The following is a 256,933-nucleotide window of genomic DNA, read 5'->3' as shown; positions in this document are numbered from 1 at the left end:
ACAGCTGGTGGCCCGTAGGAGGGGGACAGGCCTGGCAGCCCCGCCTCCTGCTTCTAGGAGAGCAAGCATGCTGCCCTCCTGTGGCCTCTGATGGCCGCCAGCCAGGCTCCAGGACTGCCAGGGCTGTGTTCTATATCAAACTCGCAGCCCAGACCCAGGATTCGTTCTCCTCTGCAGTGTCACAGTTTAGGAGGAAAGGGTCTTCTTTCATCAACTTTTCTTCACTTTGGTCCCAACCCCAAATGCGACTGCAGTGGGCTCTTAATCCTGGCAAGTCACCAAGATGGAAAGAGCATGCAGACAGCAGCTCCTGTGCCGTCTGTCTCTTCCAGGGAGCGGAGGAAGCTCAGAGGAAAGGCAGGAGCACAGTGGTCCCAGTGGAGCCATGGGCAAGGCCAAGATCGCGCTCTGCCCTGAGCCCCCTCTGTGCGGCGAGGAGCTGGGACTCAGCCTGTCCTCCAGCATGAACGAGTCTGGCAAGGTGTCTGGGGGTCCTCCTGCTGCAGGGCCAGCCCGGGTTCCACCTGGGACTTGAGCGCTTGAATTCATGGACAGCCTCTCAGGAGGCCCGATTTGCACTGGCCCTTTGCACAAGGCTGCTTTGTGGGCCCTTTTGTGGATTGAGGGGATAGGAAGTTCTCTCGTGGCTCCTGGGCATGGGGGTCTCAGGAAACCCACTGCCTTACTGCACTTGGAGGGGCAGGGGCTGGGGGCAGGGCTGTTAGCATTCTCCCAGGGACTTTGGAGGTGCAGCCTTGGCAGCCTTCCTAAGCAAAGGCTGTTGACAACCTGGGCTAGAAAGGAGAAGGTGGCAGGCAAGGGGTGAGGACTGTGGCTGAGCGACCGTGGATGGGTCCCTGGGCCGCTCCCAGCCCCCTCAGTATGACCAAGGCTCTAGGTTGGGAGCAGGGGGGCCGGAACCAGTCTGGTTGGTGCCATTGCTATGTGGCCCCCAGTGGGCCTCTGTCTGGGGAGCTTGGGGTCCCTCAAGCAGGGCTTGGGGACCCTGAGCCCTCTCTTGACTTTCCTGCCTCCCAACAAGGCCAGGGCCCAGGGGAAGCAGAGTGTAGGACTCTGGGTGCAAAAAACCAGGCTTGAGAAGGAGGTCCTCTGATTCTCCCTGTGAAGTCTGCAAGGCCGGGAAGGAGAAGGACCAGAGGGTACACTGCCAGGAGGGCACAGCCCTCCCCTCTCCTGGCCTGAAGGCCCGAGGGGCCTGGCTGGCCCGCTGCCCCTGGTGTCAGGCACTTGCGGCTCTTCAGCAGGATTCAGGAACCACCTGGCTGCTACAGAGCTGCCTTGGCATTTTAATTACAGTCATTAAGATGCCTCCTGCCACTGTGGCCCTGTCAGCAGTTCCAGGCCTTTCCGTGTGGAGCACCTCAGCCTCAACCCCTCCGCCTGGCTGCTAACGCTCTCCCCTGCCCTTCCAGGGCTCACAGTCCCCTGGGGCTTCTGGCCCCCCAGGTCCCACCTCCTCAGCTGGACGGGCAGGGTTTTAGGCAGCATCTCCTGCCCCCCTACCACCCCCGCCCCATTCACACTGGCCATCAGGTCAGGCGCTGGGCAGAGGCCATGGTGACTGGGTGAGAGCAGAAGCACTTCCCACAGAAGGGTCCTCAACAGCGTCCAGACCACTGTCTGCCTGTCCCTCTGGCATTGGGAGCTCTGCCCAAAGGAGTTCACTCTGGTGTCCCTGCTCCCAGCCCAGCCAGCCAGCCCCTAGCCCCTCCCAGCTCCAAGCGCTGCCTCTTCATGGAGTCTGTAGAGTGGGGACCTCTTCCACAAAGCCACCACACCACCACAGTTCGGGTGTGACAAGCACCCGGTTTGTCTGTCTGTCTGTCCCCTCAGAAGGCTACAAAAAGCACCTGTCTCCCTATGCCTCCTCTAAGACCTGGGCCTGAGTCTGAGAATCTTAATTCCCAGAAAAAGCTGTTCAGCCAAACTTAGCACAGAATGGCAATTCTGGGGTTGAACTCTACCTAGCAACAAGATTAGCAGCTGATTTTGCAAACTGGTATTTTTATCCCTGGGACTGGAACGGCTCAGAAAAGTGGCCTCCTCCTGCACCACCTGGGGACCCCGCCTCCCCAGACGCTCGTCCTGGCCCCATGCCTGGCTCTGCCTTCCCTTCTCGCTTGTAGGGGTTCCTGAGTTCTGGGAGGTAGGGGGGAAGATTGTGACAGCCCCCAGAGAGGAATGTCAATCCCTCAGTCCGAGAGGAAATGCTGAATAGATGCTGAGGCTCCCAAAGTGACCTGTCCTCCCCTCCTCACTCACTATTTCCCTTTTTCTTTTCCTCATCCCTCTGTCTCCACATCCCAGATCACTGATACTTTCCATATTACGCTGCATTTTGTGCCCCACCAGCCGGGGGATCTGTGGGGCCAGCGTCACAGTGGGCTGGGCAGCTGTAGGATGCTTTGGACCATTTCCTTGCCTCCCGCTCCCAGCTCCTCTCTGCTTGCCTTCTCTCTGCCCCCCCACAATGATCGGAACCTTCCGGCAGCCTAAAGCCCTAGTGCTGTTTGTGTGGGCTGCCATCTGCCAAGCTGTCATCTAGGAGTCATCATGGCTCCGTGTTTTAGAGAAAAAATATTGTGAAGGTAAAACCTCCCGGAACTGGACTTTCGGTTCCAGAACAGGATGGGTGGTGTGGACTCCCTTTTCCAGCTCCTCCTGCCTGGACATAATCCAACATACAGCCATAAAAGGACCCTGAAAGCTGGAAAGGAGAAGGCAGGCAGCCTGGGGTCACAGGACTTGAGAACAACATGCTATGTGTCCCTGGGTTTCTTTTTATCCCTCATACATATCCAGGGTTGAACACAGGGGCTTGCAATCTGGATTGACACCAGACATCAACAAAACAGACAAACAACAGGAAAAGCTACTCTCAGGCCAAAGGATGGGAGGGGGAGGCCCAACGGAGCTGGTGCTCTGTGCTCTTCCATCAGATGTCAAGGCAAGCAGCATCATGAATAGAGGCGTCTCCCCACCTTCATCCAGTGCCATGCAGAGCCCCAGGCCCAATAGAAGTGTGCCTGGCCTCATAGGCTGTGCCACCATGCAAGAACTCTGAAAACTAAACACTGTTCAGTTCAGTTCAGTTCAGTCACTCAGTCATGTCCGACTCTTTGTGACCCCATGGATTGCAGCACGCCAGGCTTCCCTGTCCATCACCAACTCCTGGAGTTTACTCAAACTCATGTCCATTGAGTCGGTGATGCCATCCAACCATCTCATCCTCTGTCATCCCCTTCTCCTCCTGCCTTCAGTCTTTCCCAGCATCAGGGTCTTTCCCACTGAGTCAGTTCTTCACATCAGGTGGCCAAAGTGTTGGAGTTTCACCTTTAGCATCAGTCCTTCCAATGAATATTCAGGGTGGATTTCCTTTAGGATTGACTGGTTTGATCTCCTTGCAGTTCAAGAGACTCTCAAGAGTTCTCTCCAATGACAGAGTTCAAAGGCAGCAGCGCTTTGGAGCTCAGCTTTCTTTACAGTCCAACTCTCACATCTGTACATGTGGTAAACACTGTTGCCACAATCTATAACAGTAAGCCTGAAAGTATACATTAAACCTGAGAAGGGTGACTACCTGCTAAATAGAGGAGTTACATAAGATCAAGACTCAACATAATAACCAAAATATCCAGGATATAAAAACAAACAAACAAAATCCTTCATCATACCAAGAACCAAGAAAACCACAATCTCAATGAGAAAAGACAATCAGCTAATGCCAATGCCAAGCTAACTTGGCAGTTAGAATTATCAGGCAAGAATTTTAGAGCAGCCATCATGAAAATGCTTCAATACGTGGAAGTTTTGTTAAGTTTTTTTATAAAATTTTTCTATAAAGAAAAGTATTTTCTACAAAGTAAAAATTATACCCACAATTGTTGAGTTTTTATCATAAACGGATGTTGAATCTTGTCAAATGTTTCTTTCTGAATCTATTGAGATGATCATAAGGTTTTTATCCTTCATTTTGTTCTTTCTCATGTGTTACAGTGACAGATTTGTAGATGTTGAACCATCCTTGCATCCCTGGAACAAACTCCACATGGCCATAGTGTAGGACTCTTCTAATGAATCGTTGAATTCAATTTGTTCATATTCTGTTCAGAATTTTTGCATCTATGTTCACCAGGGATATTGGCCTGTAATTTTCTTTTCTTGTGGCATCCCTGTCTGGTTCTGGTATCAGGATATTGCTAGCCCATGAGTTTGGGAGGGTTCTCTCTTATTCTGGTATTTGCAAGAGTTTTAGGAGGTTTGGTATCAATTCTTTGAATGTTTGGTAAAATTCACCAGTGAAGCCATCCGGTCTGGACTTTTGTTTGTTGGGAGATTTTTGATTTTGGATTCAATCTCCTTATTGGTAATCAGTCTGTTCAGATCTATTAATGTTTCATCATGACTAAGTCCTGGTATGGGCTTCCCTGGTGGTTCAGACAGTAAAGAATCTGCCTGCAATATGGGATACCTGGGTTCGATCCCTGGGTTGGGAAAATCCCCTGGAGGAGGACATGGCAATCCACTCCAGTATTCTTGCCTGGAGAATCCTCATGGACAGAGGAGCCTGTCAGGCTACAGTTGGTGGAGTCACAAAAAGTTGGACATGACTGAGCAACTAAGCACAGCATAGCACAGGTCCTATGTTGTTAGGAATTTATCAATTTTTTCTAGGTTGTCCAATTTGTTGGTGTATAATTGTTCATAGCAGTCTCTTATGATCTTCTGTATTTCTGTGGTACCTCCTTTTTCATGAAATTCCGATCTTATTTATATATTCTCCCTGTTTTTCTTGGCAAGCCTAGCTAAATGTTGGTAAATTTTGTTTACCTTTCCAAAGATCCAGATCTTAGTTTCATTGATCTTTTCTATTGTCTTTTTAACCTCTATTTCACTTATTTCTACTTCTAAGCTTTGTTACTGCCTTCCATGAACTTTGGGCTTTCTTCTTCTTTTTGTTGTTCCTTGAGGTGTAAAGTTAGGTTGTTCAGGATGTTTTTTTCCCCTTGAGATAGACATTTATTGCTATAAACTTCCTTCCTAGTAATGCTCAGCTGGTCTCAGCACTACAAGTGTCAGCAGCCAGCACAGAGCAATTGAAGAGACCACAATGAGAATGACTGGCTCCAAACAAGCTCTGATGAGCTGGAACAGCAGTACAATGAGATAAACAGAGAGAAGGAGAAGAATGTCCAGCTGAAGAGAAGAGCTGAGGATCTGGAGTCCAAGAAAAAGAGATGAAGCTAAAAGGCCTCTGAAAACACAGTGAAATCATACCTCCACTCATGGCAGAGTGTGAACACATCTCTGAGAAGTTACCGGCAGCAGAGAGACAGTAGGAACCTGGAAGACTAGGTGTGTTCTCTGAAGACAGACATTGAGGAGAGCAAGTACCGACACCACCACCTGAAGGTGGAGCTGAAGAGCTTCTTGGAGGTGCTGGGTGGGAAGGTCTGTGCCCTGCAAGACTTCCACCAGGGCCTCTCCAAGCCAGGTGCCAGCAACTAGGGCTGCCCCTGAGTCCCCAGTGTGTGTGAGAGAGGGGGTCTCTAGTAGTAGCAGTAGGGTGTCCTCTCATTTCTGTTGCTTCTGTAAATGCAGGTGCAGTGTGTCGTGATTCCAAACCAGAGGTGCTGTCCACTCTCCTCCTCAGAATAGAAATCTCCCTTAACTTCTCTGGCCTTACGAGGTTGTAGATAACTGAATGATTCTGACTCAGGAATCCAAAACTAGGTCTACCTTAAACATTTATGCTGTCAAGGCAGGGATGTTTATATCTTTCTTAAGGGCTGTTGCAACCACATGAACTGAAAAAAAAAAGTCTCTTCTAATCCAAATATGAATACCTTCCTTTGCCACTTCCTTTTTCTGAGTAGTGTTCAGAATATTCGAATGTCCATCAGGCACCAGTGCGTGGGGATGTGGTGACAGCAACTTCCCTCTCAGTATACATGGAGATGTTTCAAAACAACCACTTAGTAGAGATTTGTCCCAGGAAAGAAAACAAGTTTCTGGTGGGTGTGTTTTTTTGGCACAGGAATCGCCTGCATTCACTCTGCCCACTTCCACCCGCCCCTAGTTGGTAGGGTTGTGACAATTTTCTTTATCTTGGTTTCATTTCTGAGCAGATTACAATGCTGCAGGGACACTGCACAGTGAGGGTGCCTAACACAGTGCCTGGCACACAGTAGGTGCTTAGTGAATATTTGTTCAATTAAACACATTAAAAGAAACACTTCTCTCTGAGAACTGCCTTTGCTCTGTCCCATTAATTTTGGTATGCTGATCAGACATTTTTATTTTCGTTTGTCTCAAGGTATTTTTTAAATTTCTTCTTCAATCCATCGGTTGTTCAGTAGCATGCTGTTTAATCTCCACATATTTATGAATTTTCCAGTTTTCTTCATGTAATTAATTTCTAGTTTCATACCATTGTGCTTAGAAAAGGTGCTTGATATGATTTCAATCCTCTTACATTGATTAGGTCTTATTTTATAGTCTAACATACAAGCTATCTTGGAAAATGTTCCATGTGCACTTAAGAAGAATGTGTATTCTGTTGCTTTTGGATGGATTGTTCTAAAAATATCTGTTAAGTCCATCTGCTGAACATGTTGCTTAAAACCAATGTTCCCTTCCTGATTTTCTGCGTGGAAGTAAGTGGGGTATTAAAATCCCCTAGTACTATTGTGTTGCTGCCTATCCCTCCTTTCAGGCCTGTTAATATTTACTTTACATATTCAGGTGCTCCCATGTTCAGTGCGTATACAATTGTTGTATCCTTTCGTCGGACTGACTCCTTGATCATTACGTAACACCTTTGTCTGTCTCTCATGCAGCCTTTGCTTTAACGTCTCTCTTGTCTGACATAAGTACAGCTATTCCAGTTTTCTCTTGGTTTCCACTTGCATGGAAATATCCTTTTCACATCTCTTCACTTTCAGCCTGTGTGTCCTTACATTAAAGGGAGTCTCTTGTAGGAAGCCGATAGACGGGTATCGGTTTTTGTTGTTGTTGCTCACTTGTGTTTTCAGTCACTCTGTGTCTTTGGAGAATTTAGCCCACTTATACTTTTTATTGACAGACACGTGCTTATTGTCATTTTGTTGTTTTCTGGCTGTTTCTGTTGTTCCTCTGTTCTTCTCTTCGAGAGGACTCAAAAAAGTCCTCTTCTTTCGTGACTTTCTTTCTTAAGCAGCATGCTTATATTCCTTTCTCTTTATCTTGCGTATTTACTGTAAGCTTTTGCTCTCTGGTTACCATGTGGCTTACATATAACAACTTATATCCTTCACAGTCTGTTTCAAGTGGATTAACAGCTTATGCTTGAGCCCATTCTAAAACTCAACATTTTTGCACTTTGTCACCCTTGGCTTAACGTTTCTGATGTCACATTTTACCTTGTGGCTCAGCTGGAAAAGAATCTGCCTGCAATGCGGGAGACCTGGGTTTGATCCCTGGATTGGGAAGATCCCCTGGAGAAGGAAAAGGTTACCCACTTCAGTATTCTGGCCTGGAGAATTCCATGAACTGTATAGTCCATGGGGTCGCAGAGTCAGACACAACTGCGTGACTGTCACTTTCGCTTTCCACGTATCCCTTAGCTAATTACCAAACTCAGTTTTACTACTTTTGTCTTTTTATCATCATACTAGCTTTACAAGTAATTAAACCACTACTATCTATTTATGTTTACCAATGAGATTTATACTTTCATATGTGGCCTTTTACTACTTAGCAGCCTTTCTTTCAGCCTAAACAAGGTCCTCTAACATTTCTTGTTTAGTGGTAATGAACTCCTTTAGCTTTGTTTGTCCCTAAAACTCTTCGTTTCTCCTTCAATTCTGAATGATAACCTTGCTGGGTAAAGTATTCCTGGTTGGAGGTTTTCTTCATCACTTTGAATATATCATGCCACTCCCTTCTGGCCTGCAAAGTATGTGCTGAAAAAATCTAATGATGGTCTTACAGGAGTTTCCTTGTCTATACTAAGCTGTTTTTCTCTTGTTGCTTTTAAATTTCTCTCTGTACCTTTAACTGTTGACACTTTAATTATCGTGTGCCTTGCTGTGGATCTCTTTCAAGTCCTCTTTTTTGGTAGTCTGTGGGCTTCTTGGACCTGGATGCTATTTCCTTCCCCAAGTTAGGGAAGTTTTCAGTCATCAGTTCTTCAAATAAGATTTCTGCCCTTTTCTCTCTCTCTCTCTTCACCTGCGGGATTCCTGTAATGTGAATGTTAGTCCATTTGATGTTGTCCCGTAATCCCCTTAAGTTACCTTCAGTCTTTCCATTCTTGTTTCTTTTTGCTACTCTGCATTATTCTCGAGTTTATTCTTTTTTTTTTTTTTCTGCTTCACATAGTCTGCTGTTGGACACTTCTGATGTACTTTTTCAGTTCAGTTATTGTACGCTTCAGCTCTGTTATTTCTATTTACTACTTTCTTATATTTTCCATCTCTTTGTTGAAGTTCTCACTGTGTCCATCTATTCTTCTCTCCAGCTCAGTGGTCATCTTTATGACAATTACTTTGAACTCTTTATCAGGTAAATAATTAAATACTATTTAATTATAGCTTTTTTTCTGAGGTTTTTGCTTTCTTCTTTCATTTGAAAACTATTTCTCTGTTGCTTCATTTTGCTTGACTCTATGTGTAAGCTTCTATCCAACAGATAAAACTTCTCCTAGCACTTCTCCTAGTCTTGAAAAGAGCTACCTTGTACAGAAGAGAAATCTTGTTCAACCTTGCCCCAGCTTTTTGTTGTCTCTCAAATTTTGTGCTTGTCCAAACAGCCTATTACGTTTTTAATAGCTCCCAGTAGTTGAGAATGTGCCAAGACAAGTCAATGTCCCAAAGTACAGGATCTCTGTACTTAGGTTCATGCTGGCTGGAAGCCAGACCCTCAGGTAACAGCTTTTAAAACACACAAATATACACAGTCCTGTGGAACTGCAAGGGTAAGCTCCATTGGCCACCAAAGTTAGGTAATCTGGAGTTATCCACTGGGCCGCAGCCACAAAAATCAGGGCTCCAGATGAGAGTAACTCTTTTCTGGGTGACTCCAGTGAGCTGAAGCAAGACAGATGGAGAGTGTCAAGCTGGCGGCAACAGCCTACATTCCTTGAGAGCAGCTCTATAAGCCACTAAATGTGCCAAACCTGAGGTCTGCCCCTCAAGCTGATGCTCTAAGAGAAGCAAAGACGCCTTTTTCACAGCAAGACTGGAGGATGCGCCTCAGTTCACAGTCTGTGCAGTGTCCTGGGAGCAGCAGCCGCACAAGAACCATCTCTCCAGCCGCCACAATCCTGTGGGACCCAGGAACGAAAGCCCTCCTGGTCGTCAGAACCGGGTGATCAAGAGGCGCTTCCTGGGTGGGTCAGTCACAGAAAAACGGGCACCAAACAAGAAACAAGGGCACCAATGCAGGTAAAGACCCCCCACTCCCTGCCACCAGAAGACACAGCCGCTGTAGCAAGGGAGGGGGTAAGTAGAAGGGAAACATCCACCCTCCAACGTCTCTGGAAAAGATTACAGTTAGCCCCTAAACGCATATCTACTTGGAAACCTGCCCCTAGCCCCTAAACGCATATCTACTTGGAAACCTGCCCCTTAGGCCGCGGTCATGATGCTTATCTAACAGGTTTCCTTCTTGCTCTGCCTGAGGGTGGCTGTTTAAGAACTCTTTCTCCATTGCTTACAATCTTTGAAAAGATATATGTTCCCTCATGTTCACTGCATAATTATTTACAGTAGCCAGACATAAAAAGAACCTAAGTGTCTACTGATAGATGAATGGACAAAGAAATTGTGATAGATACATCTGATGGAATATTATTCAGTTATAAAAAAGAATGAAATCCTGCCACTTGTTGACAACATGGATGGACCTCAAGAGCATTATACTAAGTGAAATAAGTCAGAGAGAGAAAGACAAATACCATATAATGTCTCTTATAAGTGGAACTTAAAAAAAAAGCTCAAGGATACAGAGAATAGATTGGTGGTTGACAGAGGTGGGGTTAGAGGTAGGAAAAATTTTTTTTATTTAAAAAAATTAATATTTTCTATAAAGTATAAATTATAGAACTGAAAAGTACACTAACCAAATTAAAAACTTTGCAGAATAAACTCTCCAGTATATTAGAGATGACAGAGGATAGAGTCAGTAAACTTAAAAGAAAGATCAATAGGATTTATTCATTCTGAACAACAGGCAGAAAATAGACTGAAAAATAAAATGAACAGATCTATGGAACAAGGACACAAAATCCAACATTCATATTGTATCATTCTTATTATCTTAGAAGGCAGGAAGAAAGAATAAGGGGCTGAAAAAGTAATTTAATAAATGGTATCTTTTTAAAAATCCCGATTTTTACAAAAGAGATAAATATACAGATTTGTTAGGTAGGTAGAACAGGGAAAAGGAGTCCAAAATGGCGGTGGCTACAAGACAAGGAAGGGAAAAGCCCGTGAAAATGAAACAAAAGAAGGTCCGAGGACCGGAGTGAGGACCTCAGGTAAAACAAACAACACTCCTGGCTGGCCCAGTGTGCATAGGACAGGCCCAGGGAGAGACAAACATATAAACAGAGGAGCCAGAGCCAGCTCTCTCTCTCTCTCTCCCGCGCGTGCTGGGGCCTCTTCTTCTCATGTCTTTAGATCGACGTGCCCTCACGCCTTGAAGATGGATTTTCCTGCTATCTTCTGAATAAAATAGAGCTGTAACACTGAGTTGTAACACTGATTTGTCTAAGAGCTATAACACGGTCTATCCAAGACCTGAGAGCTGTGACACGCCGAGGGGGCTTTAACGTCCGTCACTGCAAATCTCTGTTGTGATGAGACAAAGAATCGAGGAACATACACTCATGTGACAGATTCAAGAAGTTGAGCAAACCGCAAATAGGAAAAACCTAAAGAGATCCACACCAAGACATCATGACTAAACTGAAAACAAAGAAGAAATCTTCAAAATCGTCAGAAACAATACATTTCTAATAGAGGAATATCATTCAAATGACAGCAGATGTCTCACCCGAAACCCTGGTGGCTCAGAAGTGAGTGGCACAATATCATATTATTTTTCATGTGCTGAAAAAAAGAGAACAGTCAATTGCAAAATCCAGTGAAATTACCCTTAGGGAATGCAGGGGAAATAAAAGTATTCCAAGATGAAGAAAAACTAAGAAAATATGTTGCTATCAGACCTAACGTTAAAGAATGGCTAAAGGAAGCTCTCCAGATGAAATGACAGAAGAAGGCAAGGACCTTTTTCAAGAAAAGAACAATGGAGAGGACAAATATAAAGAAAACAGGGAATCCCTGGTGACCCAGTGGTTGGGACTCTGCGTTTCCACTGCCGGGGGCTGGTTTTGATCCCTGGCTAGGGAACTAAGATCCTACAAGCCATGTGAGGTGGCCAAAAAATAAATAAACACGACAGACTACTTCACTTCATGAATTTCTTTAATAACATGTCATGGCTTAAGTAAAAATCCTAATACCATCTGATGTGGTTTCTCAATGTAGAGGAAATCCTGAAGACAAATGTATTTTAAAACTTAGAAGAATAAAGACACATTAACAAAAGTAAAATGGCTAGACTCACTCAAAGTGAGAAAATGTCAACACCACTGGACCATGACCAGTTATATATGTGTATGAGATACTTAGGGCAATCACTAAATAAAATATACAAGGCAATATACCAAAAAATGTTACAAATAAATCAGAGTAGACTTATTTAAAAGGTTCATGAAAAGAAAGCCAATGAAAAAGAAACAGAGGAATGAAAAAAGGAACAAAAACAGAAAAGAAATATTAAAATGACAAACAAAAGCCTAATATACCAAAAATTACTTTAAACATATATGGTCTAAATACACCAATTAAAAGACAGAGATTGGTAGAATGGATTTAAAAAAACATGACCCAACTATACACTGTCTACAAGGACCTTAGCTCAAAACAGAACGATACTGAAAGCATGAATTATAAAATAATTTTAATAAATTGGACCTTGCCAACATTAAAACCTTTAGCTCTGAGAAAGTCTGTGCTAAAAGATTAAAAAGATTTAATCACAGACAGGGAGAAAACATTTGCAAATCACATATCCAACAAAGGACTTTTGCCTAGAATATAGTTTAAAAATTTTAAACTTTTAAAAACAATTAGTCCAATTAGGAAATAAGCAAAACATCTGACAAACATTTCACCAAAAAAGATATATGGATGACAAAAGGCACATGAAAAGATGTTTACCACAGTCAGCCATTGGAAAAATACAAATTAAATCACAATGAGAAACTAGCACCCGCCTATTAGACCAGTTAAAATATAAAATATTGACAGTGTCTATCACTCAGGCATGTTAATTTCCTACTGCTGCTTTTAACAAATTATCACAAATTTAGTAGGTTAAAAGAATACATTTGGGACTTCCCTGGTGGTCCAGTAGTTAAGAATTTGTTGCCAATGCAGGGTCTATGGGTTCAATCCCTAGTCTAGGAACTAGGATCCCACACGTCACAGGGCAGCTGAGCCAGTGAGGCACGACTATTGAAGCCTGTGCACCCTAGATTCTGCGCTCCAAAATGAGAAGCCATCACAGGAAGCTTGCACACTGCAACTAGAGAAGCCCCTGCTCGCTGCAACTAGAGAAAGCCCACAGCAGCAACAAAGACAGTGCTGTCAAAAATAAATAACTTAAAAAAAAAATAGTTATTTTCTCAGAGTACTGGAAGTCAGAAGCCCCAGATGGGTCTCGTGGGGCAAGAAGCAATGTTGGCAGGGCTGTGTTCTTTTCGAGGCTCTGGGAGAGAATCCTTTTCCTGGCCTTTTCCAGCTTGGAGAGCCTGCCTGCATTTATTGGCCCGCAGGCCCCCACCACCTTCATGGGAAGCAATGGCTGGTCATGTCTTCCCATCATTGCAGCGCTCTGACGTGAACTCTCCTGCCTCCACTTGCAATGCCTGAGGGAGCGTCAGTGGAGCGAAGGGGGTTGCAGAAGCTGGCTCCGCCCACCTGCTACGGCCACAGCTGCCTGGATGCCACCTGTCTGGGTCCCCAAGCTGTCAACAGAGCCCAGAAACGGGAACTTCTGTTAAATCTCACTTCCAATACCTGCCACGAATTTTTAAAAATTTTAACCGATATGGAATTTCGCTTTGGGAAGATAAGTTCTGGACGTGGACGGTGGTGATGACTGCAGACCCACGTGAACGCACTTAATGCCACTGAACTGCACGCTCCAACATGGATGAGATGCTAAATTCCGTCTCATGCATCTGGTACCACAATAAACATGTTAAAGGGTGTGGTCATCTTCCTGCCTTGGGGTCAGGAGAGGAAGGCCTGAGGAGGTGAGGACAGCGGAGGGAGGAGGGAAAGGATGGGAACAGAGGGGAGATGAAAGCAGCGGGGAGAAGAGGGGAGAGAAAAGTGGAGGCGGGGAGTGGGAAGGGGAAGGGAGAGAAGTATGAAAGCAGAGGGGAGAGGGGACTGGAGCGGGGAGGCGAGCAGAGGCCAGGGACTGGTTGGGTGGACTCACAGGTGCACCCACCTCTCCAGGTGTGAAGGTGGTGGTGAGAGGGGGGCAAGCTTGGGGTCACGATGCCACTGGAGGGGTCAGTGGGTACCTTTTCAGGACCTGCCACCCTGCACACCTGGCACAGGCTTTCAAGACCTGGACTTGTTGAGCCCTCACTGCCGCATCCCTGGCCCCAGGCCCAGGGGTGTGTGGAGTGCCTGTCCACACCCTGGCCTGCCCCAGATCTCTGGGCTTCATGTGAGCCACTAACCCAGGGAGTTGGGGGTCCCAGAGACCTTGTCGCTTGTTACTGACCATAAACACGGGATGTGCTCTTGTGACTAGCACTGGGAGACGCTGATCTACAGAGTCCCAGGGGGTACCCAGGATGTCCCGATGGTGTCCAGTCCCGCGGAATGCGATACAATGTTCCAGAAACACCATCTGCTTCCCCCTAACCAAGGATTTGAACACAGGAGCCCTCTCCTGTCACTGGGTTGACGTACTCAGAGACAGAGCATGGCTGCACTGTAGCCCCCGGGGTAGTCGGGTTGGGCAGGAACCCCAGGGGAGGGGTCGCAGCAGGTGGAACAGGCCAGTGGAACCAGAGTTCCCACGGGGAGAGGTGAGCCCTGCTAGCCTCTCCACTGGAGGAAGCCTCTGATGGTGTCCCGAGGAACCCCGCATCCAACCTCTTGACAGGAACGTGGTCCAGAGATTAGGAGGGGGCACAAACTCCCCACCTGCCTGCTGCTTGCTCTCCTTTCTTCCTTCCTTCCTCGCTCTTGGACCCTGAGTGTCCTGAAATGAGGCAGAAGGAATCTGGAGCATAAGAACACATCCCCTCTCTCTAGCAAGCACTGCCAGCCCTCTGAAGGCGGGCGAGGGCCAACCTGTTGTCAGTGGGCCCCGAACGCACTGCTAACCCAATGGTTGGATTCAGGGTGCTCTGCCAGGGTGGGGGGACAGCACTGCTCAGACTCTGGGAAGCATCTGGATTCCCACCTAGTTTCTGGACCTGTAGGTCATATCTTAAGTCCTCCCAGGTGCTGGTACTGAGGCTGGTATGAAACACCGATGTGCGTGCTGACACCCTGGAAGGAGCTGGCGCAGACCCTGCACACTCAGGGTGGCTCCTGGGGATGCTTCGTGCTCAATGGATGGGGCTGTTTAAGAACACAGCTCGTGTGGGGCTTGGCAGGGCCCTTCTCCTCCTTCCTGCCCCTGCCTCCACTTCCCTTTGCTGTCCTCTGCCCTCTGCTGGCACCTTGCACCTTGGACTGAGGTCTCCCACCCTGGGTCTTCTGCACCAGCCTGGCCCTGATGGGTGGTCATTGACAGTGCTGGCACCTTCTCCACCAGAGGCCCCACTCTGCATCCCCTCCCTGGCCTCTGTTAACCCCAAACCCCCTGTGGGCACTCTGTAGGCCAGACACACCCTCTTTAGGGGCTGCTGACTCCCCAGGCCACACCTCTGCAGCCCTGGCCCATCAGGGGACACTCTAACCCTTACACGATGTTTCTGACCCTGGCCCCTGCAAGGTCATAACCTCAGTATCTTCCCAATGACCCTGTTCCTCAGACAGCAGGCTCACCATCCCTGCAGGAGGGACCTCTGCCAACCACCCCCCCACCCCGCCCCAATGCTCTGCTGTGGCCTCTGAAGTGCCCTCTGGGGCCTCTCTTGGAGTGTCTGGGCTGTCAAGAGTTTCAGTGGGTGAATGGTGCTGGGGGGTGCTTTGCACCCCTTCAGCATCTATATGCAGAGCCAGACCATCTCTGGGGCAATGCAAGAGCAGAGGCAGGGGGTTCCACTGGGAATGGGGGCACGAGTGAGGCCCAGCTCATGCCTCAGTGGTGACACTTCCCCTGTGGCCATTGTACACAGGGAGTTTGAGCCAAAGTCTCTAATGCCCCAGCCAGTACTGGCCAAAAGCCTAGGATCCCTCCCAGGAGGAAACAGGACAGAGGTGATGGAAGGTCTGGCCAGAGCTCCCTGGAGAAGCCCTGACTCACCCTCAGGTCCAGACACCTCTCTTGCAAAGGCCTCCTCCAGAAAGGACAGGCCTGGGCCTGCTCTGTGGGAGGATGGCCAGCTCAGGCCCACAGGTGCCCTATAAACAGGTGGTGTCACCCTGCTCCACCAGGTTGACCCCTCTCAGCACCACCAAGTCTGAGTCACAGTAGCCAGACTCTCCCAGCGGGGGCTGGAGGGTGTGATTCCAGACCTACCCTCCCCAAGCCAATGGCAGCAAATGTCAGATTCCGCAGAACAGGGCTGGGAGAGCAGGGAGTGGCGTCCAGCTCAAGGTTCCAGGGGCAGGGAGATCTAAGGCCCCACCTGGCATCTGATGCTCTTTTTTTCCCTTTGAAAGCAGACCAGTGACCCAACCTTGAGTTATAAAGAATAAAACGAAGCAGGTAGATAAAACCAAGCTCGTGTGGACAAGCTAAAGGGTAAGCTGAGCCTGAAATCACAGATTATTACTTTTTCCTTGCCCCTGAAGTTGTGATAGGGACTGAAGGAGAGGCCTTGGGATCCCTCACCGTGTCCAGGGGGCATCAGCAAGCCGAGCGATAGCGTGCCAACCTCATGTCCAGGAGAGGTGTGCCTGGGACCAGCCAGGCTTGGACAACTTGATTCCCAGGCCACGGGGGACCAGTCCCATGTGTAAGCCACTGTTCAGGGCAGGAGCTCTGCTCTGGAGCCTGCCCTCTGTCCAAGAGGGAGAGAGAGTGCTTACCGAAGACTGCTTCCACGCCCACACTCCACTCTTTATTCACGGAAACAACTTGTCCGCCCTGGGTTGAGATTGCTGACAGCTGGCCGCCTGGGGAGCAGATTGGAGGTGGGTTTGGGTCTGTTCCCCAGACTGTGTTCTGAGTGGTCAGGTCTCTGTAAGGCAGCTGCCACCTCCTGGACACATTTGCACACAAAATACTCCTGACTTCTCGCTCCTGCACACTTTGGAGACAAACTGTTGAAGACAGCGCTGTCCTTCCTGGCAGATTATTTCTGCCCTGGGAGTTTGCTTGGTAATTTCACTGTTGGACTGTCTACATTCTTCATTCATTCAAGAAATACCCACCAGGTTCTGCCCATTAAACTCGGCCCCTGGAATGGGGGTGAGGGTGGGGGGGAGGCCACACTGGAGAGCCTGCAATGTGACTGAGGCACAGGACGTGCCAAAGCCTGTTATGCCTGGAGGGGTGCAGGCATGAGCACGAGGCCAGTACTCCGGGGCCACTGCAGGTAAATGGGCCACCAAGGACCCTCTGGCTGAAGTCTTCTGAATCCTGCTTGGAAATGGATGTGAGCTCTAGAGTTACAATCTTTTTTCCTGATCGAAAGCTTATTATGTTTCTGAAAGCTGTGTGAAGTCTTGCCAGGATGCAGGCTGGATAAGAAACAGCTTTGGGAGCTATTTAGGAATTCCCATTTTGGTGTTTGCTGTATACATGGGCCTGATGGCTAGAATTCGGGTAATGACCACATAGTGAAAACCGTCTTGGCAGAAAATATCACACACAGACCCAGAAGTGCTTAAATACAGATTTATTGCAAACCAACACCGGAGACAGGGTGATTTCGCAGGCGGGCACCCCATTTTCCTTGGACCTCAGCTGATGGAGCTCAGTGGCCAAACTGCTCCTGCCGTGTCTGAAGAGAGAAAACAGGCAGAGTGCACAGGTCCAGGGCCCAGGCCAGCAGCGAGGGGTGCAGGCAGCCCACAAGATGCCAAGCCCCCCAGCCTGCCACTCCCAGATGCCGGCAAGCTGCTAGTATCCCCAGTGGGGTGAGGAGAAATGCAAACATCTGAAAATAAAATTGGGCAAAAGGAAGACAACTGACCATGGAGTCCACAGCTCCCAACAGCCAAGGTGCAGGCCTCATACCCCACCCGTTGACGGCAGAGGACCCGCTGGGGGTGGCGGAGGGGAGGAGACAGGCACGGTGCCAGAATGGTTCTCACACAGACCAGTGAGACCTCTCACTACGTGGAACAGGTGAGATCCGGAGGACGCTGAAGGGGGGCCTCAGCAGCTCTGTGACCAGCCTTGGCGACGACAGCCAACAACAGTGCTCCATGCCCCCTTGGTGGTGCTCCCACCAGTCACCAGGTGTACACACCTCCCGTGATGGCACTGGAGCAAGCAAGTGCTTCCCAGGAGTGTGTCTACAGGGCCCTGTGAGCCAGAAACCTGCCCCCACACACAGCAATCAACCAGCTCCCACCCACACAACTGAAGGTGGAAGTTTCTAGAAGGAACGTCCCCACCCCCATGGCTCCTCCTCCTGCAGTCCAGCACACAAAGCCCGAGGGCAGGTTCCAGGGTGCAGAGGCCTGCAAGGTAACAGACCAATAGGGCAGCCGCGCGGTCCTGGCGAAGGGCAAGGGCTCTGGGTCCTGGGAGAGCCGCGGGAGCAGGGCCCCAAGCTCTGGGTGGCACAGTCTGGCTTCAGCCAAGAAAGGACCTGGGGCTGCCGTGAGCAGTGACACACCATGAGGTCTCCTGAGGGCACCTGGCCCAGCTCCTCTGACAAGAACCAGGTCCCCCAGGGGAAAGTGCTAGGCCGGGTGGCAGCAGGACAGGCCAATCAGAAGACAGAGACCCTACTGTGCAGGGCCTGAGGCCACCAGAGACTCTTCCAGCACCCAGAACCAGAGACCAGCACGCTGGTTTCCATGGCTCTTCGACGAGGCTGAGGAAGGCGGTGGACGCGCACAAGCAGACAGGCAAGACGACACAAGAACACACCCAGCAAGAGGGCAAGGCGGCAGCTTCCCCAAACTGGCCCTGAGCCCAGCCCTCAGCCTGCACATCCCTGCCTGCGCTTCCACAGCCGAGGGGCACCCACGACCGCCCCGAGCGCACGGAGGACAGCAAGCAGAGAGCACAGGAGCGGAGCCACGGGCGCAGGGAGGAGGGAGTGGCAAGCGGTGCCGGCAGGGCCCAGAGCTGTGCCCGCTGAGACAGCCCCTGCTCCCCGACACCCCCTCGCAAGGCGCACAGCCCCGCCCTGCTCTGAAACAGTCTGGAGACGCAGGGCAGGGTGGAGGCCGGGTTCACCCTTGAAACTAGACAGCGAGTCCCCGGCAGGAGGGAGCTGGGGGGCACGGCCGCGGCCCCGCTTCCCTGCCGGCGAGGGCGTCCTCTCCTCCGGTCATTAAAACTGCACAGCCCCTGGGGAGATGTTGAACATGGCCGGGTCGAATCGCTGGCCTCGGAAGGGAGAGCCTTCAGCATCCCACCCCTTCTTCAGCATCTCATGGACTTTCTACAAACAGAAAACAGAGAGGTTAACTGTAGTCACCAGGCCTGCACGTCCCAGAGCAGAACTCTGCTCTGCTTCCTCCGGAAGAGGACCTGCCTGGGCTGACAGCAGACCCTCCGCAAGCCCCTGCTCCCCACATTCAGGTTCCAGCCCATCCTGTCCCCAGAGCAACACCGGCCATCTTCCTGGTTTGGATGCTGTCCCTGCTCACCAGGAGTATCTGTCCAAGCTCCAAAGGGCCTGAGGGCCACAGCCCACGGAGCTGTAAAGAGAGGGTCTCTACCCCCCTTTCATAGGGACAAGGCGGGTGGCCTCCAGGCCTGCACTCTCAGACAGTCTAGGAATGACCTAGGCTGTGACTCAAAGGGAGAGACCTCAGGATGTCTGACTGTGTACCCGCCAATCACTGATCCCACAGCCCCTGGGGGCAGGGGCCAAAGCTGTTATCCAAGGTGGGCTCAATCATCCCAGCCTGGACCACCAAGCTTCAGGGCTGGCAGCAGGCGGCTGCGCCGTGTGGGAGGCCCTCACGGCGCCACAGGCCCCGTCCCCCCAGGTCCCCACATCTACACGTCCTCCCTTGCAAACACACTGGGCTGGAAACCCTCTCCCCTTCCTTCTGATCAGGAAAAATGAAGAGACTCACGGTCACGGGGCCAGAAAGCCCTACCCACCTCTTAACCTCTAGGCTGACAGAGTGAGCTGAGGGGAAAGCTCCTGGTGTCTGACAAGACCACAGGGCTCCTGACGGGGCCTTCTCTGCCCGTTATTCCACCTGAGTGGTGCAGCAGCAAACATGTCAGACACGCAGTGCATACTGCGCTCGGCTCAGCACACATGACACACGCCAAGGACCTTAGAACAGCACCTGGCACGCCAGCACTAGCCCCGCCCACCCGCGTGCCTCTGGGCGCCGGCAGCCACAGGGTGGCCTGCATCCCATCCCTCCTCCTCCAGCTCGTGCCCACCGCCCCGAGCCTCCTCCTCCTCAGGCTCTCACTCCACACCCCTCAGCTGAGCATCGAGACAAAACCTCTCCAGTGAGCTCTGACTTGAGACACACCCTCTGAGCTCGACCCACCGCGAGGTCCCCGTACCCCAGCCTCGTCACGGGCAGTCTGACGGGCCCTCTTGCTCCAGCCCCACAGGGTCCTCAGCCCGCTCCCCACACTGGTCCTGCCCCAAGCCCCTCACTGCCACCTCCTACTTTCTTAAGCCGCCTCTCCTCCCACCACCCTCATCCAAAGCCACCTGCAGTGTGCTGACTCTCTTCTCGGGACACTTTTCTCCAGGGACCACAGTGACTGTGCAGGGCTTCAATGTCACAGAGGCCAGCTGCCTCACCACCAGGCCACACCAGCTCTGCCGGCTCCTCAAGCCTCCACGCTTTCCTCTCAGTGCCAAACCTGCTCCCCACACTGCGCGTGCCTCAAGGCTCCGTGCACCTAAGACAGTCCAGGGGGATGCCTGGGAGGCCAGGCCCCGTATGCAGACATTCGTTCCCAACCCCTGCTGAGCCCAGAGGCGTCCCAGACGGCAGTGCTGGTGCCCCTGCCTCTCCTAACACAGCCCTGAGGCACCGAGCTGTCCAGGAGCAGGTCAGCTGGACGCGGGGTCACCACTGAGACCCGCTGCCTGCACCACCATCCAAGGGCTCCCGTGTGTCCACTGAAGGCCTCCACAGGGCGCTGCACTCAGCCAGGCACTCATGCCGTCACGGTCAGCACTGCCGCGCCCATGGCAAGTCCTGCTAGAACCACTACTTCCGACTCACACCACGGAAGCCTTTCCATCAGACCAGTGTCTTCAGGTTTCTTTTCCAGATGCTTCTTGGATCGGTGGATCCCAGCCCTGAGCTCATCAGCAGGGACCTCTTGCTTCTTATTTAGACCTCACGGCCAAGTGCCTGCCCACTCTGGGGCCGGACATCCAAACTTTCAACAGCTGCCCAGGGCCCTCTCCCATCAGGTCAGTGTTCAGACTGCTCTTTCATCTGGTGGCTGCAGGCAAATGCAGCATTAACTGGATAAAACTACCACCTAAACATGCACAGAGGTGGTTGCACCCCATGTCCTGTGTTAGGCCAGCTCAGGGATTACAGCCTGAGGCCACTTTCCACAGATGAGACCACCAGGTGCCTGAGAGCCAATGGTCAACCTCAGTCCTGGCCTCCAGCCCCATAAGCCCAGGTAAGGTTGGTGAACGAGATCAAGAGATGATTCAGAGACTCGGGGAGGGATGACAGACAAGCCTGAAACTAGCTCAGGGTTCAAACCCCACCCTGCTGCCAGACCAGCTACAGGACCTTCAACACGTGCTGTGACCTCTACACCTCAACCCTCCTCTCAAATCCCCGTGCGGTTCACTTGGGACACTGAGAGAGGAACTCTCTTCTCTAAACAGCCACTCTTGGGAGTATCAAACAGGAAAAAGACAGCACGTGTCTAATCCTCCTCTCTGCCACCACAGGCTCCAGACGAGCCTCCTCTCCAGTCACTGATGTCCTCCTGCCCTTCTGTGGCTGCTGGCCAGCCACACTTCTCAGGCCTCTGACTTTGAGAGCGCCTTGGAAAAATTTTCTTCCCCCTGGTCCTTTGTGGTCAAACCTGCACTGGACCCAAGGTAGGGCAGGGCCAGGCTGTTCCTCCTGTACTGAGGGTCTTGGAGGGGCTGAGGGGAGGTATGGCCCCAGTGTGTGAGGTAGGAACACGCGGCCTTACCAGGACCCTCTGGAGAGGCACCTCTCGGCCCTGCCACCTGGGCTCTTGGTCCAGGCACGGAACCAGAGCGCCATCCCAGGCAGTGACCAGGCCCAGGCTGCAGTGTCGGGACCCAGGAGGCAGCTGCACAGATAGCAGCATGCCCCATCCACCCCAGCTCAAGCCCCAGGAAGGCCCAGGAAGTGTGCGTGCCCATACCAGCTCGTGGCTCTGCGGCTTGCCCTGCAGCTTCTGGTGGTAGTCGAAGGTGAGCCGGTCCAGGACGGCGTGCTCCTCCTCGTCCACTGTGGCCATGGAGCGCTCCTTGTTGATCTTGTCAATGTCGATCTGCTCCTCGCCCTCCAGGATGGCACTCCACCAGTATTCGCCCACCTTGTTCAGGCTCACCTGGCACACGAGGGCCGAGACAGGGTCAGGGCTGGGGAGGTGGCACTGGGGACCCGGGGAATGTGGGGACACTGGGGACTCCACTCTCCAGAACTGGGACTGAGTGGTGCCTATGGTCCTTGTCCCCAGGTCCTCTCAGGAAAACAGTGACCCTCCACGGGCATCAGCAACCCCACCTGCTCAGCCACCAGAAGCCCAGCCTGCTCATCAGAGGGGACGTTTCCAGCTGCTCTGAGCTGCACCACCCATGGTAACTGGCCCCTGTCACAGCCTCCGCAGCTGCCAAGGGAAGCTTGAGCCCAAACAGAAGCTTCTTTCAACATCCACCTGTTGAGCCCCCACTAGCTCACCACCCCAATGACCTTTCCTGCTTCCAAATGCAGCAGCCAGTCTCCTGCCTGCTGGGGTCCCCTGCCAAGGGACCAAGCATTCAGCCTGACAGACTCCCCCACAACCTGACGCCCAGGCTTCTTTGTCCCACCGTCCTCCCTGGCCTGGCCAGGGCGACCACTGCGTGTGACTCACTTCCTGCCCAGCCTCATGGTGTAGCCCAGGGAGGAGACAGAAGAGTCAGGGGGGCATGAGAACTGAGAGACAAGGATGGCGCAAAAGCAGGGCTTGGCCTGAAGGTGAAGTCAAGTACCCGCATCCCAGGGTCCACAGGGACCTACACCCAGCAGCTGGGTTCTTGGGGAAACTCTCTATCAGCTGACCAAGAATTGACAGGTGAGCTGCAAACCTACCTCACGTTGTCCACTCTCGGACAGGATGAAACCCCCAGGCACGCCCAAAAGGGTGCGGAGGTGACAGAGATGATGACCCCACGGCAAGAGCAGCTCTTACTCAGTGCCATGAGGACAGTGTGACTGGCTAGCGGGCAATCCTGACAAGTGACCTCTGTGCAGATACTGCATGCTCACAGGCCGTCAGTCAGCCCACCCCATGGCTCACGGGCTGCAGGAGCAGTGCTGCCAGCTCCGGCCCTCTGCCCTGGTGCACCAAGAGCCCCTACAGAGCCCAGGTCCAGCAGAGCTCAGCCCCAGGCGCTGAGAGTGGCTGAGGAATGGGCGCTGATAGGGCAGGTCACGCAGTGGAGACAGCTCCAGAAAAGCGCGAGCAAAGCATCAACGTCAGTATCGCAGCCCAGCACACAACGAGGCTGCCCCACTTCTGAGCATCACGGGTGGACGTGGCTGTGCAGATGGCAAGGGTGAGGCGGCAGGGGCTCTGCCCTCCTCATCAGATGAATGGCCTCTACCCTGCCAACACCACGGTTTCCAGTCAGAGTGAAGTCTCTGTGTCCAGATGCTCTGCCCAGCTGCTCCGGCAGCTTTCTGCCCACTTACTCTCCTGCTTGCATGCGTGGACATGACCTGGCCCTCCAAGACCCCAGTGCTAAGCTCTGAGCCCCATCTTCATGGAACTGCAGATCTCTGGGCCAGTGCATTGAAAGGCTTGAGGGGGAAATCCACTCTCTTCATACTATTCCAGGAGAGCTTCTGAGGAACAGTCAACCCTCTATCCACTGACTCAACCATCTTCAGATCACAAATATTTGGGAAAGAAATTTCCAGAAAGTTTTCAAAAGCAAGACTTGAACTTGTCTCCTTCAGCAACAACTGTTTACATAGCATCTGCACTGTATTAGGTACACGCCATGAAGTGTAAGAGAGAACGTATGTAGGTTATGTGCAGACACAACCCCATCTGTATTAACAGACGAGAGCATCCTTGGGTGTGGGTATCCTCTGGGCATCCTGCAACCAACCCCCTGAGGATACTGAGAGACAACTGTACTTACAGAATATAAATTTCCAAAGAGAACAAACCCTTGAGATCTATTTGTGTCTTTGTTAGTGATCACTGATCTCAGCAGTGATCTCATTATCACTGCTGAGATCTCTCTTAACGTGTATCATTAGCATTAATACAAGCCCTGTAAAATACATAATGTTACCTCTACCTGGAAGACAGCGCCTCACCTGGATCGCCCAATGCCACAGGCAGAGCAGAGCTGCGCTCGGGCCAACAGCCCTCAACTGCACTGTGGGGGGGCAGCCTGAACCCCACCCCGGTGCTCTGCTGCTGGTCCTTCTCACACAAACCACATGTTGGGGGGGGTCCCAGTCAGGTCCACGCACACCCAGGCCTAACACAGCTCGGGGGCACCACGGGACTGATCCTGACGAGGAGCTTGGTGGGCCTCACTACCTGTGCCTCCTGCCTCCACAGAACACGTCTGCATGGGCACTCTGCACACCCAGCAGGCATTAAGATGAGCCTAGCACCACCTTTAAGGGGAAATTCACATAACATAGAATGAGCCATTTTAAGGTGAACAATTCAATGCATTCTGCACACAGAGGCTGTGTCTAGTTCCAGAACATTCTCATCATCACAAAAAGAGAACTCGTACCCACGAGCAGTCATTCCTCACTCTGCCCAGAGGCTTGCCCCCCCCCCCCCCCAGCTCTGGCAACAAATCATTTATTTGCCTTTTCTGGACACTTCCCAGAAATGGACCCAAAGGCTATGTGTCCCATGCCTGGCTTCTTTCGCTCAATGAGATGTCCTCACATTCCTGTGCTAGTGGGTCAGAACTTTCTTTCTTTTCCAGGTTGAGCAATACGAAATGTAGCACCCAGAGGATACGTGGAAAATGTTCTTGAAATGGGGAAGAAGGATTCAGGTCTAAAAATAATATCTTTGATAAAGTAGTCTGATGGTTTAACATTTGGTTTTGATTTTTTAACAGCTATTTTTTTTTTTAATTGGGTTTGTGGAGGCGTAAGCTGACACATAGTAAAACTCACTTGTGAGAGTAGGTCCATCCTATGAGTTTTGACAAATGCAGCCACACAGCTACCACTATCAAGCCACACCCTAAAGGTCCTGGTCCCCTTGGTCGGTGACCCCATCCGCCCGCCACTCGCTTTGCCATCTTGTTGGTCTGTGTCTTGGTCTGCTCTTCTCTTAGCACAGTGGTCTGGCGTTCAGCCACGCTGTGCACGCATGGAAGGGTAATCCCTTGAAACGGTGGGCTGACGCACCTGTGGGTGGCCAGGTGGGCCTTTCCAGGGTTCGGCAGTCACCTACCAGGCTGCCTGCAGGGCTGTGTGTGAACGTGTGTCTCCCTTTCCCTTCGAAGACACCCAGCAGTGGTCCTATGGTAACTGTATGTGTAACTTTATGACCTTCCCATCATAGCTTAAGTGTACGTGTAACTTTATGGCCCTCCTCTCCACAGGGGAGCTCCAGGGGCTCCACACTCTTGCCAGCACCTGCTACTGTTGATTCTTTTCAGGAGCCAATCAAAAAAATATGAAGTGACATGTCACCATGGTTTTAACTGGCATTTCCTTAACAACTAACAATGTTGAGCATCTTTCATGGACTTATGTGCCATCTCATTCCTTAAAACATTTTATCTGGAACAATTTCAATTTCACAAGTTACTAGAATTGTTCGAGTACAAAAAACAGCCACACACCCTTTTCCTAGATTTACCCACTGTTAACACACTATCCCTTTTATTACATGCGTGTGTCTGCACACACACACTCATTCTGTGTAAGTTCATATATAATACGTGGTAAATTACATGACACTTGTTCCAGAATCTTGGCCCTTTACCCCTAATACTTCAGTGAGTGCCTCTTCAAGATATGAAAGTTCTTCACTACTGGGTTGGCCAAAAAGTTCATTTGGATTTTTCTGTAACATCTTAAGGAAAAAATCTGAACTTTTTGGACAACCCAGTGGAGTTCAACTCCCCTTGCCTCCAGCAGAGGATCCAGCCCAGGGCCCCAACTACATCTTAGTGGGCCCGTCCCCTTTAACCTAGAACACTCCGCCACTGCGGTCCTTTGTTGTTAAAATCGTTTCTTTATCTGGGGTTTGTCTGGTGCTTCCTCCTGATGAAACTCAGGGACGCGCCCCAGTAGAACCCTGCACAGGCGATGCTGTGCCCCTCCTGCGATGCCCCACTGGCAGGCACAGAAGTCACGTGGCTGCAGCACCTGGGGGTTCCTCCCTGACTCCCTCTCCCCCGCCGTGGTGGGGAGACTACGCTTCCAGCCCCAGCAGAAGCTGTGGGAGGCCAGCAGGGGCCTTCTCTCAGCACCAGCTCCTGGATGTCCAGCCTCGCAACAGCTCTCACTCGCTCCAGTCCCTGACCACGCAGCACTCAGAGAGCCCCAGCCTGGCTGGTCAGGGGTGGCTGCTGTGACCTGATAACTCACCCTTATCCCTCGGCCTTCCTCCAGGTTCCCTGTAGCAACTGGTCCCGGATTGAGAATCAGTTTCTCAGGGGAACCCCCAGAGTGCTGGCTGAACAGTTTTCCCAAAATGCCCTCGCAGAAACTTCCAACTCCACGTGGATCAGCTTACCTCAGCACCCCAATCTGTGCTGATGACTCACCGACACTCATCTCCCTCCCCGCCCCTCCTCACAGAACCCTGTTTCTATTCAGGGAAGCAGTGTGCCCAGCAAGGAAGACAGCTCCTCACAGCTGCCCGTACGTGGGATCAAGTTTGGACCAAGGAGATGTGCGTGAAAGTTGCGGGTGATGTTTCAGGGGGTTGCCTTGAAACCAGGACAGAAGACAGGCAGAGACAGCAGGGGGCCTGCTCAGCTCCAGGCACTTTTGCGGGGAGGACGTGATCCCCAGCCAGACCACTGACCTCTCAGGGCTTTGCCAGGGGCGGTACTGTTGTGGGGAATCTCCTAGTCTTTGATGCTAACAAATTTTTAAGCTTTAACATTAAAGCGCTGAGGGCCAGACAGAGGCTGGCTATGATGGGGGTGTGGCTGGGAGAAAAGCGACCACGTGCTGCCGAGCTTCCTCTACTCTCTCCTCCCACGTGGGATGGAGGGGGTGCTTGCTCTGTCCACTGGGAGCATGGTCTTCTGGTTCGGCTTGGCACACCCCTCCTTTTCACTGGGCAACTTCTCCAGAAGGCTGCCGGAACACGATGCCTTAGGCCACCTACTTCTCAACACCAGGCCTCAGCTCTTCCTGGCTGGGACCTTGGGATTGGCAATGATGCCAAAAATGTGCCCAGCCTGAGAATCATGACAGGTAATGGGAGACATGGGTACTGAAAGCCAAGAACTTGCATTTCACTCCCTGGACTAAATTCCAGGCTTGGGCTCTTGCCAAAATACTACCGTGACTTAACCTGTATTTTAAGCTGAACAATGGTCCCTCAGGGCCAGGAAAGGGGCAGGTGGCCACCTATGACAAAACAAAGATGGTGAACCACTTCACAGAGAAACACATATCCTCCCTAGAAAAATGGAAAGGAACAAATGGGAGAAATGCAGATAAGTCAGCAAAGACAAGTTAAAATTAACAAGCCCAGCGCTGGGGTGCAAAGGGGCCTGGTGATGTCACAGAAATCTGACATCCTTCCGGAGAGAGCCATGGCAACGGCCAAGGATGACAGCTTGTAACCCCACTTCTGAGAACTGTAATTTAAAGAAATCATCTAAATATGGGGGTCCAGCATGCATTAAAACACTCCCAGGCTCAGGCACCAGACACACAGCAGTGTGAGCTTTAAGGCAAGTGGACAAAGGTCTGCAAACGCTACAGCTCCTACACTGACTTTAAATGACTCGAGTGTGGGTCACGTCGGCATGTGAACGGGCTTTGCCTCACAAATGGCTACGAATCAGAGACACAGAGCATCACAGGCGTGAGGCCGTGGTCTGCAGGCGCCCAGAGCCCAGCCATTAGCCCCACCTGCGGGGAGAAACCAGGGCAGTGAGCCGACGCGGGTTCTGGGACAGAACAAGGCACAGGGGGAGGTCCTGGTTTCACGTCTCCGTAACCAAGAAAGGAGCTTGCTTGAGAATCAAGCAGCCTTGTTTAACATTCTCAAGTGTGGGAGGGAGGGAGGCAAGAACTGTCATCCGGTTTTAGCTGCCACCCCTGCCTGCTCTGAAAGGCTGCTCGGGTGTGTCTGATGCAGATCCCGGCTCAGGCGAGGAGAGAGTGGTGGCTGGGAATCAAGGGGCATGTCTGCATCAGCCTGACTGGGAGGTGAGGACTCAGGCCATGGGCTCTGGTGAGGTGACAGGCATCCCTGGGGGGACCCCTCTTGTCCCAAGTGGCCCCCACAGAAACCGTGCCTTGTGATACAGCCTGTGCGAATGTCCCAGGGCAGCCGTAACAAAGCCCGCGTATGGTGGGCTTGCAGCAAGATGTCTATCCTCTGTCTGGAGGCTGGAAGGCCGCCATCGAGGCGCTGCAGGCCTGCACTCCCTCTGCAGTTTCTAGGGAACCCTGCCTGGCCATCGCGTCGCCCTGTGTGTCTGTATCTTTTCTTCTTCTAAGGACACTTGTCACTGGGTTTAGGGCCCATCTGGATAATCCAGGACCATCTTGTCATCTGCAAAGACTCTCCCTCCAAACAGGCCCTCTCTGCAGGTTCTGGGGTTTGGCAAGGACCTCTGGGCACCCTTTCCAGTCCACTCAGACTTCAGGAGGTGGGCCCTTGATGACTTCCTTCAATCGCCCCAGTGCCTAGCACAGGGTCTGGCACTTAGTGATAAGCACACAAGGCTCTGAGCCTCATTCTAAGACCAAGGAACAGAGGTACCGTGGGGCTCAGGTGGCTAGTGGGACCGCGGCAGCCGCACTGGTTCCTCCAAAGGCTCGAGAGAGTGGCACTGGTTCTTCACAGCAGATGCACCGGGGTCTTCACACGTCCAAGCAGCGTGCTCACTGCACTACAGTATCATCTCAGACACATGGCACTCGGCGTCATCAATAAAATAAATAACTACACTGAAAACACACCAAACCTCCAGCTCCATGAGTAACAGTGTCTCCACAACACACAGGCATTGGCTGTACCAATGGTCAGGAGGAAGGCGGAGACAGGCAGAGCCCAGCATCTCAAGAGAAAGTGCATGCCAGGTGAGCAGGGGGCTGTGCTGTCAAGAAAGCTCCAGAGAAGGATATGATGCTCTAAACAAGTCCCCTTTCCCTTCTACAAGCGGTGAAGCAGCATTAGAAATGTAACACCATCCAAGGATGATGAAAGCCACTCAAAAGAACCAAGGAGAGAACCAGCGCAGCACCTGCAATCCCTGGAGGTTTCTCCATGGACCCCGTGCGGTGAGCAGGAGCAGAACTGAGCCTTGCTTACGGGCAGCGACAGGTGTCCCTCGGGCCACAGCCAGGGCTGCTCCTTTATAACTCCTTGAGCAGCAGGTGCCTGGCAAAAGCAAACTGGAAAACTGAAAGGTGGCCAGGGCACAAGCCTCCTCCTGGACCAGAAGAGGACCTGAGCTGACCATGGGGCCTGGGCACATGACCGGCCACCCGGGCCACCTCAGCAAGGTTGGCAGAGATGGCGACACCCCGGTCTCCCTGCTGGCCCAGTGCAGCCTCTCACAAACACCACCACACTGCTACCAGCTCTCCTTCCCTGCCTGCCCCTCCAGGGTACCTTTCAGTTGACAGTCCGAGGAGGGAACAGGAGGCCTCCAGGTCTGGGGTCTGGCTCCACCCTGAGCAAGCCCTTCACCCTCTCTGAGTGTCAGCATCCTAGTTTGTAAAACAGGCTTGCAGAGATGAAACAGCATTGCCAGGCACCTCAGAGGGCCAGGCCAGAGTGCCTGTATGCAACAGATGGGGGCTTGAATTACAAGGAGTTAATGCCCTGGCCACAAGCCACATCTGTGTTCAGATGTAATTTGTACAAAACACACAAGATGACATGGCTCTGGAACAGTGTGAAGAAGTCAGTGTCACCTCTTGTGACAAACACCCTAAAGAGTGAGCTACCTGGTAACAACCTCATTTTCACTGAAGTAATGTCAAGTAAAGGGAATCCTCAGTGTCCTGATTACAACCCTGACAGAACAAGCGGGCTGTAAACAGAGGCTGTGAACCTTCAGGGTCCAGCAACGAGGTCAGTCTTTCCGTCCCAGGCACGGGCTCGGGTTTACAGGGCTGAAGATAGCAGAAGTGCCCCTCAGAGGGAGACCAGCACAGCAGCTGCCTGCTGGGACTGCTCTGGATGGTCCATCAACCCCACATAGGTGATGTCAGGCCTGGTGCCCGTGGACAACAGGGCACCCAAGCTCACGAGTCCACATTTCCAGGACCACTTGAGCCATCACAGCAGCACCTGTAGAGAGGGTAGCCTGCCAGCCACTGGCTCCCACTGGCCACTGGCTCCCACTGGCCACTGGCATGACCTCGGCAGGCAGGGGGATAATGAAACCCTGGCTTTCTACCTCCTGCAACCATGCAAAGTCCAGATGAGACCGAGACCATGACCATGAAGGCATTCTGCAAATGGAGGAACCGGTGATAAGAACATGGGCCATAGTTTGGGGAACGGCACTGCAAGTGGGGAGGCATAGGGGTAAAGAGAGAGACCGAGCCCCTGGGCAATGAGGGGGGAAATCATCACAACTGTCACACGCTCGTGGTGAGGACGGGGCCTGTGCAACAGAGCAAGGTCTAAACAAGACTCTGGCAGACCTGGCCAGCACTCTGCCACCAGTGTCCCTGCCACACAGAGGCCGCGGGTGCCCATGGGTCCCGAGCACGCCGAGACCTCCAGCTGACCCAGCACTGGGGGTTCCTCTCTGTCCCATCCGGCATGGGTGTCTGCGAGCTGAGAGAAGCCAAGCAGAACCCCATGGGCCTTGCCGGTTAGGACCAAACAGGCAGGCCCAGGGGGATCTATTTTCTGGAGAGAGTAGATCTCGACGAAACTGTACATAAAGAACATTTGTATATAAAATTCTGAGGTTTTTCTTTGTCCAAAAGACTTAATATTTTTCTTTCCATCTTTACCCCTTTCACCATGCCCCAGGTTAAGCACCCCAGGAGGAAGGAAAAGAATGAACCCAAATATACAGTTTCCCTTTGCTGGAGGAAGCTTCCCTGCACGCTGCCCACTGAAGAGGTGCAAGGCTCTTATGAAGGAAGAATGGAGTAACTGAACACATTCCCCTCAGTTTGGATCCCACACCCTTGGTTAGCTTAGCCAGTTGAGACCCCCTTTAGCAAATAAGGCTGTCTGAGTTTATTAACTCTGTATCCTCCAGGCTGACATTCATGTAAATGATCTGCCTTTTAATTTTTAACTTATTTGCTTTGGCCTTTTAGATATAACTGAATCCCTGGAGAGAGAGGCCTCTGAGACTGAGAGACACATCCAGTGTGAGCACAGCCGCACTCTGGGGATGGTGACCCGCCAGGACCTCCTCCGCGGTTGCTGTGTGTGGTCTGTGTGTGGGGAGGACAGACTGCACTTGAGGGCCCCTGAGTTTCTCACTGACAGGGGATCCACCTCAAGGAGCCAAGCACTGGGACCCCAGGGGCCAAGGCTGCAGCTGCAGCAGTGAGTCATCAGGGGCCCACAAAGGTGCCTTCTGAGCTACGTGGGAAACAATGGGGCAACTCCCCCGCTGCAGCAATCAACACGCTCACTGCCTCACACCCACACTCACCAAGACGCACTTCCCGGGTTCGAGGCTCCAGAGGGAGCTCTCAGTGTTGATCTTGTGGGTGAACTTCCCTTCCATGAGGACACGCTCCCCATTTTCCTCCAGCACAGCCACCCGGATGGAGCTGCTGCTGAGGGTCACCGAGACCTGGAACAGAGTGAAAGAGAATCACCTTGTGCTCCAGGACAGGACGGAACAGTGGTTTCCAAGGCGCCTGGCCACACACGGCAGGAGAACAGAACCAAGAAAATAATACCAACCAATTCACACATAAAGGAGACTTGTCGTCATGTCCATCAAGAGAATGCACTTACAGTTTTGATATGCCTAACAGTAACGGGGTGCTTTGTGGGAGCAGAATCTCTTCTCCAGTTAGGGGAGACCAATTCCCTGGATGGAAGGCAAGCAGGGCCAGTGTAGCAGGGGGTTACTCTCCCCACGCCCACCTTGCTGTCTGGGGTCCGCAGCAGTCCCACCCCAGAGGACATGCCGGAGACCAGAGCAGCCAGCTTCTCTTCCCTCCAGGAGCTGCTGTGCCGGCTATGGCCACAGCTCAGCTTTCACCTAGGAGGCTGAGGCCAGGTTCTCTGGTTTTACATTTTGTCTCTGTTCCCCTATATCCTGCTGGATCTCTGCTCCCACACATCTGTCTTCACACCTGCGCTGGACTAGGGGCTTTGCTTCATGCATGGATCCCAGCAAGCAGCATCCCAAGTACATTCAGATCAGTAAACAGTCCAGGAAAGAAAACAGAACTACAGGGATTCCCCGCCACCGCCCCACCACCACCCCCTTCTCTTTAAAATTCTAAATTCTGTGTTTTACAACGCAGAAATCTTTTTATAATAATATTTACACAATGTATTCATTACATGAACAGAGGCTGGCTAACTTAGACCTTTCTCACCAGAGTGTGGGGTCAGTCAAGGTGTCAAAACAGTTTGGAGGAAGCCCTGCCATCTCACTTGGTAAGTGCTTATTAAATGCTTATAAAGCACTTGAAAAATTCCCTCAGTGTCATAGGATTTTCAAACTGGAGTTTACACACACGTTGATGGAATCTGATACTATAACCTACCTGAATTTTAAATAACCATAAATGAGTGATGGAAAGGAAAACGATATCCAAACACACCATGCCCACAGGCAGGCCCGAGTGGGGCCCTGTAAGCCCCAGCTGCACTTACACTCAACTTCTGGGAGAATTACCACTTTCTCGACTGATTCTGCTAAGGCCCGGGCACAACACACTTCACTCCCAGCTGCCCAACAGCAGCCCAGCTCACTCCTAGACAGTTCCAGACAATCGCTGGCCAAGTCACATCCCTGACCATGAACTCAGATGTGCGAAGAACACTTGACAGAGCGGACCAAGGCTCCATCAGTTGGCCCCCTAGGAACAAGCTCACTTTAACAAATAAAATTCTCCAGCCAGCTTTACCTAACAGGATAATTTCCAAATCTGGATGAGCTTCCACAACACTTGTCTCTTGTACAAAGGGGATGCACCCAGGCACCAAGGGGAAACTAGGCGGGAGACGCTTCCAAGAGCTCCAGTCCAAGGCGTCACTCTGAGACCAGGCAGTCATCTTCTGACCCACAGAGATGACAGGAACAAAACACAAACAGAAAAGCCCCAGACAGCAGAAGGTAAGCAGGGAGAGGCTGGGACAGACAAGCTCTTGACAGCTCTATGGAGAGGAAGGAGAAGTGTGTGGGGCCAGACACCATATAACAGGGATAAGCACAGCTGCGTGGGGCCTCTAGCTAGCAGTCAGCAAGCACGGAGCGTGGAGGCAGAGCAGCCAAGTCAGTCCACAGGGCAGCTGGGTCAGCGAAGACCCATCAGGAGAGACTGGAACCCACTGTGTGCCACTGAGCAACAGGCAGCCCTGCTCCAGAAAACCTGGCCAGCAGCTGAGGGGACTGGGTGGAACTGGCCCAGTACGCCGTAAGGCAAAGCCAACCACCAGTCAACCCTCAGCTGTGAGCAGTGATGGGAGGAGCAGACCTCAGACACGTGAAGGAGAAAACCATCAACATCATTCCACACTCAAAAGAATGAGGAAGATATATTTTTTAAATAAAAAAACTAATAGGGAACTAAGGATTGTATCCTATGAGAAAAAGCAGCAGCCCCAAAAGACAGACTTAGGTTAATAACCACGAAAAAAGGTAAACATTACAGAGCTACCTAAGAAAAAAGGCAACTTTAAAATATGTCCAATTTATATTCTGAGAGACCTGGGAAGATACTGCATCTGCAGAACCAGAATAAAACATGAAAACAGAAATAGAACAAACAAAAGATACTTAGAAAAAAAATAGAGTGAAAATAAAATTTTCAATAGAAAGGTTGGAAGATAAAATCAAAAAACTCAAGGTAGAGTAAGAAACCAACCCAGGCAATCAGTTTGGCATCCCAGAAACTATGACAAGACAACGACCAGTGCTTAAGAAAAACATGTCTTCAGTTTGAAAGAACCCACTGAGGGCTGAACGGAAGGAATGAAAGACGACAATTCATATCACTGAGTATTTAGAATAAGTTCCAAAAAGTTCTACCTAACAGGGGAGAAGTTTACGCACAAAGAACCGGAATGGAAGAGATCACTAGAATCAGTAACAGTGGACGTAAGAAAACAAAAAAATGACACCTATAGTCACGCTGGGGGCGTCTGCTTGTTTGTTTTCGCCATACAACGGCAGCTTGCCGGCTCTCAGTTCCCCTCCCAGGGACGGAACCTGGGCCACAGCAGCAGAAGCCCAGAATCCTAGGTGACCAGGGAACTCCCGAGAGAGTATTTTTTAAAGTCAGAATTCCATATAAACTCAAATCACAAAATAAGTGAAAGGTTAAAATAACTGTACTTCTTCTGCTTTACTGACTACACCAAAGCCTTTGACTGTGTGGGAAATTCTTCAAGAGATGGGAATACCAGACCATCTGACCTGCTTCCTGAGAAGTCTGTATGCAGGTCAAGAAGCAAGTTAGAAGTGGACATGGAACAACAGACTGGTTCCAAATAGGAAAAGGAGTACGTCAAGGCTGTATATTGTCACCCTGCTTATTTAACTTATATGCAGAGTACATCATGAGAAACACTGGGCTGGAAGAAGCACAAGCTGGAATCAAGATTGCTGGGAGAAATATCAATAACCTCGGATATGCAGATGTCACCACACTTATGACAGAAAGCGAAGAACTAAAGAGCCTCCTGATTAAAGTGAAAGAAGAGAGTGAAAAAGTTGGCTTAAAACATTCAGAAATGTTTCAACATTCAGAAAACTAAGATCATGGCAACCAGTCCCATCACTTCATGGCAGATAGATGGGGAAACAATACAAACAGTGAGAGACTTTTTGGGGGGCTCCCAAATCACTGCAGATTGTGATTGCAGCCATGAAATTAAAACATGTTTGCTCCTTGGAAGAAAAGCTATGACCAATTTAGACAGCATAGTAAAAAGCAGAGACATTACTTCACCAACAAAGGTCCATCTAGTCAAAGCTATGGTTTTTCCAGTGGTCATGTATGGATGTGAGAATTGGACCATAAAGAAAGCTGAACACAGAATTGATGCTTTTGAACTGTGGTGTTGGAGAAGACTCTTGAGAGTCCCTTGGACTGCAGGGAGATCCAACCAGTCCATTCTGAAGGAGATCAGCCCTGGATATTCATCGGAAGGACTGATCCTGCAGCTAAAACTCCAAGACTTTGGCCACCTGATGTGAAGAACTGACTCACTGGAAAAGATCCTGATGCTGGGAAAGATTGAAGGCAGGAGGAGAAGGGGACGACAGACAATGAGATGGTTAGACGGCATCACCAACTTGATGGACATGAATTTGAGTAAGCTCCGGGAATTGGTGATGGACAGGGAAGCCTGGCACGCTGCAGTCCATGGGGTCGCAAAGAGTCAAGACACGACTGAGCAACTGAACTGAACTGAACTGAACTGAACTGAAGACATTCAGGAGCACTGTATTTATGACCACACCATCATTCTGAGAAAGTTACTTGAGGCTGTAACATAACAAAATGAGGATGAAACTAAAACAGAAGATCCTGGGTGAGGGAGGGTCAAAGAGTACAAACTTCTACTTATGAAATGAGTAAGTTCTGGGAATCTAAAGTATAGTGGTGACTGTAATTCACGATACTTGTATATTTAAAAGTTGCTAAGACAGGAGAACTAAAAGTTCTCATCACAAGAAAAAAACTGTGACTCTGTGAGGTGGCAATGCTAATTAAACTTATGGTGGAAATTGTTTTGCTACATATACGTATATGTGTACACATGCACATTTCAAATAACTATGTGCACACCTGAACCTACCACAATGATACATGCCAATTATATCTCAACAAAAATAAAAGGGCGGGGGGGGGGGGTAAAGGAGGAAGGCCCAGAAAGGATCTAAAACACAGTGAATTTAATCAAGAAGTGAGGTAAAAAAAGTTCTAGGATGTAAGCTATTTAATACTGAACTAGAAATAATCAGTCCAAATGGGAGTCATAGGTGAAATGGTCTGCAGGGAGTGATTTCTAGACAATACAGAGTACCAGTGAGAATCTGGGTAATTCTGAGTTTATGATGATAGTGTACTATTTTTGACAAGGAAAAAAAAAGCAAGACATCAAGAAACTCCAGAAAAACAAAAAACTACACAAGAAACTCTTGATCCAAAGGGATGTAGTGAAAGTAGAGTAAGGACCACCAAAACAGCCTGACCAGAGTAAAACCAGAGACTGGAGCCCTGAGTGGAAGGGGCAGTGGGCTCAGGCACATACACTCTCGGGGTCCTGACAGATGAAGCTGGACATGAGGGGAAATTCTAGGTCCCCTGAGACTTTCCTGGGCAGCCACCTGCTGGCTGGCAGGCACAGGTGAGCCGCGGGGAGCCGGGCAGCAAACTAAAGAGACCAGAGCCGCCCTGGTAGGGCCAATGTGCGGAACGGGAGTGTATCACGGTAGGGTCACGATGGTATCAAGCCATATCTGACAAGATACACGTAGAAAACATCTGGCAGGACTTCCCTGGTGGTTCAGTGGCTAAGGCTTCCCCTTCCAATGGAGGCGTGCAGGTTACATTCCTGGTCAGGGAACCAAGATCCCACACGTCTTGTGGCCAAAAAACCAAAACATAAAAACAGAAGCAACACTGTAACAAATACAATTAAAAAAATTAAATCACATCAAAAAACTTTAAAAAAGAAAAAAAGGAAAAGGAAAGATGCCAAAAGATCCCAGAAACCAGGAATGTGATTTCTGAGGTTGGGGTGTGGGCTGGAATAGGATAAAAAGACAGAAGCAGGAGAGAAACTTTTCATTGTACATTTTTATTGTTTTAAACAGGTAAATGTCCTATGCATTCAAGCAAAAAAATATTTTTTAACAGATAAGTGCAACCTATTAGCCTTTTCTGCTATGGAAGTTTCCTATAATAAAAGTCTTCCTACATTTTTTTCTAAACGCCTTCTAAGAAGGGAACATTGTGTTGCAGAGCTTTTTAGCACAAATTCCAACAGCTGCATTGAGCTCTGGGGCACAGCATCACTGTACAAGGCATGCCCAGGGGTCTTGGTGCTCTTCTGGAAGGTTCCCACGGTGAGGCTAGAGATGGCATACAGCATGGCCATGAGCCCACCAGCCCGCAGGACCTCATTAGTCAGTAAAAACCATGCACCATCTCTGAGAGGAAAGAGAATATTGCAAAGGAAATTAATTCACTTGTCACTCACTGTCATCCAGTCAGGAATGTGCACAACAATATCATGATATTTTCCACTCAGAAGATGACTGATCAAACGGAGAAGGGGGTGGGAGCTGGGTCCTGCTCTCTGCTCCACCACCATCTCACCAGACAGTGTAGGGCCTTGGCAGTTCACATCTCCAGGGAAGTTTTCTCATGTGCCAAGTGAGAGGTTAGACTAAAAATCTCTGGAGTTCAATATTCCATCATTAAAATCCTATGATTCAATGAAAGGCCATGTTTAGAACCAGCCCCAGCTGCCTTTTGCGATCACACACAGATCTCCGTCCTGACTGCAAAGTTCCCTCTCCTGACTTCATGACTACGCTAAGCAAAGAATGGGGAACTTGGCTGCTTTTCCTGTGCAGAGCAAAGACCTAACTATATCTCATGAATGAATGAGACCAAAGCTTCATTTTGAGAAATTTTCCTTTAGATTCACCAGCAAAACAATAGAAATAACAAAAATTTAAAAATGGTTGCATGTAAAATAATAACATTTGAACATAAGGCATAACCCATGTGCATTTAGCTGTCCCCCACTATACCTGAGAGGGAAACCCATTTCCACCAGAAAAAAAATCAAAAAGTAAAGGAGAGGCAATGTTCTGAGGCCTCAAACACCAAGCTACAGTTGAAGAAGAGGGGGCCCAGGACCACCCTCCATTAACACTCGGTGCCTCCCACATCTACCTGTCATGCCCAACATGCCTGCCCCCCTCACAGAGAGCTACTTACAAACCCAGAACAACTGCGACTTCATCAGCTGAGCTGCTACCATCATGATGGTATCTGAAAGGTGCCCCAGACAAAAACCAAAAATAAACACTGCCGACAGGTAGCTGTGACAGGTACCGCAGGGAACAACTGGAAAGGAGCCAGTCCAGAAAGAAACTGGCAACTCAGAAAAAACCCTAGGCCAGCAAAAGCCAAGAGGTACAAAATAAACTTACTCTCAAATTTTAAGTGAGGTATAAGTAAATCTCTTAGATCACTAAAAACTAGAGAGATCAAAAATTCTGAAAGTTGCTGAGGAGAGTATCTTAAAAGTTCTCAGCACACACACACACACACACACAGACACACACACACACACACGAAGAGATGAAAAATTTTGAAAACACACACACGAAGTTCTATAATATGGTAAGGATGTTAACCAGACATTGTGGTGATCATTCCACAAAACACAGATATCAAACCATTATACTGTAGACCTGAAACTAACATTGTGTATCAATCATACATTTTTTTTTTTAATGTCATGGGGAAAAAATACTACTGAAAGAGAAAAGAAAATCTAACTACACAGGGGATTAGTGCAAATTAAATCAGCAGGTATCACAACGTGCCAACACTAGATAAATAACTGCCTTACAAAGAATGAGCCTCTTTCAGTCCCAGCATCAGAAACACTCAGGTTCATCCACACACCCCCAAGTGCAGCGAGCACTAGCTCCAGAAAAAGCCAGCCTGGAGACCCTGACCCTCTCTGTGTTTCCTCCTGTGAACCGCAAAGCCTCAAAGGGCTGCTGCAGGAAGGGCCTGCGGGGTGCCTGGCTGCACAGCGCAGGTTAAACAAACAGCCTGTTTACACTCCACACTGCCTGGAACTGTGCTGGCGCACCTGCCTTTTCACCTGAGCCCCACATGTCAGCTCCAGCGCAGTCATCTCGTACGAGTCTCAGGGACCATCATGTGCTCAGTAAATGTCTAATGCAGAAATGAGCAAAACCCAGGGCCACCCTCCGTGAAAGCAAGGCCATCTCAGCCCAGAGGTCAAGACAAGTGGATCTGAAAGGCAAGGATGTGACGGGGGCATGACGGTCCGCCCCTTAGCACGGTGGGATGAAGGGCAGGCCCCTCACAGCACACTGCTGGCGGCAGAGCTTGGAATCATGAGACTGACACCCCAGTGACGAGTGGGCACATCTGAGACGCTGTTTTCAGTGAGTAGGCTTCCCATGCAGCCATGGGAAGCTCAGCAAGAGCTGTCGGGGGACCTAGGTCTCTTAAGTCAAAGAAAGGGAAAATAACTAGTTTGGGGTTTTGGGGGGGATGGGGTTTGCCTTTGGGGAGGAGGCCATGCTGTGCAGCTTGCAGAGTCTCAATTCCCCAATCAGGGATCAAACCTGAGTCGTCAGCAGTAAGAACATGAGAGTCCTAACCACTGGATCGCCAGGGAATTCCCCAAAATAACTAGTTTTAGGTTGGGCCCAACAAAAGTCCTTCCAGAGAAAGTTCCCAAAGTTCATGGAGAAGTTAGAAGACACGCTAGACCAGGAAGCTCTAACATTTTTAGCCAAGTAATTAAGTGTGTAACCAACACTTTTCATAATTTATTTGCCTACGTACAAGGTAATCCTACCAAAAAAACAAAATGAAAATCACCTGACACCTGACTGACTACCATTCTAGAGCATGCTGAGCAACTCACCCTGACAGGAAGGTCAGCCTGCACTGGCTCTGACCTATCGTGTCAGAGGGGACACAGTCATCAAAAATAGGATTCTGTGGGGATGACCCCTAGGTACCTAGTATGACCTGGATCCTAAAGTCCATAGCGTCAGGAGGTCGCTGAGCCCTAGTGAGATCTCCTGGGCTTGGGCGGGGGGGGTGGGGGGGGGGGGGAGAAAGGGAGAGATGGGTAGACAGCGCTGTTGCAGCTGACACCATCCCCACCACAGCGCCCTGACACACACCCACAAGGAGCTGTGAAGACCCAGGGGCTCCAGTCCTGCTCCTGTGTCCCATGCTGCAGGATGAACTGCATTTATCTGACACTGGTAGGAAGTTGCAGTCTCCTAGAGGCTTCCCCAGACCCACCCAGACTGCTGCAGAGGGCAGGTTTACTTCAGGTAGAGCCTGGGTAATCACAAAGGGACCAGGAGGGACCTCAGGATGGAAGTGGGCTAAGGGGAAGGTCTGGGAGGGCTTACTCACTGCCTAGAGCCTGGATCTGACATATATCCAGACCAGCAGGAGCCACTTTACACAGTGGTCATTTCTCTGAAACGTACATAAAACTCAACTTCTGTTTCACATGCTCTGGGACCATCCCTTTTAAAGAAGGCTGCAGTTATTTCTGTTTATAAAGTGAGGTGTGGGGCGCAGGGAAAACAGTATGAGCTTTAGAAGCAGACACACCTGAATCAAACCATGGCTGTACCAGGGCACCCATTCAGTCACTCACTCCTAGAACATTCAGACAGTGCTCACTGTTCCTGGCAAGGCAAGAGGGAGGGAGACACATGGTGACTTTTCCATGTCAACTTGGGTAACTGAGTAACTTCTCTCGGCCTCAATTTCTCATCTATAAAACATGAGAGATACCGCTTACTTCGCAGGTTGTAGTTTCTCATGACGAATGAAATTTAAGGAAACAGTTTCTAGCATACATAAGAATTTTTTACATTGTGGATTATAGTAACAATGTCCATTTCACATGAGAGTTTTCTTCTTTAATGTGAAGCCTGCCTACTTACAACGAGCTATAATAATGTTATTCTCAGCAAGGTCCCCAAGTAAACATCTCTCTCTCACTAAAAGATTAAATCTCCACTCACTCAAGCTCATTAAGATGGAGAAATCCACTCAAGCTATAAATGTTACAGCTCCACAGAGCACAGGACTGTCCACTCACCACGACAGAACCGTGGTGCTCTGCCTCTCAGGACTCCACCTTCTCCAGTGTGAAATGGGTGTGACAACGGCCTTGCCTACTCTGTAGTGCATTTGCAGAGACTAAAGACAAAAATGATATGAGAATACTATAATTAAAAAGAAAAAAAAAAGCTCAGGTGCTATTCACATAGGAGGCTAAGTTGGGTCTCATACTTGACGTGGTTAAAGAGGGTGGAGACTGGCATGCTGGTGACTGAGGACAAGAAGCGGTCTTGTGCTGGTGGCTAAGCAGCTCCAGTGCAGCCCACAGCCTGAAGCCTTTGCTTCAGGAAAGCTGAGCAGATGGAGCTGGATGGAGCTGGAAGAACCTGGCAGTTACCTGCTTGCCCTTCACCACGTGCTTGGGTACCGGCACCTTGAGCTCTAGGTCGGTGTAGTCCTGGGACCAGGTGTAGTTCTCGCGCACAGCACCGTTGTAGCTGTCGGGGTTTCTCTGGAACTGCTCCTGTCTCCTGAGAAAGAACAAGAAGTAAGACGACAGCCCAGGCCCACAAGCAGGGCAGGAATCCCACAGGGTCCCAGGAACATACTGTCTCCAGGTCCTGAGAATGTTCACCTAACCTTGCTTGGTTTTGCGTCTAAAACTTCCCTTCCCTCTGGCTGATTTCCTTTCCGACCACCCAACTCAGGCCTCCTGGGAAGTCACAGGAACAAAGGGAAAAGCCAAGGAGAAGACCCTGTGTAGCACCCTCAAGGTTAGGAGAAATATCTGTCGACGCAATCCATGGCACAGCCTGGCCCTCCTGGTCTTCACTTAGAAACCAGACGAGTTCACAAGCCAAAGAGCCTCCTTAATCGCATCCTGGGGCTTGTGGGCGCCTGGTTTCCCATAAACCTCTTGGCAGGCCATATCTTTTTTTAAAAAAAGGGGGTGATACCAAAAAACAACTTTGGCCTGTAGCTACTCAACTTCAATTCTAATCCAACCCCAGCCTCCATCTTCCCCTGGTAAATAAATCAAAGCCAAGGCACTGCACTGAACTGCAGGCTTTCTTTAGATGTGAGCAGTGTGCTTATGAGACAGCCTAGGAAAGAAACTCCGTCAGCTTAATCTTCTTGTACGTGCATTACCAACCCAGCACAGATGCAAACAGGCATGGCCAGAGGCTGATGTCAAAAAACACAATAAAACAATGTCACAAAATTTAAGTGTTAATAATAGTAAAAACACCACATAAAAATAAGTTGAGAGTCCATCATAGTAACTTTTTGATCTAAATTAAAAGACAGAAACCTAGTCAAGGAGGAAACACCTATGAGCACGCCCATCCCAACAACAGGTACACGCAGCTCTCTTCTCCTGTGCGTGCGGAGCCCAGCTGATGCACTTGGAGGGACAGGCTGATGGGTGGGCGGCCACACTCACCGTGCACGCCCACATGTCTGCAGAGGAAAACACACAAGAGGGTCAAGGGCTGTACCCCATCAGCCTCTCACCTCTGTGAGGAGGGGCCGCAAGTGGTGGTTAATGAGATGCACTTTTCAGGTGAACGCTGTAAGCCAAGAACATGTTTCCCTCCTGCGGGTATGCCTTCCACACCTTAAATCTGAGGCTGGGCCTCTGCCACAGCCCAGGCTCTCTGGGCTGGTAAACTGGTGGCTGCTGCGGGCTGAACTATGTCCCCCAAAATGAATGTGTTAAAGTCCTAACCCTCAGCACCTCATGCAGACACATGGTCTATACAGATGTAATCCAGTTAGAATGAGGCCATTAGGGTAGGTCCTGACCCAACGCGACCGTGTCCTTAAAGGGAGGGGGCACTGGACACAAAGACACATGCACAAAGGGACAGCGTGAAGAAGCTCGGGGAGAAGACAGCCACGCGGCAGAGGCGAGCACTGTGGAGCTGGTGTCTGTGGAGGGCGCTGGCCAGAGAGCATCGCAGGGTGGGCAGCTCAGCAGGCACGCGCCCCTCCCCGGCCCCCGCAACCCCGTATGGACCTGCAGCTTCTCCCCGGCACAGATCAGCAAGCTGCTGGGTGTTTTTAACACTCTAAATCCACATTCTCTTTAAATAAAGTTGATTATTTCCCGCCGACAGTGCGCAAAAAGTAAGTCTCCTGTCACATGCAGGTGCTCTGGGCCCCCCCCACCCCCAGCGTCCTCCCAGACCAGCCTACAGCCACACCCCTGCAGCTGCTGGCCAGAACTGGGGTGGGAGGGGAAGGGGGCGGGGGGAGTGGGAAGGGTGGGAGGAGGAGCATGCGTCAGCAGCCAGGGTGCAGACAGGGAGCAGGCCTCAGCGCAGCACCCACGTCTGATGAGCTGGATCAGCCCAGATAACAGGGTTGTGACTGTGTCAAAGAAAGAGCCCTCTCCAAGAGAGAGGCTCTGCGGGGCAGTGCCCACAGCCAGCATCACCTGCACAGGTGGGAAAGGAACTCAGGCTGCCTCCCCCCTCCCTCCCTCCAAGCCCCTGCACTGCGGGGGTGGCAGCGTGGGAATTAGAACAGCCAGTGGGTGAGTGGGAGAAGTGGTGGGTAAAAGGGGTCACAGCTCCCAAATAAAGGCTCCTGTGCAGGAGGCTGGAGCCCATATAGGAACAGGTTATAATTCAGCAGGGGGCACTCTCAAGCCCTTTTCCAGGTTCCCAGGGTTGGGGTGTGGGGACAGATCCCCCACCACGTGGAGACAGGCGCTAGCCAGCACTCACCAGGTTCCCGGAGCCAGAAGAGAGCTGCTTCCACCCTGGAACATCCTGCCTCCACTCACTCACACCTGTCCCTCATGCTCTAAGGCAAAGGCTACCTCTCCTGGGTGTTCAGTGGTACACAGGGGTGACAGCTCCCCACCCACCTGTAGATGCCACTGTCCATGTACCCGGGGGAGAGGCCAGGGCTTGTGTGTGAGGAATGTGGTGTGCGTGTATACATGTGACTGAGTATGTCCTGTGAGCATGTGTGTGGTGTGTACGTGTGTGTGGAGTACACAGTGTGTGAGCACTTCCATGTGCACGTCTTCCCTTGTGTGCGTACGTGATGTGAACAGGTGGTGTGAGCATGTTCATTCTGTGTGTCCGTGCAAGCCTGTGTGGGGGGTGTACATGGTGTAGACAGTACGTGTATATATACATTAGTAGACAGTAGTTCATCCTTCCCTTTGCAGAGCAGCTCCATCTCGCGTCAATTTCCTGCTCTCCTCACTGATCCTACGATATCCCACACCTGGAGCTCGTGCCTCGCAGGAGAGAAGCCACCACAATGAGAAGCCTGCGTAACTAGAGAGTAGTCTCCACTCGCTGCCACTCGAGAACAGCCCGTGCAGCCAAAAATAATAAACAAAGGTGTAACAGAATGAGATAATCACCACTGGGTAACCTACAATGGAAACGTTGAGTCTGGGCAGCATTCCTTGACGGACACTGAGCTCTAGGTGAGAGGTGGATGGGAGTCTGCTCACAGAAGGACCAGAAAATCTCGCTGTGTCCACAACAGCAAGATACCAGGCACCTCCTGAGAGAACCTCACCTCTGTGGTAGTCCTGCCCTAATGCTGAGCCTTAAACCTGCTCCACACCACAGGTCTAACCACCAGACTACAGACAGCAGAAGTGGCAGAGAACGTATCCATCAAAACCACCAACATAAAACCTGCCAAGGCCAGCATCTGGGAAATTACAATACAGAAAATTCTAAGTTTCTTTACAAACAAATGGTTACAAAGGGCATCATAAAATGAAAAAAAAAAGAGGAATTATTCTAAATTAAGAGACTTAGAAGATACAGCAACCAAATGCAATGTTTGGACTTGCTGGACAGATATTTGGAAAAAAACAACTGTAAAAAGACATTTTGAGACAATGAGGAAAAAGTGAACGCAGTCTGGACATTAGATGATTTTGGGAATCATAAATTTGTTAAGTTTTGATATTCATTTAGTCCACTTTTCTTTTTTACTGAAGTACGTATGGGTGAAAGAAAGTCTGTGATTTCTGGGCTCTGCCACATCAAAAAAAAAAGGGGGGGATTAGGGAGAAAAAGGAAACATGAATTCTGACATATTGTTAATAAGAAAGTGGGGGAACTTCACGGACATTCATTATGCTATCCTCTCCTTTTTGTATCACCAAACCTGAAGGATCTGTCTTGGCTATTCACCCAGGAGTGGATCTGCTGGGTCAAGGGTACAAAAAAAGCATCTCACCCATAAGAGACAGTGAGGAACTCATTTCCAAGGGCTGCCCCAACTCTCACTCAACAGCTGTGTGCACAGGGTCCTGCTCAACACTGGAACACTTTCTCAAGAAAATACATACAAAAAACAGTGTTTCCAATCGGTCTGGATTCACATTTCCCTGCATATAATGTTAACTGGCCATATGCGACTCATTTCTGCAAAATCCCTGCCGTGGCTTTTGTCTGTGCTTTCCCTGGTTTGAAGAAGTTCTCCATAAATTTTTGATAAAATTCTTTGTTGGTTTCCAAGTATACGAACGCCTTCTCCTGGCTGATAAGTTGCCTTCCTACTTCCTTCCAGATGTTTGATTAACTCAAGCACCAGCACTATCATCAAACAATCTCACAGCTCCTTCCCTCCCTGAAGTCTGAAGGGGATCGCATCCATTTTCTAACAGGAATACTCTAACATTTTAATCTCTAGTTTTTGGAGTTATCAGGCCCTTTGCATTCAACCTGGCTTCCTTGTGTAGTCTGTTCTTCTCTTGACCACTTGGACCAGGAAGGGAAGAGAAGTCGCTCAGTTGTGTCCGACTCTTTGCAACCCTATGGACTGTAGCCCACCAGGCTCCTCGGTCCATGGGATTTTCCAGGCATGAATTCTGGAGTGGGTTGACATTTCCTTCTCCAGGGGATCTTCCCGACCCAGGGATCGAACCCGGGTCTCCCGCATTGTAGGCAGACGCTTTACCATCCAAGCTGGAGCTTGTCTAACTAGAAAGCCCAGCTGAGGAACACAGGGCCAGCCGGGAACAGGACTCGCCTGCAGTCGCTGCATGCAGCAGCCCAGCTCCTCTGGGATACCTTCTGGTTCTTAGCGCCCACTCACCACCTTAAAGAAGGCTCAGCTTAATAAAAAGAATTCTTACAACAAGTATATTTTGAAAATGTGCTTTTAATGTTTTAAAATTAATTTTGCAGTACAGTTAAAAATATGAGCTGATTCTATATTTACCTAAAATAAATGAGGCAAGGTGCTTGGAGTCTCATGATATGCCCATGAATCACTTGACAGGTGTTAATGCAAATTTAGGGAACGTCTTTGACAATCTGTATCAGATGGTCAGCCAACAAAAACATAATCAATATTTACTACAAACTCTAATTAACAAAAGATATAAGTTGGTTATAGTGAGACATTTTCTTAAATCATGTTAATTACTTTAACAAGGGAAAGAGACATCCCAATTTTTTTTACAAGTGTATAAATGTGAAATATACATTTTAAAACAAAAAGATAATTTACTCCATAAATATGCTGAATTCTTAGTCTTTTAAATCAATTTTCTATTCCTAGTCATCCAAAATCAGGACACTTATGACCAGCTTTACCATTTCAAGTTCCAACAGACTTCTCAACTGAGGGATACAAATGTATCTCAGAGATATGGTGGGTTCTGTCCCAGACCACCACACACCCCAATAAAGTGAGTCGCAAGAATTTTCCGGTTTCCTAGCGCATGGAGAAGTTACGTGTAGTCTACACTATACCATACAACTATTCTGTGTTAAGTGTACAACAGCATGATGTCTAAAAAGACAATGTACATACTTTAATTAAAATTACTTTACTGCTAAATACTGTTGACCATCATCTGAGCTTTTAGTGAGTCAATCTTTTTGCTGGTGGAGGGTTTTGCCTTGATGTGGTAGATATGGACTGATCAAGGTGATAGCTGCTGAAGGATGGGGTGGCTGTGGCGATTTCCTGAAAGGAGGCAACAGTGAAGTCTGCCATAGGGATTGACTCCTCCTTTCATGAAGGATTTCTCTCCAGGTTCGATGCAGGATACAGGATACTTGGGGCTGGTACACTGGGATGACCCAAAGGGATGATACAGGGAGGGAGGTGGGAGGGGGGTTAAGGATGGGGAACATGTGTATACCCATGGCGGATTCATGTTGATGTACGGCAAAACCAATACAATATTACAAAGTAATTAGCCTCCAATTAAAATAAACATGTATACTATCATGTAAGAATTGAATCGCCAGTCTATGTCTGACGCAGGGTGCAGCATGCTTGGGGCTGGTGCATGGGGATGACCCAGAGAGATGTTGTGGGGAGGGAGGTGGGAGGGGGTTCATGTTTGGGAACGCATGTAAGAATTAAAGATTTTAAAATTTAAAAAATAAAAAACTATTAAAAAAAAAAAAAAAGGATTTCTCGAGCAGACAATGCTGTTCAACAGCATTTTACCACAGGAGATCTTCTTTCAAAATTGGAGTCAATCCTCTCAAATCCTACTGCTAAGTTTATGTAATATTTCAATGCTCTTGCTGTCATTTCACCAATAATCTTCACAGCATCATCATCAGTAGATTCCATTTCAAGAAACCACTTTCTTTGCACATCCGTAAGAAGCAACTCCTTATCCATTAAAGATTTATATTTATAACATACATAATAATAATGAAAAGCTTTGGAATATTAGGAGAATTACCAAATCGTGACACAGAAACAAGAAGTGAGCAAATGCTGCTGCGAAAATGGGGCTGAGAGACCTGCTTGACACAGGATTGCCACAGACTTTCAACTGGTACGCAACACAGTATCTGCGAAGCACAATAAAGCAAAGTGAGATAAAATGAGGTATGTATCCCTCAGAGGAAAACATCACCCAAACTTTCAGGAGCTGCATATCATCAGGTATGCAATCAGCAACACAGCCACGTGTCAGAAATGTCTCATCATTAGTACTGAGAAGGCTAACGTAAACTTTATCTTGTTCTATTCTCAAAGTGTTTTACTAAGATACTGTCTGAGATATGACAGGTCAGGGGTTGGTAACTGACAGCCCAGCACCTGTTTGGTAAATAAAGTTTCCCTGGAACAACCTACAGTAATCCATTTACAAAGCATCTCTGGCTGCTTTGGGCTCCAGAATGTGTGACCTGCAAAGCCTGAAACATTTACCAGCTGGCCCTTTAAATCAGTTTATGCAATTTTGGAATTTGGGGATTAGTTTTTAATGAGGTTTGCTTCATTTGGGCTTTTTGTTTTTGTTATTTTTGAAAAGCCGTGTTTCAAGAAAACTTTTAAAAGGCAACAATTTTAATCAATAAGAAAGCATCTGAAATGAAAGGACTCCAATCACTGGGACACGTGGCCAGATGGGGCTTCCCCCAACTCCCGGTGGCTCCAACCTAGGAAGGGTCAGCGTGGACAGCAGACGGGCCAGGGGTTCCGGATGATGAGCCTGATCACTCCCACCCACTCTGGGCTGCAGGCTCTTCATCCTGCCACCTCCCAGGATTCTCAGGGGACCATCACGTGGACGTGTGTGCACGCAGTGCACCTGGCGACACACGTGTTCTGTGGGATTTTATCTGGTGTTTCGCTCCCATAAGCCCTCCCAACACCCATCCCTGCCCCCGTCCCGGGCAAGAGAGCAAATAGTCTTCCATTCTGGAAGCCGTCTGCTGTCCTCTTCTCTCAACACCTTCCCGACTGTCCCCCTGACTAGACAATCTCACCCACCAAGTGAGGTGGGCACACTCAGGCTTCAGGCCTCCACCTCTCTAGTCCAGACCTTAGAGGGATGAGGATGAGGCTTGGAAAAAACAGAGGTAGGGGAATTAAAATAGAGACCAAAAGGGATGTCAAGAATCACCAAGATGATTCTGAAGAGGACAAACCGGGGTCGGGGCAGGGAGCGGGGACGGACACAGCCCCTGCCGACGGTGGCCCTGGCACTCAGGGAGCAAACAGCGAGCAGAAAGACCACCCAGCCCTGAACCAGTGCCTCCCTTGTGGACTTGGGTGGCACATGGGTGAGAAAGAATGGCTGTCTGACCAAGGGCGCCAACGCACAAAACTAAACCTAGATGTGAAAAGCACACTCACACTTCAAACATTTTGTAGGAAATATTTTTACCACATCCAAGTAGAAAAGTACTAACAAGAAAATACATTAGATGTAAAGAAAATTTACATCTAAATTAAATGTGATACTTCTGGATGAGAAGGCCCCCAAAACACACAAAGTTAAGGACGTCCCTGGTGGTCCAGCAGTTGAGAATCCGCTGGCCAATGCAGGGGACACAGGTTCAATCCCTAGTCCAGAAAGATGCCACATGCCTTGGGGCAACTAAGCCCGGGCACCACAAACTCTGAGCCCACACTCGAGAGCCTGTGCTCCGCAACGGGAGAAGCCGCCACGATGAGAAGCCCGAACCCGCAACACAGAGCAGCCCCCACTCGCCACAAGCAGAGAAAGTCTTCTCGCAGCGACCACAAATAAATTTAATGCAGACAATTAAAAGGCAGGCCAGAGTGAGGAGGAAGATCTATGACACATAACCAACAAAGAACTGAAATATATAAAGGATTTCTACAAATCAGTAACAAAAACAGGAAAGTCGGCAAGGGCTATCAAGAAGACATTCCGAGAGGAGGAACCTCAACTGCCACTGAACACCGAACGACATGGCCTGCGAGTAACCGCGTCCGTGAGCAAAACGATGGACTCACCCATCGACTGACCAAAATAAACAAATAAACCACTGAGATAACGAGAGAGCAGGGTGAGAGGAATACACCTTCCATGCCGCCCTGGAGAGTGCACTTCTCAGCGCGAGGGTCGTAAAATCTACGTGTGGAACAGAACACAACAAGGAACAGAAGATGGGGAGCTGTACCGCACAGAAAGAGCCCGCACAGCTTCGTGGAGCTGCCCCCACGTCTGCACTGGGCATCTGAGGGTGCAGCCAACAGAGTCTGCATACTGCTGCCCAAGAGAGCCCGTCACACATGCAGGAAAGGGGCTGCACCGTGGCCAGGAGAGGCCATGGAGTCAAGAGAGGGTCACAGGGCCAGAGGAGGGCCCTGGGTAGAAAGCGGGTCACAGAGCAGGCAGGACATCGCAGCAGAGATCCATCTGACATCCAGTGGGGGTAAGCATGACAGCAGGGTCAACCAGTGTCCAGTGTATGAGGCTGAACAACTGCAAGCAGTTTAAGGACGAAGGCTGGTGACTGAGTGGTGCTTGTGTTGGGGGTGGATATATCCATCAACACAAGACAGACAGAGAAGCACCTGGGGGCTCACAGTCAACCAGTCAATCACAAAAGCAGGAACACCTCCTCCAGAACGCATCCAAGCTGGGACCCAGAATTCACCTACTAGAAGGATTGCCTTATTCCGTCGCAGGTTATAGGTGATAGGAGCCCTGTTCTTACTCTCAGAGAAAGGTACAAATATTTCAATGTATTTCCAGAAAAAGAGATAATAAGCACATACACTGACAGGGCAGTGGTGCGGGGCCCAGCGGCAGGGGTTCCCAGAAGCAGTGAGCTCATTCACTGCCATGTATGGTTTCTAAATATTGCCTGTAAGGAAAGCAATCAGGCTCCTTGGAGAACGGGTGGAAGAGAAAATACGATGAGATGAGCCTGGAACCAGGCAATGCCAGAAAGTAAGGAAGTACTCAGAAAACCACAGGATGCAGAACGTCAAGAGGACAAAGAAGCCAACCAGAGAGCTCCTGATGGGGCAGAGCTGGAGCTGATGTGAGTGGCTAAATATGTAACACAGTGTTGGACCATAACGCAAAGAATAAAGTGATACGCGTGAGTCACTGCGATACAAATGAATGACTGAATAAACAAACAACAAATTAATAAACAGAAGGAGTGAGGGAAATATAAAATCAGTGTTAATACCACAGTGATAACTGCTGTAAGCAAGATTCACTGATGATGCTAAAAATAGTGTGTGAGATTTTTAAGGGGAAATGGGATATTTGCATAACCTCACAGTATCTCCCCCCAAACATTCATCAATTAATAATGTGGTTTTAATCTATGTTGAGAATTTAACAAATTCTCAGCAACTCCTCTACCCTCCTAGGAGGTGGAGATGGAGTCAGTGACCAGAGAACAGGAAGGGGACAGCAGTGACATTGGGTGAGGACGCCTGCAGACTTATCCTCAACCAGGCGACCAAGCCAGCATCACAGCCTTAAGTCACGTTCGTATGACGGACACTCACAGGATGTGAGGGGATGGACACATCACCTCTGCGGTCTTCATCCCAAAATCCATATCCCATTTAGACTGTGAGAGAAGACTGCTACTGCTGCTAAGTCACTTCAGTTGTGTCTGACTCTGTGCGACCCCACAGACGGCAGCCCACCAGGCTTGGCAGTCACTACACCAACCCAAACTGACTGTCTACAACACACCTGATGTCTTCAAAAGTTTGACAGTCACACAGAAAAAGACGGAGAAACTGTCCCGGGCTGAAAGTGACTGAGGAAACATGATGACAACACACAAGGCGGCATCTATTCCTTTCTGGACAGAAGGGGAACGCTAGCTAGCGGAGGGGTGGTGGTGGTGGGACCAGAATCAGAAAGCCCCCCAAAAGACAAGTGCACCAGCTCGCTCTAGGGGCAGAAGGGCGACTCCACTCTTAGGCTCACTCTACAGCCACGAACTCAGGCCCTTGGGATTCAAGCCACCCCAAAGTTTGAATCCTGACTTTCACTGGGGCAAGGGTGTTATCTGATCACATGTCTCAACCCTTTAAAGCCTGGATTTCCTCACCTGCTTACTCACACGGCTGCTGAAAGACTTACATCAAACAATATTCACAAGACCCCACCCAGTACTCCATGTGCAGCAGCTCTCTACGATGCAGGGTTGTTAATAATAGACATTCGCTAACATTTCCTGCCCGTGATGCTGAACCAAAGCCCAGGCAATGAGGCTTGGCATCATCTCCAATACAAGATTACTGTATTTACTCTTTCCCCCCTCCTTTTCCTCCCTATCTCCCAAACTTCTCCAGTCCCACCGATTTTGAAAAGGAAATAAAAGGGCTTTTTCCCTCTGCATAATTTCCCTGCCGACTGCCATTGTTCATGGCGCTTGATAGAGCAAATTCTGGCAGTGTTTTCCCGTTTGCTTTATCTGGAGAGTGGTTATTTACTGCTCCTGCTGTTTTGGGGGGCGACAATGCCAGGGATCCACAAATAGCGAGGTGTGTCTGCACAACAGTTAGTCCATGGAGGGCACTGATGAGCTGGCTTCCTAACTTGAACCACAGCTTGGCGACAGTAGACCTAAGGGATTTTAGCCTGAATTACTCCAATCTAGACTCAGAAAGATGGTCCTTTGTTTTCCTGCATGCACCAACTCCTGGGAAGAATTCCAGCAGAAAAGCTAAGCAAGCAATCTGCTGGGAAACAAGCCCCACAGCATCAGCATCAACCTGCCCAGTCCCGACTAAAAGGGTCACCCACATCAAATAGCCCAAGTTCTCGGCACACCCTGCCTGACCCCTAGCCCCGCTGCCTGGTGTCTGCCCGGCACTGGCGTCCCTGTGCCACCCTCTCCTCAGGCCCCCACACTCAGCTCCGTCCAGGCCTGGCCACCAGCAGTGTCAAAGCCAAGCCCCTGTGACTGCAGCATCCACACACCTGCTGCTCAGGAAGTGCCAGCTGAGCAGCACTATGCCTACACCATTCTGGGCGCCGGAGCCTGAGAGCGGGCATCAAGGGCGAGGCCCACTTGAGTGGGGCTCAGACCACGAGGGCCAGTGGTGCACCCAGTTAATAAACGTGACTGGCTGGCCCCTGCAAAGCCTCCAGGGCCTCCCACTGAGATCTGCTAAACGACAGGACAGGCTGCTCAGAAGGGTCACAAGGCCACATCTCTGGTCAAGGGAGTCACCCAGAGGCTTGACAGGCAGAAGGGTGCCTATGACTCCAGCAAGCAGGGGAGGCAGGTGCCCAGCCCCAAGCCAGTTCTGCCAGTGACTTGCCATGTGACCCTGGGTCACATGTGACCCAAGCTTCTCACCAGTAAAATGGGGACCTATCAGTACCAATCTCAGAAATGTGAGGGTTAAATGAGTCAAGACATACAAAGCGCTGAGAGCAGAGCCTGGCCCAGAGTAAGTGTCACCGTCATCAACATCATTACTCACCTGGATCATCAATTCTATAAACACTGTCACTGTTTTGTCAAAGACAAGAAGCAGTCATGCCAGGTAAGACCTGGGCTTTTAAAACCAGGGTATGGGATTTAATCAAAAAGTGATGAGTGGTCACCACAGGGTTGGAACCAGGAGTGATATCATTTGACTGCTTTAAAAGGTCCCTGCAAGGCTGCCGTGTGGAGCTGATCAGATGGCAGGACGCTCCCAGTGTGGGAAAGGAAGCTGGTAGGGGGTCAGCAGGGACAAGAAAAGGTTGGAAGAGAGGGTGCTGGGGGCACCAGTCAGCAGGTGGCATGGGAGCCTAAGGGGCGGGGGGAGTAGCAGGAGGGTGAGCACCTGGAGGTCTGGCAGAGCCCAGATACTCAGAACCTCGGGGCTGAGAGTTGGGGACTGGGTGACCCAACCACATGGGAAGCACGCCTCACCTCACCCACCCATTTTCCTCAGCCTGCTCATCCATCCTTTCCTTTCCCCACCAAGCCCATACCAGGACCAAGCTTCATCCCTGATGATAAGAGGGATGAATCCCCCCTTCACACTCAACACCAGGATACAGAAGACACGGCACACACACACAGAGCAGGCGTGGTGCTATCTGCTCATCTCATGCTTACACTTGGGCAGCAAAATGCACAGCTGTCATGGGGCCCCAGATGAAATCACAATCTTCCAGAAGAAAAACCATACCTGACACAGGGTCTGCTATACAGCTGGACAAGCTTCGAACACATTAGATATAAACCACAGAACTTATATATTCATCATAATCTTAAAGAAGACATTCTCACACTGTTTCTTTTAAATCCATCCAAAAAGCTTCAAGTTACCAATGTCTGAGTGCCACCTTCCATCTGAGAAGAATGCCCTGGAACTCTAAGCAGAGAGGCAGACCATCTCCTCAGCTGTGAAGGCCCGGAGCCAGCGGGTGGCGGGGAGGGCTGTCCACTGAAGCAGCCTCAGGCCTGACCTGAAGTTGTCCTGTTGCAGGCCAGCCTCACATCAGCCTTCTGCGTGTGTGCCAGCCTCCTCTCAGTGAACTCTAGAATGCCTTGTCAGCAGGCAAAAACTTGCACCTGGAATTCAAGAGTCCCATGGACTGCAAGGAGATCCAACCAGTCCATCCTAAAAGAAATCAGTCCTGAACATTCACTGGAAGGACTGATGCTGAAGCTGAAACTCCAATACTTTGGCCACCTGATGTGAAGAACTGATGCATTGGAAAAGACCCTGATGCTGGGAAAGACTGAAGGCAGGAGGAGAAGGGGACGACAGAGGATGAGATGGTTGGACGGCACCACTGACTCAATGGACATGAGTTTGAGCAAGCTCCGAGAGTTGGTGATGGTCAGGGAAGCCTGGTGTGCTGCAGTCCATGGGGTCACAAAGAGTCAGACATGACTGAGCGACTGAACTGAACTGAATCCACTAAATTCCACTAAGTGAAAATCGATCACCAACTGCAGGCTGATGACCTGAGACAGGGCCTGGCATAAGACTGGTTGACCAGCACAGGGGCAGCCGCAGACCCAGGCCCCATCCAGCCACTTCTGTCCTCTCTGCTCTCCAAGTTTCTGAGATGGAACCAGCCTGTCTCCTCCATTCTCACCTCAGGTTCCTACTGTCTGGCTCTCATCCACCGCTTCGACTGTAATTTCAAACAGAGAAAGTCAAGGCAGGGGAATTAGCCCTTTTCTCGCCCAATCACCATCTTAACTCCCTCCACACCCTCTCCACCCTCTGCCAGGCCAGGAGAGGTACACCAACCCTGGAGACCTTCACGCTGGCGTGGCATGAATATATGTTACGAAGAGAACAACTCCACTGAACTAAAGTACTAGTTAATGGGCTTCCCTGGTGGCTCAGGTGGTAGAGAATCTGCCCACAAAGTCGGAGACCTGGGTTCGATCCCTGGCTCGGGAAGACTCCCTGGAGAAGGGAATGGAACCCACTCCACTATTCTTGCCTGGAGAATCCCCATGGACAGAGGAGCCTTGCGTGCTACAGTCCACGGGGTCACAAAGAGTTGGACATGACTGAGTGACTCACACACACACAAAGTGAAGCATTCATTTGACAAAGCAAAGTTCTACTCCTAACAATGCTATGGAACACAGAATTTCGATGTTAACTGGAAATGCTGAGCCTTAGGGACCTGGGATGTTGCTCTTGCTTCCTATTGCCAAGGTCAACGTTGCCAGGCCCCCTGGTTGCTTCTTGCTTGACCCTTCCCATGGATATATTGTCTCTCACAGCCTCCAGCTCTTCTCATCTACTGCTACCCACCTCACCCCTCAGCAGACCTTAACAACAAACAAGGACTTAAAAGACCCCCGTTCCCAACCAGCATTCCCTTCATGAAGTCACTTCCTCTCCACCTAACACTCCAGAGCACCCCACTGTGAAACTCTCTGGCAAGCCCAGCAACTTCCAAGTGTCATAGCCAAGCAGGGCTTTTGCAGTTTCAGAGCCTGCATTCCTGCTACAGTATCTGACATCAACTTTCTGCCCCTGGGCCCCCCTTCTCTCTCCTCCACGATCACACCCATCACCACCTGGTCTCCAATGGCCAACCTTTCCTCTGCCCCGCTCTCCCCATAAGCTCCAAGGGTCACAATACTAACCCTGCATCTTTCACACACAGTGTTTCTCTGGAAACACTGCCAGTGAGGTATCCTGTTTGCACCCCCGGCTGTGTCTGCTCCCTGTTAACTTGCAAACAAGCCATAGTACCAAACTCTTGAGTTAGAAACCACTTCAGGTACAGACAAGCCCTCTCTCCTCGGACCTCCCACAGGACCACAAGAACACCAGCACACCAGTACTGGAATTCCCCGACAGGGCTGCCTATCCTTTTCAACCTGCTGACCTCCCACGCCACCTCCCTGGGAGTCTGGCAGAGTCTCCCCACTAACTGTGCCTGGTGTTTCTGTCTGTCTTGTTTTGGAGGAGAGGAGGGTTGTTGGGGTGTGTGTGTGCATTCCAGACTCTGACACAGCATCGATGGTACTCACAGTGTGAGGACCAGAATGGGCAGCTCTGAGCTTATGTAACACTGAGAAGCAATGAGCACCTGACCCTAGAGAGAAAGCGGAAGGCCAGGCAAAGGGGTTCACATGTCCGATTCAGTCAGAGCAAGGAACATCTTCGAAGGAATTCAGATTTTTTTTTTTTTTTTAAAGCAGAATAGTTTAGTGCTCAAAGACACAGACTCTGGAGTCAAGGTCCCTGCTGGGCCACCAACCAGCGATGGAAGCATGGACAAGCTGGCCCAGTTCTCCAAGTCTCAGTGTGCTCACTGGTGCGATGGGGAGCGTAACCCCTCACTGAGGAGACAGCACAGGCTTGTGAGCTAACAGACTGGCAGCAGCTGACCCCCAGAATCCACCCACAAGTTGTGTTGGTCCTTAGCCCCAATTTACACACATGAGATTGCACAATTCAGGTCCAAATACACACTGTGACCTCTGGGTGCTAGCCACTTGCCCACGCACATGACCCTAAGCTCTCAGAGTGTGTGGTAAGGCTCTCACACTGACAAAACACACTTCTCCACACACATCCAGGGTCTTGGTCAGAGTAGAGCTGTTTTCACAGCCTGACAACAGCTCAACATGGAAGAGATGGCGGCCCAAGAGTTCAGCCAAAGCAACAATGTGCCATGGGAACACTAACGCCTGCTGGATTTCAGTCTCTGCAAATAGTACTTTCCGTTCTCATTAGTTACAGGCTGCCAGGGAATTTTAGCTGCGAACAGAATGAAGACAGGCTGGAGAAACACTCCTACTATTTATAAAGTTCTGTGTCAGAGACTCAATCCTCCCTAACAGCCCCCTCCTCTTGCATATATGTGAGCTGAGACCCTCCAGCCAGTGCTGCTTTGAAGGGGGCTGAATGGATGGCTGGACAAGACCCAGGCCACGGGCTGGCCAGGTGCTCCCGTGGCCCCAGGGTTGTGAGCAGTAGCACGATGCCACTCAGCCTCGCCGAGCTATTTTGCTGTTTGGCTCCCACTGCCTGTCCCCACACAGCACTGTTAATTTTATTGCCTCCTGAAAAAAGTGCTTTGGAGGAGCCTCTTAGACTACTGTATATATTTGCAACTCCCATACTTTTACCCTTTAAAGTAGCGGAACTAGATACTCTATGGAATGTAATTACCTCACTGGACTAACAATGCCTGAGGAACACAGCCCGGTTTCTGGCAATGCAGATTGGAGAGTTCTATGTAGAGGTTTACAAAGATCTTGTTTTACTATTGGAAGTCACAAACAAAACCAGCATCAGAAAGGCACCTCTGACAGGCAGTCTTTCAAATACGGCATGTCTGCTCAGGCTACTGATGGAAAACCACTCCTCCTTTCACGGAGGACACACTCTGCCTTCCTCAGGGACAGGACCCGGCAGGGGACCTGAGGGTGCACAGGTCAAGGCCCTGACAAGGGAGCCGACACTGACTGTGGTCACACCCTCACCTCCCAAGGGATGGAGGAGCCGGAGAACCTGTCCTCGGGCACCAGAACAGGGTTCCCAAACGGCATCCTGCCATCCCAGAGACCAGACTCACACACGGCCCACCGAGAGAGGCCGTCCCTGTCCGTGGTCGGGCCCAAGAAAGAAGGGGCTGGGACTCAGTTTCACCACGTGTCTGCTCACACCCACACACAGAGGCCCCATCACCTCCCAGGCATGCCTAGAGTTAACACTGGGATGTCAGGGTTAATGTTCCACATCAAGATGCTGGGCTTCAAAATCTGTCTTTAAATGTAAAGAGTAAGGTTCTTTCAAGACAAGAAATGCAAATAAAAACCAACAATACCACCTCACACCTGTCAGGGGCTTCCCTGGTAGCTCAGCTGTAAAGAATCCACCTGCAATGCAGGAGACCTGGGTTTGATTCCTGGGTCAGGAAATCCCCTAGAGAAGCAACAGGCTACCCACTCCAGTATTCCTGGGTTCCTGGTGGCTCAGACAGTAAAGAATCTCCCTGCAACACAGGAGACCTGGGTTCAATCCCTGGATCAGGAAATCCCCTAGAGAAGAGACAGGCTACCCACTCCAGTATTCCTGGGTTCCTGGTGGCTCAGAAAGTAAAGAATCTCCCTGCAACACAGGAGACCTGGGTTCGATCCTTGGGTCAGGAATTCCCCTAGAGAAGAGACAGGCTACCCACTCCAGTATTCTTGGGTACCTGGTGGCTCAGACAGTGAAGAGTCTCCCTGCAATGCGGGAGATCTGGGTTCGATCCCTGGGTTGGGAAGATCCTCTGGAGGAGGGCATGGCAACCCGCTCCAGATTCTTGCCTGGAGAACTCCATGGACAGAGAAGCCTGCCAGGCTATAATCCATAAAAATACTGAATCACTATGTTGTACACTGGCAACTAATACAACATTGTAGGTCAAACACATTGTAACATAAACCAATCATCTTCCATGTCAAAAAAGTAAGCAAAGAGCACATGAACAAAGGATCTGCTGATCTACCAAGTTCTGCCATCCCAAATGTGGCCACATGGTTCAATGGGTGAGCTCAACTCCCTGAACTCACTTTCAGTCCACTGAGACCCACCTCACCCTTCCCCCGACAGCTCTGCCCACTGTCCCAGCTCAAGTCCTTCCTAAACCCTCTTTCTTTCAGATCCCGCTCTGGCCATCCTACCCCTCTTCACTGATTCTTCTTCAACCATCTCCAGAGCTTCAGAACGCTTTCCCCAATCTCTCACTGGCCACAGCCCTTCTCACTCCTTTCAGAGATAAAACTTGGTTCCCACGATTACAACCATCACGTCTAAGATGATGAGTGGCTCCAACTTTTGCTCCCCTCCCTAAACTTCAGACTGACACGCTCCTGTCGGCTAACCACTTCCACTCACAGGTCCCCAGTCACCTCATACCTGAAACCAAACACACCCTCCTGGGAAACACAGAACCCACAAAGGCTCTTGAGGTGGGGACGCAGTTACTTTACGAAGTAGAGAAGTGGGGCTAATTACTAAGGACAGGATAAGGAATGTGTCTAGGAAAAATCAGCCCCCTCCCCTGTTCCACGAAGCAAGCAACCACCCCTACCTACTCTCCAAAATCTCAAGGTTTACTCCACAGGGAACTGAAGATAGCTAGACACATACACACACCCCCCCCTCCATCTTCACATATGTGTCCATCCTCTCACAAGAGTGAGGGGATACTGCAGCCTTGAAGAACAGAATATTATGTTAAAGGATAGCAACAACCTCTTTCAGAAAACAAAGAAAGAGCTTGTGGAAATGAATAATGATAGCAAAGTAAAAATTAACTCAATACAAAAGGACTGGAGGATGCAGGTGAGGATACCGCGCATGAGTTTCCCAGAAAAAAAGTCAGGGACAAAACACACAGGCATTATCACATTTTTACTGCATTTTGCAGATGCTGCTTTCTTTTTTAAAAAAACAAACTGAAGCTTTATGACAGCCTTGCATTCACTATCAGGTAAGGGTTAGCATCTTTTAGCAAAAAAAAAAAATTATTTGATTAAGGTATGTATTTTTGAATTATAATGCTATTGCACACTTAATAGGCTTATAGTGTAAACAACTTTTATATATACTTGGAAACAAAAATATTCATATCACTTTGACATTTGCATTATTGGAACCAAACCTGCAATATCTGCAGGGTGTGCCTATCACCAAAAAAAAAGAGTGCTGGAACAAGAGACCCAGTTTCCTAATAATAGAAAAAATAGATGAAGAATAAAGAAAATAAAGGGGAGAAGATAACTGGAAAGAATTTAGAGACATTTTGTAGAGATGAAGAATATCAATCTACAGTCTGACAGGCCCACCAGGCGCAAAGCACACTGAAGTGAATGAGAGCCAAACCCAGAGAAGCAGAACACACTTTTGGAACAGCAGGAACACAGGGAAGAGTAAGCTCAGTAAGAGCGAGAATCAGGATGCCCTCTGACTCTCAGGAGTGCACTGTGAGCCAGAAGAAAACAAGGGAATGCAGGGCACGCTGCCAGCCTAGCACTCAGCAGAGAGCCGGACCACCAATCCAGTACAAAGGCAATACAGACCGGTTCAGGCACTTGGGAGAGTGACCAGCTTGCCCCGGTTTGCCCAGGACTTTCTTGGCTTCAGCACTGGAGTCTCACATTCTGGGAACCCACTCAGTCATGGGCAATCGTCTGCCCACAAAACAAAAGGCCCTTATTCCAAGAACCCCTTAATCCCAGGAAAATTAGGAAGCCTGGTGACATCTCAAAAACATTCTCTCATGGACACTTTCTCAGGAAGTTACTAGCAGGTGTTCTTAACCAAAACGTTAGAGTAAAGGAAGACTGATGTGCACAGCTCACATCACACTTAATGGCGAAAGTCCGACTGCTTTTCCCCACGTCTAGGAGCAAGAAAGGACGTCCACTCTTACCACTCTAGTCAATGTAATGCTCAAGGTGCTAGCCAGGGCAGTTGGCAAGAAAATAAATAAAAGGCACCTGGAAGGGAAGGAAGAAGTGAAAATATCTCTATCTGCTGAGGACATGATCTTGTAGACAGACAGATAATAGATAGATCCTTAAGAATTCACTAAAAATCATGAGTGAAGCAAAGCTGGGGGATTAAAAAAATCAATATAAAAAATCAATTGCATTTCATAACAGTAGCAGTGAACAATATGAAAAAGAAATTAAGATAATTCCACTCACAACAGCACTGAAAAGAATAAAATGCTTAGGAATAAATTTAACAAAAAAATGACAAAACTTACACTTCAGGAACTTTCCTGGCAGTCCAGCAGTTAAGACTCTGAACTTCCATTGCAGAGGAACTGCTTTCCTAACCGCCACAAGCTGTAACACAGAGTGGCAAAGAAAGTGCCCTTCCTAAATACAGCATAAACATTAAATATCTGGATATTAACTGTGCTCAGAATACATGAAACCCGCACATAATTCTCTAGGACAACTTTCTGTAACTGAATTTAATGAGAGACGGAACGGAAGCCATGAACTAATGCAATGATATATCTGTTTTTAACAAGATTTTTTTTTTTTAAATTTAATGGGAGTTTACTTGATAACATAGTGAGTTGCCCAAAATGTTTGTTTGGGTTTTTCCATCACAAATACCACAAGACACTCCACATGAAGAAGTGACTGTTATGCTTTTCACAAAATTTGCAGTAAGAGATTTTGGCTTTCTTGAAAACATCTGAAGTCTCTGCTAAAGCCTATCTGAACTGCATGATGACTCATTTCCACACCCACCAATTCAAGGTGGCCCTAGACAGCAGACCCAAGGACTAGCCTGGCCACAACCCTGCCCTTCTTACGAGTTCCTGAGCACACGCAGGGCCTTCACCTGCCTGCCTCCTGCCACGACATGGGCTGGAATACCAGGAAGCCCCCACTCCTAGCTCCTGGGGCCCTGTCCAGCACGCCTTCTCCAGGAAGCATTTCAGATGTCTAAGTGGGTTGTCGGACCTCTTCCTGACACTCATCACACTGGACTACAGCTGTCTGTTGCCATCCCCACACCATGAGCCTGCAAGCACCTCCTGTCCCTCCGGCTCCAACGGCAGGGCCTGGCACAGGACACAGGAGACACAACACACAGGTGGGATGAGAGGGTAGAAGGTCAGGACCATAAAGAGACACTTCCTCTAACATCAGGGTGGCCTGCAGAGAGAAGAAACTTCAAATCGTCAGTTTCCTACCACTGGACTGATGGATCCCCACATTTGAGAGAGCGGAAGGGCAGAGGACAGCCCAGCCCCATTGCAGAGGGTCAGGACCCCACACCCACAGCTGTTGAGCGCAGGCTGGGCCATCCTATGAACGAATGCTGCCATGCCTTCAGCCCCAGTGGCCAAAACTGAGGAAACTGAGGAAAGGGGAAACCTGGGAGCCAAGCCCAGACAGGTGAGACACGGCAGTGCCTGGGGACACTGCCACCCTCCTCAGCAGCTGGCCCAAACTTGTGACCACATGGAGGCTGTCCACACTTGCGATGAACAGGTGATGACAGGACAACTTCTACAGCAAACAACATCAGTGCTCAGACCAGTCAGCTGTGCAAGCAGATGTCCAAGAACAGGTGGCCTCCCTAGGAGACTATCTGTAGCACTGTAAAAATAAAGCCAGACACACACTCCCTGGGAGAGAAGGAAAGACAAAGAGAAATGCGTGTTACCTCTAGATCCTTGAGAATATTTCAAGTAACAGTAAAAGAACTGGATACATTTTGCTTACAAATAACATTTCACAAATTGCCCTGAGATTTCAACAAAAACTAATTTCCAGGGTTTTAGTCATAGCTACTGAACAAATGCAGCCCTTCAGTGTGTGGTTAACATGTTCACTATATAATAACCTATAAACAAATCAACACACATGCAACTCATATGCCAAAATCCCCTAACAATCATGTCTCTAGAATGAGAATCAGAATAAAAAATTGATCAGTATATAAATTTGGGACTTCCTTGGTGGTCCAGTGGTTAAGAATCCACCTTGCAATGCAGAGAACTCAGGTTTGATCCCAGGCTCGGTCCGTCTAGTCAAAGCGATGGTTTTTTCTAATAGTCATGTATGGATGTTGAGAGTTGGACTACAAACAAAATTGAAAGCCAAAGAATTGATGCTTTTGAACTGTGGTGTTGGAAAAGACTCTTGACAGTCCCTTGGACTGTAAGGAGATCTAACCACTCCATCTTAAAGGAAATCAGTCCTGAATATTCATTGGAAGAACTGATGCTGAATCTGAAACTCTAATACTTTGGCCACCTAATGCAAAGAACTGACTCACTGGAAAAGACCCTGATGCTGGGAAAGATTGAAGGTGGGAGGAGAAGGGGACAATGGTTGGATGGCATCATCGACTCAATGGACTTGAGTATGAGTAGGCTCCAGGAGTTGGTGATGGAGAGGGAGGCCGGGCGTGCTGCAGTCCATGGGGTCGCAAGGAGTCGGACATGACTGAGCGACTGAACTGAACTGGGGAATTAATATCCCTCACACCACAGAGCAACTAAGCTCACACTGCAACTACTGGGAGCTTTGCAGCCCACGCACAAGACTCCCGCATGACACATGAAGACACTGAGTGCCGCAACTAAGACCCAAAGCCACCGAATAAGTAAACATTTAAACCATATAAATGTGTGCGTGTGTGTGTGTAAGCTTAACTTCTCATGGAATGAAGAAGCCTGAAGCCAGCTCATTCCACCTGTGTAAATGTGCATGAGAACAGCAAAGTCCTACCTGGCTGATAGCTACCAAAGGGAGAGATGCCATGAAGTGCCGGGGGCCTGGTGGAAGCAGGTGACTCTGCCTACACACTGTCCTCTGCACCCAAGCCCCCACACTCCCCTCTAGACTTCAGGCAGCCTATTTACAGCTAATCTGAGCCTAATTTTAGAAAAAAAGCCCTAACAATCTTTTGTCTGTCTCATCACACTGTGAATTTTCCAGGCGGACAACCATGTATGAAGCTGTTTGATTCTGGGCTCTCCTGAAAGGTAGTCACCTCTTTGAAAACGCTTGACTAGCACAGCACTTAAGTGACTTGCACTGGTAGACTTAAGTACCTGCATTGGTAAACTTCACCTAGGATAGTAAAGTGCAATGACACAAAATATTTCTTATGAAAAGGGAGCACGGTCTGACAAGGTTAAGAAGCTTAGGAGGAAACCGAGTTTTCACTTTTTAAATAAATGAACACTCAGTAACTCTTTGGAGAATCACCTCTTGATATAAACTTATAGAAAAGCAAAACAGGATCTAAAGTAGGGATCCCCAACCTCCTGGCCACCGACCAGTACCTCCAATCGATCAGCATCGGCATTAGATTAGAAACAGTGCATAATAAGTGTAATGTGCTTGAATCATCCCAAACACCATCCTCACCAAGCCACATCGCTTATCCTCACAGACAAAGCCACCTGCCAGCCTCTGCGCCCACAAAGAACAGTGTGCACAGGGCTCAGGCCACACTCAGGGGATGCTGTGGCCCCACGCAAGACAACTGCTCTGTGCGCGTACAGGACAGAGGGCTGAAGGGACCTCAGAGATGATCCAGCACATTCCCCTCTTTTACCCAGGACGGAACTGTGACTTGTCCACAGGCACTGTCCACAGCTCTGCTGCCACCTCGTCCTGACCCAGGCTCAGAGGTTGAGTCCACTCAGACGCTTCTGGGGAGTAAGCACTAAGCAGTGCCTCAGAGACTCTCTAGAACAGGGAGGTGAGGGAGCTTTTCCCCAGCAGGAGTGCTGCTCGTCAGGTGTCTTTCAGACCACAGGACACTCCTGGACGATGTGTGGCCCCTCAGTGTCACCACTGCCTCAGAGAGGGCCAAGGCCGAGCCGAAGGCTCCCACCCAGGGGCCCAGACCTGTCAGAGTCCTCTTGCAAAACGCAGTCCCTGCAGTGTATCACAGATGTCATAAGGACACCTGAAGAGACATTTCGGAAACGGCAACACTGGATCCACATCTCACACATACAGAGAGAGCAAATGGATCTTTTATAAATATAAAAAAATGAGACCACACAAGGGTTATTTTCACAGGACTATAGAAAAAACGCATGCATGTACTTGAGGAAAATGGCTGAAATCCTTCCTGAACTGAGCACAGGAAAAGCTTTCTAATTCAAACTCCAGAACTCTCCCTCCAGAATTGATAAATTTGATAACACAAACATTATTAATATTAAAAAATGCTTTTGCTTGGAGCAAAACCTAACATAAACAAAGTCAAGAGACAAACTGGAGGAAAATATTTATAATATATTACAGATAAAAGCCTAATTTCTCCAAAATAGAGAGCAAGCTCTCAAAAGTCAAAGTAAAAAAATAACAAACCCTAACAGATAAATGAGCAAAAGACAGAGTATTCTCAGAAAAAAGATATACAATTAGTCTTAGCTGAGTGACACTATGCACAACTTTACACATGATAAAGGAAATAAACATTAAAAATATGAACGTATCTCATCTTTCAAAGAGTAAAAAATTCAAAAGCTCAGCACACCCTCCGCAGGCTGAGTTGTGGGGACAGGCTCGTAGACACTTGCGGTAGGAATGCAGACAGCTCAGCCTTCCACAGGGGAGTGTCCATGGCTGATCTAACAAAACCACGGACACACAAGCAACTGTAAGGGGCGGGGGGAGGGAGCACACGGGCAAGTTTCCGGTTATTTCTCATTTGGGAATATCTTGTTCTGGGTAGTGATTCATGGCAATGCTCGCTTGTAAAAATACATCAGACTATACTTGAGAACTGCACCCATAACAGATGTGTGTGGTGTGTCACTCTGCCTAAGGGCCCCATCTTCGCAAACTCCCTTCCCTGGGAGATTCTGAATTCAAGTCAGCCAGAAGTTGCCTGTGGATCGAAGTGAAAGTTTCACGGGGGCAGCAGCCTCAACTGTGAGATGCACAAGACACAGGCCTGGGGTGTCTCGTGGGCTCCAGCTCAACCTCATCATTTACAGCTAACCAGGTTTCCAGCTGGTGGCTGAACAGACCACCGTCAGGCCTGCAAGAACCACGACTAAGCAGGATGTGGCTAAATTTACCAAGTATTCCAGGGGCCTTCCAAGTCTGGAGCCAGGTGATCCAGTGTCTAGGGACAGCGGGAAGATGACGGGGCCAGGGGGCCCTCAGCAGGGGTGGCCTTGTCCCCTCAGCAGAGCCAGGGGCAAGCCCTGTACTGAGAGGGCACCTTGCTGAGCCAGCTGGTGCTGATGCCCAAGAGCACGTGACTCCCCAGAACCCAGGAGGGCATCCTGGGAACGTGGAGGGGGCAGTTCAGGCAGATGACCTTTCCAGTTTCTCACTTACAACCTGCTTCAGATAATTAGCTGCGGGGTGTACCCCTCAAGCCTAAGTTGTACTTATGCACACAGACCAAGTCTGAGATGCAGAAAAGGATACATGACCTCAGGCAGTCTGAACCCAGAACCAGTGGCACGGTCAGAGAGGGAGGAGGTCAGAAAAGGAGCCAGGGCATACAGGGGAGAGTCCTCCCAAGAAGGGGTACGTTCTGGTAGGATCAGGAGATGAGCAGGGAATGAGCCGGGGATGGAGGCAGGCGGGAAGAGGGGGAAACGGCTCCCTGGGGAGAAGTCTGAAGTGAAATGGTGCAGTGTGAGGTTTGCAGGACAAGAGGAATGGAGAGAAAGTGAGTGTCAACGAGCTGGGCTGAGTGACCAGAAGCCTTAGGTGGGGAGAGAGAGACGAGGCCACCAGTTTCGGGGAAGGATCTTACACACCTGCCTGAGTGTGCATGAGACTAAAGGGAATGGAGAAAGGCAACGAACTGAGTAGGAGGCTTCAAGCCCCAGTCTGCGTGGAGGGGTCAAAGATGCTGAGACAGACCCAGCTCTGGTCTCGCCCAAATAAGAAGGGCCAGTGTGCTGAGGGCAGGACAACAGAAGGACTACAGGTTCACCTCCTGCCCTCCTTTTCCACACGCAAAATATAAACCAAGTGGCACCAAACCCAGAGAGTGTGGGGACACGTCTGGGGACACGTAGGAAGTGGTGCTCCATTCCTGCAGAACAGCGATGGGCACAGTACAGCCGAGGCCACCCGTGCCCTGCTGAACACTGCTAGAGACCGGCTGTGAATCAGTGACAGACTTCAAAGGCAGGGCAACTGCAGTCTGGAGCACAAAAAGGAACACAAAATCAGGAATCACCAAGCCCTGAGACAAGCCAGCTTCCCAGGATGGGGGCCACCAAACTCTACAGGGAAAGAAGTGTTGCTGCAAGCCCCAGAGGGAACAGAGCACCAGGACCCCACAACAGACACCATCACCCTTCCAAGCGATGGGAGGGATACTGTACTCTAGAAAATCCATCGGCCAGCTGAGAAACGAAAACTGGTGATCACTGAAATTATAAACAAAGGAAACACAAAAGGTGAACTCCAGGAAAGTAGCTGTCTCTGGGAGCACACTGCAATCAGGGTGGTCAAATGGGGCCTGAGATTTATCTATGTTTCTGAGTGTACTCTTCAGTTCTCTGTGTAAATAAAAATTAATGAAAAATTTCAAAGGAACATATTTTCTGGATGAAATAAATCAGAACTCAGTGCTTCTATAACAGTCCCTCAAGGGGAAGGGCATCTAGAAGGGAAAAGGCCCCATGGACTAAACGCTGGGTTAAATCACGTTTCTCTATTCCAGACCGACCTCCAGGTGACAGTGGCATGGCACAGACCAACGACACATGGATGTCTCAAGAACACACCGGTCACAGAAACATATGCCTCTGCTGACACCCAAATCTGTCTTTTTTCATTCTGTGGACCAAAAACCTTATGAAAACGGACAACCCCTACTCCTAGGCTTCTGAGCCGTCTATTTTCCTCAATGAATATGCATTACTTCTGAAGACACTCAGGATTTCAGAACCTCAGTCTGTTTGGTCACCATTCTCTTACTCCACGAGAAGCAAGGCCAACAGAGCAGACAGTCACTGAGCACAGTTTACTCAGCGGAACACGCCAGGTGGCCGCTCCAAAGAACACATAGCACCGATGAGGTGGCGAGGACACATTTGTAAGAGTCACTGTGTGAGAGAAGCAAAGGAGGAGCAGTGTACACAGCATGCTACCATCCCTGCAGAGATTCAATCTGAAAGGCAGGGTGGTGGCGCAGGGGAGGCTGTGCCTGTGGGAGCAGGCGTGCGTGGGAACTCTGTACTCTGCTCACTTTGCTGTGAACCTGAAACTCCTCTAAAAAATAGTCTGTTTTCTAAAAAGTAGGGGCAAGGCATAAACAAACATCTATAGACCCTCACAGACTTCCTCCGTGGTGACTGGCTCATGCCTGGAGTTGGGGGTCGGGGGAGAGACACGTCTCTGTGGAAAGAACAGGAGGCAGGGTCATGATGAGAGGGGGACTGATGTTCCATGGCTCCCCTTCTGCTGCTACACACCCTTTAAATATCTGCGTATAGCATTTCTCAAAACATCAGTAAAAAAATACTTTTAAGGAAAAAGGAAGTTCTAGTGCTAGAGGGGGACTTCCCTGGTGGCTCAGACAGTAAAGAATCTGCCTACAATGCTGGAGACTAGGGTTCAATCCCTGGATTGGGAAGATCCCCTGGAGGAGAGCATGGCAACCCACTCCAGTATTCTTACCGAGAGAATCCCATGGACAGAGGAGCCTGGCCAGCTACAGTCCATGAGATCACAAAGAGTCAGACACGACTGGGCAACTAAGCATGAGCATCAGGACTAGAGAGATAACGGGAGGCAGATCTAAGCAGACACCGCAGCAGCAAAATCAAAGGTCCTCAGCCACAAAACCACCAAGTGGGAAAGAGAGGAGCACAAGGAGGCAGTCTGTAAAGAAATGACCACTGGACCCAGGGGCACAGCCTCTACCCTGCAGCCAGCCAGGTGAAGTGAGACTCCAGCCCCTGGGCCACCCTCGGCAGGGCTCTCTCCGGTATCCTTGGCAGAAACCTGAACGCTGCTGTTAAAGTGAGATCTACTCTGGTCATGAAGAGGGCACTGCCAACCTGCCGGAGGACAGGGACCACACCCAACTCCACCGACCCTTGCTGCGTGGCAACCATCCCCTTCCTTCCCGACCCTGAGCTCTCGGAGGTACTCCCTTTGTATTTTGCTGCTTTTGCTCTTCGGAGAGTTGGGGACTTGTTTTTCTTGGGATGGAGAACAGACTTCTTTCTGTTCTCTAATTCAGGACCCAACAGAGTAGGTGGGGGTGGGCGGTCCCACAAAGCAAGTTAAGAGACCAGTCGTCATGACATTGCGTTGTGCAGCACCCATTCTGCCAAGCATGTGGGAACAAGCGTCAGGAGTCCACTTGCAGGTCCTGGGGTCATGGGGTCACCCCGTAGGTACCAAGGTCACAGGGCCAGCCTGTGGGCACCAGGGTCGCAGAGTCAGCAGCACTGCCTTCTGAAACCAGAGGCCAGAAAAGACCTGGCAGTTTGTTCTCCTGGGAGAACATGAGCATTTGAAATGACATTCCTCCTACTTTATTCAGCTTTCCCCAGGGACACCCAGAAAATGCTCGTGTTTTTAGGTCACAGCTAGTCCTACCTACCCACTTACTGTGACACTCTGGCAGCAGCAGAACAGAAAGCTCCCAGGGAGCGAGCCTGCCTGCCCGGGGACGCTGGCGGGGGTGGAGTGGCTGCCCGAGGCACAGGGCTTTGCAGGGCCCAGGGGAACCGGCACTTCCTGCTGATGTGCCCCACAGAAAAGATTCTGTCTAAGCACCTGGGGGCTCATGGAAACCTGAGGGGCACTGACTCCGTCCCCCTCACTGGCCCCCATACTGCACTGAGTGCAAGTCACGCTCGACCCACTCCACCCGACCCCACGGAAGAACCGGCCAAGGCAGGCATAAAGGTTATGCCGGAGGAGGGGAGCAGCTCCTTCCAACTCCACACACGACAGTGCCACCCACGGCCCAGCGTGGGGCTTGCTGCCGGAAGCAGAACGCACTGACAGAACCGGGACTGCTCGTTTAGCTGGGGACAGCCAAGCGCCCACTCGTCCCCGCCGCCTCCCTCCAGCTCAGAGCAGCTCGGGAAGGAGGAGGCGTCGAAGGCGCTGCCCCTGCACCAGCCGGCCAGAGGCCCCACCGGGCCTGGCGCTGCTGAACGCCACGTGCCCCAGATCCTGAGACAAACCTATACATGTTTCATTCCATAAACACTTGCTGGATGAAAGAATCCAACTGAGCCCTCCGCTTGAACTAACATTCTCATTTTACTGTCTCTCTTCACCCTCACAACAACCGTTTAAGCTGAGAATCATCACCCCTACCTGACATATGGGAAAATTAAGGCCCAAAGGCCAGGCAGCTTAACAAGGTCTGAGCTGGCATCTGAATGCAGGGTTTCTGACTCCCAAGATGCATACTCAATCCATACCATGAGCTTTTTTTTAAGGGGGGGCGGGGGGGGCAGAGAAGAACACTGGAAGTGAAAAGTTGGGCAGGATAGTTTCAGAGGTAAAGAAACCAGCAAACGGGCAACCTAGGCCTAGGAGCCAGGACACCAGCAGTGACAATGCACCTGGTGTCCAGATCCTCAATTTCAGGCCATTCTCCAATCAAAACCCAGGCCCAGGACTTCCCTGGTGATCCAGTGTTCTAAAGTAGGGAGAGCGGGTTCAATTCCTGGTTGGGGAACTAAGTTCCCACGTGTAGCATGGCAAAAAAAAGAAAAATGCAAAAAACAAACCCCAAGGCCTCTTGGAGAAAAAGCTGACTTTACAATAGGGTGACATGGAACATCTTGCGGCACAAGCATGTAGAGAAGTGCTCAGCAAATGCTGTGAAGATGTCACAAGGATAAGTCCATCTGACAGGCTTCCTCAGCAACACCACAAGACATGGGGGTCATAACTACACAGTCAACATCTGAAAGGCACTCCAACACACAGAGACAAGTGCATGAATGAGAGTGAGTGGAGGAGGAAGAAAAGCCATTCCTAGCAATATAATCCCAGCTAATAAATGTGGAAAGGAGGATATAAACAGGAAATCGCAATTTGGCAGACACCACAGCGGTAACTGTTTCAGGAGAGAATACTCAATGGTTGCTAAGATTAGTGGGCAATGTATGAGAAGAAACAAAGATATTTACAGAGTCTCAAAGTATCTCTTGCACAAGACACTTATTAATTACAAAGGGGAAAATAGTAACTCTTTAGCGCAGAAAAAATGGAGTCACTGACACCACCTTAGCTGGTCAAAACAAAACATCAGACAAAAACCACACTGAGAGACATTCTACCAAGCAGACAGTGTCAAGGTCACGAGAGACAAGACTAAGAAACTGTGCCAGAGAGCGGAGACTGAGGAGACGCGCCCCTAACGCAGTGGCGACAACAAATGCAACGCTGGCCAGGGAGAAAGGACCCCAGTGGAATAATGGGCAAAACTGGAACAAGGTCTTCAGATGTGCTCACAGCAGCCCCCGCTTACAGGAGGCACAGACATCTGGCAGAAGCATCTATGGGATCCTTTGCATGGTTTTTTCAACTTTTCTTTTTCTGGCAGGTCTTAATCATCTAAAACAAAGTTTTTTTTTAAAGACCACAAAATAAATAGACCTTGAGAATTATGTGCAAAAGCACATGCTGGCTCTTGTTTAGCTAAGAAACAACTGACCGCATTTCACCACATCACTGAGACCCGGACGGGGACTTGACCCTCAAGAGAAATTCAGAATCCAAGCTCACAACCAACCAGACACACAGGATTCAAAGCTGAGTCATCCGAGATGACCTATTCCAGGGCTTCTCCAAGCGAACCTGGAGGTAGAGCCCTATGTCAGCCAACTGCTGAGCCCCACCTGCCGTACATGGTGGCCTTCCCAGAAGGATTTCTCTTACCCACAGGACGACAGATTCCCTGGCTTAAGAGAAAGAGACTAAAAACTCGGGCCTGCTTCAGCCTCCTTGCAGTATAGCCTACACAGCTCTAGACTCCCAGTCCCAGGCCTGTCCCTCAAGAGCTCTTCACCAGCAGGAAAGCTAAGTGCCTGGCCTCTCCATACAGAAACAGGGACTCAGGGCTCTGTGGTCACACAGGACTCAACCAGGGAGTTTACAGAACGCTGAGCTGCCATAAAAGAAGACAGGGATAAACAGAACATAGACAGATGTGAAAGCTCTATGAAAATTTCATAAATCTATGAAAATTCAAGAAAACCTGAATATTTCTCGATAATGGAATTTATTTAGATAGGTTAAAATTCAAAAGTTTGTCACTTTTGAATATGACTTTTACTATGAATCACTCATTCACTAGGCTGGTTACTAAGTGCCAGCTATGTGCCAGGGACATCGCAGGCACCTGACACACGGTGGACAGGATAAACAGAGCCAAGGGGCACGCAGTAACAGAAAAGCTGGGCTCTGTCCCTCCATCACTTTCTGCCAACTGCTCTTCTCCTGGTTTCCCTGGTGAGAAAACTAACACAGGGGGCTAAAGATATAAAAAAGGCAGTTTACATGGGGACACACATGGGAGCTGCCACCAGGGGCCAGAGACAGGGGTCTGAGCCAGAGGCCAGAGAAGCGCTCACCACAGGGAGAGCCAACCACGGAAACAGAGGCCAGGGGAGAGGTCAGGAGTGTGTCCTGAAGGTCAGGAGTGACGACTGACAACAGCAGGCCGAGGACGCGCAGGACGCGGCGGCGAGCGGGCAAAGCGGGGCGCGGCGGCAAGTGCAGCCCACGTGTCACCACTGGCCTCCCACCCTCGCGGCAGGGGCCCCGTGGTCGCCCTGCTCTGCCGCCGATCACTCATCCCAGTCTCCTGACCCCGAGGCAGATGCCCCCTCACCTCATGTACAGTGCCCCAGCTCTCATCTACACTCACTGCCTCATCCAGTCTGTGATTTCATCCAGTCAGTGGCTTCAGACCCATTCATATATTGATGCTTTTCAAACTCCCAACTCCAGTCCCAACTACGTCCCATCCTCTGAGTTCCAGACCCAAGATCACCAGCGTCCTCAGACTTTACCGACATCACTCATGGACATCATGCACAGGACTGCAGCCAAAGCCTAACCTGTCACCCTCAGAACTAGCCATCCCCTACCCTGTCCCTTTAAGCAAATGTCAGCTCCGCCCTTCCAGGTGCTCAGAGCAACAAATTTTCAGGGAGAGAAAAAAAATGATTTACAAAAATACTAAAGATGTACATAATCTATTACTAAACACAGTTGTCACTAAAACACTATAATAAAACTAAAGAGTTTATAGTCCTAGAAAATCCAAGAAAGTCAACTGAGACAACCATTAAAAAACAGTGAGAGAATTCAGTATCGGTGCACAGGACTTAATGAATAAAAACATTAACATTCTACAGAAGAACATAAAACAAGACATGAATAAACAAAATATACCCAGCTCTTAAACAGAAAGACTCAATAAGGTAAAGCCATCATTTCTCTCTAATTACATATTTAATGTATTACCAATAAAAATTTCAACAGAATTTTTCACATGGAAAAACTTTCCAGAAAAGTCTGTTGGCAAGGGATTAAACCAAGTATTAAAATGTGTCACAATAAAGCCACTGTAAATAAAACAGCTCAGTACTAACAAACAAATAGAACAAATGGTTTAGTGTTTATGAATAAATGGAACAGAAAAGGAAAAAACACATTTTAAGTAAAACCAACGGAGCAAAGGTAAGAAGAGTCAAGAAACGTGTTAGGGCTGCTGGCTGGCACCTGGGGTTGGGTCAGTTACCCACCATCAGACATTCTGGGAGAGACAGAACAAACTGTTACAACCTCTCTGAGACCACTCTAGCAATATCCATCAAAATTACACACTTCATACCCTCTGACCCGGTAATTCCTGTTCTGGGAAGTCATCCAGCAGATACTCACACACACGTTCCAAGAGACGTGTGCAGGCACAGGACACTCACTGCAGCGTCATTTGCGGCGGCGGCAGCCTGGAGACAGCCTGATTACACTCCCTGCGGAGCAAGGACACCACGCCAGGGGCAGAAGACTGCGACAGCTGAAAGGCTGTAGTCAAGCCTGACCCTCAGCTACAGGCAGACTCGCCCAGAATTCTTCCGAAAACTCTGACACCTGGCGGCACCCAGGCCGGTTAAATTGGACCTGGAGGGGTGGGTCCAGCAACCAGCCTCTTAAAAGTCCCGTAGCTGTGAAGAGAGTGACAATGCATCTCAGGAAAAAGGGCACCTGGCAATAGGAAGACTCGGTCCTTGTCAGCTGCCTGTCAGCTGCTCAGGGATATAACTAAAAGTCCACACCATACATCATATATAAATCAATATGAAAAATAAAAAGTTTGTAAGACAGAAAAATTTTACATCTAGTGAGATGGATGAACCTAGAGTCTGTAATACAAAAGGAAGTAAGTCAGAGAGAGAAAAACAAATATCGTATATAAATGTATACATATGGAATCTAGAAAGATGGTACTGATGAACCTATTTGTACAGCAACAGAGACACAGACATAGAGAAGAGACTTGTGGACACAGCGGGGGAAGGAGAGGACTGGACACACTGAGACAGTAGCACTGAGACATAAAGATTTCCGCATGTGAAGTAGGTAGCCAGCGGGCATTTGCTGTATGATGCAGGGACCCCAACCCGATGCTCTCTGACAACCTAGAGGGGTGGGATGGGGTGGGAGGCAGGAGGGAGGGGTATACCTATGGCTGATTCATGTTGACATATGGCAGAAACCAACAACATTGGTTATTTATTTAATTATCCTCCAATTAAAAATAAACAAATTCAAAAAGTTTTTACAAAAGTATGGACAATGGCTGCCTTTAGGGAGAACTCATTTTCAGTACACACTCAGATAACTTTCCAAAGTGTTCACCCTAAATCCAACTGCTAATTTACTCCACTACATAATAATCAGGGAGTGGGAAACTCAGCATATCACCAACCTGATTTTTCACACAAATAAATTTTGAGAATATAAAAGCAGAGGGTCATCTATAAGCAATATGTGGTTGAAGCCTTTAATTTATAGATTTAAACTTTTTAAAAAATTATGACACTATGAAAAACTGGAAGTTTAAACACTGGTTGAAAACATTTACGGATGAAATGATAAGGTAAAACTTACTTCTAAATAACACAGGAGGGGGAGAAACGGCTGGGTGCCAGGGTTGGCAGTGAGTACACCCAGATCCATGACATTCTTCTGTCTTCTCCCCTTTGTACTTAAAGTCAACTTAATACATTTTTCACAAGGTGCATATACTTTTTTTAAAAATAGAAAAAAAAACACCCGTGGTGGATTCATGTCAATGTATGGCAAAACCAATACAGTATTATAAAGTAAAATAAAGTAAAAATAAATAAATAAATAAACAAAAAGCATAAAAGGCTATACTTCTTTCAGTCAGTTCAGTTCAGTCACTTAGTCGTGTCCAACTCTTTCTGACCCCATGAACTGCAGCACGCCAGGCCTCCCTGTCCATCACCAACTCCCAGAGTTTACCCAAATTCATGTCCATCAAGTCGGTGATGCCATCCAGCCATCTCATCCTGTCGTCCCCTTCTCCTCCTGCCCCCAATCCCTCCCAATATCAGGGTCTTTTCCCATGAGTCAACTCTTCGCATTAGGTGGCCAAAGTATTGGAGTTTCAGCTTTAGCATCACTCCTTCCAATGAACACCTTTAGGATGGACTGGTTGGATCTCCTTGCAGTCCAAGGGACTCTCAGGAGTCTTCTCCAACACCACAGTTCAAAAGCATCAATTCTTCGGCACTCGGCTTTCTTCACAGTCCAACTCTCACATCCATACATGACCACTGGAAAAACCATAGCCGACTAGACGGACCTCTGTTGGCAAAGTAATGTCTCTGCTTTTGAATATGGTGTCTAGGTTGGTTATAACTTTTCTTCCAAGGAGTAAGTGTCTTTTGATTTCATGGCTTCAATCACCATCTGTAGTGATTCTGGAGGCCAAAAAAATAAAGTCTGACACTGTTTCCCCATCTATTTGCCATGAAGTGATGGGACCGGATGCCATGATCTTCATTTTCTGAATGTTGAGCTTTAAGCCAACTTTTTCACTCTCCTCTTTCACTTTCATCAAGAGGCTTTTTCATTCCTCTTCACTTTCTGCCGTAAGGGTGGTGTCATCTACATATCTGAGGTGATTGACATTTCTCCCAGTAATCTTGATTCCAGCTTGTGCTTTTCTTCCAGCCCAGCGTTTCTCATGCTGTACTCTGCATAGAAGTTAAATAAGCAGGGTGACAATATATAGCCTTGACGTGCTCCTTTTCCTATTTGGAACCAGTCTGTTGATCTATGTCCAGTTCTAACTGTTGCTTCCTGACCTGCATACAGGTTCCTCTATACTTCTTTAATGCTACCAAAAAATACTCAAATAGAAACCGACTGTGTTACTTTTGAAAAGTATCTCTCAGACAGTTCTGGTAATAGCTGTTTTCCTTTTTTCTTAACACAACAAAGAGAACATCTGGGCTCCAAAGCACACTGAGTACTGCTTCAATTCCCCTTGACTCTGGCCTCCCTTCTAACTATGGTTTCAAGCAAAGTACTTCACACTGATCTCTCCCTTGCCTGTCAGTGGAAAGGAAGGACGTCAGGCTCTGGCATCTTGAAGCACACATTCCCGGCGTGGGGGGGGGGGGCGGCTCCCTGGGGGAGTCTCACCGGCCCCCCCCTTCCCCACACACTCATGTTCACTCTCACAGGCTAGGACACCAGGTCATTTTTATGATGCGGCTTCAGTATCCAATAAACTTAAGTCACTGCTGTAAGATATACAGGCTAACCTCTTCTAAATGAAGCCTAGAAGCTAGAAATGAATCCCAAAATGAAAACAGGAACATAATGTTTCTAGAGGAAAAAAAATACTTCCAGCAAACAACCTACATCATGTTTCTTGACTTGTAATTTAAATCAAATCCTTGAGGCCTCTTACACCTGAGGTTCCTTAGAGAAGGGGCAGTTTCAGGGTGAATCGCTGGGTGGGAGAGCAGCTTCTCTACTGGATGAGACTGAAAACAGACGGGCCCAGCACAGCCCCAGTGAGGTCTGGGAGCTGCGTCTATGGGGAAAGCAGGCAGACATCCCTGGACCTCTGGCTTTCTACTTCCTATTCTCAAAATGCATGTTTACAGCCAACACCCTCATGTGAGCAAAAGAACCTCTTGGACACATGACACTCAACAGCACACACAACATGAAATCAAAATCAGCAAAAGGGATGCAGGAAATGCTCAGCATACAATGTTCAGCAAAACAGAAGCCAAGTGTAAGACAACTACACTATAAGCATACTGTGTGTGTGTGTGTGCATGTGTGTGCATTCAAACACAGGCATGCACATGTTCATATGTAGAGATAAAAACTGTAGAAATATCCCATAAAATTAAGGGGAAATGGTAGGATGTTTTCTTGTCTTTATACCCTTATCTTTGTTATCCAAATAGCCTACACTGATTATAATGAAGAAGAAAAACAGTCTGTTCTTGTTTAAGTAAAGAAAAGCAGTACTGAGAACAGTACCTACTTGAGGGCTCACTATGTGCAGGACTCCTGCTCATCAGGTCTTACACACTGACCTCAGTCAATCTTCACCATAAGCCGACAGGGTGGGTACTCGGGGTGGCATTCCGGTATGTCCATGTGACTCTATCAAAGGGCCTCCTGCAATGGGCACCTGAAAAAGCAGGGACCAACAAAGGAAGGACCCTGTTTAGAGACAAACCCAGGAAGCCAGCTCCCAGGCAGCGTGACTGCACGCAGGGAGGATGCCCCGGCAGAAAACTTCACCTTTCTGCTCTTGTGACAGCCCACGCAGAGATGCCCTCTGCATGTCTAAGGCAGAGATGTCACAGGATGTGGGCGAGCAGAACGAAAGGAGAGGCACTAAGGAATGAACTCAGCATGCATCAGACACTCACCTACCATGGAGCAGGCTGAGTAAGTCTCTGCCCAACGCTGAAAGATGTGAGAACTGTCATAAACAAATGGTAAGATGAAACACACGCTCAAAGGAGACGCGGTTACCTGTGGCAGGCAGCAGGACAGAAGGCTGGAAGACCTTGCTGAGGGGACAGAAGCACCGAAGAGCGTGCTGTGCGTGGGGCAAATGCACTAGCGTGATGGAGATGAAACTCTGCTGAGGATACTATTGGAAATCTGAAACTTCTCTTCCAAATTACACCGTCCCCTTCCCAAGAAGCATCTGGATCCCTGGAATAACTGAACACAAAGGCCATGCCACCCAAAATAAGAGAAGCACTGGGCAGCTTTCTAACACACCCTTTTTCTACCAGGACTTTACCAGACAGGTCAACGCATCAAGTAGTTCCATGACACCCCCCTTCTCATGAGGCTCTTCTGTCTGCTTCCCTGTGTAGGAAGATGGGTAGCTTGGGAGAGACTCAGGAATTCTGTAGTACTGTAGTATTTGCTACTGAAAAAAATCCGTGTATAGGTGAACCTGCGCAGTTCAAGGTTGTACTGTGGAAGGGCCAATAATGTTTTCACTCCTTTTTCTTCTTTTTAAAAAATTCTGTTCATGATTTTATAAAGGCAAAAGCCAGAGGTAGCACAGCCTTTCCGGCATCTTTGTCAGCACTCCAGCACCAGCCAGTGCAGTTATCACTGTTTTGCCTACAGCGACACCTGCAGATCCAGCGCAAAACTGCAAGACCTATAGCCGCCGAAGTGGGACCAGACAGATGGGATCCAGCTGCTCTGAGAGGTGTCCGATGTAGCGATTAGGATGTTGATGCTACTGGTTTTGCATCCCTCTCCTTCCACAGCAACAGTAATGTCATCAGCATTTCTGAAAGTTTCCCAGCAGTATCCCTAGAAGTCCTTTGAGCACAGTTCGCTGGGTCAAGTACAATAGAAACACTGGGACTCTAAGCAGTACTTTTTACAGTATCTTCACTTCAGACACTGTGAAGCTATGAAGCTTCATATACTGTGAAGCTCCTCTGCAGAAAGTAAAGCATATTCTCAAAGCTATCTTGTATGGACAAGGAAATCTGTGTGCCCAAATGCTCTCTTCTCTAAGGAATAAAACTGGGCACCTTAAGCACTGAGGTGGCATGTGGATTTACGTGTTAAAAATCTGTACATTATTTTATGTATAAGCAAAAATGTACACTGCAAAAACTTTAACCCATGGTTGACAGGGCCGAGGTTGGGGACAAGGAGTTGACTCCAAAGAATGATTTGCCTGTAGACTGAGAGAAGTTGCCATCACCACTACCCAATACCGGGCAGAACCACCAGCAAACAGGTAGCAAGCAGGAGGAATCAGAAATAAGCCATCTCAAACTGGAAATCAGACTCTAGGTGACTGGTTTCTGGACAGGGTGCCCAGGAAAGGCAGTGCTCCTGTGTGGCTACCTAAAGAGTAACTGTCTTAGGTTATTTAATTAACAGAATCCCCAGATCTACAGGGGCTTCCTTGATGGCTCAGATGGTAAAGAACCTGCCCGCAATGCAGGAGACATGGGTTCAATCCCTGGGTTGAGATCCCCTGGAGAAGGGAACAGCTACCCACTCAGTATTCTGGCCTGGAGAATTCCATGGACAGAGGAGCCTGGCAGGCTCATGGGGTCACAAAGAGTCAGACACCACTGAGAGACTTTCACTTTCTTTCTTTCACTTCCCAGATCTACAGTTCACAGGATAAGTGATTCTGGGCACTGACTGGAGGGACTTGGGGGACAAGGACGGCTTTCATGTTCCATTTCAGAGCTGCCCCAGCAGTGCCTTTCAGATCAAGCTAGAGATCTGGACCACAATGTCTTATTTTGTTCATGGAAAATCAGCAAGTACCTGAAGGCCAAGAAGGTTCAGTCCCTGGAACCACTGAGCCTGTAGCATCAGTCTAAGGTTTTCTGGAACACACTCAAGTCTTCAGTCTATACTTATACCAGGGTAGGATTCACAAAACTAATGCTGATACTAACCCAGAACACAATTCATTGGTCTAAGAATAGGGTCTCTGCAAAACAACAAGGCAGCTATTCTATTACTCATGAATCAAAAACAAACCCCCTCTTTTAATAAAGTTTTTAGACTTTATAAAAAGAAAGCAAAAAATCAGTAAAACGAAGTATACAACTCGTTGAAAAATTAGAAAATAAAAAAAGAAAAAGAAAAATTAGAAAGTATAGTAAGGAAGAACAAAGGCAATGAAAACCACTCACAATTCCACTCATAATGTATTTCCTTCCAGGCTTTTCTCACACATACAGTTAACCCCCTCTTGAACACATGGTGGTTACAGGCACTGATCCTCCATGCAGTCGATCAGCCTTTCAGACTCTGCTGTCTTGCCCCAACCTGTCTCCAAAAAATTCATTTTCCCCAGAACAGGTCACAGGCAGAGTGCGAGGAGAGGGAAGAACAGAAGGGAAGTTAAGTTAGAAGGGATGAGACAGGAGAGGCAGCCCAGGAGAGGGCAGGGAGCGGTCCTATTAAAGAGGGAAGAAAGCAGATTTGCCTAAAAACAGCAACAGGCCGGGAGCAGCATGCTCTTTCAGACACTGCCTCAGCTCATACACAAGGAGGTATCAGCTCTTCTCATTCAAACAGGGGCAGGGAAGCACCAGGAAGCGGAACCTCTGAAAAGTGAAGACAAGTACCAACACAGGCCTGACTGAAGCCCCACCACTCAGTAGCTGTATGATCCTTGGTTCATTCAGCAGCCACGACAGCCAGTGAGGCAGGTGCTGTAACTACCACCTTTGCATTGCAAAGGCGAAAACTGAGGCACAGAAAAGTGACCCTGCTTGCCCAAGATAATACATTTACTAAATGGCAGACTCTGGGGGGAACTCTGGGTCCACAGTCCCCCGTATCAGACAACCTCTTCACGTGTCCATTAGACCAAGAGGATCATAGGCCTGCATCCCAGCAGTTACTTCTGCAGGGGAAGAACAGAATCAAGACTCTGAGGAGAAACTTCCACACTGATAAGCAGGTGTTGTGAGAAAGCATAACTCTCTGAACCCAGTGCTCTAACTCTGGTTCAAGCTCTTAACTGGCTGTATGACTGTGGGCAGACTACTACCTTACCTTACAGACAGAAAAAGGAAGAAGACTGAACTAGTTGACCTATAGCTTTCAAAATATACAAATAATATACAACTCAATAACAAGAAAACAAAGAACCCAAACAAAAAATGGACAGGAGACCCAAACAGACCATTTCTCCAAAGAAGACATACAGATGGCCAACAGGCACATGAAAAGATGATCAAATCACTATTAGACACATGCAAATCAAAACTACAATGACGTATCACCTCACACTGGTCAGAATGGCCATCGCTAAAAAACCTACAAATAATAAATGCTGGAGAGGATGTAGTGAAAAGGCCAGCCTCCTACACTGTTGGTGAAAATGTAAATTGGTACAACCACCATGGAGGTTCCTTAAAAAACTAAAAATAGAGTTACCACAAAATCCAGCAATACCACTTCTATATCCAGAGCATATATCCAGAGAAAATTCTAATCTGAAAAGACATATCCACCCCAGTTTACAATAGCCAAGACATGATAGCAATGCAAGTGTCCATCAACAGATGAGTGGACAAAGATGTGATACACACACACACACACACACACAATGGAATGCTATTGGGCGATTAAAAAAAAAGGAGGAAATAATGCCATCTGCAGCAACATGGATAGACCTAGAGATTGCCATACCAAGTGAAGTAAGCCAGACAGAAAAAAACACAAATAGCATATGATATCACTCATACGTGAAATCTAAAAAAGATACAAATGAACTTATACACAGAGCAGAAGCAGACCCACAGACACAGAAAACAAACTTACAGTTAACAAAGAGAAAAGGGTAGATAAGTTGTAAGTTTAAATCATCAGACACATACTACTACGTATAAAACAGATAAACAACAAGATCCTAACATACGGCACAAGGAACTATATTCAGTATCTCGTAATAAACCATGATGGGGAAAAAGAAAAAGAAAAGAAAGAAGCAGCCAAGCAGAAATTCTTACTTGGGAAGAGCTGGTGACTCCCTGGGGACTTCAGCAGCGCCAGCATCTGCTCCTGGTGCCTCTGCCTCCCCAGAGCTGACAGCCACTTCCTGCAGGGCACCCTGTGGGCCTGGGGGCTCCTGAGGCCCACCTGAGTCTGTGGTGGAGTCTACCTCCACCTCCTGAACCGGGGCTGGGACTGGCTCCTGCTCCACTGTGGCAGCTGCCACCACCGTGGCCTCCTCTTCTTCCTTCCTCCTGATTTTCTCCTCCAGCTCTTTTCTCCTCTTTTCATCATCCTGACGGGCCATGTGGTCAAAGGTTTTGAATACCTAAAATCAAACAGCAATTCAGTGTTGAGTTCATCTGCAAGTACTGTATCACACATTCTGATAAACAGCAAAATCTGTTTTAAAAAAAAAAGAATGAAAAAGCAATAGATAAGAAAATGTTCCCACTGGCAAAACAGAAATGCACTTCAGCTTCACCAAAAGCCACTTTGAAAACAATCTTTAACAGGGGAGTTCCAAAATCAACGAAAAAGTGAAATTTATAAGCCAAGGCTCACAATATTTACATGCCTATGAGCCCAACATTTAAGTCAAAAGGATGTGTAACTAAATGGTCTCATCTGTCATTACTTCTATAGCCCCAGAGAGTCTTGTTCAAAATGCAAAGAACCCACTGCCCTGGTGCTGAGAGCTATAAAGGCCCCAACAACTCAGATGCTAAAAGGGAAGATGGGGAATTAGTTGAATTTCAATCCACAATATAGGCCGGCTCGCTGGATTGCTGCTATCATCCTACACTGCATGGGAGGAGGGACAGTGCAAGTCTTACCCTGGGAATTCAAAAGACATTCACAATGTGCCTAAAGCTTGCCAGGAGCACCAAAAACCCAACGACAGCTCCCACCCTTGAAGAACTCAATTTCCTGGCATGTGGATCAGTCATTAATCTTTCCTGGGACACAGTCACACCCAAAAAAGTGCTGCAACTCTCCATCCAAAAAGTGCACAGGAAAACGGCACTTTGCATGCACTATTCTAGGCTGCACATAACCCTGAAGTGTGGCCAGGACAGACCCAGAAGTGACAAGTCTGACAGGAAAGGCTGTGATAGATACATGTGATGCCATCGGAATGTGGGTGCAAACGAGCATTCTGGTGAGAGCGAGCTAAGGACATTTCTTAGAAGAAGAGGGTCTGAATCAGACCTTGAATGAGAGGTACATCTTCCAGAGGAAATGTCACAGCGCCAAGAGGTGGGCTCATCAAGAAGTATCTCTTATGGCAGCTGGAGACAGGAAAGCCAGAAGATCCACCTTGAAAAGTGGGTGGGAGGAGACCCTTACATTCAATCCAGCAACTATGCTCCTTGGTATTTACCCAAAGAAGTTGAAAACATGTACCAACAAAAACCTGTCCATGGATGTTTATAGCAACTTTATTCATAATAGCCAAAACTTGGAAGCAACCAAGATATCCTTCAATAAATGATGGGATAAACAAACTGGTACATCCAGACAATGGAATATTATTCTGCCATAAAAAGAAATGAGCTATCAGCCATGAAGAGGCATGGAGGTTATTTAAATGCATTATCAGTAAAAGAAGCCAATTTGAAAATGCTACACAATGTGTGATTCCAACTATATGACACTGTGGAAAAGGCAAAACTTTGGAGACAATAAAAAGACCAGTGGTTGCCAGAGGTTGAGGGCAGAAAGGAATGAACAGGTAAGACTACACAGGATTTTTTTAGGGGAGTGAAAATACTCTGTGTGATGTCATAATGAGGGATGCATGTCATCATACATTTGTCCAAACCTCATAAAGTGAACAACACTAAGAATACCTCCAAAGTGAAGTCTGGGTTTGGGTGACTATGATACGTCAATGCAGGTCCATCCATTGTAAGAAATGTACCACTCTGGCGGGGGATATTGACAATAGGGGAAGCTGTAGGGGTGGGGGTGGCAGGGGGTAAATGGGAATCTCTGTACTTTCCCCTCAATTTTGTTCTGAACCTAAAACAACTCTAAAAAGTAGTCTTAACAAAATAAAAATGTTTTAAAGTGTGTAGGAGTCAGTTTCCAAAGGGTTAGAATGCAGACAGGGGCTAAATAACTGCTGTGTGCACTGGGCAAGAAGACAGAACAAGAGAAGTTACAATGTCAGTGTTTTTATAAACATTCTCTCACAACCCTCAGGAAAATGCTGTTAGGAAGATAGCACTGATATTCCAAAGATGAGGGAAGACTAAGCTCAGAGAGTACCTTGCCCAAGATTCTGCCAATGAAAGAAGAAAGTAAACAATTATACAGGAAACACATTAAACACTGAAAGGAAATGGAGGCAAAGGAAGGCAAGGGAAATCCTAAGGTTAAAAACTAGGAACAGTACCTATCTCTGCTTCTCCAGAGAACCTGAGCCCCTGACTCACTCCTCTCACACCCATGTCAATGACACCAGACACCAGACCCACTGCCCTCAGAGCCGTTCATCTTCCTGACACACCACATCTTCATCTTAACTCCAGAAAAGAAGTAACAGCAAGGGCTCGTTCCAAACACTGGGAACCTCCCTTGGACCCCAGGCCTCATACTCCTGATGACACTGTGGTCCACACTACCCTTGCTTACTGAGCATTCCTGCCTCCTCTAAGATGACACCTGCTTCACCTCTCACATCGCCGCTGACCTCAGCACTCATTTCAGAATGCTGGAATGCGGAGCTGGAAGACGTGTCCCTGACCTCCAATCAACCTTCTCAACTGACAGAGAGAAGAGTGATTCTCCCAAGACTTCCCAAGAAGCTCCGGGAGGAGCAAAAAGAGCTAGCTTTCCTGACTCTCACGGGGAGGTGGGCGGGGGGCGGGGGGGGGGGGTACCTTTTAAGCAGGCTTCCCAAACTGAACTCCAGAATAAACACACGTTCAACTGAAATGAACAAAATGTCAGTCTCAATTACTGTTTTCTTAAAATATACTTATAAATAAGGGAGTGGAATACAATTTCCACATGCATCTTTCCTGCTGAAGGTCCTTTAAACTGTACAGCCTGGCTGTGCAACCCCTTAGAACTGGGAGGAAAAGTTGAAGAAGGTTTAAACCACACAAACATCCCATACCCCCAAATATCAGGGGAAAACAGGAGTTCCAGAATGGAGCACTACAATACTGCCATCCAAACTCTCTTTGCCTGAGTTCTGAAGAGACCCCCAAGCACCCCACTGCCCAATGCCTCTGTGAATAAAAGAACAGCTCCCCAGGATTTACCCTGATTTACTCAACCAAAATAACCAGAGGATATCTTTTAAAGTTCCTTGGGCAATGCTGACGATTGAGAACCACTCTGAAAAAACACTACACTCCTCTTAACTACCTGCTAGAAATTGTCCCTCCTGGTTTCCATGGAACTTACTGCGCTGCCCACTTCCTTCCATCCCCCTCCCACTCCCACAGCCTCTTGCTTCTCCAGTTCCTTCTCTGGGGTCCTTCTGTCCAAAGGCACCTTCTCTCTGCCGTGCTCCTTCACCTTCAGCTCCTCTCCTTCAAACCACTCAGATTCTTCTACCTCCCATGAGATTCAGTCCCACAATTCAACAGCCTATGGACAGAGACTTCTGTCTGAAATCTCCAATTCAACTTGTCTAAAACTAAGCTTCTTCCCCTAAACTCAGGTGACAGTTCAGTGAATGCATTACCAATATTACAGTGCCCTGGACTGAAACCTTGGGTCACCGCTGGCCCATCCCACCTCTCTCTCTGCCTTGTTCCCCACCTCCACTTTATTAAACTGTTCACCAAGTCTTAACCTTTGAGAGTGTCTAAAACATAGTAGGTGTCTTACATACTGTTACCAGATTCATGAATTACCTCTGTCAGTTTACCTGTAAAACAAGGAAAAAGATCAACCTATTCAGGTTGTTAGGAACAAATGACAACCTAGAACAAAAATTACATAACAACTACTAGGTGCTCAGTAAATGGTCCTTTCTTTTTTCTGCAAAAGATCACCCTAGACAAAAGTGTTGCCACTCTACAATGGATTGGTTAAATAATAGAACAGAAAGATATGGAATCAGAAAAATGAAGTTTTGAGCTCTAGCTCTATGATGAGTTTGGTCAAACCACTTGATCTGCTGAACTAGCACCCTCATTTGCCACATAAAATTCATCCTTATCTACTTCACAGGCTTCCGGGAAATTATTAATTTGCCAAAGGATTTGCTAAAAACCATCTCTGACACACAGTTCTCTGATCACTTGGATGGTACTTAACCACTACAAGGATGAGGAACAGCCTTAAGTTTTCAAACTGAATACCAACCTCACTCCTCATTTGACCATATTATCTCTGGTAGTTATTCAAACATTCTAAGCTTTTGTTTCTTCATGCAGGCACTTAGGAAAGTAATATCGGGCCAACCTGAAGCGAGTAAAAAGACTTCACGAGATAAACCTTTGAAATCACTTCATAAACTGTAAAGTGCTAGACGACAGTGAGAGGTATCGCCAGCATTTCCACCTTCTCAGGTTCCTGGCTCAATGCTTGACTGAGTATCCTCTGTCGATCCCATCAAAATTCCACCTCCTCTACAAAACTCGTCTTCATTTCCAAAAGATCATTTCTATTCCCTTCCTTCCAATGGCTTTGTCAGGTAACAGGCAAAGATCCCTGCTACTGTATTTCATCTCTTTAAATATAGCGTAAGTGTCCCAAGCAGAGAAACCATTATTTAACCATCCGCATAACCAGTGTATCTCTAATGCCTGCAGCGGCTGAGTGTGAACTCTTGCTTATTACATTTCAAATACCCCGTCAACTACAGTGAATGACAGCCTCCAACAATAAGCTTAACCTGGGATGCACACATATATGCTCATATGTAAACTTATTAAGTACTATTATACTATGTCTTCGATGTAAAAAGTCACATTTCAAATAAGAGACCCACACCCATCATACAGCCTCCCTCTCGTCCAGTAGTCGTAATTCTGGGGTGTGCAGGTGTCCGTGCTGCCGCCGCCCCTTCCCCAAGTCTAGCCTGCAGTTTTCATTCTCTGTCACTCGAAGGGTTACGCGCTGCTGGAGCTGACCGGAGCCCTAAGCTTCTGATATCCAAATGCACCCTATCGGACCAAGCTGCTATAGAGCCGGCACCTCTCGCACAGGAGTAAACTGATAACAGACCAGCATCTCGGCAGAAGCCGCGGCCGCAGAAGGCGGGTCGGGGGAAGCGCCAGAGGATGAACTGAGGCCGGCAGCGGAGGAAGCGGCGGGCTCGCAGGAGCCTGAGCTCCCAGAGGGTGGGAGACTACGGGAGCGGGTTCGCGGGGGTCGGGGCTCCCACGATCTTCCCCACCTCACCCCAAGCTTCCCGCCTACCGCGCGTTACCTGCAGCACCAGCGCCTGCGCGGCCCCCGGGGGAAAGCCCATGCGGTCCGACGGGTGGCGCAGCAGGCGGTAGAAGTCCGTTTTGCGGTAGAGGAAGCCGAAAAGCACACGCAGAAAGTCCTGAACGTTGCCCACGTGCTGCAAGATGCCCAGCAGGGCCTGATCGTACAGCTCGGCCGCCCCAGGCTCCATGGCGTCGCCGGCCGGAGGAAAGCTCACTCACTGCGGGCGCGGCCCGGACGCCGGCCTATGGCCACTTCCGGTGCTCTGCAGTAATGGCCTCGGCCGCTAGCGCGCCCGGGAAACTTCCGGTCCGCTCTTGTTCGCCCCCGCGGTGGAGCTGGGCTGGACTGCGCTGGAGCCGACTGGACCCGGGCACCGCCCCTACTGCCCCCGGGCTTCTCGGGCGGTCTCGCTGAGGAGCAGAAGGCCCCGAAGCGCAAGAGGACCCGGGGCTGCGGCATTGAGGGCGCCTAGTGGCCATGTTGGAAACTGGCGGAAAAGTTGTAACGCGGGCAACAACTGTTACGTGAGCCACGCTGTTGTCACGTGGTTTGTGGGCTGTGTTCCAGACTGGATGTCCAGAAACAAGGCGGGACAGCGAGAACATTTTGCTTGAGAGTCCAAAGAGGAAAATGCGACCTTTCTGTTGGTGTGTTTCCCGTTACTAACATAGTCGTGAGTGAAATGCAAGGTGATGTGCATAAATAAAAGAAGACAAGATTGTCAAGTGAGTGCATGTACCAGTATTAAATGGACAGAGCTAGATGCAGAATAGAGAATCTGGTGTGCCATCCTGTGAAATATACATATACGTATGTATATATGTGTGTGTGTAGTATATATGTGTACGCACAGTATATATATACTCACACAGCATGTATACGTGTTCTAAGGGTCTTTCAAAGCATAATCTGAAAATCGAAGCATAACACTCAAATATATAATGAACACATCAGAGATTTATCCATTTTAATTGACAGCTTTTCGAGAAACTGGGTATTTATAACTTTCAGAAAGCAGTAAGATGGCTAGATTGTATACAAAGCTGGCTGGTGTCCTATAAAATGGTGTAGATTATCTTTCCTAGTGGATGGAAATGATTTGCATCTCTACTGGCCTGAGATCTACAAGTTAACATGTTTCTTCATAGTATATGGACTCTAATGAATTGTAAATAAAGTCAAACTCAGATAAATTGCTCTAGAGCAGTGATTCCGAAACTTTTTGGACTTAGGACCTATTTACAGGGGATTCCCTGAGGGTCCAGTGGTTAGGACTCTGCATCAGAGTGCCCAGGTTCAATCCCTGGTCCAGGAACAAAGATCCCGCAAGTGTGGCCATGGCCAAAAGGAGAAAAAAAAGACCCATTTTCATTCTTAAAATATATCAAAGATTCTTTGGAGTCTTCATAAATTTTATGTGTGTTATGTTTATTGATAGTTACCATATTGGACATAAAAACAAAATGTTTAAATATTTATTTATGCATTTTAATATAATAAAAATATGTTAACATTTTTGTAAAGAAGTAAGGTCCTTCGCAAAGAGTCGGACACGACTGAGCGACTGACGGAACTGAACTGAACTGAAGGTTCTTCAGAGCAGTAAAAGTTTATGAGAAACAAAGCATCCTTTAAAATTTTTGCAAATCTCTTTACTATCTAGCTTAATTGAATCGATGACAGCCAGATTCTCATATCTGCTGCATTCACTGCATTGCAGTATGGTATTTTGATTGAAGTATGAGAAACCCAGTCTTATACAAATAGCAGTTTAATTGGCCTTTTCAAATAAATGTATTATTCTTGGAAACTACACCAACATTCAACAAATTGTAGTTTCTTAAAGATTAGTTGCACTGTGAAATCTGAAATTGTATCAATAAACGTCTCCTACTTTGTCACATTAATATCCATTGGTCTGTCCTAATAATTTGAGTGGATCTTTGTTCACAATCTAGTCTCTGTATACACAGAGCAAGGAGAGATGGAAGAAAGAGGCAGACCACTTCAGACTGGTAGGTAGGTTTAATAAGCAAGGACAGTTACTTGTCCTAGGCAGCCACAAGACCAGTATATTTTCACGTCCACTCTGCCAGAATCACAAACGTTTATACAGACACCTTAACTGGGTTCAATCACATACACTATCCAGATGGTCTCAAAAACACCTTCCTTTCTCCAGGTGTTGAGAGGAAGATGTTGTTGAAAACAACTCTCGCTGTGGGAATGGTAGGCAGAGCATACATTACAAGGACAGAGGAAGAGGTGAGGAGTCTCCCATTGCCTGGGTCTAGCTAGAGGGTCAGCCAGGGATCGTGTTCCCCTGAATACCCCCAACAAACTTTTACACACGTGATTTTGTAAAATCAGAATGGAAGAAGGAATGTGATGCAAGAATCTAACTATATTAAAAATGTATAAGGGCTTCCCTGGTGGTCCAGGGGTTAAGAATCCAACCAATGCAAGAGAAATGAGTTCAGTCCCTGGCCCGGGGAATATTCCACATGCTGCAGAACAACGAAACCCGTGCCCCACAACTACTGAACCCACACACCTAGAGCCCGTGCTCTACAACCACAAGGCACTGCAATGAGAAGCCCATGCGCCACAACTAAAGAGTAGCCCCCGATCTCCGCAACTAGAGAAAGCCTGAAGACAGAAACAAAGACCTAGCTCAGCCAAAAATAAACAAATAGATATTTTTTTAGTGTATGAAGCAGCTTCTCTGAAAGGGATACTGACCCCATCTGAAAGATGCTAACCCAAGTAACTTTGGAAAGCAATGGTGTCTATAAGACTAAAGGCAAAAGGAATTGCATGTAAACACTAAATTCTAAAGTTGTTTTCCACAGGAGTGTAGGTTATCATTTCTCAGACTCCTGCGTATGTATAAAGGTAATCAACAACTAAGTAAATGGTGAGGGTTATGGAGCCCGGCTTCTCATTAGTGGCATGAGAGGCTACAGAGAAGCAAGAAAGAAACCTAGAATGATTCATGTGGTTATGGGTTAGAACTGGAGGTATCAGCATAAACTCCTGTTTAGCTTAGTGTAGATACAGATGGCTTTTCATAGAAATATTTCTAGAAATGTGTACATATACAGGTCAGTATTCACATATGTATGCCCTTGCTCTCTCAGCTGAGAGGATCAGAAGCAACAAAGCCCCAGCAGCAACACACACTGAATACCCAGATCCTGATTTCTAAGCTTATCTCCAGATGAAGGACTGGAACTCCTGGGAGAAATGGCTGACTCTAGGACTGGGATAGAAATATACAAGTTGAGCTTATACCATCTTATAATGCCAGGAGATACGGAAGTGCTCAAAAAGGGAGGGAAAACCCACAGTGAAGGGAATATGTCAGAGGGACCTAGGAGCCAACTGGAAGAGTTCCCAATGGCGAAATGTGGAGCAAATAGTCACTATATTAAGACCCAAAGTTAAAAATGAGCATCCTTGGTTCCATACTGATAAAGATAGCATACTGAATAAATAATAAATGGAGGAGAACAATTTTCCTGTTCAGAAGAGTTCCAAATCATTTATGTAAACACTCCACCCTCTAGGAAGTAGAGCATAACCACTCACCCTTAAGTGTGGGCTGTGCATAGCAATTTCCCTGCAAAGAGTGCAGCATGCAAACAGGTGCAAGATGAGTGTACAGAGGAGATGCCTGGCCGCCACAACCTCAGCCAGGTAGTTAGGGTCAGTATGACAGCAACAGGTTATGGTGACTGCAGGCACCCTTGACACGATGGGCTGAGACCAACTCTCTGCCTCGTGGTCTCCCTCTGAAAAACCCATCACCTTTGTCTAATCTGGAGAAACACTAGACAAATCCCATTTGAAGGACATTCTTTAAAATACCTGACCAGTCTTCAACTGTCCAGGTCGCCAAAAACAGAAAAGGAGAGCCTGAAACACTGTCACAAATGAAAGGAGCCTAAGTAGACATAACAACTGAGTGTTGTGGAGTGTCCTGAACAGGATCGTGGCTCAGAAAAAGGACCCTGGGTAAAATTATGGAAGTCTAAACAAAATATGGATTTTTGGTTAGTAGTAATTATCAGTACTGGTTCATTCACGGTACACTGACAAGTGTATCACGCTAATGTGTTACTCGAGTTAATTTTGGAGGGTGGGCGGGGAGCATACAGGAACTCTGTATTATCTTTGTAATTTTTCTGTAAAACTATTCTATAATAAAAAAGTTTTCTTTTAGAAAAGTGTTTTTTAAAAAGGGATAACAATCTATAACCCCACTCCCCTCCCTCCCAGAAACAAGTGGAGCGTTGTGTTGGTATTGGTGCAGGGAAAGAGGCACCCTGATCCCCTGCTGGTGGAGGTATGAATAGGGCAGATGCCCTGGAAGGCACTAGTCTGTATCCATTCAGTGCTACAGCGATGGTAGCTCCCCACACATAGACAGGAGACGTGTAAACACCTACTCATCACACAGGTCCATGGTTCCATACCTGAAATCCCTTAAGGGAGCTGAATTTCAGAATTTAGGACATTTTTTTAGAAAGGTAATTTGATGCTTACAGTACATTAGATATTAGACCTCATCAGGATCTGGAGTAGCAACATGAAATCAAACTTGTTAATGTGCTAAAATATATGACTATTCACATCAAGTTGGTTGAAGAGTGTAGGTATCCTATTTATGAAAAAAAAAAAAAAGAAGAATTGTGTCTGACTTTGCAACCCCATGGACTATAGCCCTCCAGGCTCCTCTGTCCATGGAATTCTCCAGGCAGGAATACTGGAATGGGTTGCCATTTCCCTCTCCAGGGGATCTTCCCATCCCAAGGATAGAACCTGAATCTCCTGCATTGCAGGCAAATTCTTTACCATCTGAGCCACCAGGGAAGCCTGTTTATAAAGAGTATAAATAGATACATGGTGTCTGATCAGTCTTTGCTACGAAATGAGTTTGTCCAAAACTTACAAAAGAAAAAGACAAACGCACTAGGTTTTCAGAATTCTGGGGGTTCTGAAATTCCACATAAGTGACTGTGGACTTATAGCAGAAAAATAATTGAGGGCAATCTGATTGCCCATTAGCAAGGGAATGGATAAAAAACATCCTGTCCATTCACACAATGGAAAGCTGTCTCAGTTAAAATGATTGGACTACATCTCCATGTATCGACATGAATAAATTGAAAAAATGTATGCTGCATAAAAAAAAAAAAGCCTCATTCCAAAAGGATAAGTCACGTATGGTATCAATTAGGAAAATTATAAATGTGAACGAGTAAGTTGTTCACATATATGGAACTAAAGTTTTAAAACTTGCATGAGGAGGACACATGTTAAATTCAAGAGATGGATTTGGACCAGGTCACACCCAAGCCATCACGTGCCACCTGCATCACAATCAGTGTCCTTATGGATGAGATCTGGTGGCCAGAGGGTGACCGATGGTGGGCAGTCTTGTGGAGACAGCCTCTCTCAAGACCTGGGGGAAGGATAGGTCAAAGAACCCCCAGGAGGAGCCTTCGTGGCCCCTCAGGTCATGGCTGATGAGCTTGGACAGGGGCTCTGGCCCCATCAGAACTTCTGCCTGTTCTCTGATGGAGAGCTATCGAGGCCTCCTGCACTCTTGGCAGGATGTTCAAAGCTGTAGTTGATGTAGACACCGTCATGAGTGCTCATCGGGGCAGGGTGCTTTGAGCAAGAGGTCTCCTTGGTCGCAGCTGCCTCCTCCTCCTGCTTCTGCTGCTGCACCAGAGCTGGGTTGACATCAGGCCCTGCAGAGCAACAGACACAGAGCAACACAGTCAGGGAGGCGACATGCTGGGTGCAGGATGCAGGCGTGTGTTGGAGCCTCAAATGGAAGTTCCAGAGAGGGAGAGCTAAGTCCTGAGCCCCAACCTCCCATCACTGCCTTTCACCCCAGCCCTCACTTCACCATACCCCCCAAAAGCTGGTAACCGTCAATTGCCACCCATGCCCACCCTCTGGTCCCCCCTGCCTTCCAGTGCAGGTCCCTGCCATCCAGGGGTCTAGCAGGGGAAGCCCCAAGCCACCCATGGCCAGTGACTCCCTCCCCCTCCTCTCTTCCTTGGACACGCTGTGCAAGCATTCCTTGCTGAGAGAAGCCATTCCTCACTGTCATCAGGCTCAGGTCAGAGAGGGGACCCGGATCCCTGCGCCTGCCACTCGCCTCTCTGTCAGGATCCCAGCCACTCTGCAGGGGGCGGGCCACTCAGAATCTCCAAGGGGTGGCCATGACCTGTGGGACCTGTGGCTCTCCAGCCAGGTAGCCTCTGGGGAGGTCCCCACCAACCACACTCTCCTCTTCCAAAGGGGGTCAGGAAGTTTCTACAAGACTGGGGTGCCATGCGTAGGGGTGCCGGTGCTGTGTGGCCTCCAAATACACTGCATGTGACCAGCTCTATTACTGGGGTGGAGGGGTCTCGGGTTCCTCATCTGTGAAGTGGGGATGAAAACATCACCTACCTCCAGGGATGATAAGAGGATTAATATATATTTATTAGCACACAAACACACTCTTCTATTAATATAAATGTTCCATCTAAAATTACCATTATTATTATTCCTGGTGTCAGGGAACAGTGCAAAACTGAACTCTCAGCTTGCCCGCCCTATGGGGGAATGCTTCATCCAGGGGTCCCATTTAAATCTCTGTGGAGGGATGGGGTGTGTAAACAACTGTGCTCAGAAGGGACTTTTCTAGTGGTCCACTGGTTGGGAGTCAGCCTGCTCATGCTGGGGACACAGGTTTGACCCTGGTCTAGGAACTAAGATCCCACATGTCTCGGGGTAACTAAGCTCATGCAGCACAACCACTGAAGCCCATGTGCTCTAGAGCCTGTGCTCCGCAACAAGAGAAGACCACGCACCACAACTAGAGAGTAACCCCTGCTCGCTGCACCCAGAGAAAGCCCACAGCGACAAAGACCCAGAGCAGCCAATAAATAGACAATTCTTTAAAAAAGAATAACTGCGCTCTACAGTAAGCTCCGGGAGTTGGTGATGGACAGGGAAGCCTGGCATGCTGCAGACCATGGGGTCGCAAAGCATCAGACATGACTGAGCAACTAAACTGATCTGAACTGAATGCTCTACAGTGAGGAAACAGAAATGTACATGTTGCTAGTAGGAGTTTAAATGGTAAAACTTCTTGGAGGGTGTTATCAGTTGGAATGAACAATCAGTAATTCATGGACTGAACTTCCTCTAGGATATATTGGAGAATGAGGTCAAAGATTCAGCCACAAAGGATAGTCATCGCAGCACTGGCAATAACATGCAAAATCAGAAATAGTCTAGCTGTAGTTCAGTCGCCCAGGAGTGTCCAACTCTTTGCGACCCCATGGACTGCAGCACGCCAGGCTTCCCTGTCCGTCACCAACTCCCAGAGCTCGCTCAAAGTCGTGTCCATCAAGTCGGTGATGCCAAAAAACAGTCTAATGTCCAGCAACAGGGAGCTGACTAAATGAACTGTGGCCAATCCATACAAAAGGATATGTTTTTCAACTGAAAGTTGTCACCCATGAATGAGTCATGAAATCAATTTCTCAGATAACATCGGAATTTTTTAAAAAATCAATGATAGAATAGAACAGAAAATACCTGAAGCTTCTTAGGCAGTTTTACTTTGAGAAAGGCCTATTCTACTCTGCATGTCCATGTCCATACCTGTACATATCACCTCTCAATGTGAAAATCTATTTTTTGCTCAAGGTCATGATCAAAAGTTCAAAGGCATGCAGCAGAGAACCATATGGCCACTGAATGTGTTTGAAATGCATATCCGACCCAAAAAAGATGTTTTCATATGCTAAAGGAAAAACTGTAGCTTCCAAACCAGGAGGAACTGTGTGCCCACAATTTGAGGCGGGACCTGTCCCAGGTGAGCGGGCGCTGTGAGTGTTCCTGGCATTTTGCCTGTGGCTTGGAGTCTTGTGGGAGGGCCCTGGCACTCACCCAGGTAGCTGAGGATGACGGGCAGGAAGACCAGGCCGTGCAGCAGGCCCAGCAGGGTGATGAGGAGGTTGAGACGGAAGAAGAAGATCTGGATGAGCTGCGCCTTGGCCAGGCCCAGGACAAGGATGCCAGGCAGGTTGGTCATGGCCACTCCTGCAAACACCTGGGGGTCACAAGCAGGTGTCAGACTGGGCACGGGGCGGCTGGCCAAGGACCACGCAAGGCAGCCCACCTACTCACCGCACTGCCCATGGAGATGGTGGCCTCCTTAGCCCTCTCCAGCCGGGTAGGTTTGGTGCTGATGGCAAAGGAGCGGGTGATGTGGGACACAAACTCCACAGAGATGCCCACCGCCTGAGGGAAGAAAGGGGGCTTCAGCCACCCAAGGGCAGGGGCAGGGGTCTCCACCCAGGCCAGCAGGCAGCACCTAGACTCTAGAAAGAACTGGGAGCCTCGTTTCCCACACTAGAGCCCTGACACTCTGGCCGGCAGGTTACCGTGACCAGGTTGATGAGGGACACGGCATTGTAGCTGATGTCCCAGAGCGTCATGAAGCCCACAGTGTCCACCAGGATCATGATGATGGAGAAGAGGTTGAGGAGGCCGGAGCGGACGTCCATGCCCAGCAGGAAGCAGCAGACGACAAAGGTGGGCACCAGGCAGACGGTGAGCATAAACAGCCCCTCGGGGACTATGGTCAGGTACTGCTCATAGAACACGTTGGTGACCCTGTGGGGTGCAGAGCATGGTCACTGCTCCGCAGCTTCCCGTGCCCACTTCGGGATGAACACTGGGCCCAGGTGCAGCTGAAGCCTCCATGCTGGAGCCCACCCCCATCTCGTGGCCACCCTCACCAACCCAGCACCCTCACCCGCACCCGCCTCTGGAGCACATGCACTCACGAGTAAGGGAAGACCTCAAAATCTGGATCGGTGCCTGGCACCTTCCGCAGGTCGGCGGTGATGTTGGCTGCCAGTGCCCGAGTTGCCCGCAGAGCCTCTGTGAAATCCTGCGAGTTCTTCAGCAGCTTGTTGTAAGCCATGAACCGCGAGGCTGTGAAAGCCAGAGCCTCAGAACCCCCAAGAGGCAGTGACCAGCTGAGTTCAGGGCTCTGCTGCCACCATTTGGGAACTCTTAATGCATGCTGAGCAAAGGGCCCTGCATTTCGGTTTCCCCCCAGCCCTGCAAGCTCTGTAGCTGGTCCTACCACTGTGCCAGACTCAAGTTCTGGCCCTGCCTCTGATGGATGGAACTTAAAGAGTTCTCCTGAGGGACTTCACTGGTGGTCCAGTGGCTAAGACTCCAGGCTCCCAATGCAGGGGGCCTGGGTTCGATTCCTAATTGGGGAACTAGATCCCACATGCCACAACTAAGAGCTCGCATGCCATAACTAAGACCCAATGCAGCCAAATAAATAAATACATTTTTTAAAGAAAGAGAGAGATCTCCTGGATGAACCCAAACACTGCTCTGTATGGTTTCAAAACGTGCACTGGATTCTTAACATTAATTTCATTATTTTTCCAATGCATGTTTTCCAGTAAGAAAGGACCAGAAAGGGAGACAAAAAATACAACAGTTGACTTGACAGAGCTGTGGGTTGGGGGACCCCCCCCTGGGTGAATAGAATAGTCATTCATTGAACCAGCTGCCCCCTGCCCACATCTGGGTGTGACTTGCGCCGGAGAAAAGAGGAAGTAGGTGGCTCCCAAGTGCAGCGTCAGCCACTGAGAATTCCATAAATTTCACTCTGACTATGAATTTAGGGAATGGGGAGATGGAAACAGGCAGACACGGGGTGCGGTCCAAGGATGTGGAACTGGGTGACGTGACTTCTGAGGACAGGACCAGGGCAGTTAGAAGCCCCCAGGAAGGAAGAAGGAGGGAAGGTTCAAGATGGAGACTCTGTCTCCTGGGACTCGTGGGGCCCCCGGGGCAGCTGACTCTGGTCTTCCCCTCCAGTCGAGGGCAGGCTTACCTAAGATCTGGCCATCTGAGCTCATATTCACTGAGGTGGCGTATGCTGCCAGGCCACTGCAGGAGGAGGACCAGGACAGGTTAGCCAAGGATCTGTCCCCTCTGTGCGCTTGGCCTATGGCCACCCGCAGAGGCCCCGCACTGCCTCCTCCCCCTGTGACCCTGCCGTGGGCACCCACACAGCTGTCCTCCTCAGTGCCTCGCCCCCAACCACCACCCACCGCCTACCCTTTGGGACATTTGATGTTGGGCTCATCACTCAGAAACCAGGGAAGGTATTTGTGGAACTGCTCCACTGATGGCCGGGCAGAGCCCGCTGTGGGGCTCACACAGGTCTTCAAGCAGGCCAGGGAGTCTACAAAGAGAGTGGGGGGTTCTAGGCAGCAGCACCCCCCAAGGCCAGGGAGACGATGCCCTGCCCCACCTTGTGCTCCTTTCCCATCAGGATCCCCATGCATGCCCACTGTTGTAACAAGCGCGGTTACTCTGGAGGGATATGTGTTTGCCTCTACATATGGGAGGAGTGCCCCTCTCATATATGGAAACTGCTGATACCTTCAAGCAGGGGAGGGAGCAAAGTTCGAGGCAGAGAGACAGCCTCCACGGGGACTCCCCACGCCACCTACAAGTGCAGCTGCTGAGGCAGGGTCATGCAGCACCCTCAGCTCTCTCTCCACTCCCATGGCACTTGAGCAGCAGCCTGCTCAGTGGGTATGGGCACAACTCAGCAGGGCCAGGAGGGTGTGATTGCCTGGCAATCCAGCTGGACGTCTACATACATAGGTGTAGCACCCCAACCTGTGCTCCTAGGCAGGGCCCCGCCCCAAACTGACCCTGGAGGAGGGCAGGAAAGGTTAAGAGATCTTCCACTGGTCCTGTCCTCTCTCTAATCTCAATTTCCCCAAGCTATGGTGGGCCCTGAACTCCCGGAGGCCCCATACTCACTGACAGTCGAGGGGCAGAACTCATCTTTATTGGGACCATAGATATAAAGGCGGCAGCAGGAAGACGAAGTCAGCCAGTCAATGAAGTCGTCCACCCAGGAGGAGGCAGGGATGGCCAGGTAAGACCTGAATGTCAGGAAACGTCAGGGGACAGGACCGGATAGGCAGGCTGTGATGGGTCCTTCCTACAGTCCAGCCTCCATGTTGCTCCCCTCAGGCGCATGGCAGCAAGTGGGCAGCAGGGCAGGAGGGAGAGAGACACGCAGAGGTGGGCTGGGACACTCACACATCAGGGAAGTCGGTGGCGTACTGGATCTTCTGGGTTAAGGAGAAGTTGTTGCAGCCTGCACTGGAGCAGATAGCATTCATTCCTTCCTCACTGGAGAAGTTGTAGCCCCCAGTGGTGACAAAATAGACCGGGGCCCCCACCTCAAAGTAGCGGTTCATAAAGAGGAAATAGTCGATCAGGTATGAGTCCTGCAATGGAAGACAGTCAGTGAGCCCATGGCCAAACGCACCTCCAGCATACGCTCAAGAGATACACACACAGTGATATACACAGAGGTACAGGCTCACAGAGTCATGTGTACAGTTCCACTACAGAGGTACATGGTCATAAGTATACCCACAGAGGCACACACACTCCAAGGTACACCTATCTAGGTATAATTACAGGAACCTACACAGAACACACTCAACGGAGGTACAAGCACAGGGCATCACATACCCACCCCACTGTGTGAACATGCTCTCTGACACACATGTACTAACACATACAAACACATACACGTAATTTTACCCCTTCCTATATCATGCCCTGTTTGGCACAGCCACAGTCTAGCAAGTTAGCCTATGACCACAGCCCACATGGACGCACACATATAAACACCCTCGTGCACACCCTCAAGGCTGTATGCCAGGCATCTTCATGGCTCATTCCCTTCTCCTGCAACATAAAACTTCAAAGTGACATCAGGAATGATGGTGGAGTAGGAAGTACCAGGATTCTGCCTCCCCATCTAGACAACAACTGCACTGGCAGAATCTGCCTGATGTAACTATTTTGGTGCTCTGGGGTCTATTGAGGGCTTCAAGTTTCCAGAGAAAGGCCTGGATGGTAGATTGTGGTTAATCTGATCTACTTCAGCTCTTAGTATGGTACTAGCTAGGCATCGTTTATCCTCCCAGACCTGTGGCAGGCAGCCATGAATGCATTCCAGGAACAGTCTGCACACAGCTTGCATACCCACCTCTTAAATATCAAGGATCTGTGTTCTCATCACTCATTGCTGCTTCTAATCTCAGTAGAGTAGAAACCAAGTCAGGTGCCATTAGAACCTTCACCTCAAACTGAAGTGACTGCCAAGATACTTAAAGATTATCTTTACTTGTCCAAGATATTAAAGGGCAAGTGCTAAATTTGTCTTCCCCCTTCATAGTTCCCTTTTTCTTCTTTTGAGAACCAGACTTTTAAGAAACATGCTACTCAAAAGCAACCACAAATACAAGGAAAAGTAGATAGTCACTGCACATGCCCAGGGAAAAGCGGAGACTCAGAAAAGATCTGTAAAGACTTTACATCTCAAGCTGATCTCCAGGACAGAGACATCCGCAACAATTAACTTTTTAAAATAAATGAATAAATTAACAAATTCTGGGGAAGGGAGAGAATCTGATTTCTGGAGTTATTTCGGACTCAAATGTCCATTTTTCAAAAATAACAACAAAATCATAAAGCATGCAATGACTCAGAAAGATATGGCCCATACCTGGGGACAAAAATTAATCAACACTATCCTTGAGAAAGACCAGACAATGGATATATTAGATAGAGACTTTAAAACGACTATCTTAGAGATGCTCAGAGAGCCAAAATAACATTGTTTTCTGGACACAGTCAAGAAAACAATGTACGAACAAAACAGAGGAACTTCCCTGGTGATCTTGTGGTTAAGAATCTGCCTTCCAATGCAGGGGACACAGGTTCAGTCCCTGGTCAGGGAACTAAGATTCTACATGCCTTGGGGCAACTAAGCCTATGCACCACAATGAAGACCTAGCACAGCCAAAGCACACTCAACACACACACACAATGGAATGATCAATAAAGAGAAAATATAAACCAGAACCAAAAAGAAGTTCTGGAGCTGAAATGTACAATAAATAAAGAAATAACTAGAGGGGTTCAAAGACATATTTGAGCAGTCAGAAGAAGAATGGCCACACATGAAGACAGGACAATTGAAATTATCAAATGAAGAACAGAAAGAAAAAAGAATAAGGAAAATGAACAGAGACTAAGGGATTGCGCAGCATCATCAAGCAGAACAACGCACATATCATAAGAATCCCAGAAAGAAAAGAGAACGAGGAAAAGAGATTATCTGAAGAAACAATGGCCAACATTTCACAAATTTGATAAAAGATATGAGTATAAAAATCCATAGAACTTTAGCAAACTCTTAGTAGGAAAACTCAAAGAGACCCAGAACCAAGGCACATTACAATTCAAGTGTTGAACGATAAAGACAAAAAGAGAATTCTGAAAGCAACGAGAAAGAAGAGGCTTATTATAGATAAAGATTATAAGCATAGTTCCTATCAGAAAACTTGGAGGCCAGAAGGCAGTGGATTTGTATATTTAAAGAACTTAAGTGCAAAAAAACTCTCAACCAGGAGTCCTATTTTTGGCAAAACTGTCCTTCAAAAATGAGGGAAAAAATTAAAGCATTCCCATATGAATAACTACAGAAGAAGTCTGTTGCCACAAGACCTGTCCTGCAAGAGGCTTCAAGTTGAAGTGAAATGATGCTAAAGTATACCTCAAAGTCATGTAATTAAATAAAGATCACCAGTAAAAGTAAATACATGGGAAATTATAAAAGCTAGTTTTATCACAACTTTGGTTTGTAATTCCATTTTTTATTTCTACATATCTTAAGAGATTAACACATAAAAAAGTATTATTCTATGTTTTTGAATACACAATGTATAAAGATGCGATTTTATGATAGCAATAACTGAAAGGAAATGGAAAGGAGCAATATAGGAATAGATTTTTTGTATGCAATCCATGTTAACCTAGGATAAATTCAACACATTGTAAGATATTTAATGTAATTTCCCTGGTAACCACAAAGGAAATAGCCATATAACATACCCAAAAGGAAATGAAAAAGAATTTAAACATTTCACTATCAACTAAACACAAAAGAAGATGGCAATTCAGGAAATGAGAAACAAAAAAGCTATAAAGTACACAGAAAACAAATAGCACAATAACAATTCTCTCCTCATCAGTAATTGCTTTACATGTAAATAGACTACTCTCTCTAATAAGAAGTCAGAAGTTGACAGCATGGGTTAGAGAAATAGGATCCAACAATATGGTGTCTATAAGAGTCAGCTGAGATCCAGAGACACCCACAGGTTGAAAGTGAAAGTATAGAAAAAGGTATTCCATGCAAATAGTGCACAGTTTGCAAAGATTGCAAAGATATTCCATGCAATAGTAGGCTATCCCACTGCCAGGTAAAATAGGCTTTAAATCAAAAAATGTTTACAAAGGACAAAGAAGAACATTATATATTATTAAAAGATTCAGTACAGCAAAGGTAAGTGTATATAAACAGTTCCACATCTAATGAATGACCATCAAAATCTATGAAGTGAAACTTGACAGAACTGAAGGGAGAAATAGGAAGTTCTACAATGAGCTCAATACTCCACTGTCGGTAACGGGTAGGACACCCAGACAGAAGACAAGTAAGGAAATGGAGGACTTGAACCACACTAAACCAACTAAATCTAGCAAGCTTATACAGAAACTCTGCCCAACAACAACAAAATGCGTATTCCTCTCAAATACACATGGAACATTCGGCAAGATAAACTAGGTATTTAGCCACATATTAAATCTCAATATTTAAAAAGATAGATGTCATATTATGTATATACCCTGACCATGACTGCATGGTTAGAAATCATTAACAGAAGGAGAATTGAAAAATTCACAGTCATAGAAATTATACATCCTAGCAATGATTTATCTTGACTGACACCAAAAGCACAGTTAACAACAGCAAAAATAGACAAATTAGACTTCATGAAGATTAAAAACTTAAGTACATCAAAAGATACTACCAATAGAGTAAAAAAAGCAACCAACAGAAATGAAGAAAATATTTACAAATCACATATTTGATATCTTATATTAATTAATCAGATATTCATCCCACATATCTGATAAGGGATTAATTATCCAAGATATCTAAAGAACTCTTTAAACTTAGCAACAATAAAATCCAGCCCAATTCAAAAACAGACATTTCTCCAAACGAAATATACAAATGGCCAATAAGTAAATGCTTAACATCACTAATTATTAGGGAAACATAAATCAAAACCACAATGAGATACCATCTCATATCTATTACGATGGCTGCTGTCAAAAAACAAACAAACAAAACAAAACCCAGAAAATCAGGGTTGGTGAAGACATGGAGAAATTGGAACCCTGTGCACTATTGGTAGGAATGTAAAATGATACAGCTATATAGAAATCAGTATGAAGGTGCCTCAAAAAATTAAAAATAGAATTGCCATATGATTTAACAATTCCGCTTCTGGGTATATACCCAAAATAATTGAAAGCAGGGTTTCAAAGAGATATTTGTAAACCCATGTGCATAGCTGCATTATTTCACAATAGCCAAAACATGGAAGCAACCCATATCAACAGAAAAATGGTTAAGCAAACTGTGATATATATGCATTCATACATACAGGAATATCATTCAGCCTTAAAAGGGAAGGAATTCTGATACATGTTACAACATGATCAAACCTTGAGGACATCATGCTAAATGAAATAAGCCCATCACAAAAGGACAAATGTATGATTCCACATGTGTAAGGGACCTGGAATAGACAAATGCAGAGACACAAAGGAGAATGGGGCGGGGGGTGCACCAGGGACTGGGGGAGGAGGAATGGGGAGTTAGCATTTAATAGGGACAGAGTCCCAGCTTTGCAGGATGAAAGAGCTATGGAGATAGGTGCTGGTGAGGATTGTACAACGTCCTTAATGCCACTTAAAAAATGGTTAAAATGGCAAATTTTATGTTATATTTTACCAGAAAAAAATTGAAAGAAATACATTTTATATAGTCATAAGAAACAAAGCTCCCCCAAAGAAAAATAAACAAAGAGCATAAACAAAACCTCAGCTGGGAGACTTCCCTAGTGGTCCAGTGGCTGACTCCCCACTCCCAGTACATGAGGCCTGGGTTTGATCACTGGTCAGGGAACTAGATCCCACATGCCACAACTAAAGATTTCACATGCCATGACTAAAGGTTCCAAGCGCCCCAACTAAGAGCCAACACAACCAAAAAAAAAAAAAAAAAAATCCCTCAGCTGGTCTTACAGCCCAGTACCACCTTCCTTCTCACTGGTCTGGCCTACCAGGCCACTGATACCCATTCTGGGGTCACTGGGGACCCTCTTCTCTTCAGCCGTGTGAGCAGTCCCCAGGGCCACCATGAGTGGCAGAGTCATTCTGGACCATTGCTGGCTTTGCAGCCTCTCCTTGCTCCCTATGGTGGCTCGAAGGTGCCATCCTGCCTGTCTGCTCTGCTCCCACCTCATCTTGCTTCCAAGACCAGCACTACCAGCAGATGACTATCAGGCCACTGGATCCAAGATTCCTGCCCATGCCCAGACCCCCGTCGCCACCTCTACAGTGGCCCTGGATGTCCAAGCCATCATGATGCTCTCTCTCCCCTAGAGCCCAGGTATGCAGACTTGCTTCCCCCAGCCACCAGCCCACCTCTGGTTGCATGTCCAGACAAACCTCAGGTCCCTGGCCTCTTCGATGTATGATTCCTGTCAACCTCATATGCTTGCTGGTCCTGGTCAGCACATTTCCCCACCCCCTCACCTGCAGCACCTCCAGCTCTCGGCCTTACTGCCTCTCCCCCCCACACCTACAGTCATCCCTGCACACAGTAAATGAGCCTTGGTGCGCCCCAACCTCCCATGGGTCAGTGCTGTGACCCTTGCCTCCTTCCTCTGCAAATCCCACTCATGCTCAGACACCCCTCAAGCCTCTCCTCCATCCAGAACCCTCAAGACCATCGAGGTCTTTTCTTCCCCAGGGCCCCCAACCCTCGTCTCTCCGAGGACAGTCCAGGGACATTTGCTGCTGCAGAACCCAGGCCTGAGGACACAGAGTGCCTGGCACTAGGCAGGCATTCACTGAGGTGTCGGTCATTCTGCCTGGACGGTCGGCTCCCATGGCCAGTCCCTCGGCTGCCTGGTCGTCTCCCTCTGGTGGCCTGGGGTTGGAGCCAAACTCAGGCACTTTCCATGCAGAATGTGGCTTCTCTTCCCAACTCTGCATGATGCATGGTCCCTCACCCCTACCACACCCCTGGTTCAGGCCAACCCATCCACTCTGCGCTGCTGATTGCCCTCACAGCCTTGGGGACTGAGGAGAGGGGAGGGAGGGCACCTACCTTGGGCAGAGCCAGCTGCTGGTCCAGCCCCACATTAACGTAGCACATGAAATACAGACTTGCTCCGAACAGGGCCAGGAACAGCAGCACCTGGGAAGGGAAGCATCGCATGAAGGCCTCCCGCCCAGTGACGGGTCAGCAGCTTCCCAGTCTGGGTCTGGACGGGGTCTTGTAGGAAACATTCTGGAGTTGGGCCAACTTGAATCTCAGCAACCCCTCCCCGCCCCGGCTTCAGTCCCTGGACCTGGGCAAGCTCCAGACCCCTCCAATGACCACGGGCAAGGATCAAGGCTAAGCAGACCCTCCCGCCCCAGACACTGCCAGGGCCCCCCAACCCTGGGTGGCATGAGGTCCCCCTGCTGCCCTCTCGTCCGCTCACCACGACCACGCGGGTGAGCCAGTGCAGCAGGAATGGGACGTAGAACTTGCGGAAGAATCGGAGCAGGAGCCCCTCATCCTGGCTAGGCGGGGGCAGCTTCCGGGCTGTCTTGCAACAGCAGATGTCCATCCGGGAGGCCTAGAAGGAGGAAGGCACTCAATATGACCCCAAAACAGACCCTGGGGACCACTTCCGTCCCGTGGAGTGGGCGAGTCACCTTCCACGGGTGGACTGTGCCAGCACCGCATGGCGGGGACATGCCAGTGTGCTCTTTTCTTTATCTTCTTTTTCTGCCTTGATAAAATACCTTTGAACTTTGCACCATCACTGAAACAAGAGCTCCCTCCCTGTCAGTCTCTCACTTATATTTTATTTCACGACCTCAGGTACTTTTAGCAGGTTTGATCATATTCCCTCAAATGACCAAAACAAAGTTAATTTTCCATGGGACATCAGGGACTTGGTGGCCTAAACATTCCAGCACACTGTTCCCACTCTCAGTCCCCATGCTCTGAGCCTTCTGTGCAAAGTGAAGCCACTCCATCCCCGGCCAAGATGGGGACCAAGGGTGAGTCCCTGGGCCTTGCCTCCACCCTTACCTCTTGCCTCCTGCTGTCAAGGGAGAGCAAGGCCACAAAGGCTGACATCTGTAGCAGGAAGTCAAGAAGCACTGCAAAGCCGGAGGTCAGGGCAAAGGTCCGTACAGCTGGCATGGGGGTCAGGGCTCCTGGGGGATGGGGAGAGGGGTCAAGAGTGAATCTCAGGGCCTGGCACCTGCTCAGATGGGAAAGCCTTCACGAACTCCCAGTGCCTGGTGGGGAGGGGTTGCTCAGGCTCACCTAAGAAGAAGCAGATGGCCTCAGAGAGGCTGCAGAGAAGCATGCTGGGGGCCACTCTGCCCAGGGCTCGGCCGATGTGGGCCTCCCGTTCTTCCCCAGGCCTCCGAGGCAGCCTCTGCGTGAGGACGGCAGGGACAGGGTCAAGATCTGACCAAGGGCTCTGTCCCTCAGAGGCCAGCTGGGGGCTGCCACATGCCCTCACTCCCCAAGGCATGGGCATGCCTGGAGATGCAGCCAGGCCCAAGGAACTGCCCCCACCTTCCCCAGTGGGGACAGTGGGGCGGTGACACTCCATCCTGCCACATCTTCCGCTTCTCAGGGTCTGGCCCAGAGAAACGCATGGTGTATTTTGGGATGTCCATAGCATCCTTCCTCTGACTCATTACTGGAACCCTAAATGTTCACTAACAAGAGAGGCTAAAGACTACATGTCTTTCCGTGGAATGCTACCTAGCACTGAAAAGACAGAGGCGGCTCTGTGTAGAACAGAGAGGAACAAACATGACTCCATATTGGACCTCTAACCTTTGTGCTCTGTTGCCTGTGCTTGGTCTTATTGTCTCTGGATCTTTTGTAAAAGGACGTTGCCCAGAGCCTGGAATATACATGACAGCCCGTTGCCAAGGCTCTGACCTTTAAAGGTATAACACTTTTCCATTCATATAGAGATTAAAAGGTTGCAGAACAGAATCTAACATTTGCCATGTTGGAGGGGTTTGGGACCTACTTTGACAGCTGCAAGAACAAAAGATTCTGGCACCAAAAGGTTTGCAACACCCAGCCACACCACTTCCCCCTTTAGTATAAATTCTAACTCAGGTGAGGTGGTTCTTTGGGACACTAGTCCACCATCTTCTCAGTCTGCTGACTTCAAATAAAGTCACTTTTCACTATTCCTTTCCCCAGCATCTCATCTCTCGATTTATTGGGCTGCCATGCAGTAAGCAGTATGAGCTTGGGCTCAGTAACATATGTGCTGTGTGACACTCTTGCCAGACAATGTGGGGCTAACTGAGAGCAAGTTCAGGAGACATGTGAGGTATGAATGCATTTATGTGAAAGATAAACACAGAGCCCTGTTTTCTACAGGAATTGTACACATGGACATCGGTGCTTACGAAGAGGCTGAAATGAACCCAGCAAACCCATGGGGGCATGCCTGGGTGAGTAGGGGCAGCTGAGGGTGTGCAGAACTCCTGTCCCCTTACCTGGTACTCAAGAACGAAGATGAAGATGTTGTCGGCCCCCACGGCAAGCACCAGGAAGGGCACCACTTGAAGTATCACCAGTGAGGAAGGGACACCCAGGTAGGAGAAGAAGCCCATGGAGGCCAAGACTGCTCCCAGCACCACGGCCACCCCGCCCAGGCCCAGAGTGGCCTTGGAGTCCACCTGCAATGGGACCAGGCTCAGCCTCCTGGCTGCGGGGCTGCCCAATGTGCCCCCAGCCCCAGTTAGAGGAGGGCTGCATGCTCTGAGCTTCTGCACTTTGTCCACTCTGCAGTGCCGTCCTCCCAAGAGCGGGCCCTGTGAGCCTGACCACTTCTTCCTCGAGCATGCATTGTAAGACGATGTAAATACCAACTTTGCATTTGCACAACTCGAGGGAGGGTTGTCATGAGCAGAGTGAAAACTCGCATGGCCTTTCGAAATAGAACACTTCAAGAAGCATCACCCCTTGGAGGAGCCACCCTGGGTATGTCCACTTTGCTGTTTTGAAGTGCTCTAGAAAGTAGGTTGGGAAGGTTCTAGGCACCCTGATGGTGGGCCAGCTCACCCTCACAGCTCCCCTCTCACTTCTCACCGGTACCCGACGCCAGCTGGAGTAGCTGCCCAGGGCCAGGGAGATGTACAGGAAGATGACAAGGTAGCTAACAGCAAAGATGGGCAGGTCCTCGGCCGTGGTGCTGTTGATCTCATCCTCCAGGGAACGCTGTGGACACACACCCGACCAGACCCACTGACCCAAGAGCTCGGCCAGAGGGCACCGTGTATGTGAGTCCGTGTGAGCTCTGACATGGCTGCAAGAACAGCTGTAGCATCACCCCATCCTCCTGGGCAGGCACCCGGCAGCTCAGGGTCACTCGGGAGGGGTGAGGGCAGGATGGGGATACAGGACCCCACCAAAACCACCTGAACTGTCTGCCCCAGAGCCAGGGACCCTGCAGCCCCTACCTCCGCCATGAATGTGACCTGGAACACATCAGCCGTCCGACGCTGAAAGGCTCGCATCTCCTCCAAGAAGGCTCCCTCCCAGAGCTTAGCCTGGGCCAGCTTGGGGTCCCCAGGAGGGTAATTGTTGAGGGAGAAGGTCATGATCAGGGCCTCTGCCTCAGAATAGTCCTTTCCTGGAAGGAGAAATGCTCAGCTACCTCCACCCACACCTCTGCTTTCCTCCCCCTACTCCAGCCTCACCCCTGCTTCCCCTCCCCCAACTGCAGCCACCCTCCTGCCTCTCCTCCCCCACCCTCCTGCCTCTCCTCCCCCACCCTCCTCACCCGAGTCATTGTGTAATTCTACATCCTACTTCCCTCTCTCAGTCAAAGGCAAAAGCTGTGGTTCCAGGCACAGAACCAGAGAACCTGAGCAGGGCTGGCGGAAGATGCAGTAAGTGACAGAGAAAGGGTGCAGGATGGGCAGGTCTGCCGTCCCCATGAGCCCTCCACCGACCAGGCCACTCCCAGGCAGCGGGACATCCCCATGGCCACCCCCATCCTTCTGTCCATGACTCCTGTCCCATATGTCCACTCACTGGCCTCCTGGGGAGGTCGGAGCTTACCTTTGTAGCCCCCCACGGCGAGGAAGGGGAAGACGGGCGCCCCATAGTCAGCCATGCAGCTCAGGGCCAGGGCTGTGCCATCTTTGTAGGTGAGGGGGGCACTGTTGGGAGAGGAAAGGACCTTTCCTGACCCCACTCCAACCACTGTGGTCCCTGTGCCTCATCCCAGACGCCCAGCACCATCCCCTGACCCCCGATCAGAACATTTCTTGGTCCAATCCAGACTGAACTGGAGCTCCCTGAGCAGGACCTCTAGTTCTCTCTCCCTTCACACCAGCCTCATGCTCCTGGCTCCACCATCATCTCCTTCCAGATCGGCAGGGGGCTGAGCATCACACACACTCCCCTGGAGTGACGGCTGGATTCTGGTACAAGCTCCTCCCTGAGTCCTAAGCACCAACAGAGACACACAGGCCTCACACTGCCCTCAGCGGTCTCCTCCCACCAGCCCAGAACCCTCCAGGCCCTGAGGTGGGAACTCCTTCTTTCCTCATTCAATGTTCCAGCCCTGTAACTGTGGTCAGGTCTCCAAGCCCTCCACTGAATCCTTTCTGTAAATAGGTCACAGGTGCCTGGACAAAGCACTCATTTTGAGTGCGTCTGTGAGTCACCAGCTGGCGGGGAGTGCCGGTTGCTGTGTGACCTTGAGCAGTTGACTATACCCCTTTGAGCCTCAGTTTCCCTGTCTCTGAAATGGGGATAATCAGGCCACCCAAGAGTTGTGAGCATCCAAAATCAAAATAAAGGCAACTCAAGGACTGGAATGGATGAGATGGTTGGACAGCATCATCAACTCAATGGACATGAGTTTGAGCAACTCTGGGAGATATTGAAGGACAGGAAAGCCTGGCGTGCTGCAGTCCATCAGGTCTCAAAGAGTCAGACACGACTGAGCGACTGAACAGCAACAAAGGACTGGAAACCCGGAGCCAGAGCTTCTTCTCCTGACCTGCCAGTTTCGAGGGCCAGCCCTGGGGCTGAGGCACAGACTCTGGGAAGCAGCCCACACTTGGTTCGCCTGACGGGTGGGAGCCCTGACTCTAATCCAGAGGTATTCAGGGTGACCCAGGGCCTCAGGAGCCCTAGAGACCCTTTCAAGGTCTACAAAGTCAAAACTATTTCCATAATAACACTAAGATGCCATTCTGTTTTCACCCTTCTTTGATCTCAGGTCTGTGGCCTACAGACAGTTCACTGACATGACTTTAGTTTCATATTGCAGCTAACATTTAGGAAAGCATCACTTGCTGAGTTTGATGAAGTAGTAAAGAAAACCCACAATTCTCTGGAAAGGCTTTGACAACACACTTCCCTCCTCTGGCTACATGGATGGGTGTGCAGCCAAGCATTCTCGCTGTGCTTCAACCAACAGGCCAAATGCAGAACCAGATGCCAGAATCCAGCATCTTCTGCTAAGCCAGACCCCAAAGAGATTTGCAAAGATGTAAAACAATGTTACTGTGATCACTCCTGATATTTTCAGTACAGAAAATACGATTATTTTCATAAAAATATGTTATGGGACTTCCTGGTGGTCCAGTGGTTGAGAATATGCCTATTGGTGTGAGGCACGCGGGTTCGATCCCTGGTCCATGAGGATCCAACATGCTGTAGAATGGCTGGGCCCATGCGTGCACCACAACTAATGAGCCCATGAACCACAACTACTGAAGCCTGTGTGCCTTTGACCCTGTGCTCCACAAGACAAACCACTGCAATGAGAAGCTTCAGCACCACATCAAAGAGCCTGTGTGCCGCAACAAGGACCCAGCACAGAAAAAAAAATTAATAATTTCCTTTAAAAATATAAATAAATAAAAAATGTTATTTGTGTCAGCATATAATGGGCCTATTATAGCTATTGTTGGAGAATTAATTAACTATATTGTCATTTCTCAGTTTTACTTTCTCATGTGGTAAATGTCAGTGAATATAACCTCTACCCACACCCAAGCTCTCTGGGGTGCTTGGTCTTTTGTCAAGAGTGAAGGGACCCTGAGACCAAGCATTTGGAGACCTCTGCCCACTCCAACCCCAGGGGGCCTCAGGGCTGCTAGCCAGCCTGCTCCTTTCCAGGCTTGGTATCTCTCAAACCTCCACTCTTGGTCCCAAGACCCATAAGCTTCACTGGCTTCCTGCTTGCACCACGGCCAAGTGGACGCAGCTGGGGACCAAGCCCCAAACAGCTTGAAGGGGTGTGACTGCTACCTGCACAGGGCACCTGGCCTAGGCCCAGGCCCCTGCCCAGGCCTGGGGCACCTCATGGGCTGCCCATGGCCCTGCTGGCCTGCACCCAGGCCGAGCACGGCCTTCAGATCGCTCTGTGACCCTTAAACCAAGAACGTGCAAGGACGAGTCCAGCTATGTCAGGAGCGCTACAGAAAGACCACGTGGAGGCCAGGACGGTCAAGTGTGAATCAGCTATGGCGAGCGTGCACTCCACTGAGGATGGGGAGCCCAAGAAGGAAGTTGGAGAGACACGGCACATCACACCCCATGTGACCGAGACGCAGAGCACCTCAACCATACAAGATGTGTACCCAGCCTGGGCCCCAGGAGGCCAACGCTGACCCCAGAACCTGGTCCCAAGAGGACTCACTTGGCGCAGTAGAGGAAGTGGTCCCTCCAGTCCACCTGGGCGGTCTGCCCTGACAGCGTCTGGTTGGCTGTGAGCAGCAGCTGAGTGCGGTTGTTCTGGAAGTACTGCAGGAGGCTGTTGACGCAGCAGTCAGACAGACTGGCGTTATGTGGGTTGAGGGGGGCGTAGCAGGTGTCCCGCAGGGAGACGTTCCGCTGCTCCTCTGGCGACCACACCTGCAGATGCCGCAGCCTCTCCTGCAATTCCAGCACCTCCAACAGCAGATCCGAGGACAGGATCCCGCTGAAGTTCTTGGGCCCCAGCAACAGGGAGTCATACCTATAGCTGGGCCGGTGAGGTGCCGTCATGAACACCTGGCTAGTTCGGAAGAAGGGGCCGAAATACTTGTCGTGGAATGCCTTCTCGCGTCGGGCTAGGCTGTTGGGGGCTGACCACAGCTCCACGGGGTCCGTGGTCAGTTCTATAAACGCCAGGCCCCCTGCCATGGCCACGACCACAACCACAGATACCGCCAGGATGGTCAGTGGCCACGAGGCCACCCAAGTGCCCCAGCACTGGAAGCAGCGGCTGAGGAGGGTGTGGGTGGAGAGGCTAAGCCTGTGGGCCAGGCTGATGCTTTCCTTGGGTTTGGGCGTCTTGCGCTTGCCCCTGCACCACTCGGCCAGGCGGGATCGCAGGAGGAAGGCCGTGAGCAAAACAAAGAGAGAGCAGAGGATGATAATGAGGACCAGGCTCCCTTCCATCCGGCCCAGGCGGAAGGTGGGGTCCAGGGCCCGGGGCTGGGCAATCACGGGGCAGGAGGCGGCACAGTCCTGGCAGGAACAGGCCGCTGCACCATCCCCCTGGGACTGGTTGCAGGGCACAACCTCATCATTTAGAGGCTGTATCACGCTCCCCTCGGCCTGGCTAGGCTCCCACAGGTGGAAGGTGATGTCCAGGGGTGCCAGGCCATTGCTCGTGTCCCCCTGGAAATTGAGCCAGCGCTGGGCGTTGCAGAGGGCAGAGCCATAGACGCCACACATGGAGCCCACGGCCAGTGTGGCAGCTGCGGGGATGCGCACACGGCTGCAGGAGTCGTAAGTCTGCTCAGCGAAGCTGCGCTGGTAAAAGGCCTCGTAGGCCACCACGGCCTGGGCCTGGCTGTCCCCCTGTGTGACCACTCGGGTCACATTTATGAAGAGGCTCTGGTTGGGGCTGCAGGTGTTGTGGCAATGCAGGCTCACGAAGTTGTCAGAGCAGGCAGGACAGCGGGTGAGGAGGGCCTTGGTGACCCGCAGGCTCATGTCCAGGGCCACCAGCTGCTTGGAGGAGCAGCAGGCGTAGGTGGTGTTGGCACCAGTGTAGAGACGGGGACAGATGCTTTGTAGGAGAGCCAGGTGGTCACCTGTGATGTGGCGAGCAGGCGAGTTATCCAGGCAGGACACATTGGACAGCGAAGCCAGGCTTCCAGACAGCTCCGGGTTCTTCCCGCACTCATCGTAGAAGGCGCAGTAGCCAGGCTGGTGTATGGGTGTGTACACCTCACTCTGGGCCTGTGGAACAAGGCGGTGTCACCATGGGCCCCAGTGCTGGCCAGCTCCTCTGGGTAGCTGATGGGGCAGTGGGCAGCCAGGGAGGGTGTGGGGAATGATGCCAAACAGGGCAGATGAGGGGTGGACATCGGGCAATTCCAGGATGCCAGGGGATCCAGGGGAGCACTGGGGGAGATGGGGTGCCCAAGTAGCACATGGGACTCTCGGCGGTGTCTAAGGATGGTGAGCAGATGGGTGAAGGCCTGGTTGATCCTGAGTGACAGGGTCACTGAAGAGAGAGGTGACCTGACATATCTGGGAGAGAACAGGGTCACCCAGGAGACCCCTGGACCCCTGTGTGGTCCTCCTGAGAAACAGTGGCCCCTGGACAAGGTGAGGGGCTGACTCCCAGGGGCCATGTGAATGCAGGCCCTGTGTGCCTCGGGCATCTTTGCCATAGCAGTCAGCCACCACCATGCCCAAACTGCGGACCACACCCAGAGGCCGGGGCCCCTCTTGGAGATTCTGAGTAGAGCTTCCCCTGCCTTCACCTGCCAGGGGCTGAAAACCTTCACCCACCTCCTCAGACGTGGAAATGAGCAGGAAACTTGAGAGGTAAGAACCTCGGACCTCCTCCCTGGATGCCAAATCGTCTGTGGGTGATTCTCCCCTTGAATCCACCTCATCAACACCCCAGGACTGGATCTTCCTTTAACCTACCACCAGCCACCTTAAGCCAGGACACCCACAGTGGACCAGGGATGGGAAGAACTTGGTCACACCCAAACCAGCGATCCCATTCCCCATGCTTGTGTCCATCTGAGCCCATGATCTGGAGACTTAAGCAGCCCAAGACCCCCGACCTGCACCCCTTCTCTGGGGAGCCTGGAATCCCTCATCTATGTAGAAATTGCCCCCAACTGCAGATCCCTGGCCCTCTCTCACAGTTGCCAAGCAGCCCTTGCCCGGAGTGGACACAAGGACTCACCGAGTGCAGGAGCAGGGCCCAGAGCAACCAGCCCTTCAGGCTAGTCTCCACCATCCTGGCACTGGGCAGGGGTCAGAGGGTAAGTGAGGCCAGGGCTTGGGGACAGCCAAGGGCCAGCTCCTGACAATGCCAGAGCCCACTTCAGCCGTACATATACTGAAACTGGGGACGGACTACAGGGCAGCTTCCTTACCAGGGACAGTATCACCTGACTGGGTTGGGGACCAATGGGGCTGAGCCCTGTGCCTCCCGGGGCTGTCCGCTAGTTAATGATCGATGGGTCACTTGTCCCTCCCACCTTTAGTCCCACCCTCGCAGATGAGCCTCTCAGGGTCTCCCCTTTACCCACTTCCCAAAGTGACCAAAGCCGGAGGGCTGGGCCAGCCAGCAACCTGCCGAGAGTTTCCCACACAGCCTCGGCGGCAGGAGCTACCAGGCCCAGGAGAAGAGGGAGACTCAGGTGGGTCTGGACACCCGCCCTCCGAAACTCTACCGCCCCTACCTGCCACCCCCAGATCCCAAGCCTCCGACCCCTACTCTCCCCAGTGCCCTCTTGGGTCCAGGCCAGCTCTGGCTCACACCCTTGCACTGTCATCCTTAGCAACTGTTGTTAATTAATATTAACAATCCGATAACAGAGGGGGCAGTGGGGAGTGGAGTGACGCAGGGACAATAGTCTCCTCCTGCGGGTAGAGGGGACGGCCCAGCTCGCTGGCGTCTGACGGCACACAGAGACCCCTGGGCTGAGAGCCACAGCCTCGCTCTTCAGCCCTGGCCTCCTCCCTTATGTCCCTTGCCTGGGTCTGTCCCCACCCACCGTGGAGGGGGCTGAGTGTTGCTGGGAGACCCAGGCGAGCAGCCCCACCCACAATGGGCCCAGGTACTCTGCACTCACCCCTGCTCCGTCCAGATAGGGATCTCTGAAGCCTTCCTTGGGCTCACTATCACCGGAATGGGCCAGACCTTGGCCCCCATGCCAAGGCTGAGCTGATAAGGGCAGCCTATGGAGACTATCTCCCCTGTGGCCACCTGCCAGAGGCAGTTGCAGGAAGACCTGCTATCTCCCTGGCCTTGTGTTTGTTTCATGGACGCTGGCCTGACTCAGAGGGAGCTACCCAACACATACAGGGGAAGACAGAAGCCAAGAGGAAGGGAACCAGACGCCAAGGGGGGATGCCGGGGCAGGAGCAGACAGATCCCTAAACCTGGAATCAGCCACAGTGGAGAGGCGAGTCAATGGCCCAGGGCTTGCCTGTGCGCAGTGACTTCCCTCCAGCATCTCCCTGGCCCTGCCCCCACACACCGTGACCGGTAGATGCTGAGGACTCCAGCCCACAGCTATGGGCTCTGTTCTCTTTCCTAGATGTCTTCCCTGAGAAGCAGATGCTGAGACAGGGATTCCAGTGTGAACAGCTGATTTGGAAGGTGATCCCAGAGGGCAGTACCAGATACCAGGGATGAGCCAGGACATGGAAAGGATCGACCAGGGTGCATTGAAGAGTGGGCTCTTGAGACTTCCCTGGTGGTCCAGTGGTTAAGACTCTGCAAGTCCATTGCAGGGGGCATTGGTTCAATCCCTAGTCAGGGAATTAAGATCCTACAGCCGAAAAAAAAGAGTAGGCTCCCATGTGGGCATCTGTATGCCCACAGAGATCCACCCGGAAATGGTGGGGAGCCTGCCCCAGAGGGTGTGGGCTTGTCCATCATTTCCTTTGGTTGCTGGTCGAGGATGCTCCCTGCAGATTCAGTCTCAGGCCCCCCTGCCATGTGTGGAGCCCCCAGGCACACCCCCTTGGTCTAGTTTGTGCCCAGGGCAGGCCCATAGCGATGGAGCCCAGATGTATGGTATCTGCGGTCTTCTCTGAGACACACACAGGGTGAGAGCAGAACCACCCAGTTCTGAGTTACCGAGGAAAACGCTCAGCCACAGATGCACCACCTGGCTGCCTGTGCACGTGGGGTCTCTGAGGTCACGCCCGGGGGCACAGACGTCAGCTGTGATACTGTGCAGGAGTGTACAGACACTGTACACCCCTGTATCCCACTTTATCTCCTGACTTTGAACACAGACTCAACACTCCCTTTACTCTCTGACTAGCACATGTGTCACTGGGTTGTGTCCCACAAAGTGATGGATCGTCCGCTTTCCTTGTGCCAAAGGTCAGGCTGCTTCCAATAAATAAGTTTTTGGTGACTATCTTCTTGCCTAACTCTGTTTCCTCTATTTCATGTTTACCTTCCTCAATCCGGGATTCTAGAGATGAGATTGGAGTGTTAAAGAGTACCAGGTTTACAACCCTAAGTACACACAGTTCATCAGCTCTCTCCTTCGGCTAATCTAATCTAGGATATATTGAGTAATTATCTTGATAATTACTGATCAGTGCTGATTGGTTCTGGTTGATGTCTGGTGATGGTAGACACCCATGAATATCCCAAGGTCTGTGATTCTTCTCACTGACACCAGCAAAAAACAAAAATGCCAAATCACTAGCCTCATCTTCACGGTGTGTTCGATCTGTTATCAAGATTTACAGATTTAAGAACTGTAAGACGATGCCTCATTTTCAATTTTCCTTTATTACTAATGGGACTGAATATGTCCGAGCAGTAGCAGACAGAGAACTGGAACTGAACACCCTCCCTAAGCTCAGGAGGTGGCAAGGAGGGCCCTCCTGCGGTCAGGGATGCCTGGCAGACTCAGCTCCCGGCCTGGCTGCTACGCACCCCAGGAGCCTGCAGAGGGTCTGCAGTCTGGGCTGAGAGGTCAGGGTGTGACTGCAGTGCTCTGCTGGTCACTGGTCCAGGCCGTGGCGCCTGGCTAGGTACGTGTGCTGTGCTCTGACTAGCAGGGATGTGAACAGCCTCTGGTAATTTCTGGCTCCTGGAGGGTAACCAGCCTGCAACTTAAGATCTCAAGCCTGGTCATCTAGTGGAGCTTTCGTCTTTGCCATCAGATCCTGGTTCTATGTGGTGAAGGGCTGTGTTTACAGCCAAGGTGAAAGATGCTCTTCCCTGCTCTCCCAGCCTCCTTTGCAACCAGCAGTGGTCCCGTGATCCTGTTCCCCAATGTGAAGACTTCTTAAAAAAATAATAATAATTTTTGAGTAGTCTTATGTTTATAGAAAAACTGAGCAAACACAGCTTTGTAAATCTTTTAATTTAAAAAAATGTATTTAACTGAGCAGAAGGTATCAGTTCCCAGATGCCCCTTTATCCCTTCGAAAGTTTCATCTATTATCAACATCCGGCATTAATGTATGGCACATTTGTTGCAATCAATGAGCTAATATTGACATATTATTATTCACTGAAGTCCATAGTTCACATTCTATGTGAATGTGAACATCCCTCTTGGTGTTGCACATTCTATGGGATTTGACAAGTGTATAATGACATGTATCCACCATCATAATATTATACAGAATAGTGTCTTGGCCTAAAAATCCCCTTGGTGTGCTCCACCTATTCATCCTTCCCCCTCCCCAAATCCAAACTGCTGAAAACCACAGCTCTTTGTGCATACACTTGTCTTACTGAAGTATAGCTGCTTTACAATGTTGTGACAATCTCTGCTGTATAGCAAAGTGACTCAGTTATACACACACATATGTATATGTATTCTTTTCCATTATGGCTCATCATAGGAGGTTAGATATAGTTCCCTGCGCTATACATTAGAGCCTTGTTCACCCATTCTAAATGTCATAGTTTGCATCTGCTAACCCCGAACTCCCAGTCCATCCCTCCGCCTCTCCCCCTTGGCAACCACAAGTCTGTTCTCTGTTCTCTGTGAATCTGTTTCTATTTGGTACATGGGTTCATGTGTGCCATCATTTCCGATTCCACATTTAAGTGATATCATATGATATTTGTCTTTCTGACTTCACTTAGCGTGATAATCTCTAGTTGCATCCATGTTGCTGCAAAAGGCATGATTTCCTTCTTTTTCATGGCCAAGTAGTGTGTACACCTTTTTTATGTTCATAAAACACACATAACAAAATTTACCATCTATTCATTTTTAAGTGTACCGTTCAGAGGTATTAGATACATTAAATATAAATACGTGCTACCATCAACATCATTGATCCTCTTAACTCATTTCACCCTGTAAAACTGAACTTCGGTATCAAGAAACATTAACACCCAATCTTCCCCTCCTCCCAAGCCTATGACAACCACCATTCTTTCTGCCTCTATAAATCTGACTACTCTAACTGCCTTATATAAGTAGAATCATACAGTGTTTGTCTTTTTGTTACTGGTCTATTTTACTTAACATAATATCCTCAAGATTTATCTATCTTATAACATATTGCAAAATTTCCTTCTTTATTAAGACTGAATAACAGTCCTTGTATGTATACACCCATATTTTGCTTATCCATCCATCAAAGGACAGTTGCTTCCACTTTCAGACTATTGTGAATAACGCTACTGTGAACGTGAATGTACAAAATCTCTTCCAGACTCTGCTTCAATTCTTTGGAGAATATACCTAGACATGGAATTATGGGACCATATGGCAGTTCTATTTTTAATTTTTTGAGGAACTACCATACCTTTTTCCACAGCAGCTATACCATTTTATGTTACTACCAACAGTGCCCAAGTGTTCTAATTTCTCCATTTCTTTGCCAACACCTGCGATTTTCTGGTTTTTTGATGGTACCCATCCTAATGGGTGTGAGGTGGTATCCCATTGTAGTTTTGATTTTCAGTTCCCTAATGAGCATCTTTTCATATGCTAATTAGTCATTCATATATTTTCTTTGGAGAAACGTCTATTCAAGTCCTTCACCAATTTTTTAAATAGGTTGTTTTTTTGTTTCATTTTTTGGTGTTGTTTTAAGAGCTCTTTCTATATTCTGCATATTAATCTTTTGTCAGATATACCATTTGCAAATGTTTTCTCCCATCCTGTGGGTTGTATTTTTACTATGTTGACAGTGACTTTTGATGAAAAAGTTACTTTTCATGAAGTCAACTTTGTTTCCTTTTCCTTTTGCTAAGTGGGCCGCTACTGTCACACCCAAGGAATCACTGCCAAATCCAACATTATAAAAACTTTGTCCTATATTTTATTCTAAGAGTTTTGTAGTTTTTCAGCTCTTAAGTTTAGGTCTTTGGTCTCTTGCGTATATGGTATTAGTATGGGTCTGACGTCTTTGTTTTGTAAGGGGATACCTAATTTTCTCAGCATGTGTTGAAAAGACTGCCCATTCTCCCATTGAATGGTCTTGGTATTCTTATCAAAAAATCATTTGACCATACATGCAGGTGTTTATTTCTGAGCTTTCTATTCTGTTCTCTGGCTTTATGCCAATACTATGTTGTTTTGCTTACATAGTTTTGTGATAATTCTTTAAATCAGGAAATGTGAGTGCTCTGTCTTTGTTCTTTGTCAAAATTGTTTTAGCTATTGAGGTTCCAACATAAATTTTAGGGTGTGTTTTTCTCTTTCTGTGAAAGCTATCATTGGGCTTTTGATACAAATTGCACTGGATCTGTACATTGCTCTGGATAGTATCGACATCTTAACAATACTGTCTTCCAACCCATGAACACTGGAAGTTTTTCAATTTATTTACATCATCTTCTGTTTCTTTCAGTGATGTTTTGTTTTCGGTGTATGAGTCTTTCACCTCCTTTTTACTAAGGAAGGTGATTCCTTGGTATTGTATTCTTTTTGATGCCATTATAGATGGAATTGTTTTCTGAATTGTGTACAGAACTGTGTCATGTATGAAGATTATGGGTTGACTTTGTATACTGCAACCTCACTGAATTCATTTCTTAAGTTCTAACAAGTATTTTTGTGGAATCTTTAGGGTTTTCTATATATAAGATCATATTATCTGCAAACAGGGATCATTTTACTTCTTCCTTTCCAATTTGGATGCCTTTTATTTCTTTTTCTTGCCTAATTACTTTGACTAGAACTGCCAGAACTATGTTGAAAAGAAGAGATTAAAGTGGGTCCTTGCCATGTTTCTGATCTTAGAGAAAAAGCTTTCAGTCTTTCATCACTGAGCACACTGTTGGCTGTGGGTGTTTCCATATATGACCTTTATTATGATGAAGTATTCCTTCTAGTCCTCATTCACTGAGTGTTTTCTTTTTAAATCATGAAAACATATTAGATTTTGTGAAATTCTTTTCTGCATCAATTGAGATGATACAATGGGTTTATTTCCCTTCATTTTGTTGATGTGGCATATTAAATTCATTGATTTTAGTATGTTGTAACATTTTTCCATTTAACAAATAACTCCCATTTGGTCGTGCTGTATAATTTTTTTTAACATGCTGCTGAATTCTGTTTGCTCATATTTTGTTGATGATTTTTGCGTCAGTTTTCATGAGGGATATTGTTCTGTAGTTTTATCTTGTACCTTGGTCTGGCTTTGATGTCAGGGCAATGCTGTTCTCATAGAATGAGTTGGAAAGTGTTCCTTCCTCTGATTTTTTGGAAGAATTTGAGGAGTATTAGTGTTCATTCTTAAAATGTCTGGTAGAATTCACCAGTGAAGCTGTCAGGCCCAGAACTTTTCTTTATTGGGAGATATTTTATTCTGCTTCAATCTGCTTACTAGTTTTAGGTCTATTCAGATTATCTGTTTCTTTATAATTTATTCTTGGTAAATTTTGTGTTTCTAGGAATTTGTTCATTTTCTATTTATCTAATTTGTTGGCATGCAGTTGTTCATTGTACTCTCTTACACTTTATTTCTGTAGAATTTGTACTAATGTCCCCACTTCCATTTTTAAAATTTTATAATTGCAGCCTTCCCTCTTCCTTTTCTTGATTCTGACTAAGGTTTGTCAATTTTGTTAATGCTTTTAAAGAACCAATTTCTGATTTCATTAATTTTCTATACAGTTTTTCTATTCTTCATTTATCTCTGCTCTAATCTTCATTATTTCCTCCCTCCTGCTGGCTTTGGGTTTAGTTTGTTCCTCTTTCTCTAATTTATGTTGTAAAGTTAGACTATCAATTTACAGTCTTTCTTGTTTTTTAATGTTGTGTTTACAACTATAAATACCTTCTTAACACCACTTTCACTGCATCACATGGGTTTTAGTATATTGTATTTTCATTTCATTCATCTCTAATTATTTTCTAATTTCTCTTGTGATTTGTTGAGTGATTGTTTAAGAGTTTAAAAATTAATGTATAGTTTCCACAAGTTTACAAATTTTCCAGTTTTCCTTCTACTATTTATTTCCTAATTCATTCAGTTTTGATCAGAGGATATACATCACACCATATCTATCTTTTCAAATGTTGAGACTTTGTGACCTAATTCCATTATATTTGAAAAGAGCTGTGTATTTTAAAGAATGTGTGCTGTGTTATTGTTGGGCAGAGTGTGCTGTTTGTCTGCTAGACCTAGTTGGTTTGGTGTGGTGCTCAAGTCCTCTGTTTCCTTGCTCTTGAGAGTGAGGCATTGACCTCTCCTGCTATTAGTGTAGAGCTTTCTGTTTCTCACTTCAACTCTGTCAAGTTCTGCCTCATAGATTTTGAAGGTCTACCATCAGGTGCATAAATGCTTATAGACAATTATTTTTCTTGTATTGAATCTTTTATTAATATACAAGGTTCTTCTTTGTCTCTTGTAAACTTTTTTATTTAAAGTCTATTTTGGGGAATTCCCTGGTAAACCTGTAGTTAAAACTCCATGCTCCCAATGCAGAGAGCCTGGGTTCGATCTCTGGTCAAGAAACTAGGTCCCACATGTCATAACTCAGAATTCAAATGGTGCAACTAAACATTTTACATGCTGCAACAAAGATCAAGGGTCCTGCATCCTACAGCTAAGATCCAGTGGGGCCAAATAATTAAATATTTTTAGACATTTAGCTTCTTAAAAAATATACTCAAGAAGGCAATGGGGGAGGGGGTGCGGGTGAAGGTACAAAGCACTAAAGGAAATTAGGAAAAAGTGTATTAACAAAATTATAATATCAACAAAGAGAAAATCTAAAAAGAAACCAAAAGGAAATTCTGGAGCTCAAAGTATAATAACTGAAATGAAAAATCCATGCGAAGGGTTCAACAGCAGATGTGAGTAAGCCGAAGAAATAACCAGTGAACTTGAATATAGAGCAGAAATAAAAAAGCATGAAACAAAAATGATGAGACTATGAGACTTTAGGATACTATCAAGCAAAGCAACATATACATTATGCGAGTCCAAGGAAGAGTAGAGACAGAAAAGGGAAGAAAGATTATTTGGAGAAATTATGGCCAAAAACTTCCCAGATTTTCTGAAAGATATAAATCATTGCTTCAAGTAGAAACACAAAGACATCCACACCCGGGCACATTATATATAATCAACTGTCAAAGGCCAAAGACAAAGAGATAATAACCTTGAAAGCAGCAAGAGAGAAGTGACGCATCATGTATAAATTTGCCTCAGTAAGGACTCCGGGAAAGATGGTGATGGACAGGGAGGCCTGGCGTGTTGCGATTCATGGGGTCACAAAGAGTCGGACACAACTGAGCGACTGAACTGAACCGAAGATTATAAAGTGATTTCTCATCAGAAACTTTGGAAGCCAGAGGCAGTAGGTATTACTTGTTTAAAGTCCTGAAAGAAAGTAACATCAATAATACTGTATATATCATAATTACACTTCAATAATAAGGAAGAAATTAAGAAATTCCTAAATAAACGAAAGCTGAGAGAGTTCATTACCACTAGATTTGCCCTACATGAAATACTAAAGGGAGTTCTTCAGGTTGAAATGAAAGGACACAGGACAGAAGTCAAAGATAATTAAAGAAATATAGGTCTCTGGTAAAGTAAATATATGTGCAAATATAAAAGCCAGTATTGTTGCAACTTTGGTTTGTAACTATATTTTTTAATTTGCTACATGATTTAAAAGACAAATTCATGAAAATTATAATTTGATTTTATTGGTCAAACAGTGTAAGAAGATGTTATTTGTGACATCAGTAATATAAAGATGAAGTTGTATAGGGATAGAGTTTTGTATTCTTTGACATTGTTATCATCAATTCAGATTAGATAGTTGTATTTTAGGATTTATATGTAATGTCCATGGTATCTACCAAAAAACACAACTATACACTATAAACAAGAGAAAACAAGAACAAAATCAAAATGCGTCTTTACAAAAAAATCAACTCGAAAAGAATTTAAAGCAGGATAGTTGTACATCAATGTTCATTGCTGCACAACAGCCCAAAGGTGGAACAACCCAAGCACCCATCAACAGATGAATGGATAAAATGTGGCATATACAGGCTTGGAATATTACTCAGCCACAAAAAAGGAATGAAATTCTGATACATGCTACTACATGGATGAAACTCAAAGATATTAAGCTGAATGAAATAAGCCAGACACAAAAGGACAAATCCTGTATGATTCCACATATGAGGACCCTAGAGTGGTCAATCTCCTAGAGACAAAAGAAAAATAGAATGGTGGTTGCCAGGGGCTCCTAGAGTGGGTTGGAAGTTATCATTTAATGGGTATAGGGTTTCATTTTGGGGAGGTGAAAAAGTTCTGGAGATGGATAGTAGTGAATCCACAACAATGTGAATTTACTTCATATACTTCACCTTTCAGCAATGTGAGTCATGCACTTGAAATGATTAAGATGATCAAGTTTATGTTATGTATCCTTTACCACAATTTACAAAAAAGAAAAAAAGATGGCAGGGCAGGAAGATGGAAGAATCTGGATCCCTAATGGTACTGCAGTGACATTGCTCCAAGTCCGCAGTCATCCAGTTATTCTGACCCCTGTTCATTCACATCCTTATCGTGGAGTTTCTCTTACCGCAGCTATATGCACTCCTGAGTAACATGCCTGGAAGCCCCTGCTCTCTCCCACCTGGCTCTCAGCACGCCCTCCCCTATTGTTGCTTGCAGGGCTCCATTGACGTTTCCAGCCTGAGAACTCTTCAATGTGGGAGCTGCCCTGGGCACTGTAGAATTTAGCAGCTTCCCTAGCTTCAACCCCCTAGATGCCAGGAACATCCACCACTCCCACATGCGATGATTTAAACTGTCTCCATTCTTTGCCAGAGGCTCCGTTGAGGCAAATCACCCCAGGTGAGAAGTACGGTCCTATGCAGCCTTTGTTAAGCCAGCTAACCTGCAAATGTGCTGTGGGTCCCTTTCCCCCAGCTCAGCTGTGATGCCGCAAAACCCCCTCCAAGTCCTCCCCAAACTTGCCTATCCTTCACAGCTCACGTGGAATTCTCCATCGCGGTGGGGACTTTGCCCAATACCCCCGGCCCATGCAGGCTGGCCATGCTCCAGCCATCACATTTGGCTTCTCTGTTGCCTTATGTCTGTGTTTTGCTCTTGGAAGCTGAGTTCCTGGTTCCTGGAAGATATTGCACATATAAAGGTCCAATCTATGCATTTCAGTGAACTTATGAGACTGTCTTTCCCTGGAACTCAGTCGCGGTCTGGATGCACTGGTGTGGAAGCCAGAAAGCTCAAGGCTGTCTGGTCCTTTGTCCCCATCCCCTGTGGGGAAGCTATCAGCATCTTGGGAGCCGGCTCCCGCAGCCCACTGCTGAGGCAGGGAAGGCCTGCAGGTTCACACAAAGGATGGCCCAGGCCCACAGCCCAGTCTCCACCTTGAGTCACAGAGGTGACTCAAAGGGAGTGTCCAGGCCTTCAGGTCGGGGAGCAGAGTCCAGCCTGCTTGGCACATCCTTCCTTTCACTTTTAAACGGAAATAGTGCTCAAGAGCCTCAGTTGGAGAGGAGAGAGGGTTATGAAAATGAATGACCCCTAGGGGACCAGGGACACTCTCAGGGGGAAAGCAGCTTTTATCAACAACTGTGAGTCCCAGTTCCTGAGCCCAGGAACCCACTGACAACTCAGCATGGTGCCTGCCTCCAAGACCTCCCAGGCCAGGGTGGAGACAAGGGGTCAGAGACAAGCCTAATGAGGTCAAGGGAAGTATTAGAGACATACTGAGAAAAAAATGCCCAGCCCAGGCCAGAAGTCACACAGTCTTCCTGGAGGAAGCTATGTCCAGGCCAGAAAGGTTTCACACTCCAGGGGCTGTTAAATTTAGTAAATATGGAGGAAGACACTCAGGGAGATATTTTTTTTCCCCTTTGACCAGGCCACACAGCATGTGGGATCTTAGTTCCCCAACCAGGGATAGAACCCAAGCCCCCTGCATCCCTGCATGCATTGGAAGCATGGAGTCTTAATAGCTGGACCCCCAGGGAAGTCCTGACCAGTGAGATTTAAATTTCAAAGAGGCAGCTAATAATGTTTTAGTATGTCATAAACATTGCATGGGATATACTTAGGTTAGAAAGTTATAGGTTTCATCACTGCACCTCACAGATCAAGGTCAGACTCCGAGAAGGGACAGGGCAGGGCTGAGCCTTGGGTTCCAGAGTAGAGCCCACTGATCTGAGCACCCTCCTACTCTGCCGCTTAACTGGGAAGCCCTAGGCTGCCTACTCATTCTCTCTGAACCTGTTTTCCAATCTGTAAAATGGGATGGGTGTGTCGACATTAAAGCTTTCCTCTTAAGGGCTGGTCTGGGATCCCACTGCATCAGGCTCCCTCAAGAGGGAGATTGTTAGAAATACAGAATCTCTGGCCCTGCCCCAAGCCGGCTGGATGAAACCTGCCTTCTGAGATGACTCTGTGATCCAGGCAGGTGTGCATTTAAGTTTGAGGGTGCTGTGGGCAGAGCCCCCCTACGGGACCCAGGGGCTGACACAGAGCTAGGCACAGTGGTGCGGGGAGGGCTCCTAGGCTGCCTGGCCTCCTTGGCACATCTCACATACACAGACACTCAGAGGGGGTACTTTTTACCTGCACTTACAGCTGAGACCCCAGAAGAGGCCAAGAAAGGCGAGATGCCTCCTTGGAGGTCAGGCTGGCCCAGCTCAGGTGCCACAAAGGCAGTTCTTAGGGTTGAAGGCCTTCAATGTGCCTGCGCTCTCCAGCTCAGCCATGCCATGTTAATCTCGCTGCTTCTCAGTGGCCTTGTGAATGGACTCATGGACGGTCGCTCAAGCTCTGAAGAAGTTCTGAGGTTCAGTGAGGTTAAGTCTGCCCAGTGAGGTGATGGGCACACCATGGGAGGCTGGGCAGAGGCACCTGTTCCTGCCCAGAAGGATCACTTCCTTTTCCACATAAAAATCACTGTGGCAAACAAACAAGCAGCAGCTCCCAGCCCCGCTGGCAGCCAGGACACCCCAAGGCTTTTTTTCTGGGGGAAAGAGGATGGCATTTGGCAGGGGTACCTCCTGGTACAAATTCAACTTAATTGACATTGCCTCCAGGAGAAACTGCCCCTACAGACCAAAGTCCCGAGACCAACTAACTCCCCAAATGCTGAGTCACTGATCCTCAACAGATGGGGAAGAGAATTAGCTGAAATAGGAAATGCACTTGAATTGGCTTGTGCTCTGGGTCCAGAGGTTTCTAGAGACACTCTGTTGTCCATGCGTTATCACCATGGCTACTCAGCTATCTGATCAGGGTGCTCCCCTGCTTCAAATCCAACAGCACCTTTTGAATGCGTAATATGTAGCTGTATTGTCCTTTAAAAATAATTCAGGAACTTTCCTCGTGGTCTAGTGATTAAGACTCCACACTTTCAATGCAAGCGATGTGGGTTCGATTCCTGGCCAGGAAACTAAGATCCCATGTGCTGCGTGGCACAGCCAAAACATAAAAAAATTTTAAATATAGTTTAGTTTTTCAGTTTTTCCCTGTTTCAGTGATGATCTCTTTTTTTTTTTTTATCCTCAAATGTGCCCAGGCACCCTGCCCCCTAGAGCACTTTCATTCTGTCCCCAACCCCCCTTCCAGTTTCACCTGACTCCTCCAATAGAGTGAGGCCCCAGGTAACCCTTCTGGCACCTGGGCGTCCCAGAAGGGAGATGATCTAGCCACCAGTGCACCCGGTCGGAGGGCACTACCCGCTCCCTCCCGCCTCTAGCCCAGCGCCTACACCTGGCAGCCCCAACAAGTGATGGGGGAGCAGACAGATGCTTCGTGGAGTCTGCAGCTTGCGGAAGTTGGGATGCACTGAAAGTTTGGTTTTCAACCCTTCTAAAGCTCCTCGCATGCAGGGACTGAGCTCTGTCCATCTCCTGTAGGTCCGAGCACAGAGCCAGAAACACAAGGGCATCCATTCAAGCCTATGCGTGGGTGGGATGGTACCAGCCAGAGGTGTGGCTTTCCTTGCACTCTGCTGACCCCTTTGCCATGAGCCCTGTACATCAGCCAGCCTGGAACCTGCTGGAAACCTGCTGGAAACCTGCCGAGCTTATCTGTTGTTCAGTGACCTTTCCTTCCAAACTCAACTCACTTATCACGTGCATGCCCATGTCCCAGGGTCTGTTCCGTTCTATTTTGGACACACTTATCAACGGCAGAGGTTTTGGTATCAGATAGACAAGTTCAACCCGAGAGCCTGTTTCCCTGTAAGTGGAGAGCAGAGCCTCCACCCAGGGCTGTGTGATTGTATGAGATGTCTACACATCTTCCCTCTGCAGTTCCAGGCCACAGAAACACACCACTCTCTTGACCCCGCCCAATTCACAGATTCCACCAAGTGCCAGGGCCTGTTCCAGCCAAGCGTGGGTTATATAAGCACAGCGCAGGGTTATGTAAAGTGCCTAGGATGGCACCTGCTCCCAAGCTGGTGAGAGCAGGCTACTCCTTCATGGGGGTGGACAGTGGGCCAGCCTGGGACACCAGAGCAGGCCTGTGCTGATGTCCAAATCCTGTCCTCTTCACCCATCCTGTGACCTGTTGCCAGGTGAGTTCTGAGCCTCAGCCCCCCACCCGGAACTTGGGAGTAGCCCCGATGTAGGCAGAACACTCAGCGCAGGTCTCAGCACACAGCTTGCATTCCCAGACAGGAATGCACCCCACCAGCAAAGGCCCCTCTGGAAAGAAACATCACTGGAGAAACTCAAGGCGCCCACTCTCCTGCATCTGGGCAGACTCAACGTTAAGTTCATTGGCTGGGATGCCTGGAGGTGGCAGGCTCAGAGCAACAAGGTTGGTACACCATTTGAGCAGACCGCTGCCTCAATGTCCCAGGCTCTTGGGTCCCCAGGGCTAGGCCTGCCTCACACAGCAGGTGGGGAGATCTGCAGCCAGCAACCAGGCAGGGGTACAGGAAGCTCTCCAAGCTTGGCCCCTTCAACAAGGCAGTGACACCCATGAGGCTCTTGGTGCAGTTCTGGGACCCCACAAATGCTAAGTTGCCATCTTTGTTCAGCTCCATTAGCTCATCTCCTTAAGGTGCCCGAGCCATGGCAGGCCTCAGGAACCTGGTGGCAATGTACTGGGTGCTGTTTCACTCACTGATAATCCCACCTGAGCGGCAATCCTCACCACATGCACCTTGACTCCCTAGAAATCCTCAGAATGGCAGAAACGTGGAGACCCTAAACCTGAGGGCCCACCACCCCCTAACAGCAGCCAGAGACCCAGGCTTCCCTCACTGTGCAGACCAGCTTGTGCTGGTACCACTACCTGGTTCTGTTGGAATGAAATACTCAGCACTTTCAACTCTCTTCCCAATTTTCTCCTAGCTCCCCTGCCAACTCTGCTGACCCTCTTCCACTAAGTATTCTCACCAGCTGGGCCTTGTGAGGCCTGATAAGTGGGTGATGGTGACACTGCGATAAGCGGAGACAATAAAGGGCACAGGTATCAGCAGCATCCCCCCCTCCAGACAGCAGCTGGGAGGCCCAGATATGAGCTGGGACCCTCCCCCGTCAGAACCTTGCAGGTGGACTGAGAGCAAACGGACAGGGCATGTGCGTGTCACACTGTCACTCATGCACTTAAAACACACCCAGGTGGGACTTTTCTGGTGGTCCAGTGGCTAAGACTCCACGCTCCCAATGTAGGGGGTGCAGGTTTGATGCCTGGTCAGGAAGAACAAGGTCTCACATGCCACAGTGAAAAAAGATCACACGTGCCGCAACCAAGACTCATTGCAGCCAAATTAATTAATTAAACACACACATATACCCACACAAGTGGGCCAAACAGAGCAGAGCAGTTCAGGAGCAGAGACAGCTGTCCCTGGCTGCCTGAGGGAGTAGAAGGGTGAATTTACAATGTGCCCTGGAGAAAGAGGTGTCATCAGGCAGGCCCATCTTTCCAGGAGGCAAAAAATCGTTCCCAAGCTTCAGAGAAAGGAGGCGTCAGCCTGATCCCAGAGAGAAAGGCCACAGGTAGCAGCCTGTAAGGCCAGAGAGCCAGATACCGGCTCTCTGGGCCTGAGGGCTCCGGGCTGCAGCACTGCAAGGCTGACCTCTTCTGGCCAAGGAGGCACTGCGCACAGCAGGCAAAGAGCCAGGTGCTGCTTCCTGGAAGTGGTTTCTGATTACCAAGGTTTCGATGGCTCCTTCCTACAGGCAGGAGGCACAAAGGAGGGCAGCTAGAATCTTTATTCTGTTGTTATGGGCAAAGCACCAACCTGGCCATCTGTCTGGAGGGCCACAGTTCTGCCTGCCCCGAATCCAGTCCATCCAGTCTGAGAATCAAGCTTCCTCCAGCAGGGAGGCCTGCTCCACATTCCAGCCCTGGAAGAGGCTGGGAAGGCAGCCAAGGCTGCCTGAACAACCTCAGGAGGGTGCTGCTGTGGGTCTGGGTTTCTCTCCTCTGTGCTTGAAGCTTCGCAGTGGGTTCTGTGTCTTTGCCTTCTGCGGGGGCAAAGTTACCGATTAACTGTGGGGAGCAGATGTCTGTCTGTACATGAGACAGACTCAGAGAAGCTACTTGGCAGGCCTTGCAGGCCACGAGCCAAGGACAGGCGCTGCTTCCGGCACCGCAGGCACCAACCTTCCTCCTCCTGCAGCATGGAGGTTGAGGAGGGCGGTGGGGACAGGACAGCAGGTCCTCCCTTGCTCTGGAAGCCGCTCGTGGTGGCCAAAGGAAAGCCCCGGCCCCCACAACTCTGGCCAGTGGCCGGGGGTCTGGGGCTGGTTCTCTTTCCTCCCTCCTGAGGACAAGGGGCAAGCACACCCTGGTGACAGGGAACCAGATTGGGGAGGGGAGAGCCCTGCAGCTATCAGCAAGGCCCCAGGGGACATACCTTGGCCTTCTTAGAGGTGGGGGGCTTCTTCCGCTTCTTGTGAGGGTGGACGAGGCCGCGCAGAGCAGGAGGAACTAGAAGAGACGGCCGGCTCAGCGGCTGCCCCTGCCACCCTGTGTGCCTGCCCCCACCACCCTGTGTGCCTGCTCCCACCCCCTCCCCACCGGCTCCACCTCCAGTGGCTCCCAGCGCACTCTCCCCCGCTGACCCAGGGCTTGGCACTCCGATCCTCACTGCAATCCTAAGGACACACGACTATCTAGGTTCACACCGCTGTCCACAGGGATGTCCACTAAAACATGTAGTACAGTACGTGCCACAGTAAGTGTGAAGCAAAAGAAGGAAAATTAAGAAAGAAAATGCTGCTAAAATAGAAAAGCAGCCTTCACGTAATTCCTTCCTCTGTGGCCCTGCCTCCCACCTCACCTGTCAGGTGCCCCCATCACTGCTCGGGGCCTGCTACATGAGCCCTGGCCTCTGTCCTCTCACGGACCCAGGGCATAGCTCAGGGTCCCCTCCAGCCAGGCCACACAGGTCCTGACAGGCCTCTGAGCGCCACACCACCACACCCTCCCACGTCACCCCGACCCCTAAAGGCCAAAGGTTTGGGGCAATGACTCTGCTCCTGTGTGACACAGAGGATGGGATTCCCTTCTGAGGCAGGAGACAGATGGGCCCCAGGTTAAACATTTACAACTAGCTTCCTGTTTACACTCTGAAAATAAAAGAAAGAGGAACAGTGTAAGTAGCTGGACTTTGTCTCCTGTGGACACTTCAAGATAATGGGAACAGCAGTACCAGAAAGGAGCCAAGTAAGCCCTGCCTACGTAAAAAATTAAGGAGACCATGTATTCTTCATTCATGGGGTCAAGGAGACCTCCCAGACTATGCAAGCACAAAAAGGTTCCTCAGGGGAGGGGGACCATAAGGTCTGCCAACCTCCAAAAAGCCTGGCACTGGAATTCACCTTGTCTAAAAGAGGCGCTTGCGCATCCAGGAGGGCCCTGAGTCAGACCTGATATGGACTTGGGGCCACATAATGCAAGGTGACTGGCCAGATGAAAATCAGAAAACTGCCTCCACAGAAAGTGGTCTAAACCATCCCAAAAGGGACTTCCTTGGTGGTCCAGTGGTTAAGAATCCACCTGCCAATACAGGGGACACAGGTTTGATCCCTGGTTCTGAAAGATCCCATGGACCATGAGGCAACTAAGTCCACGTGCCACAACTAAGTCCATGGTGCTCTGCAACAAGAGAAGCCATGGCAACGAGAAGCCACATGCTGAAACAAAGAGTGGCCCCCACTCACCGCAACTAGAGAAGCCCAAGAAAACGCAGTGAGGACTCAGAGCAACCAAGAATAAACTAATTAAAAAAGAAAGCTCATGGCTACTTCTCTCTCAGTCTACCCATCCCTTCTCCACATCTCTCTTCTCTTCTAATAAACACTTCACTTGCTTTTGTTTGTTTAACTTTTTCCCAAATTGTTTCTTCAAACCAGACAAGAGCCAGGACCCTGCTCGCAGCCACAAGTCTCTGGGTGGTCTAATACGGTTAGGATACAGCGCCCTCACTGCTGTGGTCTAAGTTCAATTCCCACTCAGGGAACCGGGATCCCGCTTCAAGCTGCCACACAGACCACCCAAAAGCCACCCAAGATCACACCCACTCCTCCCCCTCTCCCCCGCCTCACTCCTCAGACCACGACCTTGGTTGGCATCCCTTACAGCTCACTTCCTGGGGAACCTGGCCCCATCTCTCTGGCATTTTCCCATCTCTCCTGCATCTTTCCCATCCACTTGCTTGGGGTTCTCCTTGCCATATCCACCAGCTTACGCTAATCCACAGGGGTACCAGGAAAAGGGGTCTGCATTCACCTCTCTGCTTCCTTAATCCACTAAACATCTTCAGCATAGAAGTCACACATACCCGTTACCAAAGACACAAGGAGTATCATTACCAGGTGCAAAGGGAGCAAGGCTCCTGAACACATGAGCTGGGTTTTGGCCTCATCTACACCATAGAAACCACTCTGGGGATCCATTCTTTTCTTGGCTGTGCCATGCAGCATGTGGGATGCAGGATCTTAGTTCCCTGGCCAGTGATTAAACATCAAACCCATGTTCCCTGTGCAGAGTCTTAACCACTGGACCATCAGGGAAGTCCCTCTTGGGGTCCATCCTCGACCTCATAACTGTGATCCCAATATCCCTCATCCCCACAAGGCTCAGGCAGGTCTGTTCTCTATTTCCCACCCCCTGCATCCCCAGTCAAATGTTCTGGACTCAGACACCCAAGCTCAGCTTGGCCTGGTCACTAACCCAAAGTCTCCTCCCGCACAAGTAGCACTGTCTCCTACCCGCAACTCCCACACCACACCCGGTCACTCCCTTCTACACACAGGAGGCTGCTTGGCCAGGTACTGACTCGCTCTTTCATAGGACCGGGCTCTAGATGTGAGACCCCTGGCCTTGAAGGCAGAGTGCTGCCCTGGTTTCCTGTCTCCCCAACAGAGAGAGCAACGCCTACCCAGGGGGACTGTGCAGAGTTATGTCTGTGTACATGCTCGCTGCCCAGATCCCATGGTTGTGTCACCCCAGTGCACGGCAGCCCAGGGATGAATGTGCAGCCTGCCCCCAGCCCTGCTCACCCAGGTAGTCAGGGACGTTGCCCAGGTGAGGCTTCACCACGGCGGGGTGTAAGGGGAGGTCATGCCGCAGCAACTGGAGGTCCCTGGGATTGTCTTCAAAGTATGTCTGGCAGGAGAGAAAAACAGGCACTGCATGGTCAGTCCTCCTTTTGGATTTCATTGTTTGTTTGTTTGTTTGTTTGTTTTTAACAAGGGAGTTTTTGAACAGGTAGCCCATGTTCCAATTATTAAGACTGAGATTTCCCACTGCCTTGTCACTGGGGCCCCCTCCCAGAGGTAGCTCAGGGATGTGTCCCTGTTCTCACTCCCTATTTGGTGGGGGCAGTTAGGAGCATGCCACATCCTCCTCACCAGGAAGCACTCCATGGCCATGCACCTTCTAACTGACCTATAAACAGCTGCCTCCTCCTTTTCTGTGTAATGCACGCTGCATGAATGCATCTGACTTGGTTTGCTGCATCCACAGGGTGGACTCCCTGGTGTTTCCACCTTGGGAATCATAACAGAACGTACCTACCCATACAGTTGTGAGCTCACACAACTCTTAACTACTGTGTCAAGAGAATAAACCTCAGAAGCTGTGCTTCTGATGGACACAGCCACTGTCCACCTCAGAAACTCGGCCGATTCACCTCCCAGCAGGACAGCTGGCATCCTTACTCACTCTTGGCCTGTTTCCTCCGCGTGACCTGCTAAAGGCACGGTCTGCTGCCCAGTTCACTGCCTCTCACACTCACAGCTTTGCCGCTGGCCTCCAGAAGCCTCCCCTTTGCCCCTACCCCCACCAGAGCCCCTTACTTTGAGCTTCTCTGAGTGCAGGAGCTCCTCTTTGATCTCCTTCAGCCTTGCCTCGCGGATGGCTTGTTTAGTCACTGAGCGCATGGCATCCTGGGGGCAGACATCAGGGGGCAGACATCAAAAGTCAACATGGCAGGGCTGCCTGAGCCCGCCCTCCTGCCAGGGTGCTGAGCAACAAGGGCCTAACTCTGGGTCCTAGAGGAGCTCCAAGTACTCACATCCCCACAGGGCCCCACTTACCCTGCAGCGGTAGCGGAAGCCCTCGATCTCCTCCATGTGGAACTGGTAAGGAAGCAGGACAGGGGCCCCACTGTCTGTGGAGAAGACTGCAGTGAGGGTCCTGCAGACTGAAGGCTTGGGCAGGGTCTATGCAGGCCTTCTGCTCAGAAGCTCCACGTCCACTCCGTGGGGCGAGGCAGCCGGGGATCCAGCCCACTCTTTCCCCACACGCAAACATGCAGCAAAAACCCTGGGCCTCATGGACAGTTCACGACAGGGGGTCCGCCCTGCTGCAGCCAGGGAAGTTTCCTGTCCCCACGTCTCGGGTCCTGTCACATCTCTCAGCCTTAGGATCTGCCCACTCGCCCACTCGCCCACTCTGAGGCCACTCCAGCCACAAATGACGTATGTGCAATGACAGCCACGGAGCACTAAGGAGCACCAGACCTTGACGTTTAAAGTGGCACCACAGAAGCCTGGCCCTTTCTCAGGTCAGTGAGGGCGGGGCTCTTACCTCCACTGAGAAGCTCCTCGATCTTGCCCAACTGAGACTGCTCTGTGGGCAGCACGAAGGTCAAGACTATGCCAGGGTTGTTGGCACGTGCCGTCCTGCAAGGAGAGACAACCCAGCCCGTGTCTCTGGCTGTGTGTCCCACAGTGTGCCCACAGTCCAGGTGCCCAGTCTGCTACGCCTCAGTTCTCCTACCTGCCGGCCCTATGTATGTAGGCCTCGGGGGTTGGGGGGAGATCAAAGTTGAGCACAGCACATACGTGGTGGAAGTCTATGCCCCGGGCCACGCCTGCCTCCGGATCAGAAGCCCTGTAAGAAAACATGGCAACCTCAAACTGAGCCCTCCTCTCCTCAGAGGCCATGTTCTCAAACTTATTTAATCAGCATGATCGCTAAACAAAGCCTGGTATGGAATTACAAGACACTGCTATGAGTAAGATTCTTAAACATCATAACTGGAGCTAGGGTAGTGGGGGCAGCCAAACCTTGGAACTCACTGCCCAAAGGGCAACCCGAGAACTACTCCAAGCCAGCCCACCCAAGAGACAGACAGAGACTGGTGGCTTCCTTTCCCCCAAAGAAAGATCCTTCCTGCAAGTCACAGATAGTGGAGGCTGAGCCACCTTCCTCACAGGATGACAGTGTGCCATGAAGCATAGGCCTGTGCGCCCTGCACTCCCTGCCCCACATGCTAGTTTCCCAGTCTTCTGAAAGGTGGGTCTCCCTGGCAAGGGCTGAGAGGAGATAAACGTGGACTCACTTGTCCCGCTTGGGTCCTTTGCCCCGATGCTTGCCCTTGACTGGAGGCCCCAGGACTTCAGCATCTGTTGCTATGACGCAGTCGTAGAAGCCTTGGTTGAACTGCGAGATGATGTGGCACCTGTGGCCCAAGAGCAGACGAAAGTCAGACCTAAGAGCACCAGAGGCCTCTCCTCCTACTCTGCCTGGTCATGACGGTCATCCTTTCTGACTCTTCCCCTTATTCAATTCTTCCCCAACTTAATCTTTGTGCCTCAACCTCATCAAGTCAAGATGGAATTATAGTTGGTATTGCAGAGTTGTGAGAGATAGTCATTGAAGATCAGTCAAGCCCGGAGCCCTCAATCCACTAAGCACTTAAGAAACAGGAAGAGCGACTGTGTCTCCCCTTTTCCATCCTCATCTTCAACCTAGACATGGGAGTCGGCACACCTGGAGCGTAGTGGAAGCTCTCCATTGAGCACACAGGCGGGGATGCTGAATTGCTCCAGGAATAGGCGCAGCCGGTAACTCCGCTCCAGAGTGTTGACAAAGAGCAGAGACTTTCCCCGAATCAACGACAGCTTGAGCAGGGCATACAGCAACAGAAATTTGTCTTCCTCAGTCTCACAGACCACCTGAAACTGCTGTAACTGGTCTGGCCCTGGTAGCTGGGACTCCTGTAACTTGAGGGTAACCTAGGGGAGGACATGCCTGTGGTCAGGAAAAAAAAGAAGACAGAAATGCTACCGCAAGCTGCTGGCTCGCCAACCACAGTGCTGATGTGTTAGTGGAGGGTGCCCTGGGTACCCTTCCAACTGTGTAATGTCAGAATTCAAAGTATACTAACTACTGCAGTTTACAAAGGACATAAAACTACACACAATTTGGGGCACAGATCAAAGTCAAACCCACTATAAATGACTATAGTGAGAAAAAAACCCCTACAGTAGCAACCTTTCTGCCCTTTGGGGGGTCCCTGATCAGGCCTTTAGGCAGAGCATGGTTTGAAGCCAGCAGATACCTGGGACTACATAGTGACTTTAGGTTGGAGGATACAGGAGTGCCTAACAACATCGGACTTCTAGTGCCTCAGAACCAGGAACACTAAATGAGGAATTTCCAACCCCAAATAACAAAGGGTTCCTTTGAGAAGACAGGAGCAAGTCCTCTGAGTCTCCCAATGGTCCCACAGGGCCCTTACCGGATTATGTAGTACCAGCTCCTTAAGTGCTTGCACATCCTCATTAAAAGTAGCTGACATCAGAAAAGCCTGGTAAATCCGGGGCAAGTGACTAAAATGAAACAGAGCCCCATCAGATTCCAATTCTAAGGCCTCTAATGGGGGCAGGTGAACTGGCCTCCTCGCTCCAGGCCCTACTGTGTATTCACCACCCCCTCTCCTTACCAGAGAAGACTCTTAAGTTCCTCCTCAAAGCCAAAGGAGAAAAGAAGATCAGCCTCATCAACCACCAGCAGCTCCATGGAGTCTCGAAGCTTCAAGTTGTCTTGCTGCAAGTGGTTTAATATGCGGGATGGGGTCCCCACCACCACATCGGGCTTCTCCATCAGCACAGCTCTGTAGACAGGCGACACCTCAATACTAAGTAGAAGATAGCAGCTGGGACCTCACCCCAAATCAGCCCTCATTTTTGCTGCACACAAACCCCATCCCACATCCCAGTGTAGATTCATTCCGTCACAGCCCTGCTGTTCTAACCCACCTCTGAGAGGCTAAGTCTTCAGCGGCTGAGACGTTGGCCACCCGGATGTCTCGAGCACAGTAGGCAGCCAGTTGCTGAATCATGGATTGGGCCTGCCTCGCCAGCTCCTTAGTCGGCACAAGGACAAGGGCTCTCACAGCCTGCTCCACCACGGGGCCTGTCTGCAAGACACGAATTAAAGACTTCAGCCAGTCAGTTATCATCATGGCCACAGGATGCTTTTCTCTACCTCTTCCAGGGAATCTGATCGTGTACTATGACTTCAACACAACAATCCAGTTGTGTTTTGATCACCCCTTCACTTACTTTACCCACCTCTGAATGTAGATCAGAAGGCCCTTTCCCCAGGCACTGAACTCAAAAAGGATAACTTACTTCATCGTTACAAAGTTACTTAAAATGTGCCAGTTACTGGTGAACCACCAGTTACTTCTCTGGTGGTCCAGCAGCTAAGACTCTGTGCTCCCTGGTCAGGGAATGAGATCCTGCCTGCCACAACTAAGAGTTTATATGGCCCTACTAAGGATTCCCGCATGCCATAAAGAAGAAGGAAGATGCCTCAACTAGGATCTGGAACAGCCAGACAGATCAAACTAGTCAATCCTAAAGAAAATCAGTCCTGAATGTTCACTGGAAGGACTGATGCTGAAGCTGAAACTCCAATACTTCAGCCACCTGATGTGAAGAACTGACTCACTGGAAAAGACCCTGATGCCGGGAAAGATTGAAGGTGGGAGAAGGGGATGACAGAGGATGACATGGTTGAATGGCATCACCGACTCCACGGACATGTGTTTGAGTAAGCTCCGGGAGTTGGTGACGGACAGGGAAGCCTGGCTTGCTGCAGTCCAGGTGTCACAGAGTCAGACACGACTGAGCGACTGAACTGAAATGAGTACAAGAATAATGGTCGCAAAGCCTGGACTAGAACCCAAGTAACCTGAATCCCAGCCCAGAGCGTTTACCAGAAAATAATCAGATTCTCTTAGACCAGCCTTCATATGTAAGAGACCCAAAGAAAACCCGGTTCTTGGAAAAGACGGGTGCGTAAGGATGGCCGGCACAGCTCTCCAAGAGGGCACAACGGAACTTAAACGCCTACATCTCCCTTTCTCGGCCTTTGGGGCCCCTCCCCCGGCTCACCGCCTTCCTGTGGAGCAGCAGCTGTAGCATAGGAATGGCATAAGCGGCGGTCTTCCCGGAACCGGTGCGGGCGCGAGCCAGGAGGTCCTTTCCCTCCAGCGCCAGCGGGATGGCCTTCTCCTGGATCAACGTGGGTCGCGACCAGCCCAGATCGGTGACGGCCTAGGAGAGACAAGGGACGGCTCAGGCGCCGTGCTGCTCTGCCACCGCTCCCATCCACCGTCGGTTCGGCTCCTCAGCCCTCCCCGGTACCTGTAGGAGCCGGTGGTCCAGGCCCATGTGTTCGAAGCCCAACGATTCTGGATCCTCCATGCTGCTGCTCTGTAGTGACAGCGCGCAGGCGCGACAGGAAGAGCACGACACGACGCGTGAGCCGGTCAAAGCAGCAGCCAATCAGTTTCAAAAGAGTTGGCCATGGCTTCCGGTGTTCCGGCTGGGCTCTGTGGCTGCTGCTGCGCTCTAGCTGTGGGGTCTTGGGAGAGGTGGCGGGCGGCGGAGAGCCCACGGGTCCTTGCCCGTCCCCTGACACTACCTCTAAATGGCGTTTGGGGTTAGGGTTACCTGCGGCAGAGGCGGGGCTCCGTGGAGGTGGGTGAGGTCCCCTCTGTGCCCCCCTCCGCCCACCGACACCGGCCACACAATCCTCCAGTTTCTCCACCAGGTTGCATGTTTATGGCTTTACCTTCATCTAGCGCTTGATTTTTAACAGCCTCTCCCTAGCAATTATGCCAGTATTAGCTGTAGTTATATTGGCAAATACATCAATGTTTAGAATGCTCGCCTGTGTACTACCTCAGAAAAGGGATGCCGCGAGTGGTACCTTACCACGTTTGGGAAATACTGGTGAGTCCTGTGCCCTTTCCTGCCATTATGCATCTGGGGGATCTCTGTCAGGTTTATGTGCAGGCATTAATTGCTCTGCCACCGCCTATGCTTAGGAAAAGTGCACCAGCATATATGTTCCAGGGTTGTTTGCCTGTAGCAGTGGTGGGAATCTGAAACGCGGCAATGGTTTTCAGAGTAAAAAGCAAGTGACACCGGGTGTACCAGCATATAATAGAGTCCAGCGGGGCTGGGCTAAGATTTAGGGTCACAGGCAGAACAAGGACAGGCTATAACAATTAAACTGTCCAAGAATGAAGTTTGGAAGAATGAGTAACGTAAGAAAAGAGGAAGGTAGGTTGCTCTGGGGTTCCCAAAGGTAGCAACCTGTGTGGCCTGCACAGCTTGGTTAAAAATAATAATTCTTAGGCATTCCCTGCAGGTCTGGTGGTTAGGATTCCAGGCTTTTCGCTGCTGTGGCCTGGATTCATTTCCTTTTTGGGAACTGAGATTCCCCAAGCAATAAGACTCAGCCAAAAAAAAGGGGGGGCGGGGATTTTTGGTCCCCACTTATATCCGTTTGCTATTGCTCGGGTAACAAATCATCATAAATTTGGTGGCTTAACACAGACTTACTGTTTTACAGTTCTGTAGGTCATAAGCATGACAAAGCCTCTCTAAGTTTAAATCAGGTTGGTGGGGCTCCACTCCCTTCTGGAGGTAAAGGAATTGTTTTTTTGTTTTTTTTTTTAACCTTTCGCAGCTTCACTTGTGGCCGCCTTGGTCTATTTTCAAAGCTGTTAATGGAGGGTTGAGTCCTTGGGTCACATCATTACAACCTTCTTTTGCTTCCCTCTTGCATTTTTCAAGAACCTTTGTTTTGACATTGGGCCCTCCCAGATAATCCAGGATAATCTCCCTATTTTAAAAGCAGACGATAGCAACCTTAATTTCTCTTTGCCACATTTGGTAACATATTCACAGGTTTCAGGAATTAGTACATCTAGCTGGACATTATCGGGAAGTTATTAGTCTGCCTACCGTGTGTGTTAATGGGGATGCAGGATGTCCATCTCTTCGTGACCACATAGACTGTAGCCTGCCAGGCTCCTCTGTCCATGGAATTGTCCAGGCAAGAATACTGGGCGTGGGTTGCCATTCCCCTCTCCAGGAGATCTTCCCGACCCAGGGATTGAACCTGGGTCTGCTGCATTGCTGGAAGATTCTTAACCGTCTGAGCCACCAGGGATGCCCATTCTGCCTACCACACCACACCAAACATAGTCAGACTGGACGTAAATGTTGCTCAGCAGTCTATATGGCTGAGTTTCTCAGGTGACCCTATGCATCTATTCTGACATGGGCCCAGCATGAGATCCAGAAGTCAGGCTCTGGGTGTTATCAGGGTGAGAACTGAGAGCACCACAGGTAAAGTCAGGCTCCAAAACATGGAGATGGGGACTGGGCCAGGGATAATGGGGTGAGTAGAAAGACCCCTGTGCCCCCACAGCCTTTTTCTATAAGGATAGAAGGCTATTTAGTAAGGATGTTTTATAACCTAAGAAAGCAAGAACTTCAGAATGGAATCAGCATAGTATTGGGGAAAAAGGTCCCCAGAATTCCTTGGATGTAGCTTGAAGTATTTTTTAAAAAATTTCCTAGGCTCTGTGGTGTCTGTGAATACCACACACCAATGTGGAAACTCTTTTCCTCACATCTACCACCAATTAGCCTATCCTCTGGCAATCAAGATTCCAACTGCCCCATCAGTGTAAAGGTGTGATACACTCCCACCTCTGTCTTCACTCCATTCCCCTATCAAAAATTCGCCAAGAGGAGAAACTGAGTACGTACTGACCCATCAGCATAATTGAGATGCACGGATGGACAGACTACTTCCTGTATTCCTACAGCCTAGACACCAGTGTGCTTTGCTGGGTAGATTCCTAGTTAACAGCCACAGAGCAGACGCGTGTTCCCTTCCTGACATGTCCCATGCTCCTAAAGAGCCTCAGGCCAGAGGTCTACACATGAACTAGTTTGGCCACCTCATTTTCCATTAATTCTAACATGAAGAATATTATGGTAAGTATCCAAATAATTTTGGGTGAGCCATTTATGGTGTTTCACCACAGTGAACCGTTAACATGGTCACCCCAAATTGGAATTTCTTAAATATTTACAAAAATATTAAGTGAAAAGGTCTAGAAAACTAAATTGCTTATACTTTTGTAAGGAAAAATAGATACACATGTAGAATAGTATGAAAGATAAAAACAAGAAGGGAAGAATTTAGTTTTGTATGTCAGATAAATAATGTATTTTAAATAAATAAAACCATGAAAATGTCAAGCATGGGCAACTAATGGTATTAAGTTTTATATGGCAGAAAGGCATGAGGGAAGTATGCTAAGATGTGTTTACACTTATGATTCCAGGAAGCTAAGAAACAGATACTTAATCTCTTCACAGGATTCCTTGCTGACAGGCATCCGTGGTTGCCCTCTGTCCATGGCTGAGCCACCACTGTCTGTTCCCGCACCCTAGTCTCACAAGCCCACATGCAGAGGTCCACTCCCGGTCAGCTGCAGAAGCACCCAGACCAAAAGCTTTTCTTCCATCTCCTTTTGTGCCTCCCCTCTGCCCACGGCCTCTTTATTTCATTTCAAACACAGCTACTACAACACGTTTTATTTCACTGGAAAAATCTGTATAAAGAACCAAATCCGGTTCCTGTGAGGAAAACATTTACCACAGCTTAAATAAAAGTTAAGGGAAACGGGAGGGTAAGAGTGTTCTGCCTTGTGTGAGCTGTCACTGCCTCACTCTTGAATTCAGGCCCTGTGTGATGGAAACCACAGGTGCCCTGGAGAATTCCCTGCCTGGCCCTCTGATTAGGCCTTGGGAGCAGCTGTGACATCTGCTCTCTGGCCCTGAGAGCTGAAGTCCTGGGAGCTGCCATGGCAGTTAGTTATCAAGGATGTGTGCATAAACAATGCAGAAGGGACTGCACTGGTGTCTTCAGCGAGTCACACAAAGGCAGTAACACTTCAACTAGGAAGGAAAATATATAATTTTATCAAAAAATAGTTCTAATATATAGAAAAACTTCAATCCTCTGGGGCCTTTGGCCCTATTTACATTCACAAAGCTGCTGAGTGAACCCAGGACTGACAGCAGAGCAGTGAGGCAGGCCTCCTCGGTGGAGCATTTTGGTTGCCTACTTTGTAAGTAGACGAAAGGTTAAGGGAGTAGGAGGGTTTTTCATTTGCTCATTTTATGAGAAAGAGGGGAATCACTGGAGGCAAAAGAAGCAAGACTTAGTCCTGGGTCAGTTCCAACTCTGCACAAACCCCAAGACAGATCTTTGAAAGCCTGGACCAGTGTCCTGTGTCCTTGAAAACCAGTGTTAACAAGTGGCTGATCTGAATGCTTTGTTGCCATGGAACCAATGTGGCTTATATTCTTTTTTCACTTTTTTTCCCTCAGAATCCAGGTGGATAAGATATTGGGTGGGGAAAGTACCAAATAACTGAGGCGACAGCAAAGGGGCACGTGGTGAGGACACTACACCAGCTTCTTGGCCTCAAAGAAGCTCTTGAGGTGACGCATCTGCCAGATGCCCGTGAGGATGAGGATGACAGTCTGTGCGATGGACCACCACAGGACCCTCTGGTTGGTGCTCTCACTGATCAGACGGAAGCGCTCTTCACGATACTGCATGGGACAATGGACCCAGGATTAAATGTGCGGGAGAGACAGTCTCAGCTGTTGTGAGGTCCTTCCCTCCCATGCCACTGCTCAACTATGGGACCAAACACCTTTTGAAATACTGCCTCTGATTCCCCTGGGAGTGCCCCTCCATGAGCTTCTCTGCTAGGACAGAAATCACACTCTTAAACCATTTCAAGCAAGATCCCAAAATAAGGAAGCAGGCAATGGCTATTGCTAGAGTATGAACTGTCCTCTCTACATTTTATTTACAGAGTTGAAAAATGGCTCTCTGCACTGATACCCTCCATTCCAGTCTTTGAACAGCCTATTTCCCAAGTAGGGAAAGCCCCAAGAAAAAACTTCCAGGAGGTCTAATGGGTATAAAGGTCAACTGCCATGGCCAAGTACAGTGACATGCCCTTACCCTTTGGTAATCCTGCTCCTTCTGGATCTGCTCCACTTGATCAAGCAGCTGGCGGGCTCGGAGCTGCAGCTCCGTCAGCTTATCCTTGGCAGCAATCTCAGGGTAGTTGTTGGCATGCTCCCCAACCTGGATGTCTAGGTGCACACGCTAGGAGAAAATAAGGTTGGACCCCAAAGTCAGAGCCATTGTGAGGTTATGATGTCTAAGTGATGCAACCTCTGATGGTCTGTTGCAGGCTATGGAACATACTCTTGTCCCTGTGGGACAGAAGGGCAACGTCTATTTCTTACTTGTAACTGTGCCACAAAGAGTATAAATGATGTGCATGCTTGCTAAATCGCTTCAGTTATGTCCCACTCTTTGTGACCTTGTGGACCGCAGCCAGCTGGGCTCCTCTGTCCATGGGTTCTCCAGGCAAGAATACTGGAGTGGGTTGCCCTGCCCTTCTCCAAAGGATCTTCCCGATTCAGGGATGGAACCTGCATCTCTTGGTCTCCTGCATTGGCAGGCAGGTTCTTTAATAAAACTTTGGAACCAAGTGACAGATTCTGAGCTATGGCCAAGAGAAAACTGTTACCAGTCTGCCGCCAGCAAAGAGAGCCATCCTGGTAGAGTTGGAGTGCAGGCAGATCTGATGGTCACCAGGAGTGTGGGAAGTGAAGGTGAAGCGGCCCTCTGAGCCGTACTGCCGGGAGAGCACCACCTGCAACAGAGTAGTCAGTGAAAGCCTTTACTCTAACCTCGCCAAGTGCAAGCTCGTGTCTTATGAGCTCTGTCCACCCCAAGAGCTCTAGTGAAGACGGCCCTACCTTGCCTTCAGGGTCCTTCACCTCCACATGCATGCCCAGGCCGGGGGTCGAGGGCAGGAAGACCTCCTTCTGCTTATCCCACATCTGGGTGCGATAGTTCCCTGCGGAACAGACAGAGCAGTCACAACCCGCCTAGTCCGTCCAGCTCCCACACTCCGCGGCTCCCGGGACACCAGACGAGGGCACTGCTGGCCCGGTCACCGTCCGGCGTCCTCAGAGTGCCGCTGCGAGCGGAGAGCCCGACGGCGTCTTGGGGACAACTCAGGGCCCGATCCACCCTCGCCCCGCCTGACCGATGACCATGGTCTCGTCGGGGATTTCTTCGATGAAGCAGCGCTTTTCGGTCTCGCCGATGTGGAAATAAAGTCCCCGGGCGCTTGCCGCGCACAGCGCAAGGAGCAGCAACGCCGGCAACCCCATCGCCCGCCGACGCCCAGCCCAGACACCTGCCAACGCGCGCCCTCTGCCCAGTGCGCATGCGCGCACCTGCGCCCCGCTCCCTGACGACGCAGAAAGGCCAGGCGCAGGACGCGCTTGCGCGGTGACTCCAGTTCTGCGTCCGCTCCGCCCCGCCCCGCCCGCGTCTTTTAGGCCAAGTTACAGGGCCGAGGGGAGGGTCCGCACACGCAGACTGGCTGGTCCCTCCCGCTCTCTGGAGGCTCAGTGGGCTCCGTCAACTGCCAAGAGGCTTCAGCTCGGTGCGCATGCGCGCACCTGCGCCCTGCTCCGAGCAAACGCGGCGTGGCAGAGCAAGAGTACGGAAACGCTGACACCTCCTTCGCCCCTGGTGCTTACCCCGTCAGCCTGCGCAGAGGTTTGGGTCCCGTATCCGGAAGATTGGGTTGACGTAGGCTTCCGAACTGGAGGTCCACCGAGGAAAGGAAAGTCGGAGTCCGGGGACCCACAGAGCATTCCCAAGACCCCGACTAGGTGGATACCGGTGTGAGAAATCGTGTAGGAGCCTCAGGCGTCACCTAGCCTCTGGAAGCCATGACCCCGGGGTGGAAGCCTCACCTGGGTGGGGCTCCAAACAGACCTACAGGAAACGGTTTTCCAAGCCTTGGGGGGCCAACAGGTTTAGGTGTTCCAGATTTTAGGAGTTTATCGGTTTTGTTGCTTGAGATGACGGTGTGGCAATGATTATTTTCTGAGACTCCTCTGCTAGGGTATACACCGAAGTGCTCACAGATAGTCACCCGGGGGTGCCTACCAGGAAGAGAAAGTGGAGATTGGGCTAAAGGTGAGAAATGAGTGGGAGGAGGGACGAATAGAGACGGTCCAGTGGTCACTAGACTGCACCCACAGGGCGAGGTTTGGCGGCGTCTCCGCCTGTGTTTCCAGCCCTTATTGTTCTCTTAACTTGTCCAGCTGCTCATTGTCTTCTAGGTGAAGATTTGGAACATACAGTCCCTTGGGTCTGCTCCACTGTTTCACAGTGGTTTAGGGCTCACAGTGGAGAGAGATGTGAAGCAGAACAAAATCCAGCCTCGTGGGTCTGATGGGCCCGTGACAAGTACAGGTGGGGGCCCAGAGCTTGTTCTGCTGCTTCCCATCCTTCCTAAATACAAACTCTGTAAAAATCATTCTTATCGTGCTTAGTGTTGTGGTGGTTTAGTCACTAAGTCGTGTCCGGCTCTTGCGACCTCACGGACTGTAGCCTGCCAGTCTCTGTCCATGGGATTCTCCAGGCAAGAATACTGGAGTGAGTGGCCATTTCCTTCTCCAGGGGTCTTCCCCACCCAGGAATCTGCATAGTGTTGGATATGTTCCTATTTATCTCTTAAAAAGTAGGATTGAACCAAGACAAATGTCCTAGTGGCATTAAAGAAGTTTTACAAGGAAACCTTTCCTGAGCAGCAGCAGTTGTGTGGTGAGGACGGAAAATAAGATCTTTTTTTTTAGCAGCTGGAAATTTGAGTTTAAGTATGAAATCTGATTTTTAAATATTAGCATATGGCTCAGCTTTAATGAAATGGACAAGTCACAGTCTGGCCACAATCAGCAGTCAGTCATGCGGACAACTTCTGGTCTCATCCATATTCAGTAGGGGACAGTTGTCTCGTTTAAGTGACGACCTCTGCAGGTTCCTCCCTTTTCCAAGGTTCTGTGCCCTTCACCTTCTCTTCTTTGAACAAACTGGTGCAACTTGAGAATGAGTATCTGGGCTAAGAAAATTGAGGGAAAGTCTTGAGGAAAACTTAGAATGAGGAGGTCTATGAGGCATGTTTACATCTCCTAATGAGAGCATTCCTCTTGTGGGACAGAGGAAGGCCAAAAAGAAGCCGGAAAGGTCCTTACTGGGTATGGAATTAGAGCAAAGGAAGGTTGAATGTTTGTCTTAAAATTTTTATTAAGAGAATACAATGAGCTTTCATATACTAGCAACCAGTTTCAACAGCAATCAAAATTTTGCCTTATTTTATTTATCCATTTCTGCATTTTTTTCCTGAAGTGTGTTAAAGATTGCCTGGACATCATATAATTTTACCTATAAATATTCCAGTGTATTTCTAGCCAATAAGGACTGTTAAAAATAACATTATCACACCCAAAACAAAAATAATTCTTAAATAAGTCTACTACTTAGTATATTTTCAGTTCCCCCACCTCCATCTCAATAAACTTTGGATTGTTAAAGTCTATTTACTACATTCATTGATACGTCTTTTAAACCTCTTTTGATATATAGTAGTCACACCTTATCTAAAGGGGATATATATGGTCCAGGACTTCCAGTGACTGCCTGAAACCACAGATAGTGCCAAAATCTCTCTCTCTCTCTCCCCCCGACCCCCCCCCCACTGTGTGTTTTATTCTATACATACCCATGGTAATATTTATAAGTTACGCACAGTGAGAAATTAACAATAACTAATAGCAAAATAGAACATTATACTGTAATAAGTTCTGTGAATATGGTATCAGAATGTTTTGTTGTACAAATTTAATGCCTTTTCCATCTTAACTAAGCAGGAATCATGTTGTGGTTGTAACTTGCAGTTTGAGGTTCAATGGCAAAACCAGCAAGAATTTTTCTTTCTTTACAGTTTCACAGATTCACCCTTTAACATTTATCTTAACGACTTCAGCATAAGATTTTTTTTTTTCTTAGTAAGTTGAGAATTTTCACCTTTTCACTTAAAGGAAGCCCTTTGCAGCTTCTCTCTGGCTCACCTGAATTGCCAACATCACTACTCTTGTACTTTGGGGTCATTGTTAATTAAACCTAAGCACTGTGATAGTGGTGCAGCCAGTCTAATAACTAAGGGCCACTATAAACAGGCAGGATATGCCTGGACAAAGAGATGATTCTTGTCCCAGGCAGGACAGAGCAAGATTTACCATACTACTCAGAACCGTGAGCAATTTAAAATTTATGAGTTATTTATTTCTGGAATTTTCTATTTAATATTTTCAGACTGCTGTGGACCACAGGAAGCCAAATCTGTGGATAAGCAATTCCCCTTCCCTTTCCATTGTTGATGATGGTGATGCCGTCTACTTCCCGTCTACTTATTGAAGCAATTTGATCATTTGACCCATAGAATTTTCCACATTCTGAATTTGGTTGTTTCTTCATGTGATATTTAACATGTTTCTCTGCCCTTGGTATATCCTTCAAACAAATCTAGAGCCAGTGAGGATTTACAGTAAGTGTGTTTCAGTGCGTTAAACCCATTACCCTTTTTAATGCTCAAATTCTCCAATAAAACATGGTTTTGCTATACCCTTTTGACACAATTGTAGAAGTCTGTAGGGTCTTCCTTGTTTTCCATTTTGTACATTTCCTGCCATAGGCATAAAATCAACCATTTATCCAAGGAATTTTAAATCACTTTAGCAAAAAATGTTATCTCTATTTCTTTTTTTCCTAAAAAGAACCCTGGAATTGGTCCTGATTGATGGGTAATATTATTATTAGGACTTTCCCAGCAGTCCAGTGGTTAAGACTCCGTACTATTGCTGTAGGAGGGTTAGAGATCAATCACTAGTCGGGGAATTAAAATCCTGCATGGCACAACCAAAAAAAAAAGATTGCATTCCCCACAGGAAGAAACCTGTCTTAGGTAATCTAATTCCCCTGGTCCCAGACCTTTACCCTTCAAAGGTGGGAGGAAGAAATTCCTGCAAGACTTGACCTAGGCTAGCTAGCCATTCACTCAACCAGTATCTGCTGAGTAGCCATTTGTACCAGACACTGTTAAACCCTGGGAACACACTGGTGAACGAAACAAAAATCCTTGTCCTTGCAAATTTATTTTGATTATTGTCTATCAATAAACAAGATATATGAGTAAATATATAGCATGTCAGATGGAGGAAAGTATCAGGGAGAATAAAGGGAGTATAATGAGTTGAATGGTGGTCCCCCAAAGACATGTCAATGTTTGAGTCCCCAGAACCTGTGAATGTCACCTTACTTGGAGAAAGGATCTTGCAAATATAATTAAGGATTTTGATGAGATAATCCTGGATTATCAATGTGGGCCCTAAGTCCAATGACAAGTGTCTTTATGAGAGACACAGATTAGGATGACTACTATTAACAAATAATAACAAGGCTTCCCTGGTGGTTCAGTGGTAAAAAATCTGCCTGCCAATGCAGGGAACACAGGTTTGATCCCTAGTCTGGGAAGATCCCACATGGCACAGAGTAACTAAGCCTGTGTGCCACAACCACTGAGCCTGTGTTCTGCAACAAGAGAAGCCATCAAAATGAGAAGCCCACACACTGCAATGAAGAGAAGCCCCTGCTTGTCACAACTAGAGAAAAGCCCACGCAGCAACAAAGACCCGGCATAGCCAAAAATAATAACAGAAAATAACAAGTGTTGATAATGTGGAGAAGCTGGAACCTTTGTGAACTATTGGTGGAAACATAAAATGCCTCAACCACTATGGAAAGTCGTGTTGAGGTTCCTCAGAAAAATAAAATCACACGCATGTATGTTCAGTCACTTTAGTCATGTCTGACTGCAACCCTATGGCCTAGCCCACCAGGCTCCTCTGTCTATGGGATACTACAGACAAAAATACTGGAGTGGATTACCATTCCCTCCTCCAGGAGATTCTTCCCAACCCAGGGATCAAACCCAAGCCTCCCACATTGCAGGCAGTTTATTCACCGCTGAGCCACTGAGGAAGCCCCAAATAACCCTATATCCCAGCAATCCCATTTCTGGATAGATCTGTAAAAGAATTGAAAGCAGGATTTTGGAAAGACATTTGTACATCCATATTCATAGCACTATTTACAATACCCAAGAGGTAGAAGCAACTCAAATGTTCATCAGTGGGTGGATAAACAAAATGTGATATATACATACTATGGAATAATATCCAGCCTTAGAAAGAAAATTCTGCAATATAACAATATGGATGAACCTTGAGAATATTATGCTAAGTGAAATAAGCCAGTCACAAAGAACAAATATATATGACTCCATTTATATGAGGTATATAGAGTAGTAAATTCAGAGACAGAATGGTCGTTACAAGCAGGGATGGGGAGAATGGGGAGTTGCCTATTGGGTAGTTCAGTTCAGTCGCTTCCCTGGGTCAGGAAGATCCCCTGGAGGAGGGCATAGCAACCCACTCCAGTATTCTTGACTGGAGAATCCCATGGAGACAGAGGAGCCTGGCAGGTTACAGTTCATAGGGTCTCAAAGAGTTGGACACGACTGAAGCAACTAAGCACAGCAAGGCATACCATGTGGTAGAATGTCTACAAAGACCTTACCCAAACAATCCCTCCGATCCCCATGTCCACATGCTCTTCCCACTGAGGGCTGGCATCTATTTCCTCTCCCCTGGAATCTGGTTCTGGTCCCGTGACTTACACTGACCCATTAAATACAATGGAAAAAAAGCTGTATGGCTCTGGTACCTGGGCCTTAAAAAGCCTTGTAGCTTCCCTTTTCACTCTCTGGAATCCAGCTGATAAAAGGTCCAGCCTGAGCCTCCAATTAATAGAATGAGGCCATTCAGTTCCAGAAGAACTGCCCCAGCCAATACAACATGGGACAAAGATGAACTATCAAATAACTGGAAAAAATGAACACAGTCTTTATGGACTGATACATAAACATTTCCAGGATACTTTGCTAAAGTTAAAAAAGCAAGGTACAGAAGAGAGTACCTAATATGCTATCTTTAGCATCTGTATTTTCATGAAAAAATGCTAGGAGACTATATAAGACTGTAAGTGGTTATAGGTAACATGAATATTCAGCAAATATACACCAGCATGGTTGTGCCGATTAAAATATAGAAATACCTCTGTCCTAGTTGGTAAATGGCCACTCTCCAAGCCCCTGAATTCCCTCCACCTCTGCTCTCATCCTGGAATACTTGACTGCTCCATGATTCAACAAATAAAGAGTTACCTCTGGCAGGAATGGGGTTTGAGAGGCCAGCAGACTATGACATGGATGGTAACAGATGTGCAAGGGAGACTCTGCAAACTAGACCTTATAATATTGTTCTGATTTCTGAACCAAGTGAATATGTTACCTATTTAATAAAATATATTTCAAAAACAAAAGCAATGCAACTGCCATTCTCTATCACAATACCTTGTTTTATAGATTTCAAATTAATTGCTACCTTGCTGGTTTACCATAAACTGTTAGCACTATGACATTTTAGATATTGCCTGTGTTGTGTTCACTTCTATATTCCCAGCACCTAGAACCAACCCAGCAGAAATATTTGTTGAATGAATGCAGAATACATATTTTGGTGAAAAAACATACTGAACAAAAGACATTGGCTATAGTGAAGGCAGTGCTGACAGGAAATTTTATAGTTTTAAAAGTGTGCATTAAACAAGAAGAAAGGGCATTTCCTGGTGGTTCAGTAGTTGAGACTCTGTGCTTCCAATGAAGGTGGCAAGAATTTAATTACTGGTTAGGGTTATGCCATGTGGCAAAAACAATAATCAATAACCTAACTTTACACTTTAATGAACTAAAAAAGAGTGAGAAAGAAAAAAGAGCAAACTAAACCCAAAGCTAGCAGAAGAAAGGAAATAATATAGATTACAGGCAACGGGAATTCCCTGGTGGGTCCAGTGGTTAGAATTCCATGTTTTCACTGGCAAGAGTATGGGTTCAATCTCTCCCTGGTCAGTCAGTTCAGCTGCTCAGATATGTCTGACTCTTTGAGACTCCATGGAATGCAGCACGCCAGGCCTCCCTGTCCATTACCAACTCCCAAAGTTTACTCAAACTCACGTCCACTGAGTCGGTGATGCCATCCAACCATCTCATCCTATGTCATCCCCTTCTCCCGCCTTCAATCCTTCCCAGCATCAGGGTCTTTTCCAATGAGTCAGTTCTTCACATCAGGTGGCCGAAGTATTGGATCTTAGTTTTATGAATGTTGAGCTTTAAGCCATGTGCAAAAAGATGATGTTGGATTCCTACTGCACATCATATACAGTTCTTCAACATCAGTCCTTCCAATGAATATTCAGGACTGATTTCCTTTAGGATGGACTGGTTTGATCTCCTTGTAGTCCAAGGGACTCTCAAGAGTCTTCTCCAACACCACAGTTCAAAAACATCAATTCTTCAGCTCTCAGCTTTCTTTCCTTATGGTCCAACTCACATCCATACATGACCACTGGAAAAACCATAGCCTTGACTAGACGGACCTTTGATGGCAAAGTAATGTCTCTGCTTTTGAATATGCTGGCTAGGTTGGTTGTAACTTTCCTTCCAAGGAGTAAGCATCTTTTAACTTCATGGCTGCAATCACCATCTGCAGTCATTTTGGAGCCTAAAAAAATAAAGTCTGTCACTGTTTCTACTGTTTCCCCATCTATTTGCCATGAAGTGATGGGACCAGATGCCATGATCTTAGTTTTGTGAATGTTGAGCTTTAAGCCATGTGCAAAAAGATGATGTTGAATTCCTACTGCACATTATATACAAAAATTAACTCAAAACGCATAGACAACCTAAATATAAAAGCTAAAACCATTAAATTCTTAGAAGGATAAATCATCATGATCTCAGATTTAGCAATGGATTCTTGGCTATGACAGATAATGAACTATGCAACAATAACAACAAACATGGATAAAACGGACTTCAAAGTTTAAAACTGTTGTTCATTAAAGAACATTATAAAGAAAGTAAAAAGAACCTACAGAATGGGAGAAAATATTTGCAACTCATATACCTGATGAGGGGTTAATATATAAAGAACTCTTCCAACTCAACAATGAGACAAAAACCCCAATTCAAAAAAGGGCAAATGACTTAAACTTTCTCCAAAGAAGATATACAAATGGCCGATAAGCACCTAAAAAAATTGACATAATTAGTCATTCAATTCAGTTCAGTCGCTCAGTCTTTTCCGACTCTTTGCGACCCCATGAATCACAGCACACCAGGCCTCCCTGTCCATCACCAACTCCTGGAGTTCACACAAACTCAAGTCCAATGAGTCGGTGATGCCATCCAGCCATCTCACCTCTGTCGTCCCCTTTTCCTCCTGCCCCCAATCCCTCCCAGCATCAGAGTATTTTGCAATTAGTCAACTCTTCGCGTGAGGTAGCCAAAGTACTGGAGTTTCAGCTTTAGCATCATTCCTTCCAAAGAAATCCCAGGGCTGATCTCCTTTAGAAAGGACTGGCTGGATCTCCTTGCAGTCCAAGGGATTCTCAAGAGTCTTCTCCAATACCACAGTTCAAAAGCATCAATTCTTAGGCGATCAGCTTTCTTCACAGTCCAACTCTCACATCCATACATGACCACTGGAAAAACCATAGCCTTGACTAGACAGACCTTTGTTGGCAAAGTAATGTCTCTGCTTTTCAATATGCTATCTAGGTTGGTCATAACTTTCCTTCCAAGGAGTAAGTGTCTTTTAATTTCATGGCTTCAGTCACCATCTGCAGTGATTTTGGAGCCCCAAAAAATAAAGTCTGCCACTGTTTCCCCATCTATTTGCCATGAAGCGATGAGACCAGATGCCATGATCTTAGTTTTCTGAATGTTGAGCTTTAAGCCAACTTTTTCACTCTCCTCTTTCACTTTCATCAAGAGTTCCTCTTCACTTTCTGCCATAAGGGTGGTGTCATCTGCTTATCTGAAGTTACTGATATTCCTCCGGGCAGTCTTGATTCCAGCTTGTGCTTCTTCCAGTCCAGCGTTTCTCATGATGTACTCTGCATATAAGTTAAATAAGCAGGGTGACAATATACAGTCTTGACGTACTCCTTTTCCTATTTGGAACCAGTCTGTTGTTCCATGTCCAGTTCTAACTGTTGCTTCCTGACCTGCATATAGGTTTCTCAAGAGGCAGATCAGGTGGTCTGATATTCCCATCTCTTTCAGAATTTTCCACAGTTTATTGTGATCCACACAGTCAAAGGCTTTGGCATAGTCAATAAAGCAGAAATAGATGTTTTTCTGGAACTCTCTCGGTTTTTCGATGATCCAGCAGATGTTGGCAATTTGATCTCTGGTTCCTCTGTCTTTTCTAAAACCAGCTTGTGGGAAATGCAAAACAAGACAACAATGATATCACCTCAGACATACTAATATGGCTATAATAAATTTTTTTTAAGAAATTAAGTACTGAAGGATATGTGAAAGAACTGAAACCATCATGCACTGCTAGTGCGAATGTAAAATGGTATAGCCCCTGTGGGAAATAGTTTAGCACTCGCTCAGAAAGCTGGAGACAGAATTACCATATGACCAACCACTTATGCTCCTAGGAAATACCCAATAAAACTGTAAACAAGTACTTAACAGACACTTGTAAGCCAATGATCTTTGTAGTGAAACCAAGCAGGACCCTGTGGGACTTTCCAGGGACAGACTCCAGTATCCCAGTCTCTTTTTAATGATTTTAATTTGATTTGTTTAATTTTGGCTGTGCTGGGTCTTCATTGCTGTTCAGGCTTTTCTCTAGCTGTGGTGAGCAGGCTTTTCTATAGTTGTAGCACATGGATTTCTCATTGCAGTGACTTCTTTTGTTAGGAGCATGGGGTCTAAGCCGTGCAGGGTTCAGTAGTTGTAGCATGCGGGCTCAGTAGTCATGGCTCACAGGCTCTAGAACACACGTTCAGTAGTTGTGGTACATGGGTTTAGTTGTTTCCAGGTGCCCATAGGCATGTGGGATATTAGTTGCTCATAGGCATGTGGATCTTCCTGGACCAGGAATCTAACCCATGTCTTCTGCATTGGCAGGTGGACTCTTTACCACTGAGCCACCAGGGAAGCCCTACCCTGTCTCTTGTTTGTAGAGAAGCTTTAGCCCCTAGGCTTACCCTAAGTTCCAAAGAGCAAATTTAATCAGAGAAGTGAGAAAAAGCAAAAACAAAGGAAAACAGTCAAGGCAAATTAATAATAATTTGGCCATAAAACAAAGTCAAGGACCTTTATAGCTCCTCCTCAAGAGTTGTCGATAGTATTCTGAACCATATCCTTGAGTTGTTTCGCAGATACAAAAACCTCCACTAGGTGGAAGACGTTAACTGCATACTGAATACAAGCACACAGAGCCCAGGCCAGTTGGAACCAGAAGGCTGATGTTGACTCCTGAAATAGCACCTAGTTACTTCACCACCAACCAATCAGAAGAATGGCCTCCAGACACCCTGTGACTCTCTCCCCTAGTGTTGCCTTTCAAAACACTTCCCTGGGAATTCTCTGGCAGTCCAGTGGTCAGGACTCTGTACTTTCATTACTGGGGTCATGGGTTCAATCCCTAGTCAGGGAACTAGGCAAGCCACGTGGTACAGACAAAAATAAAGAATAAAAATTTAAAAAACAAACAAAACCTTTCCTGAAAGCTATTGAGGAGTTCCGATCTGTTGAGCAAAAGCTGCCTTTTTTCCTTGCTTGGCCTTGCAATAAACACCGTATTTTCTTTCACCACAAACTGGTGTCAGTAGATTGGTCTTGCTGCCAGTCAGGCAAGTGGACCCAAGTTTAGTTCAGTAACAGTAGCACTATTCACAAAAGCAGAAAGGTAGAAACAAACCAAATGTCCATCAACTGATGAATGGATAGACAAGGCGCAGTATATCCATAAAACAGAATAATACTCAGCCATGAAAAGGAAAGAAATTTTGATCCATGCTATAGTATGGATGAACACTGAAAACATGCTAAGTGAAATAAGCAAGACATAAAAGGACAAATGCTATCTGTATGAGATATATACAGTACCTCATATGATACCGTATATGAGGTAGATGGAGTCATCAAGTTTATAGAGACAAAGTATAATAGAGGTTACTCAGTGAGAAGGAAGAAGGGAGGGGGGTGGGAAGTTATTACTAAATGGTTACAGAATTTCTCTATTTTTTTAAAATTGGAGCATAATTGCTTTACAATGTTGTGTTAGTTTCTGCCATACAATGACATGAATCAGCTGTATGCATACGTATATCCCCTCCCTCTTGAACTTCCCCCGACTCCCCAGCCACATCCCACTCATCTAGGCCATCACAGAGCATCAAGCTGAGCTTCCTGTGAATTTCTAGGAATGGTAAAATAGATAGTGGTTATGGTTGCACAACACTGTAAAATGATTAATGCCACTAAACTGTACTTTAAATGGACAAATTTTTTCTTATATTTTACCACAATAAAAAAAGAAAAAAAATTATTTGTTTGTTCCTTGGTTCCTTCACTTTCTCCTAGTCTTCAAATCCTCAGAATACGTATCAGTCTAACTTTGTTCTCACAAGCACTTAAGTGTGTGTGTGTTCAGTCACTCAGTTGTATCCATCTCTTTGCAACCCTCTGGGATGCAGCCCGCCAGGTTTCTCTGTCTATGGGATTTTTCAGGCAAGAATCCTGGAGTGGGTTACCATTTCCTCCTCCAGGGGATCTTCCCGACCCAGGGATAGAACCAGAGGCTGCTGCATTGCAGGAGCAATAAGCTCATTCTTTACTAATGAGCCCCAGAGAAGCCCCTTACTTCCTACTTAAAAAACAAAAGAAGAAAAAAGAAAAACCCACCTCAACTTTGCCTTTCTGTTTTAGAAATGTGGGCTTACCAGGTGGCTCAGCTGGTAAAGAATCGGCCTGCAATGTGGTAGACCTGGGTTCGATCCCTGGGTTGGGAAGATGCCCTGGAGAAGGGAAAGGCTACCCACTCCAGTACTCTGGGGTGGAGAATTCCATGGATTGTATAGTCCATGGGGTCCCAAAGAGTCAGACACGACTAAGCAACTTCCACTTAAGAAATTTTGCTACAAGTCTGTATCATACTTGCCAGCAGGTGGCAAATTCTGTCTGAATTTCCGCCCAGATTCAGACACTTGTGTCCTCTATGGAGCTTTCAAGGTCAGATCCCTATGACCACATGACTGCCCTTTGTAACTCCAGTATCCCCGGCTATGCCACATGACACAATCCTTGCCTTCAAGTTAAGGGGAATAAACACGGAGGAACAATTCAAGACAGTGTGGAACAGCCTTTCCCTACTCTCCGTCATTTGGATGCCACCTTCCCATACTAGTATCTAGTTACTATAGTTTTAAAATGGACATTTTTATTACAAAAGAAAACATTTCAGCATTACAGTAAATCAGAAAACCTATTACTTGCCATATATCTCAAAGATAACCTATCACAAATCAGGAAGACCAAGTAACTTCTACGTATATTATTGTCCACCGAAAGTTGTGAGCCTAAGTTTTATCTTGGTCAGAAAAGGGAAGGAAGAAAAAGTGAAATTAAAGACACTTTAGCATTAAATTAGGTTTTTCCCTTGCTAATAAAGACTGAAGAACTGAAAGGACTTTCTCAGTATGTGATTGCTTACAACTTACCGTATTTCAACAAAATTGAGATTTTTGTCCTCCACATGTTGAAAATAGTGCTGTATCTACGATTGAGGTGAGGTTAAAGCGTCTGCCTGCAATGCCGGAGACCTGGGTTCGATACCTGGGTCGGGAAGATCCCCTGGAGAAGGAAATGGCAATCCACTCCAGTATTCTTGCCTGGAGAATGCCATGGGCGGAGGAGCCGGGTTGGCTACAGTCCACGGGGTCGCAAAGAGTCGGACACGACTGAACGACTTCACTCACTCAATAAATGTGGGTTCCCCCCCCCCGCTTTCTCAGCAGTAAGTAAAATAATCTCTAAAAGCGGATGACCACTTGGTATTTGATGAAATGGCATAATAAACCATCCTTGCACCAAGCGAAGGCTCCCGCGAGCCCGCTGCCTACTTTGGGAAAACCTAGTGTCAGCGTTAGGACTTCCTGGTTCTCATTCCGCGGGCCACTGCCTGCGGCGCCTCGAGCGCGCACTGCCGACCAAGGTTTGTTTCTGACATCACATACCAGGTCAGTTCTCCATCAAAGGACTCCTGACAGCCTACTGCAGGAGACAGTACTTAGCAACACGCAGACCCCCTTTCAGAACTGTCATGCAAGCCGGTCAGGACCCGACGTGCCAAAAGCAAGCCACAACCTCGGAGAAAACACTATTGCCCCAAGGCCGAGCCACAGGAGATGTGGGCGCGACTCTGTGACGTCAAGACTCCGCTCACGAGGTAGGGGCGGCCCCTCTCGTTTCCGGGCGGGGCGGCGTGCTGACGCCACACGCTGAGGCGGGGCCGAGAGTTTGGTGCCCCGGAGTGGGGTGTCGGCGCCTCATTCGGGTGGAGCTGAGCCGGAGACAGGTAGGCTTGCGCGGCGGCCGGGTCCAGCCGGATTTGGGAGGCTCCGCTCCGGTCAGGCAGGCGGCGAGGGTCTTGGCATGGGGCAAGGCCGCCGCGCCCTCGTTGTCGCCGCCGCCCCGGTGACAGGGAGTGGAGCTGGCTGGAGCGGGGCTGACTGGGGGAGGTGGGTGGGACGGAGCCTGACAGACGGATGTGGCAGCCAATGGTGCGGGGGGCGCCTCCTGGCGGGCGGAGATTGGCGGGTGCGGGCGTGCGCAGAGGTCGCGCGGGGCGCGGAGCGGCAAGCCATTGGCTGTGATGGGCAGGGGGGGGGTGGGCTGCGCGGCGGATGTGAGGGAACGGGCGCAGCGGCCGGGGTGACCCCCAAGGTCGAGGAGGCGTCACGTGGGAGTCGTCAGGCTGTGTCCTCTCCCCGCCTGGACGGCTGGAAGGGTGGCGCGCCCTTGACGAACCGGCTGTGATTTGTGGGCATTCGTTTTTCCCAGAGCGCGAAGACGCTGGTCGGCTTCTGTCCGGACTGACCCTTCGCCCCTGGGACGACCCCTTGAGGAACAGATTACTCTGCAGTACCCCTCTGTTTTCAGTGCCCATCGTACTAATCCTTCCTATGTTCCTTGGGGTGACGCCCTTGAGGAGCGGATTACCCCACAGTATCCTGTGTATTCAGTACCCCCATACCCATCCTCCCTGCGCTCTTCTTGGGTGAACCCTTGAGTGAATTACCCTCCAGCACTTAGTACCTCCACTATCCTCGGTTACCTTTACTGTACTCAGCACTCATCGTTCCCATTCTCTGTGCTCCTCTAATCCATTAACCCCTTAATGGATGGGTTACTCTGCTGCATGCCTGCTTAGTGCTCATATACTCAGGATCCCTCCATGCTTAGTACCCACAGTACCCATCCTCCTGTGAACTCTTTGGGGGCAACACCCTTAATGGGTAGACAAGCTTGCAGTACCCTACTGTAGTCAGTACGCTTCTTTCTTCCAGGGATATGGTAGTTCATGTTGAGATGAAGCGCGTTTCCTCGAGGAACACACTAGTGTACCTTTTCCGTTTCGCAAAGCTAGGTGATGTCAGTGTAAGTCGTGTACCGAAGCTTAGTAGAAAACTGGTGGCGAGACACTGAGTACAGACAAGAACTTGTTCTCTCTGCCCTTCACCCATAACCGAGGAGAGCTGACTCAGACCTGAGGTGTGAACTGTTTTGTCCTGGGGTTTCTCTTCTTTGTTTTACCGTACTTTGAAGCGGGGACTAGAGGCTGACTCCCAGGTTTACTGCTCTGAGCAGCTTTAGGATAAATGGCCTGGATGAAGTCTTGCTTGCACTGTGACAAGAGGTGCAGTAGTCAAACTGAAGTTTTTTTGTGCAAGACCCTCACGGTCTGAAAATGTATAGTACTATTCTAGCTTTGCAAATTAGCTGATCTTAGAAAGTTGAAGAAAGATTAGAGTATCCTGGTAAAATTTTGAAGAGCATTTTCCACATTTCAAGTACTTTTTTTTTTCCTTTTAACAGCTTTATTGAGATATGATTCATGTACCATACTGTTCACTCTTTCAAGTATACAATTCACTAGTTTGTGGTGTATTCATAGTATGCAGCCATCTCCAAAATTTAAAGACTAATTTTAATTTCAGAAATACATTAATTTCTATTGATTTCATTTCAGTTTGAACACACAGCTTATTAAAAGTGCAATATTTACCATGCTATATGTGTATCTTGCATAATATATATGCAGGATATATAGATATATATATATAAGATATGTAGCAGGTCTGCTTTTAATTAGTCTTACTCCTGACTGCCCCATTTGAGAAAAGTACTGTACCATCGTCTTTAAAATTTTTAGATAGTTTTATTTTGGAATAATTGTACAATTATTGAGAAATTTATTCTAGAATTTTGTAATTTTGAGAAATTGTACATGCAAGTCTGTTACATGCAATTACAACAACTAGTACAGAGAGATCCCAGTGTCCCTACCCATTTTCTCAAATAACATTTTTACAAAAACTTCATACTATAATCACAACCAGGTATTGACCCTGATTAACAGTCAAGATAGAGAACCTTTCCGTCATGCCAGGGGTCCCTCCTGTTATCTTGTTATGGCTGTACCCACTTCCGTCCTGCCTGCAGTTCCTCAGCTCCTGGCAACCACTAATCTGTTCTCCATTTCTATAATTTTGACATGTCAGGAATGTTACATAACGAGAATTGTACAGTATGTAACCTTTTAGGGTTGGCTTTTTTTGCTAAGCGTGATTCCCTGAAAATGCATGCAGGTTGTTGCCTATATCAGTAGTTTTGTTTTTATGCTTTTGATGCTATCGATGTACCAGGCTATTGGTGTACCATAGTTGATTTAAGTCTCCAGTCATTGAAGGACATCTGTGTGGTTTCCATTCTTTGACTGTTAAGCTGTTATAAACATTTATATACAGGTTTTTGGGGTTTCTTTTTCCTTCAAATTCCTGGTTTAATAAGGACTTTTTTATTCTGAGAAAAGAAAAAAAAGGTCCCAAACATCAGACTGTTCACAAAAATAACCCACAGTATCAACTTTAGAAAACAAGTCTTAATATTACACCAGTTATTTTTCTAGAGGATGCGTTTGACATGCCAACTCTCATTCACAAAAGTACATTATTATGTTTGTGTTGAACAGCCCCGCATAGCACGCTTATATGGAGTTATATATACAGGTTTTTATGTGAACAGAAGTTTTCATTTCTCTGAGAAAAATTCCCAGGAGTGTAATCACCAGGTCATAGGGTGGTTTCATGTTTAGTTTTTTCTAAAGTAGACAGACTTTTCTATTACATTCTATTACAGACTCTTCTTTTACATTCCCACCAATAATGTGTTTGTGACCCACTTACTCCATATTCTTGGTAGCATTAAAATTTTTTTAGCCTAATAGATGTGTAGTGATTGTGGTTTTAATTTGCATTTCCCTCCTGGCTAGTGATACTGAATGTGTTGCCTCTTCAGAGAAATACCTATTCATATCTTTTGCCCATTTTGTAATTGGATCATTTGCAGTTTTTAATGTTTCATTTTGAGAATTTCTGAAGCGTTCTAGTCCTTTGTTGGACATGTGGTTTGCAGATATTTTCTTCTGTCTGTAGCTTGTCTTCACCTTCTTAATGGGATCTTTTGGAGAGCAAAAACTTTTAAAATTTTGGTCAAGTCCTGTTTATGAACTTTGTCTTTTCTGGGTTGTGCTTTTAGTAGCAAGTTAAAGACCACCTCACTCTCGTTTCTCTTACATATTTCTCTATAAGTTTTATAGTTTTGTGTTGTACATTTAAATTTATAATCCACTTCAAGTTGATTTCTATATAAGGTGTGAATTCTAGCTTGAGTGATTCCTTTCTTTTCTTTTCCGTTTATTCTTTCTCTCTTTTTTTCTTTTTCCTTCCACTGTAGATACCCAACTAGCAGCATTTGTTGCGAAGACTGTTCTTCCTCCATTGAATTGCTTTTACATTTTTGCCAGATATCAGTTGGTTGTGCTTGTGCAGATCTGTTTTAGAGTTCTCTGTTGTGTTTCATCAGTCTTTTTGTCTGTCTCACCATCAGTACCATACAATATAATTATTGAAGCTACATAATAAATTTTGAAAGTAAGTAAATTGGTTCTTCCCACTACTGTTGTTTCAGCTAATCTAATTCCTTTGCCTTCGCCTAGAAATTTTTTAGTGTAATCTTACCTCTATCTACAGAAATTCTCACTGAGATTTTGATAGGAATTGTGCTAGAGTTGTGTAACAATTTGGAGATAATCTTCCAGTCCATGAACAAGGTATGTCTCTCATTTATTTAGGTTTTTTTATTCATTGGTATTTTGTAGTTTTTAGCATACAAGCCTTGTACATGTTTTGTCAGACTTATACTGTTTCCTTTTTTAAAATTCTTTTTCATGTGTCCTTTGATAGTGTGTAGAGATGCAGTTGGTTTTTATATATTTATCTTGTATCCTATGAATCCCTGCAAATTCACTTATTCTATAAATGTTTTTGTAGGTTCCTTAAAGTTTTGTACATAGAAAATCGATTATGTGATCTGCAAATAGTAGTAGTTTTTTTACTTTCTGATCTGTATGCCTTTTAGTTCCTTTTTTTTTTTTTCTTTTAGTTCCTTTTTTTGGCTTATTGCACTGGCTACTAGTATGTTGAATACTAGGGATGAAAGTAGACATCCTTACGTTGCTCCCAGTTTTTAAAAGATGCAGTCACTCTTTCACCATTAAGTAGTATGTACTAGCTGTAGGCTTTTGTGGAGACTTACTATCAAGTTAAAGTTCCCGTTTATTCCTAGTTTTCTGAGAATTTTTATCATGGTGGTTGAATTTTGTCAAGTGCCTTACCTGCATCTGTTGATATGAGCATGCAGTTTTTCTTTTCAAGCCTGTCAGTATGGTAGATTGCATTGTTTTTCGTTTGGTTTGTTTTTGGCATTGCCACATGTGGATCTAAGTTTCCAACCAGGGATTGAACCCATGCCCCCAGAAGTGGAAGTAAAGAGTCCTAACCACTGGAATGCCAGGAAATTTCCTGGAGTCTGCTTTCTCAGGAGCTTTTAAATTTACACATGAAATTTCTTGAATAGCTATTTCAAACTGGATAAGTTGTAGTAGTTTGTACTTTTGAGTTTCTTGGTTTCCTTGCTGACCTCATATCCAGCTTTTCTGTTTCTTGTTGAAAGAGTTGAAGTTTCCAACTATAATTTAAATTTGTTTTTTTCCTCCACTCACTTTTATTAGTTTGATTCACATATTTTGCAGTTATGTTGTTTGGTACATACATATTTAAGACTGCTATATTTTCTTGGTAGATTAATCTTTTGTCATTAGTATCTCTGGTAATTTTCTTTGCTCTGATATCTATTTTGTCTGATAATAGTGTTATTATTAGATGATGAAATAAACTCCTGCTTTCTTTTGCTTAATGTTTATATGATACATAATTTTTCATCCTTTCACTTCCAGCCTTCCTGCATTGTTACATTTGAAATTTCTTATATTATCAGATCCTGTTGTTTTATCCATTCTGCCTGTCTCTAACTGGTGTATTTAGATCACTTACATTTAGTGTAATAATTGATATGTTAGGAGTTATGTCTGCCATTTTATTCTTTATTTTCTTTTTTGTTTTTTGTTCCTCTGCTTTCTTTTTCTTGCCCCCTTGTGGGTTACTTGAACACATTTTTTTTTTTAACTTGGACACATTTTTAAACTCCACTTTTAATTATATGTAGTGTTTTTTAGTGTATCTGTGTAGCTTTTTTAGTGGATTTTTAGGTATTGCATTGTATATACATAATTTATCACAGTCTACTAGTGTCATCATTTTATCATTTTGAGTGAAATATGGAAACCATATCTCTGTTTGCATCACTTTATCCTACTCCACTTAAAATTGTCTTAAATAATTCCTCTACAGACACAGCATTAGAACCACATCAGATGTGTTGTAATTTTTGCTTCATCCATCACACATTTCACAAGATTCATCTCTCAGCTTATTGAATCTAAGTTTTATAATTTTTCAGTTATTTTGAATATGTTTCAGCAGAGATGACATTCAGCATTAGGTCTTCCCATATATCTATTTCTCTTGTTCCTTACTGTTCCTTAGGGCTATTCTTCATTTGATTCATCATAGCTATGTTTCATATGTTCATAGTTGCTTGTGGAAGCATATTGATGCTGGCTCTTCTGCAACTTTGCCACATAATTCTAATGTGTGTCATCTTAGTGTTGGTGAGCACAACAGAACAGGCTTCTGACACTGCTGGGGGGGTAGGAGGTGCTGCCTGGTTATTACTGGATGGAGGTGGAGGCTCCTCACCTGGCCTCCTTGGTATCTGTGGGCAGGGATTCCTTGTCACTGCTGTGTGGGTGTAATTTCTCAGTTAGACCTTTGTGATTCCACCCTGCCTGGGAAAAGGAGATTCCACCCTGCCTTGTGCGGCTGGGCAGTAAAATCTAGGCTACCTCTTGGCCTCTACTAATATTGCTGCGGGGAGGGGGTCATTGTCACTGGTGGGGATGAAAGTCGCTGATCTCCTCTGATACTACCAAGTGGAGTGGGAGCAGGCCACCATGTTTTCTGTGGGTTTGGTTGCAGTAGAGTGGTTATTGTCTGAAAATTCTGTCCTGCTAGACTGCGCCATTCTCAGTCCACTGGCCTGAGAGGGCAGACTTACATTGCAGCTTTTTTTGAGTCTACAGTAGTTGGCATTTCTGGGTTGCCAACTTCTTCAGCACCTAGCCTGGAATATATGAGGCAAAAAGAGAAGGAGAACTCAATTCTGAGCCTTCTGGGCCCTAAGGTCCCTTCCCAAGTCTGTCTCCTCTCCACCTTTCAGAATTGTGTGTTGGTTTTTTTTTTTTTTTTAATGAAACATCTCTTATTTTTAGCTGCATGTAGTGGGAAACAGAAGTTCTGTATATACTTTTTAAGTTTTTAATAAATATTGACAACTGCCCTTGCTTTTCATAAAATTTTAATAATTTGTACTTTAACCAACACCTTTAAAAGATGCCAGCTTACCTATACTATGCATCACCACAGTCAGGGCACCTCTGGTAACAGTGTCAGTCTGGGGAAGGACAGCTCAGTCTTCAGGCCTGGGCACTGAAGCTTGTTTAGGGTTCCTGGTTCAGAGGTGGAAGTCCTTCCTAACAGTCTGGTCAGTTACCCACTCCAAGTTTACTTCTGTTTAGGTTTACCTTGGAAACTTCAGCTTTTTTAAGAGAAAGCATTAGCTGTAGGGTAGCTTTTCTTGTTTTTTGTTTGTTTATTTGGCTGGTTGGTTGGTTTTTTGTTTTTCTGGTAAATTGTCCTTTAGTCATAAAAGTATTTTTAAAGTGTGTAAAATTCTTTCATTTTTGAGAAAGCAGGACTGATTGTTCCCTTCACTTTATGGCAGAGGAAACTGACCATGGATCAGGTGACACATTTAAGACTGGCATAGTAAGGGCCATTCTGCTTTGCTTGCCCTGCAGGCTCAGCCACCACTTTCATCTAATGATGGCAGAATACCTTTGCAGTTTAAGAGTAATCTGCACTACCTCCCTCTCTCAGTTTATGTTTGATGAGGCATCACAGGTGAAAGATGTTGAATTCTCCTTAGATTCTCAGCCAGTAAAAGAGAATTGGTATTTGTGCTCTCTCTATACCTGATGTCTTTGTATTACTGCTAAAGCTAGAATATTGGAGTAATAGCTGTGGGTATGTAGCAAGCATTGTTTTCTTGACTTGTTATGAGAATCTTGAGTCTGAAACGCCCCCTGCCCCCAAAAAAACACCACCTTTCAAGGTAAGTTGTTCTTTTAAAATGGTTCTCAGGCAACGTAGAGTGGTAACAACCATTTAACTATGCATGTGCTTTTCCCACAAAGACTCATGTCTTGAGAAACTGTCCAAGCTGTTTTTACCTCTAATTATTCCTCTGCCTAGCCAGCATGACGGTCATAGACGTCAGAAGTCAGTTTATCTCCCCATCCTGTGAATGGGGAGGTGACCTTGGGTAAAGTGTGTGCTGCCTAACTGGGGAATGTTCAGGCGCAGATAAAGTTCTGTTTTATTTTCCTAAGGGCAGAGCACTTAACCCTTAAAAACAAATTTTGCTTTAGTTTTTGCCTTTTTTAAAATGTTATTTTTCTCAAATGTATATATTATATACTTGTGTCTTGAAATTAATGGTTACAAAGTGTCACCTTGTGTACTTTATTGATATTGACAGATTCATGTTTCTTCTTAGACTTTTTAAAAAACAACTTTATTGAGGGTTTTCCCTGGTGGTCCAGCAGTTGGGGCTCCACACTTCTATTGCATGGAGGTGGAGAGGGGCACCAGGTTCAATCCCTGGTCGGGGAACTAGGATCTCGCATGCCATTCTGTGTAGCCAAAAAAAGAATCAATGAAGTTTAGGGTTGGGCATATTTGTTGACAAAGATTTAAAAAAAAAAAAAAAAACTTTATTGAAGTATAATTCATATACCATATAATTCACCCATTTAAACTGTACAATTTAATGTCTTACAGTATACCATAAGGTCGTGAAGCCATCAGCATAATCTAGTTTTAGAATATTTTCATCTCCCCCTTCCCCCAAAAACCCCATATCTGGGCTTCCCTGGTGGCTCAAAAACCACCTGTCAATGCAGAAAGCCCATACCCATTAGTAGTCCTGTCTGATCCTTACTGCCCCCAACCCTGGGCTTTATGTCGTATTGATTTGCTTGTTGTGAACATTTCATATATATGAAGTCATACAATATTGTGTTTTTTGTGTGTGAATGACTGTTTTCACTTAATATATTCAAAGGTCATCTGTATTGCAGGGTGTATTGGTATTTCATTCCTTTTTATTGCTTAGTCCTATTACATAGTATGGTCTATCACATTCTGAGTTTTTCCACTTTTTGGCAAGTATGAATAATGCCGCAGTGAACATCTGTGTACAAGGGCTTGTGTGGACATATGTTTTTGTTTTTCTTGGTTGTATACCTAGGAGTGGAGTTGCTGAGCCACATGGTAATTCTATGTTTAACTTTTCAAGAAACTATTTTCCAAAGTGGCTACACCAGTTTACACTCCCACCTGGATTCTATGAGGGTTCTAATTCTTCGTGTTTTCTCCAACACTTGCTTATATTGATTATATCCAGTCTAGTGGGCCTGAAGTCCTATCTTGTTGTGATTTTGATTTGCAAATTTTTTTGCCTAATGACTATGATTTTGGGTATGCTTTAACATTTTTACTGATCGTTTGTGTGTCTTTGAAAAAATGTCTGTTTGTATCCTTTGGCAGTTTTTTTTATTGGGTTACTTTTCATTATAGTTATATTTACATTTTTGGGTCATGAGTTCTTTATATTCTGCATGCATGTACCTTATTAACTGTGTAATTTGCATGTATTCCTTTTTAGACTGCCTTTTTTGATGGTGTCCTTTGAAGCACTAAGCACTTCCCTTCTGTCTCAGCTGGTAGAGAATCCGCCTGCAGTGCGGGAGACCTGTGTTTGATTCCTGAGTTGGGAATATCCCCTGGAGAAGGAAAAGGCTACCCATTCCACTATTTTGGCCTGGAGAATTCCATGGACTGTATAGTCCATGGGGTCACAAAGAGTTGTATGTGACGGAGTGACTTTCACTTTGAAGCACTGAAGTTTTTATTTTGATGAAGTCCAATTTGTCGTTGTTGTTTGTACTTTTGGTGTCCTAAGACACATTGTTTGACTCAAGGTTCTGAAGATTTACTCCATTTTGGAAGTTAGAAACTTTCTAAGAGTCTCACAGTGTCAGCTCTTACATGTAGGTCTTTGATCCATTTTGAGTTAATTTTGTGTACAGTGTAAGACAGGGGTCCAAAATCATTTTTTCACATGTGGATTTCCAGTTGCCCTGGCACCATCTGTTGAAAAGACTGTTCTTTCCCCACTAAGAATATTTGGCACCCCTATCAAAGTAGAAATATTGTTCTCAACCACAAGTCAGAAGAACACTTGGGCTTTTTTAACAACCCAAAGCTTTCATGAAAGTGTTTGAACGGTTCAGCATTCCTACCAGAAATGCACTATTCTTAATGTTGACTCTGGAATTGGAAGGATGGAATCTGAACCTTCCAGAATCTGAAATGTATACCTGATGTCTGCTCTGTGGGTCTCTCAGATTGCGGATAGGGAACAGCTGTTCCTGGTCATCCTGGGGTGGAGGCAGGGGGATGTTGAGCTGTCTGCTGAAGGCAAAGTTTTCCTATGACTCATATGAGTCATCTTAAGGGAAGTTTGAAGATTGTTAGTAATTGTGCTGGGCAGCACTGAGCTGTTTGTCAGATTTTATGACTGTAGATAACTTGGTAACGTGGTTTGTTTACTGTAGCATATTGGAAGGACTGCTTTAGGAAGAAGAGATGAAATGAACTTGTTTTGTACTTGTCAGTGTGATGCCTGTTAATTGAGTATTGCAGCAACTGAATAATGACTGTTAATGGAGGTGATGATACTGCTCTGTTCTAGGAGAATACTCCAACTCAGAGTATTTCAAGCTGCCTGGATAATAATGACATTGGAGGAAAAAGATGAGTGTCGGCCTGAGGTTTTTTTTTTTTAATTAATGTGGAAAGCAATGGTAATAGTATTTTTGCCATCAGTGTCTTTGATAGCCTTTTGTCTGCCTTAAACTTAATAGCTGAGAAAATTGGAATAGAGTTGGCAGTAGGAAGAACTACTGAAGTTACTTAAGGTTTTTTTTAAAACGGAGTTAAGATAGCATCCTAAAGATAGCATTTAATTTTTAAGGGGAAGTTTTTGTTTGTTGTTTAGCTTTTAAATTCTGCTTTTGTTGACCTGTCTTTTCCAAGCAGGTGTCAGTGTCCTTTATGCATATCCTGATCATATTTGGGTCAAGAGAAGGGGTTCTTACAAACGGTGTAGAGGATAGTTTAAGTAACATTTATTTCTGGGTAATTCTCAGCCTGTCTCAGAGCTTGGATTTCCTTCAGGCAGGAGTGGAGGTGGGATGTGATTCCCACTTTACAGCCAGGGCACTTGCTTTAAGGCCAGCTGTTTGTTAGACCATCAGTCATCACCTCCCAGGGCAGAGGGCTATGGAGAGCCTCACTTGTGCCCAGCGGCTCCTCTCCCCTTCCCCAGCCTCTTTTGCTATGACTGGAAGAGACCACTGGGCAGCTGGGATTTTTGTGGGAAGAGAAGCAGCACAGTGTCCTTTTCCCCTTCCAGAGGCATCTGAATGCTTACACTTGATTGGAAGTGGTTCAAGACCCTCCACTGCAGCTGCTTAGTCACTTCATTCGTGTCCAACTCTGTGAGACCCTATGGACTATAGCCCCGCCAGGCTCCTCTGCCCATGGGGATTCTCCAGGAAGAATACTGGAGTGGGTTCCATGTCCTCCTCCGGAGGATCTTCCCAACCCAGACAATCTAAACTCTTTCATGGTCTAGTGGGTGCATCAGCTGCTTTTGTAAAGTGGATAGTGTAGTTAAAGTTATATATTAGATTTAGTAAAATTACAACCATCAAACTCAAGATCCACTGAACTTTGGGGAAAATATAAATAAACTCAGAAAGGTGACCTATAAACCAGAAGAGCTAAGGCCTGCCTCGAGGGAGTTGGTGGGTTCGGAAGAGTCCTAACAGGTCAAGCTGCTGAGTGTAGAGTAGTGTGAGGTAGGTAGATTCTTCTGTGGTCATTTCGTCCGTGCCTTTGTCTTGCAGAGCCCCCTGCCTCCCTTGTTGGCCCTCTCCTGGCTCCAGTTTTAGGAAACGTGGCTGTCCAGCTAGTCCATTCCTCCTGCCAGCCAAGACAGTTCTTGCTCCTCCCCTGTGTTCTTCAGACTTTTCCATCTGTCTGATCTTTCTTCCTACTGATTCCTATATGTAGAGTCCCTGCCTCCCCCTCCTCTTCAGAGCGAAGTCCTCCCTGTTGTCTGTGCCTGTCCCCGAGCTCTCCTGGCTGCTGGAAAGGCGCTTAGGAGAAGCGGGTTCTCCCAGGGAGCTCTGTTGGTGTTTTCTGTGTCCCTCAGGTGCTCAGTGCTTTTGCTGTAATTATTGTTTTTTTTTAATTTTCTCAACTGGGCGTCAGTTTATTGCTATAATTATTTTTAATATATTTTTTCTTCTGCTCAAAGATAAATTATTTGAGGGTGAGAAAAATATTTTCCCAGTGTCTCTGTGTTCTCCAGAATACCAAGAGTCCATTAGGGCTCGGTAATCTCCAGATAGACTAGAAAGTATTTCTCCTTTTGCAGTTAATACTAACCTAATCCTTAATTCATCCTTGTTGCCTTTTCCTATAGTTGTTTTACACAACACATAAACGTACATGTGCTTAGTCATGTCTTAATTCTTTGCGACCCCCATGGACTGTAGGCATCTACCAGTCTCCTCTGTCCATGGGATTTCCCAGGCAAAAATACTAGAGTGGGTTGCCATTTCCTACTCCAGGGGATCTTCCTAACTCCGGGATTGAACCTGCATCTTCTACATTGCAGGCAGGTTCTTTACTGCTGAGCCATCAGGGAAGCACCCCGTCATGATATATCATAGCCCTTAAACTAGATCAAAAGTTGCAGGTGAAGACCATGACCTCTGCAGCTGTGCTCTTGCCTCCCCATATTGAGTGCAGGCCCTGTATGTAGACGGTTGGTCCACTTGACTACTTCACGCTCTGCCATGCTCTCTGAAGCAGAACACGCAGCCACACATGCATTTACAGACGCTTTCTCCTCCAGCCAGAGTCTGAGAGGTTTTCCCCCCAGTAGCCTTGTCTGCTAAAATGCACTTTCTAACTTCTCTTTCCTTTTTTTTGGTGCAGACAGTCGTGAGAGACTTCAGGACAAGAATGTTTCACTTAAGGACTTGTGCTGCTAAGTTGAGGCCGTTAACGGCTTCCCAGACTGTGAAGACATTTTCACAAAACAGACCAGCAGCAGCTAGGACGTTTGGGCAGATACGGTGCTATACTGCCCCCGTTGCTGCAGAGCCTTTCCTCAGCGGGACTAGTTCGAACTATGTGGAGGAAATGTACTATGCTTGGTTGGAAAACCCCAAAAGTGTACACAAGGTAAGGCTCAAAGGAGCAGGTGTCTTCGTGTTTGGAGTCTTGGCCGGTGGTGGCTGGCCGTCCAGGTAAGTGCATGTGTTCTGAGGACCCTCAAGAAGGAAGTTAGGCAGGCGGCTGGAAGCCCCACCGACTCGAGTTCTTTGCATCAGCCCAACTCAACCGTCGGCCCAGGCCCAGCAGGAACCACCTTCTCTGGAGGGGCATTTCCCTCTCTCCATGTGCGGCGCGCTCAAGGCCTTGCTCCACGGAACAGCCAAAATGTTAAACCCCCACAGGGGTGACGAAGCACTTGCACCACTCCCAGGACATCACCAAGGCTGCTGCAGGATGGCGGAAGCGCACGGAAGGAGGGACCTTCAGGAAGCTCGTCCATCCCACTGTCCTCGGAACACCTGAAAACCACCTCATAAGATTTCTCTACAAATGACATTTTAGATCAGCATGTTTATGTCCCTCTCCTGTATTTAAAAGTAAATTCTATGAAGGCTTCTTCTAATTTCTCTATGTTGACATATGAGGCTGTTCCTTAGAACCTCTCCCTTCATGTGTTTACTTGATACAGAGCATGCTTGGTGGCAGAACTTCTTCAGAGCCTTTTGGCCAGTGATATTTATGAGTTTTGATAACTGTTTCTTGGCTTTCGGGTCAGGCACCTAGCCCAGTGCAGGTGCTAGAGGGTGGGTCCCCAAGCTGCTTAGCTCCTTGTGGCCCATTTGCAGGGTGTGGGAAGATCTGAGGAGACAGTATATGCAAGGTGCTCAGGATCTACATAGAGGAAGTGCCCATCAGAGGCTGGCTGCCATCTCTGTTGATCTGGCCTCTTCCTTCCTTGTGAAGTTTTAGGGACTTGTCTTCAGAAAGCAGCCTGCTTCTGTCAGGCCTTCGAGTATAATCTTTACCCTTTACTCTGCAGTGTTAGTGACATTTAGGATTGGATATGTTTGTGTGACTGCGGGAGCCCCCAGCCCTGTTTCATCAGGAATGCCACCTCTTGGTCTGAACCTTCTTGCCTGGCAAAGGAGGACATCTAGCCAGGTCTTTCCCTTCCCTGTTTTCATGGCAACATGGAAGCTGCATTGCTCCATGAGCAAGATGAAACCTGGTTTCCTACGGGAGGAGCTCTGGGGTGTGTCTCCCAAGACGGTAGACAAGTGGACTACCCAGAAAGAAGTGCCCTATGAAACTGGCCCTGCTGGTGATGGCAGATGTTAGCAGTTTCTGAGGATAGTTGCTGCAAGGTTCTCTCTCAAATAAACTTAGCCCAGAGGTTTTAGAATCAGACTTTCGTCTCATGTCCAGGCTGTCCCTCACCTTCCTGTTCTCAGATATAACCTCTTTGTAGAACCAAACAAGTTTTCTTAAGTTCTATTCAGCTTAGGGGGGAATAACACTGGAATGAGCTCTTACGAGATAATATGGATCTAGGCTTGGGGGTGTCCGAGTATGGATGCCCTGCGTCACGGGAATGGGTTGCAGTGAAGAAGCACACCACTCTGCTGTGTAGAGCTCTGAAAAGTGGAGCTGAAACCATCACAGTGACTGTCACCATTATTAGTATTTGTGTTAATATCATTATTGTTATTATTGCTTAAATTTTTTTTCAAGATTTACTCTTTAGAGGAGTTTTAGGTTTACAGCAAAATTGGGGGGTAGGTACAGAGATTTGCCATATACTCACTCCTTGCCCCTATACATGGAACCTCCCACACCATCAACATTCCCCACCAGACTTAAGATTTGTTAGAGTTGATGAACCTGCACTGATGTGTCATCATCACCGAAAGCCCATAGTCTACATTAGGGTTCACTCTTGGTGGTATGCATTTGTGGCTTTGAACAAATAGATAATGACATGTACCACCATTACAATATATCATACAGAGTATTTTCACCACCCTAAAAGTGCTCTTTGCTCCACTAATTATTCCCCCCCCCCCCCCACCACCAATTCTTGAAAAGTATTTTTATCACATAGCATCAAGAAAGATAGCATGTGATGACTGGGAAGCACTTGGGGGCTCTCAGGCCGGGTGGAATGGTCACGGAGTCCATCTGTCCTGAGAGAGGACAGCACAGTGAGAGGCCTACTGACAAAACTGAGGCAGCTTCCTGAGGAAGAGTCTAGAGTGAGGGTTGGTTCCTCGGGCTCCACGAGACTCTTCAGGGGTGTGGGGAAAGGATCTCCAAAAAGGGCTTTGTAGTTTAATAAGAGAATACATGCAGGTTGGCATCTTTGGGCCTGATTTCATCTGCTGATTTCTGTTGTCAGGTTCTCCAGGGGACTCAGTGTATCCTAGAGGGAGAGGGGCAGGATGGTGTAAATCAGTGGGCATTCACAGTGGCAGTGCCCCTTCTCGGGCTTCCCAGCAAAATGGACTTGATCACCCCTCCACATTGAATTAGGCCCAGTAACTGATGTGTGCTTACTTTTTGATGGAGACGTTCCAGAGCTTTGCTGAGATTTTCAGAGGCATCTATGACACACAAAAGATCTTGGAAGTTATTGACTTTGTTAAAAATGCTTTATTTTGGTCTGTGTTAGAAAAAAATAGGGAGATACAAAGAAAATTAGCTTTTAAGGTTTGGATTGATCATCTTCCTGATCTCTCATTTCTGCGTCAGATGGTGCCTATCAGACTCCCTGCCTGAGAGCTGGTTCAGTTGCTGTGCTCTTCCCTTCATTTGCGGAGGGCTCACGGGGAGCTGCTAGGACTGGACTTTTTTCAGCAGAAACAGAACACATTTAGCATCTCTGCCTCTCTGCTCGCCTGTTTTTCTTAAACTTTTTATGACCTTTTCAAACATGTAGTAGGAGTGTCAGCTGCAAATTTGCACTTGCTGTCTACCTTTCCGAAGATCAAATTATGAGCCTTTGCAGCCGCTAACCTTCAACACCACTTGAAAGGAGTTCAAGGAGGAGGTCAGAAAGCAGGCGCTCTGGGCTTCGGAAAAAACTGGCAGGACAGATCTTCAGGTAGTTAGATTATTTTCGAGGGAAGGTTTTATGAACCTAGTTCTTTGATCTCCTCATATCTAGAAAAGCACTAAATTCCTTCATAGTGATATCTGCTCCTTGTGACTAGCAGTAACCGTCACAAGATTAGATCAGCCTTCTGCAAAAAATAAGTGCTTGGTTGCATATACTCTTCCCTTCACCAAAATTACAAATATACTGACCACCCCCAGCCTCCTTGGAGGAGTTTCTCAGAGCTATGTGAAATACTGACTCCCTGGCTATAGTCCTCATTTTGCTCCAAATAAAATATAACTCATAACTCTAACATTGTGCTTTCCCCCCCCAGTTGACAGGAGTGTAAAATGAACCTCCACGAGGAGACCCAGTGCCCAACTTCAGTAGCTCTCAACAGTTTCCCAGTCCTTAAAAATCTATTCCTTCCCTACTTATTTTTCTGTTTGTTGGTTTGTTTTGTAAAATACTTCCCAATTGTGTTTATTAAGGCAAATCTCAAACCATTATTATTTCTGTCATAAATGTACCTGAGTGACTCTAACAAGGGAATGGTTTCTTAACCATACCTAACAAAACTAGCAAGGTAATTCTCTAATACTGTAGTCTGATTCTCAGTCTGTATTTCATTTTTGACTTTGTAATTTACTTTATAGTTTTGTCATATCCCTATTTTTAAAGAAGACTTTTGTTTCTAGATATCTAATTATGAAATTTATGTTTGTAGTAATCGAGCAGTTCAGGGGTGCAAAGCCCCGGGGCACTCCCTGCACCTCTCTGCCCAGTTACCTGATCGGCCCTGGCTCTGCCTTTGTACTCTTGTCTTCCTATCCTTTGGTGTGGTCCTTTCCTGGACAGCCATCTCTTCCCCATCGTCTTCTCCAGTCCAGCCTCTGTGCTTCAGTATTAAACACCTTGTCAAGTGCAGCTCACTACATGACCCTTTTAGGAACCTTCAGCCAGGCTTGGTCTGTCAGCATCCAAAGCCCCCACTCATTAAGGTCTTGGCCGTGTTGGGGATAAGTCAGATTGTGACGTCTTATTTTTAATTACATCTGAAATACAGAGTCAAAGCCATATTGTCCTTGTTAGTGTTTTAGACAAACAGGTAAGTGAGAGCTGCTGAACCCTCAGAGGACCCCACCCACAGGCATCATGTGGTGTCAGCCCTGCCTGGGAGGACCCAGGCTCAGGCCCTGTGCCTTCTCCTCCCCGTGGTGCTCTCCCTGCCCCTTCTGATTGTGCGGGCAAGTTGTCCTTTGTCCATTAGAGCTTGCTTCCCCTGCCTGGCCTTCTGAGTGACCTCTGCCCAGTTCCTGAAAGCCTGTCTTCCTCCTCTGCTAACTGAGTCCATTTCCTCTCCTGCCTTTTGCCAGCCTGCTGCCAAGTGTAATAACAGCTCTCTTGTCAAGCATGGTCACAACAGGACCTCTGTAAGGACTCGAGGTGCGAATTCCAGACTCCCGGTCCCACCTCTTTGAGCTTTGCCATGCCACCCTTCAGGCCCACGCTGTTCTCCTTTCTTCCCTGCTTATGAAACACAATCCTGTAATTTTCTGTAATTGAACCAGACAAGCAAAGCAGAAACAGATATGCGTCGTCCCCAGTATGCGGTGACACCATTCCTTTTCATCCTGCCATTTGAAACTGCCTTGGCTGCACTTTAAAAACAGCCATGGTGCGCTCTAGTTCTCTGCTGGCCTTGAAGGAAAACATGCACATGGTATGCTTAATGGGCTTTCAGTGAGCAAGGCTGTTCAATTGCATTTTGAAGTTTCTCCATACTGAGCTTCCTACATCAGGAGGAATCTCAACCCTGGTGACCTTTTGTGTTAAATCAACTTAACCACTAAGAATATCTTCCCTAACTCCAGTATGGTGTTTTACTCTTAAAGGATTTGTGTTTATGTGATCAGGGAAATAAAATTTGCACCTTTGAAAGGTGTAGGGGTCATGAAGCAGCGCCTTCACTTTACGTGTGTGGCAGTTTGCAGCTCGTGACAGTGTTTTTTGGAGGACTGAGTTGCTGTCAGGAGGTGTGAGCATTCAGGGCCCTCTAGCTCGCAGGCCTGTAAAAATTCTGTAAGCAAAGCACGGTTAGAGCACAGGGTAAATCCCACTGGCTTCTGAAGGGAAGCACCAGTCATACTGAACTTTGAAGGATAAGGAAGGGGCCTGACCAGGGACAGTGTGCCTGTGCCCAGGAAAGGCACTGCGGAGGGACAGAGGGTCGGGGGGCACTCAGTGAACACTGGAGAGGGTCCTGCGGGGCTCGGTGCCTGGAGCCAAAGGCAGCATGTGAAAACCAAAAGTTTGAGCTGCAACATGCGTTGAGAGGCTCCAGGGGTCAAGCAGAGGAGTGTTTGCTTATTTTGTGAAGCGCTGTGGGGGCATAGACCCCTCGGCGGTTGGAAGAAGGTGAGGGCATCGGGCACTGACAGAGCTGAGCCTGTGGCGAGAAGAGGGCAGACTTGGAATAAAAGCATGCTGCATCTTTGGGAGCATGCCTTTTTAATGATTACCCTTTCGTACTGTATGCTAAGCAAAAATAGTGGGTTTTTAAATGGCAGTGATAACTGCAGAGAGGGGTCCAGAGTGACCGCAAGGGAAAGGAGAACATCAGAAGCAAGAAAGGAGTGTCATCCTTGGGGCCGGGTCCGCTCTTGAGAAGGGAGTGTCGAGCTCCACCCCAGCCACTCTCCCAGCCCCTCCTTTCTGAGGAAGGAAGGAAGGAAACAGTGTCAGAGGGAGGGATCCTTTGGGGATTTTCCCAGAAAGGAGCTGTGGTGGTTGGTGATCAGCATCAGCTCAGAGCCTCTAGGCCACTGGCTCTTCCTGTTCCATCTGTGCCAGGCCCCACTGAGGGTCTGCCAGACTCTGGATTCTGCTGTCTGTGAGCAGGTTGTAAGTTTAGGGCCTTCTGTCTAAGTGGTCATGATTCGCAGACTCACAGTTCTCCCTGGGCCCGAGGCTTGGCTTGGCTGGGCTGGGTCCTCCAGGTCGGGTGCCCACTAGGCTCATGGGGGATCAGATGCGCGTGTGGTCCTACATGGCTGCCCTCGGAAGTTGTAACACTGAGTTGACAGAACACACTGTTGGCTGCAGACAGCCAGGCAGAGGGCATGGGCTCTCACTTGTTGAGGAATCCCAGGAAGACTGCTCGTGAGAGTGGTCACAGATGTCCTGCATATAATATTTTCCTGCAATAAAAATCTGGTTCCTGTGAATGTTCATGAAATAAATAACCCTAAAAGCTAACAACTCAGAACACCACCAGCGAAGTCTTTCTCTTGGTTCCCAGCTCCCTTGCAGCTGTGGTTCAGCTAGGCTGCAGTCCCACAAAGGACCTCCTCACATCTGGCGTTTGGTGCTAGCTATTTGCCAGGCCCTGCCGTCATCCAGGGACCTGAGTGACCGCCTCACAAGCCCTCAGCGGATCTCTGAGAGGAGAGGGGAGGGGAGGAGAGCCTGCTGGCCTTGGATGCCCCACCCAGAACTTACACACTGCCACTCCCACCCATGGCTGAGGTCAAAACAAATCTCAGGTCAGTCCCCAGGGACATGCCTCCAATGAAGGAGCCTCACAACCACTGCAGGGGGCCTTTGTGTGGACCTGAGAGGACGTGTGGCCACTGGGCAGCTTACCACAGTGCTTTCTATAATGATATGATGGGGCCACCACCCTTAGTCTGGGGCGGAAACTCAGGAAGCATCATTCCCCTATCAGCAGTTAGGGCTAAGCCAGGATGGCTTTTCTTTGCTGATCCTGTGTGTTTATTGACATTTTACCCACACAGAATACAGAGGAAGACATTAGAACTTATCTGGAGATGTTCTCTCGCCTGTGTAACACTGTGGTTTTAGAAAAAACACAGCGTTGCTCTAGTCAAGCACAGTTCACTTGGCATCTGTGGTTAAGGAATCCCCAAGCAGAGCCCCTGGTTTTAACTATAGAAATAGTTCTGTGGTGGCAGGTCTGGCAGGCCCAGATCCTGGTTCCTCCTAGACATGGTGTTGGCAGTGAGCTGGGTCGGGGCATGGCTCTGCCTGTCCTCAGCTAGGGATGGTTTGAACAAGGCCTGCCTTGGTTGGAGGAGTCTGAAGCCCAGCATTGTGCATGGCTTTCAAGACTGCTTAGCTCTGAAGCACAAACCTTTGGTGAAGGTCCTGTGGCTGTCCACCAGGGGCCTCCTCTTCCCCTCACCCTGGGCATTGTCTCATCAGGACGTTAGGACAGTCACATGTGGTGTTTTCAGAAAAGGCATGGAGCCCAGCAGTTAGCACAGATGGTGCACACCAGGAGGGTGGTAGACACTGCCCAGTGCAGAGACATGAGTCATTTGGCTCCATACAATAGCTGGGCTGGTGTGTACAGAAAGCTGGGTGCTTAGGAATTAATGTACACTTTCTAAGCTGGAGGAGCCCTGAGTGGGGTGACAAGGGAGGTGCCCACTCTCTCCAGGGCCCTGGGATCCTTAAGGAGCCATATCTGTTGGCCAGCAAGTCATGGGTGGGTGACTGTGGCTCCAGGAGCCACTCAGTTCAGTTCAGTCACTCATTCGTGTCCCAACTCTGTGACCCCATGGACTGCAGCACACCAGGCTTCCCTGTCCATCACCAACCCCCAGAGCTTACTCAAACTCATGTCCATCAAGTCAGTGATGCCATCCAACCATCTCCTCCTCTGTCATCCCCTTCTGCCTTCAATCTTTCCCAGCATCAGGGTCTTTTCCAGTGAGTCAGGTCTTCACATCAGGTGGCCAAAGTATTGGAGCCACTGCCTGTCCATTTATTTGACTTAATTAGCCTGAACCCGCCAAACCCTTGTTTGGCCATGCATGAGTTTTCCCTGGTCACTTGTTCCCCTGAATCTCATGTTTGTGGCAGTTAAAAAGCATTGTCAGCATCAGAACACAGTGAAACGGTTGTTTGTGACAGTGCTGGGGTCTGACGTCCAGACCTGGCAGTCATTCATTTATCAGTTGTGATGGCCTTTGAGCCTGGGGTTTGGTCAATCCAAGAGGTGGCCAGGAGCTCCTGCACCCACTGCCCCAGGGCGGTTTTACGTCAGGGTCCTTGGCAGAGAGCCCAGCACAGGGTGGTGGCGGCTATTAGGTGACATCATGTTCCGTACCAGGGTGCCTAGTGCAAGTGGGTGAGGATTGTTCTGTAGTGAGGGAGGGGACGGCAGGAGTGGCATCAGAAGGGGACTTTGGACAAGAGAAAGCAGTCTGGTTGGTCCAGAATGCAGAGTCACAGAATTGAGCAGCTAGAAGAAGCATTAGTAACACGGGTTAAGCTTTGATCATCAGTTTCTTGAACAAATAAGAGTATACCTGCTGGTGCTTTTTTTTAAGGGTGTAAAACGCTACACAAATACAGGGCTGTCCTCCTAAGTAGTCTGTGCTCCGTACTTTTATAGGCAAGCAATCAGGCACAGATAGCTGAAGTGACTTGCACCCTCGCCTAGCCTGCAGGGGCAGGACTGGGGCTCCCAGTCCCCCATGAGTGGGCAGACAGCAGGCAGGCCCCCTCTGGTGGGCTCAACGTGTGTGTGGCCCTGTGAGGTCACACACTTGCACTGGCCCACATATCTGACACATGGGAAAGCCTTTGAGGTAGGGGAAAGGGCCCGTGGTAGTGTGTTTGCAACCCCTCCGAAACCAAACCCCTCGTGAACAAGTCTCTATTGTGACCTTCACAGTCAGGAGCTTGGCCCCGAGGCTCTTACAGTCTGCTGACAATCCACAGGGCAAAGTCTGCTTGCCCCACTGAACCGCTGCCGCGTGTGTCCCCTGGTCAGCACTGCCACCCTCACTGCGGTCAGCACCTTGTCTGAGATGAGGACTCTGGCCGCACCACATCCTGAGAGCTGCCGCCACGCCCAGCATTGCACCTGATACCCCGCTGAGCACAGCACTTAGCGTTATACCTGACACCATACCTAGTACCTCTCCAAACAGTGTGCCGGGCATCCCAGGTAACTGCATCTGAAACCGCCCCAGCACCATTTTTGATACCCCACTGAGCGCAGCGCCTCGCATCACGCCAGCCCTGCCAGTGCACCTGGCGTTGCATGTGAACCACACCTACCAGGACGTAAAGCGGCCTGGTCCTGTCTGACCTTAACTGGGCAGGATGTTGAGCACCTCCTATGTGCCAGGCACCGGACCAACTTCCTTAGATGTTAGAGAAGTGTTTGGAGCTTTGACAAGCTCCCCCTAATAGGGGAGAAGAGGACTGGTGACTTCAGGAGAAACCCATGAGGCCCATGTAAGAAGTCTGGAAGGTTTTATGGAGCAGTATAAAACCTGCTCCATAAACCTGGAGTGAGGGCTTTTGAAAACAAAGCTTCATGTACTCCAATTAAATGCCTTTAGTTATCTAAAAGTAAACATAAGAATTCTGGTTTCATTTCAACCAGAATGTTATCCTTATTTGTACTTGAAATCTATCATGTTTTGGTTTAAGTTGTTTCAGCAACAAGTTGGTGGCTTTGAACCCACTCACAGGAGGTGGGTGGCCAGCCCCACAGCTCCTCTGAGGGCCAGGACTGCTCACCTCCATGGTATCAAGGCTGTGAAGCTCTAGGTGCAGGGGGCACATGGGGCCACACAGGCATCCTCTTCTTAAAGATTTCTCTTCATTTGGAAAGGGGACCCCACTGACCCGTCACTTCAGCCTTGTGGTCACCTGTCTCTTCATTTGAGAAGAGGCCCCCCACTGACCTGTCACTTCAGCCTTGTGGTCACCTGTTTCTTCATTTGGAAAGGGGCCTCGCACTAACCCATCACTTCAGCCTCATGGTCACCTGTCCGTGCAGCAGGTCTGCAGACACTTGGTTCTGGCAGGAGGGAAGCTGGCTGCTGCCAGGGAGAGAGAACTGGCACACAGGTAAATAAAGTGTCAAGCTGAGGTGTGTACACATGAGGGCTGTGATTATCCAAAGGGAAGTCCTCTCCAGAGAGTGACAAAGCCACGCATCACATCTCGGAGATGAGTGTCCTGGGCAGCAGGGGTGGGGGTGGGCTGGGGTGTGCAGATGACTGAATGAATGCAGAAGCCAGGTCAGGTGTGGGGGAGGTGGGTAGAAGGGGCACCTTGGGGAACAGTGCAGCAGGGAGAGGAAGCGTGGCTCAGAGTCCCAAGGCTGGTGAAACCTGCAAGCCAAAAAATGACCTTCACTGTCACAGCCTTTTTTTTTTTTTAAATTGGAGTATAATTGCTTTATAATGTTTCACAGCCTTTTTAAAATCAGTTTTTTTTTAGGTCTGACTTCATTAAACTTTATCTGCTTTAAGTTGCAATGCAAAGGTTTTGCAAACTGTGTGCAACCAACAATTTTCTGTCACCAAGTGATCAGATCTGGTGAAGGGGGCTTGCTGGTTGTTGGGGTGGGCTCCTTGGCTGGGCAGTCACCTGAGTACAGGTGCCCGCCCCTCCTGCCTGGAACTCGTAGGAGAGGGCCTGGCCAAGCTGCAGGGGAGCAGAACTGCGCACCAGCTGCTGTGTGCTGGTGGTGCGGGTGGTGGGGGTGAATTACAGGAAAGGAGGACGCTGCATTCCTGGCATATTCTTTCCCAATGGTTCCCAGCTCTCTGCAATACCGGTATGAACCAGTTTTTTCTGACTGCCTCCAGCTTGAGCAGAATTTCCGTCGTTGTTGTCCTCAGCCAATTGAAAATCACCTGGAGTTTTATCCCAAGCACAAAAGAAGGTCAGAGAGAGGAGGCCCGATAACTGCGATTTCCCCCCCACCTCCCTGGTCCTGGACTGGAAGGTCCTATAGCCTTTGTCTGCCTGGCCTGTGCCCTCCGGGTGTCAGCCCTGGAAATTCTTTGATTTTGTTGTTTGCTGGATTTGGCAAGGGTAAGCCAGCCTGAGAGACGCTGTTTATCCTTGGGTTGCCCTGCTCTGACTCACTTAACCTGATCAGCATCTCTGCCTGGTGGCCCCTCTGTGTCAGTCGTGCCTGCCTGCACCTTTCCCAGGAGGGTGTGGTTGGCATGCTAGGTACTCGGATCATCAGTGTGATAACTTGCCCCCCCACCCTACCCCTGCAGCTGCCACCACTGTTCTTGTTAGTCAAAGCTGATTTTTCTGAAGAGAGATAACTTGTGGTTTTTGCTGTGCCTTTTGGCTCTGGATCTTTTAGCAGCTGGTGCCCCTCAGGATGAGGGGTCAGCGTGCAGCCAGGTGACCTTCTCTATCCAAGGTCGTCTTGTTGGGCAATTGCCACTGCATTTCAGACACGTCTTCATATATTCTGTGAGGCAGAAGACGGTGTTTAAGGCTTGAAGAAAGTGTGCTGCTCTCCAGAGGCTCCTTGGTTTCAGGCTCCTCAAGGGCACGGCCCACCCCCGCTTAGAGCCCCACGGTGTGTGTCCACAGCAGGACTTAGTGTGGACACAGGTAAGGGTAAGGACTCCAGTGCCAGAGCCAGCTGGGGGCAAAGTAGAAACTAGATTGGGTTTTACAAAGCTATTGGTTCTTGGTGTGCAAGGCTGGTCTGACTCTTGCCCTATTGCCTGCTATGTCAGCAGGGCTCCTTGTAGTCCAGGCCCTCAGTTACTGGAGGCATGGGTGAGAGCCAGATAGAGCCCTGGGCCAGAGCTGCTCCCAGAGTGTGTGGAGCTTGCATGGCCTGCTGTTCAAGCTCCACAAAGTTAGAAATGTTGAGGGGTGTCCAGCATGTCTCCTCCTTAGGCCCTCATAAGGAACTAGGTAGATGCCGAGCTCGAGGCAGGCTTACCTTGCCCTAGGCTGCTGATCCTGAGACATTCTCTCTTTTTCTCTCACAGGAGTAAGTCAATTGCTTTCTCTGGTGGACATACTGCTTTTACACCTGTTAGAGACCTCAGAGGGAGAGATTGGTCTTGGGGTTCCATGCCCCAGATGAAGAATGTCCCTGGTTGTCAGGTTGCATGATATGAGGTTCTCTGCAGTCAGTGTTATGGCTGGCGCCACAAGAGAACCCCAGATCTCCCTTCTACCATCAACTGACAAACTAAAAAGTAGCCAGAATGTAAAAACAATAAAACTTTGAATAGTGAGATTTGGTAAAGCATTTTAAAATTGTTACTGAGAAAATTCACTTAAAAAGTAGACAGTTCTGGTTTTTCATGTATTTACCATGTTGTATAATCGTCTTCCTAATAGTTGGATTTTTTTTTAACTTAATTTTTCTGAATACAAAAAGAATATGTTCTTATTGTAGAATGATATAAATGTTCTGGAGCACTCCCCTCAGAAACACTTTTATTGGGAGGCCGGGCTGCCCTGTGTGATGTTCCAGGCCTGTGCCCATCCCAAGAGGGTTGTGACTGGTGGTGACACGCAGCCGTCTCTTGGACCATCCAAGTCATCTGTCTATGTGTCGTAAAGAACCTGCCTGAAAAAGCCAGACCTTCAGGACCAATTTCCAGTTTTCTGCCCAGACACAGACCCATTTGGTACCTGTGCAAGCTCCCAGGCAAGCTCCCAGGCAAGCCCATCTGAACAACATCTTGGTCACACTCACTAGGAAGGTGCACACAGATCTAGTGAAGTTTCTCCTCTCCAGATTTTCCAAGGAGTCTCACCAGAGTTCATTGACAGAAGAATCTTAGAAACTGGAAAAACGCATGGAAGAGAAGACAGACAGTGTTTGCACGTTTCTAAACTGCTGCTTGTCGTTTAGTCGCTAAATTGTGTCTGACTCTCTGCGACCCCATGGACTGCAGCCCACCAGGCTTCTCCATCCATGGGATCTTCCAGGCAGGAATATTGGAGTGGGTTGCCATTTCCTTCTCCAGGGTCTAAACTTTAGCTTGAGTTTTACTATATTTTTTTTGCAGTGAAGTTTTATTAAACCTTAGTTTTTCTGACCTCTACATTTCTTTAAAACCTCACATCTTCATCTGAGATAAACTATTACAGTTCACAGTATCTGTGCAAATTATAAATTAAGTCAGGGAGTTCCCTGGCATTCCAGTAGTTAGGACGCCAAACTTCCACTGCAGGGGACACAGTTTCAGTCCCTGGTCAGGAACTAAGATCCCACAAGCCACACAGCATGGACCAAAAAAAAAAAAAGGGAAATTGAAGCCAGTAGTATTATCAGTTACTACCAGTAATATGAACTGCCTACCAGATTGTATAGGCATTGTGAATGCCTTTAGTCTTTATTTTTAAAAAACTATGAAGAATAGAGATTTTTTTCCTTTTTGTCCTCATCTTACAGATGAAAAAAAACTGAGCACATAAATTTAGGTTATTAGCCAAGATCTCAGAGCTCAGAATTAAGGTTCTGCCCCTGACAACACAACCTGAGCTCTTAACTCCTTAGCAACCTCCTTAAGTACAGAAATGGCTATTTCTCTAGGGGTCAGTGAGGGGCCCTTGCAGCTTCACACATTCTGTGAAGCCCTGATTCTGTTCTGTGTTCAGAGAGTGAGCATGAGCAGGTAGGCCTGGCCCTGAAGGCTGTGCCAAGCCCCTGGGATCTAGAAAGCAGCCCTAAATACCTTCTGTCCCCCTCAGGAGGTTCAGTGGGGGTTTTAGGATCTGGGGCAGTTGTAGCCCTTCAGGCAGGAGTGCCAAGAGCATTGGTCTGCTAGATTGCCAGGAGGGGACAGATGGGGCAAGAAGGCCTCCAGTCACCCACTCCTGGGCTGCCTGTGTGGAAGCAGTTGGCACACTCAAGTGGGACAGAGGTGCCTGGCCTTGGAGGTTTTGATGGGAGGGCATGTGCATCATGGGGTTGGGGGGTGAGGAGGCCCATCAGGAGGGAATGATGAAAGCAGGGACCCAGCCCCTGAGAGACCCACCCTCGGAGTGTAGAAGCAGGCTGTCCAGAGTATGAAGACGTTGACCCAACCAGCCTACTGGTAGATGGACATAATCAAGACTTACCTGCCAAAAGAAAAAACTTACCTGCCAAGAGAGGTTCTCTTTTTGACTAAAAATGCATCCTAGGCCTTCGGGGAGCAGTGGAGTGACACGTGTATTCCTTCTTTGTCTTCAGTCATGGGACATTTTTTTCCGAAACACCAATGCTGGAGCGCCCCCAGGCACCGCCTACCAGAGCCCACTCCCCCTGAGCCCAGGCTCCCTGTCAGCTGTGGCCAGAGCGCGGCCCCTGGTGGAGGCCCAGCCCAACGTGGACAAGCTGGTGGAGGATCACCTGGCGGTGCAGTCGCTCATCAGGGCTTACCAGGTAAGGTGGCGGTGGGCAGCCATCTGTGACAGCACCCCGCTGACCCAGTGAAGGTGGTCGTTTAACTTTCACCCCCCACCAAACGCTAGGTACTCGCTCCCTGCTCTGGGGTGGAGGGAGGCAAAAATGAAATATGACGAGAAAAGGAGCCCAGACATTCCCTTGCCATGTGAGCAGATCCCCTGCCAGCCGTGGCGCCTGTCCGTATTTCTTTCCATGAGTTGGCAGGAATGGTTTGTGGGCAGGGAGGCTCACTCCATGCCCACGTGGCCAGGAAACTGCTCATCCCCAGGAGGGATCGGTGACCCCGAGGGTGTGCTGCTCCCTCAGGCACGGCCCCGTCTCAGTTGCTAACGCCCACATACAAAAAGAGAAGGTGAACCTATAGGGTTTGGGGACAGAAGCAGAGCCCATGGAAGCAGGGAAAGGCAGCCAAGCCTGCAGAGGGGCCATCTCTCCACGAGCATTCCTATTGGAGGAGGGTCGGGCAGAACCAGTGGATCCCATGGCCTTGCTCAGAGCCCAGAAGCCCGTTCCAGGATATCTGCCTGGCGTGGAGAAGAGCCTGGGATTCAGATCTTACCATCTGCTCTGTGAGTAGTTCTCAGGAGGAGAAGAGGAACATCTGGGCCCAGAGCAGCCCTTCTGGGAGCCCCCAGAATCTGGGCTCCCCTGCTGCCTCTCCTGGCATCACTGCAACCTGGCAGGGGAGCCCACTGTGGAGTCCTCATCCCTCCACTGTTCTCTTTTCTGGAAACGGCCATATGGACTGTTCTCCTCTGCCCACCTGGTCAGTTGCCACAAGTGTCAGGACAGGCAGCACAGAGTGGATCTGTCCTCCTGGGGGAGCCTGGCAAGTCAGGCTTTCTCCCCAGGGCAAGTGAGAATAGATAGCCGTGTGCTCTCAGGTGCTATTCACAGCAGCTGTTTCTACAGAAAAGAGGCGCAGCTGGAGTGTGCTGACCACCGCCTGACTCGTTCAGCCTCAGTCATTTCTGCGGTCTTTCAGTGACTTCATAACAGCTGTTCCTCTTCCCAGATTGCTAGCAGGAAACTGAGTAAAATGTCCAAGACTTAAAGACACAAATTTGGAAGCTGGGAGGAGCTTTCCCTGTCCTTTGTTTGCAAACGGTGCCGATCAGACGCTGCAGTCCCTGGTGCTGCCGCCTGCTCTGGTGCTTACTGCCCTGACCCCACAGCAGTGCCACCGCACCTTCCTGAGGGACTTCAGGCTCTCCTCAGCTGAGTGGGTTTCACACTCGAGTCAGAGTCCCAAGCATTTCCCATTTCTGTTTATCCAGGAACACTGTGTCAGGATCCCAGGAAATGGGTCCTTTTAGATTGCCAGGTTTATCATAACATGAGGAGTTTATCCCTTTTTTATAGAAGTGCTTTTATGCCCAATGCCTGCATGCTAAGTCACATCTGACTCTTTGCGACCCTATGGACTGTAACCCTCCAGGCTGCTCTGTCCGTGGGATTCTCCAGGCAGGAATACTGGAGTGGGTTGCTTACCCTTCTCCATGAGATCTTGCCTACTTAGGAACTGAACCTGTGTCTCTTATGTCTCCTGCGCTGGCAGGCGGGATTTTTTGCCACTAGAACCACCTGGGAAGCCTTAATGCCCAATAGTGCTTTAAAATAAACTATTCTAAGTCTTATTTTTGGGTTAATTGGTGCTCTCAGGGAAAGGTTTGATCAAATGTAACTTTTAACCCCCTCACAGCCCACAGGACCTGCTTAATGACTGCTTGTATTATTGCTTCCAGGTCAGGGGTCACCACATTGCAAAACTTGATCCTCTCGGAATTAGTTGTGTAAATTTTGATGATGCTCCGGTAACTGTTTCTTCAAACGTGGGTGAGAATGAATCTGTAAACACTAATTTTAATGTAATTTTACTTTTTTTTTACCCCTTCCCTCTTTTTTTTCTCCTGTCCTTTTGTGTGTGTCCTTCCCTCTCCATCGCTGGCCCATTCGTAGATACGAGGGCACCATGTAGCACAGCTGGACCCCCTGGGAATTTTGGATGCTGATCTGGACTCCTCCGTGCCCGCTGATATTATCTCATCCACAGACAAACTTGGTGAGGGTCTGAGAGCGGCCAGTGCTGCGCTGTTTGGCTCCTCTCTGTGTGTCCCAGCTCGTGGCAGCCAGGACGTCCACAGGCCAAAGGGAAAGACTCTTAAGTTTCCTTCGTTCTGATCACTTGACATTTATAAGTCATGCAGCCTTAGTGAGTTTTGGGCAAGTTATTTTTAATCTCAGCTTTCCAGCCAGATCATATGAACTCAATTTTCTAAGCCTGAAAATTGTAAAGTGAAATTTGGGGGCAGAAAAGGTTAGTGGCACAGAAAAGACATGACCCACCCAGGCAGGCGGGTCCCCAAGATAGTCCAGGGACTAGCACATCTGGCTCCAGGTTCCAAATCTCAGGGCAGTGCAGCCTGTGCCCAGATGGGGTCTTGTTCAGAATCGTCACACGCCCTGAAGCACAGTGCAGCCTGCCTTTGACGGGGCAAATTCCAGAGCAAGGGGTGCAGTTGAGGTGTCTCGATTCTCAAATGCCGGTGATCACACTGAGGAAACTTTGGAAGGCATCCCGCGTGCAGGGAGGCGCATGTGGCACATAGGCGGTTGTAGCCATGACCCCACACCCCCTCTGTCGTGAGCACAGGGGCCGGGCAGGGCTCACACCTGTGGTCGCTTTCAGAAGTTAACCTGCTCTAAGTCACCGTGCTGCTAACCTGTGCTACAGAAATGATGACGTGACTAATTTTAAATGGCCAGGTTGTTTAGGAGGAACACTGTGCATGCTAATAAAACTGATGATTACCTACCTGCCTAACACTGCTCTGGGAGGGGACAGAATTTGCCTCCTCCGAATAATAGTTTCTAACGCCCCCCAGAGGCGGGTCTGGGTTGTGAGTTGAGAGGTCAGGCGCTAGCTAGTCAGGTAATCAGTTCAGTTCAGTTCAGTCGCTCAATCGTGTCTGACTCTTTGTGGTAATACTGGAGTTCAGATAGCATTGGCCCCAGGATGGCTGTTAGAGGTTTGTCTCTGCTCTGTCTTCATTTCGGAAACAGTCCTAGGGGATACAGGGTTTCCTCTACTTTGTAACTGCACAAAGGTTTTGGAAGAAAGATTAGATCAACTCTTCTGAATATAAAATAGGGCCAGTCCAGATTGTTGGCAGGATGTAAGTTGAATACTGCTGCTTTATTGAGTGGTGACAGCTTTGTGCACCCCAGAGGTGGGCTTTTCTCTCCACTGTCCCCCAGGATACTTGGAGCCTCTCTCCTCCTCCTTACCATGTAGCCCCCAAAGCACCCAGACCCCACCCAACCTGGACTCGCCTGTGCTGAAGCCCATCGGCACCACAAGTCCCCTCCAGGTGCTTGGGCCAGAGCAGACCTCCCACCCCCACCCAACCTGGGAGGCCTGTGAGCCCCCAAGCACTGGTCGCCTGAGAAATAGCTCAAGGTCCTGTGCCCTGGGGCTGTCTCTCCAGAGAAGGACTCTGACTGTGGGGCCTGGCAGGGCATGGGCCACAGAGGCTGGTGTTTCTGTGCACAGTCAAGCATTTAAACAAGAAAGGCATGGGACGGGGGTGGAGGGTGTCCGACACTGCATCTCCCCTGTTCTTGTGCCGTCCCTGATTGCCAGGTTCTTGATACCTGATCAGACCTTTCCCAGTGGTTCCCAACTCACTGGAACTGCCTGGGGAGCCTAGAGCTCCTGTCTGTCCTGCCTAAGGCTGGTCAGGGTGGGATGCACCATGGCGACAAGCTCTGGCAAGGGTTTCTTGGAGGCCCCCAGGCCATCCCAGCCCAGGAGTCTGTGAAGCCTGAGAGCCCCCAGCCCTGTAGATGCTGCCCACCTCCTCAGTTCACAGCTCTCATGGGGCAGGTGCAGAGGTAGGGCCTCTGTCGTTCTTTCAGGTCCTTTCTAGGCCACTTGATCTCCCCTTACAGTCAGCTCTAAAACAGTACCCCAAGTATCTGTGCTTCCGTTAAGGTGCAGGGTCAATACAGCAAGGGTGAACCAGCAGGAGGATGTTATAAACCAGAGACACACAGGGGTGGCCCCAGAGCTTTCTGAGCTCATCCCCTGGCTGGGAGCCTGTCAGAAATGTCAGGAGAAAGTTGAGGAGCAGCCCCCTCCTTTGCAGGAGAAAAATGCATTTCATTCTGAGAATTCAAAATAGTGTGATAGAAAAGTCATGGAAATAGTGTAAACCCAGTATGTATTGATACCTTGATGTATGTAGGTCTTTCAGAAACAACTGGATCAACAGGAGCGCTCTGTTCAGGGACGCTGGACAGTCCCTAGAGTGCTTTCCTGTCCATCATCTCATCCAACCCTCAGGCTTGGGCTCAAGCCAGCTTCCTACGTGGAAAGCCGGGCTCTGCCAGGGCTAGCTCTGTCTTCTCCTCTGTAAGGTTGTTGCAGTATTAAATAAACTCCTTAAAAGAGTGCCTGGAGCTTACTAAGTTCCATCAAGGTGTGAGCTACTGTGATTATTAACAGTCTTTTGAGATAAATAGGTGCTGATGTCTCTGGAAAAAATAGATATTTAGAAATAGAGCAATGGAGCAAATAACCCAGAGTCAGTGCCATAGTTGGTAGTAACGACTAGGGTGAAGCCTGAGTGACAACAAAGCAGGCTAGCTCACGCAGCACGGTGAGCGTGGCCCGCACGTTGGTCTGGGTGAGTGAGTGAGTGCAGGGGTGTGCTGTGCCACACAGCACTGTCCTCGAGCTTGCATCCTTCTCACGACACTTCCAGCCGTCTTTCCTCTCTCTGGTAGATGCAGCACAATCTCTCCAATCGCTTGTGGGGAAACCAGGGCCCAGGCGGTGACTACTGCCCATCCATCTGAGAGCACTTCATAGTATGACTGGGGCAGCGCAGGGGTAGAGGAGCAGCTTCCATCTCCGGCTGAAGGCAGAAAACCTTTCCCAAGGGCAGTGCTGGCCAGCACAGATATGCAGAGCGAGCGGGGCTGATGGCCCCTCAGAACTTTTTAAATTAAGTGGAAAATGTGAAAAGTTTCTACTGAGTTCTTGCCCAGATACTCACAACCCTTGCAGTGACAGGTGGAGAGAAGAGAGAATTAATAGGTAGCAGGTAGACAGCAGACTCGGCGCCATGCAGAGCTCCAAGGTGGTCCCAGCCTGTCCGGGTTACCGTCAGACGTGCACACACAGACTGTACTGTGAATGCAGCTCAGATAGAGTCAGGATGGTGGGGTTAGTGATTATTTGTTACGAGAATTTAAAAATTAACGTTAGAACAGTTTGGGTGTTTTAGGTGTGGGTTATACTCTAGAATTGTGTGGTGACTTCTAGGAGCAGGAGCCCTTTTGCCAGGATGTGTTATGTTAGGGACTGGGTTCCAGGTCCCCAGAAGTGCATCTTAACTGAGCCAGGCTGAGTCGACCACACATTCAGTCGAGGAAGGTTGGGAGCTCCAACCTGAGATGCCTGGTCACATGATCCACATTCCTCCCTAGGGAGGTGCTGGCAGTCTCCAAGCCAGATCACGTTTCCTAGCAAGGCCTCTCCTGGTTGACCCTAAGGAAGGATCAAGAGTGTGGCTTTTGACAGGGGTCCGAGTTGTTGCCACCTTAAGTAGAAACCAATCAATTGCAGGCGGCCTGTGCACTCTCACCTCTGGGCCTCCAGTCCTGTGCTGGCATCCAGTCCTTGCTTTGCTGGGGTGGGGAAAGGGCATCGGGAAGTATTGTCTCTGGGCCAAGTGGGACTGCCCTGGGCAGGGTGAGGATGTGGAGAAAGTTCTTGTTCACTCTCACCCTCAATTTGCTCTCTTCTAAGTGCAGCATTTGAGTTAGATTCCAGCTTTAAAATGCCATGGAGTGGTTTCTCTTTGGATTCTATAGTATAACTATTCACAGTGAACCAAAAAAAAAGATTGAAATGTACTTAAATGTCAGATTGAAACATATTTAAGGAGAACTCAAAACAAATTCTATAAATGAAATTAAAGAAGGCATGAAACTTCTGTTTACCATTAGTGTTTGCAAATTGTCAGTCTTAGGAAATGAACTTGAGTTACATAGTTAAAAGGTCAATTCAGAAGTCCAAATTATGGCAACATTTTTGCTACTGTAAGTGAATTAGTTCATCCCCAGCACAGCAGGACATGAAGTCTCCCCACCCTTCTGACCTTCCGCAGTGCTCTTTCTGGTTGAATGTTGTCTCCTTGATGGCTGGGAAAAATGAGCTAAAAATAGGGTTGAATTTTGATCTACTTTAGTAATTTCAGAGCTGCGGCAACCAATTTACATAGCATTTATTGCTTGCTGTGTGCAGCCTGTGGTGCCACCAGATCGCCAAGTGAAGAGTTGGGATCAGATCGCCTGAGTGACTCAAGTGGGAGGGCCAAGCTAAGGTCATGATGGGCACATGCACGTCCGCCTGCAGGGGTGTCCTCCTTCCTGTATGCCCAGGAGCTGGCAGACCAAGACACACCCGGGCCTAGCATCACATCCCTGCTTCTTGCCAACTGTGTTTCCCTTGGAAACACCTTGGCCAAGTCCCAGCCGCTCTGTCTCTCCAGTAGAGTGTCTTGTGCTCATCAAGAATTTTAAAAAATGTTTTAAAGTGCTCAGGTGCAGGGAATCCCATGTGCTGTCTGTAAGTGACAACCAGAATATTTACTGTTAACACTTTCCTTTGGTTTGTGTCTTTTGTTCACATTTTATTTTTAAAATAGTCAAGAAGTACAGATAAAACTGCATGCCCAGTACCCAGACTGAGCAGTTACAAACTTTCGATCCTATTGCCTTTGGATTTCTTTAACAGATATGCATTCACATTTCGTTTTGAGGCTGGGGGGAGTCCTGTAGGCAGCACTGATGGCTGCTTGGGATGGTCCTATGTCTTGATTCTGAGGATTAAAAGGAATAAATGAAGAGTCTTCATCCTTGCCTTAAGCAGTGCATCCTTGCTTTTGTGCAGAACCCAGGTGTTCCATTGTCTTAAGAGCCATTGGCTCTGAGGTCTTTGGTGGTCTTTCACTGTCCTCAGGGGCGAGGAGAGCTTTACACACTCAGAGCTGGCATCCCTGCGTCCTCTCTGAGTCAGAGTTCTTGCCATCAGCATCCAAGGATGCACTGGCTGGCCTTCTGCTGCACTGCCAAGGCGGGGAGCAGCCACAGTGCTGGTGACCAGGCTCTGACCCCTCGGTCATCAGGTTCGCGTATCCAGGAAAGCAGGGTCAGCAAGAGTATTGTGTGTCCAGATCAACAGCTTGAGTTTAACCAGTACAGGCAAGCCTCCAGGTGTGGGCAGGAGTGTGCAGCTGTGCAGGCCTGTGGCTCTGTCTACGTTCTCAGCAGCCGAGTTCCTCCATCCTGGTTCTGCCTTCTCAAGAAGGGAGTCCAAGGTCCCATCTTCCACTCTTTAGAATCTAGAAGGAGCTTGAGCTTTAGGGTCTAGTCTGCCACCTGATGCTCCAGCTCTGAGGAATGGGCCTTAAAAGTAGGCTTCTGCATTTTCTTTTCCCCAGTTTTTTCATCTCGAATCAGCCTAGACTGGGTGGATTCAACTTCCCAGGAGATCTCTGTGTCAGCTACTTGTTCAGGATGGGGACGTGAGGAGGTCTCAGCCCCCACCACGCAGTGGCTTCTCAGTTTCAGGAAGCAGCCTCTCCCTCCTTCAGATTCACCTTATTCCAGCTGTTCATGAACCATTTCCATGTTTACCAAAGTCACTCTCAGATCATACCCACCCACCCCTCTGTTCTCCTTCAGTGTGTGTGTCTGTGACAGTGTTTGTGCTACCCGTTACTGCAGTGGTGTAGGGTTTGGGTGTTTGGGGTTTTTTTTTTTTTTTAATCAAAACTAACTCTCACCTGTCTTTTTCCCTCTGCGCTCACCCATGCTATCCCACTCTGCCTCTCAGATCTTGCAGTTTTCAAGGAACGACTTCGAATGCTAACAGTAGGAGGTATGAAAATAATGAGCCTTTCACTTTTCTGGAGCTGAGGACTTCATTTGAACAGGACATGCAAGTTTCCCCAGCATGCAATTTGGGGAAAGTTGCCACAGCTCTGTCGAGTGCTTTGAAGTTTGTTCATTATTTTGAGATATGTTTTTCCTATCATTTAGCTGTTACCCAGCAGGTAGAGCTACTTACCGTGTCATTTTTGCTTCTGTCCATTTGTGTTCTGAAGAGCATTTTCACCTTCACATGTGTCTCACCGTCGCTTCGCTGAGCTTCCATCTCTAGCGTAGGCTGTCTCTAGCTCCTGCTGTAGCCAGCGGGGACCTGAGGCCACACTACGTTCTGCATGTTGGCACATCCTTTCCCCCATGTTCTGCGCTGTGCCTTTGACTGGACTCTGGATTCTTTCAGATTCTGCTTCCTGGGCATTTTTGACACAGTTTCTCTTTTGATCTTCCCATATTTAAAGAGCTGATAAAAAGTTACTTAATGAAGTAAGGAATTCTTAATGACCCTTGGTTCTGGGCAGAGCACCTTTGAAGAATCCAGAGTGGGGTGCCCAGGGGTCCTCTGCCTGCTGTCACTCACCCCAGTGGCCAGTCTTCCTTGCCATGCCAGGTGTCACTCAGAAGTTCTCATTTTCTTCCATCTTACTGATAATATTTGTGAGACTCCATTTTTAATTAAACTCTTCATTTTGAGATAATCATAGATTCATATACAGATATGAAAAATAAGAGAGACATTCTCATGTGCCTTTCAGCCACTTCTCCTGCTGGTACCATCTTGTACCTCACACCAGCATGCTGACATAGACAGCAGTCAAGCCACAAATGTCTGCATCACCTCAGCTGCCCCTTTGCAGCCACACTCACTCTCTTCCATCCCCTCCCCCCATGTCTGACCCCTGGCAACCACTGTCCTGTTTTCCATTGCTATAGTTTTGTCATTTCAAGAATGTTTTACGAATCACAATATGTAACATTTTGGAATTGGTATTTTTCAGTCAGCATGATTTTCTAACACTAGTTTTTTCTTATTTGCTGAGTAACATTCCTTGCCATAGGTGTCCCACAGTTGTTTTAACCAGTTTCTCACTGAAGGACCTTTGTGTCGTTTCTGTTCTTTGGCTAATAGAGTCTTTTACGGAGCAAAAGTTTTAAACTCAGAAGTCCAGTGTATCAATGTTTCCTTTTGTGGATCCTGCTTTTTGTATCAAGTTTAAGAACTCTTTTCTTAGTTCTAGATCCTGAAGATGTTCTCCTTTGTATTTTTCTAAAGGTTTTATAGTTTTGCATTTAGCATTTAAGTCTGTGGTCCATTTTGAGTTCATTTCTTGAATGAGATAAGAAATTTAGATCAAGGTTGGTTTGTTTTTGGCCTGTGAATGTCATCTGCTCCAGCACCATTAACTGAAAAGTTTGTCTTTCTTATCATTGAATTGCTTTCACACTTTTGTCAAAAATCAGTTGGACTTATTTGGTAAGTCTGTTTCTGGGTTCTCTATTCTTTCCCTTAATAAGTGTCTTTCTCCACAAGTGCTACATCATCTTAATTACTATAGCTGCTGAACTTTATTTTCCTTTTTTTTCAGAATTGCCTTGGCTGCTCTAAGGCCTATCTCCTTGTAGATTTTAGAATAAGCTTGTCTATGTTTATGAAAGCTCTTACTGACATTTTGATAAGAATTGTGTTAACCTATAGATCAATTTTAGAGAGAATTAGCATCTTTACTATGTTGTGTTCCAATCCATGAACATAGTATGTCTTATTTATGTAGATTATCTTTGATTTCTTTCATCAACTTTTGGTAGTTTTCAGCATACAGGTTCTGTACATGTTTTATTAGATTCACCTGTCAGTATTTCCCTTTTAAAAGAAAATTTTAATGTCCACCTGTTCATTACTAATATCTTGAAATGCTATTGATTGTGTTTATGTAGTATCCTATGACCTTGCTAAGCTCACTTATTCTAGGACTTTAATTTTTTTGGTAGATTCTTTAGGATTTTCTGAGTAGATGATCATATCGTTTTTATTTCTTTTTCTTGCCTAATGCCTGGTTGGATCTTCTGGTACTATGTTGAACAAGAGTCATGGGAATGAATATCCTTGCTTTGTCCCTGATTATATTGTTTTTTCAAATGTTGAACCAAACTCTGCTGGAATAAACCTCAATTGGTTATAGTATATAATTCTTTTTGCATATTGCTGTATCTGTGTGTACAGACATATACACACACACATACATATATATATGCATCTATATTCATAAGGGATATTGGTCTATAATTTTTTTTTTTTCTGACTGTCTTTGTTCTTAGTATCAGGGTAATTCTAACTTCATTAAGTAAGTTGAGAAGTTTTCTTCCTACACTCTTTTCTGAAAGAAATTGTGTAGAATTGGTATTAATTCTTCTTTAAACATTCAGTAGAATTCCCCAGCAAAACCATCTGGGTTTAGAGCTTTCTTTTTCCGAAGCTTTTTATATTTATGAATTCAGTTTCTTAAATAATTACAGAGCCATTCAAATTGTCTGTTTCATACTGGGTGGATAACAGCACTTTGTGCTGTTCTAAGAATGATTTGTTTATATCTGAGTTGTCAAATGTGTCTGTTGTTCATAGTATTCCCTTAGTATCTTTTTTTGTATCTGGAGGGTCTATAGTGATACCCTGTTTTACTTCTGATATTGGTAATTTGTGTCTTCTCTCTTTGTTAGTCCTGTTACAAGTTTGTCAATGTTACTGATCTTTCCAAAGAACCAGTCAACTGTTTCATTGATTTTCCTGTTTTGCTATTTTCAATTTCATTGATTTCTGCTCTTATCTTGATTATTTCTTTACTTCTGCTTCCTTTGTGTTGGCTTTCTTTCTTTTTTCTTCTTTCTCTAAGTCCTTATGGTAAGACCTTATAGATTAAGATTAAGACCTTATAGATTACTGATGAAAGAGAAGGCGGTTTCTTGTAGGCAAGCGTATGCTTTTTTAATTCACTCTGTCAATCTTTGTCACCTAAGTAGTGTATTTAGGTCATGTATATTTAACTGTTGACATGTTAGGGCTTAAGTCTACCATTTTATCCTTCATTTTGTTTGTCCCTTTACGTTTCTTTGTTTTCTTTTTCCTGACTTCCTCTGGGTTTTTAAACCTATACTTTAAAATTCCATTTTTATTTGTATAAAGTCCTTCTGATCATATTTCTTTGTGTTTTTAGTGTCTTTTAGCCTTTTTAGTGGTTGTGTTCAGTGCAGTTCAGTTCAGTCACTCAGTCGTGTCCGACTCTTTGCGACCCTGTGAATCACAGCACACCAGGCCTCCCTGTCCATCACCAACTCCCGGAGTTCACTCAGACTCACGTCCATCGAGTCCGTGATGCCATCCAGCCATCTCATCCTCTGTCGTCCCCTTCTCCTCCTGCCCCCAATCCCTCCCAGCATCAGAGTCTTTTCCAATGAGTCAACTCTTCACATGAGGTGGCCAAAGTACTGGAGCTTCAGCTTTAGCATCATTCCTTCCAAAGAAATCCCAGGGCTGATCTCCTTCAGAATGGACTGGTTGGATCTCCTTGCAGTCCAAGGGACTCTCAAGAGTCTTCTCCAACACCACAGTTCAAAAGCATCAATTCTTCGGCACTCAGCCTTCTTCACAGTCCAACTCTCACATCCATACATGACCACAGGAAAAACCATAGCCTTGACTAGGCGGACCTTAGTCAGCAAAGTAATGTCTCTGCTTTTGAATATACTATCTAGGTTGGTCATAACTTTTCTTCCAATGAGTAAGCGTCTTTTAATTTCATGGCTGCAGTCACCATCTGCAGTGATTTTGGAGCCCCCCAAAATAAAGTCTGACACTGTGTCCACTGTTTTCCCCATCTACTTCCCATGAAGTGATGGTACTGGATGCCATGATCTTCATTTTCTGAATGTTGAGCTTTAAGCCAACTTTTTCACTCTGCTCTTTCACTTTCATCAAGAGGCTTTTTAGTTCCTCTTCACTTTCTGCCATAAGGGTGGTGTCGTCTGCATATCTGAGGTTGTGTAGGTATATGATATTTCATATACATAACTTGTCACAATTTAATGATGTCATCATTTTACCAGTTCATGTAAAGTGTACTTGCCTCCCTTTATAGCTCTTCCTTCTCTCCATGTATAATATGTAATTGTCTTAAATTTTCCTTTACATGTGTTCAGAACAGCATCAGATAGTATTACAAATTTTGCTTCAATCGTCAAACATAATTAAGAAGACCCAGGAGGAGAAGGAAAGTCTTGTTTTGTTTACCTGTACTTTTTAGTTCCACATTCTTTCTTCCTTCCTCCTGCCTCATTCCTTCATTTTTATTTATTTATTTGGCTGTGTTGGGTCTTAGTTGTGACACTTGGAATCTTTAGTTGCAGCACATGGGATCTAGTTCCCTGACCAGGGATCAAACCCAGGCCCCCTGCTCTGGGAGCACAGTCTTAGCCACTAGACCACCAGGGAAGTCCCCTGTCTCATTCCTTCTGATAATCATTTCCTTTCTGTTTACAACTTATTTTAGCCATTCATTTAGGATGAAAGATTCTCTTAGTTTTTTTTCATTTGAAAGTGTTTTGATTTCTCCTTCACTTCTATAGGATATTATCACTATATATGGGATTCTGGGGAACCAGTTCTTTTTTTCAGCTCTTTATGTGTGGTGCCACTTCCTCTGGCTTCCATGACTTCTGTAGAGAAATCCAGTGTTATTTAAGTTGTTTTGCCCTCTAGGCAAAGTGTCACTATATTCTGGCTGCTTTCAAGGTTTTTGTATCTTTAAATTCAGAGGTTTAATTGTAACGCATTTCAACATGGATTCCATTGGCTTTATTCTGTGAGTTCACAGAGCCTCTTGAGTCTGTGGATTAAGTCTTTTGCCATATTTGAAAAGTTCTCAGCCTCCTTTTTTTTCTTCTCCTTCTGGGATTCATCAACACAACTTTGAAATCTTTTGACACAGCATCACATGTCCCCAGGACTTTGTTCCCTTTTTTCTTCCTGGTCTGTTTTCTCTGTATTCTTCAGATTGATTCATTTCTATTGTTCTGCCTTTAAGTTCACTGATCCTCTGTCCCTTGCTAATGCCATACTGAGTTTTCATTTGGTTTATTATATTTTGCAATTTCAGAATTTCCCATTTGGTTCTTCTTTGTATCTTCAATTACTGAAGAGACTTTCTTCACTGAGACTTAATTCTTTTCATGTCTGTCATGTTTTAATTGCTCACTGAAATAATTTGATGACTCCTTGAAAGTGAAAGGGAAGTCGTTGTGTCTGACTCTTTGCGACCCCCATGGACTGTGGCCCACGAGGTTCCTCCATCCATGGAATTTTCCAGGCAAGAGTACTGGAGTGGGGTGCCATTGCCTTCTCCAGGGGATCTTCCTGACCCAGGGATTGAACCGGGTCTCCTGCATTGTAGGCAGCTGCTTTTACCGTCTGAGCCACCAGGGAAGCCCAGTGACTCCTTGAGAAAGAGATAATTCTAATTAGATAATTCTAACATCTGTGTCATTTTGGTGCTAGTGCCTGTCGATTATTTTTTCTCGTTCAATCTGATATAGTCCTGGTCCTTGTTATAAGTGGTTTTTTAAAATATTGAAACCAGGACATTTTGGGTATTACGAGACTTGGGATCTTGTTTAAATGTTTGTTATAGCAGGGCTCCTCCGAACACTGCTGTGGTAGGGAGGGGCCCAGCTAGTTACTCCCCAGTGGGAATGGATGTTTTGGGCCCCAAAGTCTCTGTTGACTTTGGGGTAGGGGAATGGATTAGTGCATTCCCTCCCAGGGGGAATGAAAATGTGGGCTTCCTCTTGGGCCTTCTTTGAGAGCTTTAAGTAGGGTCAGAGGTCAGAGTACATTGTAGCCTGGCATGGGTGTCGATGGGGCTACAGTGTGATATGTATGCTTGGGTGGAATAGAGCAATTATGATCTAGAAGTTTTCTGTTCTGCTATGCTGCCCTTCTCCTGGTTCTTTAAAGAGAGCAGCTTTTGTTGGGGCTTTTTAAAATCTACACTGGTAGAAGTTTCCATGTTCTTTGCGCCAGGTCTGGGATATGGGAGCCCAGAAGGAAACCCAAAGAACCTTCTTGGCTGGTTGGCCTTTTACTCCACCCTTTGGAATCATCTTACATTTGTTTTGTATGCGATATCTGTGGTTTTTAGTTGCACTTAGTGGAAGAGTAGGTAGGAATATGTCTATGCTACCTTTCCAGAAGCTGACATCTGTAGATTTAAGTTATCAAATGACTAAGGAACTCAGAAGCAGGGCTAGCAGCTTTGAAGTTCAGTAATGTTCCAAGTAACTGAGTCCAAGAATGATCAGTGCAGGGTGGGGGAAGTGAAGCGTCACACATACAGTGAGGCTGAGGGCTCCACAAGCCCACGTTCTTCTCTGGGACACACAGGTCACCTGGTTAACTCCACAGTCGAAGTGTTCTTGACAGAGTATGCTCTCTTTGGATGCTCTGGTTCCCTGAGCCCCCACCGCTGAGTGTTTCTACCAGCTAGGAAAAGTGCCTCCCCCAAGTAACTCTGGTTTTCCTCCTAAATGCTGAGAGCTGGGCTATGAATGGCCAGGGCCATGCTTTATCAGACCCATGTGACGGCCCATCCTCATTCTCGATAGAATAACAGCAGGAAACAGGTGCATAGCGTAACCAAGCCCCTCAACCATCACTGCCACCACCCCAAGGTGAAAAGGCCAGGTTGTTTTTGTTTTAATTTTTAAAAGGGGGAGGAGCAATTGAAAAACAGAATTTGCTTTTGCTTTTAAAATTTAAAAAAAAAAGGATTCTAGGGCATTAGATGAATCAAGGTAGTCATTCCCAAGAGCATTAGATGAATAGAGGTTGTCATTCCCAAGCCAGCTTGGGAAAGGGTGCTTCATGGCCCACCCATGACCAGTTGAGTCAAGGTCTGGCATTAGAGCCTGGACATGTGCATTTTTACAACTCTCCCAGATTCCCCAGAGATTTGGATACACAGCTGTGTTTGCAAGCAACTGCTTGAGTCCCTTACTGGGCCCTGTGTGTTATTTACACTTAATTAGGTCAAGAAATGGGAGAATGTCTGATCTGGCACAGTCAGGTTTGGAGACCGTGGGCGCTTGCTTCCAGTTTCGTGTTTCATGGAGTCTGGGGCTGTGAACTGCGGTTTCCCTCGTTCCAGCCAGTGTTCGGGGGGTGGGGCGCCTAACGTAGTGTCCCCTGACAGTTTTCCTGCATGTCTCTTCCCCTTTGATAATTACTGCAACATGAAACAAGCATGTGATGCCTAGGAAAAAGCCCCTGCACCACGTGTTTATCAGCTTGAAATATGCTTTCAGATGGAGAGGCACCATGCTCGTGGTGCTCAGCAGATAGCAATGACAATTCGGTGGCAGTGATAAAGTAAATTTCTTCGCGATTAGTCAGTAAATATGTGTCAGTATTTGACTGGGGAGAGCGAGCGTCAGATCTGTGAATGCCAAGTGCTGTTTGGAGGATGGTTCTGTATGTGCAGTTGGGAGTTCTTCCAGGAGAAGGCGCCATCCTTCATCAGATGGCTGTGGGAGCCTCTGCCCTGCTGCCCGGCAGCTCTCCCTACAGGCCCCTTGGCTGTCCCTCACTTCTCAGTCTCCTAGCTTCCTGACACTCACCACCAAGAAAAGTTGTTGCCATTAAGACATAGGTGACCTAGTTCTAATCCAGTTCCTCATTTTCTACTTGAATTTTCTCCTTAACTATTTTTCATTTGCTTTCTGATTGACTTACCTAATGCCTTTTCAAACCTAAACTGCTTTGTGTCTTTGGGACCTTGAAATACATTTTTTTCTAAATTATGAGTAATTGGTGCACTGGACTAATATATGTGTAATATGAATTTTATTCTCATTTTCCTATGATGCCGGTAATATACTCAGCTTGGTTTGTTGCTAAAGTTCATGTCTCTGGCTATAAGATAGTATTTATTTTCGCATATAACAGAGGTTTTATGATTTTTCTATTCTCTTTTCTCTCCTCTGGGGAGTCCCTTCCCCTTTTCCTAAACTGTGGCCCCCTTGTGGTTGTGCCCCTCTCTCCTCCCCCGACAGGATTCTACGGTCTGGACGAGTCTGACCTGGACAAGGTCTTCCACCTGCCCACCACCACATTCATTGGAGGGCAGGAGTCAGCTCTTCCTCTGCGGGAGATCATCCGACGCCTGGAGGTGAGAAAGCTGGGCTGTTTCCCGAAAGCTCCAGGGAACTTGAGAAAACTTACAGAAGCCTCCAGACTAGGTGGTTTTCTTTCCCTTGATCCTATATATATTTTTAATGTAAGGGAAGAAACTTTTTCTTTTGGCTATTTTATTGATGAAAATCCGTGTTTTTGTATTTTTACAATCAACCATTAAAAAAAAAGGCAGAATTTGCTTCTAAGATTAAAAAAAATATATGTCCTAAAGCATTAGGTGAACAAAGACTGCTTTCTGCAAACCTGCTTGAATAGGAACACCTGGGGAAAGCCCTGGCCCACCCACAACCAACTGAGTCAGTTCCGGTTTTGCAGCCTGGAAATATGCATTTTTACAAATCTCCTAGAGATTAGGATACATAACTGTGTTTGCAGGCGACTACTTGAGTCCCCATTTGTCCTGATCCCAGCATTTGAAAGGGGTAGAGAGCCCTGTGCGGCTCTCATTTCAGTCAGTGCCAGAGCCCAGGAGTTGGGCTCTTGTGGGACAGTTGGGCCTGTACTCCAGGGTTCTCAGCCATAGCGGCCCTGTCCCCAGAGGGCCCCACATCCAGGGCTCTTCCAAGAGAGCCTCCCATTCCAACCTGTCCTAGCATGGAATACCCATTCTCACGGTTTACAGATACTGTGTAAAGCTACCTGACGATGCTGCGTTAGGTATGTTTACACGTGATAACGTGCGTACACTAGGCTGCTATGTGGCCTGACAGAACTTAGTGTGCTCTTGGTCCTGTGACATAATAGTCAACTTGTAGCGCTTCGAAAATTTAGAACAAGTGCAATTTCCTCTCTTCCTAACATAGAGAATCTAAGAGTCAGCACCTAAAAGTCCCTGCCCTTCCCTTCTGGGGACTGAGCCAACACAAGAAAGACAAAACATGATCCAGGAGCCCAGTAACTATGTGTTCCAAGTTAACAGCTGAATTCATGTTGGTAATGATGGAAACGTGCTGGTTTTGACCTAATAGTTCCTTTGAGCTTTTAATTGTTCAGTAATGGAAATATTGCCCCATCAGGCGTAAGTCAAGCATAAGGAGCATGGGCGGGGTTCTCCTGCCTGGGTGTGTGACGATGAGGAGGGAGCTCCCATTCCCTCTGCCTTTCCCTTCCTTCTCCCTCTTCCCCTCCCCTCCCTTCTCCTCCCACCGTTTCCTTTCCTCTTTACTAGGTTTGCAACTCAACTGGGTCCCAAGGAAGACTCATCCATTTTAAGCTCATGGAGGAAGGTTCCAGGTTCATGTTTACAAACTTTGTGTCTGGGCTATGTTTTCTCAAGTGTGTTTGTGCAGAAATACGCCATCTTCTGCAGCTCAGTAGATCAGGATGCTGTACAGCTCAGGTGGAAGTGGTGACCCTCCCTGGCTCTGAAGTCAGGGTAGGCAGGCCCTCACACCCTATCCCTTGGCTTTTTGTACATCCAGTTTAGAAGTTCCCAGTTTATCATGTGAAGAATCATCAGGGAAATAGGGTTTGGGGTTAGTGAAAATACCTTAAACATCAAGGTCTTTCCCAGCTCCATTTCCTCTTTTCATCTCTTGGCTAGGGTGATAGGGAGAGTGTTGTGGTTGGCCTTTATTTGAGTCCAGGCAAATGTCCCTTTGTTTCATTATCACAGAGCTAATGTGCAGAGGTGCTCAGCCCTGCTCTGGAGGCGGGAGTAAGAGAGCAGGGGCCTGGTGCCAGGTCTGGGCCCCCTGGTGGGATCCCAGGCCCAGCTTTGCCCTACACCGTGCCAGCCAGTTTCCGTGTTAGTTGTGAAAACCAAAGAGGGTCACAGACAGAACCACCAAGCAGAACCCAGCACGCTTGGTCGGCATGGCTGCTGCAAAGGCATGTAAGGGCATTTGTGGGCCTAAAACTCACTGTTGGGAGTTTCCTGGCGGCTTAGTGGTTAGGCTTCAGCACTGCCACTACCGTGGCCAGGGTTTGATCCCTGGTTGGAGAACTGAGATACCACAAGCTGTGTGGCATGGCCAAAATATTAATTAATTAAGATTTAGTGGCACACCAGGGCATATCTTCTTTAATTCCAGCACTGACTAGGGTTTGCTGTTGGCCCCTCATTCTGACCCCAGGACAGCCAGCAGGTGATGAGGGGAGAGAAGTGCTGATCACTTGGCTGAGGAAGGCTGTGTGGGCCCCTCAAGATGGCTCCCCAGCAGGCGCCTCTATCTGGTCAGTGTCAGGAAAGACGAGAGAGGGCCCCCAGTTCAGCCCCGTACCCTGCCAGAGGCTGCTCAGCACAGTCGCCATGACGGACTGCCAGAGGGCTGCCTCTCTGACACTCGGTTCTCCCGGGCCTTTGCTGTTTTCTCTCACTCTCATTTCCTGGCATGCATACTGCCCAGGTCACCCTAGGCTTTCAACAGGACACACGGCCTCCTTCCCAGCTGTGACACGTGAGTGGTGTCACGAAGTGCCTGCTCTGTTCAGGACCCTTCTTTTTGTATATGTGCAGTCATGCTTCTGTAGAACCTGATATCCCCAAGCAGAGTCAATTGTTCAAAGAAGAATGTAGAATTTGGAAGCCCGCTACAGTTAAGTGGCCTTTGAGCTATGATATCCACCAGTGGCACAGGGCCTTTTTTTCTCACAGTGCTGGGCACAGTCTGACCTTGAGGTCAGAGAAGCTGCCTTGCCCAGCAGCTTCCTTGTCCCCAGGCTGGTGATTCTCTCCTCCCACCATGAAAGAATACCTTGACCCAGGGGTTCTCACTCTCCCTCCCTGCCCACTAGGCTCCATGCTACGTGGAGGAAGCATTTCATGGCCAAGTTCAGAGTGAAAGGAGGTCGCGGGGCCAGGCCTGGTGCCCCAGGTCACAGCTAGCTCTGTTGCATCTGAAGTGGAGGCCACCTGTTCCTCCCAGCCTTCTGGCTAAGTGGGCAGTCAACATACCTGGGTGAACATCCCCTTGACTGTGTGTTTGTGTGTGTGTGCATTAAATACAGATGGCCTACTGCCAGCACATTGGGGTAGAATTCATGTTCATCAATGACCTGGAGCAGTGCCAGTGGATCCGGAAGAAATTTGAGACGCCTGGGGTCATGCAGTTCACCAACGAGGAGAAGCGGACCTTGCTGGCCCGACTCGTGCGCTCCACCAGGTACAGGGCTGCACTGGCCCCCTCTGTGTGGTACAGTCTGTTGATGGGGTTGGGTGGGTTTGGGGCGTGGCCACAGCTCTGGGAGAGCAAGGTTGTCCCTGCTGACACGCCTCTTCAGGGTGGCTTAGTTTCTGTCCAGGTTTGAGGAGTTCCTGCAGCGGAAGTGGTCATCTGAGAAGCGCTTTGGTCTGGAAGGCTGCGAGGTACTAATTCCTGCCCTCAAGACCATCATTGACAAGTCCAGTGAGAACGGAGTGGACTACGTGATCATGGGAATGCCACACAGGTACCTGGCCACCCTGTGAGCGTCCGGAGCGCAGAGGCAGGGCACTGGGCAAGCCTGGTATACAGTAACCCTAATCCCTACCCCCAGTGACCGTCGTCACAGCAACCCCTCACTGGGTGGTCACTGTCACACTCGAGGCCACATGTGGTTGTAGACAGACATCTTGGCCTCGTGACTGGGTGGGATCACAGGTGAGGGAGGTTAACCTAGAGGGAAGGTGGCTTGGTACACGAAGCAGAGACCTCAGCTTGAAGAGGCAGAGGAGGCTAAGGATGGAGCATTCACTGCAGGCTGGCAGCATTCTCTGATTTCTGCTTTTCTTCCTTCTACCTCGTCATGGCCTTGGATGCCAGGCAAGCAGAGGCCGAGTGTCCCCCATCAGTTCTGGTCTCAGCTCCTCTTGGGCTGCAGACTGAGGCACTACCTGTCCCTCAGGGGAGAAAGGGGATAAAACAGCATTGTCTGCTGCCCAGGGCCCAGCTCAGACCCTGCCCACTCCCATGTGTCCAGGGGGAGACTGAATGTGCTTGCGAACGTCATCAGGAAGGAGCTGGAGCAGATTTTCTGTCAGTTCGACTCAAAGCTGGAGGCAGCTGATGAGGTAAGACACCTGATTTCTTTTAGAAACTAGCATAGCTCCAACCCACGCCAGACCCTGGCTTCATTTATTTCTCTAGAAGGACTTATGGGGTCTGGGATCCTCTATACCACTCACAAAAAAAGGAAGTGGCTGACCTCCCAGAGAAAAGAGAGATGAGAGGCCTGGCAGCCCCCACAGTTCTCCCCACCGTGGGTGGGGATATGGCCCTCTAGTTGAGGGACCTCCTCCTTATACCCTGGGTGGAACCATTCTGGAAAAAGCCTTTCCGTCCTTCTAGAAATGAGAGTTCTGGGTGTAGAAATAACACAGGACAGGGCTGTCACAGAGAGTAAGCGTCTCCCTGCCTAGGTAAAAGCCTCACCGTTTGTGCCGGCAGGGTTCTGGAGATGTGAAGTACCACCTGGGCATGTATCACCGGCGGATCAACCGTGTGACCGACAGGAATATCACCTTGTCGCTGGTGGCGAACCCTTCCCACCTGGAGGCTGCTGATCCCGTGGTGATGGGCAAGACCAAAGCTGAGCAGTTTTACTGTGGGGACACTGAGGGGAAGAAGGTGAGACCATGTGGGCTGGCCGGGGGCAGTCCTGAGTCCAGACAGTCCAGGACAGGCTCTTAGCCACAGGCACGCCCCAGACCTCACATTTCCAGAATTGAACAAAATGTTCTGAGTGGAATTCCAAAGAGTAGCAATAGTAAACCAGTCCCAGTTACAGATACGCTTCCTCCCAAGTTGTGACCACCAGGGCTAGGTGGGGAGTAGTTTGCTTTCATTACCACAGCTGTGGAAAAGCTAGTCTTGCAAGATAATCATGATGGTCAAAGAGGTTTTATCATTGAGCAAGAGGACAGGGTCTTAAGGAAGAGGTGTGGGTGAGCCTAAAGGAGGAATTGTGAAGCTGACAGACAGGAGAAGAGATGGCCCAGTGAATATTAGGGTGGCACCATTTAGAGATGGAGAACAGCTCCAGGTCTGAATTGTCCTAGTACAGAGGTGGAGAACAGCTCGAGGTCTGGATGGCCCTAGTACCAGCATTTTCCAGATATGTGATGGTGAATGCTTAATGTTGATTAGCCAGCCTGCTGGTATATAGAAATCCTCAGTGGATTGTAACTGTCCTTGTTTGATCTCAAAGTGTAATTCTGTCTTTTACAAATTATGTAGTTCTTTCTAATGACAACCTCAAAGCCAAGCAATCAGGAAAATCAACTTTTTGTAGTGTCTGTGTGAGCATTCTGGGGCGTGTTCGAAGTCAGCATCACCACCATGCTCTCAAGCATCTCTTTTTCCTAGAAACAGGGTCACGTGTGAGAAAGCTAATAGAACATACACATTGCGACATAAAGCTGCAGGTTAACTGGTAAAGAACTTCAGAAGAGGGATACATGGGTATGGAAGGAAGTGGAATGAAAGGCAGTCAAATCTTCTCATTGATAGAGCAGATAGTTGTCATATTTAATTAAAGAAACAGCAGGACTTAGGTAGATGGGAAGAAAAGAATGTTCCCTGGAGATGAAAGATGGACAAAGATGGCGGCGGGTGGGGGAGGTGCTATAGGCCGCACAAGAATGAAGTAGGTGGGAGGCAGCCTGGCCGAACGATGCCCTGGTGAGCCTCAGATATTTGAGAGGTGGAGCCGATTGTTAGTTTACTAGGTTCTTTAATTCAAGACTCTATTCATACTGTGTTTGGATGGTTTGAGAGTAATGGGGTCCCAGCTGGAGGTGGCATTGGGAATAGGAAGTGGTTCCTGCACCACAGAGAGAGTATAGCTGGTGGGGAGGATGTTAGGTCATGAGAGTTACTTCCCTGGGCTTGGGAGCCTGGACGGTGCCACAGAAACTCCAGACAGGCAGAAAGTGGCTTCCTGTGCAGCCCCCGAGGCCACCAGTGACACTGTGGCAGGGGAGGGATGGGGAGGAGAGCAGCATCAGTGACTGCTACCTCCAGCATTTCTGCTGGCCGTGGCTAGCACACTTGCCCAGGCATTTGTGGCCAGGGAGGGGAACAAGATTGCAGAAAACATTATGTGATATTCACATTCATAAATTATAGACACACAGCCATTCAGGCATCGCTTGCTCAGAATGCTGGAAACACACTGAAAAGTAATGAAATAACTAGGGAAAAGCAATGGAGCATATCTAACATGCTTCAGATGATCACAGCAATCAATCCTGTGAGGCCAGAGGAGTCTGGTTAGCCCCATGTGGTCGCCAGGCGCTTGTCTGAGGGAGTGCCCGGTCCACAGGTGTGCCCTGCCCAGTGTGAATGGCCTGTGCCCACAGGCCCCCAACCTTACCCCTCTCTCTGAGCCCACCCTTGCCCTGCTTAGTGGATGGGTCAGACCCCACCAGTCCTCCACACTTGCCATCCTTGCTACTCATCCCAAACCTCTAGGCAATTATCTGATTTCTGTTAAACCCAGAATCCAGGAAGCTGGATTATTTGTTACATAACCTTCAGTGTTTCAGAAAAAAAAATATGTAATTTCTATAAATGTGGCCAAGGTTGTTCTGTAACCTAGTGCAAGATTGAGCCTGACCTAGCTTGGCTCAGGGTTGGCCCTTGGGACGTTCATGTGGGAAAACAGCTCCCCAGAGCTGCAGGCAGAAACCTGCTCCTGCCAGGAGTAGGTAGGAGTATGATTGCAGCAGCTGGTGCACACTGGAGACTGCAGGGATGGCAGGTAGCCTGGCGAGTGGCCCAGTACAGCTTCACCAGACGATCAGGAGAAATAGCGAGAGGGGAGGGGAGGCTAGCCTGAAGTGCCCAAGGGCAGGAGGCCGAGGTTGTATAGAGAAGGCTCTGCAGAGAGGAAACTTGCATCCTGGTGATCAGGGAGAGGCGCTGGGTCCCCCGGTTGCTCAGGACCTGGCAAAGCTTCCCTCCTCTGAGGAGCTCCCTGTACAAACCCAACGCTTGTGTCTATTTCTACTTGTCCTGGAGAGCGCTCCTGCATCTACCATGGCAGGACACATGGGGTCTGCTACAAAAAGAATCTAGATTTTGTCTCTGAAGAGCACATGGACCTTCCCTTCCTAGCGTGAGGACCAGGGAGGTGAGAGGAGCTGAGGACACATGGCAAGAGGGCATCAACGAATAGGGGTGGCAGGGTCATGGGGGTAGCAAGCCAGCAGGTAATGTGTTGAGGACAGTGGGAATGGTGTCTGACAGTGCAGGAGGTGTTTATAAATGTGGAAGGAGGGAGGCACAGAAAAAGGATTGGAACTGGAGGTGTTGTAGTTGTGCAGTGTATAAATTGAGAAATCTCTGTACGTGAACTTGGTATCCGTTTTTTGGCTCTGGGCTGAAAGAGCCTAAAGTGATGATGTGTTCTAGTAGTGATGAGCACACAAGTAGTCTTAAAGGCGATCCTCCACTGAAGGAACCAGGCTCCTTAGAGAAATGTCCGATTCCAGGGCTAGGCAGGAGGCTGAGAGCTCTTGTGCCAGAAAGCAGGGAGCGCCCGCCCGAACACACACACACACCATGAACCCCGGGGCCTGTTCAGACGGCATGGGGATCCCACACCAAGTCCATCCCGGGACGATGTAAGCGTCAAAGTTACCACTGATATTAGTCAGTTACAGCCCATTGGATACAACAGGAATCCATGAGCACATGTTAATACAAATAAAAGTTGAGGAGAGAACGCTGTTACGTAACACGAGTGCATAAAGGTAGGGGTGACACCTGGTAGCATCCAGGAGGTGCCACGGAGGCTGCTGGGTGGGTGGGGGTGTGGTGAGGAGCAGGATGTAAAGGTTCTCCTCACTGTGCTCCTTACCGAGGAGAAATGGTGAGTTTAAAGGGAGAAACCTGGACAACTACCTGTCTGCATTCACATGGGGCAGGCCACCTCGGGTGTCCCAGGTGTGGCATGCACCATTCCTGAGTCTGTCCATGAAGGACCGTTGGAGCCCAAGGCCTGTCCAGAATGTGGAGACAGGAGAGACAAGGGGCTGCTCCGGGTCAGAGAAGCCGAAGAGGCGAGGCCCTGAGAGTGTGTCTGCATGGGATCTGGGGAGGATGGGCTCTGGGCCAGCATTGCTTTCCTTATGAAAGGGTCCTGCGTGGTGGGTTCAGGGGCAGTGGGCATTGGCTTTGCAGCAGATGGTGGTGGGGGGTGGCAGGTGTGCGGACATGGAGCACACCACCTGGAGCACATCACAGGGGAGAGGCTGGGAGGGGCCTGGGGGTCTGTGCTTTCCTGCCACTTTTTTCCTAAGTTTGAAATGATCTCAAAACACATCATTTTGGGGCTCCTCTGGTGGCTCAGTGGTAAAGAACCCACTTGCGGTGCAGGAGACACGGGTTTGGTCCCTGAGCCGGGAATATCGCACATGCCGCAGAACATCTAAGCCTGTGTGCCGCAGCTACCGAGCCTGTGCTCTAGAGCCCAGGAGCCGCGACCGCTGAGCCCTTGGGCCATAGAAGCCGCCGCAGTGAGAAGCCCGTGCACCACAACCAGGAAGTGACTCCCACTCTCTGCAGCTAGAGAGGAGCGCACACAGCAGCAACGACCCAGCACGGCCAAAAATAAATAAACACTACATCACTGTTTGAAAAGTGGGTCATTACGTACTCTCCCACGTGCCCTGTGGACACGGTGGCCAGGACCGCGTCAGATCTGGGTTCTCCTTTGCCTGTCTGTAGGTCATGTCCATCCTTCTGCATGGGGACGCCGCATTTGCAGGCCAGGGCATCGTTTACGAGACCTTCCACCTGAGTGACCTGCCGTCCTACACGACTCATGGCACTGTCCACGTGGTCGTCAACAACCAGGTAACCTGGGTGGCTCTGGGGTCTTTGCAGCAGAGAAGGCTAAGGAGGCCACATCAGCAATCAGACTTTGTCCTGAGGCTTCTATGCTCACGTCAGTCTTACTTACAGGGACATGTTCTTATCATTTAGTACATTTGTTGGTTTCTGATTAATAAACTTGGACAAACAGGATACTTTCTTTAAAGTAGAGAGGTTTTAATTATGCTGTTTTAAGAGCATGATATTATTTTAGAATATTTTCTACTAGACTCACAAGCATAGATGGCTTTTCTTTCTTAAAAAACTGGGGTTCTACATACACAGTTTTACATCCACTTCTTATTTACCACAGTGTTTTCTCATGTCATTATATATTCTTAAAATATTAATTTTGATGACAATATACATTATAGGTTGTTTCATAAGACATATTGCTGTGTTGTTAGACTTTTAACTAAGATTCTCATTTTTCAGTTTCAAATAACGCTTGTTGAACATTCTTATAAGTAAATATCTCTGCCCAACTGTAAAACATTTAACATGGTTATATCTGTTATTTCCTGTGCCGTGCGTCCGAGAGTTCGTCTCACCAACTTGTGTAAGCTTTCATATAATAGATATTTGAGTTCCTTTAAGTACCAGTGCTGTGTCAGGTAACAAGCAGAGAAAGGGCACATTGCCTGTCATTATAGAGCTTATAGTTTTGGGTGAGGGGAGCAGGGGGCCTTCCAGGTATTGGGTTAGCCTGCAGATGTTTCTCTGAGGATTTGACCTTTAGGTGGAAATGCAAGGTCAAGCAGGCAAATGTTAGGGGGCAGCAGAGCAAGTCAGGGAAGGGTCCCCTCTGTCCAAGGGAGGTAATGAAGCTGTCACATCTAAGGTTTGAAGGTTTTTTTGAGAGAAAGCAGCCATCAGCTGCTTCTGCATGGCCCCCAAGAAACAGGGTCTTACTCCAGTTGTGTTGAGAGGCCCTCAGAGGACCAAACCCAAGAAGTGGCGAGACAGTTTGATTTATGAAGATGGTTTGTTGATACCTGTGGAATGAGTTAGAGGAAGACAAACAGTTGCAACTGTCCCAGCAATAAATAGAGAGGAAGAAGGAAAAATTTAAACATGAAAATAAATGTGGTAGTCAGTACATAGTGAATGCCCAAGAACTTAAAATGTACAATATCAAACACAAACAAGATCAGGAGCATTAAGGATGAATGTAACATACAATATAAGAGCTACTACTTATTGAGTGCCTCCTGTGTGCCAGACTAAATTAGTGACTTCACATCCTCTAACTTAAAGCATGATCCCTGTCTTACCCATGTGGCAGGTACTATCATTTCCATTTTACACAGGAGAAAATTGAGCAGAGAGTTGAATAGCTTGCTTGAGAGTTGATATTTGAATTGCTTATTTTAAAAAACATTATTAGAAAAACGCCAAAGAAAGAGAAAGGTCTAAAAAACAATGTGTCACTGAACGGTGTTTTATACAGATGACCAAGCACAGATAGTCTTTAGTGCTTGTTGGGTAGGAGCTGAGTTGCCAGCAGCATGGTCTTCAGTCTGGAAACAGTACAGCAAAGATCATTCAAAGGGATTGGAAGCCCAAGACGCAGGGAGGTTTTTGGTTTTTTTTGTTTTTTTTTTTTTGTTTTTTTTAAGAGAAAAGTTTTTCTATACGTAGTCTCCAGAGTCAGATGAATTTCATCCCAGGAGTTTTTTTTTTTTTTTTAATATATTCTGATGGCAGAATCTATTTGGTAATCTCTTATGGATCCTGGCAAGCAGGAGAGGTGCCAAAGTCTTTTAAAATTTTGTTTAGGGGATTTCCTTGGCAATCCAGTGGTTGAGACTCCATGCTTCCACTCCAGGGGGGCACAAGTTCAGTCCCTGGTCAGGGAACTAAGATCCCGTAAGCCGTACAGTTCAGTCACTGTGTGTGTGTGTGTGTATCACTGCTGCACAATTAATATCTTAATGAAACTGGAAGAAAGATGTAAATATATAGAGCTGAAATATATAATCAATATGGAGGGGCATTGTGGGGATGCCCCAAAACTTGCACCACTGCGTCAGTAGGGAGCTGGTAAGTAATTTATGATAGATCTATACATGTGTTACAAAGCTTTAATGAATTAATACATATAAATCAATATATATACACACAGAGTGTTTAGAATAGAGCCTGGTGGTGCTAGTGGTAATGAACCCGCCTGCCATTGCAGGAGACATAAGAAACCACAGGTTCCATCCTTGGGTCAGGAAGATCCCCTGAAGGAGGGCATGGCAACCCACTTCAGTATTCTTGCCTGGAGAATCCCATAGATAGAGGAGCTTGGTGGGCCACAGTCCATGGGGTCGCAAAGAGTCAGACATGACTGAAGTGACTTAGCGCGCACGTGTAAATAAGCACTAATGTAAGTTAACAGCAACCACAGTGTAATAAAGCCATGTGAAAGAATGGATCTATATATACTGTTGAAATCATCTGTAAGATACATTAAATGGGGGAAAAAAGTAGAGCAGAATGTGGAGAGCAGCTCTATCTCTGTGTGTGTGTGTGTGTGTGTGTGTGTGTGTGAGTGTGTCAGTGAGTGTGTGTGTCAGTGGTGCACATACCCACCATATGCGCTTAAAGATACAGAAGTCAGTAACAGTGGCAGATACTGGGGAGGGCGTCTGGGGGACTGAGACCTCAAAACTTCGAAGCAGTTCACTTTCTGTGAGGTTCTAGCTGTAACGAGCATGTTATGATTCCTATCTTACCTGGTACCTGCCCACATCTCCCTTTTGGGGGTCCCAGATAGACCATGGGATTGTGCATGGTCTCTGTAAGTGTTCATCAGAATTCTCGCTGGTACATCATTTTTTAATGTTCTCATCAGTGTCTGACTAGTTCTAATCTTTTCTTTAGTCAGTGTGATAAAGGAGTTTATGTAAAAGCAATTCATCATAAATAAAGAACTCTCAGACTTCTGTAAAAACCTACAGTTTTACTAATGTTTTTTTCAGTCTTTCTGCTGGTTTTGGTACCATCTGTCATGATGTGAGGTCAGTTAAGATCTATAGCAGGAAAAGAGAGGCCTGCTTGGCTGAGGCTCTCGTTTCTCTAAGAACACACCTAGGATTTCCCCTTCTACATTTTTCTCCTAAGGAAGCCATCAGATGCAAACTATTTTTGTATAAGAATGTTTATCAAAACCAACGAGTCTTTGTATAAATTTTGGCAAAACTGTAGGAAACAGCATTATATAATCATTAAAATATTTAATATCCTGGTGAAACAGTCACAGTATGGTGAGTGAAAATGCAAGGCATCCTTGCTGCTGGGGAAGGGTGCGTGGCCCAGCCACTTTGGAGAGCGCTTGGGGGTATTCAAGTGTAGAGCTCAGACCCTGTGGCTTAGTTTTCCCTTCCTAGGAGGACTGCAGATAACTCAAGTGTTTGCTGGAGAAAACCAGTGTAGAAATGTGTACAGTAACAGTGTATTAATCATAAGTTGGAAATAACATCCACAGACAGGAAAACAGATAAATGAACTGTGGTACTATTTAGTACTTAGGTTTCACCAAGCTCTGCTAGGAAAGTAGAGGTCCATGTTTCAACCTGGATGAACCATTAATATAAACTTGAACAGAAAGCAAGTTGAAAAGAATCTGTACAGCATATAGAGTATGCTACCATATGTAAGGTACATAGGATGTATATCTCTATAGTTTAAAAGACATGGAAATACTCTTCCAAAATGTTAATGTTACGAAAACCAAAAACAGTAAGGAGCCTTCCAGATTAAGGGCGACCACAGAGAGGTGGTAACTAATGCACAGTGAAGTACTGGATTGAGTACTGGGCTGAGGCAGGAAAGGCTGGATATCATTAGGACTGTTGATGAAATGTGTATACTGAAGGGTCTTATAACAATATTCTATAATATTAAACTGAGTGAACTGAGAACTGCACTATGGCTGGTAAGGCTATGTCTGTGTTTTAAGGACTAGGGACAGTCTTGGTCTACAACTCAACCTGAAAATGATTCAGAAAAAATGTGCGTGTGTGTAACAGAAAGAGCCTGTGTAATAAAAGGGGCAAAATGGGAACCGTTGTTGAATCTGAATAAAGAATCTGGGAGTTCTCTGTAGCTTCCAACTTTTTGTGAACCTGAAATGATACCAGTAAGCCTTTTTAATTTTAATAATCAGGACTTCCCTGGTGGCTCAGACAGTAAAGCATCTGCCTACAATGCGGGAGACCTGGTTTCAATCCCTGGGTGGGGAAGATCCCCTGGAGAAGGAAATGGCAACCCACTCCAGTATTGTTGCCTGGAAAATCCCATGGACAGAGGAGCCTGGTAGGCTACAGTCCATGGGGTCGCAAAGAGTCGGACACGACTGAGCGACTTCACTAAGCCTAAGAAGGGGCTTCCCTGGTGACTCAGTGGTAAAGAATCCGCCTGCAATGCAAGAAACTCGAGTTACAGTCCTGGGTCAGGAAGATCCCCTGGAGAAGGAAATGGCAATCCACTTGTTATTCTTATCTGGAGAATTCCATGGACAAAGGAGCCTAGGGGGCTACTGTCCCTGGGGTTGCAAAGAGTTGGACATGACTTAGCAACTAAACAGCAACAACAAACCTAAGCTATCTATATATTGTTTATGGACATATGGATACATCCAGCAACGTGTGGAAACTATGTCCTCTACTTTCAGGGCCATGTAGTATCACACTTTCTGAATGTTTGAAGTAGTTCATAAAAATAAATTTTAAATGCAGATTATAAAATTACAAATATATGATTAAGTTTTAATGTAGCTAAGTGATGAGACCTTTAAATTTTCTTTTCAAAGAAAAAATACTCATGTTAGTGAACAGAGCGCAAAATTATAGAAATAGTAGGATCTGAAGTTTTGTATTTATATTGGCATGTGTATGCATGCAAAGAAAATCATCTAGAAAGGAAAGCATCAAGATATTTACACCGAAACCAGTAGAGTATAGATGATTTTAATTTTTCATACTCTCTTCCAAACTCTGTTCAACATGTATGAATTTTGTTACCAGAATAGGAAAAAAAATTTTTTTTTAAATAGCCCTTTAGGGACTGTCTCAAGAGTAGGCCACACGCAGCCAAGTGACCTCCAGCAGGTGGCCTTCGGCTCTGCCCTGCCTGCCATTAGCCCCACCCTCACCCTCAGACATATCCACTCTCGCCCCAGCCCTGTCCCCACCGTGCCATTGGCCTGAGGTTAGGCTTGCCCTGGCCCACCCTCCTTCTGTCCTGCTCATGCTTATCAGTGTCCCCAAGCCCCCTGGCCAAGCTGTCTGTCCCTTGCAGATCGGCTTCACCACAGACCCGCGCATGGCCCGCTCCTCGCCCTACCCCACTGATGTGGCCCGAGTGGTGAATGCCCCTATCTTCCATGTGAACTCGGATGACCCAGAGGCAGTCATGTATGTGTGCAAAGTTGCAGCCGAGTGGAGGAGCACCTTCCACAAGGATGTGGTGGTGGACCTGGTGAGTAACCTTAGCTAGTGTCCTGGAGAGAGGGGTTAGGGCTCCCTAGGGCCAGGGTACACCTCCCTTCCCCTCCCAAGAGCTCCTATGTCTTTGGTTTGGGTGACCCAACCTGGGCAAGAAGGTAATTGGGGTCCTTTCCCAAGATAGTCCCAGGTCACTCTTGTTTCATCTCAGGGGACAGTCAAAGCAATTCTACTGTGTGAAGGAGAGGGAGATAGGACCCTCTCTAGAGGTCAACTGAGGTGTCAACTAGGAGAAATGGGATAGGTCCTCATAGGTCCTGGGTCCCGACCAACATGGGCCCTGATGCTGGGGTCTCCTGGCGTGCCCAGGTGTGTTACCGGCGCAACGGCCACAACGAGATGGATGAGCCCATGTTCACCCAGCCGCTGATGTACAAGCAGATCCGCAAACAGAAGCCTGTGCTGCAGAAGTACGCAGAGTTGCTGGTGTCGCAGGGTGTGGTCAACCAGCCTGAGTACGAGGTGCGTCCCTCGCTCTGTCCTGGTGGGTCTTTCCGGAGCCAAGGAGGGATAGAGAAGACCCGCCACAGGGCCAGTGCTCAATTCTGCAGAGCACTTAGGATCCAAGTGAGAACGTGTGAAATACTTACAACCACAGCATTTCAGCACATAACCTGGAAGGTCCAGGCTACTGAGGAGTTAGTTACATGAGGGAGGTGGGACCTGAGAGGACTTCACCTTGGCCTCTGAGGCCTATGGAGCCCAGTGCAGAGGGGTGAGGGGGTGAGAGGGTGGTGAGGGACCCAGCTGTGAGCTGGTCATGAGAGGGAAGGCCCATGCAGGGTGATGGAGAGAGACAAGCTATGTGGGTCATGAGCAAGCAGAGTCAGGGGCCTGTGGATGAGGGTGGTGCTGGGATCGGGGGCAGGTGCCAAGATGGCACTCAGGTTCAGTCCTCCTGGGGCTGTGCTTGGAGCCCGAGAACTGGACCAGTTCATCAGGAAGACTGGAGGGAAGGTGAGTGGGACCCACAGCCTGCAGTGGAGAAGCCACTGGGACGGAAGCACTGTACTAGGCTTCCCATAGATCTTCCAGAGGTGATGCGTGTTGGGAGGAGAACCCGGGGGTCCGTGGGATCCGAGGGACTCTGCACCGGGAAAGTGCCGGTGTGTGCTGGCTCGGTGTGTGCTGGCTGGGTGCCCGGCATGACCTGTGCAGAGCGGCCCTGACGGCTGCGTTGTGCCGAATCCTCTAGGAGGAGATCTCCAAGTATGACAAGATCTGTGAGGAGGCCTTCACCAGGTCCAAGGACGAAAAGATCTTGCACATCAAGCACTGGCTGGACTCCCCCTGGCCTGGTGAGCGAGGCATGCCCCCGGTGAACCCCTTCCACCCACACCCCCTGGGTCCCAGAGTCGGACCCCCGACTGCCACTCTCAAGGGAAGAAGATCTCTACCACCTCTCGGCAGCATTTCACATGTCCATGGTTCCTACGTCAGCCTGCCCTTTCTGTCCCAGGCTTCTTCACCCTGGACGGGCAGCCGAGGAGCATGACCTGCCCCTCCACAGGCCTGACGGAGGACATTCTCACACACATTGGGAACGTGGCCAGCTCCGTGCCTGTGGAAGATTTCACCATTCATGGAGGTGAGGGTGCCCTGCACCCCCTCTGCCACCACCCGGGCCTTCGGAAGTAGTGCCGACTCCCCTCTGGCCTGAGACTGGTCCTCACCTGGCTCAGGTTCCTGCCTCATTCAAGGCCGAGCAAGGGTGGTTGGATGAGGGTAGCCCTGTCGCCTCACCCCTGCCCTGTCGTGGTCCTCAGCCAGCAGAGCAGTGGATGAAGGCCCGGGATGTCACAGCCTCCCTGGTCTGGACGCCACTCTTGTGGCAACTCTGGACCTCAGAAGCTGGGGCCACAGGGAGCTCTTGTCCTAAGAGGGTGTTCAGAGCGGCTGGTGAACACCGTCTGCCTCTGCAGGGCTGAGCCGGATCCTGAAGACCCGTGGGGAGCTGGTGAAGAACAGGACTGTGGACTGGGCTCTGGCAGAATACATGGCTTTTGGCTCCCTACTGAAGGAGGGCATCCATATCCGGCTGAGTGGCCAGGATGTGGAGCGGGGCACTTTTAGGTAATGGCCTTGGTGTTCTTGTGGGTCCTTCAGAGCGGAGGAGACGTGAAAGAAGGGCTGTGGTGTTTGTCTTCCAGAAGAAAATCACTGCTAGGAAGCAGTCATTAGATCCCATTGTCTCAGGCCCAGAAGCACCCTATTCCTGCTCTGATTAGATGCTTCTGTTAAGAACCAGGCTCTGTGCCCCAGCGGCGGCTGTGCATGGGGTCTAGTCTGAGACGTGTGCAGGGCCAGCTCCTGCTTGCTAATCTGTGCTGTTCTGCCGCAGCCATCGCCACCACGTCCTGCATGACCAGAACGTGGACAAGAGAACCTGCATCCCCATGAACCACCTCTGGCCCAACCAGGCCCCCTACACCGTGTGCAACAGCTCACTGTCCGAGTACGGGGTCCTGGGTGAGCACTGGGGCCCGCAAGGCCCTCCTCCCTTTCCTCCCCAGCCACCTCCCCACTGCTTCCCCGACCACCCCTTCTTCCCTTTTCACCCCCTCCTCCCGACCTCCCCTTCCCACCCACCAGCTGACTGCTGTCCGGTCTCCTCCCTTCCTCCTGCTCTGCAGGCTTTGAGCTGGGTTTTGCCATGGCCAGTCCTAATGCCCTGGTCCTCTGGGAGGCCCAGTTTGGTGACTTCCATAACACGGCCCAGTGCATCATCGACCAGTTCATCTGCCCAGGACAAGCCAAGTGGGTGCGGCAGAACGGCATCGTGCTGCTGCTGCCCCACGGCATGGAGGGCATGGTGAGCCCCCTACCCCTTCCCTGGCAGACCTAGGAAGGGCCTGTCTGGGACCCTGGTCCCGAGACTGGCACGGTGCAGGCTCTGCTGGTGTTCCCCACCTCCCTTGGAGGCAAGAGGCAGGCCCTGCTCTGTTCTGGATAAGAAGTGGGGGTGTGGCTGGGGCCCTCTCAGGTTCAGGCAGTCCCTGTGCTCTCCCTCCCTCCTCCCCCAGGCCTTGTGAGGGGTTTTCTTAACACTCCGATTTGGAAGCCATGAGGAGCCAGGAGTACTGGGCCCTGTCCTGATGTGGAAACTTCCCCTCCAGTCTGTAGGCAGAAGAAGGAATTAAACTATTGGCAGGAAAGAGATACCTCGGTGTTTTCAGACCAGAAATGAGCAAGTTGGTTAAGGAAGAGAAGTACTGAATGCAGCTGTCAGAATGGGGGAAGCTCCTGATTTGTAACTTGTGTGTCTGGTTCCAGGGCCCAGAACATTCCTCCGCCAGGCCAGAGAGGTTCCTGCAGATGTGCAATGATGATCCAGACGTCCTGCCGGTAAGCAGCCACCACCTGGGCGTCTGTGGGCGCCTCTGAAGGTACCGGTGTGCTGTCCCTCTCAGGAGTCACAGGTGGGCCCAGGCCTGCTTGTATCCTGGAGAGGCCTCTTCAGAGCATAGAAGACAGCACCAGGCTGCTTCCTGCAGCAGAAGCTTTTAGGAGTAGTACTGTCTGTGTTTTGATTCAGGGAAGTTACTTATTGCAGCTTTCAGGATCTTAGTTCCCTGGACAAGGATTGAACCTGTGTGCTCGGGAATGACAGCTGAGTCCTAACCACTGGACCACCAGGGAGTTCCCCAGGCAAACATTTTAGAGGAAAGAACTCTGGGGTGATTTTAGTGAAACTTCAAGAGCTGAGAGGAAATTACTGGGAGTCAGTTTCTAAAGAAAGTCTGAATTGGTTTTAGCTAAACCCTGTGTCTGTCCTAGGCCAGGCAGTAGTTTTCAGAGACATAGGGATAAATGTGGGACTGAGAATTCCATTCAGAGCTTAGAGCTGTCTGGCTGAGCTCCGTCACTGTGCCCTTTGTGTTCATTTCAGAGGGAGCTGAGGTGCCTGAGGCTGGGACCCGGGGCCTTCTGAAGCTGTCTGCCTTGGTGCCTCCCACAGCAGGGTGCTTAGAGCCTTTGGGCCTTTGGCCTTTTCCCTCTTTGCTCTAGGACCTTAAGGAAGCCAACTTTGACATAAATCAGCTGTATGACTGCAACTGGGTTGTCGTCAACTGCTCCACCCCTGGCAACTTCTTCCATGTGCTACGTCGCCAGATTCTCCTGCCCTTCCGGAAGCCGGTCAGTTGGGGGTGTCCCTGCTCAGAGAGGCCTGGCCTGAGGACTCCAGGGCCCCAGCCCAATGGGAGGATGGACATGTGAGCGGGGGGTTGTAGGTGGTGTGTTGAGCTTGGAGGAGATGTGAGCCCCTTCAGGGGCCGAAGGAACAGAGGGTCCTCAGGAAGCAGGCTCCTGGGCAGGGTGTTGAAGGGTGAGTGGGAGTGTGTGTGAAGGGTCCAAGGAGAGAATGCCTCCTGCTGCTGCCGGTCACGTGCAGGGCCAGGCAGGCCCATGGAGCAGGGCAGCCCTGACCACAGGCAGGGACGCCCAGGAAAGTCTCAGGCGTCTTTCCCAGGTATAGGGTAGTGGTGCCAAGGTTCTGAGCAGACTGGGGCAGGCCCTGGAAGAGAGGGTGGCTAGCTGAGCAGAGCCCAGCATCTCAGGGCAGAGGAAGAGAGCCCAGGGGCAAACAGCACCATCCTGCTTCCTCTTTTCACCTCAGACCTATACTCCTCCTGACTGCAGAGCCAGGAGGGCAGCAGGAGGGCCTGTTCTGAAGACAGGCCTGAGGAGCCCCTTGCTGCCCTCCTTCTGGAATGCTTAGAACCTGGTCTGTCATGAGCCTGTGCTTCTGTGTTTCAGTTAATCATCTTTACCCCGAAGTCCCTGCTGCGGCACCCCGAGGCCAGGTCCAACTTTGACGAGATGCTTCCAGGTAGGCGTGAGGGGGCTGGGCATTTGGAGGGGGTCTAAACTGCTGCTGTGTAGGGGGCTTGTCAGTCTCACTGTGATCCTTGCCGCATTTTTGGTTACTGGGTGAAGAGCACTGAACACGACAGCCAGGGTGTCAGAGCTTGTGTGCAGACTGGTCCAGCAGCGTGTCTTCTCTTGTCCCACCAGGGTCCACAGCCTCTGCTGGGTGCACCCCTAGGTCTCTCTTAGAGGCAGTAAAATGAGTCCAAGGTTAGAATGCACCCTGTTGCCCAAGCACTGCTCCTGGGGGCTGACAGCAGACAGGGACAGAGGAAAGGTACTGGGTGGGTAGGGCCTGCCCCATAACACCCAGCTCAGTGGTGTGAGGTGAGGCCCACAGCATTGCAATTTCACCCGGACAGCAGACGGAGGCGGCTGGCAGCACGCAGCAGCCCTGCACATCCCCACTTGCTGCCAGCCGTGGAGCCCCCTTTAGCTTTCTATCACGGCAAATCCTGTCTTTGGTTTTCTTCCTTTATTATTATTATGGTGAAATATGCATTTTATAAAGTTTACCATCTTAGCCACTTTTACATGGCATTAATAAACACACTCACCGGACTTCCTTGGTAGTCCAGTGGTTAAGATGCAGCACTTCTGCCGCATGAGGCACAGGTTTGATCCCTGGTTGAAGAAAAGCAGCTCCCCCATCACCCCTTCTCCCCCAGCCCCTGGCGCCCACCATCCTGCCTTCTGTCTCTAGGGGTGACTCCTCTGGGAACTGCATAAAGTGGAATTGTGTAATACTTGTCTTTGTGTGACTAGCTTGTGATATCCTCAGGGTTCATCCATGTTGTAGCATGTGTCAGAATTTCCTTCTTTTTAAAAGCTGAGTAGTATTCTATTGTATGTATTCAGTATACGTACTTTTTGTTTGTTCATCTGTCAGTGGACACTTGGGTTGCCTCCGCATTTTAGCCCTCGGGAATAATGCTGCTATGAACGAGGGTGTTCCAGTCTTCAAGACCTTGCTTTTGATCCCGTATGGTGGCTCTTGTAGTGTACACACATTTCCGTGGTGGTCCCCAAGAGCGCACAAGGTTCCAGTCTCTCCACACGGCTTGCCAACAGTAGCACTGTTTTCTGTTTCTCTCTTTGTTTTGCAATAGCCATCCTCGTGACCATGAAGTAGTACCCTGCTGCAGTTTTGATTTTCATCTCCCTAATGATTAGTGCTGTTGAGCATCTCTTCATGTGCTTACTGGCCATCTGTATGTTGTCTTTGGAGAAATGTCATACGTCCTTTCCCATTTTTTAATTGGGTTGCTTATTTTGTTGTTGAGTTGTGCGATTTCTCTCCATTTATTGGATATAGATGCCTTATCAGATATATGATTTTTGCAACTATTTTCTTCCATCTGTGTTGTCTTCTGATGTACAAACTTTTTTAATTTTCATAAAGGCCACTTTTTCTATTTTTTTCTTACGCTGCCTGTGCCTTTGAAGTTACATCTAAGAAATCGTTGTCAAATTCATTGTTTAAGTTTGATAATTTCAGCTCTTGGTCTGCCTTTCATCCATTTTGAGTCAGTGTTTCTGTGTGGTGTAAGGGCCTAGCTTCATTTGCATATGGGTATCCAGTTTTCCCAGCACCATTTGTTGAAGAGACTGTCCTTTCCCCATTGGATGTTATTGGTTCTCTTGTCAAAATCATCTGACCATATACATGAAGCTTTATTTCGGAACTCTTCTCTTCCATTGGTCTGTATATCTGTCTTTGTGCCAATACCATGCTCTGATATTGTAGCTTTGTAATAAGTTTTGAAATTGGGAAACGTGAGTCCTCCAACTTTGTTTTTCTTTTTCAAAGTAGTTTTGACTATTTAGAATCCTTTGAGATATCACGAATCTCAGGATGGATTTTATTTCTGAAAAAAAAAGTCCATGTCCTTGGGATTTTGATAAGGATTGCATTGAATCTGTAGATTGCTTTGGTCGTATTAAAATCGTGAGTGTTAAGTCTCCCAGTCCATGAACACAAATGACTTTCCATTTATTGGTATCTTTAATTTCTTTCAGTAATGTTCTGTAGTTTTCAGTGTACAAGTTTTTCATTTTCTTGGTTAAGTTTATTCCTAAGTGATTTTATTTATTTGATGCTATTTCAAATAGGATTTTTTTTTCTTTTTTTAACTTTCGGATTGTTCATAGAAATACAACTAAATTCTGAGTGTTAATTTTCTATCCTATAATTTTGCTGAATTCATTTATTAGTTTTAACAAGTGTGTGTGTGTGTGTATGTGTGTGTGTGTGTGTAATCTTTAGGGGTTTCTACATATAAAACAAACATGATTTTACTTATTCCTTTACAATTTAGATACCTTTCATTTCTTTTTCTTGCCTAATTGCCCTGGCTAGAATTCCAGTGTTATGTTGAATAGAAGTGGTGAGAATGGATCTTGCCTTGTTTGTAATCTTGGAGCAAATGCTTTCAGTTTTTCACCAATGAGTATGATGTTCACAGTGGGTGTCTCATATCTGGCCTTTTTGTGTGTGAAGGTAGTTTCCTTCTAATCCTAGCATTTGCGTGTGTAGCATGAGTCTGAGCTTATCGTGTGTTGCATATGTGTTACTAAGTGAACCCCTCATTTTCAATGCAGCTTTCTGAAGTCAGCCTTGTTCCCAGAGGGATGGTTCAGGCCATGAGTATCTGAATATTTGCTCCAGTTTCCAGTGTGGAAAGTTTTGGTGTTTGTAAACTCAGGAGGAGTCTGAGCAGAGCGGTCATGGGGTGCTCTACTAGTCCTAGCTGTCCCCCAAGTCTGAGGCAGATCATCCTAAAGAATGAACTGATGTCACTTGCTCTCCAAGGCTGTTAGGCTACCGAGCCTGTTAGGCTCTCTCAGTGTGGATTAATTCAAGTACATCACAGGCTGGTGGGAGGGGTAGTGTCCTAATCCTCAGAAACCCTGTGTTCTGGTGTCAACCATGGTACAGCCCCACCTCACAGAGGGAAGGCCCTAGACACCCTCCGCCAAGTCCTGAGCAAACCCCCTGGCCATGGGGATTCTCTCGTAGGAACCCACTTCCAGAGGGTGATCCCAGAAGATGGCCCTGCGGCACAGAACCCAGGAAACGTCAAGAGACTTCTCTTCTGTACCGGCAAAGTGTACTATGACCTCACCCGAGAGCGCAAAGCGCGGGACATGGTGGAGCAGGTGGCCATCACCAGGATTGAGCAGGTGAGGGAATGTGGTTCCCAGACCAGTGCTGGCGGTCCTCCTCCAGGTGTCTGGGCCCTCAAGCTTTCCCAGAGTTTCTGGCATGGACGTCTTTTAGGGGTCACTGAGCTCCCTGCTGGGGACACCAGCCTCGCCCATCACTCTGAGCATCTTCTCCTGACAGTAGCTTCTCTCTCTCCCCGCAGCTGTCGCCTTTCCCCTTCGACCTCCTGCTGCAGGAGGTCCAGAAGTACCCCAACGCTGAGCTGGCCTGGTGCCAGGAGGAGCACAAGAACCAAGGCTACTACGACTACGTGAAGCCCAGGCTGCGAACCACCATCAGCCGCGCCAAGCCTGTGTGGTAAGGACACGGGCAGTCGGCTGGGGCTGGGGAGGGTGACGAGCCCCGGTCCCCTCAGTGGCCCTCACCGCTCACTGTCGCTGCCCTCAGGTATGCTGGCCGGGACCCAGCAGCAGCTCCAGCCACCGGCAACAAGAAGACCCACCTCACGGAGCTGCAGCGCCTCCTGGACACAGCCTTCGACCTGGACGCCTTCAAGAACTTCTCGTAGATGCCACCTGGGCTGCTTGGGCCGCCCTGCACCTCACGACTGCCCCTTGCTTCCAACTAAAGCATCGTGCCTCCGCACTGCCCACACCTCTGCCCGTCAGTACCGCACACGCCCCGTGCTCACTTAGGAACTAGGCTGTTGCCCCATCCTGTGCTTGGCTGCCCCCCAAGCCAGATGCCCACCGCCCCGGGCTCTACAGCTTCTGTCCAGCTGAGCAGCCTTCATGGAGACAGTGGGGAGTGGGAGGAGGGGAGGGAGCCCCTGCAGGTGTACTGGGAGGGACAGATCTGCCCCCACCCAATCCCCCCAGCTCACCCCCACAGGACCGGCCTCATGTGGCATCCCCCTGTGCCAGCAGTCCTGGTCACCCAGCAAGGGGTTCCCGCACCTGGACAAGGGTGGCCTCCTCTCCCCAAGCTGAGCCCCCAACCCCTCGCAGGAGCCATCACTGTCTGAGGGTTTGTGGGGTGGGTGGGCTCTGGCAGGACCCTCACCACGCGGTGGACCAAGGGCACTGCTGCGGGATGGCTGCTGGAGATGGCCCGAGACTGGCCTGGCACAGAGCGGGAGGGTCCACTCTGCAGCGGCCACTTCCACTGCTCCAGAGGGTCCCGGCCACATGCGGGCCGTGCACACTCCACCACTTGGGGCTGGTTGTGGCCCGAAAGTGCCGCTCAGGGCCGGGGTGCTGGCTGCTCCTCTGGTCCTGCTCTCCCTTCACCTCCAAGCCACCTCCTTTCCTCTTCCCTTCAACGTGATGGAGACTCCGAAGCATTCTTCTCTCTGCTGTGCCAAAGCTGGTCAGAGGGGGAGAGGAGGGGCAGGAGTGAGGGCAGCACAAGGCCAAGGGGCCAGCTCCCCTGACCCGTCACAGGGACAAATCTGATTTATTTATTTTGGTTAAAAAAAGTAACAAGAAACTTTGCATTGCATTTGGCTTGACCCATAAAATCTGAGTTCTCCTTGAGCCTGTGTATGGTGTCATTCTTTCTACTTTGTCATCTCCTCGAAGGAGAAGGCTACCGCAGCATCTCTGCCCTGCCTGGGAAGTGGCTCTCCTCCCTGCCGGGCTCGGGTGGACCTCCCCCCTCCGGACCACCTCCCTCTGGTTGCCAGCAGTGCCAGATGATTGGCCACCGTCCTCCTCCTCACCTGGCCTCTCCATCCTTACCGTTGCAGATTGTGTCTGATGCACCCTTATTTCTGAGTGTTCCCTGCTCCCAAGTCTCCCAGCACACTCCACCTGAAAAAGTACTCAGCCATCTAAGCCAGCATGCATGGTGGGCTTGCCCTAGGACACTGTTAGCACCCTTCAGGAGCCCAAGCCACTCATTGGACCTTGGGAGGGGAGCCATCATACCAGCCAAGCCTTCACAAGGCCCTATCCCCTCTTGACAAGAGCCCCACTGCCTTGAACCTACACCACACTGGCCTTGGTTCCCTGGAGGGTGGACAGGTCTCAGCACTGAAGGAGGGCTCAGGGAAAGGCCTGGGTGTGGACATGAAGGTAACTTCCATCATGGGGCCCCCTGACATTCACCCCATCTTCTGGGCCAGACCAGGGTACCTTGTCCTTGAAGCCCTTTTAGAATGTCTTCATTTTGTCCAGGGGTTGCCCAAGGGTCCTCCTGACTTGCCATTGTCTCAGCCAGGTGGCGGGGAGGGAGTGGGAGACAGGACAGCTGTCCCTGTGGGCTTCAAAACCAGCACCCCATCCATCTGATGTGGTCAGCCAGGAAGGTTAGAGCCAAAAGAGACAAAACAAATGGCTCAGGGCCCCTTTCCTTTCCTGGAGAGACCCCCAGTGCTCTGAGGGGGCAGCTGTCTTGCACTCTGGGGAGTTATAGTCCAGTCCAGAGCACATAGAGCTAAGACACAAGATGGAGCTGGGCCCTCATGTCTTAACTGCTTCCAGTCTGGTCGGGGGGTGCAGGGGAGCCAAGAGCCCAAGGGGGTCTGGTTACTTCTGGTAGCGGGGCTTCTGAGGGAGCCATCACCATGGGCCCTTCTTTCAGGGCTGGGGCCACAGGAATGGGGCAAGGGATTCAGGTGGTCTCTTCCCACTCCCACAGCTCTGCGGGGGTCTGCAGCCCTGCCCACATCCAGGGAGAGCAGACCTGAGGCTCTGGAAAGATGAGGCGTAATCAGACCACACTGGGCCACACTCTGGGCAGAGACTACTCTGGTCAGCTCTGTTCCGCTTCAGTCATCAGTTGCCTCTTTCCTAAAATCAGAGCAATGGTGGGAAGGAAGGAATCTCACAGTCTAAGAGAGCAGCCTGTGACCTTAGACGGGATTTCGAGGGACCTGGACCAGTGTGCATGTCAGTGTGTGCACACATGTATGTGTCTGACATGCCTCTGTGTGTGGGTGTGCATAAGCATGTGTGTGCCTGAGAGTGTGCCTGGGCCACTTGATGCAGATTCCTGGCCTTTCTGGATATAAAGGCCCATCTCCCATCTGCACCTGTGAGAGTATCGGAAGGGGGTCAGCATGCCTGGCAAGAGGGGCTGTCCCTGGGAGGGGCACCCAGGACAGGTGAGCCTGAGCCAAGGAGGAGCCAAGGGGTTCGAGTCCCAGCCATGGAGGTTAGAGTCCCAAGGTGAGGTGAACGGTTTCAGTGGGAGGTGCTGATGGACCTTTCGAGAACCAAAGAAGCAGTGCAGGAGCATCTGTTTCCAGTGACTGTCGTAACGACAAATCACAGTACCGCAAACGAGGTGGGGGTGGGGAACCATGGGAACTCACACCCAGTCTGGAGGCCCGCGTCTGAAAGTGAGGTGTTGGCAGGGCCGTGCTCCCTCCGCAGGCTCCAGGGCAGGGTCTGCCATGCTGTCCCAGCTTCCCAGGCTGGTGGCCTCACGCTGCTGTCTCAGCTCTGTGGTCACATTGCTGCCTGTGTCTCTGTCTAAGCTCCCCCGGCCTTTCTCTAATGCTTCCAGGGTCCACCTGAAGAATGCAGGATAAACTCATCCTCTCATAGCTCACACCCTTTGCCATATGAGGTGATAGACACTCAAGGGACTAGGATGTGGACGTGTTTGGGGGGACTTCCATTTTGCCTACCATATGGAGCTACATCCAAGGACAAGAAGCAGGAACTACTGTCAGCAGATAAGACAGAATGAACAGCAGATAAAAAAATGAACCAGGCATGGGGTTCTTGGCATAAGAGAAGCCATTTTTTAAAAATCGATTTTCTTTGGCTACACCAGGTCTTAGTATTAGCACACAGATCTTTTAGTCACAGCATGCTAATTCTTAGTTCTAGCGTGTGGAATCTAGTTCCCTGACCAGGGATCGAATCCAGGCCCCCTGTATTGGGAGAGCGGAATGTTTGCCTCTGGACCACCAGAGAAATCCCTAAGAGAGGCCATTTTGTGACGTAAGCTTGGTCACAGTGCTTGCCCTTGAACAACCCACTCCAGTATTCTTGCCTGGAAATCCCATGGAGAGAAGAGCCTGGTAGGCTACAGTCCATGGGGTCGCAAAGAATCAGTCACGACTGAGTGACTTCACTTCACTTCAAGGGGGAAAAGTTCGATGGTTATCAGGCAAGAGATAACAGGTCACTGGTGAAGACTTCCAGTTCTAGTTCTCTGGTAAAGACTGGAAAGCACTTTCCTGAGTTGTTTTGCAGAATTTAAGCCCGCCTTAGGCACTCAACCATCAGATCAACTGGAACCTGAGGTTGATGATAATGATAATGTTAACCTTTTCTGACTCCCATGTGTGTCTGTTAATTGCTCCTGTCTGACTGTTTGTGACCTCATGGACTGTGTAGCCATGGGATTCTCCTGGCAAGAAAAAAGTAAAGTGAAGTCGCTCAGTCGTGTCCGACTCTTTGGGACCCAATGGGTTGTAGCCTATCAGGCTATTCTGTCCATGGGATTTTCCAGGCAATAGTCCTGGAGTGGATTGCCATTCCCTTCTCCGGGAGATCTTTCCACCCAAGGACTGAATGGGCTCTGACCCCCATGCGTTCAACCAACTAAGGCCTGGACTCTGTCCACTGCCCAAGCCCTTTTATGGACATGCATGTTGTTGTTGTTCAGTCGCTTAGTGTCCAACTCTTTGCCACCCCATGGACTGCAGCACGCCAGGCTTCCCTGTCCATCACCAACTCCCGGAGCTTACTCAAACTCATGTCCATCGAGTTGGTGATGCCATCCAACCATCTCATCCTTTGTCATCCCCTTCTCTTCCCGCCTTCAATCTTTCCCAGCATCAGAGTCTTTTCTAATGAGTCAGCTCTTTGCATTAGGTGGCCAAAGCTTTGGAGCTTTAATTTCAGCATCAGTCCTTCCAATGAATATCCAGGACTGATTTCCTTTCGGATTGACTGATTTGACCTCCTTGCAGTCCAAGGGATTCTCAAGAGTCTTCTCTAATACCACAGTACAAAAGCATCAATTCCTCAGCACTCAGCTTTCTTTATTGTCCATCTCTCACATCTATACACGACTACTGGAAAAACCATAGCTTTGACTAGATGGACCTGTGTTGGCAAAGTGATGCCTCTGCTTTTTAATATGCTGTCTAGGTTGGTCATAGCTTTTCTTCCAAGGAGCAAGCGTCTTTTAATCTCATGGCTGCAGTCACCATCGGCAGTGATTTTGGAGCCCAAAAAGATAAAGTCTGTCATGTTTCCATTGGTTCTTCATCTATCTGCCATGAAGTGATGGGACCAGATGCCATGATCTTCATTTTTTGAATGTTGAATTTAAAAGCAGCTTTTTCACTCCCCTCTTTCACTTTGACAAAGAGGCTCTTTAGTTCTTCATTTTCTGCCATAAGGGTGATGTCTTCTGCATATCTGAGGTTATTGATATTTCTCCCAGCAGTCTTGATTCCACCTTGTGCTTCATCCAGCCCAGTATTTCTTATGATGTACTCTGCATAAAAATTAAGTAAGCAGGGTGACAATATACAGCCTTGACATACTCCTTTCCCAATTTGAAACCAGTCTGTTGTTCCATGTCTGGTTCTAACTGTGGCTTTGTGACCTGCATACAGCTTTCTCAGGAGGCAGTTAAGGTGGTCTAGTATTCCCAGCTCTTTAAGAATTTTCCAGTTTGTTGTTATCCACACAGTCAAAGGCCTTCATTTCAGTTCAGTTCAGTCCAGTCACTCAGTTGTGTCCGACTCTTTGCGACCCCATGAATCGCAGCACACCAGGTCTCCCTGTCCATCACCATCTCCTGGAGTTCACTCAGACTCACATCCATCGAGTCCGTGATGCCATCAGCCATCTCATCCTCGGTTGTCCCCTTCTCCTCCTGCCCCCAATCCCTCCCAGCATCAGAGTCTTTTCCAATGAGTCAACTCTTCACATGAGGTGGCCAATGTACTGGAGCTTCAACTTTAGCATCATTCCTTCCAAAGAAATCCCAGGGTTGATCTCCTTCAGAATGGACTGGTTGGATCTCCTTGCAGTCCAAGGGACTCTCAAGAGTCTTCTCCAACACCACAGTTCAAAACCATCAATTCTTCAGTGCTCAGCCTTCTTCACAGTCCAACTCTCACATCCATACATGACCACTGGAAAACCATAGCCTTGACTAGATGGACCTTAGTCAGCAAAGTCATGTCTCTGCTTTTGAATATGCTATCTAGGTTGGTCATAACTTTTTTTTTTAAGGAGTAAGTGTCTTTTAATTTCATGGCTGAAATCACCATCTGCAGTGATTTTGGAGCCCAGAAAAATAAACTCTCACACTGTTTCCACTGTTTCCCCATCTATTTCCCATGAAGTGATGGGACCGGATGCCATGACCTTCGTTTTCTGAATGTTGAGCTTTAAGCCAACTTTTTCACTCTCCTTTCACTTTCATCAAGAGGCTTTTAGCTCCTCTTCACTTTCTGCCATAAAGGTGGTGTCATCTGCATATCTGAGGTTATTGATATTTCTCCCGGCAATCTTGATTCCAGCTTGTGTTTCTTCCAGTCCAGCATTTCTCATGATGTACTCTGCATAGAAATTAAATAAGCAGGGTGACAATATACAGCCTTGACGTACTCCTTTTCCTATTTGGAACCAGTCTGTTGTTCCATGTCCAGTTCTAACTGTTGCTTCCTGACCTGCATACAGATTTCTCAAGAGGGAGGTCAGATGGTCTGGTATTCCCATCTCTTTCAGAATTTTCCACAGTTTATTGTGCCTATCCAATAAAACAGAAGTAGACGTTTTTCTGGAACTCTCTTGCTTTTTCAGTAATCCAACAGATGTTGGCAGTGTGATCTCTGCTTCCTTTGCCTTCTCTAAATCCAGCTTGAACATCTGGAAGTTCACAGTTCATGTTGAAGCCTGGCTTGGAGAATTTTGAGCATTAGTTTGCTCAAGACCAGGAGCTGACCAGGGCTCAGATCATGAACACCTTATTGCCAAATTCAGACTTAAATTGAAGAAACTAGGGAAAATCACTTCCTGTACAATGTTACAAACCTCCATCCATAGTTCTTCAAGCACTCTGTCAGATCTAATCCCTTGAATCTATTTGTCACTTTCACTGTATAATCATGAAGGATTTGATTTAGGTCATACCTGAATGGTCTAGTGGTTTTCCCACTTTCTTCAATTTAAGTCTGAATTTGGCAATTAGGAATTCATGATCTGAGCCACAGTCAGCACCCCATCTTGTTTTTGCTGACTGTATACAGCTTCTCCATCTTTGGCTGCAAAGAATATAATCAATCTGATTTCGACGTTGGCCATCTGGTTATGTCCATGTGTAGAGTCTTCTCTTGTGTTGTTGGAATAGGATGTTTGCTATGACCAGTGCATTCTGTTGACAAAACTCTGTTAACCTTTGCCCTGCTTAATTTTATACTCCAAGGCCAAATTTGCCTGTTATTCCAGGTATCTCTTGACTTCCTACTTTTGCATTCCAGTCTGCTATGACGAAGAGGACACCTTTTCTGGGTGTTAGTTCTAGAAGGTCTTGTAGGTCTTCATGGAACCGTTCAGCTTCTTCAGCATTAGTGGTTGAGACATAGACTTCGATTACTGTGATACTGAATGGTTTGCCTTGGAAATGAACAGAGATCATTCTGTCATTTTTGAGATGGCATGCAAGTACTTCATTTCAAATGCTTTTGTTGACTGTGAGGGCTACTCCATTTCTTCTAAGGGATTCCTGGCCACATTAGTAGATATAATGGTAATCTGAACTGAATTTGCCCTTTCCTGTCCATTTTAGTTCATTGAATCCTAAAATGTTAATGTTCACTCTTGGCATCTCTTGTTTGACCACTTCCAATTTACCTTGATTCGTGCACCTAACATTCCAGGTTCCTATGCAATATTGTTCTTTACAGCATTAGACTTTACTTCCATTGCCAGTCACATCCACAACTGGGCATTGTTTTTGCTTTGGCTCTGTCTCTTCACTCTTTCTGGAGTTATTTCTCCACTCTTCTCTGGTAGTATATTGGGCACCTACCAACCTGGAGAGTTCATCTTTCAGTGTCATATCTTTTTGCCTTTTTATACTGTTCGTGGGGTTCTCAAGGCAAGAATACTGAAGTGACCCTACAAGAGACTGACCCAGACTTGCCTGTGAGTGTCCAGGAGTCTCTGGTGAAGGCGTGGGTCAGCGGTCACCCGCTGCAGGGTCAGGAGTACTGAGTGCCGCAGTGTGTGCACGGGACCTTTTGAAGGAGGTCGCTTTATCTTCACTATCTCCACCATAGTTGGGTCTCAGGTCAAACAACAGGGAGGAAACACAGCCCTGCCCATCTACAGAAAATTTGATTAAAGATTTTCTGAGGATGGCCCCGCCCATCAGAACAAGACCCAGTTTCCCCCACAGTCAGTCTCTTCCATCAGGAAGCTCCCATAAGCCTCTTATCCTTATCCTTCAGAGGGCAGACAAAATGAAAACCACAGTCACAGAAAACTAACCAAACTGATCACATGAACCACAGCCTTGTCTAATCAATGAAACTATGAGCCATGCTGTGTAAGGCCACCCAAGACGGATGGGTCATGGTGGCGAGTTCTGACAAAACATGGTCCAGTGGAGAAGGGAATGGCAAACCGGTTAAGTATTCTTGCCTGGAGAACCCCATGAACAGTATGAAAAGGCAAAAAGATATAACACTGAAAGATGAACTCCCCAGTTTGGTAAGCTCCCAATATGGCAGTTCCAGTTCAGTTCAGTTCAGTTGCTCAGTTGAGTCCGACTCTTTGCAACCCCATGAACCGCAGCATGCAGGGCCTCCCTGTCCATCACCAACTCCTGGAGTTTACCCCAACTCATGTCCATTGAGTCGGTGATGCCATCCAACCATCTCATCCTCTGTCGTCCCCTTTTCCTCCTTCCCTCAATCTTTCCCAGCGTCAGGGTCTTTTCAAATGAGTCAGCTCTTCACATCAGGTAGCCAAAGTATTGTAGTTTCAGCTTCAGCATCAGTCCTTCCAATGAACACCCAGGGTTGATTTCCTTTAGGATGGACTGGTTGGATCTCCTTGCAGTCCAAGGGACTCTCAAGAGTCTTCTCCAATACCACAGTTCAAAAGCATCAATTCTTCTTCGCTCAGCTTTCTTTATAGTCCAACTCTCACATCCATACATGACTACTGGAAAACCATAGCCTTGACTAGACGGCAGCTGTGTGGCACAGGAGCAGCCGAGAGGAGCTACCCCACATCCAAGGTCAGGAGCAGCACTTGTGCTTTGCTGGAGCAGCCATGAAGAGATACCCCATGTCCAAGGTAAGAGGAACCCAAGTAAGACGGTAGGTGCTGAGGTGGGGGGGCATCAGAGGGCAGACAGACTGAAACCACAATCACAGACAACTAGCCAATCTGATCACATGGACCACAGCCTTGTTTAACTCAATGAAACTAAGCTATGCCATGTGAGGCCACCAGACGGATGGGTCATGGTGGAGAGGTCTGACAGAATGTGATCCACTGGAGAAGGGAATGGCAAACCACTATAGTATTCTTTCCTTGAGAACCCCACGAAAGTATGAAAAGGCAAAAAGATATGACACTGAAAGATGAACTCCCCAGGTCGGTAGGTGCCCAATATGCTACAGGAGATCAGTGGAGAAATAACTCCAGAAAGAATGAAGGGATGGAGCCAAAGTAAACACAATACCCAGTTGTGGATGTGACTGGTGATAGAAGCAAGGTCCGATGCTGTAAAGAGCAGTATTGCATAGGAATCTGGAATGTTAGGTCCATGAATCAAGGCAAATTGGAAGTGGTCAAACAGGAGATGGCAAGAGTGAACGTCAACATCCTAGGAATCAGTGAACTAAAATGAACTGGAATGGGTGAATCTAACTCAGATGACCATTGTATCTACTACTGTGGGCAGGAATCCCTTAGAAGAAATGGAGTAGCCATCATGGTCAACAAGAGAGTCCAAAATGCAGTACTTGTATGCAGTCTCAAAAACAACAGAATGATCTCTGTTCATCTCCAAGGCAAACCATTCAATATCATAGTAATCCAAGTATATGCCCCAACCAGTAATGTTGAAGAAGCTGAAGTTGAACGGTTCTATGAAGAACCTACAAGACCTTTTAGAACTAACACCCAAAAGAGATGTCCTTTGCATTATAGGGGACTGGAATGCAAAAGTAGGAAGACAAGAAACACCTGGAGTAACAGGCAAATTTGGCCTTGGAGTACAGAATGAAGCAGGGCAAAGGCTAATAGAGTTTTGCCAAGAGAAAGCACTGGTCATAGCAAATGCCCTCTTTCAACAACACAAGATAAGACTCTACACATGGACATCACCAGATGGCCAACGTCGAAATCAGATTGATTATATTCTTTGCAGCCAAAGATGGAGAAGCTGTATACAGTCAGCAAAAACAAGATGGGGTGCTGACTGTGGCTCAGATCATGAACTCCTAATTGCCAAATTCAGACTTAAATTGAAGAAAGTGGGAAAAACCACTAGACCATTCAGGTATGACCTAAATCATGACAGTTCCAAGGCACTGTCAAAAGACCAAGGAGTGGGTGGTGACCCAGTTCCTGGAAATTCCCACCTCTTTCCCAAAATAGTTGGAATAATCCTCCCACTCATTAGCATAAGAAATTACCCAGCGCATAAAAACTAACTATGCCACATTTTGCAGCAGCACTTGCCCTCTGCAATGGCCCACAAACTCTGTGTGTCTAGTGTGCTTCTCTCTGAATCTGAATAAATCCACTTCTTATCTATCACTTTGTCTCTCACTGGATTCTTTCTGCAATGAGACATCAAGAACCTGAGCTTCATTAGGTCCTGAAATCAGGTTCCATGGGTTTTGGCTGGGTTCTATTCCATGCAGGGTTTTGGCTGGGTTCAAATACTGGCCTCGTGGGTTTGAGTCCCAGCACATAGGTTCAAGTCCTACTCTTGAACCTATGGTTTCAAGAGAACTAGATCCCACCTGCTACAACTAAGAGTTCCTATGCTGCAAGTAAAGATCCTGCACTTCACAACAAAGATGGAAGACTCCTTGTGCCTCAACTGAGACCCAGCAGAGTAAAATAAATATTTTTTTAAAAGAAAAGAACTGGGCATGTTTATCTTTCAACAGAAGATTCCAAGGCAAAATTCTCATTTTATACAGTTGTAGAAGGAAGACTTTAGGGAGGCAGATGTTTTCCAGTAAATAAGGGAGAATCTTCTAACAATCTGTATAGTCAAACATGAAAACTATCCAGAAGGGAACTGACACCAAACAGCGTCTCCTAGGGCTGTTACACTGGGGAGGTAACAGATCTGCCTTCAGAGTTCTAATTCAGGACCCTACTGTGGCCATTTCTGGCCTCTTCCCAGAACTTGCCGGCAACTCCCCCAAACTCACAGCCTCCTGGAGGCAGAAGCAGGTCATGTTCCATGGTGTGTGCCTCCCTCATCATGTGGGTCTCTTCTGGGGCCAGCTCTCCAGAGAATCTGCCTCTGCTCTTTAACCTATTTCCCAGCATTCCCCCATCTTCCATTTTTCTTTTATTTTTCTTCCTAACCCTCACATTGATGGACAGATTGTTACCTGGTGAGTCATTTCTTTTTGTTCCTTCTAGTGGGAGCAGGGAGGAGAGGAGTTACTATCATGGTCACTGGGGTGTTCAGAGCCCAGTGCCTGGTATAGCAGGCCATCATATTTGTTCAATGAAGTAATGGTTCTCCAAAGATACAGAGTTCAGGTAGCCTTGAGGGAAGAAATTTCAGCATTATTACAAGTTAATTATGAGGCATCCATCAATGGAGGAATGGATAGACAAAATGTGGTATACACACAAAAAATGAAATACTGTTCAGCCTTTAAAAGGAGAGAAATTATGCAAGTTGCAATGTGAATGAACCTTCGAGACATTCAGTTCAGTTCAGCTGAGTCACTCAGTCATGTTCAACTCTTTGCGACCCCATGAATTGCAGCACTCCAGGCCTCCCTGTCCGTCACCAACTTCTGGAGCTTGCTCAAACTCATGTCCATCAAGTCAGTGATGCCATCCAACCATCTCATCCTCTGTCCTCCCCTTCTCCTCCTGCCTTCAATCTTTCCCAGCATCAGGGTCTTTTCCATGAGTCAGTTCTTTGTACCAGGTGGCCAGAGTATTGGAGCTTCCAATCAGTGTCAGTCCTTCCAATGAATATTCTGGACTGATATCCTTTAGGATTGACTGGTTTGATCACCGTGTTGTCCAAGGGATAGGCTACCCACTCCAATATTCTTGGGCTTCCCTTTTGGCTCAGCAGTTAAAGAATCCACCTGCAGTATGGGAGACCTGTGTTCGATCCCTGGGTTGGGAAGATCCCCTGGAGAAGGGAAAGGCTACCCACTACAGTATTCTGGCTTAGAGAGTATAGGGTCACAGCTGGACATGACTGAGGGACTTTCATGACATCAGTCACAAATGGACAAATACTGTATGATTCCACTTCTATCAGATCCCTAGAGGAGTCAGATTCAGAGACAGAAAGTAGAATGGTGGGTGGGAGGAGGATGGGGAACTATTGTTTGATGAGTACAAAGTGTCACTTTTAGGAGATGAAAAAGCTATGGGTGGTGATGGATATGTGATAGTGGGGAATGTGCTTAACACCACTGTACACTTAAAACTGGTTAGGATGGTAAACTTTGTTACTGTATTTTACTACAATAAAAAAAAAAATGTGGGTAATCAGGAGAATGTGGTCTTCCTAAAGGAAGGGTAGATAATAGCCGAGAATAACTTAAAGACTGAAAATAGCATATGATGATGCCAACCGACCAGAGAGGTTGCTTCATCTGGCTAGAACTCGAGTGACTAACAATGTTTCAACAGGACGCACTCTAGGAAGATGAGAGAACAGTGAAGAGAATGAGTTGTGTGATTCCGCGTGGTTTTTCCTACAAGACATCTCCCAGAAGTGGCCCATTGACACGGGGTCACCTCCGCAGACCCAGCCTCCGCCAAGACTCCGCCCTCTTCCAGGCCCCGCCTCCCACCCGCCAGGTTCCACCCCTCCTCCTGGATCTGCCCTCTTTCAGGCCCCGCCTCCTCTGCTCCGCCCCGGCAGAGAGCAGAGAGCAAGGGCTGGTGACTCCGCAGACGCTGCGCCTGGAAAGGTGTGGAAGGGGCGGGGAGCCCAGATCATCCCCAACCCGTCCTCCCTCCCCGCCCCGCTCCTGGCCGGCCAGCCGCCCTAGCTTGCGCAGGCCCGCGGCCACCTGGGCCTGAACGCTGGCTCGGGGCTCCACTGCTTTGGCCTGGGGGCGGGGCCGGCGCGCGGCGTCATGCATATGCATGAGCGACTCGGCGGCTCCATTGTGCCCTCGGAGCGGGCGGCGGCGCGATGGCGCGGGCGGCGGCAGCCCCGGGGCGGCGGGCGGCGCTGAGGGCGGGCTGAGCGCATGGAGCAGCGCGGACCGGGGGCCGCGGCGGCGAGGGGCCGGGCCGGGCGGCGAGGAGGTGAGCGGACCGGGCGGGCAGGTGCGGGCGGCGGGGGCGGCAGGTGCGGCAGGTGCGGGAGGCGGCAGGTGCGGCGTCCCCGGGCCCGGCGCTGCATCGCCTCGGCGGGGCCCCGGCGGGGCTGGAGCCGCCCCTGCCGCCCACCTGCCGCACCTGCGGCGCGTGCGTCGTGGTCCTGGGCCGACTGGCCCGCTGCGCGCCGAGGCCACCCCTCACCTGAGCCTTTGTTGGGGCTGGCCAGAATCCGTCCAAGCGCCCGAGGTGTCTGGGCAGGAGCCTCACGCGGGCCCTCACCCAAACTGGCCCCGCTCCCTCCTTTCTGCGCTGTGGCCTGAAGGCTCACCTTTCGGGCCCCTCCGGGCCGTGCGTGCCGTTGGCACGCGATGTGAGACCCGCGAAGGTGTGCTCTGGGGCTGGCGACCCTAACCTTTCAGCCCCCCAGCCGAGATTTTGGTGGAAATACCGTTTTCCCAACAGGAGATACTGAAGCTCAGGCGGGAGCGTGTCCAGCCCTCCTTCCCAGGAGTGTCCTACCCTAGCCTCCCCCATCTGCTCGCCGCTGCCCTGTTCCCCCCAATCCTGCTCCCCCTACCCTGCTCCTCCGAACCTTTCTTGCCTCCCCTAGACCTGCTCCCCTACATCATGTTCCCCATACTCTCTTCCCGATAGTTGCAGAATATCCATGGTGATGTATTTAAGTCATTTGTATTATCTCAGAAGATTTCACAGGGAAATACACAGAACATGTGACTCAATCTGTAAGACAGTTGATAGGGCGATCACAGACTCACCCACCAAATCCTGTCACACTAGAACCAGAGGGCTTCCCTTGAAGAAGCTAGATAGAGGTAACAGGATAGGAGAAGGATTCTTAACCTCACCCAGTGAGTACTGGCCTTGGGGACTTGTCACACCTGGAGGGTGGTTCCTGGTTGGAAAGAGAAAGGTGAGATAATGAATAACAGATTCAGAAGGACTGGTAGGCTGTGCCTGGGGAGGACTCCCAATCATAGGACTGATCTCCAGAGGCAGCCAGGCCTCCCCATGAAGTGTCCACTAGCCCTTGGATCCAGGATGGGAGCTGGGGCTGATGATTTAAGGTGGTCATGTGCCCTCCCCTCTCTTAGTCCTAGAGTGGCCACCACGTACCCATTTTCCACACTGTAAACTGAGGCTCAGGGCAGGGCAGCCCTTCAGCTGTTCTCTGGAATTTCCTACACCTGTGCCATTGAGCAATGCTCCTTCCTGGGCACCTTTGATGAACTCTGAATACTTCAGCCAGTCAGTGTGTGGCCTTCCAAGTCAAGGGGCAGGACTTCAGCCACTTGAGCATGTGAGCCCCCACTTTTATGTCCTCCTGGGACGCTTGAGCTGTTCGTTTTCCTCGTCTGAGCCTGTTTGACTCCAGTGTTCCTCTAGTTGGGGCCAGTCATCGGGAACTGTGGATTCCCTGTGCTAGAGGAGGCAGCGAGCCCCTGCTCTATGACTATGTTGGCACTGTCCTCCTGGGGTCTGGTGGGTGGTTGTGAGGTGTGCTGCTGCTGGGTGCCTAGGCAAGGAGCGTGGAGTGGGGGCAGAAGAGGTTGACCCATGGTGACGTCTGCCTTTGGAGACAGCAGTGCAGATGCTCTGAGGTCCTGGGAAAGGGGGATGTGAGGAGTGAGTTGTCTGTAGCTCTTTTACTGGAGGAAAATGTGATCTGACCCCCAGAAAGCCATGTGGCCTTCTAGACTGACATCACGCCAGGGCTTTCTGCCAAGGTCCTGGCTTCCAGTGAGAGTTGATGTACAGGGAAAGCCCCCCACCAGCAGGAAGCCGCCAGAGGCTAGCCCTGGCCCTGCACACACCCAGGCTCCTTCTTAACTCTTCTTCTCACGGCCAGGAGGTGGGAGGAGGGTCTGCACTCACACCACATCTCTCTCCCTTTGTCAGGAGCAGAGGGTCCCCCAGTCCCCAACCTGAAGAGTTTGGGGCTTGTCAGGGAAGAGAGCCGCCTTGGTTCAGGAGCTTGGCAGGAAGTCACTGCCCCCGCTCAGTAAGCTCGGGGGCGGGGGGAACTGGAAATGTCTGTGGTCTTGTCCACAGCAGAGAAGTCATAGGGGTGGAATTCCCCAGACTCACGTGATGTAGGAAGCTGTGCTGGGCCCCAGACCAGCAGCCTCCACATGGGCCCCCGCCCTGCACCTGCCCTGTCCCCCCTCCTCTCCAGCTCTCCGGGGCTTTCAAACTGTGGTACCAGCAGCAGCACCTGCAAACTTACTGGAAATGCAAGTCTTGGGCCTCACTCCACCCTCTGAACTCAAAGTGGGGCTGAGTTCTGGTGAGCCGCCGTTGGAGAAGCTGCGCTTGTGAACTAATACAGCCTCCCCTGGGGCTCTGACCCAGGCCAGGGGGGGTCTGTCTTCTTCCTGCTCTTCCCTTTGGGACAGCAAAGTGGGCCTGGCCAATCCAGCCAGCTTTAGTGTGGGAAATGATGGCCCTGGGCATCTCTGTGGGGAGAGAGAGCTGGTGGTGGTTGTACATTAAATAAATTTGTAGTTTGAGAGAATTATAGATTCTTAAGATGTTACAAGAAATGACACAGAGAGCTCTGTAACTTTTCCCTAGTGGTAACATCTTATAAAAGTGTAGCACAACATCACAGGAGAGTACAACTCCATCAATACAGTTGATACAGATATTCCATGCCCACCTTCTATATTCCCACTGGCTTCACTTCCCTGCTCTCCACCTTTAACCCCTGGCCGCCACCCGTGTGCTCTCCATTTGTGTAATTCTGTCATTTCAAGGATGTTATGTAAAGGGAACCATACAATGTGTAACCTTTGGGGACTGGCTTTTTCCATGTAGCATGGTTCTCTGGAGATTCCTGCAGGTTGGTGCCTGTGTCAGTAGCCCTGCCTTTTTATGCCTCCAGGCTCACAGTTGGTTAGCTCTTCACCACTGAAGGATATCTGCATTTCCATTCTTTGGCTATTAGGAATAAAACTGCTATAAATATTCACATACAGATTTTTGTGTGAACCTAGGTTTACACTTCTGAGATAAATGTTCAGGAATACAGTTGCTAGGTTGTATAGTGTGCTGTGTGCTTAGTCGCTCAGTCGTGTCTGATTCTTTGGACCCCATTGACTGTAGCTCACCAGGCTTCTCTGTCCATGGGGATTCTCCAGGCAAGAATACTGGTTGCCATGCCTTCCTCCAGAGGATCTTCCCAACCCAGGGATCAAACCCAAGTCTCCTTCATTGCGGGAGGATTCTTTACTATCTGAGCTACCAGGGAAGCCCTGGTTGTCTAGTGGCTGCATGCTTAGTTTTATAGGAAACTAGCAGATCATTTTTCAGAGTGGCTGTACCATTTTATATTCCCACCAACCATGCATGAGAGACCCAGTTTCTCCTAGCCAGCATTTGATGGTGTCAATTTTTTTGTTGTTGGCTGTGACAGGTCTTAGTTGTGGCCTGTGGGATCTTTGCAGCATGTGGAATCTAGTTCCCTGACCAGGGATCCAACCCAGGCCCCCTGCATTGGGAATGCAGAGTCTTAGCCACTGAACCACCAGAGAAATCACACTATTTATTTTAGCCATTGTGGTGGGTGTGTAGTGATACCTCGGTGTGGTTTTAATTTGCATTTCTCTGATGGCCAGTGATGGTGAACATCTTTTCGGATGTTTGTTTGCCATCTGTACATCCTCTTTGGTGAAATGTCTCCATATCTTTTGCCTGTCTTCCAATTTTAACTTTTGCGTTTTGAGAATTCTTTATATATTCTAGATACTTGTCCTTTGTCAGATGTGTGGCTTGCAGATATTTCTTCCAGTCTGTAACTTGTCTTTCCATCCTCTTTGTGGGGTCCTTCACAGAACAGAAATTTTCAGTTTTTCCTTTTATGAATCATGCTTTTGGTGTCAAACCTAAGAAAGTTCTTACGATTTTGTGCTATACGTTTAAAATCCATGACCCACTTCAAGTAAATTTCTAAGTTTAGGGGAGTTTTTTGTTTATGTTTGTCTTTTGCCTTTGCATGTCCAATAGGTCCGGCACCATTTGTTGAAAATACTGTCTTTCCTCCTTTTTGCATCTTTGTCAAAAACTTTGTTCATTGGGTATGTTTGTGTGGGTCTCTAATGAGTTGTCTAGTTTGTTCTATTGACCTCTGAGTCAATCCCCCTGCCAACACTACAGTCTAGAGTAGCTTGCCTATGTTGTAAGTCCTGAAAACCCTGTGTATTGCTTCAGGCCCCACTCAGCAGGTCTGGGGGGAGTTTCTATCTTTTGGAGGCCCCCCTCATCCCTCATTACAGCATCACCCTCCTGGTGGTTGCCGCCCCTGGGGACAACCAGCCTTCCCCTGCCTGGCTGGGTGATTCTGGCTCCCAGGCCCGAGTCCAGCGACCCCTGAGCCTTCTGGAGCCACCGGCCCCTTGCGTTTTTGGCCTCTGCTTCCTGGTTGTCACATGGTCTGGAGCTTGACTCCTCTGGGGAGGAGCATAGCGAAGGGGTGCAGGGTCAGGTGTGAGGTGGACAAGCCCACCAGATGCCTCCTTCCTCTGCTTGTCTAATCCATCACCTCCCCTCCCAGCCCTGGCTCCAGTTCGAGAACCTGCTTTCCCCAGTGCTCTGTGGGGGGCCTGGGGCCCAAGTCATAGTCCCCACTGTTTCCTTGACCTGCTCTGGGGTCCTGTGGAAAGACTGTGGAGGAGCCCCAGCTCCAGGTGCCTTCAGAACGGATTTTGCACGGGATGTGATTGTAACCCTGCCTCCCTGGGGCTGCCCTGTCCGTGAGGTCCTGATGGAGTGTGAGCTCTGGGTAGTCCCAGGGCTGCCCTCTCGCTCCTGAGCCAGAGGCAGGCAATGTGAGTTCTGAGGAGGAGGCTGAGACCCCCTGAGAACCATGGCCACGGTGGTTAGGCTAAGTGGAGGTGTGTGTGGAAGGTGGCCCTGGGAGTGCCAGCTAGGGCCCTCGGCCTGGTAGGTGAAGGGTTTGCTTGCAGTGGTGTCTGAAGGCGTTGGCAGCCTGGAGGAGAAGCCAACCACTGTCTTGCTGGTTTTCTGAGGTGCCAAGTGGAAGAGAGCTGGCCCCACACTGTGGGGGGAAGCATCCCCCCTTTCCAGCATCAGCACACAAGCTCCATGAGTGTCCACTATGTCTCCACATGGTCGCCACCAGCCCTCTGCGCACTGCGCTGTGTGTGTGGCCCTGCTTTGTTGCATCATCACACTGGACGTCAGGCGATCTGTAGCGGTTAGGTCTGCCCCAGGCAGCCCCCTTGGCCTCAGAACGAGGGAGTGGGCACATGTCACCCTTCTGCTGCCCTGGGGTGGGGGCTGCCAGCCAAGGATGAGCTGCTGACCCAACACTGAGTTCCAGCAGGCGTCCCATACACACACACAACCACCCCCCAGTCTGGCTGGAGGATAGCTGACCCTGTGACTCTGGCATCTGGATGGCCTGCCCACCGTGGGCAGTGCCTCATGGTGGCTCCCTATGTGCTTCTGGCTTTGCCCTCCACCCTGGGACCTTGTGTGTGGTTGGAGCAGAGGGGCCAGGGAGGATTCTGGCAGTTGGGTCCTGAATGCTCCTTGGCTTTTATGTGTATCCACGCCTTCATGTAGGGAGGGGGAATGTGGAAGGTTTTGGGGATCAGAAAGCCGCTGTCCATCTTCCAAAGGTATTTCAGGGGCTCTTGGTGGCAGGGCCTGACCAGCAAAGGCTAATGCTGGCTTCTGGGCTAGATGTAGGGGAGGTGGAGTGAGCAGAGGTTTGCTAGGGTGGGCAGTGTAAGCTTGGGCCAATGCCAGGGTGGCCTGACCTCCCACCCGCACGCCAAGTGGGCCCCCGGGTCCCCGTCACCCTCCCTACTTTCCATCCGTGAGAGCAGAGGCAGGACAGGACTTGGGTCTCCCAGGTGTGTCTCCACGCACTTCTGTCCCCCTTGTCCCCGCAGCCAGAGCAGCTGAGTCTCACGTGAGCACCGGTGAGGGCCGCTTCCTGTCTCCCGCAGACCTGGCCTTCAGGCTGTTCCCAAGCCAATGAACCCCATGAACCCCATGAAACCTGCCCTGCCCCCCGCACCACACAGGTGAGTGGGGGCTCCGGCGTCCTCCCCTCTCAGGCCTCAGAACGTTGGGAGGGTGGTGGTGGAGTGGGACCCCACTGCTCTCAGCCTTCAGATCCTCCCCGGTGGGGTTCTCAGCACCAGAGGCCTCCTGACCCAGGCTCCCCACCTGTGCCTCTCTGTGCAGTGATGGTCCATTCGCATATGAGGCGGTGCCTTGGCAACAGAGTGCCACTCAGCCAGCAGGATCGCTGTCTGTGGTCACAACCGTGTGGGGAGTCGGCAACGCAGCACAGAGCCAGGTGAGCCCAGCCCTGGCCCCACCCTGGGAGGCGTCACCTCCCAGCTCAGGTCTTGGAGGCGTGGAGCTAGGGCTTCCTGAGTCTCCCACGTTCTCAGAGAGTAGCTCTTCCATGCATGGCATGGGATCCTGGCCTCCACACCCCCACCTGTGCACAGCTCCCCACCACCCCTCTGGACCACGCCTCCCCTCTGTCCCCACCTCCACCTCCTCACCTGCCAGGCCTCTTCTTTCCAGCGCTTTAGAACCACTGCACAAAGCAGGTTGTTTGCATGGTCTCCTTTAGTGATTCTCGGTTCCTTGTAGGTTTTGGGGAACCCCATGGGCCCTGCAGGGAGCCCCCCCAGCAGCTCCGTGATGCCCGGCATGGCAGGCGGCAGCTCCGCGCTGAGCTCCCCACAGTGCCTCGGACAGCAGGCGTTCGGTGAGGGTGGTGCCAGCAAGGGCTACGTGCCACAAGGGGTGTATGGCCGCGGGGGCTACCCCGGGGGCCCTGGCTTCACTACCGGGTAAGCAGGGCCCTCCTCCCCTGGCAGGCGTGCCAGGAGCCCTCTGGGGGGCGATGCTTCTTGCTTGGTGGGCACCAGGGAACTGTGCTCAGGAGTTACTATGACTCTGCTGCTCCTGTCAGCTCCGGAGCTAATGATGGGGTGTCTGGGAAAGAATGGGGCTCCCTATAGGGCCCGTGTGCCCCCCAGGAGAGGCCAGGGAAGTGCCTCAGAGCCGAGCCTTCTGTCTCTTGCAGGTATGCGGGCGGCCCAGGGGGTCCAGGGGGCCTGGGCCTCCCCTCACACGCCGCACGGCCATCCACCGACTTCACTCAAGCAGCGGCGGCTGCTGCAGTGGCTGCTGCCGCCGCCACAGCCACCGCCACAGCCACAGCCACCGTGGCCGCCCTCCAGGAGAAGCAGAGTCAGGAGCTGAGCCAGTACGGAGCGGTGAGGCCCCGCTGCTCCTCCTGTGTGGCCCATGTGTGCTGGCCCAGAGGATGGGCCTGTCAGGCAACCAGGGTGGAGGACTTGGGGGCACGCAGGCCGTGTTCCAGGGCTGATGGGAGATGAGACAGGAAGGGAGTGGGGAGCTGAGGGGAGAGGACCTGGGCTGGGGACAGCCTGCCTGCAAGGGGTGGGCTTGGGGGTGGCGCCCACATTGGTGGGTAAGGTCTGGATGGTTCTTGTCTTCTTTTCCCAGATGGGGGCTGGACAGTCTTTTAACAGCCAGTTCTTGCAGCACGGTGGTCCCCGAGGGCCCAGCGTGCCCAGCAGCATGAACCCGGCCAGCGTGGGAGGGCTGATGGGCCCCTCAAGCATGAGCCCCATGGGCATGAACCCCACCCGGGCAGCGGGCATGGCGCCCCTCTATGCAGGGCAGCGCCTGCCCCAGCAAGGGTACCCGGGCCCCCCCCAGGCCCAGCCACTGCCCCGACAGGGTGTCAAGAGAGCCTACTCGGGCGAGGTGAGTAGCTGGGCTTCCCTCCCCACGAGGGCCATCAGAGGCGTTGTGTGTGAGAGAACTGGCCTTGCCTGATGAGGGACACCGCCGTCCCTTGGTGGGAATCGGCTTCCCCAATACCTCTTCTTGGCATTTTGCCTCTTTCCTTCTTCAGGTGTACCCTGGGCAGCAGTACCTGCCAGGAGGCCAGTATACACCTGCTGCCGCCCAGTACGCACCTAGCCCTGGGCAGCCCCCTGCTCCATCCTCCTACCCCGGGCACAGGCTGCCCCTGCAGCAGGGCACGAGCCCGTCCCTGTCCACCGCCAGCCCTGCGGGACCACACTACAAGGTAGGGCCGGCTCACCCTGGCCTCTGCGACCCCAGCCAGCCCCGCGCCCAGCACTATGGGACACAGACAGACCTTGAGGCAGCCAGGGCTGGCTGGGGAGTGGGCCTCGGAGTGCTCAGGTGGCCAGGCAGCCACAAGCTTCACAGGGGTCCTGACCAGTGTAGGGCAGCTCCCAGGATAGACATTCAGGTTTGAAAGGAGCCTCTGTGAGAGGCTCCTGCACCATGAGATATGGTATAGGGAGTACCAGGGAGTATCAGGCAAGTACCAAGCCACTTTAGGGAAAAGTATCCCTATTCCCTTTGCTTGCTGCCAAGTAGCCCAGCGAGGGGACAGGCCAGAGGGGTCAAGGAAGGGCCTGAGTGATAGAGGTGCTGCTGGAGAAGGGTGAGGAGATGTGAGTACCTATGTCCTTTCAGCCTCTGTGGCTTCCTTGTAAATCCCTTTGATATGTGGGGTCAGCTCTTTTTCTGTAGTGGTGATTCTGTAAATTATGAAATCTGTGTGTGCTCCCTGTAGACTATTTGGAAAACCCAAAAAATGTATAAAGAAGAAAAGAGGCCAACACCCACCCATGCATGTGCCGAGTCCCCTTGTCCCCAGCCCTCTCCTAGGATCAGTTCCAGGCCCTGCTCAGAGGCAGGCGGCAGCCCCAGGCACACGCGGTTTTCTCTCCTGCAGCCTGCAGAACAGTTCAACGGGCAGGGTGCCAGCTTCAACGGGGGCAGCATCAGCTACAGCCAGCCTGGCCTGAGTGGGGTATGGCCAGATGGGCAAGTGGGCGGGAGGCTCACAGGGTGGGTGCAGGGAGAGAGGGCACTCAGGCAGGAGGACATGTGGAGGCCCAACCAAGGCCCCCTGGGGCTGTCCCCTGCCCATCCCTGGCCTGACTGTTCCCAGCGGGTGCTCCAGGAACAAGCACCCCCTTACTAGTCCACCTCCACTGTTTGCTCCACCCTACAGCCTGCTCGTTCCATCCCTGGCTACCCCAGCTCCCCACTGCCCGGGAGCCCCACACCACCCATGACCCCCGGCAGCAGCATCCCCTACATGTCTACCAGCCAGGAGGTCAAGTCTCCCTTCCTGCCTGACCTCAAGCCCAGTGTGAGCAACTTACATCCATCGCCGCCTGGTGAGTTGAGGTCTGCTCTCAGGACAGGTGGGCAGGGGGCTCTGGAGAGTCCTCCAGGGAACTTGAGGGGTGAGGGGAAGGCTTCACCTTTATTTTCTGTTAATGGAACTCTTTGCAAATCTATTTGAGGTGTAGATCACCTGTAGAAAAATAGCCATACACCCAAAGTTTTGGGTATGGTTCCAGGGTGTGTATGGGCCCCCAGAAGCCCACTCCTGATATCTGGGAGACCACTGCAGCAGCAGCAGCAGCAATTGGGGTCTTAAAACCCTGACTTGAGCACCAGGGTGGTGGCAGGTGGCCTGTTGACACCCCTTCTGCCTCCTGCTCCCTCTGAAAGCACCAGAAGCACCACCTTTTTGGGTGGGGAGCGTGTTCTCTTAGAGTCATGATGCAGGGATCATTGGGCTAGGCGACTGAGGCAGGGAAGAATAGCAGGACACCAAGATCCTGTTTCCATTGGAGGTGAAGGCCGAGCCCAGAGTCCTAAGAGAGATGCTGTCCTAAGCCCCAGCCCCATGGAAGGGGAGGAGGGGCCACACTCCCCTCAACCATGGACCCCACGATGGGGGAAGGGGCAGGCCTGGCCTGGTGGCCATCAAGGGCCGGTGGCCTGCTCACACCTGCGTGGCCTACTTCCAGGCAGCGGCCCCTGTGACGAGCTGCGGCTGACCTTCCCCGTGAGGGACGGGGTTGTCCTGGAGCCCTTCCGCCTGCAGCACAATCTGGCGGTGAGCAACCATGCCTTCCAGCTCCGAGACTCCGTCTACAAGACCCTGATGCTGAGGTGAGCGGACGCCTGCCCCACGGCTCGCGGCCCCACCCGCCGCCCCCTGACTCTCAGCGTCCGTCCTCCCCATGCAGGCCTGACTTGGAACTGCAGTTCAAGTGCTACCACCACGAGGACCGGCAGATGAACACCAACTGGCCGGCCTCCGTGCAGGTCAGCGTCAATGCCACCCCGCTCACCATCGAGCGCGGTGACAACAAGACCTCCCACAAGCCTCTCTACCTGAAGCACGTGTGCCAGCCGGGCCGCAACACCATCCAGATCACTGTCACCGCCTGCTGCTGTGTGAGTGCCCATAGCAGGGCAAGATGGGGCCATCATCACTGAAGAAGATGGCACTGGCTCTCTTCCTTCCCATGATAGGCCTTTGAGAAAAGGGTCTCAGTTAAAAATGTACTGGCAGCTTTCTGGTTAGGTTCAGTAACTAGATTTGATGCTCATGTAAGCATCAAATGTTAATTATGTAAGAGAAGCAAACTAAGCTTGCCTCTTTCCTGGAAGAAGCTCACAAAGTCCCGAGTCCCAGCTGACCCTGAATCCTTGTTAAGGAGTCATCTGGATTCTGGCAGCTCCAGATCCAGCACTAGAAGAGGCACTTAGATGCACAGCTCTGATCAGCTTAGGTGGGAGGGAGCGGAGGCAAGGCAGCCCTAATGCGGCCCTGTGGGCCTGGGGTATCACGTGGACCCAGCATAGGATACCAGTGGATGCTGCAGGCAGGGTGCACTCAGGGGCCTCTCAAATAATTGTGTTTCAGCAGAGAGGCCATGGTTGAATACTGGTGCGGATACACATGAGCTTTATCGATAGGTGTGGGTGTGGGCTCCTGACTGCCCGGGGAGGCGCGGCAGTAGCCTGCCTGTGCATTAGCTGTGAGAGGAGAGTGGGCCAGCACGAGCCTCCTCAGGCCGCACCCCGCTGACCACATCCCTCCCGTTGCAGTCCCACCTCTTCGTGCTGCAGCTGGTGCATCGGCCATCCGTCCGCTCAGTGCTGCAGGGCCTCCTCAAGAAGCGCCTCCTGCCCGCCGAGCACTGCATCACCAAGAGTGAGTGGTCCTCGCGCTCCTCAGCTCTGCTGGGGCCATTGCCACACCTGGCACGTCCCCGTGTTAGACAAGGCTGTCTCCTCTGGGTTGGGGCTCCATGCAGAGGGTAGCGGTCAGTCCCAGAATGGTCCTCAGAGGTGCTGAGCTAGCAGTGGCCTAGTCCCGCTTGGCAGCCCTCGCTCACATCCTGCTTTCCCCTGTTGGTGTCAGTAAAGCGGAATTTCAGCAGCGGAACCATCCCTGGCACCCCGGGGCCCAACGGAGAGGATGGGGTGGAGCAGACGGCCATCAAGGTGGCCCTCAAGTGCCCCATCACCTTCCGCAGGATCCAGCTCCCTGCCCGGGGCCACGACTGTCGCCACATACAGGTGTGTGGTCACCACAGCGCTTTGCCAAAGCTTTTGCTGCCGTTTAACTGTTTTTGGTGGATGTGGCCTCTGAGCACCTCGGCTGGTGGGTGGCAGGGCAGGCCAGTCAGTGGACGGGCAGCCTGGCTCCCCTGCCCTCTTCCCTCAGGCTGGGCTTTTGTTTCTTCTAATGTTATCCTAAGTGTAACAGCCATTTTACTGGGTTCTTGGGACTTCATTGTATTTTACTTATTTGCTCTTTTACTTACTTACTTGGTTGCACTGCGTCTTGGTTGTGGCGTGCAGATCTTCAGTCTTTGTTGCGGCCATGTAGGATCTTTCAGTTACTATGGGCAGAATCTTTAGTTGTGGCATGTGAACTCTTAGTTGCAGCATGTGAGATAGAGTTCCCTGACCGGGAATCAAACCCAGGCCCCCTGCATTGGGAGCATGGACCCACCTGGGCCACCAGGGAAGTCCTGGGGCTCCGATTTCAAACAGCATCGGGGATGCAGGGCACAGTCTGCTCCCTGCCTTGCCCCCAGGAGCAGCACCTTAGGTTCTTTCTGCAGAAGCACTGTGGGTAGACAAGTACCCGCACCCTCCCCCTCACTCCCCACCTTTTGGTTACATAAGCAGTATACCCATCGCTGTACGTCATGTTTTTCTTCCATACCATGTCCTGGAGGTTGTTCCCTATCAGCACAGTTGGCCAGTTCTTGCTTTGGCCACATGTCATTCCCGTGAGGGCTCTGTAGGCATCCTATCTCTTACATGAGGATGGTGCCACGGTGAAAGCCTGGCACATGTGCCTTCTCAAACATGCAGTAAATAAGCCCTACGTCCCTGGAACTGCAGGGCCGGGTTACCCCAGCCCCAGTGTGAGTAACTGTCTCCCCTTTCTCTGCAGTGCTTTGACCTGGAGTCCTATTTACAGCTTAACTGTGAGCGAGGGACCTGGAGGTGCCCTGTGTGCAAGTGAGTGTGTCAGAGACGGTCCCCGTGGCTCTGGGGGTGGGTGGCATGTCCTCAGGGACTATTAACAGTCATTTCCTTCCATCAGCACTGAGAAGTGCCTGCCCCAGATGTGGGGCTCACAGTACAGGCCTGGAAGGTTGGTGCTGCTCGAGGCAGCGACCTCACACAGGGTCATTTCACATAGGGGTCAGAGATGTGATGGGGCCCGTGCCCTAGGTGAGGTCGGGCCAGCCTTCTGAGCTGTGTCCCCTTGGTTTCCTACAGCAAGACGGCGTTGCTGGAGGGCCTGGAGGTGGACCAGTACATGCTGGGCATCCTCATTTACATTCAGAAGTAAGTCTGCTTTCCTGCAGCCCCAGAGGGCAGCCCTGGGACAGGCGCGGAGATACCCCGTGCTGGCTCAGCATGGAGCAGGCTCAGCTCCAGGCCATGGACAGAATCCATGTCCACCTGCATGCCACAGGCACGTGGAGTGTGCTGGGCAGCCACAACCATTTGAGTGGAAGGTCGGCCTAGGAACAGTGCAGGGCCGGGAGAGGCTGCAGGGCAGCTGGTAACCAGCCCCACTGTCCCCACCCAGCTCTGACTACGAGGAGATCACCATCGACCCCACGTGCAGCTGGAAGCCAGTGCCGGTGAAGCCTGACTTACACGTCAAGGAAGAGCCAGATGGGCCGGTGCTGAAGCGCTGCCGCACTGTGAGCCCTGCCCACATGCTCATGCCCAGCGTGATGGAGATGATCGCTGCCCTGGGCCCGGGTGCCGCGCCCTTCACCCCTCTGCAACCCGCCTCAGCCCCGGCCCCTGGCGACTACCCTAGCCAGGGTGAGTACACGGGACTCGCCCTGGAAAATTAGGGCCCTGGGCGATGATCCAGCCTCTCCCACCAGCCTGCCGCCTGTGAACACGTTGCTCTGAGGTCCGCAAGCCTGGGGGCCTGGTTGGGGACTTGGGGGTACAGATGCCCAGCTGGGTGTGGGGGATGGGCAGCGGGGCCCAGGCTATGGCTGTGCCCACCTCCCCAGAGGTTTGGAACAGAGGTCTGTGTTGGCACACTTCCAGACCAGCCCCATCCAGCCCTGCGGGTGGGAGTATCTGGGTGTGGTGGGTCCCATTCCTGTCCCCTCGCAGCCTCCTGGCAGTGTCATGACCACTTCCCCCAGCAACAACGAGAAGAAATGCCCTTTCCCAAGTAGCAACTTCCATAAAGGCCAGCATCCTCTGGGCGAGCGCAGTGAGTCCCACCCGTGCTGTGGCCAGTCTGCCCTCGTGGCTCAGCCAGCATGAGCCCCCTGCCCTCACCTGGATCTGGCTCTCCTCTCTCAGGTTCCAGCTTCCTGGGACCCGGGACCTTCCCCGAATCCTTCCCACCCACCACACCCAGCACCCCAACCCTGACTGAGTTCACCCCAGGGCCTCCGCCTGTCTCCTATCAATCCGACATTCCCAGCAACCTCCTTACGCCAGAGAAGTCCGGCCCCTGCCTCCCAGGCCAGGTCAGTGTCAAGTCGAGGGGCTGTGGAGGTGTCCCCCCAGGGAGCCCTCGAGCTGTTTTACTAGGTTATTCTCTCCTCCTCAGATGGCACCAGCAGGTCACCTGGACCCAGCCCATAACCCCGGGCCCCCGGGGCTGCACGCCCCTAACCTTGGAGGCCCCCCAGGGCCCCAGCTGCATCATCCAAACCCTCCCCCAGCATCCCGGCCAGCTCTGGGCCCAGTGAACTCGGGGCCTCTCAGCGAGCTGGCCTTCAGTGCTGCCACAGGCATGATGGGGGCCCCCATGTCTGGGGCAGGGGAGGCCCCGGAACCGGCTCTGGACGTGAGTACTGGGCCCTGTGCTGGGGAGCACTTGGAGCTGGGGCTCAGGGGTGCTTATCTGTTGTCCCCAGGGTCCGTGCACTTCATAGAAGCAAAGACAGTGACTCCTCCATGGCTTCCAGACTTGGGGAGAGCTGGTTGGGTGATGCCAGCAGTTTTGTTGAGTGTCAGGTGTCAGAGTAGCTATGGGGTGATTGTGTCCAGGCACCTGGTTCTCGGGACCTGTGCGCCAACGTGGCACATGCAGAGTCCCCGGGAAGACTTGGCTTGTGGCCAATGACACCGGCCTTAGGGTCTGACTTGACTTGTCTGACTCACAGGTGGTGTGCGAGCCAGAACCAGTGCATAAAAGACAGGTGATTGTCCCTCCATCCTGATAAATGAATACAAAGTTCAACGTGAAAAAGTGTGGAAAGCACAGCTCAAAGCAGAAAATTCCACCTTCTGCATTCATGCTGTTCGTGTTCAGGACCCCTCACGGGCTGGGGTGTCCCATGTTGTCCTTGGACAGCTTAACACAAGTGATTCCTGGTTGCAGAGCAGTCTTTGGCAGGAAGAGGCCCTGTGAGGAGCAGGCTGAGGGGCTCTGGTGCTAGCCTGTGTTGGAGGCTGGTGGGGGGGGGCACCCCACTTCCCGGCTGGGCCTGGGGACCCGATTGAGATGATGTGGCAGGTCTGAGGCCAGAGCTGCTATCAGGTTTGCTTTGTCCCCAGCTGCTTCCAGAACTGACTAACCCTGATGAGCTGCTGTCCTACCTGGGCCCACCCGACCTCCCCACGAACAGCAACGATGACCTGCTTTCTCTCTTCGAGAACAACTGATCCTATCTGTCGACCACCTGGCTGACAGGGACATGCCCACCGATGTCTCGCACCATTCTTTCCAGCCCAGCCTCACCTGACACCAGCGGCCCTCCCCACGTATACACCTGGAGCTGGGACCCACCCCTGACACCTGGCTGCTGGAGGTCGAACTGCACTGGCTGGGAGGGGAGCCCTGGGGCAGGGTTCTCACTGGCCCAGTTTGCAGCTGCAGAACTGTTTTTGAGGAGATGCCCAGCCCTGCCCCCATCTGTACCAGCCCATGCTTGTCCAGCCCTGCCTGGTTCATGCATACCCACCACCCCTGAACTCCAGCCTCACCCAGGCCCCCACCCCGCCTGCTCCCACCAGCCTGCATCTTGTCCAGCGTTGACCTTTCTGTTTCAATGACCCGTTTGGCCCTAGGCCAACAAAGAGTGGGTTACTCTGTCCTGGGGCCTAGTCTCGCCCAGCCCGCTATGGCAGGGGCTTCAGGCTGAGGCTGGGGGTTGGGGGCTCTAAAGCACAATAGTGTACATAGTGTAGAAACACTAATAGATGTAGGGTGGCTGGTCCCTCTGTGCAGCTTGGGTCTCCGTGGGCTCCTGCCCTCACCCATGTGCAGGCCAGGAGGGGTGGGGGGCAGCAGGCTCCCTCCTGCTGGCCATTGGGCTCAGACTCAGCTCCACGTGCAGATTCTCCAGCAGCCTGTTCCCCCCAAGTTGCCCTTTTCTGTAAGCGTGAAGAGTTGGTCCCACAGTGTTTTTTAAATCCACCTCTCCTCCCATGTCCACCCTGGGGCCACGCCAGGTGGGGGCGGAGGGGCCACCACACTCTAGGTGCAGGGCCAAGTCGTGTCCCCTGTCTGCCTGTCTCTATTAAAGGACTCCCTCGTGGTGGGCCTGGCAGTCCCTCCTTCCTGCTCAACCTGCTTACCACACATGGGCGGGGCTCCCTGCTCAAAGCAAGGCCCAGCTATTTGCAACCCGTGGTAAATTTCCTTGTCCCTGGAATTTTCCAAGTTGGCTCTGGCTAGAGAGCTATTTGTGAAGTGTCACCAGGACTGGGAGACACATCTGCCACCACGTCACTGTGTGGGCTTGCCTCAGGCGTGGAGCCAGCTGTGGGGCCAAGGAGCAGGGTCTGAGTGCCTGACCAGCTGGACACTGGTTCATCTGTGCGCTCACTGCCCAAGTGGCCCCATGGGCCTTCCAGTCCAGCAGAAAAGGCTTATGAGCCCTGTTGGGGAGAGGGGGTAGCACACCCAGAGACCGGCCCCAGTGGATGCGGGGCAGTGTCCAGGATGGGGGTACTCCAAGTTGCCCACTGACATCTTGAAACCCCAGGTGTGCGCCTTCCTACTCCTCTGCAGCCCTGTTTCTGCCCGAGGGAACAGAAGGAGAGAAAGGCTTAGGGAGGAGCAGTGCCCCCAGGGTTTGCCCAGAAGCCCACCCCAAGAACAGGAAGGCAGTGGGTCAGGGACAGGCCCAGCACAGCCCACCCCTAGGAGTGGGGGAGTGCGCTCCCCTACCTGTTCTGGGGGGCATTAGGCATAGCTGGAATGTTGTCCCACCTTGTGGTCTCACTGGGCCTCTGCACCCTCAGCCTGTAACATTCTGGATATTGGGTGGAGTGGAGAGACCAGGAGGTGGGGATGAGCCAAGATACCTACTAGCTACTCAAACTCCACCCATGGTGGTGGGGGGTGGGGGGGCGTGGGTCTGAGGAGCAAGTACACACCACCAGGGCCCCCAGCTCCAATGTCACTGCAGCATCTTCTCAGAGCAGGATGAAATGGAGGTGTGGGAGCTGATGAAATGTGATGGCATTCCTATAAAACATGACACCAAATACATACATTTCACGGATTCACACACATGAGGCAGTGATGAAGCAAGATGGTCCGCATGTTGGCCACAGTGCTCCCCATCAGAAGAGCATGGGAATGTCCAGGGAGAATGGTAGTATCAATGGTGTCCTGATCCTCAAGGGAAGCAGTGGATTCATGAGTTTCACATGCTTCATATGTTGTATATCCCGGTAAGTCCTTGATGGCTCAGCAGGTGAAGAATGTGCCTGCATTGTTGAAGACAGGAAGATGCCCTGGAGGAGGAAAACGGCAGCCAGCTCCAGTGTTGCCTGGAGAATCCCATGGACAGGGGAGCTTGGAGGGCTACAGTCCAAAGGGTCACAGAGTCGGACACAAATGAGCGACTAAGCACAATGTACATACCAAATACACATCTTAAAAAAAAAAAAGCCAACTAGGCCTAACAACAGTTCACCCATCAGCAGCAGAATACGTTATTTTTAAGTGCATGTGGAACATTCTCCAGGAGAGACCACGTGTTAGACTGTAAAACAAGTCTCAATAAAAAAAAAAGGTTGAAAGCATACAAAGAATGTAGTCTGACCACAGTGAAATGTAGATAACAGAACAGAAGACTGTTGTCTGCTGGAAAACTCAAATATGTGGAAATGGACACCTCAAAACCTGAAGGATCAAAGGAGAGACCACAAATGAATTACAGTATGAAACACTACACAAATAGTTTTTTGTAAGCAAAAATTTTTTTTAATTTTATTTTTGGCTGTGCTGGGTCCTTGTTGCTGCACAGGCTTGTCTCTAGTTGGGGCGAGTGGGGTCTAAACTTTGTTGCAGTGTGCAGGCTTTTTATTGTGGCTTCTCATCTTGTGGAGCACGAGCTCTAGGGCGCTTGGACTTCAGTATCTGTGGTGTATGGGCTCAACGGTCGTGGTTCCTGGGCTCTGGAACATGGGCTCAATAGTTGCGGCTCATGGGCTTCGTTGCTCTGCAGTATGTGGGATCTAACCTGTCGTCTCCTGCATTGGCAGATGATTTTTTACCACTGAGCCACCAGGGTAGCCCTACACACCAAAATTTAATATGCAATTAAACAGGAGGAGAAGGGGACGACAGAGGATGAGATGGCTGGATGGCATCACCGACTGGATGGACATGAGTCTGAGTGAACTCCAGGAGTTGGTGATGGACAGGGAGGCCTGGCGTGCTGCGATTCATGGGGTTGCAAAGAGTCAGACACAACTGAGCGACTAAACTGAAACCAGTTTAGGGAAATTCATAGCTGTAAATGTCTACAGATGAGAGGACTCAGTCAACCTAACTACAACCAAAGGCAGTAGAAAAAGCTAAATCCAGAGCTCATGGAAGGAAATAACAGAAGAGCGAATAGGAAAACAATAGAGAACCATTGTCAGCAAAGTTGTTTCTTTGAAAAGCAACAGAATGAACAAACCTTCAGCTAGACTGACGAAAGGAAAAGAAACAAATGACCAAAATAGGAAATGAAATTCAGAGAAATTACTAACACGCTCACCTTAGGAGAATCAGTCAGTCAGTTGTTCAGTTGTGTCCGACTCTGTGACCCCATGGACTGTAGCACTCCAGTCCTCCCTGCCCATCACCTGCTCTGAAGCCTATTCAAACTCATGCCCACTGAGTCGGTGATGCCATCCAGCCATCTCATCCTTTGTCGTCCCCTTTTCCTCCCACCTTCAATCTTCCCCAGCATCAGGGCCTTTTCAAGTGAGTCTGTTCTTTGCATCAGGTGGCCAAAGTATTGGAGTTTCAGCTTCAACATCAGTCCTTCCAATGACTATTCAGGACTGATTTCCTTTAGGATGGACTGTTAGATCTCCTTGCAGTCCAAGGGGCTCTCAAGAGTCTTCTCCAACACCACAGTTCAAAACCATCAGTTCTTCGGCGCTCAGCTTTCTTTATAGTCCAACTCTCTCATCCATACATGACCACTGGAAAAACCATAGCCTTGACTAGACAGACCTTTTTTGGCAAAGTAACATCTCTGCTTTTTAATATGCTGTCTAGGTTGGTCATAACTTTTCTTCCAAGAAGTGTCTTTCAATTTCATGGCTGTGGTCACCATTTGCAGTGATTTGGGGGCCCCCAGAAATAAAGTCAGCCACTGTTTCCCCATCTATTTGCCATGAAGTGATGGGGCCACATGCCATGATCTTTGTTTTCTGAATGTTGAGCTTTAAGCCAACTTTTCCACTCTCCTCTTTCTCTTTCATCAAGAAGCTCTTTAGTTCTCTTTCTGCCATAAGGGTGGTGTCATCTGCTTATCTGAAGTTATTGATATTTCTTCTGGCAATTTTGATTTCAGCTTGTGCTTCATCCAGCCCAGCATTTCTCATGATGTTCTCTGCATATAAGTTAAATAAGCAGGGTGACAATATACAGCCTTGATGTACTCCTTTTCCTATTTGGAACCAGTCTGTTCCATGTCCAGTTCTAACTGTTGTTTCTAATCTGCGTACAGATTTCTCAAGAGGGAGGTCAGGTGATCTGGTATTCCCATCTCTTTCAGAATTTTCCACAGTTTATTGTGATCCACACAGTCAAAAGCTCTGACATAGTCAATAAAGCAGAAGTAGATGTTTTTCTGGAACTCTTGCTTTTCGATGATCCAGTGGATGTTGGCAATTTGATCTCTGGTTCCTCTGCCTTTTCTAAAATCAGCTTCAACATCTGGAATTTCATGGTTCATGTACTGTTGAAGCCTGGCTTGGAGAATTTTGAGCATTCCTTTACTAGCGTGTGAGATGAGTGCAATTATGTGGTAGTTTGGACATTTTTTGGCATTGTCTTTCTTTGGGATTGGGATGAAAACTGACCTTTTGCAGTCCTGTGGCCCCTGCTGAGTTTTCCAAATTTGCTGGCATATTGAGTGCTTTCACAGCATCATCTTTCAGGATTTGAAATAGCTCAACTGGAATTCCATCACCTCCAGTAGCTTTGTTCATAGTGATGCTTCCTAGGCCCACTTGACTTCACATTCCAGAATGTCTGGCTCTAGGTGAGTGATCACACCATCGTGATTATCTCGGCCATGAAGATCTCTTATCCTTAGGAGGGTAAGAGAATATTATAAATAGTCGTGCACCAACAAATTACATAATTTAGGTGAAATGGTCTGATTCCTAGAAGCACAAATAACCAAAACTGGCCCAACAAGAAACAAAATATGAGCAGACTTACCAGTCCAGAGATTGAAACTATAATTAAACCTCCTCCAACACAGAAAAGTTGTGGGGGCACATGGCTTGAAGGGTGAATCCTATCATGTAAAGGATTACACCAACTTTCCTCCCACTTCTATAAACATTGACAAGGAGGCAATACTTGGAGTGTTTCTTAGAGGCGGCTCCCTCGGTTGACAGCCTTGTCTCCCTCTAGGTTTGGCGGTCTGTGTCCTCTCCCTGGGGCTTCCAAAGAGGTGCTAGTGTAAAGAACCTGCCTGCTGAAGGAGGAGGCAAGAGATGAGGGTTCAATCCCTAGGTCAGGAAGATCCCCAGGCAGAGGGCACGGCAATCCACTGCAGTTTTCTTGCTGAATCCAACAGACAGAGGAGCCTGGTAGGCTACAGTCCATAGTATCAAACAGAGTTGGACTCCACTGAAGTGACTTAGCACGCATAGCACGCACACATGTCCTCTCCTTGCAGTGAGGGGCCGCCATGCCACCTCGTTCCACTTAGCTCCACTCACTGCAGCCCCAGCCTCACTGCCTTTCCAAGCTTGGGTGGCCGTTGAGAGTGTCCTTACCTGCCACAGGTTCAACGAGAGAAGGCAGGGACAGTAGGGCAATGGTCGGAGGGAGAAGTCTAGACAGCATTAAGGAAGTGTTTCATCGGCCCAGGGACTGTTGAAGATTTTTTCTTTTTTTTACTGTTTACTTTTTGTGTTGGAAGTCATTGGCCTGATCCATTTGTTTAACTTGACATACAGAAGTGAGTTCTCTAAGGTCATGCACCTGTGGATCCACTGTCGCAGTGAAGACAGAATTTTCTACCACTCCCCCCACCCCCTCAGCTATCGCTGATCTGGCCTCTTTCACCAGAGATTAATTCAGCCTGGACTTGAGCCCGATATAAGTGACTCATCCCTTGGTTAGCTGCCCCTTCCTTAAAGTTCATGTTTTTATTTCCATGTAAGTTGCTCCTGTTTCTTCATTCTTAGCTATGACTAGCAGTGATTGACACTGCTCCCCCAATGAGACACCCAGCTCTTTCTGGCCAGGGCGCTCCTCTATTAAAACCTTCTCCATGGGGTGTTAGCCACCACCCAGTTGCAGGTGACTGACCCACTCAGAACCAGCTTGCAAAAGAAGGGTTCAAAACTACCATCCTGAAAGGACCACCAAGGACCATGGGGCGAGACAGGCTGGGATCCTGGGCCCTTTGCTACTATGCTGGTACCTGGACAAATGTCTCTTTGAGCAACAAAATACAAAGAAACTATATGGGACTAAAAACAACTGGGTGCGTGTGCAGCTGGAGCAAATTATGGACAAAAAGATACAAAG

At 48.8% G+C, this 256,933-nt stretch overlaps 6 protein-coding genes and 1 long non-coding RNA gene across 17 annotated transcripts; 2 read left to right on the top strand and 5 right to left on the bottom strand.

Annotated features, from left to right (window-relative positions):
- Positions 1-17,095: 17,095 nt before the first annotated feature.
- NUDCD3 (NudC domain containing 3) lies at positions 17,096-87,121 on the bottom strand. Its single transcript, XM_004007984.5, has 6 exons — positions 86,898-87,121; positions 81,517-81,827; positions 41,179-41,311; positions 31,421-31,564; positions 21,751-21,939; positions 17,096-18,835 (listed from the first exon to the last, which is right to left on the bottom strand). Exons 1-6 carry the CDS (start codon positions 87,087-87,089, stop codon positions 18,725-18,727), a joined length of 1,080 nt encoding a protein of 359 aa, XP_004008033.1. The 5' UTR covers positions 87,090-87,121; the 3' UTR covers positions 17,096-18,724.
- On the bottom strand, positions 45,912-77,146 carry LOC132659699 (uncharacterized). The gene is made up of 2 exons (XR_009600426.1): positions 77,022-77,146; positions 45,912-73,647 (listed from the first exon to the last, which is right to left on the bottom strand). It is a non-coding gene; the product is annotated as an uncharacterized LOC132659699 (long non-coding RNA).
- A 1,787-nt stretch (positions 87,122-88,908) lies between the features above and the next one.
- NPC1L1 (NPC1 like intracellular cholesterol transporter 1) lies at positions 88,909-113,561 on the bottom strand. The gene is made up of 19 exons (XM_004008262.6): positions 113,398-113,561; positions 110,899-112,430; positions 108,300-108,400; positions 107,696-107,868; positions 107,325-107,453; positions 106,730-106,912; positions 105,522-105,636; positions 105,282-105,409; positions 104,683-104,820; positions 104,304-104,393; positions 98,072-98,262; positions 97,787-97,911; positions 97,070-97,196; positions 96,843-96,898; positions 95,767-95,917; positions 95,362-95,593; positions 95,105-95,218; positions 94,865-95,027; positions 88,909-92,661 (listed from the first exon to the last, which is right to left on the bottom strand). The coding sequence occupies exons 1-19, from the start codon at positions 113,449-113,451 to the stop codon at positions 92,462-92,464; spliced, it is 4,002 nt and encodes a 1,333-aa protein (XP_004008311.1). The 5' UTR covers positions 113,452-113,561; the 3' UTR covers positions 88,909-92,461.
- Positions 113,562-122,307: 8,746 nt separating this feature from the next.
- DDX56 (DEAD-box helicase 56) lies at positions 122,308-137,609 on the bottom strand. The gene is made up of 14 exons (XM_027968713.3): positions 137,534-137,609; positions 137,282-137,443; positions 136,139-136,299; positions 135,823-135,993; positions 135,619-135,709; positions 134,868-135,112; positions 134,437-134,556; positions 133,872-133,985; positions 133,680-133,774; positions 133,187-133,260; positions 132,947-133,036; positions 132,149-132,254; positions 129,499-129,572; positions 122,308-129,106 (listed from the first exon to the last, which is right to left on the bottom strand). Exons 1-14 carry the CDS (start codon positions 137,591-137,593, stop codon positions 129,029-129,031), a joined length of 1,641 nt encoding a protein of 546 aa, XP_027824514.1. The 5' UTR covers positions 137,594-137,609; the 3' UTR covers positions 122,308-129,028.
- Positions 137,610-140,779: 3,170 nt separating this feature from the next.
- TMED4 (transmembrane p24 trafficking protein 4) lies at positions 140,780-143,508 on the bottom strand. Its single transcript, XM_027968712.3, has 5 exons — positions 143,344-143,508; positions 143,051-143,151; positions 142,819-142,944; positions 142,242-142,388; positions 140,780-141,820 (listed from the first exon to the last, which is right to left on the bottom strand). The coding sequence occupies exons 1-5, from the start codon at positions 143,468-143,470 to the stop codon at positions 141,671-141,673; spliced, it is 651 nt and encodes a 216-aa protein (XP_027824513.2). The 5' UTR covers positions 143,471-143,508; the 3' UTR covers positions 140,780-141,670.
- Positions 143,509-156,685: 13,177 nt separating this feature from the next.
- OGDH (oxoglutarate dehydrogenase) lies at positions 156,686-223,566 on the top strand. 6 transcript variants are annotated; one of them, XM_012176964.4, is made up of 24 exons: positions 156,686-156,712; positions 169,071-169,319; positions 183,293-183,484; positions 185,468-185,570; positions 191,415-191,459; positions 199,562-199,677; positions 202,653-202,807; positions 202,947-203,093; positions 203,604-203,694; positions 204,071-204,250; positions 208,355-208,483; positions 213,791-213,970; positions 214,306-214,458; positions 215,192-215,294; positions 215,456-215,584; positions 215,919-216,069; positions 216,338-216,465; positions 216,630-216,808; positions 217,270-217,341; positions 218,005-218,133; positions 218,755-218,827; positions 221,885-222,048; positions 222,234-222,388; positions 222,479-223,566. In XM_012176964.4, the coding sequence occupies exons 2-24, from the start codon at positions 169,098-169,100 to the stop codon at positions 222,597-222,599; spliced, it is 3,117 nt and encodes a 1,038-aa protein (XP_012032354.1). In that variant the 5' UTR covers positions 156,686-156,712; positions 169,071-169,097; the 3' UTR covers positions 222,600-223,566. The 6 variants fall into 6 exon arrangements, with proteins under 6 accessions (XP_012032354.1, XP_012032355.1, XP_004008027.1 ...); XM_012176965.4 differs by lacking the exon at positions 185,468-185,570 and adding an exon at positions 185,254-185,344; XM_042248706.2 differs by lacking the exon at positions 156,686-156,712 and adding an exon at positions 157,078-157,304.
- An 11,510-nt stretch (positions 223,567-235,076) lies between these two features.
- On the top strand, positions 235,077-251,474 carry ZMIZ2 (zinc finger MIZ-type containing 2). Of its 6 annotated transcripts, none has more exons than XM_027968708.3 (20): positions 235,077-235,163; positions 241,458-241,592; positions 241,756-241,870; positions 242,176-242,378; positions 242,615-242,807; positions 243,061-243,324; positions 243,476-243,652; positions 244,334-244,411; positions 244,616-244,784; positions 245,427-245,571; positions 245,649-245,859; positions 246,517-246,622; positions 246,833-246,990; positions 247,880-247,947; positions 248,212-248,280; positions 248,528-248,772; positions 249,274-249,443; positions 249,527-249,766; positions 250,086-250,121; positions 250,480-251,474. In XM_027968708.3, exons 2-20 carry the CDS (start codon positions 241,543-241,545, stop codon positions 250,585-250,587), a joined length of 2,805 nt encoding a protein of 934 aa, XP_027824509.2. In that variant the 5' UTR covers positions 235,077-235,163; positions 241,458-241,542; the 3' UTR covers positions 250,588-251,474. The 6 variants fall into 6 exon arrangements, with proteins under 6 accessions (XP_027824509.2, XP_027824508.2, XP_027824510.2 ...); XM_027968707.3 differs by lacking the exon at positions 235,077-235,163 and adding an exon at positions 235,356-235,506; XM_060415076.1 differs by lacking the exon at positions 235,077-235,163 and adding an exon at positions 235,605-236,390.
- Positions 251,475-256,933: the final 5,459 nt, after the last annotated feature.

Source organism: Ovis aries, chromosome 4 (assembly GCF_016772045.2).
Source record: "Ovis aries strain OAR_USU_Benz2616 breed Rambouillet chromosome 4, ARS-UI_Ramb_v3.0, whole genome shotgun sequence".
Classification (NCBI taxonomy): domain Eukaryota; kingdom Metazoa; phylum Chordata; class Mammalia; order Artiodactyla; family Bovidae; genus Ovis; species Ovis aries.
The sequence above is the reverse complement of the archived record's forward strand: the minus strand, read 5'-3'. Positions and strand labels throughout refer to the sequence as shown.

What these genes read in the sequence shown, in the direction of transcription:
- NUDCD3 (XM_004007984.5), bottom strand. Translation starts at nt 87,089, where the DNA reads ATGGAGCCTGGGGCGGCCGAGCTGTACGATCAGGCCCTGCTGGGCATC. An exon ending in CGCAGGCGCTGGTGCTGCAG is followed by an intron (nt 81,828 to 86,897) that starts GTAACGCGCGGT and finishes GTTTGATTTTAG; the next exon opens with GTATTCAAAACCTTTGACCA. An exon ending in GAGTCACCAGCTCTTCCCAA is followed by an intron (nt 41,312 to 81,516) that starts GTAAGAATTTCT and finishes GTTCTTTCTCAG; the next exon opens with GAGACAGGAGCAGTTCCAGA.
- NPC1L1 (XM_004008262.6), bottom strand. Translation starts at nt 113,451, where the DNA reads ATGGTGGAGACTAGCCTGAAGGGCTGGTTGCTCTGGGCCCTGCTCCTG. An exon ending in TCTTCGTTCTTGAGTACCAG is followed by an intron (nt 105,637 to 106,729) that starts GTAAGGGGACAG and finishes GTCCTCACGCAG; the next exon opens with AGGCTGCCTCGGAGGCCTGG. An exon ending in GTTCTGCCCCTCGACTGTCA is followed by an intron (nt 97,197 to 97,786) that starts GTGAGTATGGGG and finishes CTCTCTTTGTAG; the next exon opens with ACTCCCTGGCCTGCTTGAAG.
- DDX56 (XM_027968713.3), bottom strand. Translation starts at nt 137,593, where the DNA reads ATGGAGGATCCAGAATCGTTGGGCTTCGAACACATGGGCCTGGACCAC. An exon ending in TGCTGCTCCACAGGAAGGCG is followed by an intron (nt 136,300 to 137,281) that starts GTGAGCCGGGGG and finishes CGTGTCTTGCAG; the next exon opens with ACAGGCCCCGTGGTGGAGCA. An exon ending in CCACCTCTAAGAAGGCCAAG is followed by an intron (nt 129,107 to 129,498) that starts GTATGTCCCCTG and finishes TTGCCCCCGCAG; the next exon opens with AAGGCAAAGACACAGAACCC.
- TMED4 (XM_027968712.3), bottom strand. Translation starts at nt 143,470, where the DNA reads ATGGGGTTGCCGGCGTTGCTGCTCCTTGCGCTGTGCGCGGCAAGCGCC. An exon ending in CGACGAGACCATGGTCATCG is followed by an intron (nt 143,152 to 143,343) that starts GTCAGGCGGGGC and finishes TCTGTTCCGCAG; the next exon opens with GGAACTATCGCACCCAGATG. An exon ending in AGGAGCAGGATTACCAAAGG is followed by an intron (nt 141,821 to 142,241) that starts GTAAGGGCATGT and finishes TGTCCCATGCAG; the next exon opens with TATCGTGAAGAGCGCTTCCG.
- OGDH (XM_012176964.4), top strand. Translation starts at nt 169,098, where the DNA reads ATGTTTCACTTAAGGACTTGTGCTGCTAAGTTGAGGCCGTTAACGGCT. An exon ending in ACCCCAAAAGTGTACACAAG is followed by an intron (nt 169,320 to 183,292) that starts GTAAGGCTCAAA and finishes CTTTGTCTTCAG; the next exon opens with TCATGGGACATTTTTTTCCG. An exon ending in AGCTGGAGGCAGCTGATGAG is followed by an intron (nt 203,695 to 204,070) that starts GTAAGACACCTG and finishes TTGTGCCGGCAG; the next exon opens with GGTTCTGGAGATGTGAAGTA.
- ZMIZ2 (XM_027968708.3), top strand. Translation starts at nt 241,543, where the DNA reads ATGAACCCCATGAACCCCATGAAACCTGCCCTGCCCCCCGCACCACAC. An exon ending in CCCCGGAACCGGCTCTGGAC is followed by an intron (nt 249,767 to 250,085) that starts GTGAGTACTGGG and finishes TCTGACTCACAG; the next exon opens with GTGGTGTGCGAGCCAGAACC. An exon ending in AACCAGTGCATAAAAGACAG is followed by an intron (nt 250,122 to 250,479) that starts GTGATTGTCCCT and finishes CTTTGTCCCCAG; the next exon opens with CTGCTTCCAGAACTGACTAA.